Genomic DNA, 255,903 nt, shown 5'->3' on the forward strand with positions numbered 1-255,903 from the left:
TATGGAGTCCGTGCCCCAAAACGGATCTTCCGGAAATACCAGTGGCTCCTGAGGAACCCGGACAGCCGGCTGCAGAACCCCGATGCCCATCAGGACATCCCAGTGACCACCAGGTGGGCGCTGGGATGGGCTGGGCTGCGCTGCTGACTTCCAGCACCTTCCCCCCGCTTTCCGCACCAGCATCCATTTTCCAGCTCCGCTCACAGCTGCGCCAGGCTTTTCGTGTTCCAGAGAAAGTCACCTACCACTGCCAGGCTGCCAGCTTCTCCCTGTCCACAGCTGGCTCCCCATTGCTTCCCCACTTCCTTCCCTGGATGTTGGGGCACACCTTCTCCCTTCCCTCCCATTTCCACGGCCACGCAACACGAGCCGTATCCCCAGAGCAGCCTTTAACCGCCGTTTCTCCTTGCTCAGGATACGGATCGTGAACTTCATCCTGCAGAACACGGTGACGCCCGACCTCGGTAAGGAAACGGGGCCGAGCCTGGAGGCACGGCGAGGCTCCTGCCCCGCGGCAGGCGCGGGCATCCCCCCTGCCTTGCTCACCACCCTGGGGAGGATGAGGAAGGAGAAGGAAGCCAGGGCACAGCTCTGGGCACAGAAGTGCATTTGCTGCTGCATCCAGAGGCTGGGAGATTTGGACCGCAGGAAGCAGCAAGAGCCCTCTACCCCCTCTGCCCAAAGCCCTGGCCCCAGCTGCCCCCCGCCACTCTCCCGTGTCCCCAGGATCAGTGTCCATCCCCTTCGAACAGCTCAGCCTCTCCCAGGCACCTTGCTTGGGCCCCTCAAGGGCTCCCCGAAGGTTTGGGGTGATTCTGCCAGGCAGGGAGCACACGGGGCAAGGGCGAAGCTCCGCTGACCCTCTCCGCTCCGCCGCCAGAGAAGCTGCCCAGCCTGATGAAGAAGAAGGTCTTCGAGGCAATGTTTCCCCTGCACGAGGTGAGGCCGAGCTCGCAGGTGCCTGGCAGGAGAAGCTGGGGGAGGTGGGGAGACCTTTGGGCACCCGGGGCCACACCACGGCCCCTCCGGACGAGGGGCAGGACAAAGCTCCCGCCAGCAGCCCGGGAGCCGGGCTGGGGACCACGGCTGCCCTGATGCTCCGCTGCCCGACCAACTTCTCCGCTCTGCAGAAGGAAGAGGTGAGGGAATTCCTGAAGCAGAAGTGGGCTCGCTGGAGAGATCTGTTTTGCCAACAGCCGATTGAGAAGATCAGGTAACACGGGGGGGGGAAGGCACAGCAGATCCCAACCAAGGTCTCACCCCAAACCCAGAGCGCGCTCTGCCCCGTGCCAGGCTCCTGGTCTCGTTTCAGTCGTTAGTCCGAACCTGGCTTCTCTCCCACGCGCCGGGCTGTTCTGCAGCCCGCACAGCCCGGCCCCAGAGCACGTCTCCTCTTTCCCCCAGGTGCTATTTCGGCGAGAAGGTGGCCCTGTACTTCGCCTGGCTGGGCTGGTACACCTACCTGCTGGCCATCGCAGCGCTGGCCGGGCTGGTGGTCTTCGTGGCTGGGATCACCGTTTTCAGTTCCAGCCAGGTGAGGTAAGGCAGCCGGGCACGCCGGACACATGCCCCAGTCGCCCGCCGTCGCCACGCGGGCGGCTCTGCGCCGCCGTTACTCCATGGGTCCCTCTGCGCCCTTCTCTCAGCAAGGAGATTTGCGAGGCCAGCGACACCGTCATGTGCCCGCTCTGCGACCAGAAGTGCCCATTCTGGCTGCTCTCCGACACCTGCACCTACGCCAAGGTAGGCAGCCCCCTGCCCAGGGGGGCTGAGGGCAGCCATGGGGAAACTCCCGCCTGGCGCTGCTCCCACGCCCCTGGAAAGAAAAGCCGCCGCAGACACCGGCTGCGGCGCGCAGGAAAGCTCCGCTGGCCTCCGTGACGGGGAGGTGTAGCCAGACCACGGTCTCCATCACCGCCGAGGAAGAGTTTGCCACCCACCAGTCCCAGCGCCCACCCCCTCCCTGCCTTTCACCCCCCTGCAGCATCTTCACCCGTCCCGGGGCACCAGGGCGGCCAGAGGAGCGCCGAGGTCTCTCCCCAGACCCCGCGGGGCCACAGCCCTTGTCCCCATCACACTTCCTTCATCTTCCCCAGGTCACCCACATGATTGACAACGTGGGGACGGTGCTGTTCGCCATGTTCATGGCGATCTGGGGTAGGTAGCCATGTCCAGGGGCACTCAGCCTGCGAGAGGGAGCAGCCCGCCCTGGCTGGGGGGAGGAAAACAGGACACCGACACGGATCCACCATGCAGGGCTTTCCAGTCCATACCTCCTCCGCTTCCAGGGCCACCAGCTCCCACTGCAGGCAGGGCAAGGGACGAACCCACCCCAGCAGTTTCCTTCTGCTCCCAAACGCCCCTTGCCCGAGTGCAGGGTACCGGTTCCACCCAGAGGTGTATTCCTCACGAATCCAGCGCAACGCGGCTGGCTGGCACCGCGTGGACGCGCCCGCCGCAGCAGAACAGCCCCGGTGCTTACTGCGCCTCACGCCACGTCCCCCACGGACGCCAGAGCTGGCCTCCCAGTGAATGCCCCCCTGCACACCTCCATCCCCATCCCCTCGCGGGGCCCCACGCTCACTGCTGCGTGGCCAGGGTCCCTCCCGCTCGCCGAGATGCGCAGGGGGCTGCGGGTCCCTCACGGGCGGTCCGGGCAGATTGGCGGCACCACTACGCATTCCGCTCGGCGGGGCGGGGGGGCGGCCTCGCCTGCAGAGCCACCCCCGGGTGCCGCAGCGCTCCCGCCTTGTCCCCACAGCCACTGTGTTCCTGGAGCTGTGGAAGAGGCAGAGAGCCACCGTGGTCACCAACTGGGACCTGTACAGGTGGGATGAGGAAGAGGTGAGGATGGCACCTTTCCTGCCTCGCGCTCCCCTCGTCAGGGCAGGCACCAGCTGGGCCAATGGCAAGGACACGTCACAGGGACCTCCTTGTCCAGCTGGAGTCTCTGCAGATGTAGACAACTAATGGAGACACTGAAACACAGAGCAAAGCCAACATGCAGCAACCCCGGGCGAGTCCCGGGAGAGACAGGGCCCTCCAGAGCTTTAGCAGATGCTAGCCACCTCTCTGCATTGCTGGTCACCTCTCCACCTGCACGAGGGCTTGAACCCAACCGGGACTGGCCACGCCATTGTGGGTTGGGTTGGGTGTTTGTCCCCGTCCTTCCCTGGTGCTGCCCATCCCATGTGTCTGTTAGCACAAGGACCTCCGGACTGTCCACTGCCTGGGCACAGCTCTGCCAGATCCTTTCTTTCCCAATTTTGATGATTTTTTTTTTTTCCAGGAGGAGCTGGCTATGGAGCTGATCAATAATTTGCAGCACGAACCCCAGCAGTACCAGCACTCCTACTTCCGCAGCACCATCATACTCATCCTGGTTCTGGCGATGGTGTGTGCCGGGGTGAACATGGGAAGGTTCGGTCTCGGGGCACGGGGGCTTTCTTCCTCCCCTCCCTGCCCTGCTACAAGACCAGCACCTCAGAGCAGTGTCCTATGACCAGAGCAAAGGCAGAAACCGGGCTGTCAGAGCAGGGTCATGCCCATTACGAGGACCTAGGGCCTCCCTATGCTCACACCTCGCTGCGCTGATGGGAGAGGGCTGGCGGTCCTCAGGTGGGATGGAGCACGTGCCCTCCACGCACGGCTCCTCACCTCCCTGTTGCCCTCCTCCACAGATCGCCGTGCTGATCGGCATCGCCCACGCGCTGGTCATTTACCGGGTGATAGCAACGGCTCTCTTCACCCAGAGCGACTTCGAGTTCCTCCGCGAGCAGGCCAACACGATGGCAGTGATGACGGGGGCCGTGCTGCACTACATCACCATCGTCGTCATGACCAAGGTGTGAGGCAAGACATGGGGTGGGCAGCAGGTCCTCTTGCTTTTCCACCCCCAGCCCTCCCCTCTCATTTTGTTCCTCTCCCCCGCAGGTCAACAGGCGCGTGGCCCTCTACCTCTGTGACCTGGGTAAGGGAAACCGGGGGCCACCTCACACCCACAGCGCCGAGCTGCCCAGCAGGACCTGAATGCAGCCAGGCTCCTGGTCCCTTCTCCCCCCACCGTCACAAAGCATCTGCTGGGCAGCTCTTGCCACGCGGGCCCCCACGGGAGGCCAGCAGCCCCCCAGCACACAAGCTCACCTGCATCCAACACGCCAGCTGGCTGTCCCACACGCCAGCTGGCTGTCCCACAGCCACACTGCGCTTCGGAGGGGCAGTCACCCTACGGGGCTGGGACCCTGCGTGAGCAGGAAGCCACCACAGCTGCTTGCAACATGGTTTTCCTCCCAGTTGAAGGGCCCTTCTACCCCAGCGCGTGGCTCTGAGGGACCTCCCTGTTTAGCTGGGCTCAGGGGAAGGGCAAGGGAAGCTCCACGAGGGGCAGAGACCCTTCCACCCTTCAAAGGGCTGCTGTGGCATCCGAGGGGGAGCAGGGCAAGGCCCCACCGCTCCGTGACCATGCCCCTGCACCTCGCTCCCTCCCCCAGAGAAACCACGGACCTTCTCCCAGCGAGAGAACAACTTCACCGTGAAAATCTTCACCTTCCAGTTCTTCACAAACTTCTCTTCGCTTATCTACATCGCCTTCTTCCTGGGACGGTGAGCGGTGGCTGGGGGGGATCCTGGGTTTGGGGCATGCACCCCCAATTCTCTCCAGGGTCTCGGGACAGCCCAGTCCCCCTGCCTTCCCCGACAGGCACTGGGACCCCATTTGGGACCCCAGGAGGGCCATGACTTTTCCCCGTGGGCATGGCGGGCAGGGGAAGCCTGTCCACCAGTGCTGGGAGGATGATGCCCTCCGTCCTGCACCCCAATGTTCATCCAAGGGGGGCAGCCGCGGGGCTCAACAGGTATCGCTGTCCTTGCTCAGGATCAACGGCCACCCAGGGAACTACGTGCGCATTGCTGGCAAGTGGAGGCTGGAGGAGGTGAGGGACTCGTGGTGCGGGGTCAGAGAGCTTCTCAACAAGTCCTGCTCTTCCTTTCCCGCTGCCCAGCAAGGCTCTGGGAATCTCAGGGTCCCCCCCACAGTACCTGCCTCGGCCAAAGGGCCCCTCAGGCCGGGCCACCCTGCTCGCGGTGCACAACTCCCCTGCTCTCGTCCCCTGGCAGTGCCACCCCAGCGGCTGCATCACCGACCTCTTCATCCAGATGGCCATCATCATGCTGCTCAAGCAGACCATCAGCAACGTGATGGAGTATCTCGTCCCGTAAGCTCTCCTCCCGCCTGCCGCTCCTGCGCGTTCCCATCTCCTACAGAGAGGAGCCCGCTCTTTGGGCCAAGATCTCCTCGTCTCCCCTGCCCCAGGTCTCCGGGGCTGTCGGTGGCAGCAGCCCGGTCCCGCTGTCCCTCACGGGCAGCCGCACAAATCGCTCCCCCCCTTGCAGCTGGCTAGCCTACAAGCTGCGCAAGAAGCGGCAGCGCCCCAAGAAGAGAAGCATGATGTTGGGAGAGGAGGAGGAGGCCGAGGACCCCTGCAAGAGGCAGTGGCTGAGCAACTACCGACTCAACGAGGTCAACGTCTTCAGCTTGTTTGATGAGTTCTTGGAGATGGGTACGTAGGGGTTGAGCGAGGAGGGGAGCTGGGCAGAGCCGCGTGCCCGAAGAGCGCCTGATGCTGGGGAGCCCGTAGGAAGGGAGAGCTCTGAGAGCCAGCCCTGCTCCAGGAGCTCTGGCACGCCGGGGAGACAACTCCCAAAACAAGGGGGAGCAGGGAACCGCTGGCCTTGGGCCCCTGCCTGGGACCCTCCTCTCCTCCCGGGAGCACCAAGGCGATGGCTGTAGGGCCAGGGCAGCCCCTCTGCCTGGCAGGCTCAACCCCTGCGGGGTCCCCAGGACGGGTCTGCCTCCCCCCATCGCCCCGGCAAGGCCCTCTGACACCAGCCACAAAGCAGGACAAACCCAGAGAGCGTCACGGTCCTGCGGGACGTCCCCTCCGCGGTGACATCCCCCCAGTACCCGGCATGTTCCCCTCCGCAGTGATCCAGTACAGCTTCACCACCATTTTCGTGGCCGCCTTTCCCCTCGCCCCGCTGCTGGCGTTCTGCAACAACCTCTTCGAGATCCGCCTGGATGCCATCAAGATGATGCGGCTGAGCCGGCGCATGGTGCCCAGGAAGGCCAATGACATCGGTGAGATGGGGCTCGAGCAGCACCCTCCTTCCAGCCTGCTGCTTGGCTGAACAGAGCCAGCGCTAAGCCCCTTGCTCGGTGCCATGCCCCTGAGCATCCCTTCGCCCGGGACGGGTACCGCTTCCCCGCCGACTGCTCCTCTCCCGCAGGGATCTGGCTGCAGGTCCTGGAGGCCATCGGCATCCTGGCTGTCATCGGGAATGGGCTGGTGATCGCCATCACCTCCGACTTCATTCCCGCGCAGGTCTACAAGTACACGTACAGCCCCTGCATGGCAGGGAACAGCACCGGCGTGGAGTGAGTGTCCCCACGTCCCCGCCTGCCGCGGGGCTGCCAGTGCAGAGGCGCGAGGCCGCTGAGCGGTACCCCACAGCAGGGCTCACTGGCCAAGTTCAGTCAAACTGGACAGAAGCCTCAGAGATGTACATTGCCCCCAGGCTTTGTGAAAATGGGTAGCTAGGGAGAAGGGGAGAGCCCCAGACAGATGCTGGCTCCCCCAAAATGGGAGGCTACAGGCTGTGCTCAGCCATACTACGAGTCACCTGAGGATCCACACCCCAGGGAAACCTCAGAAACAAAAGCTGCAGGCAGCTCTGTAGCAACCAGAACCCTTTGGGTCCCCTAGAAGGGGGCAGCACGAGCAGCGCTGGGCCAGGGCGTGCCATGAGCCCCCGGCACGGCCGGGAACGGGGAGCAGCCCCCGCGCCGGCCGACATGCCCAGACATGCTCCTTCCCCGCAGCTGCCTGACCGGCTACATCAACCACAGCCTCTCCGTCTTCCGCACCCAGGACTTCGAGCCGCACACGCAGGTGCCCAAAACGCTGCCGGACCTCGGCAGGGACGAGATCAAGGAGTGCAGGTAACAGCAGCCCGCAGCCATCGCGCAGGAGCGCTCCCCGCCCACCGAGCCCCTCAAGGGCTTGGAGCAAGGCTCCGCTCGGACCCTCGCGGTGGGAGCCGAGGCAGGGTGCAACGCCCAGAGCCCGGGGAGCCTGGGCTGGCACCAACGGGGCTGCGCCACAGGTACCGGGATTACCGGAACGCCGACGACTACAGCTACACGGTCCAGTTCTGGCACATCTTCGCCGCCCGGCTCGCCTTCCTCATCCTCTTTGAGGTGAGAGCCCAGGGAGGCAGCAGGGGCAACTGGGGGGACAGCGGTGGGGGGAAGGCGCTGGGCCCACGCCGCCGGCACGGGCCAGGTTAACCTCGTGGCCCCCGCGCTTCCCACAGCACGTGGCTCTGTGCGTCAAACTGATCGCAGCCTGGTACGTCCCCGACGTCCCTCAGTCGGTCAAGAACGAATTTCTGGACAGAAAACACAGCAGCCTCCGCAAAGAGCTGAGGTGGGTGATGCCCCCCAAGGTGCCCAGGGGCGGCTGTGCTCAGAGGGGGCACGGCCCCCGGCAGACCCCATCCCTCCAGAGCCCCAACCAGGCTGTTGCCCACCACCACAGTCATGGAGCTCCTGTCCGCGGGCCAGCCTCTGCTGCCTGGGACCCACAGCAGAAACCGGCCTTTTTAAGATGGGCTGCACCACCCATAAACGAGCATCCCCTTCCCCCGCGCCCCCGGCCTCGCCCCCCAGCCCAGGTGCCCGGCTTTCGGGCCCTCATGGCCGGTAACCAGCCCCACCTGAGGCACCTCGGCACTGGGGCTCAGCACAGGAAGGGTCTGCGGGGCTTTGGCTTGTCCTTCAGGAAAAGGAAAGCTCCGAGTTAAAACAAGGAGGAATTTTGCCCAATTTTTCCATTTAAACATTGTTTAAAAAAAAAAAAATGAAGTATTTCATCTGGAAACAGAACCAACATAGCTGAGAGCCACAGGCTGGGCCACCCTGGTGCTGCTGCCCTCCACGGCCCAAGCCCCGCTTTGGAGGAGGGCTCAGCCTGCCCCTCCTCACGGCCACCCTGTCCCAGCCGGTACCCCAAAACCTGGGCGAGAGCCGAGCCGAGCGGGGCTCGGGGAGCACCACGTTGCCACAGTCCAGCTTTCCGGCTCCGCCTTCCCACTGACGAGGGATTTCCCAAAAGAGGGATGTTCCACAAGCAGCATGTCATTCTTCCGCGTTTATTTTTGGCAAAAGGCCCTCTTCTCACTCTAAATATTTTTCCATACCCCCCCCCACTGCTTCGACCAGTTCCCGTCCACAGCAGTGCTCTCCTTTCTCCCCAGCATGATGGAGTACTCCACCGAGGTGTAGCCGCCGCTCCCCGAGAACGAGGAACACGGACTAGAGCCCCCTCCCCAGCCCGGCAGTGCCGCGGGCGCAGAGGGACCCGCGCCGCACCGCCCGCGGAGACAGGAGCCGGGCTGGACCCGAGCTGGGAAGCGCCAACGTGGCGGTGGCTTCGCGGGAGCAGGGTGCTTTCCGCCCTGCATGGCTGCGAGGAGGAAGCCGCGGCAGAGCCGGGGACGGCGCCAGCCCAGCACGCCGAGGCACGGGGGAAGAGCTGCGGCACTCCGGACAAACCACGGAGCAGCATCCACTCATGGGCGGGCGCGACACTGGTCTGCAGGGGATGACCTGGCTTCGTCGTCAGCCACGGCCTTAACGCGCCGCTCGGCATCACCGGAAAAGCCGGTTACCTCGATCCAGCTTCCCTCTCCGGCCCTTGTTTTTTGCACTTTGTCCCCTTTTTCCTCTGCCTTCGGTGACCTCCCAGCTCTTGCACCACCGAGACACGGAGTCCTTCTGCTGTCACCACTCGGTGTTTTGTCCTGGGCTCAGCCCAGCCTCTGCCGCTGCCCCCACACCCCCGGTCGTGCCCAGCCGAGCCCCTGCCAGCACAATCCTAAATAAACCTCGCACCCGTGCGGAGGCAGGCGGCCTGACCTTCAGCTGCCGTCGGGCCACTGCATTCACAGTGGTGTCAGCCCTGTGTCCCTCCTTTGCCATCCACACCACCCCAAATCATCCCCCAAACCTCGTTTCGCCTGAGCGCAGGTAACCGGAGCAGGCGGGAGCCGAGCCGGCTGCGCGGAGCCCGGAGCCGGGGCTGAGCGTGGGCGCCGGCACTCGGCCACGCACGGTGGGAAAACCACCCCCGAGCTGCACAGAACGTCCCGGGTGACGGGGCTAGCGAGGCTCATCTCTTCTTCCGAAACACGACCTGGCAGCCCGCGTCCCGGCCCCGCCAGCCTCCTGTTCCTGGCTGGGCCGCCCCCTTGCCCCCGGCTCCGCAGACCGAAGGGTTTTGTCCGGGCAGAGCGCTGGGGTTGCACCCGGGGCTGGGCTGGTGCCACAGCCAGCACCTCCACTTCCCGAATACACGGGCATTCCCGCCCCTCGGCTCCACTCTCCGCCGTGTCTGCCTTTAGCGAGCGGGTTACCAGCGTTACTCGTGCTCCGGGAACGACACCTCCGTTCCGCGCGGCCTGGGAACGACGTGCCCTCAGACACGGGGCTCCACTCCACGTGGGCTGGGGGAGCAGCCCCCCGACACCCCGTGAGACGCCCCGCACACCTTACGCCAGGCCCGCGCGGCCCGGCTGAGCCGGGCCTGCAGTACGGGGAACCGGCTTTTCACTGCGTTCCGGTCAATGAGGAAGGCAGTACCACGGGACCGGCGACGGCAGCTCGGTCCCCGGCGCTCTGGCGTCCCAGGGCAAACCACCGCGGCGTTTCAAGGCGTTAGAGCCTTTTCTCTTTACCAGAGACGGGAAAGCTTTGACAGGTTTGTAAGTCTCGCCCCCATCCCCTGCTCTGCAAAATCACAACAGCAGCCTCGCTGTGCTGGCGGTGGATTTTGGGCGTAGACTGGGTAACACGCGGGAGCTGCAAGGGTGCCACAGCGTGAACAGGTGTGCGGTTCCTTCTCCGTCATACCGGTACCACGGGGTGGCTCAAGGAGAGGAGACCCCAACCTGCCCACGGGCACAGCCGCCGGCTGCCCGGCCCCGCTGCACCTCCCTCCGTTGGTGACTCGCCTGAACGAAGCCTGAGAGTGTCGAGTTTGCCAGTGCTCAGCAAACCGTGGCCCCAAAGTGCAGGATCTGCCCAGGGCGCTGCGTTGAGCAACACCCCCAGACCCCCCAGCGCGAGCCCCCGGCTGCCGCCGCGCCCTGGGGAGCTGGTGCTGCCGGTGGGTGCAGGTTTTGTCTTGCCCTGACACCTCCGTGGGCTTTTCCAGGCACGGAGAACCGGAATGATTCCTCCCCAGCCTCGTGCAACGCGTGCGTGCCCGGCTCCCCGGGGCCGCTGGGCCAGCAGGCTCGGTGGGTTGCCTTCCCCTCTTCTTTTTCCCTCTTTTTTTTTAAATCTTTTTTTTTCCCCTCCCCTAAAGCCGGAGTTATTTATTTTTTTCCCGCACAGGTTCAGGTGGAGCCGGAGGTGGAGCAGCAGGAGGGACGGCCAAGCCCTCCTGTGAGCCTGGCGCCCGGCGATTGGGGCAGCGGGAGAGCGCGGCGAAGGGCAGGGGCTGAACCGGGAGCGGGAGAATAAATAAATAAATTATTTTTTTAGAAAAGGAGAAAAAAACAGCACTGCTCCGGCAGGTGCAGTCGGCTCAAGCGGCGCACGGGGGAGGCGGCTGGCGGGAAGCCTGCGGCCGAGGCAGCGGGGGAAGCTCGGAAGGTAAACGCAGCTCTCCTCCGCTTCGCGCCCCGCGCCGACGCGGGGTCGGCAGGGTTTCGCCCTCGCCCCGCGAGCCCCGCTGCTCTCCCCCGGCTCCCTGCCCCGCTCGCTGCCCCGGCCACGCAGCCCTGCGGGTCGCCCCTGCCTCGCCTTCCCCGGCGGGATGCTGCAGCCCAGCCACCGCCTGCCGCCGCGCAGCTGGGAACGCCGAAATACGGGGGTGTCCCCAGCTCCAGGACGTAGGAAAGGGGAGTGTGCTGCTGCCCGTTAGCCCTGCTCCTCCCTCCCCCAGCCCCGCACCCGGCTGCCCTTCGGGCGTCCCTCGCCAGTTCGTGTCCCAGAGCAAATGGTGCCGCTGGCTGCCCCTCTCCACGGGGCCGGGGCGGTTTTGGGGCCTCCCTGAGCTCTCCAGCCAGTCTGCATCCGGTTGGGGCTTCCTTACTTCCGACCGTCCGAGCGAAATGACGGACGAGCGACCCATCGGGCAGGACGAAGAGAGGCAGAGCGTCCCCGCCGGGCACAGATCGCCCCGCGCCAGCCTGGTGCAGCGTCTCCATCCCCTTCCCCACGGGAAAGCCGGGGGGGCTGGCTCCTCTCGTCCCTCGCTCTTCCCTCCCTGGGCACGGAGAAACCCCGTTAATAAATACTTCAGGTGCAAATCGCCCTCCAGCTGCTCGGGCTGAACGCGTTACGAGCGTCCCTCGCGTACCTTGACCCCCACTTCCACCCCGCGCCTGGCACTGACGCTGCTGTGCCAAAGGGAAGCCGTGTCCCTGTTCAGGGCAGAGCAGCGCCACAGAACTCCCCCTTCCCCTTCCCCTTCCCCTTCCGCACCGCGTGTTCGCCTGGGACGAGCCCGGCCCCAGCAGCCCCGCCGTTACCCACAACCGGTTTGCAACCCAGAGCCGCGAAGCTCTGGGGCAGAGGCAGCGAGAGGGGTTTGGTTTTTTCCAGTGCTGCCGGCCCAGCACTTACGCTGGACGTGTTTACGGTTCTGCTCCCGTGCAGAAACGCAGGCAACGTGACGTCCTTGTTGTTCCCACGCCGGCCGCAGCGGACACACCGCCCGCACCAGGGCCCTGCGGGTGCCTGGGGCGGAGGAGCCCGACTGCTCCCGGTGCCCTGCGCGCCGCTGCGGTTTACCCGTGGGGTGTCCTCCCTGGCCCCGCTCATCCCGCTGGACTATTGCGGTGGCACCGCGCCAGTTGCACGATGCTGTGGGAACGGTCCCCCGGCCACCGTTGCCCCCGTGCGCGGCTACGCCTCTCGCAGGGCGCCGAGCCTCCCAGCGCGCTGGGCTCGGCTCAACACTACGAAAGCTCACGAGATAAGAAGCTGTGTTGCTATAAATAGACCGCCCCGCTGTTTAATTAGCAATTTCAACGGGCACGCCGGGCTGGAAGCAGCACTGCGGCCGAGACGGGGTGCTGGTGGCACAAAGAGTTGTCCCGCTGAGCCCTCCAGACGCAGCGGCGCGGGCAGCTCGCTGGGGTTTCATAGGGACGCGGTGCACTGCCCGCGGCTGAGCTGCGGCCGCGGCTCGTTTCGCCTCGCTGGGCTCTGGTTTGAGCCGAAGCCACGTTTCCAACGTCCCGCAGCCCCCGGTTGGTCATTAATCACCTCCTGCCCGCAAACCCACGGTGGGGAACGCCAGGCCACGAGTCCGTGCTGCGCAGGGAGGGCAGGTGACGCAGCAGCCACCGAGCCGCGGTGGGGACGTGGCTTTGGCTTTACCCCGGAGCGGCACCCGCCGTCCCCTGGCCCAAATCGCTGCGGGGAGCGGTGGGGACCGCTGAGGCGCTCGCTGTGCCAGCCCAGCCCAGAGCAGCCAGCGCTCACAGAGCTGTTTCCCATCTCTTCCAGGCCCAGCCCGCCCTGCTGCGGCGGCAGGCGGACTTCGCCCTCCCGGAAGCCGCCGCGACGCAGGCAGCCCGCCGGGGATGCGGGCAGCTGCCCTGCGCATCGCCTGAGCACGCCATGGCAGGTAGGCTGCGAAACCGAAACTTTCCCCTCTTTGCAGCTCGCGGGACCCCTCGCTCACGGGCATGGCAGGGGTTCCTGCTCGCTGCTCTGCCTTCGCCCCGTAGGGCAGCGAGGGTCCGGCCCAGCCCTGAAAACCGGCTCGGCTTGTTGGAACACAGCCGCAAGCGCCGCCCGCTGCCAGACCCCCATGGCAGAGCTTGTTTTTCTGGGGAAGCTGGGATGGCTCCAACAGTTCCCCCCGCAGCCAGGAGCTGGATCAGTTTTCCCATCCCAAATCCCCTTCCTGCTGTGCCCCCAGACCTTTGCAGCGTGCCCCCCAAAGTCCTCGTCCCAGCTGCCAACGAGACACTGGAGCTGGCGCTGGGGAGCCAGGTAGCGCTGAACTGCACGGTGCGCTGGGCGGCCGCCGAGCGCTGCGAGCCCGTCCCCGCCTGGAGCAAGGACGGGCAGTGGCTGGGCAGCGAGAGCAGCCAGGACACCGCCTGGTAAGGAGCCTGCCCAGGGTACGTCCCTCCGTCCGTCGGGGTGGGTCACCGCACGGCCCAGCTCACGGCGGCCCCATCTCCCCCCAGGTTTGCCCAAAATGCCTCGGAACGGCTCCTCGCCAGCATCCTGCAGCTCAACCTCACGCACGACGCCGACTTTGGGGTGTTCGCCTGCTGGGTCAGCAACGCCACGGCCACCTTCACCCTGCGGCGAGTGGGTAGGGACATGCTGGGGACAGCGAGGGGCGCGTCCAAGGAGGACCTGCTTGCGGAGGGCAGGAGCGGCAGCCCCACGGGGATCATCGCTGCCTCTCCCACCGCAAACCCACACTAAACCCCGAGAAGCTGTGCCGGGGGCCGCCGGCCGTGCTTACCGTGCCCAACCCTGTCCTTGCAGAGGCGGCAGGGCACGCGCCCGCGGTGCTGGCAGCCCTCCTGGTCCTGGCGCTCCTGGTGCTCCTGGCCGGGCTCTACGTGCGGTGCCGCCTGAGCGTGCTCCTCTGGTACCGGGACCGCTACGGCGAGCTGGAGATCAACGGTGAGGCGCCGCAGAGGGGCACGGCAGCGGTGCCCTCCTTGGGAAAAGCCTCCCCAGCATCACACCCCCCTTTCCCCGTGGCTCTCCCCAGACGGGAAGCTGTACGACGCCTACGTCTCCCACGCCACCGCCCCGGATGACCGAAAGTTTGTGCACTTCATCGTGAAGCCGCAGCTGGAGAACCGCTATGGCTACAAGCTGTTCCTGGACGAGCAGACCATCCTGCCCAACTCAGGTAGGCGCTGGACCCGCGCCGGGTCAGGCACAGGGGTGACGCCAGCCCCCGGGGGCTTCACATCCCTTTGCCTGCAGAGCCCTCGGCCGACCTGATCATGAACGTGAGCCGGTGCCGGCGGCTCATCGTGGTCCTCTCCGTCGCGTACCTGGAACAAGACTGGTGCAACAGCAGCTTCAGGTAGGAGCAGCTCCCGGCGGAGAGGAGCCAGCGGGCCCTTCGCCCTCTGCCACATGCCTGTCTCACAGGGAAGGGCTTTGGAGGCTGCTGGAGCTTTCCAAGAAACCCATCTTCATCGTCTTCGAGAGCCAGTACCAGGAGATCGCCCACCCTGCCATCAGCCTGCTGAAGCAGTACCGCAGCGCGGTCACCTTGCTGGTGTGGCGAGCCAGCTCCATGGTGAGAGCCCAGCAGCACCCCGTCCCGCCGGCACCCCCACTTCCATCCCCGGCACCCCCTTCGTGTCAGCCTCCCTGCAGCGCTCCGGGGCTGCTCCCTGTGCCCCAGTCCTCCCAAAAAGCAGGTTGGGGCACTCGGCTTTTGGAGGCAATTTTTAAAAACCAACCAAAACAGCCCTAGACCCGGTGCTCGCTCCCCAGAGCTGCGCGGTCCTGTGCCCCGTGCCGCTCCGGGGTCTCCCTGGCCGAGGCGCCGGGGTGAAGGCTCAGCTCTCGGGGCGAAGCTTTGGGCTGTGGCTGCCATGGCCATTTTGGGGCCAGGCTGGAGCTGGAGCCCTCGGGAGCTTTTCGGCAGGTCGGGCCGGTTTCTCCAGCAGCGTGCGGGCACGCTGCCACGCCGGGAGCACTGCCCTCACCTTGGCTGAGCTCCCAGTGCCGGGAAGAGCGAGCCGAGCCCCACAAAGCCTTCCCCAGCACCGTGCGGGGCCGGCCTTGGCTTTGTGGGGGGTCCCAGCGCGGATCACCTCCTCCCTGCCCCGTGCAGACCCCGTCGTCCGACTTCTGGAAGGAGCTGCGCCTGGCCCTGCCGCGCAAGGTGTCCTTCCAGGGGACCGCGGGGGACCCGCAGACCCAGCTGCAGGAGGACAAGGACCCCATGCTGATCCTGCACAGCAGCTGCCCCGACAGCAGCACAGACCTCCACCCGGACGGGGACCTCGGTACAGGTCCTTGTCCCGCGCTGCTTCTCTCGGGGGGACAGATGTGCACTGGGGATCACCTTTGGGCTTTGCGTCCCCCTCCCATGGGGGTCAGCCCCTTCCCCACCCCCTAAACCCTCTCTCCCTGCGCCTTCCAGGCCTCCGAGGGTGCGTTTTCAGAAGCCCTCCGCCTCCCCGCCTCGGCGGCCCCCGCGCTCCCACGGCGTCGGCTGCCGGCACCATGGAGGACGCGCAGCCGAGGGATGGCCAGAGACCCGAGCTCGACGTCTCGGACCTGGGATCACGAAACTATGGTGCCCGCACGGACTTCTACTGCCTGGTGACGGAGGACGACATCTGAGCGGGGCCGCGCGTACCCAGGTCATGGCCAGAGGAGCGCGGGCTGTACGACGGGACCAAAGCCAAGGTCTCAGTGAGAGCGACAGGAGCGGGCTCCTTCCAGCGGCACGCTCCGTGGTGGAGAACCATCACCAGGGGACAGCCCTGCCCATAGTGCTGGGCCCCCTCCCTCGCCATGGGCAGCAGGGACATTTTTCCTGTGTGATGGAAAAGCGTTGGGATGGGTGAGGCTCTCTGCGATGCAACGCGCCCCTGCCCCAGTTCAGCGGCTGGGAAATGTCCGACGGGAGCGGCTGCGGCAGCCTCTCCCACACGGAAACGCCCGTAGCAATAAAAAGCTGCTGCTCCAAGTGGGTCTCGTCCATCTGCGGGGACCTGGGTGCCACCGGCGAGTCTCTCCCCACCGTGGGCAGTGGGGCAGGTGGTGCTGTGCCGCGTCCCATCCCTGTGCCAGCGTCCCCGCCACGCTGACTTGGAGCGACGCCGGGTCGGGGCGATGGCACCACAGGGTGAGCTGGCCCGCAGGCCGGTGTCCCGTGGGGTCCTCTCCTCCACGCCCATGTGCCGGCCAAGCAGGGAGGCAAGTGGGCATCGCTCAAGGCCTTTATTTCGGGGATACACAGGGCTGGGGAGTTTGTACACGGGGAGCCGGGAGACAGACGCGCCGTGACGCCCCAGCCCGCACCGTGACACCCCAGCCCGCACTGCGCCGGGTGCCGGTACGCCGGAGGGACCCACCAGCCCCGGACACAGCCCCTCCCGGCAGCGCCGCCCAGTCGCCCGCACCCTCCCACCCCTGTACCTACTCTACCTCATTTCCCAAACGGGGCGCGCAACGCCCCCCCAAGCACAGGGTGTCCCACTCAGCCCCAACCCCGCCGGCAGACCGAAGCCACCCCGCAGCCCACCCGCGCGCCTCGGCCCGGCCGCCCCACGGCAGGGAGAGCTTTGGACCCGCTGCCCCACCTGCGCCAGGCACCCAGGGCGCCCAGGGCATCACCCCACCCCGCGGGGAGACGCCGCCCAGCAAACACCAGCCGGCCGGCCCGGCACCCATCCTGCTTACACAGCACCGGCCGGGCCCAGCCGTGAGACAGCGGGCGGCAAGGAGCGGCAGCGGCGGCTCTGCCTGCGCAGGAACCCCCGGCGCACCCAGCACCGGCACCCACCCAGCACCCAGTGTGCCGCGGTTCAGGGAGCTGGGATGGGGTGTCCCCAGAAGCACCCCCTCCCCACCAGCACTGCTTCGCAGGAGCCCCCCCACGTCCTGCAGCTCCCGCCCCTCCGCTGAGCCATGAGACAAGTGAAGCTTCACAGCCGGCTCCCCGGGAGCAGGCAGGGGACCCTCGGGTGCCATAGGGCTGCCCCCCGCTAACCGGGGTCCCAGCGGGGCCCCGCAGCAAATCCAAAAGCAGTCGCGGGGTTTAATGCTGCGGCAGGAGGGAGGACAAGTGTCCCCCTCGCCCAGGGAAAGGGGACCCGGCAGAGAGGGAGGCGCAAGGGACGCGGGGGGTGCTACGCTACGGAGCGGGGGTGCGGGGGCGAGTGGCCTCCCCAGGGCACGGCTGGCAGCGAGGAGCGTCCCGGCAGGGAGAGCCAGGGCTGGGCCGTCCGGCTGCGGGGTTCGTCCTCACAGGCCAAGGAAGTCCTCCTTCCGGTACCCCTTCTGCAAGGAGACAGCCCACTGTCACGCGGCGGGGACGCCAGCCCCCTCGCCTCCCCGGCGCGAGGCAGGGCAACGCGGGAACGCCAGCTTCCCGGGAGAAGCCCCTGGCCTTGCCTCCCTCGGGACCCTCCCAGGAGCGCGCCGGCGGCGGGGGCACCGCGGCGTGCTACGCACCATCTTGAAGTCCCGGTGGAGCTTGGTGTACTGCCACATGTTGCCCAGGAGGCTGGCTGCTGCCCTGGAGGACTTCTCGTTGTCCGAGCTGGGGCAGGGACGGGACGCAATGAGCTTTGGTACTGCTGCGTACCGCACCCCAGGTCCAAGCCGGGACGGCAGGGCGGACCGGGAGCTCCTACCTGTCCCTCCTCTTCTTGATGTAGAAGAGCTTCCTGAGGCCGTCAAAGTAGACAATGTCGCGGGCGGCCATGGGGCTCTCCACCACCAGGTTGTTGAGGACCGCGACGATGTTCACGATGACGTCAGCGGGCGGCGCCTTGTCCCCAACGCTCCCCGGCAGCTTTTCGATCAAGTGGCTGACCACCTTGGTTGCTGGTGGGCAAAGGCATCACATCAGGGCTGCTGGCCAGGCCCAGGGGACACGCGGCAGCCTGGGGATGAACCCCGCAGCCCCACAGGGGCAAACGAGTGGACAGTGGGTCCAGCCAAGACCCGCGGGGCTGCAACCAGGGACGTCTCCAAGCCTTTTGCTGTCTGGAGTCTTTGCTGAGACTCCCTGGCACCTGGGAGAGGAGTTGGGGGACGAGGACAAAGCCAAGTGACACGGTGGGGCTGGCAGCAGAGCGTGGGGGGTGTTTGGTTACTGGGGACGGGGGACAGACCGGCCGCCGCGCGCTCAGCCGTGAGCAGGGATGCAGCAGGCAGGAAGGTGCTGAGACACGGCAGGAGGTGACTGGAGGCCAGGCCAAGGAGGAACGTCCGCCGCACTCCCCCCCGCAGCCCCGGCCCACCCGCACTCACACATCTCGTCCTTGTTGCGGGCGTGGCGGGACAGGTTGCGGATGAGCCCTGTCAAGGAGCGCAGCTGGTGGTGGTCGGCGGTGCGGACGCGGTCCAGCACGGGGTTCAGGATGCGCTCCTGCTCCAGCGCCAGCCGGCTCAGCACGCCCGCCCACTGCCAAGGCAAACACCCGCTTGGGACCCCTACCAGGGACCCCCGGCCTGCCGCCCCCTCCCACCCCATCCTCCTCCTCCTCCTCTCGCTCAACGGAGCCAGCTCGGGGCCATCCGTGCCCGGGTGGCAACAAGCGTGATGGCCACATCCCTCACGCGGGAAAGGCTGGGACCAGCCCATGCATCCCCTCCCTGGGCATGGCTGCGACCGGGCAGGCGGAGGGGACAGCCAGGGGACACGGGGCGCCCAGAGGACATCCCCTCCCGGGTCCTCACCCTGCGGTCCCCGGCAGTGATGTTCTGCAGGGCGCCCGAGGCCGCCTCCGTCGTGTGCTTGTTGAGCTCGCAGCGCTGCAGCAGCCGGTTGTAGATGCCCACGATCTGCGGGTTCCAGAGCCACTCCATGCCCTTGGGGTCCTTGGAGACCTCAGTGAAGGTGACGATGTCGGCGTTCAGGTAGTGCTGCGGGGAGGGGGCGGCACAGTTAGACTCGCGGAGGATGTCCTGTCAGCGCCTGGCCTCGGCTGTTGGGCGGCTCCAGGCCGGCAGTGACCCAACGGGTCAGCCCGGCTGCGTCACGGCCCGCAGCATGGCATCGCGGGGCTTTGGCGCCCTGATTCACCCCACGGCCCTGATTCACCCTGCGCTGAGCTCACCCACCAGCCCGGGCCCACGTCCACCTCCACCCCAGCGCCAACCCCGCCCTGGTGATGCGGCCACCGCGGTGCCACCGCTCCCCAGCCGCTGACCTCTCGTGCTTTCTTGCTCTGGGGGCTGAAGCAGCCCACCAGCTCCCCCGTCACCGTGCTGCTGTTGTTCCTCCTGTGGCCTTCCAGGCGCTGGAGGGAGGACGGGGGCATTTCATCGTACAGGCGGTAGGAGAGGTTGCGCAGGACGCAGACGGCGTTCTCCACGCTCTGGGAGGGGGAGACGGGACACGGGGGTGTCAGGCCCTGTGCCGCCTGCCACAGCGTCTCCAGCTGGCACGGTCCCACGGGGCTCCGTGGCCAGAGTCACCCCGACGACGCCAGCGGTGCCCCACTGCGCCCAGTGAGCCCAGATGGAGCCAGACTGGTTCTCCCACCGCCACATCAAGATGCACCTTTGCACCAGGCCGGCCTCGCCAGGAGGGAGGGAGCAGCACCGGTCTTGGGACACCCGACCCCCCCCAGCACCAGCCCGCGGGGCTCACCTTGTCCTCTGACTTGCCCACTTCCAGGGAGCTGTTCACGTAGTGGATCATGGCGTCCACCAGCCCGTGGCACTCGCGCATCTTCTGCCGAGTCTGCTGGCTGGCCGAGCTGAGATTCCTGCGCGGGGAGCGCGGCTCCGTCACGGCGAGAAGGGGATCCCCGCAGCCGGCCCCCTCCTGCCGCGGGGCACTGCCGTGGGGGGACAGCCGGTGCCCCTCCCAGGGGCTGACCAGGCTCTGCCTGGGTGCACGAGCGCTACCGGGGATGGGGACCCCAGAAACGCGCCCTGGGGACCCCCCTCCCTGCGCGTGCAGCACGGGGGGCGTCTGTCCCTCCACCCCAGCCTCTCCCCGCAGCCGGCCTGGAGCGGGTACCTGAGGAAGCCGGTGGAGTTGTAGAAGATCTCTGCCTCTGAGGGGTTCTGCTGGATGACGCCCGAGCCCCCCAGCCCGGAGAGGGGGACCAGGACCAGGTCCGTGAGCTGCTCCAGCGTGTCCCGGGCCAGGCGGTCCTTCAGGTTGTCACTGGAGGAGAGATTCCACAGGATCCCTGCGCGGAGGGGGAGCCTCAGTCCCGGGGTCGGCTGGGGGGCACGTCCACCCCGACCCACCTCCCCGGGGGGCTCGCACCAACCACCCGCAGCCAGGAGCGGCCGTGGGACAGGGCGGGTGGCAATAATGCAAAGAGGCCGCCTCCGTGAAGTGCCGCCCAAGCTTTACTCACAGGCTGGGGGGACACCCCGTGCCACCCCTGCCCACCCCGCCGGCGTCCCCGACCTGTGACGTTCTTGCGCAGCTCGTCGTCGGGCTCCCGCAGCGTGCGCATGAGCTCGTAGATGCCGTTCTCCTCCACCAGCGCCAGCTTGTTCTCGGCGTTGTCGTAGATGAGGTTGCGCATGGCACCGGTGGCGTGGCGCTGTACCTCCTGGTTGGGACTGTTGAACAGCTTCACCAGCTTGGGCATGGCCTGCAGGCTGCGGGCCTGGGGGGACAGCCGGCCGGGTGAGCCGCCCCGCCGCCCTCCCGGGGCTCCCTGCATCTCCTCCGCCCTCCCAGGGGTGCCCCGCCACGGCAGCGGGGCTGGGGACAGCCCCTTCCCCGCGGCTCCCGGTGCTCACCTGCTTCTTGGCGTTGCCGTCACTGTAGCACTTGTGCTGGAGGTAGGCAGCGCCCAGGACCTGCAGGTTGGGGTCGCTGGCTATCAGGTACTTCACCGCGGAGGGCAGGTCGATGTCATCAAACCTGGAAGCCGTGGGCAGCTGAGGAAGAGCCCAGCAGCGCATCCCACGGGCGTCCCCCACCCCTGCACCCCAACCGCGTCCCACGCCTCCGAGCAGCTGTGTCAACCCCTCTCTGTCCCACCCCGCTCCAGGGCATGGGACTCCAGACCTAGCCTGACGAGCATCTGCCCACCCTCGCGCCCCGGGATGTGCCCACAAGAGCAGCCGTGCGCAGAACACTCCCATGGTCAACCCACGCCGTGGTCCAGCGCTACGGGGCCAAGCTGTGCCCACCGTCCCACCAAGGAAACGGCAGACGTGGACGGAGGGGTTCACCCTCAGGCGGCCAGGCGACCGCGGCGGGGACAAGGACCAGCCCGGCGCCGGCCCGTCAGCACTCACCCCCCTGACTGGTGGCTGAGCAGGGTGCTGTGCCCGTTGTACATCTCCATGGCGCGCTGGTCCTGGAGGTGGTGGCTGGCCTCGGCCAGGCTGCGCACGGAGGGCGCGCGGGAGCTGTGCTCCACCATCCCCATGTAGGAGCTCCCGACGCCCGCCTGCGAGGCCGCCTGGATGCTGCCGAAGGAGCCGGTGCTGAGCCGCGACCGGTTGTTGCTCTGGAAGCGCTGGAGCGTGCGCATGGCCGGCGCCCGGATGGTGCGGCTCTGGGTCACCTCGCCGCCCTCCAGCCAGTCGGAGGGGGCCTTGGCGGCCGAGCCGGCGCTCATCTGCCTCTCGAAGGTGTAGGAGCGCGTGAAGCCGCCGTTGCCCTGGCTTTTGTAGAGGGGACGGTGACCCACGGGGTCCAGCTGCTCCGAGATGACGCTGTAGCGGTCATCCGCCGCGGCGGCGGGCTGGAGCGGCCCGTCGGCCAGCCGCAGTGAGCGCAGCGAGAGGGTGTCGAAGTTCTGCCGGGAGCGGTAGTTGCGCTCGTGGAAGGAGCTGGGCCGCGGCGAGGTGTTGGCGGCCTGCGAGGCAGCGTAGCCAGCAGCGTAGCCGCGGCCCTTCGGCAGGCCCCCGTTGCTGAGGGTCGCCACCCGCTTGTGCGGGGTGAGGTCCACCGCCGAGCGCGAGGACCAGCTGCTGCCCTTCAGCGTGCCAAAATCCTTCTTGGCCAGCGGCTGATACAGCTGGGGGGGGGCAACACACGGGGTTAGGGGGGCAAAACACGGGGCTGGGGGTGCCCGCAAGCCTTTCCTCTCCCCACCATCCCCGCTGCGGGGAGAGGAAAGGACGGAGCCGAGAGCCCCCCGGGCACAACCAAAGCTGCAGCCAGCGGCCGGGTCTCTGCCGGCGTCCCCGGCTGGTGCGGCGATGGGCGTGGGGGGCGACCCCCAGTACGTACCGAGGCTTTGGGGTCCAAGCCGTTGCCCTGGGAGCGGGAGCTGAAGGAGGAGCGCAGGGTCGTGCCGTACTGACTGCCTGCGGGACGGGGACAGAGGCGTCCAAGGGGCGCTTTGGGGACCACAGACCCCCCCGCCCCGGGACGATCCGCTTCGGGAGCCCTGGCAGCGCTGAGAGGGACGAGGGAGCAGGAGGATGCCCAGGCATCCCACCAAAGCCGGCCCTGGTTCCGCCACCCTGGGGATGGGACCCCACCGCCCCGCTGCACCCCACGCCACCCTCCCACCGTGCCACCGCCCCGGGGCCACCGGCGGGGACAGGGAAGATGTCGCCAGCCGGCGGTGACAGGAGCGTGACTCACGCCCGCGCCCGCGCAGCCCTTGGGGTGCCGTCGGGAGGGGTCTCTCCCCGCCGCCGGGGTCCCCCGGCACCGCGGATCAGGGGGCTCCGGCGAAACCCCGCAGCGGGGCCGGGCGAGGCGGCAGGGCGGAGGCCGCGAGCGCAGACGTTAAATGGAGGAGCTTGGAGCCCAGCCAGCGGCGCTGCTCAGAGGGTGGGGGGCGCTGCAAGGGATCCGTCCGGGTGAGAAAAACCTCCCCCCCAGCCCAAAGCAGGGCGCAGGGACCCCCCCCAAGTGCAATCCACCCCAGGGAGCAGGTGGGGAAACTGAGGCACGACCCCTGAGCGGGGCGAAAGGACCCGACGCTGGGGCCATCTCACCCCCATCGCCAGTGCTGGGGGGGCTCAGGGGGCTCAGCGGGGTCGGGGGGCCCCCCCCAGCCCCAAGGCAGGGCGCCAGCCGAAGCGCAGTGCCGGCCGAGGGGCTCCCGCCGCCTGTTCCGACGCGTGCGCCCGGGGCGGGGGGGACGCGGGGGGTTTCCCACCTCTGCCGTCGACGTGGTCGGGGCCGTCGGGGCGGGCGGCCACCTGCCCCCGCAGCATCATGCGGATGCGGACCTGCTCCTGGACGCGGGCGCTGCGCAGCCGCTGGGCCTCGGCCGCCTCGCGGCTCCTGCCGTCCAGCTGCCGGTCGGAGGGCAAGGCCAGCGAGCAGACGCCGGCCTCGGGCTGCAGGGCGGACAGCAGGAAGGCGTTGGGCTCCTGCATGGCGGCGGAGCGCAGGCCCAGGCCGCCCTGCGCAGGTGAGCGCGGCGGCGGCGGCTTCCCCCCCGACGAAGGGAGGCTCCTGGCCCGCCCCGCTGCCACGCCTCAGCCGCCGCTGCCGCGCCCCGCCACGGGGAAGGAAGGGGCCACGCGGGGTCCCCGCCGCCGCCGCCCAGGGGCGACCTCGCGGGGACGAGGGCGCGAGGGAGACGGGCGGCCATGGCGGGGGTCTGGGGTGGTCAAGCCCACGGGCACAGTGCTGAGAGCCAGACCTCCAAGGGTGGTCTCCCCGCTGACCCCCAGACCCCTGGGCAGCCCCACCAGTGAGCCCTGGACACCCACATGGCCCCACCAGTGACCCCCAGACCTCTAGATGGCCCCACCAGTGACCCCCAGACCCCTAGATGGCCCCACCAGTGAGCCCCGAACCCCTACATGGCCCCGCCAGTGAGCCCCACGTTGTCCCTCTGGCAAGCCCCAGACCCCCACACGGCATCCGGAGAGCCCCGGACCCTGGGCAACCTCCCCGTTGACCCTCAGAGACCCACATGGCCATGCCGGTGAGCCCCAGGCCCCCGCACTGTCCCTCCAACGAGCCCCAGGCCCCCAAGTGGCCCCTCCAACGAGCCCCAGACCCCCGCACTGCCCCTCCAACGAGCCCCAGACCCCCGCATCGCCCCTCCAACGAGCCCCAGACCCCCAAGTGGCCCCTCCAACGAGCCCCAGACCCCCGCATCGCCCCTCCAATGAGCCCCAGACCCCTGGGCAACATCCCTGGAGAGCCCCAGACCCCCACGCAGCCTCCCAGCAGAGCCGGGCTCCAGGGCCAGCTCCTCACCCAGCCCCAGAGCCCCACCAGTGAGCCCTGGGCAGCCTCCCCACAGAGCCCCAGACCCCCGAGCCACCTCCTGGGAGAACCCTGGACCCCCAGGCAGCCCCAGCGCTGACCCCAGCCCCCTGGGCTGCCCACCACGGGCAAACCCCTCCGGCTCTGGGGCTGGCCCGGGGAAGGGCTGGAGCAGGGGCTAATGGGCAGCGATCGCTGGCCGGGCCCTGCCTGCTTTGCTTTCCAAATCAGCCAGGGAATTAAAAAACAATAATAATAATAAAAAAAAAAAAAAAGAGAAGCAGCTCAGCGTCAGCAGGCCCAGGGTGGTAAAGAGCGCGGGGTGACTCAGCCCTGCCGCCACACAGGTACTAATTAGGCTTGCCCCACCCGCTGAGCCGCCCCGTCCGACCCCAGCATGGCCGGGGTGGGGGACACCATGTCCCCCCAGCCCAGTGTGCTTGGGGGAACGGCTCCCAGAATCCCCATGGTGCTGTTTCACACCGCTCTCCCTCAGCCCCTGACTCACTATCCGAGCTGCTCACTCCTGAACAGAGTTGTGCCTGTTCTCAGCCGCCCCGGCACTGAGGCTCAGCCCCTGCTCGCGAGCGCGGGGCGTGTGCCCAGCGGCCGTGGCACGGCGCAGCAGCTGGGGAGCTGGGCTGGCTCTGCCCGTTTGATGGCGAGCGTGGCAACGCGGCCTCGGCTCCGCAGCGAGCCGGCCTCAGCGCTTGGCGTCGCCGCCCCGAACCCGCCTGGCAGAAGCGTTACAGGCTCTGCCGCCCGGTGAGCTGGCCAGGGCTTACGACACCCGGCGGTGGCAACGCCGGAAGGCTTTTGTGCCTCGTTGGGAGGGGGAAAGGGCGGCTGTCCCCGAGGAACGCGCCGCCGTCAGCAGGAGCAGCGGGCGATGCCAGGGCGGGGTGGCGAGAGCTGCGGGACGGGGTTTTGGGGTGACAGTGCCCACTTTGATGGCCTCCCCAAACCCCAGTGGGCTGCCAGCCCCAGTGCCACCATCGCATCGTGCCTGGGGATCGACACGGGGGGGACCCACGTCCCCAGCCCTGGGGGAGTCCAAGGGACTTCATGGGTTTACTGGGAGCCGCCCCTTTGCTTTTGGGGTACAGCGCTAACCCAAAGGACCTCCCTCCTTTTCTCCTGCCTCGGCACCACCCACACGGGGAGCATTGGCGGGTGCACCGAGTTTGGCAGAGCTCAGCGGGGCGCTCCCAGCCCTCCAAGCCCAAATGAATCACGGGTTCCCCCCGGGAGCAGGCGGGGAGGGCGGTTCGCTCCCTGCGCAAGCCGAAGCTTGCCCGCGTCCCCACGTCAGGCACCAAGGGCTTGGGGACGGCCAGGGAGCCCCTCCAGCCCCGGGGGTGACCAACCAAAGGGGTCCTGGGGTTGACCCCGAGCCCGCTGGCGGCCCTGTCTTTCCAGCCCCCGTCCCCCGGTGCGACGCTGCCCTGCGGCCCGGAGATGGAGACCGGGGGCCACGGGAGGCTGGGGGAGGCTTGAAGCCGAAAGTGGCAACGCTGGCCTCGGAGCAGCTGGCTGAGAGGGGACAGCGGTGGACGGGAGCAGGGATGCGCCAGGATGCTTACACAGCTGCAAATCAGCACCAAAGCCCCCTGGAGCTAAATCGGGGGATTCCTGAGGGGAGCTGGCCACGCTCAGGGTGATGCAGGGTCAAACAAACTGGGTCTGGGGGTCCCTACGCCGGACACTGACCCCCCAGCCCGGGGGCACCCATCTTCCCTCTTCTGTGGGGTGACAGAGCCAGGTCCCCAGGGAGACCCCAGCTCTGGGGCGTGCAGTGTCCTCTCCCACTCTGAGCACCCCGGAGCGCCTGTCCCCAGAAGCAGGTCCCCAGGGAAGCCGCTGGCCGCCGGTGCCATCGGCGGCTGGAGCAGGGAGTGGCCGACGCGGCACCACGCAGCCCGGCCGCGGCGCACGTGTGCCGAGAGCCGCGCTGGGGAAACTGAGGCACGGGGCCAGGAGGGAAAACGCCTCTTGGCCAAAGTTGGCCAAAACCAGGCAGCTGCCGGATCTGCGGCCGCACTGTCCCTTCCCACCCGGGGCACGGGGACCAGTGGCAGGGCAGGGGCCACCAGCTTTCCCTGGGGACCCGCGCTGGGGACAGCCACACCGATGGGCACGGGACCGGCCGGCACGTACCTTGTTGGGTGGCCCCGCGGGGCCGTCGCCCTGCAGCATCCTCCCGGGCTGGCGGGTGCACCCCTGGGTGCTCCGCGGGTGCCGGGCGCCCCGACGCAGGGTGGGCGATGCCGTCTGCGGCAGGCGTGGGGCCACGGCACGGGCCCGCCCCGGGACCTTATCCAACCAGTCTCTTCGCCGTTGTTTTGCATGTGCGCTTGAAACCCGCTCGCCTCGCAGCCAAGTTTGCGCTTTTGGGGCTTGCGGCGGCTCCGCAAACAGCCCGGGCTCAGCCCGGGCGCCGGCGGGGTGCCCGGGGGTCCCGGCTGCCCCAGCCCGGGCAGGGAAGCCGCGCCTCAGCCACCTCTGCGATCCTCCAGAAACAATCACCATCGGTCCCCACCGCCACGGCCGTGGTCCAGCGCGTCCCTGCCACCACGTCCCCTCGGACCGCCCAGCACAGGGCACCCATGGGTGCAGCCAGGAGGGCTTGGGGGCTGCAAAAGGAGATGGAGGGGAGGCAGAGCTGGGGGTTTTGGGGTGCGGGGGGCTCCCCCGGGCCCCGGGGGCTCACAAGGAGTGTTTGTGTGCGTAGGACGGAGCAGCAGCCCTTTGAAGCCAGATAAGCCAAGAGGGAGCGTTTGAAACGGGCCAAACCAGTTTGGGGGCCATCGCTTGCACCGGCACCGCAGCGCAGGCCCAACGCCGCGCCCAGCGCTCGCTGGGGGCTGCCAAGAGGTGACCCCCCGGCAAAGCCCGGCAGAGGGCAGGAGGCTGCCCGGGACCCTCCACTGCCATCACGCTCGGCCCGTTCTCAGCCCGGAGGTGTTGGGGAGGCTCCCCCTCACCCTCCACTGACCCCACTCTCGGCCCCACGGCCGGGGCAGCCCTGCGGCAAGGGCGCCCGGGGCCGGTGCTCGCCTCCGCCACCCGAACAAGCCCCAGCGTCCTCGCAGCATCCCCCAGGGAATGCTGGACCAGTATCCCCAGCACCAGTGGCAGCTCTGGAGGCAGCTGAGCCCAGTGCCCGCTCCCATCCCAGTGGCTTTGTGAGCTCTCCAGGCTGGGACGCTGCTGGAAAAGCTGTCCCCAAGGAAAAGTGGCTTTAGGGATCCAGCTGCTGGCCCAGGGACCGCAGGCCACCCGCCCTGCCATGGGGCCAGCGCCTGGCACAGCACAGCGGGCAGAGCCCTCGCCCACAATGAAGCACTGGGAAAAAAACAGGAGAAAAACGCGCTGCCTGCCCAGAACCGTCCCCTCCCGGCAAAGCCCCAGGCCAGAGGCACCAAATTTGGGGTAAAGAGCCCCCGGATTGTGGCCGTTTTCTGATGGCAAGCGGGTGGCTGAGCCCAGCGCCTCCATCGTCGCCCCAGAGCTCAGCGGGTGCTGGCAGAGCTGGGCGGGTGGGGAACAGGACCCCGGGGAAAGGCTGGGGCTGCTCCGCAGGCGCACCCGCAGGTGGTGAAAGCCAATGGCGGAGGGTGCTGGAAACGGTGCTGGCAGCCCGGGGGTCTGCAGGGACAGGGTGCCCTGGCAGAGCAGAGCTCGCCGCAGCCGGGCGCGAGCCAAAGCGGGTTTGCCGGAGCCCACGGGACGCTGCGTGCGGCCGGGCACGTCCACGTACAACGGGACAAGGCGCACAGAGAGCACAGGCACGGGCAGGCACGGCCGTCCTGCAAACAGCACGCAAGGGAGTGAGCGGAGCAGCTGGGGCTCACCCCACAGCTCCCCAGCCCCCGGGGGCAGCAGGGCAAGCCCCCACGCAGCGTGGGGTGCGGGCAGGCGCTCAGGTGGAGCCCAGCTGTGGGGCGGAGGCTCAGCAGCCTCCCTGCAAGCCCGGGCGCGCGTCTGGGCACCAGAAACACGGCTGCTACCTCCTCCTCCCCTGTGCTGCACGAAACAGCAAAGGGGCCCCGTGCGACGCCGCTGCCGCCCGCTCCCGCCGGAGAGAGCGGATCCTTGCCCCGTTCCCGTCCTCCTCCTGCTCAGTCCTACCAGGACCTTTCGGCCCGTGCCAGCCAGGCTCAGCCTGACGCTGCGCGCCTCTCCATGCCCCGCTGTGGGGGAGGCTTCCCAAGCCCCGCGGGGTGTTCCAAATGGCAGCGGTGGTTTCCAGTGGGAAAAGCCTCCTGCCATCAGCACGGCCATCCGTCAGTGCCAGGGGATGTGGGAGCGGCGAGGGACAGAGGCCAGCCTGGCTCTTCCCTCCCTACAGCCGGCTGGGCAGCGCGTCCCTGCCGAGGTGCAAGGGTGACGGAGGGGCAGGAAATCCCAGCCAAGACATCGATTTTATTTTTTAAGAATAAAAAAAAAACCCCAAACAGACAAAACTTCCTGAAAACAGCTTCCTACCTCATAATTTCACAGAAATTAGCTTGGAAACATCATTTGCTCTCCCCCTGCTCCGGGCTCCGCCCTTCCCCGTCCCAAGCTGGCCCCCGGGCACGGGCAGCACCAGCCCATCGCGCGGAGGGGCTCTGCCCCCCACCCCGTACAGCCGCAGCGGGGCAGGGCCAGACCCCCAGCTGCAGAGTGAGCGCCGGCTGCGAGCTTGGGTGCCGCTCTTCCGCCTCCGGCATCACCGGCCCGGCACAGCCCCAGGGACCCACCGGCTCCGCGGCTCAGGCCGGAGGCTTTAACCCTCCCAACAGCAGGACACCCCTCGTCCCGGCGCTAATGAGTTAATAAATTCATTTCTGACTAAGAAATTAGACCCTTAAGAAAAAAATCACCACCCGCTTTCGCCCTCCCCGCTCCCTCCCTCCCCAAAATGACCATGGTTCGTGTACGGGCGCCCTCCGTGCCGGCACCAAGGCGGAGGTCGGGGACAAGCGGGCGCTGGCGGTGGCCTGCCTCGGGTGGGACCGGGGGTGGGTGGCAGCGGGCCGGGCTCGGGGCGCTAGTCCTTGGGCGGCTTCTTGCTGCGGGCGTTCCACATGCCGCGCTTGGAGTGGTAGTAATGGTAAAAGTTCCTGAGACGCAGGCGCTCCACCTCCAGCCCGCTCTGGAGGACCCTGCAGCCGGACGAGGGACAGCTCAGGGACGGGAGGGAGGGGTCCGGCCCCCCGAAAGGGAGGCTTTGCCCCTTTGGCACCACCTCGCCCCAGAAGGGAGGGAGGGGTTCCCAGGGGATGCGCCCAAATCCACACGGCCGGCCCTGCCCCGGGGGATTACGGGGCTCCCGGACCCCCAGGCTCACCTGTCCAGCAGCTCCCAGTCCTCCCCGCCCCAGCGGTCTCTGAACTCCTCCGTGTTCATTCCTCCCACGCGGTCGAAGTCCGACTTGTAGATGCCGAAGAGGCCGAAGCCGTTCACCTCCCAGTAGCCTGGAGGGGGGACAGCAACGAGGCAAGGTGTGCGGGGGATCCAAAAATCTCCAGGTCATCACTTCTGTGCTCTCCCCGCTCCCTGGGAACCACAGGAACGCCCCATCCCAACTCCTCTTCCCACCACGGGTCCGTCCCCATCACTGCCACCTCCCACGGGGGCGCACGGGGTGACAGTCTGGTTTGGGGGGCATTGCACCCGGCACACCTCGAGCGCCCTTGGGCAGGAATCCCATCCCGCCCTCCCTGCACGCCCGAGCCCGGCTGTAACCCAAGCCGAGCGCCGGAGCTCTCCCGGGGCAGGCAGGGGACGTTCCCAGCTGGAAAGGCGCCACGGCAGAGGGACCCGCTTACCGTTGGGCTCGTGCGGGGAGCTGCCACAGCTCAGCCTCATGACGATGGGCGCGTAAGCCAGCTTCCCCTCCACGCAGTGCTTCCGGATGCTGTCCAGGATGTTGGCGGGGAAGTGGATGTGCAGGTCGCAGAGGAACACGATGCTGTGCCCGTCCTGTGGGAGGGACGGACACAAGCGGGAGGATCAGGGCGAAACAGCTCCGGGAGAGAAGCTGCACCGGGGTGAGGGACGGTTCCTCACCTCAATCGTGTCCACACCGGCCTGCAGCCCGGCCGAGCGCTCAAAGTTCCCCGTGCGCCGCAAGTACTGGTACCTGGCGAGAGAGGACAAGGGGTCAGTGCTGGTGACCAAAAGGGACACAGCCAAGGGGGACCACCAGCGAGGAGCGGGGACCTTCCCAGGAAGGTCGGGTGCCCACAACTCATGCCGAGGGTCCCTCCGCAGAGGCAGGGGAGGTTTCTGCATCCCCAACCCCTCTACGTGGGAAACAAGTCTGAACCCCCAAACAGGCGGGGGAGGAGCGGGGCAGCGAGGCAGAGACTCGTGCCGGCCCGGGGAAGGGGGGCAGGTTGTGTGAGCACTGCCGGGATGGGCTGTCCCACCACGAGGAGCCCCGCAGCCCCCCCTCAGCTGGCTGGGACGCGGAGCTCACGGGGGGTGGGTTACCGGGGCAGGCGGGCATCCCGTAGGGCCTTCTCAACATCCATGTCGTCGCTGTCGAAGTCCACCAGGATGACGTTGAAGTTGGCGTCCCTCGTGGCCCCATACAGGCGGGCCATGTCTGAGATGAACTGCTGGACCCAGCGGGCTTGGTTCTTCACTGCCAGACACAGCCACAAACCTCCCTCAGGCTCACGGGGGGGTCCCAAGAGCACTCCCTCCCCAACCAAACCAACACCCCTTCTGCTGGGAAGAGAGAACCTCAGCATCTCGTGATAAGAGAGAACCTCACCCCCCTTCAGCCAGCCTGGGGGATGCAACCGGGGAGCAGAGGGGGTGCCTTCATAGAATCATAGAATGGTTAGGGTTGGAAGGGACCTTCAAAGGTCATCTAGTCCAACCCCCCTGCAAGGAGCAGGGACATCCCTGACTAGGTCAGGTTGCTCAGAGCCTCATCCAGCCTGGCCTTGAACGATTCCAGGGATGGGGCCTCCACCACCTTTCTGGGCAACCTGTTCCAGTGTTCTATAACTCGCATCGTAAAAAATTTTTTCCTAATTCCTAATCTAAATCTACCCCCCTCTATTTTAAAACCATTACCTCTCGTTCTATCGCAACAGGGCAGAGGGAGCAGCAGAGACCCCCGGGAGCGGCGTCCTGCCATCACCTACCGGGTACCACGAAGTGCACCATCACGTCTTGCTTCCAGCTGAGCTGCAGGGGCTGGCACAGGACGGGTTTTCCGTAGAGGATGCTCCAGGCGCTCGGCTGGGGCTCAGTGGCCCCCGGAGCTGGCCCCTCGGGGTTGGCCTCGGCGCTGTCGTCCCGCTTGCCCTGGTGCAGGAGGACGTAGACGTACTCGGAGAGCCGCACCGTCCGCTGGCCCCGCTCCGCCAGCTCCAGCTCCAGCAGGTAGCGGTTCCCCCGGGCCGTGTCCCGACGCTTCTCCACATTGACGATCCTCAGGAGGGTGTAGATGCTACGGGCAAAGGAGAAGAACTTGAAAGCACCGCCACCGCAAGCTCTGCTGCCCGCAGCTCCCTTGCTTGAGGGGCTGGCCCCCAAGCCCACCACGCAGCCCACCACGCAGCCCCAGGGAGCCAAGCGGGGCATCCCCCCAGTCTCCCGCCCGCGCCCCCTCCCTCCCTACCCTCCGTTCTTCTCGTTGAGCTTCTCCATGTACTGCGCCACCACGTCGACGACCTCGCTCTCGCTCAGCTGCAGGTTGCCCGACACGTTGCAGCGCAAGTCGTTCCAGTCGGAGCGCAGGAGCTCAAAATCCACCGAGCTGACGCTGAACGTCCTCTGCCAGTTGATGGAGTCCTCCAGCCAACTCTGCTGCAGCTCCCCAGCCTCATAGCTGTAGTCCGACACCTCTTCCTCCTCCTCCTCCTCCTCTTCCTCCTGGCCCTTTCCCTCCTCCTGCTGGGACATCGTTGTTTCTGACATCTTCAGAAAGGATGTCACCCGCGTCCCCTGCGAGCGGGTCGCCTCGGAGGAGTTGTAGTCAGTGGTGGCCGTTGTCCTGCCTGGGGCAGGAGTCGGCTCCTCATGGGTCTCCCTACTGAAGAGCCCTTCGGTACCCAGGGCAAGGAGGCCGGGCAGCGCCCGCCGCTCGATCTCCAGCTTGGATGGCCGTTCCCACCTCCTGGTACCCTTACGGACACTCCTCCGCCTGGCAGGGTCCCTCTCCTTGGAGATGTCGCTCAAAAGCCAGGGCGTCCGCCGGCCAGGGACGGCACGGAGCTTGCTGGAGATAATGGGATGCTTCTGAGGGGTCCTAGAGCGGAGATGGACTTTCTTCAGAAGCTTTGGGTAAAGGAAGATATCAGGGAAGGCTGGCTGCTGGGCTGGGGCTTTGTGTTTCCCTGGCTGCAGCCTGGTCACGTAGACCTTCTCCTGGGCTTTCTGGGACTTTTTGTCCTCCCTAGGTGCTGCAGGCTTGCTAGGACCCGGCGTTTTGGCTTTGCCACCAAAGACGGGAACAGAAAGGTGGGGTTGAAGGCTCAGAGTCCCGGCACGCTTTGAAGACGTCAGCAGCCCCAGTTCATCCTCCTCGGCCTCGCTGGGATCCTGGGGTAACCAACTGAGCATCCGCCCACGGACCCGCTCCGGCGCGGGGCCGGCGTCCTCCTCACCATGGAGGTCCCTGGGGACAGTCGCCGGGCTAGCGCTGGCCTGCCGGGACGTGCTCCATCTTGCCGGCTGCCCAGGTGTGCTCGCCGTGGCCCGGGCCCGACCCTGCCCGCGGTGAAAGCTGTAATCATCCAGGTTGTCTCCGTAATCCCCAGTGACTGGTGGGGTCTCCTTTCCTTTGGCTCTGGGTTCCGGCCCAAAGCTCTTCTCCTTGGCTTCGGGAGGTGGGTCCGTGGGCTCAGGGCTGTCCACTCCTTCCTCCTCCTCATCCTCTAGGAAATCTAGGGAGCAAAGCCAGAGATAAACACCCCAAGGGTCCTGGCGGCTTGGCACACCTCCCCCGGCAGCACACTGGCCTGAGACAAGCAGGAAAGGCTTGTCCCCAGTAAGAGAGTAACCCTCCAGCGGCTGCTGGGCAATGGAGACCCAGAGCTGGCGGCCACCGACCCACACTCACCAGGGCTGGCAACTCCCGGCTCCACCCGTCACCCCCTCCAAACCTGGGCCACATCTTGGCACCACTCTTACTTCACCCAGGAGCAAACCTCACCCGGCAGGGCTTTGCCAGCTGCAGACCGACAGGGAGGCAGGCTCCAAACAACCTGGCTCTAAACGACCCGGCTCCTCCGCGAGCAGCCCCGGACTGCACGGACACCCCAGGCCCCACCCCAGGCCCGGTCATACCCTGCCGCCCGCTGACCTGGCCAGCCCAGGAGATGTGGGTACGCGGCTTTGAGAAGCAGGGAAGGTGAATCCCAACCCTAGCATCCCGCTTCCCGCGTCCTGCGGCACTTTGTGGCTGAGCCAAGCGGGATGCGCGATCACGGAGCGCGTGGGACTGCTTGGAGGGAAGCTGCTCTGCGCAGCCCTGCCCTCCCCGAGCCCCGCAGCGTCCCTGGAGGCATCCTGACGGGCCACATCTCCGGGTAGATGGGCTGGTGGTGCCAGCTGTGAGGTGCCCGAAAGCTGCCAGCGGGGAGCGGTGACTCACTGTCTGGGCTGAGAAAGAGAAAGGCTCGCTGGCGTGGGTCCTCCTCCTCTTCATCCATCTTCATGTACTTATAAAAACCAAACCTGGAGACAGAGAGGAGGGACGAGGTCCCGGAGATAAGGGAGGAGCGTACGCGCGAAGGGACGTGCTCGCACGCACGCGAGCCTGCATGCACGTAGGGAGGAATGTCCCTGGCTGCAGCACAGGCACCTGGGCACAGCCCGGCTCCGAAGGGAGCTGGGATTCCCAGAATCCAGGAGCACTGCCAGGCCTCAAGCTGCTACGTGCCTGAGAGATGGGGAATGAGCCAGTCTGGAGGTGGCCCCTCCATGGGGGACTGGGCTTGGGGACACGCAGCCGAGGACGCAACATCTCAGCATCGTTTCCCCAGCTCCGCGTGCCCTTCTGACATCAGCCCCTTCCTCCTCCTCCTCCCTGCGCCACCCCCAGCGCCGGCCCCCCAGCACTTACTTCTCCAGGTAGAGGGGGGACTCCCTGTAGAAGCACTTGTTCTCCGTCTCCATGTGAGTGAGGCGCGTGAAGTCATTGGGGTACACGAACGAGAGGTAGACCTGGGGAGATGGCCACGCCGCCATCAGCCCAGCACAGAGCAGGCTCGCTCCGAGGAAGTGGGGGCCGGCAGGGCTAGGAGCTGCGGACCCGAGACCACTGGCACGGCCCCTCGACACCAAGGTGACCCCCAGCATCTCATCTTTCAGCCCAAACTCCTTCGGTTAAGATGGGGCAGCTCAGCCTGATCCTCCAGCGAGGGACATTTTCTCCTGGATTTTAACCAGGTGGAAACATCCCCGCCCTGGGGTGAGGGCAAAGCACTCCGCTTCACCACGTCTCCCATGGGAGCGCAACCCCATCCTCGCGGCGAGGAGACACTTACAAATTGCAGGCCCTGGTAGCGGGCGATGGGGAAGTCCTTCACCACGTAGGTGGGGCTGTAGGCACAGGGCACCAGCACATTCTCCACTCGGGAGGCCTCGATCGCGGGAGCTGGGGAGAAGTAGCGGCAGGTCAGCCCCAGGCTGCGCCCCGCCACCTCCACCGCCCAGCCCACCGTAGGGTCTGTAGCCCAGACCATCCAGAGATGGGCAGAAGGTAGGAGGGATGCTCTGGGTGCCTGTGGCAGCCAGGTCCTGCCTTTTTCCTCCCCCAAAACCTCATGGAGACGTGCGAGGGTCTGGTCCCCAGCCACGTACTGAGGAAGAAGGTGTCCCTGGGGTCAGACTTCAGCATGTCAGCGCCGTGCTCGTCTCGCTGTGCCTCCCAGAGGTAGCTCCCGCCGTGGCTGGCCAAGGTCTGCGGGATGTGCTCCACATGGTTCATCTTCAGGGACGATTCATCTGCAGGAGGCGAGGGCAGGGGCTGAACCCCACGGGCACAGGCATACGGAGCGCTGTCCCAGGAGCATCCTCCAAGGCGGCACTTCCTAGCCTCTCCATCCCTCCCATCAAGAGAGCTGGGAGCATCGTGGATTCCTCCTGCTCCCAGGGGAACAAGGGGAGCTGACTCCAGCCCTCTCACAGGCTCAGAGCCCGTGACTAATCAGCCTAATGATCATTGCCATCAGCTAATGAGCACAGCGAGGACAAGGGTACAACTGATCTCGGCCAGGCAGCCCGGCTCTGCTTGCAGCATCGCTCACCACGGCCAGAGCAAGGGGTGGGAGTGCTGCGGGGCCTTGACTGCCAGCGACGCAGGAATTAAACCCAGAGCGTTCTTCCCTGCAGAGGTGCAGGCAAACGCAACAGGAGCTGCTTTCGCCTCCTCTTCAGGGAGGAGGGTGACACATCGGCCTTGGCCACCAACCAGCCCCCAGACCTCCCTGAGGGAGGTCACCTCGCGCCAGTGCCCTCGGCCACGCTCAGAGCTGCCTGCCCCCAGCACCCAAGGGTGCTCCCTTTCCAGGCAGCCCTGCCTGCCGCGGAGCAGCCCTGAGGCAAACAGGGCCCCCTTTCCCGAGCCCCGCATTCTCCTGCTGCCGGTGGGGAAAGGTTTCCCCAACGCCTCTGCGCAGCTGGCCGAGGTTGTGCCGCAAGCCCTGGAAAAGCTCGGAGAAAGGGAAGGAAGGAGGACGCTCTGCGCACTGCTGGCATCCCCCACGCCACGGGGACGGGCTCCCCACGAGTGATGTGGCTTCACCCCAGGACGCTGCTGGGGTCTGACGGGGCCGGGGGGCGGAAAAGAGAAGCAGAAAGAGCCAGCGCTGACGGACAGCGGCCGGGGGGAGTTTATCTGCAGCTCATCCATCTCATGGGCACCTGCATCAATACCAGCAATACCGCTCCATCCCTCCTCTCCCCATCGATCCCCACCTGCTGCCTGTCCCCTCCGCCCTATCGACACCTTCCGAGGCGTGTTTGATGGCCAGGCCTCCAGTGTACCGAGCACGGGGGCAGGACCCATCCATCAAGCCCCTTCTGGCTGCCAGGGAAGGGGCAGGAAGCAGAAGATCTATAGATTTAATTAAACCTTGCGCCGTCCATCCCCGCTTACATGACAGCTCCTCATAACTCAGGGCCAGGCCGAGGAGCCAGCCCTCCGTGGTCCGGTCAGCAGGGACGGGAGAGCTGCGTTTCCACGGGGAGTCACCTCTGCATCCCAGCTTTAGGAGGGTCGCAGCACGCTCCAGCATCACCCCTACCCACTGCAGCCCCTTGCCTCCTTCCCTACCCCCAGCAGAAGCTCTGGTGGGTCTGAGAGGCTGAGATCTTCCCCCAGAGCCTGATTTCCCAGGACCTGGTTTCCTTCCCGGGCTCAGGAGCCGCCTCTCCCCGGCTGCACCCCACGTACAGCCCCCTGCACACGCGCGGCCCTCACCTGTGTACAGAGAGATGTAGGGGGAGTCGATCACCTCGAACTTCAGGCTGGGGAGGAAAACTCGCCACTGGGGAAAAAGAAAAGGAGAGGGAGAATGAGTGGGAGGGAGGCAGGGGTTCAGGACACCGCTGCCCAACGCCAGGCACCCTAGGACGGGTCCTGCCCCGTCCTCAGCTCCCAGAATCCCGCCTGCACTGATCCCAGCCCCGACCCTGCGGGAGAGGGACACAGAAGAGGCCTGCTCCTGCCCAGAAGAGGCCTGCTCCTGCCCGGCCCATCTCCTGCCTCTACCCCAGGTGATTTGGGATCAGCAGACTTCCCCTGTGTGGTCAGAGAGGGGAAGGCTCCCGGAGGAGGGACGCAGGTTGGTGTCACTGCCCTCTCAGGACTGCCACACAGCCGCCCGTGGTCCCTCTGGGCCAGACCCAGCCCCGCATCAGCGGCGCCACCAACAACATCACGGGAGGCAGCCCAGCCACGCGTCCTGCCTCACGGGGAAGGGCCGATGCGGGGCACGAGGCTGCGTCTCCGCACGCCCCCCTCACCCCCCGAGAACGGAGCAGGGAGGCCAGGACACCATCAAGGACCTGAGCCAAAGCCGACACACACAGAGCCCTACCCCACCTCCTCTCCTTCCCGCGCCTCGCATGGGCGCTGCGGAACGCACGTTAACAGCGCCGGCTCAAGAGGGGCTGCACTGATTTAACGGCGTGCGTTTTGAAAGCGTGCTCTGAGCCTTTGTCTAGACAAGCCCTCAAATGCCCACAGGCAGAGATGCATTAGAGTCCCACTTTTTTCTTGTTGTTGTTTTGTTCTGAACATCTGAAAGGCTTCCCCCCCTCCCTCCAGCAGAAAACGGCTCCCCCCGTATTTGTTTTGCAGGGCAGAAACGCAGATCTTATCGGGACGGACCCAGAGGGGCCCGGGAGGGCGAGGCTGAGCGATGCGGAGGAGAGAGGCGAGGAAGGGGTGTTGTCAGCCTCTCTGATGCTTTGCTGGCAGAAGTTTGACTCAGTGATTAACGACTGCTCGGGAGAAAGGGAACCTTTGCTAAGGAGCCAACATCCTCCCCTCCCACAGACAGCCCAAGCTCCTGACACACACGCCGAGGCTTTGCCGGGGCTGCGCAGCCAAGGCAGACACGTTCAGATCTGAAACTCAGGATATCTCCAAGGGGGAAAAGAAAACGCGGACCCCCTCCATCACCCCGGCCATCTCCCCCACCGCTGACCCGGGATGCAAGCCAGCAAGGGGGCTGCCCCTCGCAGACGGCTCCCTAGGAGCCGCCTGCTCTGCTCTGATCCTGCGTGGCCTGGGCTCTCCTGGCCCGTGGCAAAGGGCTCTCCTGGCCCACAGCCCGCAGGGGACCTCCCCCTCTGCCAGCCCCTCTGCAGGGGGCCAAGGAGAAGGGATGGGACCGGCCACGCGGAGCTGTGCGTCCCATCGCCGCTGGAGCCTGGAGCGGAGGGGCTGCTCCGTTAGCGCCCGTGACGGGAGCACACTGGGAAGGCAGGGGCACGAGGGTGGAGAGCAGGATTTTCAGCTCCCAAAAGGCCATCGGCACCGAAGGATCAGATCAGCACAGAGGAAAGCAGCCTGAGCCAGACGTCCTGCCCAGGAACAGCCCAGGGAGAGGGGGAGATGAGCCCCAGCTCCGTCGGAGCGACGCTGACTCTGTCCCCTCTGCGGACTGAGCTGCTGGTAGTCATGGGAGGGGGCAAATCGTGGCTTTGCTCCAGGATAAAGCATTTTAACGTGCATCGGGAAAAACCCTGGCACCAGGTCTTGACAGAACAAGCCCTGAAAGGAGCGCAGGGTGGGGACGTTTACTCACACCAACTTCCACGTGGTCCGAACCTCGGTCGTCTTGCTTGTGGAGCAGCTCGAAGTAGTAGCGTCGGGAGGACATGAGGCTGCGCAAGAGGAGAAGCCACCAGTTAAAAATGATTGCTGAGCCAACCGTTACCACTGCCAGGGCGATGGGAACTCCCCTGCCAGAGGAGCCATCTCACAAAACCGCCTCCGTCTTGTTCACATGCGGCTACACCTTGCCGGGGCAAGGAGACCGGCAGCGTGATGCGGGTGCCTGCTCCCCCACCCCACTGCGTGAGGTTGGGGAGATTCCCCATCCCCACCCCATCAGCTGCAGAGGTGGCTGCGGCCCCCAGCACTTCAAGCCATGGATCTGGGGGCGCGGTTGGTGCAGCTCCTGTCCAGCCCAGACCCCACGTGCCTTTTGGGAAGAGACCACAGCTGGGGTCTCCTCCCAGAGAGGAGGAACCCGTACCCGATTTCATCCACCCGGGGCGGACAGCGGGAGCAAGGTCACACTTACCGCAGGGGCTTGGAGACTTGCGAGCTGAACTTGGTGAACTCTCCGGGCGCCGTCCACTCGGTGCCCAGCTGGGGGAAGGAAGGAGGAGCGTGTGAGAGCACTGGGGACACCACGGGCCAAGCGGGCACGAGGCCCAGACCCCACCAGGCTGCGAGGACCTCTCCTCCAGCTCCATCGGCACTATGCTGTGCTGCAGAAAGGCTCTTCGGGCAGGACATCCCAGGAGCTCTATCCCAGGGCCTGCTTGTCCCCAGCTGGTGGCACTCCTGCCACAAGAACCTGCCACCGGCCAACACCACCAAGATCCCAAAAATGCACAGGTATGATGACAGACCCCAGGCTTTCCAGCTATAGGAGTTAATGCCAAGAAAATCCCAGAGCAAATATTACATCTCCCGTCCTGGGACATAAGCTGGTCTTTGGCAGCTACAACTGGGATGGGACCACGGGGCAGATGGTCCTTCAGAAGCCACACCAGGCCCGGCCGGGGCAGAGAGGGCACAAGGCTGAAAGAGCCTGGTACTTCCCAAGGCAGGAGAGCTGCTTTCAGGGTCTGAAACATCCTCAGCTGAGCGCTAGGGATCCCCGGAAGGCACTCGGGATGGTTATCGGCATGCTGCGAGCAGGGAGCGAGGCACCCTGCGGGAGCAGACGCTCTCGGTGGCGGCTCAGGCGTCCCCGGTGCAGGTGAAGGCAGAGGGTCGAGGCCAACAGCACGTACCTTGCCCACGAATGCAGCCAGCCGGGAGTTGGACGGACTCTCGTCAGAGCTGAGCCAGAACTCCGAGTTGTCATCTGACGCCACGGAAAACTGGAAATCCCCTGCGGAGAGCAACAGAGAAGGTCACCACAGAGCGATACGGCAGTCGCGGGGGCACGGGCTCAGCCCCGATGCCTGGCTGTGACACGGGGAAACAGGGCCGGATGGACAGAGGTGACAGGGCTGCCCCGGACCCCACGCTGCGGCTGTCCTGGATGGGACTGAGACTTTGCTTCCCTTCAAAGCAACCAGGGAAAAGAGTTTTTGCTCCAGAAAGACCCCCCTGCCCGGGAGCCAGGGGTTTGGGGACTATCTCCAAGAGCCCTCCGACCTCGTGCCAAGAAGGGAGAAGGCGGCAGCTTTTCCATGTTGCTGCAGAGGGAGAAGGGGCCAAGCTCCATCACTCACCATCCTTGAAGGGGTGGATGTAGCCAAAAATCCTCAGCCCGTAGTTCTTCCACTTGGGCGACACAGCCAGCTTCTTCACCGTGGTGCGGGTCTGGGGAGGAGGGACAGGGTCATGAAACTACGAAGAGCTCATGCCCAGGCTCGGGCCTTGCACCATCACCCAGCCCACCTCCTCCTGGTTATCCTGGGGTCCCGCGTGTCTGGCGCCAGAAGGGACGTGGAGGTCCCATCACCACCCACCTCTCCCTCCAGCCTTGTTCTGCTGGGAGTTACCTGCCCTGACCCAAACCAAAACAAGCAAAGGTCTCAAGGACCAAGCCCACAGCCAGTGGAGACCCAGCAGCACCCGGAGAGGGACGAGCAGACCCTCCCTCCCACCCACCGCCATCGGGCCAGGGACTCACGTGGGGAAAGAGCGGAAAATGGAGGTTCTTCCTCAGGTGCCTCACAGCCCCTCCGCACCAGTCTTCAAAAACGTGCAGGTTTGCCTTCCCTTTGTACTGCAGGACGAGAGAGGGAGAGGAGCGTCAGGGCAGGCTGGAACGCGGACGGCAAGCCCTAGGGATGTCACCTGCCCGGCCTCGGCTCTTCTTCAGTGACACTGGGGAGGGCTGGGCTCCCGTCCCTGTGCCAGTCCCAGGGTCACAACGCCAGCCCCCAGGAGACAACCCTCCTGCTGCTGCTGCTCCTGCGGGTCCCGAGCATGGTGGGACAAGGGATGTTGTCTGGATAGGGCACCAAAAGCCCAGCTCCATCCTTCACCCAGCCCCAGCATCCAATCCAACGGCTCACAGCCTGCCCAGGAGAGGGGCGCAGCATGGACCCAGCTGGAGCAGACACGCAGCAGCACATCCCCTTGCACACCCACACAGACGAGGGGGCTGACGCACGCCCACAGGCACCACGTTGACCCCAGGACCAGGCAGAGCCCCAGGGACGTGTGATGGAGAGCAGAAGGAGGGCAGCTGGAGATGGCTTTGGAGCCTGGCATGATGCAGGGACATGGGCTGTGGGCTCCTCAGTGAGGCGCAGGGTGTACCTCCTCCTGGGACCTCCTCCTCCTCCCCCACCACCACACCCTTTCTGCGTCCTGCCCGCCTACCTGCTCGTTCCAGGGCAAAGCCTGCTTGGTCAGGTTGAGTTTGGGGTGCACGGTGGCTCGGTCAGACCGTTGGCCTCTGGAGAACCAGCCATCCCAGTCCTGCCCGTCGCTCTGCCGAGGAAGCAGGAGGGAGCGATGAGAGATGGAGGGGACCGGGGCCAGCCCGGCTGTGCTTGCAGGAGGTGTCCCTAGATCTACACGTCTCGTTTGGGATGTCAGGTGTTGCCAAACCAAGGGAAAAGCTTTCAGGGCCAACGGCAAAGGAAAGCAGGAGGAGGCAGAAAAATACTGGCGAGGTGTCCTGGGGAGCAGAGTTTCAAAATGTTCCAGCTGAACTCGTTTCCCTTCCTCTGCCAAGGAGAAACGTCTCCCAGACAGTGAGTCTTCTGTTCATCCCAAATATTTGCCCAGTCTGACGGGCTACTGGGAATTGAGTACTTTGGGCTCCATCTCCGAAGGAGCAGGAGCAATCTTTACGTCTACTCGTGGGCGGAGGAAGCGGGATGCCTGTCCGCTCCCCCTCTTCCTTTAAAGGCAGTAGGTTAATCCGAGCGCTTACGTCTCCTAATTTAGAGGGATGAGGGGAGCACTCACCTGCCCCCGGCTTGCCAAGAAGGCAAGAGTGGCAAGGAGGAGCCAGGCTCTTCTGGAGCCACCCAGACCATCCTGCTCTTGTACCATGTCAGCAGCCGTAGGCAGGGTCGGAGCAAGCCCGTGCCATCCCCACACTGTCCCAGCTTGGCCGTCACATCCCGGGGAGCGTGGGCGGAGGAGGCCGTCCAGCAGTGAGCTGCCATTGGGACGGGGCAGGGGACACACGAGGGTCCCCCTCCCGCCATCCCACCGGCCTGCTCTGCTCCAAAGCCTCTCGGGGACGAGAGCTGAAGAGGGGACAGCCCGGTGTCCCCGTGGCTACGATGCCAAGCGCCTCCTGGGCTGTGAGCAAGGAGAGGTCCTCTCCAGCTTCTGCTTGAAGAGCCCACCTGGGGTACACTGGGTCCAGTTTGGGGCTCTCCAGACCAGGACAGACAAGTGGAGGTTAACAAGATGGAGCACAGGACACAGAAGGCGGTTTTGCCAGCAAAGCGGGGCCTTATTGTCATTGACGGCTACACAAGAGAAAATCACGCTAGACTCTTCTCAGACAAGCACAGCAACAAGGCAAGAGCGCAAGGCGCAACACCAGGAGTTTCAATGGGATATTTGGGATTTTCTAATCCATGACAAGGGTTGCTGGTGGAACCAGAGAGGCTGTGCCCTCTCCATCCTTGGACCTGCTCAGCCGGACACGGCTTGGAGCACCCTGCTCTAGCTGGCCATGCGCTGTGTAGGGGGCTTGGACCAGCGACCTCCGCAGGCCCCTTCCCACCCCACCGCGCTCCGGCTCTCCAGTTACCGTCAGCTCCTCCTCACGGCTCTCGCTGGACTCCTCAGTTTTCCTCTGCCGCGCCGACGCCTGGGCTGCCGCCGGCCGCCTGCCGGGATCGGTCACCTCCCCCAGCCTCTCGCCATCTGCGGGGAGAGAAGGAATGAGACCACAGCCACCTCCTGCGTCCTCCCCACCCCAACACCTCTCCCCTTTTAGGGACACCCCCTCACCCCGGCGCGGGGCAGGGCAGGCGCTGCCAGCACCGCTGCTGCCAGCGGGGAGGGACGCAGGGAATGACGGCGGGGGGCTCTGGCTGCGACTCCCCTCGTTACATCTGCACTAAGCAGCTTGCAGCGGCTCAGCAGCAGCAGGTTTAATTACCCCCTGCAGCCCGGCCCGCGGCCCTTTACGTAAGCGCCAGCCGGGATGAGCTCCCGTGGGATCTCACTCCACGTCCACCCGCGGGGATGCATGCCCACTGCCCTGCCCCTCCAGCCCCAGCTCTCCCGGAGCATCCCCCGGCTCCGAGCCCCCTCAGACGCACTGTCCCCAAACCCATCTTCCTGCCTCCCAAGGGCACCGTCGCTGAGACCTCACCAACAGCCCCGTCCCGGCTTCGTTACCGCGTGCCGCGTTAATTACTGCCAACCCAGGGACCCCCTCTCAGCTCACACCCTCTCAGGCTGCCAAAGGAGGGTTGATTTCAAACCGCCCTCGCCTCCCAGCATCCAAACAACCGGCTTTCCCCAGAATAACGGCGCAGACTAGGAAAATGTGTCAGTTATTTGGGGGGCACATCTCCCTTCCCTGCCCCCACAGAGGGGTGCCTCCAAGCCTTTTAGACAGGCTCCCCAAAACCTGGTGGGACGGAGGAGGGGTGTGGTTCGGCTGTCGGTCCTGGCGCCGGCGCACGGCTCCGCGTTTCAAACCAGCGCCGAGGGAAGCTCCACGCGATGCTCAGAGAGGTGGGTGTCCAAGAGCCACCGCTGTGAACGCCCGTGGGCCCCCCCAAAAACCAGCTGGCCCCGTATCACACTATCGGGGAGCCCCAGACGTCACGAGCAGCGGTGCAGCCCTGTCCCCCGGCCACGAGCACCACGGCAAGAGGGTCATCGGCACCCCCCGAAGGACACGGCAGCCGTGTCCCCATCCCTCCACAGCCTCCTCCCCCCAACAGCAAGTCCTGGGGGGCTCCCACCCCCCAAAACGACACAGCCTCAGGGGTGCCACAGTGGGAGACATCGTGGGGGCTTCAGAGCCCAGGGCCTGGCCGAGGAGGGGGTGGGGCACCCCTGGAGCCCCCCACCGCACGCCTCCCATGCCATTAGTATTCCCGCGGCGGCGCAGCGAGCGTCTCCTTGGAGATGGCAGCACAAATCCCATCCCCACCGCGGGGACAGGAAATGAAGCTCCAAAGCCCCTTCTTCTGCGCTCAGCCATTCTTCAGCCCTGGCAGCTCCGGCTCCCTCCTGGCAGCTCCCTGCCTCCCTCCTCCCTCGCTCATCTCCATCCGCGCTCCCTCCCACCCGCTGCCCCACCGAGGGGACGGCAGCATCGCAGCGGGGAGCGAGACCGGGTCCAGCACCCTCCTGTCGCCTCCTCCGCTCTCGGGGCGTCCCTGTCACTCCTGCGACACTCCAGCCAGCACAGGCGCTGGAAATAAAGCCGATCCCCGGCGCGTCGAGGCCGCAGATGCCACTGCTCCGGCACGGAGCGCTGGGGACAGCGTTATTCCCCTCCCCGTTGATCTGGGGATTAATCACGGCCACGAGTTGTTCAGTGCTCCCCAGGGACCTGCCAAGGGACGGGATGCTCTGCCGTACCCACGCAGGGCATCTTTCCCGGCCTCAGAGCAGATGATCCTGTCTCCCATGGGATTTGCCAGCCCAGCATCCGTTTGCGACGCAGGCACGCCACAAGTCCTGTCCCCAGGATGGAAGAACCCCCCGTACGAGCGTCTGCTGCCAGGCGCCGGGTCCTGGCGAGCACACCTGAGGCAGCGGCATCCCAGGCTGCATCCAGAGGGGACGGCTGGGCACGGCCACCCCCGCCGCACCCAGACGGGGTGACCACCGCTGCTCCGAGGGGGTTCAAAACCCGCGTGCTTCAGCAAAACCCTCTCTCCTTGGCGGGGAGGCAAGGGCTGGCTCCAGGGACACCCGCATCCCAGGAGGAGCGGAAGCGCCAGCAAAGCCCTGGAAAAAGGCTGCCAGGCTTGTGCGCCGATGTTGATTCCCCTGCAATTTAAACATTGGATAGGAGAGTCAAGGGCAGCCCTAGCCAAACACCCAAACGCCGATCAGCCGGGGTGGGAACAGGAAATAAGTGCCCTCCTCGAGGGAAAGGGCAGCACCTGGTACCAGTGAGCATCACTTGGCTCCCCTGCCAAAAAATTCCAGCCCCTTTGGTCCGAACCTCGCTCCTGCGAGAGAGGAGAGGGTCAGGGTACGAGAAGAGGAGGAGGGAGGAAGCAGTGCGGGGAGGGAGCGGTGTTTTGGTTTCCCCCGGTTCGGTTCCCCCCGCACATCCTCCCTGAGCCCTCCAGGACCACTCCAGCCACGCCAGCATCCCCCCAGGATGCACGGCCAGCACCGCAGCACGGATTAACCCCGCCAGCCTGCCCCGTCTCTTTCCCAAGGAGCAGAACGGGCCACGCAGAGGCGGGTAGCAGGGGGCGAGAGGTGGGGGAGGGCTGGAGGACTCGCTTGGGGACGGCGCTACCCGGGGACGCCGGGCAGGGATGCAGTAAGAGCTCTTCCCCCTGCGAGCGCGGGAGCGACGCCAATGCTTCCAGGGCAGCGCACGGAGCGGGCAGGCGACGCGCACGCCACCGCACCAAGCAGCTCTGAGTCACAGCAGCCTCCAGACAACGAGCCAGCGCCAGGAGCGCCAGGGACAAACCAGAGACACGGGCCGTCACCAGGGATAAACCCAGACACGGCCCAGCGAGCCCAGCTGCCTCCGCGCGGAGCAGGGGAAGCTCCCAGGAGCGTCTGCAAAAAGATCAGGGCTGGGATTCCCAAAATCCCCGGCTCCTGCCCTCCAGCTGGATGCTCAGCCTCGATGAGCCCTGGCTGCCCAACAGGAAGGGTCCCACAGGGAGAAGTCGGGTGGGACAGGCTGGTCCCAGCCATCAGGCAGCCGTGTACGGAACGGATGGAGCCACCGGAGCGAAACTGCTGGGATGGGATGGCTGTCAGGGGACGCCTCGGCATGCTCTGCCTGGCTCCAGCCTTGGCCGCAGCTCCGCGTCCGTCCCGGAGGCGCCCACCCAAGGATGAAAACCCCCGAGCGGCAGACGAGGACTCCTCGGGGACGAAGGGCATCGGCTCGGCAGCGGGCACGGCGCTGGAGGAGGCGGCAGCGCCACCCAGGACCACTCAGCATCCTCCCACCGGACACGGGTGCGCGGGCGGAGTCCCACCCTCCAGGCCGTGTCCCGGCGAGCGACGCTGAGCCCCTGGGGACAGAGGGACAAAGCTCCTCCAGCACCCAGCTCAGCAGCTCCCGGTCCCCCGTGACAGGGCTCCGTGTGGGGTGGAAGGAGCAGCGGCGCGAAGCGAGGTGACGTTTAAACCCAGACACAGCTGCAGCAAAGGTGGCGGCGGCGGCATTGTTATTAACCCACTGGTTTAATTACCACAGCCCGGCGCTCCCCGGGGCACGCAGCCTCCGAGCCCGCGCCACAGAGGTCGAGCACCCCTCCGCCGACCCTCCTAACGACTGTTAAGCAATTACAGCGAGCCAGCAAGGAGTCAATATTGCAAACCCCCTTCCACCGCCGCGAAAACGCCGCACTGCCCGCAGCGCTGCCCACTCCACGGCACCGGGGGAACCCAGGCCGTCGTGGGGATGCAGGCGGGACCCAGCCCCTCCCTGGGTCACTCCTGCCTGTGGAGATGTCACCTTCACCTGCCGCCGGCTGAGGAACGGGTTTCGTTTCGGTCCCTGGGTCCGTACCCCGAGGCGCAGACGCCTCGCCAGGGGAGCTGGAGGAGCGAGGGGATTTTTTTCCTGCCTCCCCCAAACCAATCCGTTTCGTGCGGTTTACCCGCTCCGCGACATCCCTCGCAGCTGGCACAACGGAAATCGATGGCGAATCGCTCGGGGCTGGCGATGCAGCTGCCAGGAGACCGCTGAAGCTGCCAGAGCCCTACCAGTACAAGCAGCCCTGACATTTCCGTGGGGCTCAGGGTCCCAAATCCCCCCTGTGCATCGACAGCTCCCAGACCTGCCCCATTCCCCAGCTCACACCTCACCGCACGTCTGTTGCCCTCCAGCCCCGTTTCATTACGGCCCAGCTCCAAACCGTGCCGGAGCAGCTCCAGCCGGATCAAGCACCCGTCCCGCCGCCCTGCCCATTTCGATGGGGACGATGCTCCCTCACAGCTCCCGGCAGGGAGGTGTCACTTCCCAGGACACAGCCTCCCCCCAAAATCCTCCTGCGCATCGCACTTGTGTGGTCGCTGCCAGCTCCCGCCCGTCTCCTCGCCCAGCCGAAATCCCTTGGCCCTGCCATTGCCAAGGCAACGGGCCACCGATTCCCGGGAACGGCCGCGCATCCCCTTCCCAAAGAGCGGCTCCAGAGAGGCCCGGCCGTGCAGGCTGCGGGGAGGGGCTCTTTCGTGCTGCTTTCGCCCTCCCCGAGCATCTCCAGCTGAACAGCAGCCACGCCTTCGGAGCGGCGCGTTTTCCTAACAGAACGCCGACACCCCTGCTCCGGCCCTCGCCGCCGTCACCTCTGGGCCAGGGGAGCCGAACGCTCAGCCCCCTCACGGCACGGCCGGGCCGGAGGAGAGACACCGCAGGGCCGGGGAACCCGCCGCGCCAGCACTCGGCCGGTTGGGCTCTTCATTCCCCACGGATCCTCCCTTCTCCCAGCCACGGAGGAGGCCACCGGCGACCCCGGCGTGCTGCACAGCATCACCAGCTCGGCAGCTGGAGGAGGCTTCAAAAGAAGCCCCGAGAGGAGGAAAGCAGCACAGGAAACACCTGGCAGCAAGTGCCCCCGTTAAGGGGAGCGGAGAACATTTTTTACAGAGTTGCTTTATCTCTTTTCTAGGTCTCTAAAAGCACTTACGCTGCCGGGTCTCACAGAGGCCTCCACAGCTGAGGAGCGGTGAAGGGACAGGAGCTTTGCTCTCTCCTGCCGTCACCCAGGTCCCGCGGGATCCGCCGGCCCATCCCGCACGGACACACACCTGCTAAACCACCCGCTCCGCCCGGGGCCGGGGCTTTCTGCGGAGACCGGAGCGACAAAGGCGCCCACAATGTCCTTTCCCTGGGGAGGGACCACTCATCTACCAGCAGAGCAAAGCATCCCTAGAAATACGGCCGCATCCCTGCTCCCGCCTCGCACGCTCAGAGCCGGGAATCCTGGGATGCGCAGGGTGGATCCCCAGGGTGGATCCCCAGAGATCTGCTCCCAGATCCTTGTTCTCCCTTCACTCTCGAGCCCTGCAATGCCCCACCTACCCTGGCTTCACGGGGCTTTTTTGGGGACCCTCCTGGACACCAAGGGGAGCAGGTAGCAGCCAGCCAGGCTGGGGAGCGGCGCTGCCGCGGGGCGGTTCAGAGCCAGCCGTGCCTCTGAACGGCCAGATTTGCGCCTCTGAATAACCCAAAACAGGCACGTGCCAAATTTTTCCCATACTTCTCCCCCATCACCTGCCAAAGAGCCCCAGACACGCACAGCCCGTCCCAGCCACAGCACAGGGCTCGCTTGTCCGTCCGTCCGCCTCCTTTTGCGCCCGGCTGGCCCTGGCCGGTCCGGCGCGGTGACAAAGAGCCGATTCAGGGCAGCGGGGCACCTGAGCGGAGCCGGGCACGGAGCCCAGGGCAAAGCGGGCCACAGCCCGGCCAGGGCTACGGGGCTTCCCGGCCGGAGAAACGGCGCCAGCGCCACCAGAACCGGCCCGCTCCCGGCTCCAAACCTCCCTTTTCGGCAGCGGGGACGGGACCAGCTTCCCCGGCTCGGGACCCTGCACCGAGGGGTGTCTGTCTGGGAAAAGCAGCCTTTTCCAGCAGGGACGGGAAAGCGGGGGCGATGCCACGAGAGAGAAAAGCAGCACCCAGCCTCCCTGCAATCCCCGCTGCATTTTGGGGAGCCCCAGGACCACGGCAGAGGGGTGCCCCGCGTCCCCCGCTCTCGCACGCTCCCCTTCCAAAGTCCAGGAGGGCGCGCGCAGCCGGACCCAGGCAGCACCGCCGCCTGCGGCTATCAGGAAGCCTGGCCCCGCTTCAGCAGTGAATGGGCTCCAGCACCCTCTCGCCCCCGCCAGCACGCATCCTGCGCTCCCCAGCCGCACGCCCTCCCGAAACCTGCTGCCCAGCCCCGCCGCGACCCGCCAGGCGCTCCATCTCCGCCCCGCGAGACGGCTGCCGGGGGAGCAGGGCCAGCCCCGCGCCCCGGCCAAGAGCCGTTCCAGATTTTTACTGTCATTTTTTTCCCTTTCTTCCTTTTTTTTTTTTTTTTTCTTTCCCTCTTTTCCTTCCTTTCCACCTGGCAGGCCAGCATTTCCACCCCATTGCCTGGGAGCGGTTTCCAGCCGGGAGAACACCGTAATGGCCTCATTACTTCAGGCGAGGAATGCGTGTGTTCAATTAGGCAGAGAAGGGTAATTATCCACTTCAGAAGATAAGGAAAGGGGGGAATTTTATCAGGGATGCGGCACCAGCACGTTCCCAGCCAATCCCCGGATGCTCCAGCTCCACACGCGATGGCCGGCTGGGCCAAGGGGACACGGGTACCCCCAAATAATCCCCCCACGCCCTCGCTGCACTCCCCAACACACGCAGACCCCACCACCGTCGCCCGGCCTGGTCCTCCCCACCTTACAGCCCCTCCAGCCACCAAAAAACCTTTGTGCCCCGCACCCTCAGCCTCCAGGAAGTACAGCTGCTTGGCGACACCCCAGTTAACAAGTCATTAACCTTTCTTTCCGTACATCCTCTGCCAGCTGACGCAAGCCGGGCAGCATCCTCGGTGGCAGGCAGACAGCGTCTGTCTCACGGTGGCCAAAAAAAAAAAAAAGTTCTCTCCAAATCTCAGACACTTTTGGTGTCCCTTTTTTTTTTTTTAATTCCATTCAATAATTCTCCAACTAAAACGTCTCCCTGGCTCTCCCGCTCCGGCTCTCTGCCAAGTTACAGCAGCAGGACCAGGGTCCATCCACGCGTGCCCGAACCCCCTCCCAGCCCCTCTCCATCGCCCTCCAAAACCAAGGCTCAGCGGGACCTCAACTCCAGCCCTGCCGCGCGCTTCCCCGGGCTTTCGGCACCGACCGGAAAATCCCAGCGCGAGGAGCAGCACCCCCCCGGACGGTGGTGGGGGGCACGATCCGGCTTCCTCCTGTGAAGCGCCCATCTCGCCGCACCCCAGTGCTCCCCATGGCACGGGGCGAACCCAAACTTCACCGCCGGACCAGCGGAAAACACCGCCGGAGCGCGGTCCTCGCCCAGCACCTCCCAGGCCCCGATCCCCCCACGCCATCCCCATCCACCGCACATCCCCATCTCTTTCCCCGCCTCCCGCGGGCCCTCTTCTCCCCCAAAGCCGAGCCCCATCCCCCCGGCCCGCAGCCGCCCCGCTGCAAGCCGGGGCAGGGCCGGCCACCTCCTCCAACAGCAAACCCCACGGCCCCTCCTCAGAGCATCCCGCGGGCAGGCCGGGATGCAGGGCACGCAGGGAGGATGGGGAGAGCAGGAACAGGCACCCACCGGGTTCGGTACCCAAAAACACACCCGGGGAAGGCAGCAGAACACCGGAATCGCTCTGTGCACCCATCCTCCCCGGATGAAGCCGCCGAGGAAAACCTCGTCCCACCCTCGCGCCGCTGCATCCCGACACCCGGAGGGACCCGATCCGCGGTTTTCACAGCCAGCCTTCCGCGGGGCCGGCGATGCCGCGCCACCTGCCCCCTGCCCGAGGCCGCTGGTCCCGAAAGAGGAAGGACCGGGCCCTCCTCACGGGGCAGCCGCCGCGGCCAGACTTCCGTAACTTGTGGCTTTTCCACTCCGCACGACCCCGCAGCGGAGAACAGCAAACAAGCGGCGCCCCAAAGGAGGGGTTGCGGGAGGCTGCGACGCACAGGCAGCCTCATTTCCTGCTTCTCTTATCAGCATTATCCCCATTTCCCTGGTTTTACCGTAAGGCCTAAAAATTTGCAGGATCACGGTGCTGCTCTGGTCGGAAACTTCGGCTTTGCCGGCTGCAAGCCTTCCCCGGCCTCCAGAACCGCTGCGACCCGCTCAGAAAGCCGTTTCTCGCCTAGATAAGCACCAGCTCTCAGTTCTCTCTATTTTTTTTAGAACAAAAACCGCTAGGCGAGTTCAGCCCGACCAGAAACGTTACAGCTCAAGTTTCACCCGGCGAATATTTCGGGCAGTTTTATGCCGCCCGCGCAGCGCAGCGAGGCTGGCAAGGGTAAAGCCTCGAGGACGAAGCCAAACCATCGGGAGAGGGCCAGGACGTGCCCCCCCGGAGCACCCCCGGCCGCGGGCGCGTCGCCGGGCACCCGCCCAGGGCCGGAGGAGGAAGGATGTTTTTTCCAACAGAGAAGCACGGGCTGAGAAAGTGTTGGGAAAGGGGGGGGGGGGGGGTTGCCCCTTCCAGGCAGCGAGGAGCGGCTATAAATGGCCTTCTTTGTCACCGCAGCCAGCGCGGCGGGCGGAAAAACGAGGACGGAGCCGCTCGAGGAGCGGGGGCACGGAAAGCCCCCAGGTTTGGGGTCCCTCCTGGGTCTCCTCCGGTCACCCCGGTCCCTGACGGTGCAAGGCCAGGGTGCCCGCGGTGGGGTCCTGCTCTCCCCAAACCTGCCTGGGCCATGCGGGATGGAAACCGCCCGTGGGCCAGGGGGGCCCCACCCCTGCGGGCACCCCGTGACAGAGGGGTGGGGGACGCTCTGGGAGCCCACCGTGGTGGGGGGCACACCTCACCTTTTGGAGACACACCCCCAAACGCCACCAAGGCCTCACACCGAGGGGTGATGGGGCTTGGGGGGCTGTCCCCAGTTGGGTGGGGGGGTGACACCGCTCCCTCCACCCCACATCTTTGGGGTAGGGACCCCAAACCCCACGGAGGCCTGGCACTGAGGGGTGATGGGGGTTGGAGGGTGCTGTCCCCGGCTGGGTGGGGGGTGTCTCCCGCTTTCCCCTCCCCTCCACCTTTGGGAGAAGACCCCAAACCCCACCGAGGCCCCGCACCGAGCGGAGATGTTGGCCGGGGGGGGGCCCCGGTGCTGCCCCCGGTTGGAGGGGGGTCTCCCGCCCCCCCTCCCCGTTACCTCTGCCGTAGACGAAGGGGAGGCGCAGGGCGCGGCCCTGGCGCACCAGGCTGATGTGGAGGTAGGTGAACCAGACGGCGAAGGTGAGCAGCGCCAGCAGCAGCAGCAGCTTCAGCTGCTTCCGGAGCTTCTTCACCGGGAGCCGCGGCATCCTGCCGCCCGCATCGCCCCTGCCGCCGCCGCCGCCGCCGCCGCCGCCGCCGGCCTAGCCCCGGCCCATCGGGCCCCCCGCCCGCCCAGCCCGCTCCGCTACGGGCCGGCTGCGCGGGCCGCGGGGCGGCGGCGCGGCTCGGCGCGGTGCCCCCCGCCCGCCCGGTGCATCGCCGCCGCCCCGGCACCCGCGGGTGGGGAATGAATGAGCGGGGCCGCGGCGGGACGGGGAGGTGGGGGGGCGGCGGCCACGCCCCCTCCCTGCCCGAGCGACGGCGGCGACGGCCAATCGCGAGGCGGCCAGCGCCCGCCCGCCGCCAATGGGTGCCCCGCGGGGGAGGAGCCCGAGGAGGTGCCGCGCGTCTCCACGCCAACGGGGTCGGCATCCCCGCGAGGCGCCGCGGGCGAGGCCATGCGGGGCGCGGGGAGGGGGGGCGACACAGCGTTCCCGTTCTCGTCCTTGTCCCTGTGCCTGCGAGGCGGCAGGGCGACGTGGAAAGGAAAGGGCTCTCCGTGCCGCGGGGCCCGGCGGGGCCGGTGGAACGGGTGACGCGGGGCCTCGGCGGGGCGGCCCCCCGACCCGTCCCCCCCGCGGCGAGGATGGCACGTTCCCGCGCGGCCGCGGGAGGGGCTGCGGGGCCCGGCCTGGCCCGGTCCGGGGCAGGGGGCGGCGGGGTCACCCCCAGTCCCCCCCTCCCTGGGTGCGGGGACCCTCGGATCCCCCTCCCTGACCGCAGGGATCCCACGGGGGCTGGGACCCTCGGGATCGCCGTCGCCGGGTGCAGGGACCCCCGGGGCCGAGGCCGCTCCTGCCGGTCGGGCCGTCTGGAAGCACGAGGACAGTAATTAATAATTAAAGAGCTGATTGTGCCGACAGCGACCAAGGCCTCGCTGCCGGGGAGTTTCGGACCGCACCGCCTTGAAGGAGCCACTGGCCAGGACGGCTCCTCGGGGCCCCGCGTGCTCCGCCAGGCTGAGACCAGCCACAGCTCACTACACCGATGCACAGGCTGGTTTTTCCCTCGGCAGCACAGTGGCGAAAACATCAATTTGGGTTTTTTTATTTGTTTTCTCCTTTCCCGCTCCCCAAGTTGAGGCAGCAGCTCCTCCTCGCTGCAGCGCGGGGCTGGGACCAAAGCAGGTGAGAAATCCATTATTAACAAAAAAAAAAAACAGACACTTTCACAGCTGGGAAAACTAGAGGGCACCAGTGCTCTAGTTTGGATTTCCCTGCGCTCAGCTCCCTTACAGATGTGGAAAGTTAATTAGCTCGTAATTAAGCCCAATTTAGACACACGGCAGGGAAAGCGGGAAGCTGGGTCCTGGTGAGGAAGCGAGCCCCCACCGCGGGAGGAGGAGGAGGAGGCTGGGATGAAGGGGGTCTCTGCACGAGGCTCTCCCAGCGGACGTGGGAGATGTGTGTCCGGGGACATCAAGCTGTCCATGCCCCCGTTTTCGCATCTCTCCAGCAAAGCGAGCGGCAGGCCGCGGGCCGGCGTGGGGCTGTTCGCGTGGCCATCAGCCAGGTTCAGCCTCCCCCCACCCGCCATGGCCCCAGCAAGGGGCACCTCCTGGCCTCCCCGCCATGGCCCCAGCAAGGGGCACCTCCTGGCCTCCCCCCGTATTCGCGAGGGACGCAGTGGGCACTGGGCCGGGGTCCCTCCGCAAGCGCGGGGTTTGCTCCCGGCCATTCGGCCCCGCAAAGGGCTGCCCTGGAGGGGCCGGGGCCGGAGGGGACGCGCTCGCAGCCAGCCCCAGCCCCAGCCCAAAGCCCTGCCCAAAGCCGCGCTCCCCGCCAGCAGCGGGATTTGGGGGATTTCACAGGCAGGGACAAGCCCGAGCCCTTCCCACAACATCCTGCCGGCCCGGGCCAGCCATGCTTGACAAGCGTTCCGGGAAGAAACCCCCTCAAAAGAATGAAGGGAGCGGCCATCTGCACCGTGCCAAGGCAACGGCAATCCCAGCCAGGGCTGCTCCTTCTCCACGGAGCTGGAACACCTGGGGGCCACGGGATTGTGTTCCGTTAGTCTTGAGTGCCTGCACGCGCCGAAAATCCAAACCGCGGGGAGTGGGGAGCGGGGAGCGAAGGGCGGCTCCCAGTGCTCTGTGGTGGGGAATTGTCTGGGGTCTCTTCACCAAGCACCCCAAAACGCTCACGGCTGATCCCAGACAGGGGACGGGGAAAGGGACAAGGGAAGAAGGGGGGGAAGGAAGGAGGGGGAAAACGAGGGGGCAAGGAAAGAAGGGGCAAAGAGAGAAGGGGAAAGGAGGGAGGAAAGAAGGGGACAAAGAAAAAGAAGGCAAGGAAGGGGACGAAGAAAGAGATAAGGAAAGAAGGGGACAAGGAAAGAATGGGGGAAAGAAAGAAGTGGGAAAACAAAGGGGCAAAGAAAGGGACAAAGAAAGAAGGGGACAAGAAGAGGTGGGGACGAGGAAAGAAAGCGGAAAGATGGAGGAGGGAAAGAAGGGAGTAAAGAAAGAAGAGGGGAAAATGGGGCAAAGAAGGGGACAAGGAAAGAAGGGGATAAGGAGAGGTGAGGATAAGGAAATAAAGGGGGAAAGAAAGAAGGGGAAAGGAACCAAAGAAGGGAACAAAGAAAAGGCAAAGAAGACGACAAAGAAAGAAGGGGGCAACAAAAGAAAGAAGGGGACAAGGAAAACAGAGGGGAAAGAAGGGGGTAAGGAGAGGTGGGGACAAGAAGGGGGCAAGGAAGAAGGGGGGCAAGAAGGGGGTAAGGAAAGGAGAAAACAAGGGGGCAAATACGGGAGAAAGGAAAAAGAAGGCAAGGAAGAGGAGAAGGAAAGAAGGGGGCAAAGACAGCAAGAAGGGAGCAAAAAGGGGGGCGAGGAGGGAGGGGGGCGAGGAAGCAGCGGGGGGGAGGCGGGGACACGGAGGCCCGGGGGCCCCCTCCGCAGGGGTGTCCCGCCGGGCCCGCCCCGTCCTGGGGCGCGGGGAAACGAAACCGCGGGCGGGCCCCGCGCCCGGCGCCGCCCCCCCGCCCGCCGCAGCCCCCGGCCCGCCGGCATGGAGCGCGCGCTGCCGCCCTACGGGCCGCTGCCCGAGGCGCTGGACATGGAGGGGCTGTCCCGCAGCTCCGCGCTGCCCCCCGAGCCGCCCCCGCCGCCGCCGCCCCGCGACCACCTGGCCTGGTCCTTCTGCACCGCGCTCTACGCCAACGTCTGCTGCCTCGGCTTCCTGGCGCTGGTCTTCTCCGTCAAGGTGGGGGGCGCGGGGGGTGCGGGGGGGGGGACACCCCGACCCCGGGGGCAGCCGGGGACCCCGCTCAGCCCCCGCCCCGCCGTGCCCCGCGGGCCCCACGGGGACCCCGCACAGCCCCCGAAGTCAGGGAGTCCTGGGAAGCCCACAGAGCCCCCGCCCCGGGGTGCCCACGGACCCCACAGAGACCCCAAAGTCAGGGAGTCCTGTGGAGCCCACAGAGCCCCCGCCCCGGCGTGCCCACGGACCCCACAGAGACCCCAAAGTCAGGGAGTCCTGTGGAGCCCACAGAGCCCCCGCCCCGGGGTGCCCACGGACCCCACAGAGACCCCAAAGTCAGGGAGTCCTGTGGACCCCACAGAGCCTCCACCTCGGGGTGCCCCGCGGACCCCACAGAGCCCCCACGGAGCCCCCAAGCCCAGGGAGACCCGTGGACCCCACAGAGCCCCCACCCCAGTGCTCGCCTGGCCCTGGCTGGAAGCCCTGGCGAAGGTGGGGGTTTGGGGCGGGTGGCACCCCAGGGTGTTTCAGCGGGGCTCAGGCCCAGGCTTGCATGGCCCCTCCAGCACCCGGCCGCAGCCTGGAGCCCCCTGGGGTGTCCCCCTCCGCCGGCTCCCCCCAGCCCTGCTGACTCTCCCCTTGCCTCCACCCCAGTCCAGGGACCGCAAAGTCCTCGGCGACTACAGCGGGGCGCTCAGCTACGGCTCCACCGCCAAGTACCTGAACATCACCGCCCTGCTGCTCAACATCTTCCTCGTCGCCCTCATCATCGCCCTGGTCGCCACGGGCACCATCGCCATGGTGAACCTCTTCAACACCCAGGCGGAGCCGCACCACCCCTTCCTAGGCCCCACTTAGCCCCCCTGCTCCGTGGGCAGGGCGTCCTGGAGCCCCCGCCACCCCTCGGAGCTGGGGGTGAGGGGGATGTCCTCCGTGTGGCCCCCTGGCGCCCGCTGGGGTCCCGTCCCGTTTTCCTCGCCACTCAGCGCTCCTGCTTAGGCCCTCATCGGCCTCGCTGGAGACGCCACGCCTCTCCTCTGGCCAGAGCTGCGCACCCCGAAAACCGGCTGTAGCAAAGAGAAAGAGCTTGCCGCTTGCCGCTTCGCTCCGATTTTGTAGCCCCAAGTGCCTCTAAGAATAACCCCAAGGAGAAGCACCTCGTTCGGAGAAAACCTAGGTCAAATAAAAGTTTCTTCCACTTTTTCTCCTGGCTCCCTTTCGTTTTGGCAGGGGGTGGTTCAGGGTCCCAGCCTGGCCGGCTGAGGAACAGCGTCCGCCCTCGGGACGCGCCTGGAGAGGGACCTTGTCCCTCGGCACAGAGACCATGCTCAGGGATGCACTGGGCCAGGCAAACTTGGCGAGCAGAGCCAAGAGCAAGCTTGATTTTGGGTGGGGGGCTGTCCAAAGGGCAAGGCTGCTTGTGGGGTGCAGTGAGATGGTGACCCCCCCTTCCCCTCCCAAGCTGTTTCAGCATCCAGCCTCTGCACCGGCCATCCCCACCGCCTCAACGCGAGGGCCGGCCGGGCAGCGGGCAGCGATCCTCGCGCCTCCGGGGCCACCAGCCTGTGGCACTGGGCCACCCGGCTTTGGCAGCGTCCAAAGTGACCCGGGCAAGAGCCTGCCGAAAATCCTGGCTGAAGCCCAACTGGCAGAGCTTCAAGTATGCGGTTGGCCTGGCTTCCTCCTTCCCTGGCTCGCTGGAAGCCTTATCGCTCCTCGCCCTCGGCAGGCTCAGGTCCTTGCGGCTGGGGCCCTGCAAGGATGGGAAAAAAAAAAAAAAAGCTTTTCTTTATTTTTTGTCTTTCCCCAAGAACATCAGGCTCCTGCCAAGATGCTGCGCTCATGAGTAAGATGTCAGAAATCCCGCCTGCGAAACACAGCGGTTATTTGTTGCAGGCTCCCTGGCACCGACCTCCCGGTGAATCATTTATTCCTCCGCTTCTTCCCGTAAGAGAAACAAGCACGTGCCTCCGGTCGCACACAGGGCTGCTCGCCGCCCACCCGGCTCGCTCGCCCGGGATGCTGGCTCGGACGTCCCAGTCCAGCTACAGGGGTCAAGAAGTTGTTTAAAAGGGCAGCGACCCCCCGGTCCAAAACATCGCCCTGACCTCCCAGGCTTGGGGCCGCTTCGCGTCGGCGCTGGCAGCAGCCGCATCCCGTTACACAAGGGGCTGGCGGCACGCCGGCGAACTGTGACGGATCCCACCCGCTCCCGCACGCTCCGGCCGCTTCCCGCTCTCTCCCCGACCCCGGCGAGAGCAGGATCCAGCCGCCTTCTGCCCAAACCCCTCATCAGCCAACGCACGCGAAAAATCCTGCGGCACCCCTTCCTAGGGATGCGCTGCAGCCCAAAGCCCACCTGGGTGGTCCCGCTCCGATGTCCCCGTCGGGAGCAGGATGGCATCGGAGAGGGAGAGGCAGCCCCTCACCCTCCGCACCGCCCCAAAACCCTCCCGCCGGGGTGTGCCGGCGTGGGGTGCCCCTGGGCACCGGGTGCTGGGAGGGAATCCCGGGCCGGGGGCTGTGAGAGGGGAGAGCAACGCCCTTGTTCGGGGGGAATTCACTCAATTCGGGGGCTGCCACGCTGGAACAGGGCAGCGGGGCTCCAGCCCGTTCCTGCTCTTCTGGCAATTGCTCCGGGCTGCTGGCAAACAGCCACCGAGCCCTCGGATGCCCGGCCGCGCGGCCAGAAGCCAGCGCCAAGCGAGTAGCAGGACCCGCAGCGGCCCTCGGCGCAACCCGGCCAGCCACTCTCGGCCCCGCCGGACAAGCCCCCCGCACACCTAACGGTCCCGCATTCGCCCCCGGGCACGCCAAAGCCGCCCGCCGCCCTGGCGTTCCGCCTTCCCGCACCCTGCCCCAAAAGCCATCACCCACCACGCCCCCAACGGCGCCCGGCCGCCGTGGATGCGGGTTGAACTTTGCCTCTGCCTTCCAGCGCCTCGTTTGTTCAGCTGGAAGGGTAAATAAACTGGAAACGCGGGCGGGGAGGTGGGAATTCCGGTGGCGGATGGCACCGAGCTCGGGTCGGTGAGATTCCCGCTTGTGCCAGGGGTTGTGGGAAACGGGATCCCCAAGCGAACGCTCGGAAATGAGGGAGAAGGAACGAACCGGCTGCGCTCCGTCCTTGCGGCTGCCAGTTGCCCCTGGCCAGCGTCCCAACGCCGCGGGTCCCTTCGCCTCCGCAGCAGCCGGAGAGGCGGGTGGTGCCCCACGGAGGGACCCCCGCACCCCAAAATGGGGAACTCCAACACCCTCCGAAATTCCCACCTGCCCCGCGCCCTCCTCCTGCCATCCCCTTGCCCATTCCTGCCAGCCTCCCCGCTTCCCCCAGCGTTTCCTCAATTTCACCGCAACCTAACGAACTTCGTTAACCTCCACAAGCAGCCCTGTGCCGCTGGGGAAGTGGCTGAGGAAAAGAAAAAATAAATAAATAAATGAATAAATCGCATACGTCAGGGGCCGAGACCTTGGGAGCACACCCAAAGCACCGGGAGGGCCCGAGCCTCGCGTGACAGCCAGCGCAGGTGACGAGCGCTCTTGCCCCGGCACAAACCCTCTGCTCTTTCTGAGCGCGGAAAACCCCACTTCTCGGCAAAAACCCGAGGGCTGGTTTCCCGTCCCCAGCCCCCGGCTCGCCCCGGGAGCTGGCCATCCAGCCGGAAGGGTGCTGTGGTGTCAAAACCCGGCTGGTTCGCAGCTCTGGGCCTTGGTGGGGTTTTTTTACTCCGATGGTTTTTACGGTTTTTATCTCCCTGCTGCTTTCTTCCTCCTTTTTCCACCCCTCAGCCTTTTTTTAGCAGCCGCCAGACCTCGTCACGCCACGAGAGCCCCTCGGGGTGCCGAAACCAAGGCAGGGAGAAAACCCCCGAAACCCAACACGCGCCCGGCGGCTGGGCGACCCCACCGCTGCCGCCGGCTGCAGCCCCCGCGGGTGGGGACCGAGCCCCCGGCACCGGACCGCAGCTGGGGAGGGGGCTCGGGGAGCTGGCAGCTGGCCCCCACCGGCAGCGTGTCCCCGCCGTCCTCCCACACACGCGTCCCCGCTGTGACCGAGCGGCATGGCGCTGCCCAGGGCAGAAATCGCTTTATCAGCACGAGAGGGCAAAAAGCAAAGGGGAACGGGCGAGGCACCCACGCCCCACGGCGTCGCCCAACCCACCGGCATCACCCTCCGCCAGCCCCCCAGACCACAGCCGGGGCTGCAGCCGCCCCCCGGGCTGGCCCTGAGCCCCCATCCCGCCCGGGGAGCCCACCCAGTCCCACGGCCCCGGAGACTCGGGACGCCCGCCCAGGTGTCCGGCGTGGCGGCAGGCGTGGCGGCCCCACCCCAGCAATCCCTTCCTCTCGCCTATAACTCACCGGGCACCCGCGCCCCGCTCCTCGCCGGTGCCGGGCGCCATGGAGAGCATCCCCCAGTCTGTCAGCATCAACATGCAGCCCCACGGCAGCGGCGTGGGTTTCCCGGCCACCGCCTTCGGCCCCACCATCACCTCCTTCGTCCAGCCGCAGCCCGTCCCCAACCCCCGGGACTTCGTGCTCTGGTCCTTCTTCAACACCATCTTCTGCAACCCCTTGTGCCTGGGCTTCATTGCGCTCATCTTCTCCATCAAGGTGAGGGGAAAGGCACCCCCATCCCAACACCCCCTGCCCAGCCCCTGCCGGGGTCCCACCTGCTGCCTGCCCCCCTGCCAGGGCTCCCTAATCTTGTCTCACCCCGTCCCATTGTGTCCCACCCCATCTTGTCCCTTCCCACCAAATCCCACCCTGTCCCATCGCGTCCCACCCACCCCATCTCACCTGTCCCATCTCGTCCTGCCCCATCCTACCCTGTCCTGTCTTGTCCCACTAAATCCCACTCTGTCCCATCTTGTCCCACCCCATCCCATCTCATCCCACCCTGCCCTAGCTTGCCCCAAACCACCCTGTCCCCATCTCACTCCCTATCCTTGCCCCCCCAGACACCCTCCCGCTGCGCCCAGCCCCACCACGCTGCCCCGCACCCGGCGTCCCCGGCACAGCCACTGTGGCAGGGCCGCCCGTCCTCCTTCGGTGCTTTGGGGAGAGGGCAGCCGGGCAGCGCGGCGGGTCGGGCTCACCTCCCGCGGGCCCCAAACCATCTCTCGCCAGGGGATGAGGTGGGCAGCCGGCTGCCGGCCCCCTCCCCAACCCGCCACGAGGCTTTGCCCCTACCGGAGATAAGGAACCGCTGCTCCCTGCACACCTTTCCTTTATTGCCCGGAAAGCTAATCATTTTTAACGGATGCCCTGATAAGCGCTGCCGTGTTGGCATCTGTCAGCACTGCGGTGGGTGCTGTGCGGGCACCCCCAGCCAGAGCCCCCTCTTCTGCCCGGCTCGCCCCCTCCCACGCTGCTGCCCCCTCCAAGCACAGCACCTTCCAAGAACCCACTAAAAAATCCCTTTTGGGCTGCGGCGAGCTCTGTTTCAGTCACATCGGGGTGGGATTCTCAGGGCTGCAGCAGAGCCCGGTGCATCCCGGTGTCAGGCTCCGGCTGCGCGACGATGAGGAGCCCGGGATGTCCCCTGCACCCATCGCCACCACCGCCTCGCACCCTTTCACCACCCACCTCCCTCTCCCGATCCGCAGGCCAGGGACAGGAAAATCGCCCGGGACCCGGCAGCTGCGGGCAGCTACGGCAAGACGGCCATGCACCTGAACATCGCGGCCTTCTGCCTGGGCATCGCGGGCACCATCGCCTGCATCGTGCTGGTGGTCACGTACTACAACAAGTGGCGAGCCGGCGCGCACCTCTGACCCCGTCCCGACGGGGCCGCACCCGCCTCTGATGCCGTCCCGTCGGGTCCGCACCCGCCTCTGACCCCGTCCCGTCGGGCCCGCACCCGCCTCTGACCCCGTCCCGTCGGGCCCGCACCCGCCTCTGACCCCGTCCCATCGAGGAGCAGCTGCACCGGGGCCTCCGTTTCCCTTCCCCCCCGCTCACCCGAACCGCAGCCGCCTGCCTCGCAGGGGAGACGCGCGGCCCCCGCAGCACCTTTGTCCCCTCTGCCGCCGGACAAGGGGGTGTCAGGCACCCTCCCGGCGCAGCCTGGCCAGGACCACCCTCCTCAGCAAATAAAGCTCCCTGCCCACCCACATTTAATTCCCGAAGCCCCCTTAAAGCTCTCTCCGCGTCTCCCCCGAGTCCCCCAGGTCTCCCCGAGTCCCCCCAAGCCGCCCCACAGGCGCGGCTGACGCGGTGGGGGGGGCACAGGGACACGGGCGGTTCTCCCACCACCGCGCAGGGGCCCGAACCCCCCGGGGGGGGCGGGGTGTTGGTTTCCGGCCGCTCCACCCGCGCTGGGGGGGGGCGGGCCGGGGCGGTGCGGGGCCGGGTTTGGTTCCCCGCGCCGCCCGCGCCGCCCCGGCCCGGCCATGAAGGCGGAGGTGGCCATCCCGCTGCAGCCCCCCGGGCGGGGCGCGCCCCCCGCCGCCGGCCCCGCCGGGCAGCCCCGCGACTTCGTGCTCTGGTCGCTGCTCAACGTCCTGCTAGGCTACGCGGTGGGCTACCTGGGCTGCCTCTGCTTCCCCGCGCTCATCTTCTCCATCAAGGTGAGGGGGGGGGCGGGCCCCGGCCCGGCCCCCGGCCAGCCCGGCCCGGGACCCCCCACACTGCCCGACCCCATCCCCGGCCCAGGACCCCCGGCCCAGCCCCCTCCGACTCCACCCCTGCGCTGAGACCTCCTGGGCCGCCCGGGACCCGCTCCCGCACCGATCTGGCCCACCCGACCCGAACCTTTCCCTCACCTCGGGCCCCTCGATGCCGCCCACCCGCCCCCAACCCACTCCAGCCCTCCCTGCCGTCCCGGGACCCCCAGATCCCACCTCTCATCCCAGTTCCCCCTGCTGCCACCCTGCCCCGAGACCCCCCGATCTGGTCCCCCTCGAGAGCCGGGCCTTTGGGCGGGGGGAGTGGGCAGTGCCCAGTGGCTTCACCCCCTGTCCCGGCCCGATGCATCCCTGAGGTCCCAGCCCAACCTTGTGGACATCCCCGGGCTGGGCCGGACCCCCAGCACGGTCCCCCCCTGCTGAGCCCCCATTTGCCCCTCCCAGGCCCGTGACTGCAAGGTGCTGGGGGACCTGGAGGGAGCCCGGCGACACAGCACCCGCGCCAAGGTGCTGAACATCGTCTGCTCCCTGCTGCTGGTCCTCGCCGTCGTGTCCATCGGCGGCGTCATCATCGTGGTCTCCACCTGACCCCTGCGCGCCCGCCGCCCCGCTTGCTGCCACCCGCTGGGGTGCTGCTCCTGCCCCCCTCCTCCTGCCACCCCTTGGGATGCTGCTCCTGCCCCCCTCCGCCTTCTCCCCAAATGTCCCCATGTCCCCAGCCTGGGCGCATGGCGCGGTGGGGATCACCATGCCCCAGCCCCTCGCTGCCTGCGCCCCTGGGTGTCCCGGCACAGCCGCCCCGTGGAAGGGGATGGGTGGGCCCGGCTGGGATGCAGGGCACCCCACTTTCGTCCTCCCTTGTGCGCCCCGGCAGGGAGCCGCTGGCCTTCCTGGCATTTAACCGGGCTGCGACGCGTGTGTAGGTCACTGCTGCCAGAAATAAAGCTCGTCCTGCCAAACCCCCCTGTCACCTCACTTGCGGCGCGGAAGGAGCAGGGGTCCCTGCGCGCCCCCGGGACTGCCTCCTGCTGCCGCTGCCAGCTCCACGGCTCTGCCTCCATCCCCGCCGCAGCGCAGAGCACCGCCAGCCCGGAGCCCAGGGAGGTGTTGTCCTAAAAGTTCAGGCACGGCAGAAGGAAAGAACAAAAAATCCATGTTTTCCCGGCCGTACGCGCCCTAGCCCACCGTGCAGCCCCATCCCCTTCCACTTCCGGGGACGCTGGAGCGCTTCCACATTTTGGTATTAATTCCCCATTTCACACGTCTGGCGGCTCAGCCACGCTGCGAAGGAGGGGTCTTCCCGGCCGAGACCACCGGGAGGGAACGGCTGAAGGTGCTGGTGCGGGGCGGCACAGCGAGGGATCCTGGCGCCCAGCGTCCGCCTCGTACCGGCCCCTCGGGGCAGGGGTCGTTTGGTTTCAAAGCCATCCCACCGCTCCATCCTGGTGGTCCCACCACGCGCTCGGCCTCTCCTGCGGTCACGCTGGAGCCGCCCGCGCTCCTCGTTGCGGGAGGAAGGCTGGGTATAAAAAGCAGCACGGGCCCGCGAAACCGATTTTGTTTGTCCTCGCTCCGGGCCAAGCCTCCCCGCCGACCGCAGCCCGAGGAGGGCTGTAATTCTGGGGTTTATATATAGAGGAGCCGGGGCCGTGCCGCGGACCAGAACCGTATAAAGGGGCCGCCCTGCCCTGCCTCCCCGGCCAGGCTGCTGGAGCCGGAGATCCACGGGGTGCCCCTCTCCGTGGCCATGGACACCTCCTACCCGCGGGAGGACCACCCGCCCAGGCCGGCACACAAGCAGGAGCCGTCGCCCGCCGTCCGGGTCTCCCCGCCGCCCCGCGACCACCTCATCTGGTCCATCTTCAACACCATCTACATGAACTTCTGCTGCCTTGGCTTCGTGGCACTCGCCTTCTCCGTCAAGGTACAGGCGCTGAGCCGGCCGGGTCCCGAGTGGGAGTGGGAGAGCGAACATTTGGGGTCACCTGGGAGCCCCCCCCATGCCGATGCCACGGGATGGACTCCCCGAGGAGACATGGAGCACCTGAAATGGAGGCACAGAGCATCCTGCTCCTGGGCGGGCTGGGAGGGGGGACAAGAGCCCAGCACCAGCTGCAGGTGGTGCCAGCTCCTGGTAAAGCCCCCCCGCTTCTCCTGCCGCCTGTTAAGGGGCCGTGGGACCCCCAGGTGACCACAGCCTCCCCACCCCAGCGCTGGCACCACCTGAGGACCAGCTGCTGCTCCCTAGAAGATGCTGGGGTCTGCAGTGCCCGAGCTCCCCCAGCTCCCCAGCTGGACCTGGCTGGGGTGGAGAGATGGGGGCACGCAAGGGCTGGAGCCAGCGAGGCTCCGACGGGAGCGGGAAGGAAAATCCCAGCAGCAAAGACAGCGGGGCTGGGCGGGGAGCGGGAGCACACAGGCAACCTGGGATGGACGGATGGACGGACGGATGGCCACCCTCCCAGCTGGCGGGGAGCGGGCCGGCGGCGCATCGCTGCCGAGGGCTGAATTGCGGGCTGCGAGGGTGCCGAGGCCACGTCACCAGGCTGGGAGGAGGGACGGGGAGGGGGCCGCCCGGGCGCTGCTGCTGCCCCGTCTCTCGGCTGTTGCAGGCGCGGGACCGGAAAGTGGCCGGGGACGTGGAAGCCGCTCGGCGCTTCAGCTCCAAGGCCAGGTGCTACAACGCCCTGGCCACGGCGGCCAGTGTGGTGCTGCCGCTGCTGCTGGCCGCCCTGGTCGTCACCGGCGTCATCCACCTCTCCAAGCTCGCCCAGGAGTCCGTCGGCTTCTTCAGCTACCAGTTTGGCGGCAGCGACGAGGACAACTGACCGCAGGGCTCGCAGGAGCTCCTTCGCAGCGCCGGTGGCCACCCTAGACAGGCCAGCGTAACCCGGCCACCGCGCAGGGCCAAGGCCGCAAGCTTTCGTGCCCGCCGGGCGGCTGTGGCCGGGGGGAGGCAGCCCCACAGGCTTCTCCCGCGCCGCTGCGTCTCCCCCCACCCCCCCGGCTCGGCACCCCCAGTCCCGTGGTGTCTGACCCCGGCTCCCAGCCACGCTTCTGCAGGCAGCTCCTTCGTTTTTGTTTATTCTGCTTTTTTTTTTTTAATTTTAACTGTGTGGAACACAGCCTCCCCCCTGGCTCGGTGATCACTATTTAAATCATTAAACATCTCACACCTCGCGAGTCTCCTCTGTGTGCAGTGAATACTTGGGGTTTTTGCTCTGATCGTGCTCTGTGCAGCCAGGAGAAGGAATAATCTCCACCATCCTGAGAGCCACCCAGCCTAAACCAGCCGCAAACCAGCGGGGCCCCACCTGGGCCCGAGAAGGGGAGAGAAGCAGAGAAGCCCCTTGTCCCCATGGGGCCCGCTCGAGCGGATGAGATGCCGTCCCCTCCAAGGGGAGCTGAGACCTGCAAACTCATTGCAGTAAAGCAGACGTCCCCCAGCAAGGACAGAGGGGACGAGCACGGGATGGAACCCCACTGCTCTGTGCTGTCCCTCCCCAGGCCAGCGCTGGCTCGTTGTGGCAACTGGACCAGAAGGATGCCTTTTTTGGGGACAGGGACCCCCTTTAGCGCCAGGCTTTATCCCCAGCTCCCCAGACGCAGCCCCCAGGGCCGTTATCAGAGGCGAGGAGGCGGAGGGGTCCATTGGCCCTGCCCCGCTGCCCAGAACTCCCGCTAATTAGGGGCTGGGTGACCTGTGACGAGGCCCGAGGGACCGCCGGTGTAATTACAAGGTGGTGGAGTCGCCTCGCCTCCTGCCCTAAGCGTTCCCAGATGCCGGCTGCGGCGGGGAGCGGCCGCAGGGCTTTTTATAAATTCGGCTGAGATGCCTGGGGTTTGCGGGGAGAGGGGCAGGGGACGCCCGTGCCACCCGCTCGCCTTGGCCCACGGCTGCTCCAGCGAGGGCGTGGGGCTGGGAAGCGCAGCGCGGCCAGCCCCGGGATGGGGGATGCTGCGAGGGACACAGCCGCGTGTCGGGGGGCACCGCTCCCCGCAGCCCCCAAACACCGAGTTACGAGGGCTTTAACCCCCAAACTGCTGGGAAAGAGCGATGGCAACGCAGAGAAGGGGTTAGAAGCAGGACGTTACGCCAAATAACTCCAACCAAAGGGAGCTGCGCGCTTTTGGACACGGGAGGCGGTGAGGCCCAGGGCAGGGCGCAGGTTCACCTGCCGGGGGCATCCTGGTAAACGCGGCCGTTTAAAGCATCAATAACTCACGGGCGTTTAGAAAACGCGTTTAAAATAGCCACTCGCGGGCTTGACGTCGTCTCCCCTGCTCAGCGAGAGATGCTGAAGGCACGCGGGCGGGAGCAAGGGGCTCGGTGCCCCCCAGTGCAGGCATAGACGCTCAGCATCTCTCGGGGAGCTGCCGGCAGCCCCGCCACGGTGAGGGCTCCGAGCCCAGCACCGCTCCCCGGGGCTCAGGGTTTGCGGCACGGCCTGGGACACCCCCACCCCACGTTTACCTTCCCCCCCGCCCACACCCGCGCTCCGCAGCGCGTTCCTGCCACCTCGATGGGTTCAGCGTCCCTCACGCAGAGCCCAAACCAGCCAGGGTTCAAGGCGCCCGGGGGGGTGACAACCTCTGGATCCAGCCGGCCGCCGTGGGGAAGGAGACACTCTGCCCTACAACACAAACCTGCGTGAGGAACGGCCTCGGCTGCTCCCCGAATGGGCTGTATTTCGGGCCCCAGATGCTGGCGGTGGCAGCGCACCTTCGCGCAGGGGAAGCCGCAGCCCCGACTCCTCCAGCACCGCTTCCAGGGGCGACGCCGGAGCGTCCCGGCGCGACTCGGTCACCGCGATCCTCATCTCCTCCGTGGTGATGGCGAAGCTCAGTTTGTTGCCGAAGTAGGAGACGCCGGTGACTCTCAATGCCTTGACGTCATCGGGAAGGGCAGGGCTGAAGCGGAGGCCGCTCTTCGTGATCCTGGAAAGGCAGGAGTGCGTCAGCAGCGGGAACAAAGGGTGGGCGCCACGGAAAGCCGCTTAAACCCAGCACTGCTGTAAGTGCGTCTTCTCCGAAAGGTAAGAGCCAAGCAAACAGCCTGAACGCTTTCTCCAAGCCCCCGCCCAAAGCCAAACAGAGCCCCTTTGTGCGCAGTAGCTTTGGATGAAGAAAGACGACAGCCGCTGTTATCTCCTGCTCAAATCCTGGCGCGTGAGAGCCTTGGACACCATCTCCAGCCGCTGAGCAGGCTCGATGGTCCGGGAAGGACCCAAGAGATGGAGAGCCTCCGTGGCCGGCCAACGCTCCAGCCGGGACACGGGCACGGCAGAAGCACGGCCTCGAGGGCTGCGTCAGTGTCATCTCGACATCTACAGACATTTGGCCGGAGCCCCAGAGGCCGTGGCTCGAGCCGGTGCCGAGAGGGGCGCAGCCGGACACGGGCAGGGCATCTGAAGACCTCTGGGCCCCGCGACAGCCGGGATTACGGCTTTCAGCGGGAACGCGGCAGTCACACCCAGCTCCACAAGAGACTGGTGGGTTTCTCAGCGGCTGCTGGCCACACAGGCAGAGCGAAAACACGTAGTTAGTGCCGGGACAGCGCGCTGAAAATCAAAAGGCTCGTCAGTCCGATCCGTCCTCAATTAAACTAAGAACAAGCTCAGGGGGCCGCTGCTTCAGGGTTGAAACCACCAGCCTGCCTCAGGTACGAGACACGGCTTTGAAGCCACACGAGCGTTTTCCCCGCGACGTTTTAACGTGGCGGCAATGCCCGCCGAGCGCTCTCCTCCACACAGGCTGGCAGAGCCGCGTGCCGAGGGCAGGACGCGTCGGGGGACTGCGGGGGGCTTCGTTTCCACACCACCTCTGAAGGGGGGAGGGTGATGCTGTGGCCAAGCCGGAGGACAGGCGACCACAATCCCGAGATCGCACGGCACCGTCCCTCGTCCCCGAGGGTGCCAGTGGCGCGAAGAGCTCGGTGCGGGTCTAGCTGTCACGAGGGGGGAAGCCGGTGGCTCCCAACGCTGACGCAGCTGGAGGGGAACGGACCAAAGCTCATCGTTTCTGGCAGCTCCACCCTGTTCTCCCCCAGCGACGAGTTGTGCCCCGTTCCCTCCGGAGCTGTTCCCGCTCCCGTCTGTTTGTCACCTGCTGGGGGCTTCGGAGGATGCTCTGGATGCTGCGAGCTCCTTTCTTTTTCACGAGTAAAAACACACTGCCCAGCTCAACAGCAAGGGTTCGAGCATCCTGTAGCTGCTTAGAAACCAAATGAGACACAGCGCAGCTCTCACCTGAACCCTGTGTAGCCAAAGAGGACAGCTTGCAGGAATCCACCCATCCCTGTCAAGAAGTTCACAGCTCCTGACCCGTCCGAGTTCTCCACCCAGATCTGCTCCGGCAAGAGAAAAACACGACTCAGCGGCTGCGTCGGCACTCCTCACACGGATACGCGGGTTTGAACGCGTTTGTCATTGTCACTGTCGCGTAGCTGGGGGCCGCAGTGACCATGCCTGCTGCCCGGCCTGGCACCAGGCAGTGGGTGGGCTCCGGTGGGTCTCTAAGTGCCACCCTCCCCTTTCCTGTCCCCGGCAGGCAGGAGGAAGCCTGGGCTGACCGTGATACTGGCCCGTGGCTTTGCGTTGCCTGGTAGGAAGCAGATGCCTCCCTGCCGCTCACAACTGCCCAGCTCCGTGTAACCACCCCCAGTGACCCAGTGACCACCAGCGCGGTCAGCACAGGCCCCAGTCCAAGCGACGTCTCCCCGTGCGATGGGACCCACTTGGGAACGGGCGAGATGGAAGCAAGCAGCGCTTGTCCCGGGGAAGCGGCCACGCCGCGCAGCTGACCTTGAAGGGCTCCGTGATGTTGCTGAAACACTTGTTCAGTTGGCTCTGGGCTCTGCGCACCTCCTTCAGCTCCAGCCAGCCCACCGCAAACATGCTCTGCGGAGAGGAAATCGGCCTTTCGCCAGCTGCCGCCTCCCCCGGGGTCACACTACGGCAAAAGCCCCGGTGACACCGCGCCGGCGTCCCTCTGAGCGGAGCGGCCACCCTCAGCACACATCTGCTCTGCGCTAGCTGCCCACGTTCCCCCCAAGCACGTCCCCCGAATCCTGCCCATCGCCGGGCTCGGGTGGAAACCCCGGCCTCGCGGATGAATCCCACCCTGGGCCATGCGCCATGCTTACCCAGGTCATGGCCGGCCCATCCTGCTCCGTGACGGGCTCGTACATCTCCAGGTCGTTTCTCCGGACCTCGGGGCTCATGGGGTGCATCAGGGGAAACCCCAGCAAGACAACGTCAGCTTGCTTCACGGGCTCGCCTGGGGAGAGGAGTCACAGACCACGCGTGCCAGCCGGGAATAAGCGGCAGAGAGGGCGTCGGGGAGCAAACCCGCGCGGAATCGTCGGTGTGGGACAGCAAACACCACACGGACGGGGCGGGGAGGGCAATGCGCGGCTGCCGTGCTGGAGGCAGAGCAGCTGCTTCTCATTCACCGCAGCGGGACAGCGCGGCAGCCCTAACGTGACGGCACCCAGGCTGGTGGCGACCAACACTGGAGATCTTTCCTTTGCCCAAGCGTTTGGCCGCCGTTCCCAGCTTCGATCCAGCCAGAGCCCCAGCAGAGAGCGAGCAGGGGCCAGCCGGGCAAAGTTCCGCCGCCGCCCTTACGCTGACCTGGGCTGTAACCGTCGTACTCGGGGTGGTATTGCTTCTCCGCATCAAAGGGCACTTTGACTTTGTTGGCACAGTCCACCCACTCCTCTGGCACGGGGATCGACAAGTCCCGAGCAAGATCAGCCGCAAAATTTAAGCTGCAGAGAAGGGAGAACAATGCTTTGTGTCAAGCACGGGTGCCCGTGACCCCTCAGGGAGGGGAAGGGAAGAAAGGGAACAGAAAGAACTGACTGAGCCGTAAGTGCAGAGAAAGAGCCTCTCCGAAACAACACGGGTCAGAGCGTGAGCCTGGGGCGACAGCGTTCGTCGCTGGAGCGGGGAGCCCGCTCCTCCAGCTTCGGGTGTCTCCAGCCGGCTGATTGTGCAGACATCTCACAAATGGCAGCGGGAGAAACCCTCCCGTGAGGTGAAATCCCTCTCGGCCTGACGTGGACGCCTGAACCGGGGCAGAGGACCCTCCACGGACCACGGCAAAGGCTGGCAACGGCGGCCAGCGCAGACAGAGGGGTGAGAGGAGAGGAGAGGAGCGGAGCATCCCGGCCCTGCCGCCTCCCACCCCAGCCAGGCTCCCAGGCCGAGAGGAAGAGAGACAGGCCGACGCTTCACGAAGGCGTGCGCGTTACCTGCGCCGGGCCACGGCGTTGGTGTAAGCGGAGTTGTTGACGCGGCAGTGATGCTCATCCGGGGGCATGACACCTGCAGAAAGAGGAAGGGGACGCTTCGCACCGCAGCGCTCCCGAGGGTCCGCGTGGCTCTGCACCCCGCCCCGGGGAAGCGGCTTGAGGAGGGCAAACCCCGTCCCTGCAAACAGGCCCAGGGCCGCAGCCATACCTCTGATGTGGTAGCACTGCTCCTCCTCGCTCCACTCCATCCTGCTGCACCAGTACTCGGCCACGGCACCCACCAGCCGCCAGCCCCCATCCTCCCTGAACAGCTTCTGGTCCTGGAGGGAGCCAAAGCCAGGGAGAAGCGTGAGGGAGACCCAGCCAGACCCCAGCTCAGCGGGACAGGAGCTCTGAGGAGAGGGATGTAGCAGGAGAAGAGGTTGGAAAACTGGCCTGGAGCGAGCCGAGAGGATGCTGAGCGGCCCGTGAGGAGCAAGAACAGGGGATGAAGCAGAGAGCCGGGGTGCCACCGGCCGTTCTGGCAGGAGCGGACAACGGCAGAGCTCCTCTGGGGAGGGACGGTGCCGGTCACGGCTGGCACGCGCTCCCGTACCTGCGTGGTGCGGTAGTACTGCTCAAAGGCCACCGAGACATCCCCGGTGACGTGGATTTCTTGGGCTCCGTAGATCTCCTCAGGGCAGACTTCCCGGCCGGTGGCCGCACTCTCCCACGGGAACTTAGCGCCCTGCCGGGAGCAGGCGCCCGTGAGGGGGCCGAGCACACCCCGAGGGGCTCTGCCCCAGCCCCCGGCAGGCAACGCCTGCCCACAGCCACAGATAAAACCGGAGGCAGAGAGGAGCAGCCCCCACCTTGTAGCCTTGCTCCCGCGCGTTGCGTAAGGCTCCTTCCAGCGTACGGATCCGGTACTCCAGGATGGCCCGGGCAGCCTCGGGATAGAAGAGCAGGATGTTCGGGAACATCCAGGTGTCCTGGAAACACCCAAGCAGGACAGGGCGGTGGGACTGGCTGTGGGGCACCCAAACGCTCCCGCCAGTTTCCCCCTCGCCCCAAATGCTCTGACTGCGCTCTTGCCACCATCGAAAGGCGCTGTCCCGTGGGCTCGTTGAAAGGGACAAATCCACGAGTGACGCCCCTGCCCGTGCCCGCTGCTCTCTGGGGTCTCACCGGGATGATCCCAGCGGGACGTCCCGTTGCACGAGGGAGGGAAGGCAGGGAGGCTCTGAGGGGGTCGCAGCCGCACGCCTCCCCAGGAGGAAAGCACGCAGCACCGAGAGGCCCTCGCCCACCAAAAGACCAGACAACGTTTGGCACGGGACCCTCAGCGCCACCCCGCAGCGTCTCCTGCTTGCGCCGTGCACCCGCGGAGCTGCACGGCTGCGAGGGCAGATCCACGGCTCCGGCGGGGGCAAAGCCACCGGCCCAGCCGGCACCTCGAGTACACACCAAACCCGTGCGTGGCGGCTGGACATGCCCGACACAGAACATGCTTCTGTTCCTCAGCGGTTCTGGAACAAGAGGGCTCGCCGACGCCGCCGGGAAGAGAAGGGCAGGTCCCGACCTGCGCGTCTCAAACGGCTCTCAGCCGCCGGCCATGCCCTAAGCCGGTCACCGAAGCTCCCCTGGGCGAGCAACCCCACCTCTCCCAGCCCCGGACCTCGGCCTGGGGAAGGGGGCTGCCCTGCGGTGGGGTCTGTCCCAGCCCCTCGATGGCTGCGCAGCAGCCCCGGGCGCCTTCGATTTCAGGACAACCCAGAGGAGCCGCTCCTGGGCAGCCGTCCCCGACGGAGCAGGAGGATGCTCTCCAACAAGGCTGGTGCCAAGCCACCCCGACGTGGGGGTGAGGAGGCGGCCCCCCAGCAGTCCCCGCCGAGTCTCCTCCGTCCCAGCGGCTGCCCAGAGCCCCCACTCACCAGCCGGTACGGCCCCCACCCACCTGGTCCCAGAAGACGTGCCCCCAGTAGTCCTCGCCGCGAGTGCCGTTGGACAAGCCGCCGGGGCCGATGCCGTGGAAGACGCCCAGGCTGCCGCGGGGCGGGGTGGCGCTCAGCAGGTAGTAGAGGCAGCCACGCAGGGCCTGCCTCAGGGGCAGCGGCCCGTCCAGCTCCACGCTGCACCCGCGCCACAGTGCGGCCCACGCGCGGGCGTGGGAGGAGTGCAGGGCGCCGGCGGCGACGAGGGCCAGCCCTTCGCTGTAGCTCCTCTTCACCTCCTCTTCGCTCTCGGCCACGGCCGTCAGGAACTCCCAGCACCGCTCCTGCTCCTCCCCGCGCAGCGTCAGGGCTTGCGGCACCGGAGTCCAGAGCATGTGAACGGTGGGGCGGGGTCCCCCCTCCACCTCGGGAACCAGCGTCTGCCCGAAGACGTAGCTGTGGGAGATGGCAGGGATTTGGGAAAGGGCTCCGTGCACGTCCACCCACGCAGAGCGGACCTCCCCCCGGGCTCCCGTTCCCAGCTGGGATGGGAGGGATGGAAGGGATGGAAGCTCCCCTGTCCCCACGCTGCAGCTCAGCTGCCGTCCCGCCCCCGGAGCGCAGGAGACTGATGCTCCTTACGGCCGGTTCCCGGTCCCAGGAGGTCACCTCCTCCAGACGCGCTGCCTTCCCCAACTCGTTGACTTGTACAACGGTGACCCAACTCACTGCGCTCCCTGGAAGTCCGGTCCCCGGTTCAGGTCCAAGTCCTGGCTCTCCGGCACAAATGGGGTCTGGAGCCGGACGGTGACAGGCCGGGCGGTGCGAGCCGACCGCCGGATGGTGATGCTGAAGGCCATCAGGTGGACGAGGGAGCGATGAGCGTAGAGCCGGTGGGTGGCTGTGTAGTCGGCTGACTGAAGCTCGTGGCTGAAGGTCCCTGCAGGCACGAGAGCTGTCAGCCTTTAGAACCACCTGTCCTGGTGTTCCGCCCCAGCCTCCTGTTTCTGCCCTGTCCTGCTGGGAACCTGTGGAATTCCTGGCAAAGGAACCGCCGTTCCCAGGGCCGGATCAAACACAGCTTTTGACCGGACAGCACTGTTAACCCGCCAAATCCGGCCAGGCTGCCGAGGAGCGGTTTGTGCTGCACGACATTTTATCAGGGTTCACGATTAAACCGTGTTTGCCAAGCCTGGCTCCAGCAGGGATCGGGATACAGCCTGAACATCGCTCTGTCCTCACGAGAAAGGGGAATTTTCCCCTTGCTCCGACACAACTTCAGAAGAACAATGCCTCACAGGCAAACAGAGAACGGGGAGAGGAAAGACGCAAGCTTGCGGAAGAGGCAAGGAGACTGTTGACTCCCAGAAGAGGGCTGCCAGCAGCCAGGAAAGAGCGACGGGTGCCCAAGACGGAGACCCGACAGGAGTTGGCCGGACAGGGCGAGCCCTGCCCGCGCTCCACCGTTTACCCGTCCGGGTGTCCAAGGCGAAGGTCTCAGCCAGGCTGCCGGCACCGGGCGCTGTCATCCGAACGTTGACGGGGCTGGGGACATCGGCGCGGTGCGTGTCGCCCGCCGCCCCGTTGTACACGCCGTTGACGTGGAGGACGTCCCGGTAGACGCGCGTGCCCAGGTAAGCGTTGGTCACCGTGGCCAGCAGCCGCGGGTCCAAGGGCAGGGACGCGGAGGCGAACACGGCGGGGTCCTCTCTGCCGTCGGCCATTTCGCCAGCGCGAGCTGCAGAACAGAACAGAGCTGGGGACAAGGGTCGGCCGGACAACGGCGGGGCAGGCTGAGCGTGGCCGTGCCGGGCGCCCACCCGAAGCGGGGGCTGCCTGCGGCCTCTCTCCCCGTACCCATCCCGTAACGCCCCGGGCATTGCCCGCCTCCAGCTCCTGGCATTCCGAGGGCCTCCGTGGCTTTCGGCCGCCCCTCCGACCCCTCAGTCGCTCTCCTCCGCCCGGGCTCCTTTCCCCCGTCGCAGCTCCCCCCTTCCCTCCCCGCTCCAGCCGAGCCCCCCGGCTCCCCCAAACCTCACCCACTCCTCGGCTTTGTCGCTTCCCCAATTTCCCTCCCTCTTCGGCTCCCTGCTCCGTGACAGGACCTTGCCCGCTTCTCCCGACACAACACAGCCCCCTTCCTCTACTTCCCTCCTCTTCCTCCCAGCGCTGTTCCGTGACGCTGTTCGACGCTCTCCCGCAGCCCCCCCGTCTCCCAGCTCCCTGCACCCTGTGCCCCCCCTGCTCTCCCAGCTCTAGCTCAGCTCCGGTTACTGCGGTGGGAGCCTTTTATTGCATTGATATATATTTATATATATATTAAAAGGTGCATTTATACATAAATACGTATATAAACACACACACGCATCAAAAGGAGCGTACAAGAGGGAGCGGCAGCTGCACCGGGCAGCGCTGAGCACCAGAATAACCCCAAAACGGTGAGCGAGGCACGGGGCGGCAGGGAGAGCTCCCCAAAATCCCTCCCCGCCTGCAGCCGCTCGCTTTTCTCACGATTCAACCCCGGACACCGCCTGGCGTGAGGAAAGTCCTCCTCCTGCCTTCAGGGAAGAAGAAAAAGCCCCACCAAAACTGAAGGGGCGCGGAAAGCGAGAGGTTTGCTCTTGCCTTTGGGCTGGGGCCGCGCAGGCGGAGGCTCCCGCACGGGGAAGGACGGAAGTTACCCGACGGAGCCAGAAACAAGGAAGGAAGGAAATCACTTTTTTTTTTTTCTCCTCCTTAAAAAATATCAGTAATAAAAAACCAAATCTTGAGGTGCAGGTGTTTGCCCGGCTGAGCTCATCGCCCACGGTGGGAGCGCAAGGGATCCGGGGCCGCCCTGCGCCTGGGAAGGGGGAACCGAGAGAGGAAGCGGGCTCCGATGAGCTATGACCCGCGAAACGCGGCGGGGGCCCGGCGGAGAGCTGCGGCCGCCGTCCCGCCCGAGCGCGGGGAGGAAGCACGCACGCTGCCGCAGCAAGAACCACACGCGATAACCGCCCTTCGTCCCAGCCGGGCTCCCACCCTCTTCCTCGCCGGCTTTGGGAGGGAACGGATCCAGATCCCAGCTTCGGCAGGCTTCTCCCCCACTTCCCTCCCCTGAGCCCTCTGCCCGTCTGGCGCCAGCGAGCGCCTGGCTCCGGCTCCCCGCTCTGGTTCTCCGCAGAGATCCACGACCGAGCCCTCGAGACAGCCAGCGGTCACCGTGCCGCACGCGCGTCCTCTGGCCGCGGCAGAGGCTCGAGCTTTCCGTTTCCCCGCCGACCTTTCTGGAGCTGGCAAAGCTCCTGCTGCCTCGTGCCACGGGCGACCCAAAAAGCAGATCCCACAAAATCCACCCCACGTCGCGCCCCTCGGCAAAGGGCGATGGCGGCCCTTTCCATAGACGCTTTCACTCCCCGTTGAACGCGGCAAGCATAGGGCAGTGCAGAAGTATTGTGCTACAGACCCAAGCTGGGAGCGGGGGGAAAAAAAAAAGAGCCAATCACTGTAGATCCAAGTGGGTATTCCCTCCGGATCCCAGACGTGCCTCCGGCTCGCTTCTCAGCGCTTGCTAGGAGACAGAGGCTCCCAGATCCACGTGCTACTCGATCCTACATCTCACAGCCTCTCCCGCTCCATCCCGCACGGAGCCATCCTCCAGCTCAGCCCGAGCGCGGGGCAGCCCCAGCCCGTCCCAGTCAGCCCCCGCGGGAATCCCCTCCGCCGCCGCCCGCACACCAGCCAAGAGCGTTTCGCCCCGCAGCCGAGCCGACGGCCCAGCGCTTGGCCTCCTCGGCTGCGTCAGAGGAATGCCGAAAAGCTCATTTTTCAGAAAAGCCCTTTCTCTCAGCAAGCCCAAACCTCCTCAAACCCCACTGCAGCTGTTCCAAAGGAGCCATGAGCAGAACGGGGGGCTTCGAGGGCTTTGTTTCCATACTCCTCAGCACACTAGGATCCTCTCCTGGGTAAGTCCGGGCACAGACAAGTTTCTCTAGGAATTTCGAGGGAAATCCGTTAGCCGTGTCTGCCCTTTACCAGCAGCTGTTTCTCCAGCCAGAAGTTGCTTTTGCAGACTCCAGCCCATCCCGATCAAACGCCGGGAACAGACCCACCAGCAGCTCAGAGGATGGGCCGGCCTTGGCCCCAGCCGCCGCCGCCGCCTGGGGAGGAGCCGGAGCCCGCGCTGAGGAAGATGGAGAGGCCACGGGCACGGGTGGGACCAGCAAGGTCCTGCTCACCCCAACCAAAGACCAGGCATTTGCAACAGCTTAAAAAAATAAATCCATTGTGGTTTGAGTGCTATAAGTTCTCAAAATCCTGAGAGAAGAGGAGGTCTGCTCTCCCACAGAGCATCCCCGAGAGGTCCCACACTGCTGGCTGGGGACACGGGTTGTGACCTCAGAGGCATGGGGAGGTGGGTGCTGCTGAGGGAAAATCAGGAAGAAAACAAAAAATTAAGCAGTGAGCTGTTAGGGAAAATCTCGCCTTTTAAGGGTTTTCCGCTGCCGGCCCCGGGAGCGCGGCAGGCCCCGTGCCGAGGGGCGGCAGCAGCGGTGACGAGCTGGGCAGCTGCAGCCCGGCCGCAGCGAAGGGCAACGCGCTCGCCCAGCCGCTGCCATGCGGGGCGTCCAGCGGGGCTCCCGGCTGCTGGCCGCCGTGCTGCGCGCCCCGCGCGTCCCCCGGGCGCGGATCAGCTCCAAACCGCCCGAGCACCAGCTCTCTGCTGCCGTGAGTAGCTTGTGGGGGCTGGAAAGAAAAAAGGGGGTGGGGAGGGCACTTGTTCCCAGGCGACGGCCGGGTAGAGGGGCACTGACCATAGCCAAATTATTTCTGTTGGGAGCGAAGGCAAAAGGGGAGGGGGAGGAAAGGTGCCCCGGAGCAGTGTGAGCTGAGGGTATAGCCCCACGAGGAGGGGGTGCATGCCCTGCTCCCCGCCTTTGGGCTCTCGCTTCCGTTTTGTTTTATCCTTTCAGCCCCTTTTTTAGCCTTCGGGGTTTAGGGCACCTGCCGAGGGTCCCCTGCAGCAGCCTGGGGTGCCCAGGGGGGCTGAGCCATGGGGCAGGCTGGGGACCCCCAGAAGGAGGTGACAGTCCCTCAAGGCACCCTGCCAGCCCCGGGACAGGCCTGCCCCGCTCCCCTTCCACAGGACACTCACCCCAAAGCAGGTTCCCCGCAGGCAGGGGTCTGCTGCCACCGCAGAGCCAGGGCGTGCAGGTCCCCCCATCTTCCCTCCCCCAGGGGATGGTGGCCACCAAACCCGCTGCAGCTGCTGAGACCTTCAGGGCTGGGGGACAGGAGCTGGGAAAACGGAGCTTCCACCAGAAATCCCAGCTGGGTTTCGCCTCCTCCCCTCGCGTGTGGAGCTGACCCACCGCTGCCTTTCCAAGGTCTGCGACAAAGGGCCTCATGAGCCCGGAGACTCTTTTCCTAGCCAAATAAAAAGAAAGAAGTAAAGGTGGCCCCGCAAAGGGTTAAGCGCTGCCCCGGTGCACCCAAAATAGGCTACCGCTGGCGGTAATTCACACCGCAAAGTCATCTGAAAGTCAGGCACAGCTCATTTTGGAAACCCTGCAGCCCAAGCCCCGCTGCTGAGTGAAGGTCACAAGTTGCTCCGATTTCCCCGTATCACTGGGCGAGGGAAACCAACCCAGAGAGCAGCTTGCTGGGCCCACAGCCGGCGGAAACCGCTGTGCGTCCCCAGACCTGCCTCCCACGGCGTGTCCGTCTGACCGCCACGGGGCTGGGAAGAGCAAGGAGCGCGGACAAGCGCGCTTGATCCGTTGCAACTGCCCCAGGAAGCCCACGTGCAACATGGCCATCGTGCAGTCATTCCACCAATTCCCGTTTCTTCTCCCGCCGCAGGACCAAGTCATCGCGCTTTCTGCGATGTTTGTGTGCTTCCTGGCGCCGACAGCCTGGATCCTGGCACACCTGGAGCACTACAAGAGCAGATCCGATTAGGAAGCGGCAAGAACCACCTGCAGCCCGTGGAAAGCAGAAGTATGAGTGAAGACAAGGCCACAGAACAGATCTTCACCAGGAGGGAACCCTCGGAGTTTGTTCATTAAAATCCTCGTTAGCATCCAGCGTAACGGCTCGTTGGTTGTGTTTCGACCCCGTGGTTGTTCATAGGGGAGCGGACCCGTAACCCTGCGGGATCCCTTTGTAAGCCCGCAGCATTTCCCACCCAGCTTTTCGCTGGTACCCTTGCGGCGAAGCCCAGGGCAGACACCAAGGAACCAGCACGGCTCCGGCAAGGAGGCAAAAATCAAGTTAAATTCCCTGCGAGAAAGTACCGAAAGGCTGGAAGTGCCACTCTAAAGGGTCTGCAGCCTGGGTGCTGCATATCTGACTTCTCTTCCTGCACGAGGAACTGCTCCACCCCCAGACACCAAATTTCCCAAATTATTTGTGTTAGGGAAGCGGAGACCCGGCACTTGCTCCCACACAGGAAGGTCTGAGTAGCAAATACTTACAGATAGCTTGGAAAACCCTCTCACACAACTGCCATAGTTCTCTTTGGCTGCAGGCCTTCGCACTCACCCCAGCGAGCTGCTAAAAAAAAAAAAAAAAAAAAAATCACACACAGGCGAGCGCTCCCCGCAGTACACGAGGGATGTCAGAGTACTCTCAGGAGGGGACTTCAGCGCCACTTCAACAGCAACACTTCAGGGTTCTCTGCTCCTCATCCAAAGCGACGGCAGCCCGACAACGCGTTAGCTTTGCCGCACAGCTGGCACTGCGTTCGCTCCCAGCATGCAGGGACATGACACCAGTAAGGCGATCATCCTTTTCGAAGCCCTTTTCCCCGTCCTTAGCTCTGAAATAAAGCGTGCGTTGTCCTGATGAGAACGCTCGTCTGCTCCGCGTTCTCTTCTGAAGTCGGGAAAAGCAGCTGGCAGACAAGAGAGACCATGAACGGGGGAAAGTCTGTGCTGGTTTCAGCTGGGATGGAGCCGATTTTTCTTCCCAGTAGCTGCTGTGGTTTGGATGTAGCGCGGGATCTGGTACGTGAAGAAGTCGATAACGCACTGAGGTTCTTGGTCGTTGCTGAGACATCAAAGGCTTTCTCCAGCGGCCCCAGGTCTCGCCAGCACGCGGGTGCAGGGAGCTGGGAGGGCACAGCGGGGCGGCTGACCCAGACTGCCCACGGGAAGGGTTCCGTACCGCAGACGGCAGGCTCCGTGTGTAAGGGGGGGGTTTGGCCAGGGGCAGCTCCCTTCCTCCTGAAGTGGCTGTTCCGAGATCGCCGCTCAGGCCTATTCCAACGTCACTCTTGGATCCGGTGATCCGTAACCGCTGCTCGGGGTGGGCTGTGTCAGTCTTCACGCAGTCACTGTGCATCGTTCACTTTCTACACTCTATTATTATTAACATATATACACACTCTCTGCTTCTGCTGTCCTAGTAAGCCGTCCTCACTCACCTCCACCCAGGAGTTCTCCTTTCTTTCCGATTCCCTCTCGCACCCCGCTCAGGAGGGGGAAGGTGAGCAAGCAGCTGCGTGGTTCCTAGTTGCTGGCTGCGGTTAAAGCACAACAAAGCCAAATTGCACAACACGGGAGGAGAACACAACGCGGTCCAACGCCCTCCCCAACGAGGGCAGCACAGAACAGTAACCCTGGGGGGCCGGCAGCGAAGAGCCAGGCCCCCAGCACTGACCTCCAGACCAAGAACTTTAGGCCAGAGCCCACCAGAGGCCGAAGAGCGGAGGGTGGCCAGGTACAGGGTCCGACAGTCTGCTTTCTTTGTTATTTTAAAAGCTGAAGCCTCCCTTGCCCGAGGCATCCTTGTCCATGCAGAGCAGTCTGGGTCAGCCCTGCGTGGCTGTGACCACCGCTGCGTTCCATTTAAAGTTGCTGTTACAAACCGCAGTGCAGTGGTTTGCTACTACTGCCTTACAACCAGGAGAACTGCGCCTCCAAACGGACACCGGGAGGCAGCCCCCAGCTCCCATCCGCGTGTTTCAAACTCCGGCTGTGCGCAATTACCTTCCAGCCCCACACAGGCACCGCGGCAGCAGCAGGGCAAAACAGTTATGCTACAGAAAGCATTCGAAGTGGCCGCTGTTAGGAGGGAAAAGCGGAACAAGTTTGTTTCGGGCCACATTTAGGACTTTTCAGCCGGTAGTGCCTACTCAACCTGAGAAAAGCGCCAGGAGCACGGCTTCCCGCAGCAAAGAGGAACTGGGCAGCGAAGCGCATACCGAGGCACACAGGGTAAACACGGGACATACTGATCCCCCGGCGATTAGCAGCGTTCAGGTCCGCGTCGTTCTGCTTTTGCAAAGGAAGCTTACGCGAAGCGCTTGGTTAAACAGCTCAGGGGCTCCACCGCAAGTCAGGAGGTGACAAACACAGAACTACAGAAAAGGGAAGGCAGAGAAGTTTATTCCAGCAGTGCTGCTGCACCTCACTTTAGCACAAGTGTTTGTAAAAGACAACCACCCCCAAAAGCACGTAAACCACATCCAATCCTGGGAAAACCCTTTGCTGGAGCAAACACTCCCTCTACTGCAGAGGAGGAGGAGGGTTGGGGAGAGAGAGGCCAAACGGAGAGGTGATCTCAGTAACGCCACCTTTGGGCTGCTGCGGGGCAGGGGGAGGCTACGGGAAGGTCGTGGCATCCCAAGGCCAGTACCGCTAAGGAACACCACGTACTGGTCAGGCGCCTCCCCAGCGCGATGTACGCAGGAGCTTCTGCTGCCCCTTCACCTGACAAACAGCCTCCACTCCTGCAGCACGCAACCAGCATCACTCCCTCCCGCAGCAGCTCGGCAACGAGGCCGACAGACCAAGCACTGCGGAGCCTTCCTCCTCCTTCCGCGAGAGCGGGACGGCAGCTCGCGCTCAGTGCCGCTCACGTTAGCACGTAGGGAAATCTTGACCCCGAGCACCAAAGGGTTACCCAGCAGAAGGCCACTTACTCCTCCGAACATCAGAAAGCTGTTCCCCCTCTGCCCACCCCCTCCCTTCAACAGAATTCAGTAGAGTCAGTGGTCTGGGCGCTGCGCAGCAGCAGCAGCAATCACTCTCCCAGGGGTAGCGCGAGGTCCTCTATGTTAGGATGTCATGAGCTTGGTGCTCCACCAGCATCTCCATGCTCCTCACATCTGTGCACCAGAACTCCAGGCGATCTTTCATCCCTTTGATCTGCAAGGCAAGCCCACAGCAACTTTAACGCCTCAGCGACAGAAGTCGCCCTTAAGGGCCAACACTTGGGATCCCAAAGAACGTCTCAAAACCCCATACATCTAAAAGCGATGCTACTTAACGTCTATTACCACCAGAACAGCAACGCTTGACATTAAATTGAAATGCAGAAGGGAAGCTGTTTGCACCTAGTTTTCTACATACTGGCAGTTTGTTCAAAGGTAGATTTAGAGGCACCCTATACTGTCTCCTAAAACATTACCAGGATGAACTGGAGAACTCTGTCTCTATCGCTCTGAACTTCTCCCATGCATTTAGGCTTGAAGCAGCCACACAGGTGTCGGCATCCTCTGGGAAACAGCCACAGCATTTGTGCTTTATGGTGCTTGTGTGGCTTTGGGAAGAGGTTCTGTTCCCTCTCCTGACAGGTTTCTACTTACCGCAAAACACGGGTATAAAATGCACCGAGGGAAGAGCTAAAGGCAGGAATGTCAACAGGAATGAAGAAAAGATGATAGGCTTCCTCGTTCCCTGAGCATCTCCCTACTTAGTGCTTCTTGCATTCGCAGTGACACACCATAGACCTTACTTTGATTTCCAGCTCACTTCACACGAGAAAACATGTTAACGCTGGCTCAGTGTTCCAGCTGATCATTACCTGCTGTAAATCCAGCACGCGTGGCTGCACCCATGTCATGTGCACCCTCTTATCGACCTCATCAATACTGCCCTTCACCAAGCCTACCGAGAGCGCCTTCATCACCAGCAGCTCCACCTAAAAGTGATTAAAAAAAATTCAAGAAGACAATTGAGAATCATTCCATTTCCCCCGAGATGAATAAAACCTTAAATGGCACTAGCTCATGGAAGCCTGCTTATGACACGCAATAAAACCAAGAGCAGCTGCAGCCTCTCACATCCGTTCTCTTCTGATTCTAATCCTGCCTTGAGAATCGACATCTGAATATACAGGAGAGACTTCTCTAGGAGCAGATTTCCTTCCTTTCCTCTGAAATCCCAGGAAGGACAAGATAACTGGAAGGAGTCAGCGTGGATTTACCACGGGCAAGATGCGGTTGTCCGATATGACTGCCTTCTCAAGTTAAACAACGTGCTCAGTGGTCGAAGAGCGCGCTGTAGGTGCCCTGGACCGTTCTTTTTGCTAAATGCTCAGCAAGACCTCTACCCGTCCTTGCTGAGAACCACATCCTTGCGGAGAAGCTGACGAGCTATGGAACAGACAGAACAAGATAAGCGGGAAGTCGGCTAAGCTACCGAGCTCAAACGGCAGCGGGTAGCGTTTCAGCACAAGTAGTGCTTCTTAGGGATTGATACCAGGTCTGACACTAACGAATTATCTGTAATTATCTTCAAGCTAGCTGGGTTACAATGTCACAGACAACACCAACCTGGCTGGAAGAGGTAGGCGTGCCGGAAATAAGAGCTACCACCACGAGGAAGCTCGATAGATTGGGCTGACACGCACCACGAAATACGCTGGAGGTGAGCACAGAGTCCTGCACGTGACACTAACGCCCCCAACAGCACAGACGGAGGCCTGGCTGGCTGCGGTACGCGCCGAGCGTCCCCAGCGGAGCACGCCGGGCCTGGGGGGACGGCAAACTGCACAAGGGCCAGGGCTCTGCCCCCATAGCAACAAAGGGGAACTGTCCCGGTCTGCAGGAGGAGGAACACAGCCAGCGCATCAAAGGACGTGATTGCTCCACTGGGCACCTGCTGGAGCACACCTGCAACATCCCCTCCAGCTCGCACCACCCCCTTTCGAAGGGGGGCCCTGCAAAACCAGAGAGAATCTAGCAATGGGCCACCAAGGTTAGGAGGCTGAGAACTTGACATCATGAAGAAGTTTTATTTGTTCAGCCTAAATAAGAGGCAGCCTGGGGATACTTCACCACAGCCTTCCCGTACCTAAGAGGCAGTAACACGGGAGACGAGCTATTTTCACAAGGACACAGGGATAGGACAAAAGACCACAGGCAGGATTTGCCTCAGCGAGCTCTCCATCTGGATAACAGAAGAAAATTCTTCACCGTGGGAAAAATTAACCACCAGTGACATTTCCCGTTGCTGGAAACACTCAGGCCGGCGCGGCAGGGCCTTGCATAACCTAAGCCAAAGGCCTGCTTTCCAGAGCACGTGGAACACACTGCCTACAGAGCTCTCGTCCAACTTCCTGAAGACTTTTAGTCAGAGTCTTAAAAGCTTATTTACCAAGAAACAGGAGCACCAAGCAGTTAATTCCTTCCTAACAAAGCCAAAAGTTCTCCAAAAGCACAAGAACAAGGGAGCAGGTTTCTACTTAGAGCTTGCCTGTGGCAGGAGGTCTATCCAGACACTTTTAGATCTTCGGCTCCCAGACACAAAGCAGTTTGTCTAAAGGGAACTCACCTCGTTCACAGTGACTTTGGCACTCTTCGCGATCTCTTCAAATGTGAGCTGTCTGTGATTGGCTGGCCGGGTGAAAGTCATCTGGATTCACATAAAGAAACCAGAAATAAATCCACACAGTTGTCATTTTTTCCAACAGTACGCACAGCTTCCCTCACCCTGCCCTGCTGAGCTCTCAATCTGCAGCACCAACTGCATTTCTCATCTTTAATCAAAATACTTGAGAGAAAAACGCATTTCCGTCCACGGGAGGGAGCAGTACCCCTCCCTCCTCCAGACACGCTTTGCCAGTCCGAGCAGCAGATTTCCTAGGCAACGCCACCATCTCCAAAGAAAGCAGATCAACCTGCTGAAACGCCTCGGCGCGTACCAGATCCCTGGGACAACGCAGCGGCTATGGGTGGTAAAACGCGCTCACCGTCAAACACCAGGAGTGGGATGCACGTACACATTACACACGCACATACTGGTACGTGGGTGCGTGTAAACGGACACGACACTCCAGGTACCTTGGTGTTCAGGTTTTTGAAAAAGATCCCAGGCCACAGCGGTTTATACATCCGTATTATTTGTTAGCAACGCAGCCAAAGCCTTCAGGTGACAGGGAAGAAACTGCTCAAACGTTTGGGGTTACCTACCAGGATTTTCAGTCCTTACAAAGCTAAGACTTCAACTCTGCTGCAGAAATCCTTGTTATACTGGAACAGACTAAGAGCTATCATTTCAGACACCAGCCTCAAGAGACAAAGCTTGCTCTTCTCTCCCCCACCCGCACCCCCCACCTGAAAGAGCGCGCCCCCCGAAGCGCCAGCCGGCGGCACTGCTCAGGGCTGCTCTCCCTAGCAGCGCTTCTGCACCATCTAGAGGCAACACTTGTACTCAATCATTTCCACCCACCAGTTTCTGTAAGCCGAGCAAACGAACGCAGGCAGCAGAGAACGGAACGCTCGACAGCTACCCCCGCCGACAGGCAGCTGGAGCAGACCCTTTCCGTTTCCCACATTCAACAACCGCAGGTCTCGGCTCACCTCCATGAGACACAACAGCTGAATCTTCTGCAGCAGAAGTGCTTCATTTGCAGCCAGGTCTGGCTGTAAGGGGATAAAACGGAACAAGTAAGTTCATTATTACTTGTCCCCGGGGAGAACAGCACACCGTGTACGTGGGGACCCTCTACCCTCACTGACGAGGGAGGGGGCCATAACCACCGACCCACTACCCAGTAACGGTCCCGTAAAACGGATCAGAAGAACTTCACAGTTAAACGCAGCGCTTCGCAAAGCAGGCAACCTTTTACCAAAGGCCCCGGCCTTCCACAAGGGGACGTACAAGCCGACACGTAAATTACTGCTACGTCAGCAATTTCTGGCACAGCCAGTGCAGCTGATATCCAACACCGCTGCTTTCCTCACACCTTCCAGAACATAAGGGACAAGCCACTGTTTTACACTGGAAGCAGTTTAATACTGGGAGTGAATGCCATTGCGGAAATTAAATCTGAGATTATCCTCCTGTGCAGGACTGCATGATGTTTTTGCTTTCCCCTTGGATCGCAAGGGATTTCTCTTCACTTCCTTCACCTAACCAGAGGGAAGCCAAAAGAAAACTAATGATACACATCAAGATGAACTACTGTGCTGTGAACAGAACTATACCAACGCGCCAGCAACGGTAATTCTTAAGATAAAGGTCTACAGAATTTAAGTGTACTCCATAAACATCACACCTAGCCGTTCAGCAATACGGGAAATCATTCTCTCACCTGCTGGCCCCACGCCGACTTCAAAGCCTGGAAGGTCTCTACGTTACCACTGTTGAAGGCATAAAGCGTGTCAATCAGCCACTGCCGGTCCGTGTTCCGCAGGGACTCCAGAACGGGGTGCATGAGCTGCAGAGGCCAGGCAGGATGGAGTTAACGGGGTAGAATCAGTTCCTGATTCTCACCAAGGGAGGCAACGCAGCACCAACTTACCAGCTCCCCGAAGTTATAAACACCTTCTCCCAGGAGCCCTGCCAGTCCCAGGGTAAAGGCTCTTTCCTGCTGCTCCGATACTGAAAACAGAAAAACAAAAAAAATTTAAAACCCACAAACCAAGAGAAATAGTTTGGATGAAGCAGCAGCCTAAGCCCCATGAACCCCTCCCTCACCCTCCTCTCTGTGCCTGTACCAAGTCACTCCCAGCCCCCCTCCTCATCCTCTTCCAAGCCTGCAGCGACCACAGCAGTAGCACAAAAGGGCCACTTTTTGAATCTATACTGAAGATTTTTGGGAACTAGAAGAAACTATCCCTTCTAGGGGGAGCACCTCCTCCCCCCCACCACCTCAGCGCAGCCGAGGAGCTGAACCCTGCTCGGCCATTCCTCGTGTGGTTCTTCCTCTTTCTAGCTAGACCCTGGCACAGCTACGGCAGATCCAAAACGACGCCGAGAACACCGGTCCTCTGCCAGGGCATTTATTTAGACTGAAGTCACGAAACAGAGAATGAGAACTGGGAGGTTCTCTGCTTGGCAAAGGAGGAGTTACCCGGCAGATCCTTAACATCGATGCAGCCCAGGAACCGCAGAGCGTCCTTATAGTAAGAGGCGTGGTTCCCAATCGTCTGGTAGTACTTGCTGGAGAGATCGTAGAAGCGGCTGTGAACCGAGGTCACCCCAGGGAGGTTGTTCAGCATCTCCTCAACCTCCTCGATGGTCTCCTAGAGGGTGGAAACCCGTTTGTCACGGGCGAAGGCAGCCTCACACACACCCGTGCTCCCACGTAAGCATTACGGCACCCGTGTGCGCTGCAGAAGTACCATCCGCTCCAGAGTAAAGCGGGTGAGAGCACTGCCAAAGCCGCTGCCCACAGTACAAAAAACAAAGCAATGGCACTCTTCCTTTGCACAGCAGTTAGGTAAAGAAACCCCAAACCCTCCAGAAACAACCCTGCAGATACACCTAAATACACACACACACAGAGTGCCTGCACTCACACCCGAGCCCACCAACTCTGCAGTAGCTCTAGGAGGCATAAAGCTGCACGGCACGAAAAACACCCTCGGCTTTAGGAGATGACTCTAAAAAAAGCCAAGAGATGAAACAAGCAACATGCTTAGCCCAGGAAGTTACACCTCAGCCATCATCAGCGCATCGCCAACAAGCGGCACACGCATTCACGCGGGCCTCTACGCTGCGCGCTGGAGTACAGCGAGACAGCTTTTCCCTCTCTCCCGAGCTGTGCACGCCAGCAGCTGCAGTGACCGGCTGCAGGCCGCCCGCAGGCAACAGCCCCTCAAAGGCTGCGCGCACGCGAATCTGACAAACTCCACAGAGCTGGCCACAAGCAGTAGACACGCGTGTCTACGGCCTAAGAGATGTGAAGCAGAACCACAGGCCTTCCCAGAAATCCCAGGAGCTGCAGATCTGTCGCCATCTCGTTCAGAACGGAAGCACAGACACAGGCACGTCTGTGCCGTAGGAACTGCTGAAGCTCATCACCACGCCGGCACAGGCGAGCACGGGATCTGCTCCGGTCCTCGCCTCACCTTGGTGACCTGCAGGTCTCCGATGTTCAGCTTGAGCGCCCCGATGGCTGTTTTACACAGAATGACAGCTTCATCGCTGCTTTTTACCTGCGGTCACACAGAGACAGCGTTCAGAGAGCGGCACCCTTGCAGCCAGGTGGGCTCGCAGAACCTGGACTGTGTTGGATGCATTTCATTTGTTAGCAGGGCCCTGCACTAAAATACAGAGCCGTTCACCGAGAAAAGGAGCAGGCATTCTGCAGCACAGGCTCCAACACACACACACCTGCCTCTTCCGCTACACCACATACGATTATACGCAAAACGATTCCTGCAGGTGGGCTACCAGAAAGAGCGATTTCAAAAATACCTTTTCTCGAGTCTTTTCCAGAAAGGTAAGGGCCACATTGGGATCTGAAGGAGAGGAAAGAGAAAACGCAGCAATAGCAGGAATTTCCGTGGAACTAAATCTCAACCTAGAAACATATCCTTTGACTGGAGTCATGAAGACCAGAACACATTTTTTCTGTAGCGTGCCACTCACCCTTCCCAAGACGCTGCTACGGCAGGCCGGGCCTTCTGCCCACCAGCCAGCCCCCCAGAGAGCCAGCAGGCTCGCTGCCCCGTGCGGCAGCGCTTATTCCAGCTTTCCAGAAACAGCTAGGGCTTTCCCTGTCCAGTACAGCAGAAAGCCAGCAGCCTAACACCGCAGCTGCCACTGTTAACCGGGCCAATTTCCCAGGCGTCAGGCGCCAGGAGCACGGGAAGGAACGGGGAGGACGCTTACCTGTCATCTGCCTGACCACATGAAGGATGATCTCCACCAGCGACAAGGGGTTCACCCTAGGACAGAAAGCTCGTGGTCAGAACGCGCTCAGGCAACAGCGGGCTACCCAAAAGCTCCCAGGCAAGCAGCCTCACCTGTGTTCAAACTCGCTGATGAAGTTCTCGTACAGCTGCGGGCACAAAGACACCAACAGTCAGGGCAAACACGCTGTGCTTCAGCCACGCCACTCGCCCTCACCGCACTCCAACTCACTCCTCCAGCAAAGCAGCGCGCAGCCAGTACAGAAACGCCTACGCTCTGCGGAACCCAGGATCCCAGAACTGCTCACTTCAGATCACTCTCTCTGCAGTCTCCTCCCAGCGGCAAGGAGCGACTCAAGAAACCCCCGGGCTGGCAGGCACCGAACGCAAGGCCCCCCGCTACAGGCTGGCCTGGCGGGCGCTTCGGTTGTCACGGCAGGAGAAGCACAGGCCCAACGCCCTCGCAGTTCTCTGCACGCGTTCGGAAAGGGGACCGCCTCCAGGAACCCCCGGCCCTTTATTCTGGGAATAACTGCCTCTGGGTAACTGAGTTTTAGCCCGAAACATAAAGGAGAGCGGAAGCGCACGATTACTTGCGGCGCGCAGGGAGTACGGGGCTCTGGACCGAGGAGGGAAGGGGCTCCCAGGCAGCGGGCGCAATAACCCACCCAACACCCTGACGCGCCCGTGGGCGCTGGACGATCCATCCGTGCTTGCAGCCGTAAGCCCTTTGTTACAAAAGGGAAAGAAAAAGGCTCCCTCTGCACTCCTCCCCCCAGAAATCCTAAGGGAATGAAATGATGAGTTGGAAGCTTCTGAAATGGACACATGTAATTTTAGCCAAATTTTCACACACCAACCAACTCCCGCACGCTGACATCTAGCGCGTAAAGCCCAGGAGCTGAAGTCTCTCAGTTTAATAACTCTCTGGAGACTGCTCATTGTTCACCGGTACAAACCACCACCGCTCGCCGCTGCTACGCGGGGATAAAACGCGTGGGAACAGCGAAGCGCTTCACCTTGATGAGTCCATCGCCTTGGGCAAAGCAGGGGTCCTGCACGAAGTCCAGCACCTGCAGCGTCAGCTGGTGCCAGAGCCTGGGGGAGCAGGAACTCGGTGAGCTCACCGGCCCCAGCCCCCGCCCGCCCCCGCGGCTGCCGCGCTACCGGCGGGGACGCGGCAGAAACGAGAACCGGCGGCAGCGCCCCCCCCGCCCCAGAGCGCCAAATAAAGCAGCTCCCCGGAAACAACGCGGAAACCCGCCCCGCAGCCGCGGCGGTGAAACGGCTGCACGGACACAGGGAGGCCCGGGGGCAGCAGCCCGATCCCCGGGAGAGGCCCGCGGCGCCCCGCTCTCTGCGGGCCAGCCCAGGCCCAGGCCCGGCCCCGCAGCAAGGCCGCGGGCGAGGGGAGAGGGGCCGGGCCCCGGGGCGGGTGTCACCGCGGCGGCCCCCCCGCGCTCACTTCTTGTTGTAGAGCTCCTCCAGGCGGTGCCAGACGGCGGGCTGCCCGGGCCCCGAGCTCTGGCTCTGCTGCAGGAAGCCCGGCACGTCCTTCATGGCGGCGGCGGCGGGCGGGGAGCGGGCACCGAGACGGGCGGCGGCCACCCCGGCGCTCGCGCCCGCCGGAAATGCACACTCACTTCCGGCGCCGCGCGGGGCACGCCGGGTACCGTAGGGCCCCGCGGTGATGCTCCCCCCCGCTCCCCCCCCGCCACCGGGCCCGCGGTAGCCATGGCAACGCCTCGCCCCGCGGCCGCCCCCCGCCCTCACCACACGAGCGCCCCCCGAAACCCCCGCAACGGCCCGCAACGGCGGGGCCGGGGGAGCGGCGCCGGGGCCGGGCGCGGCGGCGGGCGCGCCTACTCGGGGCATTGCGGTAGCGGCGCGGCGGGGGCCCGGCCATGGAGCGGGGGGCGCGGCGCGGCGGCGGGCTGCTGGCGGCGGGTGAGGCCCGGCGGGACGGGGCCCGGGCGGCGGGAGCGGGGCCCACGCCACCCCCCCCCCCGCGCTGCCGCCCCCGCTGACCGGCTCCGTCCTCTCTTGCAGCGTGGCGGCTGTGGGAGCGCGGCCCCAGGCGCGGCGGCGGCGGCGGCCCGGGGGCCCTGGCCCGGCTCTGCCTTCGCCCTGGGCGCAGCGAGGCTGGCCCCGCAGCACGGAGGTAGGGCTGGCCGGCCTCGGCACCGGGAGGCCGAGGGGAAGCGGCCCACGCCGCGACGATGAGAGCGCGGGGCGGGGGGCACCACCCGTCCCGTCCGAACGGGCAGGCGGGCGCCGTCCCTGTCAGGCAGAGCTGGCCCGGGCCCTCGGGGAGCAGAGGGGTTACCGGGAGACGCCGGTGCGTGCCGGACTGTGAATTCCGCCGCGTCCCTGTGAAGACAGCGCTGGCCCAGCCGACGCCCGCGGGCCCGCGGTTGGTGCTTGCCGGTCGGCAGGATCCAGCCCCTCTCTCGGCTGTCGCGGCCCCACGCCTTCTGCGGCCTGCCCGCCACTCCTGCGGCAGCAGGCACCGACCGCGGAGCGGCTGTCCCTCCGGACGACAAGGGCTGTGCCCAGCCCCGGCTGTAGGGCGCTGACCTGCGCCCCTTAGGCGTTTTACGCTGCAGCGCTCAAGGCAGAGCCCCGGGGAGGGCAGAGAAGTGAAGGTGTCTGTGCTGACCTGGGCAGGGTTGTCCCAGAACTTCTTAGAAACTTCTTGAAACTCAGGCCGTAGAAAAGAGGCTTCTGTAGCCCAGAGCAGTGTGAATCGACTGGGAGACGTGCGAGTCCCAGCGCTGCTGTTCCCGCAGCTCTGTCTCCAACCCCTGCCCAAAACCCCTCCTCTCCTAGGGGTACCGGTGATTTGGTATTTTTAGGTCAGCCTAAGAACGCACAAGGGAAGGTACCTGCTCCTGGGCTGTGCATTACACTAACAGTTAAGCTTTCTCCCTGTTTAGTACTGGCACGCAGTCCTGCTGACCAAAGAGGTTTCTGCAGAATTGTTGGGTGTTTTTTCCGCCGAGCAGTTCTGGGCTGAAGCTGCTGTCGGTGTGCCACCCAGTGCTTCCTCTCTGCTCCACGCAGGCCCCCAGGGACCAGGCCCTTCTCTTGGTCCGCTGCTGCCAGAGCCGTTTTAGGAACGGGCGGATGGGGAGGTGGCGGCGGGAGGCAGAAGCTCACCCTGCAGGATGTGGCAGAGCTAATTCGGAAGAAGGAGTGTCGCCGAGTGGTGGTGATGGCCGGCGCTGGGATCAGCACCCCCAGCGGCATCCCGGATTTTAGGTAATGCCTCCATCCTTTCATTTGTCCTTTTTCAGTACTGAGAGGGCCAAGCTCCTCAGCGCAGATAACGCTGGTGTCCTCCGCCCCTCCCGCCCCTCCGTTTTGTTTATGTGCCAGGCTGGACTCGGCACAGGAGTTCCCGTGCCTGCTGATCCTCCGTCTCCAGCCAAAGGCAGGCTGCCATCACCGGTCAGACTTGGGGCCGCTCCTTGGCCCGGGGTTTCAGGACGGTTAAGTCGTGCCTGTTGCTTGATTCTGCGGCTGCACTCACTGCACGCCCTGGCCACCAGACAAAAGCCATCGTGGCCGTGGCGTGGCCTCGAGACGCCCCAGCTAGAAGAGAGCGTGGTCCTCGCGGCGTTCCTGAGTGGCTGCGCCGGTCCTCTGACTGTGGGCACTCCTCCGCCGCGGAGAAGGCGAGGGGGAGTACAGCAGGCAGGCGAGGCAGGTTCTCCTGCGCAGAGGCCGTTTCAGTTGGGCTCTTGGCACACAACAGACAGCACAAAGCAGCCAGAGGGAACCCAGGGACCTGGCTGTCGGCGCGCTCACATCGTGGGCTGGCTGTGTGGCGGTGGCTCCTCCTGCGTTCTGACCGCAGCCCTGCTCTCTCTCTCAGGTCCCCGGGGAGCGGGCTCTACAGTAACCTCGAGCAGTACGACATCCCCTACCCAGAAGCCATCTTTGAGCTGATGTATTTCTTTGCCAACCCTAAGCCCTTTTTCACTCTGGCCAAGGAGCTCTACCCTGGCAACTACAGGCCCAACTACGCCCACTACTTCCTGAGACTCCTGTACAACAAAGGGCTCCTCCTGCGCCTCTATACCCAGAACATCGACGGGCTGGAGAGAGGTGAGTTCTCTTCCCCATCTCTCGGCAGCAGAGCACTGGGGAGAGATGAGGGCGAGAAGCAGAACAGGAGGCAGGACTGGGGAAGTGCCCAGTGAAGGTGGAGTTTCTGGCTCAGTCGCCTCGGGCTGAGCTGGTCCTCTGCCACGCGCTGTGTTCCAGTTGCTGGGATCCCTGCCGACAGACTCGTGGAAGCCCACGGCACCTTTGCCACTGCCACTTGTACGGTCTGTCGAAGGAAGTTCGCAGGAGAGGACTTCAGGGTGAGTGGTCGCAGCTGGGCATCCACACATGCATTAACGCAGGGAGCAGCCCGGTCGCAGGCCTGTGGTTTTGCCCTCGGGGCCAAGAGGTTTCACTGGAGGGGACCAGAGTTGGGGCTGGATGTTGCTGCGAGGACACGCGTTGAGGTTGTGACCCTGCTTGTGCAGGTACGCGCTGCCCTGTAACGAGCGGTGTTGGTGCTCTTGCTGCAGGGGGACGTCATGGCAGACAGGGTCCCTCACTGTCCCGTCTGCACTGGAGTTGTCAAGCCTGACATTGTGTTCTTTGGCGAGGAGCTCCCGCAGCGCTTCTTTCTGCACGTGACAGACTTCCCCATGGCAGACCTGCTTTTCGTCATCGGAACGTCCCTGGAGGTCTGGGACCAAGGGAAACCCCTGCTCACGAGGAGAAAAGGGCAGAGGGAAAAGAGGGCGCGAGGGGACTGTGGAGGAGAGAGGTTTAGAGGAGAAGGCAGGAAACCGAGTTATCGAGGTAACATTTGAGGCGGCAGGTAAGAAATAGGGTGCATGCACTCTGAGAGACCCTCTGAAGGAAAACCCCGTGCGCTCCCGGAGAGCAAGGGATGAGTTTTGCCCCCCGAGTAAAGGCCGCCAGGTAACTGGTGACACCAGAACCTGTTCAAAGCTGGGGTGGCTTAGCCCAGTGGGAAAACTCAAACGCAGCGGTTACAAGCCTACGCGCAGTGAATCCGCGCCCGCAGCAGCCCTCAGGGGGTGCCCGTCTCTCTCTCTGCTCCTCCGGGGTGCCTTCCTTTAGGTGGAGCCCTTTGCCAGCCTGGCAGGAGCTGTTCGCAGCTCCGTTCCCCGCGTCCTGATCAACCGCGACCTCGTAGGACCCTTCGCCTGGCAGCAACGCCACAATGACGTCGCCCAGCTGGGGGACGTGGTCAGTGGGGTCAAGAAGCTGGTGGAGCTGCTGGACTGGGATGAAGAGATGCAAACACTAATCCAGAAGGAAACAGAAAAGGTGGGAAGGGGCTCGGAGCCCTGTCTCCTTCCCCCGGCCTCTCGTTCCTCGGCTGGCGCTATTCTGGGGGGAGCAGGTTTGTGCTCGCTGGGGTTAGGCTGGCACCACAGGCATTGCCACGCTTCCGGTCTGCACTCCGAGAAACGGGCAACAGGAAGCGCAAAAAGGTTCAAATAAACCAAGAAACCTCGGGGCTGTTTCACAGTGGAGGTGGCACAGAGCGCAGTGCTGCGCTGCTGGCTGTTTTGGTGGTGCAGAGCGGGAGGGTGCCCATCTGCCACCTCGCCGGAGCCGGTGGATTTCTAACAGGTACGCTGTACACGACTGCTTTGATCGAAGGGAAAATCTGGCTTCAGGATTCCAATTGTAACATTCCGGCTGTCCTTACTTCCATCAGACTAGGGGGCAGGAATGAATGGAAATTATCGGTCGTTTGGTCAGGTTTTTAATTTTTCACTACAAGCCGGTTTGCGTTTGCGCGCTGTCAGCCAGCCCTTGGTTTACGCTTGTGCTGCTCTAAATCCCTGATGGATAAAGCACCCTGATGGTGCAAATGTGGTAAAACACAAACCAAACCCGTTGCTTTGCTGCCAGGGAGCGTTGCTGGCTGAGCTAACGGGCTGCAAGGCCGAAACAGCCTAGCAAACACGGTGTGGTCTTTCTGTTTTTAGCTGGATGCAAAAGGCAAATAGGACAGCTGGTCCCTGCTGCTGGAGAGCGACGTTCACCGTGAAAAGGAGACGGGTCGTGTCCAGCACGGGCAAAAAGACCACTGCGGGAGCCGTGGGAGAGGCCAGCCAGCCGCAAACTGGTTCTGCACGTGAAGGCTTTCCTGCCTGAGGCTTCAGAACAGCGGGCGTAGCCACCGAGCACTGCTCCCTCCTTGTGTCTCCTCATTTTGGTACCCACCAGGAGAGGCTTCCCTCGCCCACAGCTCCGGCGGCCGCCCCATCAGCACACTGACCGTGTCCAGCCGTGAGAGCTTCACCAGGAAGGGGCTGGGAGCTCGCGGGCTCGTGCCAGCGTGTCAGATGAGCTGTGGGTGCGCAGCTTGCCGTTCGGGTCTCCCTCCTCCTGAGCCGCCCCGCAGAGGGCCTGGTTTTCAAGGAGCAGGAGCCGGAAATGCCAGGAAGGTCAGGCCTTAAGGCCGGACAGGCTGGAGTGAGTTTTCCAGCTGAGCATCCACAAACTCCTGTCACAGCTCCTCCTCAGATACTCTTCTCTCAGTCACCATCTTTCAGCTGCTGCAGACTTGCAGTGTTTATTCAGATGAAATCTCTGCTAATCAGGGGCTGAATGCTGTCGTGGGGGGGCTGCCCCCCATTCCTGTTCAGGGATGCCAGCTGAAGCTGCTGGAAGAGCTTTGAATCAGTCTGGTGTTAATTATTTAATAATAAAGAGTTCTAATTCTTTTGCCGATGTCTCCTGAGGGTTTTTCTGTGATCTTCACACCTTCCCTAGTGTTTGAGCACATTCTGTCTCCACCACCACCACTCTTTTCACCTGCTTTTAAAATTCTTTTTTGTTTCCTCCTTCTTTTTAACCTTACGCACGCGCCTCTCCCCCTGCAAATGCTGTCCCAGGGAAAGGCAGCATCCGCCAGAGCACTGCAGCGATGTCCTGCCCTTCCCAAACTGTGCACATAACGGGTGTAGCAAAGCCTCTTCCCCGCAGCAGGGCAGGAACTTCATCCCCCCAGCGCCCAAATTTGGCTGTGGGGGTTGAAGTCACACCCCGGGCTGACCCATCCGTTTGTCACGGCAACTGTTCTAGGGGCAATCCCAATCAGTAGCAGCTCCAAACAAGCACAACTAAACGCATTTTGGTACAATTGATGCTAAACCGCAGAAACCCCAAGCGAAGGGAGAAAAAGCGTGTGAGCACACAGCTAGGTCTGACTAGCACAACGCTGGAACACGTTACTGACTTCTGAAAGCCTGACAGCTCCTCCCAGGGCAAGGCCAGGGCCTCAGGCGCTTACGGCTGGCTGGCTGCGTAATTAGCAGTGTTTGGACCCAGTACCCATCCGCTATAGTCAGCGACGAGCTTCAGGGACCCACAGAGGCCTGGCACATCTGCTGCCAGCGCTCCAGGAGCGGAGCTCCCAGGTGCTTCCCCGAGGGAAGGCTGGCGCCAGCGCCGCTGGGAGGAGCGGGCTCATTTATCCAGATGCAGGGGGTGCTCCTCACAGCCGGCCCGGCCCGGCCGTGTCTGGATGCGCAGCCTCAGGGAAAGCAGAGGGTTGTTCTCTCACTTTGCAGAGCACCAGAAGCCTCGCGGCACGTTGCTTCACACTGAAAATGGCGGCAGCGCGTTGTTTAAACCAGCCCCTGTTTATAAACCCCTATGCCAGCAGCGCCCTGTGCCAAGTTCAGCCCCTGCAGCGGCGCCTTGCAAAGCAGGGCCCGTCAGGTGCAGCTCAGGGGTTTAAGCACGATACATTTGAATACAGCAACAGCGGAAGTGCTGCATTAAAAATACACCCCCCACTTTTGCATGGCAAGCTCTGGAGAGCTTTCACAGCGGGAAAGAGATCAGAGGTCTGCATTTTCACACAGAAGGTCTGTGCCAGGGTGTGGGGTTGTTTGTTTCTTGGGTTTTTTTTTTTTTTGTAAATATAAGAGAGAGAAAGATGCAGTTGGCCTGTCTCGAGCTGGGACACAGTGACGCTACTCTCACAGCAGAAGCCTACCTGTGAATCTGAGCGCGTCAGTTGGGCAGAAATACTGTACACCCCTGGGAGAGTGCGGACCTTTAATCACGACCACTAAAAAATTTGTGAATCACTGAAGAACTAAGCTAAATGAAGCACAGCTTCAGCTCTTCACCTCCAGAGACAGTCTTCAGGAAACAAGCACCGACTCCTAAAAATACACAGCAGGAACACTTGCCAGCTCTGCTTAGACCCAGGGCTCCCAGGCGCCTGCCGCAGCGCCCCGCCGCCCCAGCAGAGCCCCTGCCCTGCCGCACTCCTGCCCTGCGGGGGCCAGACCTCGGCAGACCCACGCAGCCGAGCAGCCGTTGGGCGGGCTGGCGTCCTGCAAAGGCCGAGCAGCAGATCCCTACTGCAGGGACAGGAAACAGGGTGCCGTGCACCATCCTCGGCCAGCACGGAGCACTTGTCCAGGAGAGGAGGAACAGCCGTAACCAGCCGCGTGCTGCAGGCCCGAGGGGTTGCGCAGAGATGGCTCTGCAGTCCCCCAGCCCCAGTGCTTGCTTTAACCTCGGGATGCTCCTCTCGGGCCTACTGGGTGGTCGTGGTGCGGGGAAAGACTCTGGCTTAACCCCAGCTTAATGCCACAGTTTTGGCTCCCAAATAAAGCTGAAGTTCAGAGTGACTGGAGTAGAGCTATGCGCTAGCCAGAAAACGCCAGGTATTTGTTTACTCACTCAGAGCTACCCCGTTCGAGGAACCACTGCCACACGCCCGTTTCTCAGGTGTTCTTTATTCTAGCATCACCTCTGCATTCCTACTTGTGACAGGAAGCTTTGGAACATGAGACAAACTGGAAGATTTTCCTTAAAACCATTTTCTTTAAAAAGAAAAACAAGCACATAACAGGAAAACAGAACAAAAAAGAGAAACAAGACAAATCCAAGCCACAGCAGAGGACAGGACCAACAGCAACCCGCAGGTAAGAACAGCGGTGTGCCTGTGGGAACGCCAAGGCAGACGAGGAGGCAGCAGACAAAGCACGGGTTTTGGCCTTTCAGAAAGCGCGAGACGGGGAAAGGCTAGTGCCAAAAACTAAACTCAGTGGTAACAAGAACATCGCACAGTGCCAGAGACCAAACATCGGAGCGCTCCCGGCAGCCACCTGCGCGTTTCTCTCCTGGGGCCGACAGGAGGGCTGGAAGCGCCACACAAGGCTTTACCCGCTCCCCGCGGCGCACGCCACTGCTCCCTCTCCGCTCACTCGTACGCCCACACGCTCCTGTTCTTGCACAGCCACCGCCACGCTCAGCGCACGCGCACCGCTACCGGCGGGTGAAGTGGATGCACTGCGCAGAGACAGCCCGCAGACGCCGCTCCCCAAGACCTGCCGTGAATAACCGCTCCCAGCCCTCACCTGCAGTCCCAGCTTCCCACCGCGATCCTGGGGAGCGGCTCCCAACTCTTCGGGCCCACCACACGCAGCCACGCACAGCGACGCCCGCGCTGACGAGCGGCCGCACAAGCGTCGGCACGTACACAAGATGCTCTACAGATTACTGAACCCCGGTGGCGTGACAAAGATCCCTCTCCCCACCCCTTCCTTCCAAACATCACGTATTTAAAAAAAGAAACATCCTACTGGAAAGTCCTGGAACCAATTTGGAGTATGAAATCCTCAAGGCTGCTGACAGGAGAGACGAAGGTGGAGCCAGGCCAAGAAGACCCTCTGGAAGGAGAGGTGGTTATGGAGCTGGGAAGGAGGCAGGAGGTGTTCCTCGTTGTGGACTGTGAGGGGTCCAGGCTGGATCCAGATTGCACGGGGAGAGTCCCGGCCCAGAAGCAGCCTCGGTGCAGCACCAGTTCCGGAGGGAGAGCAGATGGAGGCTCGCCAGCTCTCCGAGGCTGGGGCGAGAGGTCTGGATCAGTCCAGCCCCAGGTCCGAGTCGGACGATGACCTCTCGTCAGCCATATCGCGGACGGCGTTCTCCATGGGGGCCAGGTTGCCGCTGGGTGTGATGCCCATGGGCTGGATGACCTGCTCTCTGCAACCAGGGAGGAGAGGGAAGGTCAGGAATTTGCAGCAGACAACACAGAACAGAGGAGTCCTACAGCAGGAACACAGGGCTTATGGAAACTGCCCCGGGGCAGCCCAGAACAACCCCAGGCCACCACCAAGAATCCCAAGAAACAGAAGTGGGGGACAGTTCTGGCCATAAACCCTCCAGTATGCTGCGGTGACGGCTGGAAGCGCAAGCCCCAAAACATCCGTCATCTGTCCCCAAAACACTGCTTCCTGCTGCGCAGCCTTGCCAGAACAGCAGCTGCTGTTCCTGCTGAGCGCCTGCCCAGCCCCGGGAGGCAGCAGGTGCCTGGAAACACAGTGCAGGCACGTGGAGGAATTCTGCGGTCTGCTATCGTGCCAGAGACGTGTGGGGCCTGCAGCGCCTTCCCCCGCACATAACGGGGCCCAGCTTAAGGGAATACTTCCCCGTGGATCTCCCCCGCTCTCGTACCTTTCTTAGTGGTGGCCTTGGGAACACATTCAAAGAAAGGTCTGCAATAAACGTGAATTCCAGACACAGGGGTGCTAGTGCAGACACGAACACACACAACTCTCCGGTACCTGGACAGTTTGTCAAACATGTTGACTAACTTCATGGCTTCATATTCCTTCTGCTCCTCAGTCATCCCCTCCATGGGGTTGGGTAGTTTCTCCTCAACGCGTCCCGTCACAGGGTTAATGCTGCAAGAAGAATAGGGAAGCAAAGCAGAGGAGTCAGAAAAAAGCTGTTTAAAAACCTTCTTTGCCCCTGCTGAGCACAGGAACACAATGGTAAGGCTGGCTGTCACTGCTGCTCGTTCGTTACCCCAAGTGCTTTGCAGTGCAGCGCAGTGCTCCCGACCTGTCTGTCCTTCGCAGTTGTCCCCCCACAAATCCCTCCCATTTTCTCTGGTGTGAGCAACATCCCCATCCTGCCAATTCTACAGTGCAGTTTTACACCAGATGCACAAGGACAGACAATACTTCTTCCTTCTCCTTAATCAGGAGGCAAAAAAAAAACTGAAAAAAAAAAACCCAAACCCCAGCCTGCAAACTGCATTGAGCAGGATGCTAGAAAGCATGGGACCCACAGCTGAGCACAGTCCTGGAGCTCTCCCTGCACACCCCTCACCTTCGACTTACCAGCACCCACTAGCAGGCAACAAAAAAACCACAAAAAACCCAAACCAGCTCAGTGCAGCAGCACAGGGCTCTGGCGATGGAGAGCAGTAACTGGCATGTCCAGCTGTGCTGCCCGTATCCCAGTGCACGGTAAAAGCCTGCCACTGTACGAGATGTGCGGACACCAAAAAAGGGTGTAAGACACAGATCAGAGATAAGGTCATGGGCACAGCACGAACGGGTCGGGTGTGGAATGCGCTCCGGCTGAAGGAACCCGCTTTGCTCTAGAGCCTGTGCCCAGCCGCAGGGACCCAACAGATGCACCAGTGACCATCCACACCGTGAACAGCTCAGCCACGGAGGCGCTTCACCCAAGGAACAGGGAGAGACGGTGGAACAGACGAAGCTAAGGGTGAAACTGCAACGTAACGTGGAAGGAAATGCACATGTGAAAGAGCAGGAAAGGGGGGAGGCAGATGAAGAAAGGGACAGAGTAGGAGTGGGAAGAAAGTGTAGGAAGAGGGGTGCTATGGAGGGGAGAAGACTACTTTACTTGGGCTTTGCCTCTTTGTACTCCTCAGTGTCTGTGTCTTCATCTTCTGAGTACTCTCCCTCTTCCCGACCACCAGCCATGAGGCCTCGTGCTGCCAGAAGCCCAGCCGCGTTCCCGTAGCCCGTGTACTTCACAAACCGCGACACTGCCGGGAGAAGGGGAGAGACCACCCTGTGCTTCCCCTCCTGCTCCTGCGTGCCCCAAGGGCAGGATCAGTGCAAAGCCAGGGAGATCCAGAAACGCCAACGCTTGTTGAACTCTGGCAGGGAGCAAAGCTCCCACACCATGCACCGGAAAGGCAGAGACAACACCCACAGGGTGGGGTCTGAACGCAGGCCAGGCTGATGGCAGGGTGCTGGCGTGTCCTCCAGCAGAGCTGTTCACTCACTGGCAGGAGAGACAGCAGCTCCTTCCCACAGCGCACTTGGGCACTCTCTGCTTTTCCCTACTCAGCGCATCTGGCCCAAGGGAAGACAGAATTTCCCGTTGGCTGCAGAGGGGCACCCACCCCACGCTCTCTCGCTTGCCCAGAGGCCAGGCTCCAGGACTCCCTGTCACCAAAGCTCGCAACGAGCCCGCACAACTCACCGCTTTCCTTGCAGAGCACGAAGAGGAACTCTGCCGCACAGTGCTTCACGTCGGTGTCGATGTGGGTCATCAAACGCACCAGCTTGTTCCGCAGCGAGTTCCCCACCTCCGGCCGATTCCTCACGTCCCGGAGCGGCGGCAGCACCTACAAGGCCACAGTGAGGGGCGATCAGTGGAGACACAACAGCAACGGCAGGGGAAAATGCACGGGCATTTTACAAATCAGCTAAAACTAATAAATCCGCAGAGCATGGGAGATGTGGAAAAAACACTGTGGGTACCAAAGCCATATATCAGCACCCAGTAGGGAGACAGGAGCCTGTCTGGAGGATGGCCATATTTTAGCAGTTCGCTGTTCTCCTCTCCTCCGTGCAGCATCATGCAGCTTCTGGCCGAACTACAGCTTACCTTCGCCTTCAGGAACTTCCTCGTCTGGCGGTGGACTCGTGCACTCTCTGTCAGCAGGTTCAGCACAGGGGTCAAAGTCTCCTTCAGCTTGTGTCCCTGCAGAAGCACCCACAAAATGAAAAACGCGTTAGTTATGCTGTGCTCAGCTTGCCTGGCCTGTGCTGGAGAACATGGGTACGGATCATCAGGGAAACAGACCGACACCGAAGCTTTCCAGCCTCTGCTGCAGGCATTTCAGTGCTTCATCACCCAGAGCAGCACGGCTTTCCAGGCCCTGCTCTGTGGCACAGCACCGAAATATTTGTGCAGGGCATCCAGAGTAGAGAAGCGCTGCAGTAAAACTGGGAGGCCCTCTGGAATAACTCCAGAGACTGAAAACCACAGCCAGCTTGAAAAGAATGCAAGTTCAGGCTTCCAGAAGCCACCCACCAGATCACCACTGAGCGAAAGGGACATTTCAATCGCCCAGCTCCTCATCTGCTGTTCAACCAACCTCACCACCTGCAGTCCACAGAGCAACGACGCAGTCACCTTCCCAGTCGATAGATGTTGTTTTAGTCCCACTAACCAAAACAATTTTGCCTCTCCTAAAAGCTGACCCTTCTATAAAGGGATATCTCCAAACTAACCACACCTTGCTGGTGCTCCGTGGTGTGGGCACCGGGCTTTTCGAGGCTGAAGGCAAGGTGCCCTGCAGCGAACGTGTGAAAATAGCAGTGCCGAACCCACACAGCTGCCTCCCAACTTACCCTGTCAAGGCGCCGCTCGAGGAAATCCAGCAGGATGTTGACTGCATCCATGTTGACTCCCATGTACTCAAGCGAGCCTGGCCGGACCTTCGGGGTCAGGAGGACGTCCAGACATTTCAGGGGCAGGTTGCCCAAAAGGTTAACTGTATGACTAAATACATGAAAGAGAAGAGAAGTGAACACACAGTCATGGATCGTTGTCCACAGAAGCTCTTCAGCCATCCAGAAACGAAGCTTCAGTACTAACTTCCAGGCCTGTGAGGACCCCGAGATCCAAGTTGTCTTTGGGCTGCATCCCAAGCTCCTCACACCACTAAAAGGGAATAAGTTAAACTGCTTTTTGGGTAGTTGAACTGTTCGCTGGGAGTCCAAAGAGACTTCGGTGATGACTGAGAAGCCATGGGTCTCGACACAGAGGCCAAGTAGGACCAGTCTGGGTGGTCAAAGGTCTTTCCCCAGGCTGTCCTCTGCATCACTCCTCACCTTGATGGTCAATCCAATGCTTGCTTAGCAACTAAAGTTTTCCTGGGACAGGATGGTGTCACCTGCTCAAAGCTGACACCCCCAGAGCAGTAATGTTCAGCAGCGTGACACAGGCAACTCCTCAGCACGGCTCAAGAGACAGACAGTTAATTAGGGCCAGCCCACGGACTCTTTAATTAAAGCACCAAACATCTGCCCTGGCAAGTTGCCCGCTGAAGCGGGTGGCACTGCTGAGAAGGCCTGATGCAGAACATGGGCCCTAGGGGCCAGGCAGGCTTGCGGAAAACACCTCCTCCTGCAGACCGGAGGCCGTGGCACTAGCGCACACAATCTGACTGCGGGAAGAGCAGGGCTATTTCTGAGCTCCAGCGGCACGAGGAACCTGCGGGCCAGACTAGCAATTACCAGAAAAGCAGAGGATGTTAAAGCAAGGTCAGGCAGGATCTGCCTTGGGGAGATCTTCTAGTGAATATCATGACCTAGTTATCAAACACAGACCTGTGGAACTCCTCTGTCCGGTCCTCTCCGTCAGCAGAGATCATGAGGCAGTGGCGCAGCAGGGCACCCAGGTGTCGGTACAAAGCAGCATCTTCCTGGCCACAAAACAGAAAATGAAAACCTTGATCAGGGAAAATCATCCACATCCCAGAATCTGCTGCCCCTCAGCCCACAGCCCCAGCCCTCCCTCCAGCAGCCTGATAACCAACAGCGGGTGTTTCAGCGGAAGCAGCCTCCCGGTTCCCCTTCTGAGGACAAACCACAGCCTTCCTGCTGCCCAGTGCCTTCCCCTCACTCTGCGACACTGAGTCAAGGGCTCGAAGAGGCCCCGAACCAGGCCCATGGATCAGCCAGAGACGTTCTCCATCGTACCTTCCCTTGACCTTGCTGAGAAGGTGAAAGAGTAACAGGCCACATTCAGAAGCGAGTTATCTGGGGGCTCTGCTCTCCCCCTCGCCCAACAAATCGTGTCATTAAGAAGGAAAATACCTGACTTTAAATGTTAATGCTCTGTAAGTCTTAAGGGTTAATAACGCAGTGGACAGAGGCAGTGCTCTAGGGAGGAAGGTCCGGACGCAGGAGTCTTGCTACCTCACATGTATCTGGAAGCCGTGTGGGGGCCAGTACGTAACACGAGGAAACGCAAGCGGAGGAGAAAATCAGTAGTCAAATCACAGCCCAGAGCCATGCAAATGCAGTGGGGTGGGACACCCGAGGAGCTTACCTCATCCACCTCCCTCTTGCTGGAGTCAAAGGTGATATTGAAGAGCACTTTCAGGATCTCCATGGCCCGCTCTGTCTCCTGCCGAGGCAAAGGTGGGAGAAGCCCCTCCTCTGTGGCAACTTCGTAGGGGTCCATCCACTTTACCCCAAGGGTGAGCTCCAGAGTGTCCGTCATCAGGCTAATGCCCCTGAGCTCTTGGGCTAGCTGCTGCCGGATGTCCACTCTCAGCGCCGTCAGCAGGAACAGGAGACGCAGGTCAAAGAACTTGACCTCATGAGGAAGGCTCCTCTCGTTGTACAGTTTGATGCGCTTGGCCAGGCCCACCACCAGCCGGGCTTCAGCTGTCAGCTCCTGTGCCCTAGGGCTGCTGAAGACAATGTTGCAGAGACATTTGAGGGATTCCAGGATGACATCCAAGTCTGGGACCTCCCGGATGAGCTCCTCTGAGTAATCAATGCCAGCATGCCTGGAGAGCGTCTTCAGGCCTTCCTTGGTGGTGAAAGGGTCAAGGCAGTACTTGTCCCGGGACAGGATGCGGATGCTTTCCAAACACGTGACCCGGCAGGACGGCTGCAGTTCTCTTTCCAGGAACTTGATCAGCAGCTGGGCCATTTTCTGTGCAGTTGGAAAAAAGCAGCGTCTCACGTGCCGAAACTTCACCGTGCTCCCCCACCACCCTGTAATGCTCTGCCCTGGAAAACGTGAGCATCAGCTAAAGGTGGGCCTGCTAACGGTTCTGGCAGCGCTCAGGAAGCGTTTGGCTCCAGCACCTGACCCAGTCTGAGCAAGGACACCCAGCAAAAAACAAAGAATGGCTGGGGGAGGTATGAGACGTGAAAGGAGAGCATGAACAGGCAACTGCCACCACTGCGCGTTTTCACTTCCCCCACTGTCGGCACAGTTCAGGCTAACACAGTTTACTTCACAGCTGCACTAAGCAAAGAGAGAGCAGGGCAAAAACCTCCCTCACGGCTTCACTGAGGAGCCACTACCAACTCAACAGCAGCTCTCTGTTCCTGCCCAGGGCCTTAAAATTAGGGAGGTGTCTGCTCTGGGTGCTCCAGAAACAGATTGAAAAGGTTGAGAGAGGCGTCAAAAAAACATCACGGGAGGGGAAAAGGACCTCAGCGAGGTGAGAAGAGCACGTGATGCCCTAGGAAAGGAGGTGAAAAGACCTCCCGAGACTCAGCCAAGTAGTACCTCCCTAAACCTCAGCGCTGTCTGGAGACCTACTAGCCCAGATCCTCAGCAGATACAGCCTGGCAGAGCTCCACTAACACCAGTTCACGAGAGCTGAAAATCTAACCCCTGTGGGTAACAGCCCTATACGCGACAGCAAGTGACGGATGAGTATGAGAGCAAAGGCAGTGCTTCACGCAGCCACGCACAGCCTGGGGTGAACCACGTGCAGCAACGCTTCCCGTTGCACTAGAAATCCACTGCGATCCCACAGTCACACCTGTGTGCACTACGATCCCGCTGGATCTCTCTAGCGTCACGCCGTACCAGAGCACGGTCTCTGCATGCGTATTACCAGAGCAAAGGAATCCAAGATTGCAAAGCTTGCTATCAGCGTAACCGGCTTAACACAGCCTTCTCGGTTATACTTCATAACAGGAAAAGGACTGAGGGAAGGAATGAAGGAGAAAGTGAATTTTAGACCTTCACGTGAGGCTAGCAGAGCCTCACAAGCTTTAGCTCAGGAGGTATGTCCCACAATCACACCCCTGGAAGCGAGAAAGTGCAGTCGTTCCTCTCTTCCCTCCGTACAAGGAGACAGAGACGCAGGAGTTGGACAGAGCCGTAAGTAACCAAAGCCTCTGACTGACTCGGGTCAGAGAGATCTCAGAGCGTGGGGCCAGGGCTGAACCTTCAGAAGAACTGAGCACCAGGAACTAGATGGTGCTGCTTAACTTGTGCTTCATGACACACACCCCAAAAGTGGAGCACCCAAGGCTGCGCCTCAACTCACAGCCTGTGCGACTGTCTGGGCTCAAAAACGAGCCAGTGCAGGCAAACAGCTCGGACCTGGCGAGATCCGGTCCTCGGTGCCAGGCTGTACCTGGAAAAACTTCACGCCAACATTAGCTGGCAACGGCACAGACAAAAGAGGTCCTGTTCTCCACCCTGGCTGCCTAGTCCACACTTGCTGTGCTAACACAGGCATTGGTGCAATCAGCCAACGAGCGGGACCACAGAACTGATTCAGCTGGAAAATAACGCAGGAAAAGCGTTATTCTTCAGGCAGATCAGCCCACTAACCACGTGCAGTCATGCAAAGGTCTGCCCTGGCATGAAAGAACTGCAGGAACAGAAACGAACAGGCAGGAGTGTCTCTTTCCACCGAGTGCCAGATTACGCCAGCTTAAAGTATCTGTTAATGCACAGCCTCGGTCAAATCCCGCAGCTGGCTGACCCTCTGAGGCCTGCACGTTGCCCTGATCTTTGCCTAGCAGACTTATGTCACAGACACAAAGGATCACACTTCTCATACGCCCGTGAGACTGCATGCATCACGGAACACAGAGGGCTTGCTAATGCTGGAAGGATGTTGACCTTTATCCTAAAACATCAATTGCTGATGGAAAAACTGGAGCCGGATGCTCTGAGCACACTGTTCCCTAACCAAATTAATGAAAACACACTTGTTTCTTTTCCTGTAGGAGCTGCCACCACCAAGCCCTGCTGGACATGAGCACAGAGCAGCAGCAGATTCACACATCTGACTAGAAGAAGAAAGCAGAGAGCGTGCCTACCTTCCTCTCTTCCCGCTCCTCATCGTCAAAGGTGAAACACTGAGATTTCTGCGGGAGGCAAAACAAAACCAGTCAAATAAGTAACAAGCTAAAAATCCAGAACAGTGTTTCCCCCAGCCAGGGGAGGGCCTTTCAGCTGGAAAGCAGCAGGTCTAAACCACGCCACACAAGTACGCAAGGAGCACTACAGCGCTTACAGAAGGCCACGGCACTTGTGGGGTTTGTAACAAGCAGGCAAACTCCTGAGGAACAGATCGAAGGAAAACTTTCCTTCCACTGGGATTTTTGTTTTAGTCCTGCCTTTTCTTCCCAACACTATTCCCACCTAGGGAATTCCAATTATGTGCCTCACAACTAGGGGGAATGAATCCGCTTCGAAAAGCGCAGAGACGGGACCGTGCCACCAGGTCTGAAGTGCATCCCTTGAGTGAGACCCCTGCTATTCTGGAGGCCCCTGTTTCTCTTCCATCCTTGAAAAACACGTGTGATGAATATTATCCGTTGCCTTATTTTGCTGGCTCTGCGGTGGAGGCTGAATGCCACAGGCCAAAGCTGCATCCACCTGACAGATGGACTTATTTTTTTAAATACTGCAGCAGGAAAGCGGGTATTCATCCCAATCCAAATATCCCGTAACAGCCAGTAATTCCTCTGCTCCGCGACACCACCAAGCTGTGCCTGCACATTTCTCCCCTTGATACTTATTGTTCCTTTTCCTGACCAAAGAAAGTACCTTCTCCTTGTTATTTGCAAATAGATCCTCGTGTTCTTCCACAGTGTGGAAGCGTCTGGAAGTCCAACAGTTAGTCAGGGCATGTTCTTTAAACACAAGAGACCTGGCCTCTACACCTCCATCACGTCCCTTTCCCCAATAACCAGCCCTGCTCTTTGTTCTTGGGAAACACCTCTGTGTTCCAGACTATTCCGGCTGCTCTTCAAAGGGCAGTCTCCTTTCTGGCTACATCTGCTCCCAATGAACGGGACAGCAGAGGAGATCACAGCTGCCCAGGTGAAAAGCAGCACTTTCCAGCGAATGATGCAATCTGCATTTACCCCAAGAGAGCATTTGGTCCAAGCTTTGAGAAGGAAAGCGTTTAAAATTGATAAAACACTAACTATATACGCATAGACACAGCCAGATCTGCAGACACATATGCAGATATAACTGTAATTGTCCCATCGCTTTCTTAGCACTCGCTGTCGCCTCTTGCTGAGTTACACTGCTTACCCTGACGGAGCTGCTCAGTAACAATAATTAGTTTTACCACATCAATCACTCTTATACTCCGAACTTCTCCTCTTGAGTGAGCACAGCTCATGGACATCCCATCCATAGGTGTGAACAGCGGAGCTCGTCTCCACGGTATTTACCACCCCACGAGCTGACCAGCTAACTCTGCCTGATTTGCTGCCCCGTGGAGCCCAGGACCGACTGCACGGAGCCTCTGGAGACCGCGGTGTTCCTCAACTTGCTCACTCTGCAAACGTAGTCTCCCCTGCTGCCGTTCGCCACCTTCTTCACAGGCTGCCAACCCCTGTCTGCTTAAAAGCAGAAGACACAGTTTGCAGATTAACCGTGTCACAGTCACTGAGATCCCAGAGATGGCTTTGGTCTTCCTAGCCTAGAACGAGCGGTGACGGACAAAGTAACGCCACCACGCCGCCTGAGAAACCCCCAGCGCGGCGGCAGGACAGCTGCGTCCCTCTAGCGCTGTGCCGGGGCTGCCCTCTTCCTGAGCTGATCCGTGCACAGCCCGTTGCACCACGTTACGAGGAACCGGCGGCTCAGTTCCGCAACCGATGCGCTCTGCAGACTGCCGTGCCACTTGTTCTCGCTCCATCACATCCTCTTTGCAGGCTCCTCTGACCTCACTTGTGTGTATTTTTGCCGTGCCTGTAGTTTTGCTTTAGCTGTAGTTTACTCCTGGCAATCAAAAGCCGACTGCGTGTGCAATAGTGAGTTAAAATACATCCACAGAAAAAGGATACCTCACCATCCATTTTTACAGTAAAAAAATTACACAAGTTGCTTAGTTTATCTGCAGTTTTGTAATCCTCTTTGCTCCATTTCTTCTAGACAGACTAGCAAAACCACCGACATTCTGACAAGTTCCCTACGCTTGATACACCAACAAAGGATCCAGCTGCAGGAACCGGACAGAAAACACTGTGGTTTGGTGCCTCAGGCTGGCTGTATATCGAACCGTTTGCGCTCCTGACTTCCCCAGCACTGCGCCTGCTGTAGGCAACGCTCATCCTGCGGACTGTCTTTAACAGGGACCCCCTCCTTAGCTAGCATCTCCCCCGGTTCAAAACCAACTGCTGGAAATAGTGGCACACTCTCCCTCTCGCACACTTGTGCAAAACGTGCACGGGTTTTCCCCGCTGGCTCCCCACCTACTCCGGAGTGGTGCAGAATGAGTCACGGATCTGCAGGGCCAGCCCCACCCTGGTGGGAACCCTCTGAGGGAGGTTTCCCTGACAACCAGAGCCTATTTCAAAAGGGATTTCCCCCCCCAGATAATATTTGTCACTTTAAGGTTAGAAGCACTTTCACCTCTGCATCCCAACCGTTCTTATTTTTATATGCTGTATCTGTTATTTACTTCTCGCTGTCAGCTTTCAGACCAGGCACCCGTATCAGATTCCAGCAGCCCATCCCTGCCCACCTCTAATAATCTTTTACTTGCAAATCACCGCAGCTGCTTCCCCTGCAGCTCCTCCCCAGGCCTCAGTTTTACTACTTCCAAACCTTGCCTTAACACAAGGGCTCCTCCTACTCGGCCTTCACACTGATGTTTATTTCCCTGCGAGGTTTTACTTGGGATCTGGGTCAATAATAATTGAAAAAAAGGAACCAAGATAGAGAGGGGCTGCTTAGCTGCTTCCTAGCAAACCATCAAGGAATAAACCACCTGCAAGTCAAAGATGAAGCAGCCTGGAACGTTTTTACGGCAGTAAGGCGCAGACAGACGCGCTCCGAGGGGACAGACTGGGGACAGCCGGCTGGCACAGAATCCCCACCACATGGCCAACCTGCTTCCAGGCTTGTAAACAGCAGCGGCTGGCGCGGACAGAGCTTTGATGCTCACTCACCTCCTGGTTGTAGATCTGAAGCACCTTGAGAACGGTGTCCTGCTCCCCGCTCTCCACCGTGGCTACCACGCTCCTGAGCTCCATTATGGCAACAGCTCAGCTACAGCAGGAGGTGAAACCGGGAGGAAGGGGAGCAAGGGGGCTTCCAGGGCTCCGGGATAATGGTGATGCAAAGGGACCTCGACACACACAGAGCTGAGGAGAGAGAAAGGGGTGAGGAAATGAAGGAGGGGAAAAAACAAAACACAAAAACCCCAAGTGAGATTGCTCACACTGTTGCATCCATAAAAGTAGAGCAGATGGATAACCCCAGTAAAACCAGCAGCCAGCTTCCTCTCTCCCTCTAATCCTCTTCCTCCTCTCTTTGCTTTTCAACGTTTAATATATGCCCTCCCCGTAAAGCACTCAGGGAAAACCTTCCCCCCACCCGGCCTGGGGATTAACACAGAGCAGATAACAGCAGCTCCCTGAAATAGCTCTCTGCCTCCTCCTCCCCGGGCTGGCCTGATTTCTGTCCCCGCACAGGAGGGGGTAAAAAAAATATCCAAAAACATTCCTACGGAGTAAAAAGGGACGGAGAGGAAAGCTGGACAGACAGGAAAGCATCCTCCAGCCTGCGTAAGGTGGAGCTACCTTTTGAGGCGGTGAAAAGAAAGAGCTCACTGGGATTTTGTCGCAGTCGCTGCTCCGTGCTGTCAGCGCCTGGGACCGGCTGCGCATCAGCTTACGGCAGACAGTGCACAGGCAGTAAAAACGCACGTACGGGGGATGGCTGGCCTCCACGGCTCAGGCCTTCAGAAGATAATGCGCCTCATGATAATAATGTAAATGAGCAGATGCGCACAAAGACGCGGATGATGAGATTATTTTAGGCACAGGCACAAGTTTAACAGCTTGTAGAGCCACGCAGGTCCCGAGTGCCGGGAAGTCACTCGTAACGGCGGAAAATCGAGCCCATCCGAGCACTACAGAGCCACAGAAGGGCCTGGGTGGGAAGGGACCTTCATCCAGTGCAACCCCCTGGAAGGAGCAGGGACCTCTCCAGCCAGACCAGCTACCAACCGGACACGGGAGCTCCTGCCTCAGCTCAGGCCCCGTGTAGCTCCCCGGCAGCGAGCCCAAGCGCTGGCCACGGCTAATTACACGAAGCCGTGCCGGCCCCGGGCCCCCGAGCCGAGCCCCGGCGCTCCGGGCGATCCCACGGGAGCAGGCTGTCCGCCCCGGCAGCCCAAGGCGGGTCTGGGGACCAAGGGGACCCTGCCTCTGGGAAGCCGGCAGCCCGGGCGGACCGGCACGGCACCCCCGCGCTGCGGGGCCGGGCACCGGGCCCGCCCCACTGTGGGGGGAAAAGAGCAGATCGCAGAATTTGTCACACCCCCCCTCCGTTACCTCCCTCCCGTACCGCTCCGGCACCTTTCAAAAGCCCTTCGAGCCCCTTTCCGGCCCAAAAAAAAGCCGGACAAAGCGCTGGCAGTATCTGCCGCACGTTATCCCTCGGAGCCGGCCGAAGCGGGCCGGGGCCGCGGGGCTGGGCCCGACCCCGGGCCTCCGGCCGCCGCTTCTACAGCCCCGGCAGCGGGGCGGGAGCTTCGGCCCCGCGGGGAGAGGCCGGCCCGGGGAGGGGGAGGCAGCCAGGCCCGGCCGCAGCGGGGAGAGGGGCAGGCAGCGAGCTGGGGCGGGGAGGGAAGCGCCGTTACCTTCCTCTCCGCCGCCCCGGCTCCTGCCGCATTTCCTCGCACCGCGGCCGTGCTCCGCGGGACCGCCGCCTGCGCCCGGGGACGGGGACAGGCCCGGCCCGACAGCGCCGACGGGTCCCGGAGCCACCCGGCAGAGCGGCAGCGGCCCGCCCTTCCCCGGCTGCCGGGGGGGGGGAGCCGGGGAGGAGGCTGGCGGCCATTTTGTGGAGGCGGGGGCCGGCGCGGCTCCGCCCGGCGAGGCGGGGCCGGCGGGCGCCATGGCGGAGTGGGGCCGAGGTGCGGGGTAGGGGGGCGGCGGGGCCGGGCGTGGGGTCCCCCCGGTGCCGTTGCCATTTGGGGGGCGGGTGGGCGAACGGCCCCACCGTCCCCTGAGGGGCGTGAGGGGAAGGGGCGCTCCCGCCGCCATTTGAGAGCCCCCCCGGCCCGGGGAGGGGGCGGCCCGTCCGCCCGGCGCCTGCGGGGAGGCGAAGCCGGGAGAGCCCCGAAACGGCAGAGGGGGGCGAAGCGCCCCGGATCTGCTCGGTTCCCCCCGGATCCCGTGTCGGGGCAGCGCTGGAGGCGTCGCTGGGCCACCAAGGCCCTGTGCTGCTTCGAGCAGCTGCGGGGCGGTGGCGGCCTGCGGCGCGTCGGGGTTCCTCACCCGGTCTGTTCGGGGAAAGTTCGGTGTGTTTTTGTCAAAAGGAGTTGGGTGGGGGCGTTTCGTGGGGCAAACCCACGAGGCCATAAGTGTGAGGAGGCCTTCGTGGCCGGCTCACCCACCGCACTGGGTGAGCGGACATACCACTGAAAACTCCTTCTCCTCTTTCTTTGTTTTCCCCAGGTCAGAGTCCAGGTGCCATGGAGGATATGCTGGATGTGGAGAACAAGCGTATGGCAGACAGCCTGGCCGGCAAGGTCACCAGGCTGAAGTCGGTGAGTTGCCGAGTTCGCGTCTGGTGCTGCGGTGAAGGAAGGACGGGCCATCCCTGATCCAGGATGTTCCTGCCGCGTCCTGCCAAGATGCAAGCCTGTAGTCGATACAGAGGGCTTCCTACGTGTCAGTGACTCAGTGTTGGTGATATAAGGGTTAACTGTCGCTTGTGAAATGCCAGGGACGCGGTATGAGTTTCCACTTGCCTTTTGGGGTTTAGCAACACCATCTAATGGGAGTGATGTGGGTTTTGCGGCACTCGGGGAAGGAGTTTTAGGCACAGAGAGAAACATAAATGCCGCACAGAGGGGTATTGCTAAGTGCACCTTCTCAGGAAAAAAGTCACAAAGTTTTGAAAAATACAGGTATCTCTCTGTAAGTGGTGTTCTTAAAGCTAGTTTGCTCCTACTGACATCAAATACTTTGATTTAGAGCTTAATAGATGTGAGTCGCCTCATAGAAGGGAAGACTGAATTCCTGCTGTTGTGTCCCAGCGTTTAAATGCTCCTGTTCTATATATGACAGTTTCAGACAGACAGGCTTTGTTTTCAGCGCTAGATGCGTTAGAGGTTCTCGCTACACTGAAAGCTCATTAATACCCATTTCCTCTCTCATCCTGTGTAGCTGGCTCTGGATATTGACAAAGATGCTGACGAACAAAACCGTTACCTGGATGGCATGGTAAGGAACCAAGGAAATGTGGAAACCGTGACTTTGTTGTGCTGGCTCTCAGCAGTTACCTTAAGTGTGAAACTTTAAGACCAGTTCAAAGTTAGCAGAGGAAATTAGATCCTCATAGTGGGTTTGGCAAACCAGGAATGCAACTAAACCTGTTTCCAGAGGACTTCCTGATCTATAAACATCAGATGCCTAGCAGCTGCTAGTATCACTTAGTCCGAGTGGGCGACACACTCGGAAATACAGTGGAGATGACCTCCTTACCGGGGCTGAAGAGCTGCCTGCTGCGGCTGATGCCGGGAGCTGGGCCTGCTCCTCAGCTGCTCCTGTGAGTTTTGGCGTTGCTGTGTAAATCTGTCAGGGTCACTTTAGCACCTGAAACACCGTCCCCCTTGTCGGGACTTTGTAGGTGACTGCCGTCTTTGGGAGGAGCAGGGCTGAGGCTCTGGGTCCAGGCAGGTTGTTTGGTGCCCCGTTCTGTCATTCTTCACACAGCACCCGTAAAACCAAAATCAGAATAAAGGGTGTAACGGCAAAAGACCTTAAAGGAGAGCCCTGAATCAGCATGGAATTGTGCTTCTGTTACAGAGGTTTTGAAGCATTTCAGGAGCAGCACAGCAGAACCTCTGAGTAGTTTGTGGATGAGGAAAACAGACCAGGAGTCAAAAAGCAAATGCCTGAACTGCGTTAATTTGAGAGCTGTTTGCGACCCTCTGGCGGAGTTGCACATGCATGCATCCTGTGCTGAGGAAAAACAGAACTAACGGCAAGAGATGGCTCCTTTTTCTGTGCTTTGAGCCTGCCCCGCTGCGCACTAATGGCACGAGCTCCAGGCGGGACATCCCCTTTGAGCGCAGCGCTCACTTCTAGCGTCGCTGTTAGCAAGCCCTTCCAGAGCAAGCTGCGTGGGTACAGCTGAGCAGGCCGGCAGCTGGCAGCTACTGTGCAAATGTGTTTTAGCCGGGAAGCGGGAGATCGGTCGGGGATATCTTCATCTGTTTATCATACCTTCATCTTAATTTTCTTTCTGCTTCAGGATTCAGATTTTCTGAGCGTGACTGGCCTGCTAACCGGCAGCGTGAAGCGTTTCTCCACCATGACGCGGTCTGGGAGGGACAATCGCAAGCTGCTCTGTTTTGTTTCAGTGGGACTGATTGTTGTTTTCTTCATCCTCTACTATCTCGTGTCCAAAGCAGGGACCTGAGCTCCTTGTTCTGCACGTTTTACAGCACAAAGCCCACAAGGATTGACAGACGCGTTGACACCTTTCTCGGTCTGCCCCGTGCTGGAGTCTTTGAGATGCTCCAGACAGACCTTCCGCATCGCTTTCCTCCACCAGCTTCTCTTCGTCGTCCTGGCTGGTCTCAGACCCCTCTTTATCAAAGGAGTATGTTTGATTCGAAACGGATTTTTGTGTATAACATGATTTTGACGTTGTTAAATGCTTATGCCTTTTTCTCTTGCCTTGTCCCTGTCCTGCAGCCCGTTTTAAGGGCCACTTTTGTGTTGCCGCCCCCGCTGATACTGGGCGCTAGGCTTATGAGGAGCCGGGGCTGACAGACAGAGACTTGCCAATACGCAGAAGCTGAGTAAACCAGCCGAGCTCTGTACGCTGTGGAGTTTTGGGTGCCGATTTATGAGATTTGAAAGTATAAACGCGCGACTTGCGGCGTGGCAGCTCAGCTGACACCTGGTCTCAGCGTCCCCTTGACTTGCAGACCCGTTGATATCCTTGGTGTTCCCGGGTCGAAATGAAACCTGCGCTGCTTTGAAGTGAAAGTAGCAGTAGATCTGGGCCCCGCTACTCTCCAGTGGCTGCAGTGAAGAGTTGCAGAGGAGCAAGGATTTAAATGCTTCCTTGGTCTTCTCTGTCATCCTTTGGGTAAAGCCGGGGATGGACCCTGCAAGAGAGAAGGGCCAAAGTGCACAACCCGCCTGGATTTACCCAGGTAGGGTATCTCGAGTACCTTACACAGTGCAGCCGCGCTCCCTCAGAGCGGTAAATCAGTGTGGAGAGAACCTGGCAGCCAAAGGCCCAGGTAATTTCGGTCCCGAGGTGCCCTGGTGTTGGAGCCCTTTGGGAAGGCAGAGGCTGCAGTCCAGTGCAGCTCCGGAACGGGCTGTTGGGGTGGTGGTGGGGGGTCGAGGGTTGGTTGGTTTGTTTATTTATGCCTGCAGAGGGTAACCCGAGAAGCTCTTGCTTGGCATTCCCTGGAGCTCTGCAGTGCTGGTGTGAGGGCTGTGCCAGCTCTGTTCACAAAGCAGCCGCTCCCGGTGAACGCGCAGCGCGCGCCCGGTTTCCTCTCCCGAGGGGGCGCACGCGCCTCTGGGGTGCGGCTGCTGGGAGCTCCGTCTTCCCGTCACCCCCTTGCCTTCCGGCGGGCTGCTCGCTCGCGTCACGACCCCGGCTCCATTCTTCCACGGCTGAGTTATTTAAATCCGCCCATGACTGAAGTAAGAGACCTGTAATGTTAGGAACACTGCACCTGTTGGGAGAAAGAAAAAAGAATTTAAAATAAAATGCTCTTTCTCTCTTCAGACCAAGCTCCGCTGCCTGTCGTACAAACCTCTCCCTTCCCAAAGCCGCTGACCCAAGCTGCTGTGCTTCCGCTGGTCCGCTCCCTGTACCAGCCGCTCACGTGTCCTGGTTTTCCGTTTTGAAAGTCTCTGCTGGTTTGGCTCTCTTCTCTGCCTCGAACACCACCGCTGCGGGGGTGAAGCATTGCTGCGCTGGTGCTGCAGTCTCTCTCCCCCACATCAGGGGCTGGGCGTTTCCTTTGCCTTCCCTTTGTGCCGTTAGGAATTCCTTTGTCCTTGGACTGGGTCCGGATCTGTGAATGGGCCGCGTTGTCCTTTGTTCCAGCTGGCCAAACTCTAACAAAATACTACCCAAATGGATTAGGTGGCTTTTTTTTCCACATTTGAGGAAAAACGTGCAGGAAAGGCAAGCAGAAAGGAGGCAGCAATGACTTTCCCTGGTTCTTCTTCCTGCTCCTCTGGTAAGATGCGGCAGCTCCAAGCTCTTTCCGTTTGGAGCAATGACGGGTGAAGTGATGGACTTTGGTTTGCTTTTCTGACGCAGACGACTTCTGATGGAGGGCCCCTGGAACAGCCTGGTCTTCAGAACGGCGGTGCTCTGGCTTTGCCTTTACCGCTGTCAGTACAGCTCTGGTTTCGGAGCGTTTTGCTCAAGTGGATTTTCCCTTGCGCTTACGTGTTAGCAAGGCTACATACCAAGGTGAAATCAGTCGGTCACTGCACTTGAACCGAAGAGAACCTGCTGCCTCAGTTCACTGCTGTCCCTCCGCCGCACGTCTCTGCCGGACAGAAACCCGGCGGGGCGAGCGGCGCTGCCCGGCCGGGAAGGAGCAGGCCGCTCGCAGCTCGGCCGGGCGGGCTCACAGGGTCTGTCGAGCGCTCCCCGAACCAGCGGCTCGCCGGGAGCCGAGCTGCGGCGGGGAGCTGCCGTCGCCCCGCGGCTGCGCTGGCCCGGGTACCGAGCACCCCGCCCGTCAGCCCGGGCCTCCCCGCAGAGGAGGCCTGCTCCTGTTTCAGCGCTTTGTCTCCGCCCCGCCGGGCTCCTCCGGAGCGCACCGGGGAGGCGTTCCGTAGAACCTGCCCCGGCGGTCCCAGCCGGCAGCGGCGGCTGAGGCTCACGCACCGCAGGCGAGTTGTGCGCCCCCGTTCCCGCCCAGCCCCGCTCGGCCCGGCGCTGCCGCCCCCGCCCCCGCCCGCTTCTCCGTCCCCGCCGGCACCGGCAGGGCGCCCGGTGACCGCGGCGGCGGGGAGGAGCCGGCGGAAGTGACGCCGGGGAAGGGCCGGACGTGACGGGGGGGGAGCGGCGGTGCCGGCGCGATGGCGGAGGTGGAGGCGGCGGGGAGCGGCGGCAGCGGCAGCCCCGAGCCCGGCGGCGGCGGCGGGTGGCGGCGTCCCCACGGGCCGCTGCAGCGCTACTACGGCCCGCCCGCGGCGGAGGCGGCGGAGCCCGACCCGGCCCCCGACCCCGCCGACATCAACGGCCCGCACTTCGACCCGGAAGTTTTTCTCACGAAGGTGACCTTTGACCCCAGAGTGCTCCCCCCCCCCCCGGAGCCCCCCAGGCCGTGGCGGGGCCCGGCCCGCAGCCACCCCGGGGGTCGGCCCCGGTGAAATGCGGGGCCCTGAGGGCAGGAGCGCTGCGTTTGTCCGGGGGGCGGCACCGGGCCCTCGGGGGGCTGCGGGGCTCGGGGGGCCCGGGAGGGCGCAAGGAGGCTCCTGGGAGTCGTTTCCAGGCCCCGGGGGGGCGGCTAGGGCTCCCCGGGTGCGAGTTTGGCTCTGACGGGGAGGCCCCGGGGGGCAGGCGGGGGTCCAGGGGGCAGTTAGAGCCCCGGGGGGGGGGGCAGCTGAGGACCCGGGTGGGGGGGGGGCAGTGGGATGCTGCAGGGCGTAAATGGGGGGGCGGCGGCGGGCGGGGGGCCGTTGTGCAGCCGTTGCCCCCCTCCAGGTGCGCAGCGAGTGCCCCCTGGGGCAGCTGTTGGCCCGCGAGGCGGCGCTGGACCGCGAGATCCGCGCCCTGGACAGTGACATGCAGACGCTGCTCTACGAGAACTACAACAAGTTCATCTCCGCCACCGGTGAGCGCCCAGCGCGGGGGACCCCGGCGTCCGGCAGCGGCCGGGGGGCCGGGGCAGCCGGGGCAGCCAGCCGTCCGCTTCCTGCCCCCCAGACACCATCCGAAAGATGAAGGTCGACTTCCGGCGCATGGAGGCAGAGATGGACGATTTGGCCGCCAACATGGCGGCCATCAGCAGCTCCAGCGCCCGCGTCAGCGCCGCGCTGCAGGACCGGCACCGCCGCGGCGCCCAGCTGGCTGGTACGGGGAGGGTGCGTGCCGCGGGCGCGCCTGGGGCTCGGGGCAGGCCCTGGGGGGCGGATCTGGGGGTTCTGGGGCAGAACCGGGGGGTCGGAGGGCAGAAAATGGCGGGGAGGGCTGAGGGGCAGAGCCGGGGGGCGGGGAGCCCCCACGGGGCACAGATCTGGCGGATGAGGGCGGCTAGCAGGGTGTTGGGAGGCACCGGGGGCAGCCCCAGGGCGTTGGCAGCAGATAGCGGGGTGGGGTGGGGGCTGAGGGGCAGATCTGGGGGTGGGCGGACCCCGGGGGGACAGATTCAGCTCCTGGCCCCGCCCACATTGTCTAACCCCGCCCCTTTCTTGCCCCCCCGCCTGGCCGTGCCCCCGACACCCCCGGCGCCCAGGGGTGCAGGCGCTGCTGCGGAAGCTGCAGTCCCTGGTGGAGGTGCCGGGGCGGCTGCGGCGGTGGGCGGCGCCGGGGGGGGAGCCTGCGCGCGCCCTGCGCTGCCACGCCCGCGCCCGGGCCGTGCTCCGCCACTACCGCCACCTGCCCTCCTTCCGCGCCATCGAGGACGAGAGCCACGCCATCATGGCTGACCTGGCCCAGCGCCTGCGCGCTCGCCTCCGGTGCGTTCACTCCGGAGCCTGCCGACAGCAGCTCCGGGAAATGGGGTTTTGGGGGATGTTCACTCTGGAGCCTACTGATGACAGTGCTGGGAAACAGCCTTGGGCTGGTATTTCACTCGGAGACTAACGCCAGCCGTGCCAGTTATGGCCTTCTTGGGGGAGCGGTGGTGGTTGTCCTGCGTTAACTCTGAAACCTACTGATAACAGCTGCAGGAGACAGCTTTGCAAGGGGTCGGAGGTATTAAACCTGGAGCCTCATGATAACTGCTCCTAAGAAGCATCCGGGGAGGGGGGCGTTCACCCCGGCGCATCCTGAGAGCAGCCCGGGACCCCTCCCTTGGGCAGGACAGTCCCGATGAGCTTCAGTGATTTTTCCATTGCTGTAGCGCTGCCAGCCTGGGACATGCTGACGCTATCGCGTGTCATTTCCCCCTTTTGATTCTGGAGTAATTGCTGTTTACTCTGAAGCCTACCGATGACTTTTATCGCTCGTTCCCTGTTTTCCTGCTGTGCCGCTGTAAACCCCGGAACCTCCCACCGTCCCCACGTAACCTGCTCGTCTCCGCGCCCGCAGGGATGAGACGCTGGACCCCAAGGAGCTCACCGAGTGCGTGGAGATGCTGCTGCAGCTGGAAGAGCCGCCTGAGGAGCTGTGCCAGGAGTTCCTGAGCCACGCCGGCGCCCGCCTCGAGGCCGAGCTGGCGGCGCTGGAGGCCGAGCTGCCCCCGGCCGACCCCTCCGGCACCGCCGCCACGCCGCCCCCCGCCTCCGACATCCTCGACTTCGTCGACCGCGGCAGCTCGGCCTTCGTGGGCACCCTGTGCCTCCTCGCGGCTTCGTACCGCAGCCTCTTCGAGGGGCGCCCGGGGGCTGGCGGCGGCCGCCTGGAAGCCTTCGCCGCCGCGCTCACCGCCCGCTACTTCGAGCTGCTGGAGCGGCGCCTGGCGCTGGAGCGGGGCCTGGGCGACACCTCGCTGCTGGTGCGGGCGCTCGACCGCTTCCACCGCCGCCTGCGCGCCCTCCTGGAGCTGCTGCCCGCCGCCGGGGCCGAGGCGGGCGCCGCGCTGGTGGCCCGGGCGGCGCGCGAGCGGGTGGATCGCTACCTGCGGGCGCTGCAGACCTTCTTCCTGGGGTGCCTGGGCGACGTGCGCCAGGCGCTGGCCGCCCCCCGGCCCCCCGGCAAGGAGGGGCCCGGCCTGCCCGACCTCCTGGCCACGCTGGCCTCCTCCGTCCTCGGCCAGCTGAAGGCCGTGCTGGCCTACGTGCAGCTCTTCACCGCCAAGGACGTCGCCTTCGCCAGCCTGCCCTACTTCAAGGTGGGCCGCGGGGCGGCGCGGGGGTGACGGGGGCGGTCTGGGGTCGGCACCGGGAGGCCGGGGGGTTGCACAAGGCAGTTGGGGGTCAGCGGGGCGGCTTGGAGCTTGCGTGGGGCAGTTGGTGGGTTTTCCGCGCCCCGGAGTGGTATTTTTGGGGTGTGACCCGCTGTTCTTCTGGCAGGGGGAGTTCTGCGTGGAGGCGGTGCGCGAGGGGCTGGTGGTGGCCTTCGTGCGCTGGCTCTGCCGCACCGCCCGGGGCTTCGCCGACGGCCCGGCTGAGCGGGGCGCCCCCGCGGCACCCCCAGCCCTGCTGCTGCTCCTCGCCCGCCTCTGCCTTGACTACGAGGCCACCACCGTCAGCTACATCCTCACGCTCACCGACGAGCAGTTCCCCCCCCAGGTGAGCCCCCCAACTGCCCTGGGTGGCCCCAGAATGGACCTCGGGGGACCCTGAATGTCCCCAGATGTCACACGATGGCCCTGCACCCCCAGTCAGGACGCAGCGGTGGGCACCCTGGCGTGCGTGGAGGCCTGGGGGTCTTCTGTGTCCCCCGACGCGTCGCTGAGTGGACCTAAAACGGTCTGATCGTCCCCAGAATGGCCCCGCGTTCCCCTGTGGCCCTGTGTCCACCCAGGATGTCACGGTGGGGACAGTGGTGCGTGGGGCAGTATGGGGATCTTCCTCCTGTCTGTGTGTGCCCCTAAATGCCCCTGGGGGACCCCAGAACGTCCTCACGTCCCTCCCGGTGCCCTGCTGCGGCGCCATGTCCAGCCAGGATCTGACCCTGGGGGTGGCAGTGCACACGGAGGCAGAAGGGGCCTCACTTGTGTCAGGGTCTCTCAGATGTCCCCAAGGGCACCTCAGCATGACCCCACGTCCCCCCCACAGCCCCCCAAGGGTACGGGGACGGCAGTGATGCTGCTGCAGGTGGGGTGGCCTGGAGAGCATCCTGTGTGTCCCCGATGTCCCTGTGCCCCCAAGACATCGGATGCTGGAGGCACAGGGGGCGTCCCCACGCGTTCCCGTGTCCCTCGTGTCCCCAGGCCGCGGGGCCGTGGTGACGGTGGGGACAGCGCTGTGCGCGGAGGTGCGGGGGGTTCCTATGTGTCTCCCTGTCCCTTGGACCACCAGGACTCGGGCCCAGCAGTGACACCAGGACCGGCGCTGTGCGCGGAGGCGCGGGGGGCGGCGCAGCGGCTGCTCGACCACTACGTGCAGGTCCAGGGTGCCGCGGTGGCACAGATGCTGAGGAAGAGCGTGGAGACGCGAGACTGGCTGGGCACCGTCGAGCCGCGCAACGTTCGTGCCGTCATGAAGCGCGTGGTCGAGGACATCACCGCCATCGACATCCAGGTTGGGCACACCAGGAGCCCAGAGGGCCTGAGGGGGGCCTGACATTCCCGGGGGGCCCAGAGGGTCCCCGAAGGGTCCGGAGCGATCCTTGAGGTCACTGCAAGGTCCTTGAGGCTCTTTGGGGGTCCCAGAGGGGTGCCAGAGGGTATTTTGGGTGGATTCTGGCATACCAGCGCTGAGGGCGCGGTGCCGCAGGTGGGGCAGCTCTTCGAGGAGGGAGTGCGGCGGGCGCAGAGCAGCGACTCCAGCCGGCGCGCCTTCTCCGTCTACAGCAGCTCGCGCGCAGCGGGGCGCTACGCCCCCAGCTACACCCCCAGGTCAGCCCCGCACCCGGTGCCACCCCCCGGGCCACCCTGCGTCCACCTGCGCTAACCGCTGCATCTCCCCCGTGACCCTCTTCAAGTCCCCGAGCTGTCCCAGCATCCCTCCCACCATCTCCACATCCCGTGGCTGTCCCAGTATCCCCTGACCATCCCCGTCTGTCCCCAGGCTGTCCCAGTATCCCCTGACGATCCCATGCGCCTTGTGTCCCGTCGTCGTCTTGTCTCTCGCTGTCCTTGCCCATCCCCATGTTCCCTGACTGTCCCCACATCCACCGCCCGTCGTCATGGTCCTGTCCTTGTGTCCCCAAACCGTCCCACTGTCCCCTGACTGTCCCTGCAGCCTCCGGCCATCTCTGTGTCCCCATCCCCGTGTCCTGGCCGTCCCTGCGTCCCTGCCCCCGCACCCCTGGCTCTCTCAAGCACCTGGCTGTCCCCGTGTCCCTGACTGTCCTGCTGTCACTGTCCCCAGCGCCCCCATGGACACCCACCTGCTCAGCAACATCCAGAAGCTCTTCTCCGAACGCATTGACATCTTCAGCCCTGTCGAGTTCAACAAGGTGAGGCCGCGGGGCCGTCCCCGTGTCCCCAAGGGCCCCCCAGGGTCTCTCACCTGCCCACCTTCCCGGCTGCCACCTGTCCCTGGTGTCCCTGAGAGCCAGCTGTTGGGGCCCGTGGGGCTGCTGACCGCAACAGGGGTGTTCCCGCTGAGGCTCCCTGTCCTAGGTGTCAGGACGCGGGGGGTCCCGGGTGAGGGTGTCCCCATGTCCCTGTGCTCCCAGCGGCCAGGCCAAGAGTGTCCCTGTGCCCCTGTGCCACGTCTCCTCCATGTCCCATGCGGCCAGGCTTGGGAGCGGCAGCCAGCACAAGGGTGTCCCTCGTGTCGCCCCCGCTGAGGGGATTTGGGCCACGTGTCCCCGGTGTCCCCACATGCCACGTGTCAGGACTCCGGGGATCCCGGGGTTTGAGCGTGTCCTAGGAGCTGCTGGCCTGGAGAGGGGAGCCCCCGGTGTCCCCACACCCTGGTGCAGATGTGACTGGGAGCGTCCCCGCGCCCCAGGTGTCGGTGCTGACAGGGATCATCAAGATCAGCCTGAAGACGCTGCTGGAGTGCGTGCGGCTGCGGACGCTGGGGCGCTTCGGGCTGCAGCAGGTGCAGGTGGACGGGCACTACCTGCAGCTCTACCTCTGGCGCTTCGCCGCCGACGAGCGGGTGGTGCAGGGGCTGCTGGACGAGGTGGCCGCCAGCGCCGCCCACCGCTGCCTCGACCCCGTCCCCATGGAGCACAGCGTCGTCGAGCTCATCTGCGAGCGTGGGTAGGAGACGGGGACGCGCGGGGGCGGGTGGAGGTACGGGACGTGGCATCGCGTAGCAGGGAGACGCAGGGGCTCGGGACGTCTGTGTCACCATGGGGCGCAGCCGAGCAGGGACAGCTCGGGGAGGGCAGCCGTCTCTGGGGTCCTGTTACGTCCTGGGGATAGACCTGTACCCCGTGAGCCCCCGCACACGCATGGTGACACTCCACGTGTCCTCGCGCACGCGGCAGTGCACAAGGACGGCCCATGTCCCCACGCAGGGCCACCCCGTCCCCACACCCACAGCAGATCACCCCGTGTCATCAGCCCCACAGGCCAGCCCTGCTAACACCCCACATTGTCCCCCACCCCAGCGCCGCCCTCGCTGTGTGCTGACGCCCCGTGTTGTCCCCGCGGCCCCAGTGTCACCCCCTCACGCCTGGGAACACCCTGGGCACAACCCCTTTGTCGCAGCCGGGGACAATAAATAAAACACTGAGCGGTGCCTCGTGTCCCCTGCCTGTGCTTGGGGTGGGGACGGGACGCGGCAGGGACAGGGGCCTGGCTCCTGGGGGAGGCAGGGGGAGGGTGTGGGGATGGGGGGGCACCTGTACCCCACGGGGCGCCGAGGGGGTGGCCCCACGCGCAGCCTCGCACAAGCACCCCTCAGCTTCCCCTCGCAAACCCCTCGCACGCGCACCCTGCGTGCACGCGGTGCCTTGCCCGCGCACCCCAGGAGCGTCCAGGCGCTCCCATGAGCGGCCTGGGGCCCTCGGGCAGCCGCCTCGCCCGCGCGCAGCGCCCTGCACGGGCAGGGGGCTGCCTGCCTGCGCTCCCCAGCTGGCTGCGGGACCTCGGCGGGGCCAGCGCTGCTCCGCGGCTCCCGCTCGGCGAGGCCGGGGGGTGCGGGAGGGAAGGGCCGTGCTGGAGAAGCAGCCCCTGAGCGCGGTGTTACAGCCCGCAGCCCCTGCGCCCCTCTGTCGTTCAGGATCCTGTCCGTGACGCCCATGTGAAAAACGTCACGGCCCGCTCGGGACTCGCGATGGTTCTTTAGTGCGATCTCGCAGCGCAGAATTACGGCGAACACGCCAGAGGGGCTGGCTTCAATCAAACAGCACAGACTTGATTGTTTTGCCCGTAAAGCGGCGCGCGATAGCTGAAAGGGAGGGAAAAGGAAAAGTAAAGATAGGGGAAAAAAAGGGGAATAGCTACCACCGCGGGTCCAAGGCGTCCCTACGGTCCCAGGTCCAGGCAGCGTCCCGCCGGTCCTCACGCTCGGTGTCGATGTCGATCGTGGTGGGGAGAGCTCTCCGGGGGCTCGCTGTTAGGGGCCGACCTTTTCTGCCAAGTACCAAGCCCTGCTCCTCCTTTGCTCTGGGGAGCTCCGCCTGTTCCGGCCCTTAGGACAGAAGTGCGGATTTTGAGCAAAGTTCAGTTAAAGGCACGTTCTCAGCGCCGGTTTTGAGACAGCAGCTGTGATCCATCCTCCTCGACAGCAGCTGCTCGGTGATCTCTGCCAGCCCTGGCGCCAGGGCCGAGCCGTGGCACCCCCGCGCCGCTCTGCGCCATCTCAAGGGTGTTGTACGTTTTGTGGTCAGGCCAGAGCCGGCCTTGTCCATAACAATTCTGCTCCTGGGAAAAACAACTGCGTCTCGGGCAGGCTGCTGGCAGCAACGCGTGTCCAGCTGCGAGCTGACCGCAGGCCGCACCAAATCCGCGGTCCAGCTGGAGGGCCTCCATGGCGAGGCTGAGCCAATGCTGATTTTCTGACCCACCCTTACGGGCGGCCCCTGGATGCGAGCGACGGAGGAACGTACGACAAAGACTCAATATGAGTAATAAGCGTAGTTCCATTTATTAGTCCCAGATGCGCATATTTATATTGCTAAGATAAAATATGCCTACTAGTCATTGCGTGATTGGCTTAAGCTCTAATGGTTACATTTGCATATCCCTCCTACTTGCACTTAGCTAATCTGGATGTCCGTTAACCTGGAAAGTCCTGTACTTTTCATGTTTTCACTTCTCAAAGTTGTTTGCAATCTTCTTCAAGGTTGCTTCGTTTACTTTCTCACAGGAAGCTTCATTACTTTCTCACAGGCGGCCTCATTATTTTCTCACAGGTGGCTTCAGTACTTTCTTACAGGCGGCTTCAGCGATGTCCTTGAGGCCTGCTGCTCACAAACATAGCAATTCCGTTCGGTCTGGATTGTTCACTAAGTGCCCCTGGTACTCCAGGTATCCAACACCTGGAAACGGTGCTCGCCGGCTCCGCGCCGAGATGAAGGGTGCGCGCAGGGGCCGGGGACAGCAGGCACCCAGAGCGTTGTACCGGGAATGCTCCCCGAGCTGTCCCGTGCAGGGACGAGCGGCGGGGTGGGACAGGAACGGGCTGACAGCAGTCAGAGCGCCCTGATGGTCACAAGCCGTAAAAGCCAGGGAGCGAGACCCTTGGTGGGCGCTAACCAAAGCCCCGGGTAACGCCTGGGGGCGTTAACTCAGAGCGCGACACCCTCGGGCGGGACCCTGGGGACCCTCGCGCTGCAGCTGTCAAAACTTGCACACCGCTGACAGAATCAGACGGCTCCAACTTCCCACCCCCATCCAAACCCTCCCAGGGAGACCGGAAAAGCCGCTTCATCTGTCTCCGGGCCATCGAAGGGGAAGAGCAGGGTTTGCTGTGAACATCAGCTGCTTTATTTCGACACCAAAGTCGGCTCCGACGTTTGTGCGCGCTGCGACGAGCGCGGGCAGGACAGCGCAGGCCTTTGAAACGGAGGCTGCCGTTGGCCCAGCTGGCAAAGGCGGGGGCACGCCGCAGCCTGCCCTGGGACCCGTGCACGCTGCTGCTCAGGTCTTTTTTCCCCTTGGGACCCGCAGGAGCTCCCGCAGCCGAGGAAAGGTGTCCACCAGCTTCTGGAGTGGAAACGGGCAGCAGCTAAACCTGCTTGGTTGCGTTTGTATTGGCCTCGGGCTCTGCCAGGGGGTCCAGGCGGTGAGAAAGTGACTCCGTGCCCGCGATGTCGGAGTATCTGTCCCTGCCGGGCGCAGCCCCATCGGCACGAGGATCCAGCCATAGAAGTGCTGGGGGGAGGTGTAGATTCCCTGACGGCCTGCGCGGGCACACGGCAAGAATCGACACCTGCCTTTGGCACCCAGCGGGTAACGGCCGCTCCCAAGAGATACGGCCACACCTGGCTAAGGCAGAGCCCCCGACAGCAGGTTCTGCTTACAGCCCCCAGCCCAGCTCGCCCTCCCCAGGAAAAGCAAACACAGCTGAAGGGGCAGCTGGAAAACAGACCCAGAGCAGACATGCCGGGTGTCCACGTGCACGCCCACGTTATTATACGACCCCGGCGCTACAGGAGTGCGCGGCTCCTTGGCGAAAGGCAAAAATCGCATCCGTTCTGCCCTCGCTGCTGCCGTGCAGAGCTCACCAAGGTCTGGCCCTGCGAGCTGGACGTCCCCGGCTCCCCATCAGCCATATGATGCGACAGGACACAGGACAGGCACCAGCGGCCTCTGTGATGTCACAGTGCGTCCCCACGACGAGCCGGGGCCACCTGGCAGCTGAGACCACAACCTCTCCTGCCCCATCGCTGCCTGCCCTCAGTCTCGCCGCACCCTGCGACCGAGAGCTGCAGCAGCCGACAGGCTCGTCTGTGCCCGCTCGGACGGTCAAGGCTGAGAAAGCGGAAGCGTTGCTGCTCCTCCCGAGGAGGCTTCCCAGCGCGGCTCTGTCAGGAAGGCCCTGAGCGACTTTCTGCTGTTGCCGCAGGCTTTGCGGGTGCCTCCAGCATGGACGGAGCCTGGGTGGGCACCTGGAGACCTCACCGCCCGCGCGGCCCCGTCGCGGCCCAGTTCACGGGCCCGGGCCCCAAGTACTCCATCCCTGGGACAACAGGTAAAAGCACCGTCGCGAGGAGGGGCGGCACGTCCGCCGCCTCCAGGGGACGAGCGGCCACAGCTCCGTTCCCCTCTGCGCCAGGCCCCCGTGCTCTCGGCCGCAGCAAGGACACGGGCTGGCCAGAGGAAGGCTCAGGCCGCTGATGGGAGCGCCCGGGAAAGGGCCGCGGGCTCTGCGGAGCACGGAGGGGGCCTTAGCGGCACCGTAACCCGGAGCGCACAGGAGGAAGGCTGTTCTCCTCGTCCCTTTCTTCTCTACGGGTATTGAGGTTTCTTTCCATCGGGCCTCCGGGAAAGCAAACCATGAGAGATGTGATCTTCACGGTTGCTTTAAGTTGGCTCGCAACTGTTTTGGGGCGTAGTTCTTTGCGCCAGTAGCATTCTGGCCATACTGCGGTTAGCCGCACAGCGCCGGGAGCCGTTGCGCCTTTGGAGCGGCCCGCTGGCGTCATTCTTGAGGGAAGAAGTCGCAGGGGAGGGGAATTTGTTGAGGCCGGCGACTCCAGCTGCCCCACGCAGAAACTGGCTTTCAAAGCACAGTTGCGGGCAGGTGGCCTTTCACGGGCTTTTCTTGCCAGGTTACCGGGATCACAATCCCACCAAAACCAAGGCCCCCGCGTACACATTTCGAGGGGCCGGCTCCCTGGTCACAGAGAGCTGCTCGCCCGGCCCCAGGTACTACGTCCAGTCCTCCATCACCAGGAACGGGAAGTACGTGGCTCCAGCACAGCCCATCTGCGGGCGCCACAAGATAAGGACAGAGGTCACCCCTGGACCCAGTGAGTACTGTTTCTCCAGCACTTCTTCCGGCCAAGCCAAGCGCGCCTCGCTGTCGCCCTGCGCTAGCGGGCTACCAAGGCATCAGCTCACGCCCGGAAGGAGCCTCGGAGGGTTCCGGAGAGAAAAGAAACAAGGCTGAGCGCCGCCTCCTGCCCTTTCCTCTTCGGCCTGGGGCAAAGAGCCCAACTTCACTGCTCTTCTCCGCTTCTCCTCCGCCCAGGCGACTACTCTGTCGACGAGGCCGACAAACACCGCTACAGACGCGCGCCGGCGCACTCCATGGTCTTCCGGCACGAGACTAAGGACGAGCGCTCTCCAGGTAAGGAACTGGGAGCCACGCGCCCCTGCAGCCTGCGTGTGCTCCAGGGAGCATCTGCTGGACAGCTTTTTCAACGGCCCCAGGGACGGGGCTCCGCAGCAGGCCGCAAGGCTCTCTTGACACGCTTCCTGATGTCCCAGAGCGCCAGCTCTCCCATCCCACACGAGAACCGGCAGCTGGGGCTCGGAGCCACTGACGCTGCGCCGCGGGCGGTGCAAGGTGGAGGCGACCCAGGGAGGGGCAGGACGTCCTTCCTGCTCCTCTCCGCGCCGGGCGCCGCTCCTCTCCCCGCAGGACTCGCTCTCTGCCTGTTCCCCCTCCAGGTCCTGGCACCTACACCCTGCCCAGGCTGCTGGGGCCCCGCACAGCCTACACCCACGCCAGCCCGTGCTACTCCATCCGGGGGAAGAGCAAGCCCTGTGCTGGAGGCCTCCCCGAGGTGAGCTACGCTCCTCCACTCTCTGGCCGCAGCAGCTGAAGCTCAGCCGCTCCCTCGGGGCAGGAGGGCTCCAGCGCCTGCTGCAGCCTCTCGTAACGCACCTTTGCCTGCACCGGCGGCAGAACCCCAGAAGCCGCGGATCCCTGGCTCTCCGCTGCCAGCAGCGGGAGAGGGGAGGCTCTGCCGGCACCCGCAGCCCCTCGCTTTCCAACACGGACCGCTTTGGCGGGGCAAAGCTCGTCGGCACTAACGGGAATCGCCCTCCTCCTCTGGGAACTCTGCCTCTCGGCAGGGGATCAGGAGGCGCCCTGGTTCCCCTCGCTTCCCTGGCCGGCCAGCCCAAGGAGCGCGGCCCGCGTGGGCGCCCGGCGAGAATCGCCGCCCGCCTTTGGTACCCAGCAACCTCCCGCCTCTCTTACAGACGCCAGGTCCTGCTGCGTTCCCCAAGGTGGAACTGGACGTCTACAAAACCAGGGCTCCCAAGTACACCATGCCGCTCAAAACCAAACTTGCCGGCGACCAAACGGTGAAGCCGGGGCCGGCAGACTACCACCTGGGAAAGGTAAGGCAGCCTGCCCGCCTCTCCTCCTCCGCTTTGCCACGAGCAGCCCTTCCGCATCCGCCCGTGCCGACGGGGCTCCTGGGAACTCGACGCCTCGCTGCAGCCACCGCCCGCGGGACAGCAGCCCGGCTGCCTTGGCCCAGAGCCGAGCAGAGGCAGGCCAGACAACGCGGCTCTGCCTGCCCGGTAGCCCAGCCATTCCACGCCGCTATGCGTGCACACATCACAAGCTCTTCGGGAGCAGGCGCCGCCGCCGAAGGGACGAGCAGACCTGGCTTGCGCACTGGGCATCGGCGGGGAGGGCAGGGGCGTCCGGCCAGGCCTGGCTGGAGCTAGAAGGCCTCTGGACTTGAGCAAGTTCCACCGCCAGCTCGGCTGCCGCTCTCCAGCTGGGCTCGCCCCGCCGGATGGCGCGGCCGTGGGGCTCCATTTGCCTCAGAGGCACGATCCGTTCTTTGAGCGGCCTCCTGAAAACCTTCCACGGGTGTATTTTGGCCGCCCCTGAGGTCCTTTCCTCTTGCCTTTACGTTCCTCCCCAAGAAGGGGAGAAACGCCACCGGGGAGCAGCAGCAGACCATCACAATGTCCTGATGACGCAGGAGGTTTCCAGCAAGCGCGCCGTGGGCACGGGGGCAGTCGGCTGCAAGCGCCCCGGCGCGCCGACAGCAACGCAGGACAAATGGCCGAGGCACACAGAGCGACTCGTTACGCCGGGCGGCCTTCCCTGATGATGAGCCTTCTGGAGAAGGTGGCGGCACCACGGTCACCTTTTTTTCTTCTCACTTTTCCCCTCTAGGTGACGCTGACCAAGCCCCGGGCACCTGCTCCCACTTTTGGTCTCCGGCATTCCCCCTACGTGGCCCCTCTGATATGAGTCCGATAAGAACATGCGCCCAGAGATCGTCTCCGTGCACCTTCTGCGGGGAGAGGGGCTGTGTGAGCGCCAACCGTCGGCTCGCTCGCTTCACGTCCGTGCCTCGGCTAAAACACCGCAAGCCGAGGACAAGGGGAGAGCTCCGGCACCGACAGCGGGAGCCAGGCAGAGCTCCGACGGCGCCGTTTCCCCCGACCGGAGCGAAGCGCTGCTCCGCGAAAGCAGTCCGGCCCTGCCCCGCGCTCTCCCACCCCCCGGCCCGGCGTCCCGCAGGCACGGGCTCGGCCCCAAGGCCCCAGTCCATCTCGGCACCCGCCTTGCCGGTGCGCACGGGCGGCTGCTCTCCAGGGAAGGAACGCCGCGCGGGGAAGCTCGGAGCCGTGCCTCTCCTACCAGGATGTCCAGCTGGCCCCACCACAGTCAGGGCCACCAGGCTTTTCTTCACGGGTTTCCTGGGTCACAATCCAGCCAAAACCAAAGCCCCAGTACGCTTTTCGAGGGGCCAGACCTCTGGTCACACAGAGCTGCTCTCGGCGTCCTTGGGACGATGTCCAGCCCTCCATCAGCACCTCAGGACTGGATGGGCACAGGGAGACCTTGCTGCCACCTGGCCATGACTGGGCCACCAGGCTTTTCTTCATGGGTTTCCTGGATCACAATCCAACCACGACCAAAGCCCCAGTACACGTTTTGAGGGGCCAGACCTCTGGTTGCGGAGAGCTGCTTGCTGGGCCCCAGGTATCTCATCCATCACCAGAACGGGAAGTACGTGGCTCCAGCACAGCCCGCCTGCGGACGCCACAGGATAAGGATGGAGGTGACCAAGTGAGTACCGTTTCTCCAGCACCTTTGGGCAAGACAGGCGCACCTTGCTGTCCTGTGCTGGTGAAGTGACCCGGCCTGCCTCCCGGGCCTGAGCCAGAGCTGACCCGTGCTGATGCGCATCGCAGCAGCATTGTGGTGGTGGCGGCACTCACTTAGTGGGTACGCGCAGTGTGAGGAAATACCTCATACGAATGACGCGGATCACGCCCCAGGCACCTGCTCCCGCTTTCGGACTCCGACGTTCCTGCTGCACCGCTTGTCTCCTATGGGTATCTGACCAGCTGCACCTGCAAACTGCGCTTACTCTGTCCCACTGCTTCGTGTGTAAAACCCTACGAATGTGTCTGCTGCTGAGACCTGCCAGCCTCTTGTCCTCAACAATTAACTAATTTTAATAGCTCTCCCGGTTCTGCAAGGATTTCTCACTTTTGCTGCAGGTTTGTTAGCTGTCAAGTGTCCCAGCTGAGTTAACTGTATAGTTCTGTTTCCTTGAGTGTTAATTAAAAAAAAGTTCTGTATATGATGTTGTCGTGGTTTTGTTAGTGAGGGAGGGCCTAAGGTGGTAGCTTCTGTAGGAAACTGCTAGAAGTCGCTCCCCTTTGTTCAGTGGACTCGGCCGGGCCTAGGGCGGACCTGCTGCTGGCCAAGGCCGAGCCGATTGGTAGCAGAATGTCTCGTGATAACGCCTCTGCGATAACGTATTTAAGAATGGGAAAACAGAAAAAAAAGAGAGAAGAGAAGATGTGAAGAAGCTGAGCGGGGGCAGAGGCGCAGAGGGGGAGGCGCAGGCCTCATGGGCCTTGCAGGCCTCACCCTCTGGCCTCTCGCCAGGCAGCCGATTGGGCCCGACTCGGTCTGGCCCAGCTGCAAGAAGTGGAGAGGAGATGAGAAGTGAATGAGATGTAAAAAAAAGATCCTGAGAGACATCTACCAGCCTGTTGTGAGGAACGGCTGCAGACGCCAAGGTCAGTTCAGAAGGAGGGGGAGGAGTAATGCGACTCCTGGCCAAGATTCCCCTGCAGCCTGTGGTGACGACCATGGTGGAGCAGGTTGTCCCCCTGCAGCCCATGGAGGTCCACGGAGGAGCAGAGATCCACTTGGAGCCCGTGAAGGACCCCGTACCAGGGGAGGTGGGTGCCTGAAGGCAGCTGTGGCCCGTGGAGGGCCCGCTGGGACAGCTGTTCTGGAGAGACTGCACCCGTGGAAGAGATGACCCACGCCGGAGCAGTTCCACGAAGGACTGTGGCCCGTGGGAGGGACCCCACGATGGAGCAGGGGAGGAATGTGAGGAGTTCTTCCCCCGACCATGAAGCAGCGGCGTAGAACAACATATGATGAACTGACTGCAACCCCCATTCCCTCTTCCCCCCTGTGCCGCTCGGGGGGGGAAGGTAGTAGAGATAATGTTAAGCTTGGGAAGAGGGAGGGGTGGATGGAGGTTATCTTGTTCTCTGTCTCATTATCCTGCTGTTTGTAGTAATAAATGAATAGTTTTCCCCAAGTCGAGTCTGTTTTGCCCGTGACGGTAACTTTAAGGATTTCTCCCTGTCCTTATCTCAAACCTTGAGCCGTTTTTCCTTATATTTTCTCTCCCTGTTCTCTCAGAAGGTGGGGGGAGTGAGAGAGAGACTGCGTAGTCTGGTCCGATCGGGGCTGAACTACGACAGATGTGTCTGTATGTGAACCCTGCCCTCACTTTCCTCTCTTCTCATGTCACAGCTTGTTCCTGCAAAGGGTGAATCTTATTTTTTTTTCACTCTATTTTTTCCCACGTGTTATTTCAGACACCTGGAGCACAGCGGGAAGCAGTGCTTCCCCAAGGACAGGCACCGATTTCTCTCACTGTTAAATGGGAAGCGTCAAAAGAGGCTTCCAAACACCCGGCCGCACATAATCCCCAGCACTGCTGAAGAAACCCCCCAGGAGCTCATGGTCGTGTTTTGCACGCCTTGTTTTCCAGTGTCATGGCTTCATGCTATCGTCATTAACAACGGTGTGTTTCTGGCAATTTCTTGTCAGGTCCCATGGGGTTACTATTGTTTTTACCTCCTCGCCTAGCTCACAAGGAGCTTGTGGGAGTGTGAGCTCTGCCATTCCCGTCTTCCTAACCTGCAGTCGCGTTACGAGTATGATCTGCAGTCTGGCATTTCTCTCCAGGGCTCTTAAGCCTTTTATGCACTTTGTGAGTGTTAAACTGTGCCATAAACACCCCTCATAGAGGGGTTAAAAAAAAAAAGCGCCCCAAACTGAGCACGGAGGGAGTGCAGTGGGTTGAAAAGAAACAAGCTCTCAGCCCCTCTGGGTGCTGGGGCTCCTGCTCTTTCCCCGGACACCCGGTGTCCGAGTGTGAGCCAGCCTGAGCGCGCCGGCGTCGGTCCGTGTGTTAAACGGTGCTACAGCCAAACTGGCTGCTTTTTCAGCTAAAACCCCAGGTGAAACGCTTTCGTACCGCCCCACAAACAGCTCGGCGTGCGCTCGGCTGCCCCAGCCCTCGTCTGCCTTTGTTCCTCCTTCGCCTCGGCAGCTTTAACAGACCCTGCCCCATCCGCGCCTCCGTTTTCCTCTTGTTATGTGATAGAAATGATTAATCAACATAATTTTAGAATAATATGATTTTGGAAAATTTAATGTCAACATGAGGTGATTGTGGCTTACTCTATTACTGTAGCCATGTAGGCTAAATTTTATCTGAGCTCTGTTAATCCGTAGAGGGACCAGGCGGGTTTAGACCTGTTAGTCAGAAGTTAGCCTGGCGCATCCGGGGCGGTTCGCAAGGGTGGCAGAGCAAAGGCAGGCCTGCAGAACGAGGTGTGAACGCGCGCCCTGAGCCAGTCCTTTGCAGGCAGAAAGTCCAGGACGATGCGGCCTGTTCCCGAGACCACAGAGGGAGATTTGAGGGGGGCTCAGCCAGCAGAGTCGAGGAGGGGATGCTCCAGCGGCCCCCGGGACCACGGGAGGACCCTTGACTCGAAAGACAGCGTGCGCGAGTGGGTGGGGAATGTGGTATCAATGGTTTATCGGAAAACTGGTGATTTTGTGTCTGTGCTCTGGGAATTATCGGTGGTTATGCATGGAATCACTGAATGTCTTCTGCCCAGATTTCCAGACCCGCACGCGCGCCAGGCGGAGCGACCCCCGCGCATCAGCGCCGCAACAAAGAACGGCGGCTTCTCACTGGCACGTCGGCGCTCAGGGGTCGGTCCCCGGCTGCGGAGGCAGTTTCTGGCCCTTGTAATTCCGCTCCCGCTCGCTGCCGGTTCCGTTCACGCAGCCGCGTGCACCGCAGCCGTTGTACAGGGAAGCCGAGGGCGCTCCCGGCCCTTCCCGAAGGCAGAGCTCCCCTCGCAGCTCCCCTGAGAGCCGCGGGCTCCCCGCGGGGCTGTCCCGCCGCTCCTCCGCGGGCCGGGGGCCGCGCAGCTCGTGGGTGGAGGGAGCGGCGGCACCCGCGCCGGCGGGGGGATCGGTGCGGCTAATCGCCGCGGTTTGGGGAGCGAGGAAATAAACCTGCTCGGGCCCTCCTGCGCGGGGCCGCGCCCGGGCGCGGCCTCCGCCCCGCCTTTTCCCGCCCCAGCCGGGGCTGCCGCCGCCGCGGCTCCCCCGGCGAACAGCTCCCCGCTCCGGCGCCGTCCGGCCGGGGCTGCGGGGCACGCCGTCCGGCCGGGGCGGGGGTTGTGGGTCTCGCCCCGGCAGCTGCCCTGCCGCCTCCCGCCCCCCGGCACAGCCGCCCTTCCCTCGGCTTCCGCGGCACGGGGCGCTGCCGGCGCCAGCTTGGGGCGGGCGCTGCCCAGCGCGGGAGCGGCAGGAGAGGCACGGCTCCGAGCTTCCCCGCGCGGCGTTCCTTCCCTGGAGAGCAGCCGCCCGTGCGCACCGGCAAGGCGGGTGCCGAGATGGACTGGGGCCTTGGGGCCGAGCCCGTGCCTGCGGGACGCCGGGCCGGGGGGTGGGAGAGCGCGGGGCAGGGCCGGACTGCTTTCGCGGAGCAGCGCTTCGCTCCGGTCGGGGGAAACGGCGCCGTCGGAGCTCTGCCTGGCTCCCGCTGTCGGTGCCGGAGCTCTCCCCTTGTCCTCGGCTTGCGGTGTTTTAGCCGAGGCACGGACGTGAAGCGAGCGAGCCGACGGTTGGCGCTCACACAGCCCCTCTCCCCGCAGAAGGTGCACGGAGACGATCTCTGGGCGCATGTTCTTATCGGACTCATATCAGAGGGGCCACGTAGGGGGAATGCCGGAGACCAAAAGTGGGAGCAGGTGCCCGGGGCTTGGTCAGCGTCACCTAGAGGGGAAAAGTGAGAAGAAAAAAAGGTGACCGTGGTGCCGCCACCTTCTCCAGAAGGCTCATCATCAGGGAAGGCCGCCCGGCGTAACGAGTCGCTCTGTGTGCCTCGGCCATTTGTCCTGCGTTGCTGTCGGCGCGCCGGGGCGCTTGCAGCCGACTGCCCCCGTGCCCACGGCGCGCTTGCTGGAAACCTCCTGCGTCATCAGGACATTGTGATGGTCTGCTGCTGCTCCCCGGTGGCGTTTCTCCCCTTCTTGGGGAGGAACGTAAAGGCAAGAGGAAAGGACCTCAGGGGCGGCCAAAATACACCCGTGGAAGGTTTTCAGGAGGCCGCTCAAAGAACGGATCGTGCCTCTGAGGCAAATGGAGCCCCACGGCCGCGCCATCCGGCGGGGCGAGCCCAGCTGGAGAGCGGCAGCCGAGCTGGCGGTGGAACTTGCTCAAGTCCAGAGGCCTTCTAGCTCCAGCCAGGCCTGGCCGGACGCCCCTGCCCTCCCCGCCGATGCCCAGTGCGCAAGCCAGGTCTGCTCGTCCCTTCGGCGGCGGCGCCTGCTCCCGAAGAGCTTGTGATGTGTGCACGCATAGCGGCGTGGAATGGCTGGGCTACCGGGCAGGCAGAGCCGCGTTGTCTGGCCTGCCTCTGCTCGGCTCTGGGCCAAGGCAGCCGGGCTGCTGTCCCGCGGGCGGTGGCTGCAGCGAGGCGTCGAGTTCCCAGGAGCCCCGTCGGCACGGGCGGATGCGGAAGGGCTGCTCGTGGCAAAGCGGAGGAGGAGAGGCGGGCAGGCTGCCTTACCTTTCCCAGGTGGTAGTCTGCCGGCCCCGGCTTCACCGTTTGGTCGCCGGCAAGTTTGGTTTTGAGCGGCATGGTGTACTTGGGAGCCCTGGTTTTGTAGACGTCCAGTTCCACCTTGGGGAACGCAGCAGGACCTGGCGTCTGTAAGAGAGGCGGGAGGTTGCTGGGTACCAAAGGCGGGCGGCGATTCTCGCCGGGCGCCCACGCGGGCCGCGCTCCTTGGGCTGGCCGGCCAGGGAAGCGAGGGGAACCAGGGCGCCTCCTGATCCCCTGCCGAGAGGCAGAGTTCCCAGAGGAGGAGGGCGATTCCCGTTAGTGCCGACGAGCTTTGCCCCGCCAAAGCGGTCCGTGTTGGAAAGCGAGGGGCTGCGGGTGCCGGCAGAGCCTCCCCTCTCCCGCTGCTGGCAGCGGAGAGCCAGGGATCCGCGGCTTCTGGGGTTCTGCCGCCGGTGCAGGCAAAGGTGCATTACGAGAGGCTGCAGCAGGCGCTGGAGCCCTCCTGCCCCGAGGGAGCGGCTGAGCTTCAGCTGCTGCGGCCAGAGAGTGGAGGAGCGTAGCTCACCTCGGGGAGGCCTCCAGCACAGGGCTTGCTCTTCCCCCGGATGGAGTAGCACGGGCTGGCGTGGGTGTAGGCTGTGCGGGGCCCCAGCAGCCTGGGCAGGGTGTAGGTGCCAGGACCTGGAGGGGGAACGGGCAGAGAGCGAGTCCTGCGGGGAGAGGAGCGGCGCCCGGCGCAGAGAGGAGCAGGAAGGACGTCCTGCCCCTCCCTGGGTCGCCTCCACCTTGCACCGCCCGCGGCGCAGCGTCAGTGGCTCCGAGCCCCAGCTGCCGGTTCTCGTGTGGGATGGGAGAGCTGGCGCTCCGGGACATCAGGAAGCGTGTCAAGAGAGCCTTGCGGCCTGCTGCGGAGCCCCGTCCCTGGGGCCGTTGAAAAAGCTGTCCAGCAGATGCTCCCTGGAGCACACGCAGGCTGCAGGGTCGCGTGGCTCCCAGTTCCTTACCTGGAGAGCGCTCGTCCTTAGTCTCGTGCCGGAAGACCATGGAGTGCGCCGGCGCGCGTCTGTAGCGGTGTTTGTCGGCCTCGTCGGCAGAGTAGTCGCCTGGGCGGAGGAGAAGCAGAGAAGAGCAGTGAAGCTGGGCTCTTTGCCCCAGGCCGAAGAGGAAAGGGCAGGAGGCGGCGCTCAGCCTTGTTTCTTTTCTCTCCAGAACCCTCCGAGGCTCCTTCCGGGCGTGAGCTGATGGCTTGGTAGCCCGCTAGCGCAGGGCAACAGCGAGGCGCGCTTGGCTTGGCCGGAAGAAGTGCTGGAGAAACGGTACTCACTGGGTCAAGGGGTGACCTCTGTCCTTATCTTGTGGCGCCCGCAGATGGGCTGTGCTGGAGCCACGTACTTCCCGTTCCTGGTGATGGAGGACTGGACGTAGTACCTGGGGCCGGGCGAGCAGCTCTCTGTGACCAGGGAGCCGGCCCCTCGAAATGTGTACGCGGGGGCCTTGGTTTTGGTGGGATTGTGATCCCGGTAACCTGGCAAGAAAAGCCCGTGAAAGGCCACCTGCCCGCAACTGTGCTTTGAAAGCCAGTTTCTGCGTGGGGCAGCTGGAGTCGCCGGCCTCAACAAATTCCCCTCCCCTGCGACTTCTTCCCTCAAGAATGACGCCAGCGGGCCGCTCCAAAGGCGCAACGGCTCCCGGCGCTGTGCGGCTAACCGCAGTATGGCCAGAATGCTACTGGCGCAAAGAACTACGCCCCAAAACAGTTGCGAGCCAACTTAAAGCAACCGTGAAGATCACATCTCTCATGGTTTGCTTTCCCGGAGGCCCGATGGAAAGAAACCTCAATACCCGTAGAGAAGAAAGGGACGAGGAGAACAGCCTTCCTCCTGTGCGCTCCGGGTTACGGTGCCGCTAAGGCCCCCTCCGTGCTCCGCAGAGCCCGCGGCTCTTTCCCGGGCGCTCCCATCAGCAGCCTGAGCCTTCCTCTGGCCAGCCCGTGTCCTTGCTGCGGCCGAGAGCACGGGGGCCTGGCGCAGAGGGGAACGGAGCTGTGGCCGCTCGTCCCCTGGAGGCGGCGGACGTGCCGCCCCTCCTCGCGACGGTGCTTTTACCTGTTGTCCCAGGGATGGAGTACTTGGGGCCCGGGCCCGTGAACTGGGCCGCGACGGGGCCGCGCGGGCGGTGAGGTCTCCAGGTGCCCACCCAGGCTCCGTCCATGCTGGAGGCACCCGCAAAGCCTGCGGCAACAGCAGAAAGTCGCTCAGGGCCTTCCTGACAGAGCCGCGCTGGGAAGCCTCCTCGGGAGGAGCAGCAACGCTTCCGCTTTCTCAGCCTTGACCGTCCGAGCGGGCACAGACGAGCCTGTCGGCTGCTGCAGCTCTCGGTCGCAGGGTGCGGCGAGACTGAGGGCAGGCAGCGATGGGGCAGGAGAGGTTGTGGTCTCAGCTGCCAGGTGGCCCCGGCTCGTCGTGGGGACGCACTGTGACATCACAGAGGCCGCTGGTGCCTGTCCTGTGTGCTGTCGCATCATATGGCTGATGGGGAGCCGGGGACGTCCAGCTCGCAGGGCCAGACCTTGGTGAGCTCTGCACGGCAGCAGCGAGGGCAGAACGGATGCGATTTTTGCCTTTCGCCAAGGAGCCGCGCACTCCTGTAGCGCCGGGGTCGTATAATAACGTGGGCGTGCACGTGGACACCCGGCATGTCTGCTCTGGGTCTGTTTTCCAGCTGCCCCTTCAGCTGTGTTTGCTTTTCCTGGGGAGGGCGAGCTGGGCTGGGGGCTGTAAGCAGAACCTGCTGTCGGGGGCTCTGCCTTAGCCAGGTGTGGCCGTATCTCTTGGGAGCGGCCGTTACCCGCTGGGTGCCAAAGGCAGGTGTCGATTCTTGCCGTGTGCCCGCGCAGGCCGTCAGGGAATCTACACCTCCCCCCAGCACTTCTATGGCTGGATCCTCGTGCCGATGGGGCTGCGCCCGGCAGGGACAGATACTCCGACATCGCGGGCACGGAGTCACTTTCTCACCGCCTGGACCCCCTGGCAGAGCCCGAGGCCAATACAAACGCAACCAAGCAGGTTTAGCTGCTGCCCGTTTCCACTCCAGAAGCTGGTGGACACCTTTCCTCGGCTGCGGGAGCTCCTGCGGGTCCCAAGGGGAAAAAAGACCTGAGCAGCAGCGTGCACGGGTCCCAGGGCAGGCTGCGGCGTGCCCCCGCCTTTGCCAGCTGGGCCAACGGCAGCCTCCGTTTCAAAGGCCTGCGCTGTCCTGCCCGCGCTCGTCGCAGCGCGCACAAACGTCGGAGCCGACTTTGGTGTCGAAATAAAGCAGCTGATGTTCACAGCAAACCCTGCTCTTCCCCTTCGATGGCCCGGAGACAGATGAAGCGGCTTTTCCGGTCTCCCTGGGAGGGTTTGGATGGGGGTGGGAAGTTGGAGCCGTCTGATTCTGTCAGCGGTGTGCAAGTTTTGACAGCTGCAGCGCGAGGGTCCCCAGGGTCCCGCCCGAGGGTGTCGCGCTCTGAGTTAACGCCCCCAGGCGTTACCCGGGGCTTTGGTTAGCGCCCACCAAGGGTCTCGCTCCCTGGCTTTTACGGCTTGTGACCATCAGGGCGCTCTGACTGCTGTCAGCCCGTTCCTGTCCCACCCCGCCGCTCGTCCCTGCACGGGACAGCTCGGGGAGCATTCCCGGTACAACGCGCTGGGTGCCTGCTGTCCCCGGCCCCTGCGCGCACCCTTCATCTCGGCGCGGAGCCGGCGAGCACCGTTTCCAGGTGTTGGATACCTGGAGTACCAGGGGCACTTAGTGAACAATCCAGACCGAACGGAATTGTTATGTTTGTGAGCAGCAGGCCTCAAGGACATCGCTGAAGCCGCCTGTAAGAAAGTACTGAAGCCACCTGTGAGAAAATAATGAGGCCGCCTGTGAGAAAGTAATGAAGCTTCCTGTGAGAAAGTAAACGAAGCAACCTTGAAGAAGATTGCAAACAACTTTGAGAAGTGAAAACATGAAAAGTACAGGACTTTCCAGGTTAACGGACATCCAGATTAGCTAAGTGCAAGTAGGAGGGATATGCAAATGTAACCATTAGAGCTTAAGCCAATCACGCAATGACTAGTAGGCATATTTTATCTTAGCAATATAAATATGCGCATCTGGGACTAATAAATGGAACTACGCTTATTACTCATATTGAGTCTTTGTCGTACGTTCCTCCGTCGCTCGCATCCAGGGGCCGCCCGTAAGGGTGGGTCAGAAAATCAGCATTGGCTCAGCCTCGCCATGGAGGCCCTCCAGCTGGACCGCGGATTTGGTGCGGCCTGCGGTCAGCTCGCAGCTGGACACGCGTTGCTGCCAGCAGCCTGCCCGAGACGCAGTTGTTTTTCCCAGGAGCAGAATTGTTATGGACAAGGCCGGCTCTGGCCTGACCACAAAACGTACAACACCCTTGAGACGGCGCAGAGCGGCGCGGGGGTGCCACGGCTCGGCCCTGGCGCCAGGGCTGGCAGAGATCACCGAGCAGCTGCTGTCGAGGAGGATGGATCACAGCTGCTGTCTCAAAACCGGCGCTGAGAACGTGCCTTTAACTGAACTTTGCTCAAAATCCGCACTTCTGTCCTAAGGGCCGGAACAGGCGGAGCTCCCCAGAGCAAAGGAGGAGCAGGGCTTGGTACTTGGCAGAAAAGGTCGGCCCCTAACAGCGAGCCCCCGGAGAGCTCTCCCCACCACGATCGACATCGACACCGAGCGTGAGGACCGGCGGGACGCTGCCTGGACCTGGGACCGTAGGGACGCCTTGGACCCGCGGTGGTAGCTATTCCCCTTTTTTTCCCCTATCTTTACTTTTCCTTTTCCCTCCCTTTCAGCTATCGCGCGCCGCTTTACGGGCAAAACAATCAAGTCTGTGCTGTTTGATTGAAGCCAGCCCCTCTGGCGTGTTCGCCGTAATTCTGCGCTGCGAGATCGCACTAAAGAACCATCGCGAGTCCCGAGCGGGCCGTGACGTTTTTCACATGGGCGTCACGGACAGGATCCTGAACGACAGAGGGGCGCAGGGGCTGCGGGCTGTAACACCGCGCTCAGGGGCTGCTTCTCCAGCACGGCCCTTCCCTCCCGCACCCCCCGGCCTCGCCGAGCGGGAGCCGCGGAGCAGCGCTGGCCCCGCCGAGGTCCCGCAGCCAGCTGGGGAGCGCAGGCAGGCAGCCCCCTGCCCGTGCAGGGCGCTGCGCGCGGGCGAGGCGGCTGCCCGAGGGCCCCAGGCCGCTCATGGGAGCGCCTGGACGCTCCTGGGGTGCGCGGGCAAGGCACCGCGTGCACGCAGGGTGCGCGTGCGAGGGGTTTGCGAGGGGAAGCTGAGGGGTGCTTGTGCGAGGCTGCGCGTGGGGCCACCCCCTCGGCGCCCCGTGGGGTACAGGTGCCCCCCCATCCCCACACCCTCCCCCTGCCTCCCCCAGGAGCCAGGCCCCTGTCCCTGCCGCGTCCCGTCCCCACCCCAAGCACAGGCAGGGGACACGAGGCACCGCTCAGTGTTTTATTTATTGTCCCCGGCTGCGACAAAGGGGTTGTGCCCAGGGTGTTCCCAGGCGTGAGGGGGTGACACTGGGGCCGCGGGGACAACACGGGGCGTCAGCACACAGCGAGGGCGGCGCTGGGGTGGGGGACAATGTGGGGTGTTAGCAGGGCTGGCCTGTGGGGCTGATGACACGGGGTGATCTGCTGTGGGTGTGGGGACGGGGTGGCCCTGCGTGGGGACATGGGCCGTCCTTGTGCACTGCCGCGTGCGCGAGGACACGTGGAGTGTCACCATGCGTGTGCGGGGGCTCACGGGGTACAGGTCTATCCCCAGGACGTAACAGGACCCCAGAGACGGCTGCCCTCCCCGAGCTGTCCCTGCTCGGCTGCGCCCCATGGTGACACAGACGTCCCGAGCCCCTGCGTCTCCCTGCTACGCGATGCCACGTCCCGTACCTCCACCCGCCCCCGCGCGTCCCCGTCTCCTACCCGCGCTCGCAGATGAGCTCGACGACGCTGTGCTCCATGGGGACGGGGTCGAGGCAGCGGTGGGCGGCGCTGGCGGCCACCTCGTCCAGCAGCCCCTGCACCACCCGCTCGTCGGCGGCGAAGCGCCAGAGGTAGAGCTGCAGGTAGTGCCCGTCCACCTGCACCTGCTGCAGCCCGAAGCGCCCCAGCGTCCGCAGCCGCACGCACTCCAGCAGCGTCTTCAGGCTGATCTTGATGATCCCTGTCAGCACCGACACCTGGGGCGCGGGGACGCCCCCAGTCACATCTGCACCAGGGTGTGGGGACACCGGGGGCTCCCCTCTCCAGGCCAGCAGCTCCTAGGACACGCTCAAACCCCGGGATCCCCGGAGTCCTGACACGTGGCATGTGGGGACACCGGGGACACGTGGCCCAAATCCCCTCAGCGGGGGCGACACGAGGGACACCCTTGTGCTGGCTGCCGCTCCCAAGCCTGGCCGCATGGGACATGGAGGAGAGGTGGCACAGGGGCACAGGGACACTCTTGGCCTGGCCGCTGGGAGCACAGGGACATGGGGACACCCTCACCCGGGACCCCCCGCGTCCTGACACCTAGGACAGGGAGCCTCAGCGGGAACACCCCTGTTGCGGTCAGCAGCCCCACGGGCCCCAACAGCTGGCTCTCGGGGACACCAGGGACAGGTGGCAGCCGGGAAGGTGGGCAGGTGAGAGACCCTGGGGGGCCCTTGGGGACACGGGGACGGCCCCGCGGCCTCACCTTGTTGAACTCGACAGGGCTGAAGATGTCAATGCGTTCGGAGAAGAGCTTCTGGATGTTGCTGAGCAGGTGGGTGTCCATGGGGGCGCTGGGGACAGTGACAGCAGGACAGTCAGGGACACGGGGACAGCCAGGTGCTTGAGAGAGCCAGGGGTGCGGGGGCAGGGACGCAGGGACGGCCAGGACACGGGGATGGGGACACAGAGATGGCCGGAGGCTGCGGGGACAGTCAGGGGACACTGGGACGGTTTGGGGACACAAGGACAGGACCATGACGACGGGCGGTGGATGTGGGGACAGTCAGGGAACATGGGGATGGGCAAGGACAGCGAGAGACAAGACGACGACGGGACACAAGGCGCATGGGATCGTCAGGGGATACTGGGACAGCCTGGGGACAGACGGGGATGGTCAGGGGATACTGGGACAGCCACGGGATGTGGAGATGGTGGGAGGGATGCTGGGACAGCTCGGGGACACGAAGAGGGTCACGGGGGAGATGCAGCGGTTAGCGCAGGTGGACGCAGGGTGGCCCGGGGGGTGGCACCGGGTGCGGGGCTGACCTGGGGGTGTAGCTGGGGGCGTTGCGCCCCGCTGCGCGCGAGCTGCTGTAGACGGAGAAGGCGCGCCGGCTGGAGTCGCTGCTCTGCGCCCGCCGCACTCCCTCCTCGAAGAGCTGCCCCACCTGCGGCACCGCGCCCTCAGCGCTGGTATGCCAGAATCCACCCAAAATACCCTCTGGCACCCCTCTGGGACCCCCAAAGAGCCTCAAGGACCTTGCAGTGACCTCAAGGATCGCTCCGGACCCTTCGGGGACCCTCTGGGCCCCCCGGGAATGTCAGGCCCCCCTCAGGCCCCCCCATCCAGTCCCAACCTGGATGTCGATGGCGGTGATGTCCTCGACCACGCGCTTCATGACGGCACGAACGTTGCGCGGCTCGACGGTGCCCAGCCAGTCTCGCGTCTCCACGCTCTTCCTCAGCATCTGTGCCACCGCGGCACCCTGGACCTGCACGTAGTGGTCGAGCAGCCGCTGCGCCGCCCCCCGCGCCTCCGCGCACAGCGCCGGTCCTGGTGTCACTGCTGGGCCCGAGTCCTGGTGGTCCAAGGGACAGGGAGACACGGAGGAACCCCCCGCACCTCCGTGCACAGCGCTGTCCCCACCGTCACCACGGCCCCGCGGCCTGGGGACACGAGGGACACGGGAACGCGTGGGGACGCCCCCTGTGCCTCCAGCATCCGATGTCCTGGGGGCACAGGGACATCGGGGACACACAGGATGCTCTCCAGGCCACCCCACCTGCAGCAGCATCACTGCCGTCCCCGTACCCTTGGGGGGCTGTGGGGGGGACGTGGGGTCATGCTGAGGTGCCCTTGGGGACATCTGAGAGACCCTGACACAAGTGAGGCCCCTTCTGCCTCCGTGTGCACTGCCACCCCCAGGGTCAGATCCTGGCTGGACATGGCGCCGCAGCAGGGCACCGGGAGGGACGTGAGGACGTTCTGGGGTCCCCCAGGGGCATTTAGGGGCACACACAGACAGGAGGAAGATCCCCATACCGCCCCACGCACCACTGTCCCCACCGTGACATCCTGGGTGGACACAGGGCCACAGGGGAACGCGGGGCCATTCTGGGGACGATCAGACCGTTTTAGGTCCACTCAGCGATGCGTCGGGGGACACAGAAGACCCCCAGGCCTCCACGCACGCCAGGGTGCCCACCGCTGCGTCCTGACTGGGGGTGCAGGGCCATCGTGTGACATCTGGGGACATTCAGGGTCCCCCGAGGTCCATTCTGGGGCCACCCAGGGCAGTTGGGGGGCTCACCTGGGGGGGGAACTGCTCGTCGGTGAGCGTGAGGATGTAGCTGACGGTGGTGGCCTCGTAGTCAAGGCAGAGGCGGGCGAGGAGCAGCAGCAGGGCTGGGGGTGCCGCGGGGGCGCCCCGCTCAGCCGGGCCGTCGGCGAAGCCCCGGGCGGTGCGGCAGAGCCAGCGCACGAAGGCCACCACCAGCCCCTCGCGCACCGCCTCCACGCAGAACTCCCCCTGCCACAAAGACAGCGGGTCACACCCCAAAAATACCACTCCGGGGCGCGGAAAACCCACCAACTGCCCCACGCAAGCTCCAAGCCGCCCCGCTGACCCCCAACTGCCTTGTGCAACCCCCCGGCCTCCCGCTCTGCGCCGTCTCAAGGGTGTTGTACGTTTTGTGGTCAGGCCAGAGCCGGCCTTGTGCATAACAATTCTGCTCCTGGGAAAAACAACTGCGTCTCGGGCAGGCTGCTGGCAGCAACGCGTGTCCAGCTGCGAGCTGACCGCAGGCCGCACCAAATCCGCGGTCCAGCTGGAGGGCCTCCATGGCGAGGCTGAGCCAATGCTGATTTTCTGACCCACCCTTACGGGCGGCCCCTGGATGCGAGCGACGGAGGAACGTACGACAAAGACTCAATATGAGTAATAAGCGTAGTTCCATTTATTAGTCCCAGATGCGCATATTTATATTGCTAAGATAAAATATGCCTACTAGTCATTGCGTGATTGGCTTAAGCTCTAATGGTTACATTTGCATATCCCTCCTACTTGCACTTAGCTAATCTGGATGTCCGTTAACCTGGAAAGTCCTGTACTTTTCATGTTTTCACTTCTCAAAGTTGTTTGCAATCTTCTTCAAGGTTGCTTCGTTTACTTTCTCACAGGAAGCTTCATTACTTTCTCACAGGCGGCCTCATTATTTTCTCACAGGTGGCTTCAGTACTTTCTTACAGGCGGCTTCAGCGATGTCCTTGAGGCCTGCTGCTCACAAACATAACAATTCCGTTCGGTCTGGATTGTTCACTAAGTGCCCCTGGTACTCCAGGTATCCAACACCTGGAAACGGTGCTCGCCGGCTCCGCGCCGAGATGAAGGGTGCGCGCAGGGGCCGGGGACAGCAGGCACCCAGCGCGTTGTACCGGGAATGCTCCCCGAGCTGTCCCGTGCAGGGACGAGCGGCGGGGTGGGACAGGAACGGGCTGACAGCAGTCAGAGCGCCCTGATGGTCACAAGCCGTAAAAGCCAGGGAGCGAGACCCTTGGTGGGCGCTAACCAAAGCCCCGGGTAACGCCTGGGGGCGTTAACTCAGAGCGCGACACCCTCGGGCGGGACCCTGGGGACCCTCGCGCTGCAGCTGTCAAAACTTGCACACCGCTGACAGAATCAGACGGCTCCAACTTCCCACCCCCATCCAAACCCTCCCAGGGAGACCGGAAAAGCCGCTTCATCTGTCTCCGGGCCATCGAAGGGGAAGAGCAGGGTTTGCTGTGAACATCAGCTGCTTTATTTCGACACCAAAGTCGGCTCCGACGTTTGTGCGCGCTGCGACGAGCGCGGGCAGGACAGCGCAGGCCTTTGAAACGGAGGCTGCCGTTGGCCCAGCTGGCAAAGGCGGGGGCACGCCGCAGCCTGCCCTGGGACCCGTGCACGCTGCTGCTCAGGTCTTTTTTCCCCTTGGGACCCGCAGGAGCTCCCGCAGCCGAGGAAAGGTGTCCACCAGCTTCTGGAGTGGAAACGGGCAGCAGCTAAACCTGCTTGGTTGCGTTTGTATTGGCCTCGGGCTCTGCCAGGGGGTCCAGGCGGTGAGAAAGTGACTCCGTGCCCGCGATGTCGGAGTATCTGTCCCTGCCGGGCGCAGCCCCATCGGCACGAGGATCCAGCCATAGAAGTGCTGGGGGGAGGTGTAGATTCCCTGACGGCCTGCGCGGGCACACGGCAAGAATCGACACCTGCCTTTGGCACCCAGCGGGTAACGGCCGCTCCCAAGAGATACGGCCACACCTGGCTAAGGCAGAGCCCCCGACAGCAGGTTCTGCTTACAGCCCCCAGCCCAGCTCGCCCTCCCCAGGAAAAGCAAACACAGCTGAAGGGGCAGCTGGAAAACAGACCCAGAGCAGACATGCCGGGTGTCCACGTGCACGCCCACGTTATTATACGACCCCGGCGCTACAGGAGTGCGCGGCTCCTTGGCGAAAGGCAAAAATCGCATCCGTTCTGCCCTCGCTGCTGCCGTGCAGAGCTCACCAAGGTCTGGCCCTGCGAGCTGGACGTCCCCGGCTCCCCATCAGCCATACGATGCGACAGGACACAGGACAGGCGCCAGCGGCCTCTGTGATGTCACAGTGCGTCCCCACGACGAGCCGGGGCCACCTGGCAGCTGAGACCACAACCTCTCCTGCCCCATCGCTGCCTGCCCTCAGTCTCGCCGCACCCTGCGACCGAGAGCTGCAGCAGCCGACAGGCTCGTCTGTGCCCGCTCGGACGGTCAAGGCTGAGAAAGCGGAAGCGTTGCTGCTCCTCCCGAGGAGGCTTCCCAGCGCGGCTCTGTCAGGAAGGCCCTGAGCGACTTTCTGCTGTTGCCGCAGGCTTTGCGGGTGCCTCCAGCATGGACGGAGCCTGGGTGGGCACCTGGAGACCTCACCGCCCGCGCGGCCCCGTTGCAGGCCAGTTCACGGGCCCGGGCCCCAAGTACTCCATCCCCGGGACAACAGGTAAAAGCACCGTCGCGAGGAGGGGCGGCACATCCGCCGCCTCCAGGGGACGAGCGGCCACAGCTCCGTTCCCCTCTGCGCCAGGCCCCCGTGCTCTCGGCCGCAGCAAGGACACGGGCTGGCCAGAGGAAGGCTCAGGCCGCTGATGGGAGCGCCCGGGAAAGAGCCGCGGGCTCTGCGGAGCACGGAGGGGGCCTTAGCGGCACCGTAACCCGGAGCGCACAGGAGGAAGGCTGTTCTCCTCGTCCCTTTCTTCTCTACGGGTATTGAGGTTTCTTTCCATCGGGCCTCCGGGAAAGCAAACCATGAGAGAAGTGATCTTCACGGTTGCTTTAAGTTGGCTCGCAACTGTTTTGGGGCGTAGTTCTTTGCGCCAGTAGCATTCTGGCCATACTGCGGTTAGCCGCACAGCGCCGGGAGCCGTTGCGCCTTTGGAGCGGCCCGCTGGCGTCATTCTTGAGGGAAGAAGTCGCAGGGGAGGGGAATTTGTTGAGGCCGGCGACTCCAGCTGCCCCACGCAGAAACTGGCTTTCAAAGCACAGTTGCGGGCAGGTGGCCTTTCACGGGCTTTTCTTGCCAGGTTACCGGGATCACAATCCCACCAAAACCAAGGCCCCCGCGTACACATTTCGAGGGGCCGGCTCCCTGGTCACAGAGAGCTGCTCGCCCGGCCCCAGGTACTACGTCCAGTCCTCCATCACCAGGAACGGGAAGTACGTGGCTCCAGCACAGCCCATCTGCGGGCGCCACAAGATAAGGACAGAGGTCACCCCTGGACCCAGTGAGTACTGTTTCTCCAGCACTTCTTCCGGCCAAGCCCCGCTGTCGCCCTGCGCTAGCGGGCTACCAAGCCATCAGCTCACGCCCGGAAGGAGCCTCGGAGGGTTCCGGAGAGAAAAGAAACAAGGCTGAGCGCCGCCTCCTGCCCTTTCCTCTTCGGCCTGGGGCAAAGAGCCCAGCTTCACTGCTCTTCTCCGCTTCTCCTCCGCCCAGGCGACTACTCTGCCGACGAGGCCGACAAACACCGCTACAGACGCGCGCCGGCGCACTCCATGGTCTTCCGGCACGAGACTAAGGACGAGCGCTCTCCAGGTAAGGAACTGGGAGCCACGCGCCCCTGCAGCCTGCGTGTGCTCCAGGGAGCATCTGCTGGACAGCTTTTTCAACGGCCCCAGGGACGGGGCTCCGCAGCAGGCCGCAAGGCTCTCTTGACACGCTTCCTGATGTCCCAGAGCGCCAGCTCTCCCATCCCACACGAGAACCGGCAGCTGGGGCTCGGAGCCACTGACGCTGCGCCGCGGGCGGTGCAAGGTGGAGGCGACCCAGGGAGGGGCAGGACGTCCTTCCTGCTCCTCTCCGCGCCGGGCGCCGCTCCTCTCCCCGCAGGACTCGCTCTCTGCCCGTTCCCCCTCCAGGTCCTGGCACCTACACCCTGCCCAGGCTGCTGGGGCCCCGCACAGCCTACACCCACGCCAGCCCGTGCTACTCCATCCGGGGGAAGAGCAAGCCCTGTGCTGGAGGCCTCCCCGAGGTGAGCTACGCTCCTCCGCTCTCTGGCCGCAGCAGCTGAAGCTCAGCCGCTCCCTCGGGGCAGGAGGGCTCCAGCGCCTGCTGCAGCCTCTCGTAACGCACCTTTGCCTGCACCGGCGGCAGAACCCCAGAAGCCGCGGATCCCTGGCTCTCCGCTGCCAGCAGCGGGAGAGGGGAGGCTCTGTCGGCACCCGCAGCCCCTCGCTTTCCAACACGGACCGCTTTGGCGGGGCAAAGCTCGTCGGCACTAACGGGAATCGCCCTCCTCCTCTGGGAACTCTGCCTCTCGGCAGGGGATCAGGAGGCGCCCTGGTTCCCCTCGCTTCCCTGGCCGGCCAGGGCAAGGAGCGCGGCCCGCGTGGGCGCCCGGCGAGAATCGCCGCCCGCCTTTGGTACCCAGCAACCTCCCGCCTCTCTTACAGACGCCAGGTCCTGCTGCGTTCCCCAAGGTGGAACTGGACGTCTACAAAACCAGGGCTCCCAAGTACACCATGCCGCTCAAAACCAAACTTGCCGGCGACCAAACGGTGAAGCCGGGGCCGGCAGACTACCACCTGGGAAAGGTAAGGCAGCCTGCCCGCCTCTCCTCCTCCGCTTTGCCACGAGCAGCCCTTCCGCATCCGCCCGTGCCGACGGGGCTCCTGGGAACTCGACGCCTCGCTGCAGCCACCGCCCGCGGGACAGCAGCCCGGCTGCCTTGGCCCAGAGCCGAGCAGAGGCAGGCCAGACAACGCGGCTCTGCCTGCCCGGTAGCCCAGCCATTCCACGCCGCTATGCGTGCACACATCACAAGCTCTTCGGGAGCAGGCGCCGCCGCCGAAGGGACGAGCAGACCTGGCTTGCGCACTGGGCATCGGCGGGGAGGGCAGGGGCGTCCGGCCAGGCCTGGCTGGAGCTAGAAGGCCTCTGGACTTGAGCAAGTTCCACCGCCAGCTCGGCTGCCGCTCTCCAGCTGGGCTCGCCCCGCCGGATGGCGCGGCCGTGGGGCTCCATTTGCCTCAGAGGCACGATCCGTTCTTTGAGCGGCCTCCTGAAAACCTTCCACGGGTGTATTTTGGCCGCCCCTGAGGTCCTTTCCTCTTGCCTTTACGTTCCTCCCCAAGAAGGGGAGAAACGCCACCGGGGAGCGGCAGCAGACCATCACAATGTCCTGATGACGCAGGAGGTTTCCAGCAAGCGCGCCGTGGGCACGGGGGCAGTCGGCTGCAAGCGCCCCGGCGCGCCGACAGCAACGCAGGACAAATGGCCGAGGCACACAGAGCGACTCGTTACGCCGGGCGGCCTTCCCTGATGATGAGCCTTCTGGAGAAGGTGGCGGCACCACGGTCACCTTTTTTTCTTCTCACTTTTCCCCTCTAGGTGACGCTGACCAAGCCCCGGGCACCTGCTCCCACTTTTGGTCTCCGGCATTCCCCCTACGTGGCCCCTCTGATATGAGTCCGATAAGAACATGCGCCCAGAGATCGTCTCCGTGCACCTTCTGCGGGGAGAGGGGCTGTGTGAGCGCCAACCGTCGGCTCGCTCGCTTCACGTCCGTGCCTCGGCTAAAACACCGCAAGCCGAGGACAAGGGGAGAGCTCCGGCACCGACAGCGGGAGCCAGGCAGAGCTCCGACGGCGCCGTTTCCCCCGACCGGAGCGAAGCGCTGCTCCGCGAAAGCAGTCCGGCCCTGCCCCGCGCTCTCCCACCCCCCGGCCCGGCGTCCCGCAGGCACGGGCTCGGCCCCAAGGCCCCAGTCCATCTCGGCACCCGCCTTGCCGGTGCGCACGGGCGGCTGCTCTCCAGGGAAGGAACGCTGCGCGGGGAAGCTCGGAGCTGTGCCTCTCCTACCAGGATGTCCAGCTGGCCCCGCCACAGTCAGGGCCACCAGGCTTTTCTTCACGGGTTTCCTGGGTCACAATCCAGCCAAAACCAAAGCCCCAGTACGCTTTTCGAGGGGCCAGACCTCTGGTCACACAGAGCTGCTCTCGGCGTCCTTGGGACGATGTCCAGCCCTCCATCAGCACCTCAGGACTGGATGGGCACAGGGAGACCTTGCTGCCACCTGGCCATGACTGGGCCACCAGGCTTTTCTTCATGGGTTTCCTGGATCACAATCCAACCACGACCAAAGCCCCAGTACACGTTTTGAGGGGCCAGACCTCTGGTTGCGGAGAGCTGCTTGCTGGGCCCCAGGTATCTCATCCATCACCAGAACGGGAAGTACGTGGCTCCAGCACAGCCCGCCTGCGGACGCCACAGGATAAGGATGGAGGTGACCAAGTGAGTACCGTTTCTCCAGCACCTTTGGGCAAGACAGGCGCACCTTGCTGTCCTGTGCTGGTGAAGTGACCCGGCCTGCCTCCCGGGCCTGAGCCAGAGCTGACCCGTGCTGATGCGCATCGCAGCAGCATTGTGGTGGTGGCGGCACTCACTTAGTGGGTACGCGCAGTGTGAGGAAATACCTCATACGAATGACGCGGATCACGCCCCAGGCACCTGCTCCCGCTTTCGGACTCCGACGTTCCTGCTGCACCGCTTGTCTCCTATGGGTATCTGACCAGCTGCACCTGCAAACTGCGCTTACTCTGTCCCACTGCTTCGTGTGTAAAACCCTACGAATGTGTCTGCTGCTGAGACCTGCCAGCCTCTTGTCCTCAACAATTAACTAATTTTAATAGCTCTCCCGGTTCTGCAAGGATTTCTCACTTTTGCTGCAGGTTTGTTAGCTGTCAAGTGTCCCAGCTGAGTTAACTGTATAGTTCTGTTTCCTTGAGTGTTAATTAAAAAAAAGTTCTGTATATGATGTTGTCGTGGTTTTGTTAGTAAGGGGGGGCCTAAGGTGGTAGCTTCTGTAGGAAACTGCTAGAAGTCGCTCCCCTTTGTTCAGTGGACTCGGCCGGGCCTAGGGCGGACCTGCTGCTGGCCAAGGCCGAGCCGATTGGTAGCAGAATGTCTCGTGATAACGCCTCTGCGATAACGTATTTAAGAATGGGAAAACAGAAAAAAAAGAGAGAAGAGAAGATGTGAAGAAGCTGAGCGGGGGCAGAGGCGCTGAGGGGGAGGCGCAGGCCTCATGGGCCTTGCAGGCCTCACCCTCTGGCCTCCCGCCAGGCAGCCGACTGGGCCCGACTCGGTCTGGCCCAGCTGCAAGAAGTGGAGAGGAGATGAGAAGTGAATGAGATGTAAAAAAAAGATCCTGAGAGACATCTACCAGCCTGTTGTGAGGAACGGCTGCAGACGCCAAGGTCAGTTCAGAAGGAGGGGGAGGAGTAATGCGGCTCCTGGCCAAGATTCCCCTGCAGCCTGTGGTGACGACCATGGTGGAGCAGGTTGTCCCCCTGCAGCCCATAGAGGTCCACGGAGGGGCAGAGATCCACTTGGAGCCCGTGAAGGACCCCGTACCAGGGGAGGTGGGTGCCTGAAGGCAGCTGTGGCCCGTGGAGGGCCCGCTGGGACAGCTGTTCTGGAGAGACTGCACCCGTGGAAGAGATGACCCACGCCGGAGCAGTTCCACGAAGGACTGTGGCCCGTGGGAGGGACCCCACAACAGAGCAGGGGAGGAATGTGAGGAGTTCTTCCCCCAACCATGAAGCAGCGGCGTAGAACAACATATGATGAACTGACTGCAACCCCCATTCCCTCTTCCCCCCTGTGCCGCTCGGGGGGGGAAGGTAGTAGAGATAATGTTAAGCTTGGGAAGAGGGAGGGGTGGATGGAGGTTATCTTGTTCTCTGTCTCATTATCCTGCTGTTTGTAGTAATAAATGAATAGTTTTCCCCAAGTCGAGTCTGTTTTGCCCGTGACGGTAACTTTAAGGATTTCTCCCTGTCCTTATCTCAAACCTTGAGCCGTTTTTCCTTATATTTTCTCTCCCTGTTCTCTCAGAAGGTGGGGGGAGTGAGAGAGAGACTGCGTAGTCTGGTCCGATCGGGGCTGAACTACGACAGATGTGTCTGTATGTGAACCCTGCCCTCACTTTCCTCTCTTCTCATGTCACAGCTTGTTCCTGCAAAGGGTGAATCTTATTTTTTTTCACTCTATTTTTTCCCACGTGTTATTTCAGACACCTGGAGCACAGCGGGAAGCAGTGCTTCCCCAAGGACAGGCACCGATTTCTCTCACTGTTAAATGGGAAGCGTCAAAAGAGGCTTCCAAACACCCGGCCGCACATAATCCCCAGCACTGCTGAAGAAACCCCCCAGGAGCTCATGGTCGTGTTTTGCACGCCTTGTTTTCCAGTGTCATGGCTTCATGCTATCGTCATTAACAACGGTGTGTTTCTGGCAATTTCTTGTCAGGTCCCATGGGGTTACTATTGTTTTTACCTCCTCGCCTAGCTCACAAGGAGCTTGTGGGAGTGTGAGCTCTGCCATTCCCGTCTTCCTAACCTGCAGTCGCGTTACGAGTATGATCTGCAGTCTGGCATTTCTCTCCAGGGCTCTTAAGCCTTTTATGCACTTTGTGAGTGTTAAACTGTGCCATAAACACCCCTCATAGAGGGGTTAAAAAAAAAAAGCGCCCCAAACTGAGCACGGAGGGAGTGCAGTGGGTTGAAAAGAAACAAGCTCTCAGCCCCTCTGGGTGCTGGGGCTCCTGCTCTTTCCCCGGACACCCGGTGTCCGAGTGTGAGCCAGCCTGAGCGCGCCGGCGTCGGTCCGTGTGTTAAACGGTGCTACAGCCAAACTGGCTGCTTTTTCAGCTAAAACCCCAGGTGAAACGCTTTCGTACTGACGTGCGGAAAGCAGACTCCACAATCTGTAAGATTGTAAAGTAGGTATGTTTATTCGGCGCCGGGCAGCACGGGGGGTAGTCCCGCCAAAATCGTGCACGCCTGGCATGGCAATTCACTTTGAATTTTATACAACCAAGTGTTACATATGCATGAAGTTAAAAAAACACGCCTATACATATGCATGAGCTATCCCCGCTCCGTATTAAAATTAGTTCCAAGAGGTCATTTAGGTATTACAATTAGTTCCAAGAAGTCATTTGTCCAGTTTTAGCTGGCTCCTGAAGGAGGCCCCTTGGTTCTTATCAGGACTGTCCTTGTGTGGGAGGTGCAGGACTTCTCGCAGGAGACCCCTTGGTTCTTATCAGGACTGTCCTTGTGCGGGAGGTGCAGGACTTCTCACTTCAGATAAAGAGTTCAAAGCACAAAGCAAGACCCCTCGGTTGGGGAATACAAGACTTCCCCCCCTCGGGTAGTTTTTACAATAGCTAGTTAGCAAAGCATCAAACGCTATTTGTATTAGCATGCACAGCAATAATCAATAAATGCCATATCTATTAAAGTTTCCTTAGCCCCTCTTCTCATTCCCCCCTTTTCTAGAGAATTAGTAAATTCTTTTACTATACCTAATTCTGGCACAATGTTTATTTATTTTGCACTTTCTCAAAGTATTGGTAAGACTCAAGCCTCTGTCGTAATTGGTTTTTCTTCCAATTACTATAGGAATTTCCCGTGCTCTGGAAACACCAGAAGCCACACCGAACTGTTATAAAAAGGATTATGAAGAAAGGTATAATTATAATTGTTGCCAAAAATAGTTGTTTCAGCCATGTTAAATTTGGTAGCCAAGAGGTTAACTTTTCCCATAAGTCAAACCCCCAGGAAATGTTGTCCCTGGTTATTTCATGAAAACTTTTAGTTTGTTCCCAGATTTTAGATAAGTCTTTTTCTATCCTTTTCTCCTGGTTTACATATGTACAACAATGTTCACCTATAGCAGTACATAATCCCCCTTGCTGGGCAAACAACATATCCAAACCCAGCCTATTCTGGAGGACCATTTTTTTCAGGGAAGAAGTCTCCTCTTGGAGGGCTTGAATTGCATCCCCTGTCGCAGTACCGAGACTTTCCATAGTAATCTCCAGGTTGTATATCATGTACAGGTTCATCTAGACCTTTTCCCCGGGTCCCAATTACATGCTTTCTAATTTTATTGAGCTGTTTGCTCAATGCCACCATGTAGGAAGTCATAATTTCATCCCCAATTTGCATAGATATCCCTTTTTGTATTCCATAGGGTCGTCCATACAAAATTTCAAAGGGGCTCAGTCCTTCCCTCCCCCTTGGTCTTGTTAAAAGGGCTAAAGGGAGAGACTGAGGCCATGTCAGGTTTGCTTCTTGTCCCAATTTCACAATTTGCTGTTTGATTAAGTGGTTCATTTTCTCCACTTGGCCACTCGACTGAGGGCGATACGGGGTATGAAGTTGCCAATCTATACCTAAATGGTGGCTGATTTGTTGCACTATTTTTGAGACAAAATGTGGTCCTCTGTCTGAGGATATGGTTGCCGGAACCCCAAAACGTGGTATTATCTCTTGTACCAACACTTTAGTTACCTCCCGAGCCTTGGCTGTCCTAGTTGGGAACGCTTCTGGCCAACCTGAAAAGGTATCAGTTAATACCAGCAAATAGCGATACCCCCCTTTTCTTGGAAGTTCTGTAAAATCAACCTGCCATTGTTGTCCAGGCCCATTGCCCTTCCCGATCTGGCCCATTTCTGGTTTGGGAGTATTTTTGGATTAGTCTGGAGGCAAAGGTCACACTGTTGAGTCACCTGTCTCACTGTGGTATATAAGTTTCTAGCCACGATTTCCCTTATCAAATGTTTATACAGAGCCTCTGTTCCCCAATGCCTTTTTCTATGTTCCTCCCGTATCAAGTGCCACAGTAAACAAGAGGGAATAATTAGTCTTCCCTGTGGGGTATAAGCCCACCCCTCTTCATTATGTGACCCTTCTAAGTCTGTAATAAGTTTCTGATCTTCTTTGGTATATTTTGGCTTACCTTGTAGGGAGATTTGCCTATCAGGAATTAGAGCCCCTTCTATTTTTACCTTCGTTTTGGCCACTTGTTTTGCCTCTCTGTCCGCCAGTTCATTCCCTTTCTCCAAATCGGAGCTCACTCTCTGCTGTGCCTTAATATGCATAATTGCCACTTTCTCAGGGAGTTGGACAGCTTCTAGTAGCTTCAGAATTTCTTCTGCATGTTTGATATTTTTCCCTTGAGAGTTCAATAGTCCTCTTTCTTTCCAAATTGCTCCATGTGCGTGCACAACTCCGAAGGCATATTTTGAGTCCGTGTATATGTTCACAGTTTTGCCCTGGGCCAACTCCAGGGCTCGGGTTAGGGCAATTATTTCTGCCTTCTGTGCGGAGGTGTTCATGGGCAAAGGCCCTGACTCTATTACCTCTTGACTGGTGGTGATGGCATATCCCGCATGTCGATTGCCATTCGAGGCATAGCTGCTCCCGTCTGTGAACCAGTTTTCCCCATTTTTTATGGGGCTATCCTTCAGGTCTGGGCGGCTTGCGTATGTTGCTTCGATGGTTTCCAAACAGTCATGATGCACCGGTTCTCCTGTGTTCCCACTGAGAAAAGAAGCTGGGTTGACAATGTTAGTGACCACAATTTCCACATCATCCTGTTCCACTATCACAGCTTGATATCGCAGGAATCTTTGTGGAGAGAGCCAGTGCCCGCCCTTTGCTTCCAATACTGCTGACACTGCATGGGACACAAAAACAGTCATTTTCTGACCCAGAGTAAACTTTCGGGCTTCTTGTATGTTCAGTATCACAGCTGCAACCGCCCATAGGCATCCAGGCCAGCCCTTTGCAGTCGCGTCTAACTGCTTAGAGAGGTAGGCAACTGCCCGTCGATGCGGACCCAGATCCTGTACCAGTATTCCTAGGGCAATGCCCTGCTTTTCATGAGAGAAAAGAAGAAATGGCTTACTCACATCTGGGAGTCCTAAGGCTGGGGCTGACATCAGAGCCTTTTTCAGTCGCTCAAAAGCTTGTTCAGCCTCCTTATTCCATTCAAGGTGTTTCTGCTCAGTCGCTGTCAGCGCATACAGTGGTTTAACAAGCAGTCCATAATTGTAAATCCATAATCGACACCACCCTGTCATTCCCAGAAAGGTCCGCAACTCCTTTACTGTCTGGGGTTTCTGAGTTTGGCATATCACCTCTTTGTGGGCCTGCCCCAAAGTTCTCTGCCCCACACTAATTTCATAGCCCAAATAATTCACTTTACGCTGCATTACCTGGGCCTTCTTCTTGGACACCCGGTATCCTTGGAGTCCTAAGAAGTTTAACAGACTCACCGTCCATGCCATACAGTCTTCCTCTGTCCTGGCGGCGATCAGGATATCATCCACATACTGCAACAATTTTCCTTTCTCAGACGGGGTTTCCCAGGATTCCAGGTCTTTCGCAAGCTGATTGCCAAAAATGGTAGGACTATTCTTAAATCCTTGCGGCAACACCGTCCAAGTGAGCTGGGTCTTCCGACCACTCTTAGGATTTTCCCATTCGAATGCAAACAATTTTTGACTGGCTTCGTGGAGAGGGAGGCAAAAGAAAGCATCCTTCAAATCTAAGACAGTAAACCAAATTAGATCAGGTGTTAACACAGTCAGCAGGGTATATGGATTCGCCACTACTGGGTAGAGGTCTTCAGTTACCTTATTCACCGCCCGTAAGTCTTGGACCACCCTATATGACCCATCGGGTTTCCGAACAGGTAATATAGGGGTATTGAATTCAGAATTTTGACCGGTGGAGCATTTTTCGCTCTTCCCGGTACGTCGGTAGCCCATACCCCCAGGTACACTTGATCTAGGATTTCCTCGTTAATTTTTCCTTCTGAGGGAAGACTGGTTAAGGTTAGACTCAATATTTGAACGTATTGTTGATCTTTTACCTCCAGAGTAATTTCTCCTTTTTCAAATGTGATTTTTGCTCCCAATTGTTCCAACAAATCTCTTCCCAAAAGTGCTTTTGGGGAGTTGGGCATATATAAAAACTTGTGAATGCCCCATTGTTTTCCCAATTTGTATTTTAGAGGCTTACAAAAATATGCCTTTTCACTTTGGCCGGTCGCCCCTTTTATCATAACATAATCATTCCCCAGGGGCATCAAGGCTTGATTCAAAACAGAGTATGTTGCCCCTGTATCTATTAAGAATTCTACTTTTTCTTGTTTTTCCCCTAGCTTAATTATAACCAGTGGATCCGCTAGGGTAGATCCCCCAGGTTCCCGTCAGTCTTTCCCTACGTGGGCTATTGTTCTTCCTGTGTGAGCCCTTTGGCCCCCTTTCTTATTCTTTGGGCATTCCCTCTTCCAGTGACCAAAATTCTTACAGAAAGCACACTGATTTTTACCCACAAGAGGCAGGTTCCATTTAATCCCTTTTTCCCTTTCTAAACACTCTCCATGCTTCATCCAGCAGCACTTCTAAATTCCTGCTTTCTGTGGGGCGTAACTTCTGAAGTTTGCGTCTTATATCTCCTGTGGATTGACCCAAGAATAGGGAGATTAATTGTTGTATTCCTACCTCTGACCCAGGATCCAGCGGTGTGCTACGGCGCATCACGTCCCTCAATCGATCCAGGAATTCAGATGGGGACTCGGAAGGGCTCTGTCTGATTGCATACAAAGCTGACCAATTTATAGTTTTGGGGATTGCCTTCTCCATTCCCTTTAAAATCCATTCCTGGTACTCCTGCAGTTTTTCCATATGTGCAGATCTATTAACATCCCACTTTGGATCTTGGAGGGGGAAATGTTCCTTAACGTTCCCTCCTGTAACTTTATAATGGTATCCTTCCAATCAGGATTATGTTGCTTTATAATAAATTGGAAATGCTTAGTTACACTTACCGGGTCACTCCTATAATCTTTTGCAATCTTTTTCCACTCCCCTAGGTCAGCAGTAGAAAAGGGTACTTTAATTAACATCGTCCCACCATCCGGTCCCACCGCCTCCCGGAGAGGTGCTTGAAAAACTGTTGGAGCGGATTTCTTCCTAGTACGGGAAGATACGGGACTGTCCGGGGGAGTCAAAGCTCTGTCCGAGTCCGCATCCTGTTCCTGTGGTCGAGGGGGAGGCTTAAACAAATCAGTTAAATCTTGTTCTGGCGCCTGATGAATCTTACTTGCCTTAGTACATCTTTGTCTGATACTACATGCCGAACAACACCGCCTCAGTTTACCTCTGAGCTCCTTGTTGTTTTCTCGCTCAAGCGCGAGTACCATAGGGTCCTGTGGGGGCACCATTCCACAGCCCCTTTGCCATTCCGGGTGGTTTCGGAGGGTGAAAAACATATCTGCATACGAAACCTTATCCCATTTTCTTTCTCTTCTTAAAAACAACATTAGTTGTAAAAGGGTGTTATAATCTATTGACCCATCAGACGGCCACTTAGCCTCACCTTCTAGCTTGTACAACGGCCACCATTGATTGCAATATTTGATAAGGGTCTTTTTACTTTCCGTACTTCCAGTCCCAGCAATATCTTCCCAGTGAGCAAGTATGAAACCCAGAGGACTTTTGTTTATTATTCCTCTACTCTGACCCCCTCCCATATTTATTGATTTATTATTTATCCTTCTTTTGTACACAAACACAGCCCTTTCTTTCTTATCCCAGTCTAAATTTTACACTTAGGATGCTCGGAATTTCAGCCAACCTTTACCCACAACTTTTCACCACAACCCTTACACTCTAGAACAAAATATAGGTTTACGAGAGTTACCGTGGTGTAAAGGACACTATTCAGGACCGTCAGGGTCCCACCACAAGGGAACAAAGGAATCTACAATGACAGAACACAATAAACTACTACCGCGGTTACAAACACACACTTTGGATCCAATTCAATCTTTGCACACAAACAATACAATTTACATAGACTCACAGTGTTCACACTCTCGTGAACGTCCACACACTCATAGTGGTCACACAATCATACAAGAAACTTGGGAAAGAGGAAAGTCCCCTTGCTTTCTAGCCCACCTCAGAAGAATCTGGGTGGCTAGGGGCGGCTGGACAGACCTCACGCCACACACAGTCACAGCTTTGCTAGGATTCCCGAGACTCACTCACGCTTTCACAACACAGGCATTTACACCATAGAAGGTCCTGCACGCAACATAGAATTTTTACCATGCAACATAGATCACACACACACAAGAATCCTTCACGCAGACACTATGGTTCAGCAAGTCCAAATCAGTAGCCAACACAAAATGCCTTATTACAAGAACCAAAAATCGATACCAGCAAAACACAGACTAATTTGATCTACTCCCAGGATCACTAGTGGTCACTCTATCGGTCAGTGAGTCCCCAACTGGAGCCCCAAACCAACCTGGGTACCCACCCAAAGGGGACTATGCTGCACGCCAGACGTCTCTGCGCGATTTACCAGCTGCCCCGGCCACGCGTACGACTTACAGGCCCCTACCATTAAACATACCGTTTGGTCCGCGGCTTCAGGAGGTCGTTGTCTGCTCCCGTGGTGAGCGGCTGGCAGCGGAGGCTCCTCCGAGGAAAGTGCTCGGGGCGCGCCTAGGAGAGTCCGCTCCGCAGTCGATCCCGCAGCCAAGCAGAGAGCCTCCTGCCTGGCTCGCCAAACTGACGTGCGGAAAGCAGACTCCACAATCTGTAAGATTGTAAAGTAGGTATGTTTATTCGGCGCCGGGCAGCACGGGGGGTAGTCCCGCCAAAATCGTGCGCGCCTGGCATGGCAATTCACTTTGAATTTTATACAACCAAGTGTTACATATGCATGAAGTTAAAAAAACACGCCTATACATATGCATGAGCTATCCCCGCTCCGTATTAAAATTAGTTCCAAGAGGTCATTTAGGTATTACAATTAGTTCCAAGAAGTCATTTGTCCAGTTTTAGCTGGCTCCTGAAGGAGGCCCCTTGGTTCTTATCAGGACTGTCCTTGTGTGGGAGGTGCAGGACTTCTCGCAGGAGACCCCTTGGTTCTTATCAGGACTGTCCTTGTGCGGGAGGTGCAGGACTTCTCACTTCAGATAAAGAGTTCAAAGCACAAAGCAAGACCCCTCGGTTGGGGAATACAAGACTTCCCCCCCTCGGGTAGTTTTTACAATAGCTAGTTAGCAAAGCATCAAACGCTATTTGTATTAGCATGCACAGCAATAATCAATAAATGCCATATCTATTAAAGTTTCCTTAGCCCCTCTTCTCAGTACCGCCCCACAAACAGCTTGGCATGCGCTCGGCTGCCCCAGGCCTCGTCTGCCTTTGTTCCTCCTTCGCCTCGGCAGCTTTAACAGACCCTGCCCCATCCGCGCCTCCGTTTTCCTCTTGTTATGTGATAGAAATGATTAATCAACATAATTTTAGAATAATATGATTTTGGAAAATTTAATGTCAACATGAGGTGATTGTGGCTTACTCTATTACTGTAGCCATGTAGGCTAAATTTTATCTGAGCTCTGTTAATCCGTAGAGGGACCAGGCGGGTTTAGACCTGTTAGTCAGAAGTTAGCCTGGCGCATCCGGGGCGGTTCGCAAGGGTGGCAGAGCAAAGGCAGGCCTGCAGAACGAGGTGTGAACGCGCGCCCTGAGCCAGTCCTTTGCAGGCAGAAAGTCCAGGACGATGCGGCCTGTTCCCGAGACCACAGAGGGAGATTTGAGGGGGGCTCAGCCAGCAGAGTCGAGGAGGGGATGCTCCAGCGGCCCCCGGGACCACGGGAGGACCCTTGACTCGAAAGACAGCGTGCGCGAGTGGGTGGGGAATGTGGTATCAATGGTTTATCGGAAAACTGGTGATTTTGTGTCTGTGCTCTGGGAATTATCGGTGGTTATGCATGGAATCACTGAATGTCTTCTGCCCAGATTTCCAGACCCGCACGCGCGCCAGGCGGAGCGACCCCCGCGCATCAGCGCCGCAACAAAGAACGGCGGCTTCTCACTGGCACGTCGGCGCTCAGGGGTCGGTCCCCGGCTGCGGAGGCAGTTTCTGGCCCTTGTAATTCCGCTCCCGCTCGCTGCCGGTTCCGTTCACGCAGCCGCGTGCACCGCAGCCGTTGTACAGGGAAGCCGAGGGCGCTCCCGGCCCTTCCCGAAGGCAGAGCTCCCCTCGCAGCTCCCCTGAGAGCCGCGGGCTCCCCGCGGGGCTGTCCCGCCGCTCCTCCGCGGGCCGGGGGCCGCGCAGCTCGTGGGTGGAGGGAGCGGCGGCACCCGCGCCGGCGGGGGGATCGGTGCGGCTAATCGCCGCGGTTTGGGGAGCGAGGAAATAAACCTGCTCGGGCCCTCCTGCGCGGGGCCGCGCCCGGGCGCGGCCTCCGCCCCGCCTTTTCCCGCCCCAGCCGGGGCTGCCGCCGCCGCGGCTCCCCCGGGGAACAGCTCCCCGCTCCGGCGCCGTCCGGCCGGGGCTGCGGGGCACGCCGTCCGGCCGGGGCGGGGGTTGTGGGTCTCGCCCCGGCAGCTGCCCTGCCGCCTCCCGCCCCCCGGCACAGCCGCCCTGCCCTCGGCTTCCGCGGCACGGGGCGCTGCCGGCGCCAGCTTGGGGCGGGCGCTGCCCAGCGCGGGAGCGGCAGGAGAGGCACGGCTGCGAGCTTCCCCGCGCGGCGTTCCTTCCCTGGAGAGCAGCCGCCCGTGCGCACCGGCAAGGCGGGTGCCGAGATGGACTGGGGCCTTGGGGCCGAGCCCGTGCCTGCGGGACGCCGGGCCGGGGGGTGGGAGAGCGCGGGGCAGGGCCGGACTGCTTTCGCGGAGCAGCGCTTCGCTCCGGTCGGGGGAAACGGCGCCGTCGGAGCTCTGCCTGGCTCCCGCTGTCGGTGCCGGAGCTCTCCCCTTGTCCTCGGCTTGCGGTGTTTTAGCCGAGGCACGGACGTGAAGCGAGCGAGCCGACGGTTGGCGCTCACACAGCCCCTCTCCCCGCAGAAGGTGCACGGAGACGATCTCTGGGCGCATGTTCTTATCGGACTCATATCAGAGGGGCCACGTAGGGGGAATGCCGGAGACCAAAAGTGGGAGCAGGTGCCCGGGGCTTGGTCAGCGTCACCTAGAGGGGAAAAGTGAGAAGAAAAAAAGGTGACCGTGGTGCCGCCACCTTCTCCAGAAGGCTCATCATCAGGGAAGGCCGCCCGGCGTAACGAGTCGCTCTGTGTGCCTCGGCCATTTGTCCTGCGTTGCTGTCGGCGCGCCGGGGCGCTTGCAGCCGACTGCCCCCGTGCCCACGGCGCGCTTGCTGGAAACCTCCTGCGTCATCAGGACATTGTGATGGTCTGCTGCCGCTCCCCGGTGGCGTTTCTCCCCTTCTTGGGGAGGAACGTAAAGGCAAGAGGAAAGGACCTCAGGGGCGGCCAAAATACACCCGTGGAAGGTTTTCAGGAGGCCGCCCAAAGAACGGATCGTGCCTCTGAGGCAAATGGAGCCCCACGGCCGCGCCATCCGGCGGGGCGAGCCCAGCTGGAGAGCGGCAGCCGAGCTGGCGGTGGAACTTGCTCAAGTCCAGAGGCCTTCTAGCTCCAGCCAGGCCTGGCCGGACGCCCCTGCCCTCCCCGCCGATGCCCAGTGCGCAAGCCAGGTCTGCTCGTCCCTTCGGCGGCGGCGCCTGCTCCCGAAGAGCTTGTGATGTGTGCACGCATAGCGGCGTGGAATGGCTGGGCTACCGGGCAGGCAGAGCCGCGTTGTCTGGCCTGCCTCTGCTCGGCTCTGGGCCAAGGCAGCCGGGCTGCTGTCCCGCGGGCGGTGGCTGCAGCGAGGCGTCGAGTTCCCAGGAGCCCCGTCGGCACGGGCGGATGCGGAAGGGCTGCTCGTGGCAAAGCGGAGGAGGAGAGGCGGGCAGGCTGCCTTACCTTTCCCAGGTGGTAGTCTGCCGGCCCCGGCTTCACCGTTTGGTCGCCGGCAAGTTTGGTTTTGAGCGGCATGGTGTACTTGGGAGCCCTGGTTTTGTAGACGTCCAGTTCCACCTTGGGGAACGCAGCAGGACCTGGCGTCTGTAAGAGAGGCGGGAGGTTGCTGGGTACCAAAGGCGGGCGGCGATTCTCGCCGGGCGCCCACGCGGGCCGCGCTCCTTGGGCTGGCCAGCCAGGGAAGCGAGGGGAACCAGGGCGCCTCCTGATCCCCTGCCGAGAGGCAGAGTTCCCAGAGGAGGAGGGCGATTCCCGTTAGCGCCGACGAGCTTTGCCCCACCAAAGCGGTCCGTGTTGGAAAGCGAGGGGCTGCGGGTGCCGGCAGAGCCTCCCCTCTCCCGCTGCTGGCAGCGGAGAGCCAGGGATCCGCGGCTTCTGGGGTTCTGCCGCCGGTGCAGGCAAAGGTGCATTACGAGAGGCTGCAGCAGGCGCTGGAGCCCTCCTGCCCCGAGGGAGCGGCTGAGCTTCAGCTGCTGCGGCCAGAGAGTGGAGGAGCGTAGCTCACCTCGGGGAGGCCTCCAGCACAGGGCTTGCTCTTCCCCCGGATGGAGTAGCACGGGCTGGCGTGGGTGTAGGCTGTGCGGGGCCCCAGCAGCCTGGGCAGGGTGTAGGTGCCAGGACCTGGAGGGGGAACGGGCAGAGAGCGAGTCCTGCGGGGAGAGGAGCGGCGCCCGGCGCGGAGAGGAGCAGGAAGGACGTCCTGCCCCTCCCTGGGTCGCCTCCACCTTGCACCGCCCGCGGCGCAGCGTCAGTGGCTCCGAGCCCCAGCTGCCGGTTCCCGTGTGGGATGGGAGAGCTGGCGCTCTGGGACATCAGGAAGCGTGTCAAGAGAGCCTTGCGGCCTGCTGCGGAGCCCCGTCCCTGGGGCCGTTGAAAAAGCTGTCCAGCAGATGCTCCCTGGAGCACACGCAGGCTGCAGGGGCGCGTGGCTCCCAGTTCCTTACCTGGAGAGCGCTCGTCCTTAGTCTCGTGCCGGAAGACCATGGAGTGCGCCGGCGCGCGTCTGTAGCGGTGTTTGTCGGCCTCGTCGGCAGAGTATTCGCCTGGGCGGAGGAGAAGCGGAGAAGAGCAGTGAAGTTGGGCTCTTTGCCCCAGGCCGAAGAGGAAAGGGCAGGAGGCGGCGCTCAGCCTTGTTTCTTTTCTCTCCGGAACCCTCCGAGGCTCCTTCCGGGCGTGAGCTGATGGCTTGGTAGCCCGCTAGCGCAGGGCGACAGCGAGGCGCGCTTGGCTTGGCCGGAAGAAGTGCTGGAGAAACAGTACTCACTGGGTCCAGGGGTGACCTCTGTCCTTATCTTGTGGCGCCCGCAGATGGGCTGTGCTGGAGCCACGTACTTCCCGTTCCTGGTGATGGAGGACTGGACGTAGTACCTGGGGCCGGGCGAGCAGCTCTCTGTGACCAGGGAGCCGGCCCCTCGAAATGTGTACGCGGGGGCCTTGGTTTTGGTGGGATTGTGATCCCGGTAACCTGGCAAGAAAAGCCCGTGAAAGGCCACCTGCCCGCAACTGCGCTTTGAAAGCCAGTTTCTGCGTGGGGCAGCTGGAGTCGCCGGCCTCAACAAATTCCCCTCCCCTGCGACTTCTTCCTCCAAGAATGACGCCAGCGGGCCGCTCCAAAGGCGCAACGGCTCCCGGCGCTGTGCGGCTAACCGCAGTATGGCCAGAATGCTACTGGCGCAAAGAACTACGCCCCAAAACAGTTGCGAGCCAACTTAAAGCAACCGTGAAGATCACATCTCTCATGGTTTGCTTTCCCGGAGGCCCGATGGAAAGAAACCTCAATACCCGTAGAGAAGAAAGGGACGAGGAGAACAGCCTTCCTCCTGTGCGCTCCGGGTTACGGTGCCGCTAAGGCCCCCTCCGTGCTCCGCAGAGCCCGCGGCTCTTTCCCGGGCGCTCCCATCAGCAGCCTGAGCCTTCCTCTGGCCAGCCCGTGTCCTTGCTGCGGCCGAGAGCACGGGGGCCTGGCGCAGAGGGGAACGGAGCGGACGTGCCGCCCCTCCTCGCGACGGTGCTTTTACCTGTTGTCCCAGGGATGGAGTACTTGGGGCCCGGGCCCGTGAACTGGGCCGCGACGGGGCCGCGCGGGCGGTGAGGTCTCCAGGTGCCCACCCAGGCTCCGTCCATGCTGGAGGCACCCGCAAAGCCTGCGGCAACAGCAGAAAGTCGCTCAGGGCCTTCCTGACAGAGCCGCGCTGGGAAGCCTCCTCGGGAGGAGCAGCAACGCTTCCGCTTTCTCAGCCTTGACCGTCCGAGCGGGCACAGACGAGCCTGTCGGCTGCTGCAGCTCTCGGTCGCAGGGTGCGGCGAGACTGAGGGCAGGCAGCGATGGGGCAGGAGAGGTTGTGGTCTCAGCTGCCAGGTGGCCCCGGCTCGTCGTGGGGACGCACTGTGACATCACAGAGGCCGCTGGTGCCTGTCCTGTGTCCTGTCGCATCATATGGCTGATGGGGAGCCGGGGACGTCCAGCTCGCAGGGCCAGACCTTGGTGAGCTCTGCACGGCAGCAGCGAGGGCAGAACGGATGCGATTTTTGCCTTTCGCCAAGGAGCCGCGTGCTCCTGTAGCGCCGGGGTCGTATAATAACGTGGGCGTGCACGTGGACACCCGGCATGTCTGCTCTGGGTCTGTTTTCCAGCTGCCCCTTCAGCTGTGTTTGCGTTTCCTGGGGAGGGCGAGCTGGGCTGGGGGCTGTAAGCAGAACCTGCTGTCGGGGGCTCTGCCTTAGCCAGGTGTGGCCGTATCTCTTGGGAGCGGCCGTTACCCGCTGGGTGCCAAAGGCAGGTGTCGATTCTTGCCGTGTGCCCGCGCAGGCCGTCAGGGAATCTACACCTCCCCCCAGCACTTCTATGGCTGGATCCTCGTGCCGATGGGGCTGCGCCCGGCAGGGACAGATACTCCGACATCGCGGGCACGGAGTCACTTTCTCACCGCCTGGACCCCCTGGCAGAGCCCGAGGCCAATACAAACGCAACCAAGCAGGTTTAGCTGCTGCCCGTTTCCACTCCAGAAGCTGGTGGACACCTTTCCTCGGCTGCGGGAGCTCCTGCGGGTCCCAAGGGGAAAAAAGACCTGAGCAGCAGCGTGCACGGGTCCCAGGGCAGGCTGCGGCGTGCCCCCGCCTTTGCCAGCTGGGCCAACGGCAGCCTCCGTTTCAAAGGCCTGCGCTGTCCTGCCCGCGCTCGTCGCAGCGCGCACAAACGTCGGAGCCGACTTTGGTGTCGAAATAAAGCAGCTGATGTTCACAGCAAACCCTGCTCTTCCCCTTCGATGGCCCGGAGACAGATGAAGCGGCTTTTCCGGTCTCCCTGGGAGGGTTTGGATGGGGGTGGGAAGTTGGAGCCGTCTGATTCTGTCAGCGGTGTGCAAGTTTTGACAGCTGCAGCGCGAGGGTCCCCAGGGTCCCGCCCGAGGGTGTCGCGCTCTGAGTTAACGCCCCCAGGCGTTACCCGGGGCTTTGGTTAGCGCCCACCAAGGGTCTCGCTCCCTGGCTTTTACGGCTTGTGACCATCAGGGCGCTCTGACTGCTGTCAGCCCGTTCCTGTCCCACCCCGCCGCTCGTCCCTGCACGGGACAGCTCGGGGAGCATTCCCGGTACAACGCTCTGGGTGCCTGCTGTCCCCGGCCCCTGCGCGCACCCTTCATCTCGGCGCGGAGCCGGCGAGCACCGTTTCCAGGTGTTGGATACCTGGAGTACCAGGGGCACTTAGTGAACAATCCAGACCGAACGGAATTGTTATGTTTGTGAGCAGCAGGCCTCAAGGACATCGCTGAAGCCGCCTGTAAGAAAGCACTGAAGCCACCTGTGAGAAAATAATGAGGCCGCCTGTGAGAAAGTAATGAAGCTTCCTGTGAGAAAGTAAACGAAGCAACCTTGAAGAAGATTGCAAACAACTTTGAGAAGTGAAAACATGAAAAGTACAGGACTTTCCAGGTTAACGGACATCCAGATTAGCTAAGTGCAAGTAGGAGGGATATGCAAATGTAACCATTAGAGCTTAAGCCAATCACGCAATGACTAGTAGGCATATTTTATCTTAGCAATATAAATATGCGCATCTGGGACTAATAAATGGAACTACGCTTATTACTCATATTGAGTCTTTGTCGTACGTTCCTCCGTCGCTCGCATCCAGGGGCCGCCCGTAAGGGTGGGTCAGAAAATCAGCATTGGCTCAGCCTCGCCATGGAGGCCCTCCAGCTGGACCGCGGATTTGGTGCGGCCTGCGGTCAGCTCGCAGCTGGACACGCGTTGCTGCCAGCAGCCTGCCCGAGACGCAGTTGTTTTTCCCAGGAGCAGAATTGTTATGCACAAGGCCGGCTCTGGCCTGACCACAAAACGTACAACACCCTTGAGACGGCGCAGAGCGGCGCGGGGGTGCCACGGCTCGGCCCTGGCGCCAGGGCTGGCAGAGATCACCGAGCAGCTGCTGTTGAGGAGGATGGATCACAGCTGCTGTCTCAAAACCGGCGCTGAGAACGTGCCTTTAACTGAACTTTGCTCAAAATCCGCACTTCTGTCCTAAGGGCCGGAACAGGCGGAGCTCCCCAGAGCAAAGGAGGAGCAGGGCTTGGTACTTGGCAGAAAAGGTCGGCCCCTAACAGCGAGCCCCCGGAGAGCTCTCCCCACCACGATCGACATCGACACCGAGCGTGAGGACCGGCGGGACGCTGCCTGGACCTGGGACCGTAGGGACGCCTTGGACCCGCGGTGGTAGCTATTCCCCTTTTTTTCCCCTATCTTTACTTTTCCTTTTCCCTCCCTTTCACCTATCGCGCGCCGCTTTACGGGCAAAACAATCAAGTCTGTGCTGTTTGATTGAAGCCAGCCCCTCTGGCGTGTTCGCCGTAATTCTGCGCTGCGAGATCGCACTAAAGAACCATCGCGAGTCCCGAGCGGGCCGTGACGTTTTTCACATGGGCGTCACGGACAGGATCCTGAACGACAGAGGGGCGCAGGGGCTGCGGGCTGTAACACCGCGCTCAGGGGCTGCTTCTCCAGCACGGCCCTTCCCTCCCGCACCCCCCGGCCTCGCCGAGCGGGAGCCGCGGAGCAGCGCTGGCCCCGCCGAGGTCCCGCAGCCAGCTGGGGAGCGCAGGCAGGCAGCCCCCTGCCCGTGCAGGGCGCTGCGCGCGGGCGAGGCGGCTGCCCGAGGGCCCCAGGCCGCTCATGGGAGCGCCTGGACGCTCCTGGGGTGCGCGGGCAAGGCACCGCGTGCACGCAGGGTGCGCGTGCGAGGGGTTTGCGAGGGGAAGCTGAGGGGTGCTTGTGCGAGGCTGCGCGTGGGGCCACCCCCTCGGCGCCCCGTGGGGTACAGGTGCCCCCCCATCCCCACACCCTCCCCCTGCCTCCCCCAGGAGCCAGGCCCCTGTCCCTGCCGCGTCCCGTCCCCACCCCAAGCACAGGCAGGGGACACGAGGCACCGCTCAGTGTTTTATTTATTGTCCCCGGCTGCGACAAAGGGGTTGTGCCCAGGGTGTTCCCAGGCGTGAGGGGGTGACACTGGGGCCGCGGGGACAACACGGGGCGTCAGCACACAGCGAGGGCGGCGCTGGGGTGGGGGACAATGTGGGGTGTTAGCAGGGCTGGCCTGTGGGGCTGATGACACGGGGTGATCTGCTGTGGGTGTGGGGACGGGGTGGCCCTGCGTGGGGACATGGGCCGTCCTTGTGCACTGCCGCGTGCATGAGGACACGTGGAGTGTCACCATGCGTGTGCGGGGGCTCACGGGGTACAGGTCTATCCCCAGACACGTAACAGGACCCCAGAGACGGCTGCCCTCCCCGAGCTGTCCCTGCTCGGCTGCGCCCCATGGTGACACAGACGTCCCGAGCCCCTGCGTCTCCCTGCTACGCGATGCCACGTCCCGTACCTCCACCCGCCCCCGCGCGTCCCCGTCTCCTACCCACGCTCGCAGATGAGCTCGACGACGCTGTGCTCCATGGGGACGGGGTCGAGGCAGCGGTGGGCGGCGCTGGCGGCCACCTCGTCCAGCAGCCCCTGCACCACCCGCTCGTCGGCGGCGAAGCGCCAGAGGTAGAGCTGCAGGTAGTGCCCGTCCACCTGCACCTGCTGCAGCCCGAAGCGCCCCAGCGTCCGCAGCCGCACGCACTCCAGCAGCGTCTTCAGGCTGATCTTGATGATCCCTGTCAGCACCGACACCTGGGGCGCGGGGACGCTCCCAGTCACATCTGCACCAGGGTGTGGGGACACTGGGGGCTCCCCTCTCCAGGCCAGCAGCTCCTAGGACACGCTCAAACCCCGGGATCCCCGGAGTCCTGACACGTGGCATGTGGGGACACCGGGGACACGTGGCCCAAATCCCCTCAGCGGGGGCGACACGAGGGACACCCTTGTGCTGGCTGCCGCTCCCAAGCCTGGCCGCATGGGACATGGAGGAGACGTGGCACAGGGGCACAGGGACACTCTTGGCCTGGCCGCTGGGAGCACAGGGACATGGGGACACCCTCACCCGGGACCCCCCGCGTCCTGACACCTAGGACAGGGAGCCTCAGCGGGAACACCCCTGTTGCGGTCAGCAGCCCCACGGGCCCCAACAGCTGGCTCTCGGGGACACCAGGGACAGGTGGCAGCCGGGAAGGTGGGCAGGTGAGAGACCCTGGGGGGCCCTTGGGGACACGGGGACGGCCCCGCGGCCTCACCTTGTTGAACTCGACAGGGCTGAAGATGTCAATGCGTTCGGAGAAGAGCTTCTGGATGTTGCTGAGCAGGTGGGTGTCCATGGGGGCGCTGGGGACAGTGACAGCAGGACAGTCAGGGACACGGGGACAGCCAGGTGCTTGAGAGAGCCAGGGGTGCGGGGGCAGGGACGCAGGGACGGCCAGGACACGGGGATGGGGACACAGAGATGGCCGGAGGCTGCGGGGACAGTCAGGGGACACTGGGACGGTTTGGGGACACAAGGACAGGACCATGACGACGGGCGGTGGATGTGGGGACAGTCAGGGAACGTGGGGATGGGCAAGGACAGCGAGAGACAAGACGACGACGGGACACAAGGCGCATGGGATCGTCAGGGGATACTGGGACAGCCTGGGGACAGACGGGGATGGTCAGGGGATACTGGGACAGCCACGGGATGTGGAGATGGTGGGAGGGATGCTGGGACAGCTCGGGAACATGAAGAGGGTCACGGGGGAGATGCAGCGGTTAGCGCAGGTGGACGCAGGGTGGCCCGGGGGGTGGCACCGGGTGCAGGGCTGGCCTGGGGGTGTAGCTGGGGGCGTAGCGCCCCGCTGCGTGCGAGCTGCTGTAGATGGAGAAGGCGCGCCGGCTGGAGTCGCTGCTCTGCGCCCGCCGCACTCCCTCCTCGAAGAGCTGCCCCACCTGCGGCACCGCGCCCTCAGCGCTGGTATGCCAGAATCCACCCAAAATACCCTCTGGCACCCCTCTGGGACCCCCAAAGAGCCTCAAGGACCTTGCAGTGACCTCAAGGATCGCTCCGGACCCTTCGGGGACCCTCTGGGCCCCCCGGGAATGTCAGGCCCCCCTCAGGCCCCCCCATCCAGTCCCAACCTGGATGTCGATGGCGGTGATGTCCTCGACCACGCGCTTCATGACGGCACGAACGTTGCGTGGCTCGACGGTGCCCAGCCAGTCTCGCGTCTCCACGCTCTTCCTCAGCATCTGTGCCACCGCGGCACCCTGGACCTGCACGTAGTGGTCGAGCAGCCGCTGCGCCGCCCCCCGCGCCTCCGCGCACAGCGCCGGTCCTGGTGTCACTGCTGGGCCCGAGTCCTGGTGGTCCAAGGGACAGGGAGACACGGAGGAACCCCCCGCACCTCCGCGCACAGCGCTGTCCCCACCGTCACCACGGCCCCGCGGCCTGGGGACACGAGGGACACGGGAACGCGTGGGGACGCCCCCTGTGCCTCCAGCATCCGATGTCCTGGGGGCACAGGGACATCGGGGACACACAGGATGCTCTCCAGGCCACCCCACCTGCAGCAGCATCACTGCCGTCCCTGTACCCTTGGGGGGCTGTGGGGGGGACGTGGGGTCATGCTGAGGTGCCCTTGGGGACATCTGGGAGACCCTGACACAAGTGAGGCCCCTTCTGCCTCCGTGTGCACTGCCATCCCCAGGGTCAGATCCTGGCTGGACATGGCGCCGCAGCAGGGCACCGGGAGGGACGTGAGGACGTTCTGGGGTCCCCCAGGGGCATTTAGGGGCACACACAGACAGGAGGAAGATCCCCATACCGCCCCACGCACCACTGTCCCCACCGTGACATCCTGGGTGGACACAGGGCCACAGGGGAACGCGGGGCCATTCTGGGGACGATCAGACCGTTTTAGGTCCACTCAGCGATGCGTCGGGGGACACAGAAGACCCCCAGGCCTCCACGCACGCCAGGGTGCCCACCGCTGCGTCCTGACTGGGGGTGCAGGGCCATCGTGTGACATCTGGGGACATTCAGGGTCCCCCGAGGTCCATTCTGGGGCCACCCAGGGCAGTTGGGGGGCTCACCTGGGGGGGGAACTGCTCGTCGGTGAGCGTGAGGATGTAGCTGACGGTGGTGGCCTCGTAGTCAAGGCAGAGGCGGGCGAGGAGCAGAGCAGGGCTGGGGGTGCTGCGGGGGCGCCCCGCTCAGCCGGGCCGTCGGCGAAGCCCCGGGCGGTGCGGCAGAGCCAGCGCACGAAGGCCACCACCAGCCCCTCGCGCACCGCCTCCACGCAGAACTCCCCCTGCCACAAAGACAGCGGGTCACACCCCAAAAATACCACTCCGGGGCGCGGAAAACCCACCAACTGCCCCACGCAAGCTCCAAGCCGCCCCGCTGACCCCCAACTGCCTTGTGCAACCCCCCGGCCTCCCGCTCTGCGCCGTCTCAAGGGTGTTGTACGTTTTGTGGTCAGGCCAGAGCCGGCCTTGTGCATAACAATTCTGCTCCTGGGAAAAACAACTGCGTCTCGGGCAGGCTGCTGGCAGCAACGCGTGTCCAGCTGCGAGCTGACCGCAGGCCGCACCAAATCCGCGGTCCAGCTGGAGGGCCTCCATGGCGAGGCTGAGCCAATGCTGATTTTCTGACCCACCCTTACGGGCGGCCCCTGGATGCGAGCGACGGAGGAACGTACGACAAAGACTCAATATGAGTAATAAGCGTAGTTCCATTTATTAGTCCCAGATGCGCATATTTATATTGCTAAGATAAAATATGCCTACTAGTCATTGCGTGATTGGCTTAAGCTCTAATGGTTACATTTGCATATCCCTCCTACTTGCACTTAGCTAATCTGGATGTCCGTTAACCTGGAAAGTCCTGTACTTTTCATGTTTTCACTTCTCAAAGTTGTTTGCAATCTTCTTCAAGGTTGCTTCGTTTACTTTCTCACAGGAAGCTTCATTACTTTCTCACAGGCGGCCTCATTATTTTCTCACAGGTGGCTTCAGTACTTTCTTACAGGCGGCTTCAGCGATGTCCTTGAGGCCTGCTGCTCACAAACATAACAATTCCGTTCGGTCTGGATTGTTCACTAAGTGCCCCTGGTACTCCAGGTATCCAACACCTGGAAACGGTGCTCGCCGGCTCCGCGCCGAGATGAAGGGTGCGCGCAGGGGCCGGGGACAGCAGGCACCCAGAGCGTTGTACCGGGAATGCTCCCCGAGCTGTCCCGTGCAGGGACGAGCGGCGGGGTGGGACAGGAACGGGCTGACAGCAGTCAGAGCGCCCTGATGGTCACAAGCCGTAAAAGCCAGGGAGCGAGACCCTTGGTGGGCGCTAACCAAAGCCCCGGGTAACGCCTGGGGGCGTTAACTCAGAGCGCGACACCCTCGGGCGGGACCCTGGGGACCCTCGCGCTGCAGCTGTCAAAACTTGCACACCGCTGACAGAATCAGACGGCTCCAACTTCCCACCCCCATCCAAACCCTCCCAGGGAGACCGGAAAAGCCGCTTCATCTGTCTCCGGGCCATCGAAGGGGAAGAGCAGGGTTTGCTGTGAACATCAGCTGCTTTATTTCGACACCAAAGTCGGCTCCGACGTTTGTGCGCGCTGCGACGAGCGCGGGCAGGACAGCGCAGGCCTTTGAAACGGAGGCTGCCGTTGGCCCAGCTGGCAAAGGCGGGGGCACGCCGCAGCCTGCCCTGGGACCCGTGCACGCTGCTGCTCAGGTCTTTTTTCCCCTTGGGACCCGCAGGAGCTCCCGCAGCCGAGGAAAGGTGTCCACCAGCTTCTGGAGTGGAAACGGGCAGCAGCTAAACCTGCTTGGTTGCATTTGTATTGGCCTCGGGCTCTGCCAGGGGGTCCAGGCGGTGAGAAAGTGACTCCGTGCCCGCGATGTCGGAGTATCTGTCCCTGCCGGGCGCAGCCCCATCGGCACGAGGATCCAGCCATAGAAGTGCTGGGGGGAGGTGTAGATTCCCTGACGGCCTGCGCGGGCACACGGCAAGAATCGACACCTGCCTTTGGCACCCAGCGGGTAACGGCCGCTCCCAAGAGATACGGCCAAACCTGGCTAAGGCAGAGCCCCCGACAGCAGGTTCTGCTTACAGCCCCCAGCCCAGCTCGCCCTCCCCAGGAAAAGCAAACACAGCTGAAGGGGCAGCTGGAAAACAGACCCAGAGCAGACATGCCGGGTGTCCACATGCACGCCCACGTTATTATACGACCCCGGCGCTACAGGAGTGCGCGGCTCCTTGGCGAAAGGCAAAAATCGCATCCGTTCTGCCCTCGCTGCTGCCGTGCAGAGCTCACCAAGGTCTGGCCCTGCGAGCTGGACGTCCCCGGCTCCCCATCAGCCATATGATGCGACAGGACACAGGACAGGCACCAGCGGCCTCTGTGATGTCACAGTGCGTCCCCACGACGAGCCGGGGCCACCTGGCAGCTGAGACCACAACCTCTCCTGCCCCATCGCTGCCTGCCCTCAGTCTCGCCGCACCCTGCGACCGAGAGCTGCAGCAGCCGACAGGCTCGTCTGTGCCCGCTCGGACGGTCAAGGCTGAGAAAGCGGAAGCGTTGCTGCTCCTCCCGAGGAGGCTTCCCAGCGCGGCTCTGTCAGGAAGGCCCTGAGTGACTTTCTGCTGTTGCCGCAGGCTTTGCGGGTGCCTCCAGCATGGACGGAGCCTGGGTGGGCACCTGGAGACCTCACCGCCCGCGCGGCCCCGTCGCGGCCCAGTTCACGGGCCCGGGCCCCAAGTACTCCATCCCTGGGACAACAGGTAAAAGCACCGTCGCGAGGAGGGGCGGCACGTCCGCCGCCTCCAGGGGACGAGCGGCCACAGCTCCGTTCCCCTCTGCGCCAGGCCCCCGTGCTCTCGGCCGCAGCAAGGACACGGGCTGGCCAGAGGAAGGCTCAGGCTGCTGATGGGAGCGCCCGGGAAAGGGCCGTGGGCTCTGCGGAGCACGGAGGGGGCCTTAGCGGCACCGTAACCCGGAGCGCACAGGAGGAAGGCTGTTCTCCTCGTCCCTTTCTTCTCTACGGGTATTGAGGTTTCTTTCCATCGGGCCTCCGGGAAAGCAAACCATGAGAGAAGTGATCTTCACGGTTGCTTTAAGTTGGCTCGCAACTGTTTTGGGGCGTAGTTCTTTGCGCCAGTAGCATTCTGGCCATACTGCGGTTAGCCGCACAGCGCCGGGAGCCGTTGCGCCTTTGGAGCGGCCCGCTGGCGTCATTCTTGAGGGAAGAAGTCGCAGGGGAGGGGAATTTGTTGAGGCCGGCGACTCCAGCTGCCCCACGCAGAAACTGGCTTTCAAAGCGCAGTTGCGGGCAGGTGGCCTTTCACGGGCTTTTCTTGCCAGGTTACCGGGATCACAATCCCACCAAAACCAAGGCCCCCGCGTACACATTTCGAGGGGCCGGCTCCCTGGTCACAGAGAGCTGCTCGCCCGGCCCCAGGTACTACGTCCAGTCCTCCATCACCAGGAACGGGAAGTACGTGGCTCCAGCACAGCCCATCTGCGGGCGCCACAAGATAAGGACAGAGGTCACCCCTGGACCCAGTGAGTACTGTTTCTCCAGCACTTCTTCCGGCCAAGCCAAGCGCGCCTCGCTGTCGCCCTGCGCTAGCGGGCTACCAAGCCATCAGCTCACGCCCGGAAGGAGCCTCGGAGGGTTCCGGAGAGAAAAGAAACAAGGCTGAGCGCCGCCTCCTGCCCTTTCCTCTTCGGCCTGGGGCAAAGAGCCCAACTTCACTGCTCTTCTCCGCTTCTCCTCCGCCCAGGCGACTACTCTGTCGACGAGGCCGACAAACACCGCTACAGACGCGCGCCGGCGCACTCCATGGTCTTCCGGCACGAGACTAAGGACGAGCGCTCTCCAGGTAAGGAACTGGGAGCCACGCGCCCCTGCAGCCTGCGTGTGCTCCAGGGAGCATCTGCTGGACAGCTTTTTCAACGGCCCCAGGGACGGGGCTCCGCAGCAGGCCGCAAGGCTCTCTTGACACGCTTCCTGATGTCCCGGAGCGCCAGCTCTCCCATCCCACACGAGAACCGGCAGCTGGGGCTCGGAGCCACTGACGCCGCGCCGCGGGCGGTGCAAGGTGGAGGCGACCCAGGGAGGGGCAGGACGTCCTTCCTGCTCCTCTCCGCGCCGGGCGCCGCTCCTCTCCCCGCAGGACTCGCTCTCTGCCCGTTCCCCCTCCAGGTCCTGGCACCTACACCCTGCCCAGGCTGCTGGGGCCCCGCACAGCCTACACCCACGCCAGCCCGTGCTACTCCATCCGGGGGAAGAGTAAGCCCTGTGCTGGAGGCCTCCCCGAGGTGAGCTACGCTCCTCCACTCTCTGGCCGCAGCAGCTGAAGCTCAGCCGCTCCCTCGGGGCAGGAGGGCTCCAGCGCCTGCTGCAGCCTCTCGTAACGCACCTTTGCCTGCACCGGCGGCAGAACCCCAGAAGCCGCGGATCCCTGGCTCTCCGCTGCCAGCAGCGGGAGAGGGGAGGCTCTGCCGGCACCCGCAGCCCCTCGCTTTCCAACACGGACCGCTTTGGCGGGGCAAAGCTCGTCGGCACTAACGGGAATCGCCCTCCTCCTCTGGGAACTCTGCCTCTCGGCAGGGGATCAGGAGGCGCCCTGGTTCCCCTCGCTTCCCTGGCCGGCCAGCCCAAGGAGCGCGGCCCACGTGGGCGCCCGGCGAGAATCGCCGCCCGCCTTTGGTACCCAGCAACCTCCCGCCTCTCTTACAGACGCCAGGTCCTGCTGCGTTCCCCAAGGTGGAACTGGACGTCTACAAAACCAGGGCTCCCAAGTACACCATGCCGCTCAAAACCAAACTTGCCGGCGACCAAACGGTGAAGCCGGGGCCGGCAGACTACCACCTGGGAAAGGTAAGGCAGCCTGCCCGCCTCTCCTCCTCCGCTTTGCCACGAGCAGCCCTTCCGCATCCGCCCGTGCCGACGGGGCTCCTGGGAACTCGACGCCTCGCTGCAGCCACCGCCCGCGGGACAGCAGCCCGGCTGCCTTGGCCCAGAGCCGAGCAGAGGCAGGCCAGACAACGCGGCTCTGCCTGCCCGGTAGCCCAGCCATTCCACGCCGCTATGCGTGCACACATCACAAGCTCTTCGGGAGCAGGCGCCGCCGCCGAAGGGACGAGCAGACCTGGCTTGCGCACTGGGCATCGGCGGGGAGGGCAGGGGCGTCCGGCCAGGCCTGGCTGGAGCTAGAAGGCCTCTGGACTTGAGCAAGTTCCACCGCCAGCTCGGCTGCCGCTCTCCAGCTGGGCTCGCCCCGCCGGATGGCGCGGCCGTGGGGCTCCATTTGCCTCAGAGGCACGATCCGTTCTTTGAGCGGCCTCCTGAAAACCTTCCACGGGTGTATTTTGGCCGCCCCTGAGGTCCTTTCCTCTTGCCTTTACGTTCCTCCCCAAGAAGGGGAGAAACGCCACCGGGGAGCGGCAGCAGACCATCACAATGTCCTGATGACGCAGGAGGTTTCCAGCAAGCGCGCCGTGGGCACGGGGGCAGTCGGCTGCAAGCGCCCCGGCGCGCCGACAGCAACGCAGGACAAATGGCCGAGGCACACAGAGCGACTCGTTACGCCGGGCGGCCTTCCCTGATGATGAGCCTTCTGGAGAAGGTGGCGGCACCACGGTCACCTTTTTTTCTTCTCACTTTTCCCCTCTAGGTGACGCTGACCAAGCCCCGGGCACCTGCTCCCACTTTTGGTCTCCGGCATTCCCCCTACGTGGCCCCTCTGATATGAGTCCGATAAGAACATGCGCCCAGAGATCGTCTCCGTGCACCTTCTGCGGGGAGAGGGGCTGTGTGAGCGCCAACCGTCGGCTCGCTCGCTTCACGTCCGTGCCTCGGCTAAAACACCGCAAGCCGAGGACAAGGGGAGAGCTCCGGCACCGACAGCGGGAGCCAGGCAGAGCTCCGACGGCGCCGTTTCCCCCGACCGGAGCGAAGCGCTGCTCCGCGAAAGCAGTCCGGCCCTGCCCCGCGCTCTCCCACCCCCCGGCCTGGCGTCCCGCAGGCACGGGCTCGGCCCCAAGGCCCCAGTCCATCTCGGCACCCGCCTTGCCGGTGCGCACGGGCGGCTGCTCTCCAGGGAAGGAACGCTGCGCGGGGAAGCTCGGAGCTGTGCCTCTCCTACCAGGATGTCCAGCTGGCCCCGCCACAGTCAGGGCCACCAGGCTTTTCTTCACGGGTTTCCTGGGTCACAATCCAGCCAAAACCAAAGCCCCAGTACGCTTTTCGAGGGGCCAGACCTCTGGTCACACAGAGCTGCTCTCGGCGTCCTTGGGACGATGTCCAGCCCTCCATCAGCACCTCAGGACTGGATGGGCACAGGGAGACCTTGCTGCCACCTGGCCATGACTGGGCCACCAGGCTTTTCTTCATGGGTTTCCTGGATCACAATCCAACCACGACCAAAGCCCCAGTACACGTTTTGAGGGGCCAGACCTCTGGTTGCGGAGAGCTGCTTGCTGGGCCCCAGGTATCTCATCCATCACCAGAACGGGAAGTACGTGGCTCCAGCACAGCCCGCCTGCGGACGCCACAGGATAAGGATGGAGGTGACCAAGTGAGTACCGTTTCTCCAGCACCTTTGGGCAAGACAGGCGCACCTTGCTGTCCTGTGCTGGTGAAGTGACCCGGCCTGCCTCCCGGGCCTGAGCCAGAGCTGACCCGTGCTGATGCGCATCGCAGCAGCATTGTGGTGGTGGCGGCACTCACTTAGTGGGTACGCGCAGTGTGAGGAAATACCTCATACGAATGACGCGGATCACGCCCCAGGCACCTGCTCCCGCTTTCGGACTCCGACGTTCCTGCTGCACCGCTTGTCTCCTATGGGTATCTGACCAGCTGCACCTGCAAACTGCGCTTACTCTGTCCCACTGCTTCGTGTGTAAAACCCTACGAATGTGTCTGCTGCTGAGACCTGCCAGCCTCTTGTCCTCAACAATTAACTAATTTTAATAGCTCTCCCGGTTCTGCAAGGATTTCTCACTTTTGCTGCAGGTTTGTTAGCTGTCAAGTGTCCCAGCTGAGTTAACTGTATAGTTCTGTTTCCTTGAGTGTTAATTAAAAAAAAGTTCTGTATATGATGTTGTCGTGGTTTTGTTAGTGGGGGGGGGCCTAAGGTGGTAGCTTCTGTAGGAAACTGCTAGAAGTCGCTCCCCTTTGTTCAGTGGACTCGGCCGGGCCTAGGGCGGACCTGCTGCTGGCCAAGGCCGAGCCGATTGGTAGCAGAATGTCTCGTGATAACGCCTCTGCGATAACGTATTTAAGAATGGGAAAACAGAAAAAAAAGAGAGAAGAGAAGATGTGAAGAAGCTGAGCGGGGGCAGAGGCGCAGAGGGGGAGGCGCAGGCCTCATGGGCCTTGCAGGCCTCACCCTCTGGCCTCTCGCCAGGCAGCCGACTGGGCCCGACTCGGTCTGGCCCAGCTGCAAGAAGTGGAGAGGAGATGAGAAGTGAATGAGATGTAAAAAAAAGATCCTGAGAGACATCTACCAGCCTGTTGTGAGGAACGGCTGCAGACGCCAAGGTCAGTTCAGAAGGAGGGGGAGGAGTAATTCGGCTCCTGGCCAAGATTCCCCTGCAGCCTGTGGTGACGACCATGGTGGAGCAGGTTGTCCCCCTGCAGCCCATAGAGGTCCACGGAGGAGCAGAGATCCACTTGGAGCCCGTGAAGGACCCCGTACCAGGGGAGGTGGGTGCCTGAAGGCAGCTGTGGCCCGTGGAGGGCCCGCTGGGACAGCTGTTCTGGAGAGACTGCACCCGTGGAAGAGATGACCCACGCCGGAGCAGTTCCACGAAGGACTGTGGCCCGTGGGAGGGACCCCACAACAGAGCAGGGGAGGAATGCGAGGAGTTCTTCCCCCGACCATGAAGCAGCGGCATAGAACAACATATGATGAACTGACTGCAACCCCCATTCCCTCTTCCCCCCTGTGCCGCTCGGGGGGGGAAGGTAGTAGAGATAATGTTAAGCTTGGGAAGAGGGAGGGGTGGAGGGAGGTTATCTTGTTCTCTGTCTCATTATCCTGCTGTTTGTAGTAATAAATGAATAGTTTTCCCCAAGTCGAGTCTGTTTTGCCCGTGACGGTAACTTTAAGGATTTCTCCCTGTCCTTATCTCAAACCTTGAGCCGTTTTTCCTTATATTTTCTCTCCCTGTTCTCTCAGAAGGTGGGGGGAGTGAGAGAGAGACTGCGTAGTCTGGTCCGATCGGGGCTGAACTACGACAGATGTGTCTGTATGTGAACCCTGCCCTCACTTTCCTCTCTTCTCATGTCACAGCTTGTTCCTGCAAAGGGTGAATCTTATTTTTTTTCACTCTATTTTTTCCCACGTGTTATTTCAGACACCTGGAGCACAGCGGGAAGCAGTGCTTCCCCAAGGACAGGCACCGATTTCTCTCACTGTTAAATGGGAAGCGTCAAAAGAGGCTTCCAAACACCCGGCCGCACATAATCCCCAGCACTGCTGAAGAAACCCCCCAGGAGCTCATGGTCGTGTTTTGCACGCCTTGTTTTCCAGTGTCATGGCTTCATGCTATCGTCATTAACAACGGTGTGTTTCTGGCAATTTCTTGTCAGGTCCCATGGGGTTACTATTGTTTTTACCTCCTCGCCTAGCTCACAAGGAGCTTGTGGGAGTGTGAGCTCTGCCATTCCCGTCTTCCTAACCTGCAGTCGCGTTACGAGTATGATCTGCAGTCTGGCATTTCTCTCCAGGGCTCTTAAGCCTTTTATGCACTTTGTGAGTGTTAAACTGTGCCATAAACACCCCTCATAGAGGGGTTAAAAAAAAAAAGCGCCCCAAACTGAGCACGGAGGGAGTGCAGTGGGTTGAAAAGAAACAAGCTCTCAGCCCCTCTGGGTGCTGGGGCTCCTGCTCTTTCCCCGGACACCCGGTGTCCGAGTGTGAGCCAGCCTGAGCGCGCCGGCGTCGGTCCGTGTGTTAAACGGTGCTACAGCCAAACTGGCTGCTTTTTCAGCTAAAACCCCAGGTGAAACGCTTTCGTACTGACGTGCGGAAAGCAGACTCCACAATCTGTAAGATTGTAAAGTAGGTATGTTTATTCGGCGCCGGGCAGCACGGGGGGTAGTCCCGCCAAAATCGTGCGTGCCTGGCATGGCAATTCACTTTGAATTTTATACAACCAAGTGTTACATATGCATGAAGTTAAAAAAACACGCCTATACATATGCATGAGCTATCCCCGCTCCGTATTAAAATTAGTTCCAAGAGGTCATTTAGGTATTACAATTAGTTCCAAGAAGTCATTTGTCCAGTTTTAGCTGGCTCCTGAAGGAGACCCCTTGGTTCTTATCAGGACTGTCCTTGTGCGGGAGGTGCAGGACTTCTCACTTCAGATAAAGAGTTCAAAGCACAAAGCAAGACCCCTCGGTTGGGGAATACAAGACTTCCCCCCCTCGGGTAGTTTTTACAATAGCTAGTTAGCAAAGCATCAAACGCTATTTGTATTAGCATGCACAGCAATAATCAATAAATGCCATATCTATTAAAGTTTCCTTAGCCCCTCTTCTCATTCCCCCCTTTTCTAGAGAATTAGTAAATTCTTTTACTATACCTAATTCTGGCACAATGTTTATTTATTTTGCACTTTCTCAAAGTATTGGTAAGACTCAAGCCTCTGTCGTAATTGGTTTTTCTTCCAATTACTATAGGAATTTCCCGTGCTCTGGAAACACCAGAAGCCACACCGAACTGTTATAAAAAGGATTATGAAGAAAGGTATAATTATAATTGTTGCCAAAAATAGTTGTTTCAGCCATGTTAAATTTGGTAGCCAAGAGGTTAACTTTTCCCATAAGTCAAACCCCCAGGAAATGTTGTCCCTGGTTATTTCATGAAAACTTTTAGTTTGTTCCCAGATTTTAGATAAGTCTTTTTCTATCCTTTTCTCCTGGTTTACATATGTACAACAATGTTCACCTATAGCAGTACATAATCCCCCTTGCTGGGCAAACAACATATCCAAACCCAGCCTATTCTGGAGGACCATTTTTTTCAGGGAAGAAGTCTCCTCTTGGAGGGCTTGAATTGCATCCCCTGTCGCAGTACCGAGACTTTCCATAGTAATCTCCAGGTTGTATATCATGTACAGGTTCATCTAGACCTCTTCCCCGGGTCCCAATTACATGCTTTCTAATTTTATTGAGCTGTTTGCTCAATGCCACCATGTAGGAAGTCATAATTTCATCCCCAATTTGCATAGATATCCCTTTTTGTATTCCATAGGGTCGTCCATACAAAATTTCAAAGGGGCTCAGTCCTTCCCTCCCCCTTGGTCTTGTTAAAAGGGCTAAAGGGAGAGACTGAGGCCATGTCAGGTTTGCTTCTTGTCCCAATTTCACAATTTGCTGTTTGATTAAGTGGTTCATTTTCTCCACTTGGCCACTCGACTGAGGGCGATACGGGGTATGAAGTTGCCAATCTATACCTAAATGGTGGCTGATTTGTTGCACTATTTTTGAGACAAAATGTGGTCCTCTGTCTGAGGATATGGTTGCCGGAACCCCAAAACGTGGTATTATCTCTTGTACCAACACTTTAGTTACCTCCCGAGCCTTGGCTGTCCTAGTTGGGAACGCTTCTGGCCAACCTGAAAAGGTATCAGTTAATACCAGCAAATAGCGATACCCCCCTTTTCTTGGAAGTTCTGTAAAATCAACCTGCCATTGTTGTCCAGGCCCATTGCCCTTCCCGATCTGGCCCATTTCTGGTTTGGGAGTATTTTTGGATTAGTCTGGAGGCAAAGGTCACACTGTTGAGTCACCTGTCTCACTGTGGTATATAAGTTTCTAGCCACGATTTCCCTTATCAAATGTTTATACAGAGCCTCTGTTCCCCAATGCCTTTTTCTATGTTCCTCCCGTATCAAGTGCCACAGTAAACAAGAGGGAATAATTAGTCTTCCCTGTGGGGTATAAGCCCACCCCTCTTCATTATGTGACCCTTCTAAGTCTGTAATAAGTTTCTGATCTTCTTTGGTATATTTTGGCTTACCTTGTAGGGAGATTTGCCTATCAGGAATTAGAGCCCCTTCTATTTTTACCTTCGTTTTGGCCACTTGTTTTGCCTCTCTGTCCGCCAGTTCATTCCCTTTTTCCAAATCGGAGCTCACTCTCTGCTGTGCCTTAATATGCATAATTGCCACTTTCTCAGGGAGCTGGACAGCTTCTAGTAGCTTCAGAATTTCTTCTGCATGTTTGATATTTTTCCCTTGAGAGTTCAATAAGCCTCTTTCTTTCCAAATTGCTCCATGTGCGTGCACAACTCCGAAGGCATATTTTGAGTCCGTGTATATGTTCACAGTTTTGCCCTGGGCCAACTCCAGGGCTCGGGTTAGGGCAATTATTTCTGCCTTCTGTGCGGAGGTGTTCATGGGCAAAGGCCCTGATTCTATTACCTCTTGACTGGTGGTGATGGCATATCCCGCATGTCGATTGCCATTCGAGGCATAGCTGCTCCCGTCTGTGAACCAGTTTTCCCCATTTTTTATGGGGCTATCCTTCAGGTCTGGGCGGCTTGCGTATGTTGCTTCGATGGTTTCCAAACAGTCATGATGCACCGGTTCTCCTGTGTTCCCACTGAGAAAAGAAGCTGGGTTGACAATGTTAGTGACCACAATTTCCACATCATCCTGTTCCACTATCACAGCTTGATATCGCAGGAATCTTTGTGGAGAGAGCCAGTGCCCGCCCTTTGCTTCCAATACTGCTGACACTGCATGGGACACAAAAACAGTCATTTTCTGACCCAGAGTAAACTTTCGGGCTTCTTGTATGTTCAGTATCACAGCTGCAACCGCCCATAGGCATCCAGGCCAGCCCTTTGCAGTCGCGTCTAACTGCTTAGAGAGGTAGGCAACTGCCCGTCGATGCGGACCCAGATCCTGTACCAGTATTCCTAGGGCAATGCCCTGCTTTTCATGAGAGAAAAGAAGAAATGGCTTACTCACATCTGGGAGTCCTAAGGCTGGGGCTGACATCAGAGCCTTTTTCAGTCGCTCAAAAGCTTGTTCAGCCTCCTTATTCCATTCAAGGTGTTTCTGCTCAGTCGCTGTCAGCGCATACAGTGGTTTAACAAGCAGTCCATAATTGTAAATCCATAATCGACACCACCCTGTCATTCCCAGAAAGGTCCGCAACTCCTTTACTGTCTGGGGTTTCTGAGTTTGGCATATCACCTCTTTGTGGGCCTGCCCCAAAGTTCTCTGCCCCACACTAATTTCATAGCCCAAATAATTCACTTTACGCTGCATTACCTGGGCCTTCTTCTTGGACACCCGGTATCCTTGGAGTCCTAAGAAGTTTAACAGACTCACCGTCCATGCCATACAGTCTTCCTCTGTCCTGGCGGCGATCAGGATATCATCCACATACTGCAACAATTTTCCTTTCTCAGACGGGGTTTCCCAGGATTCCAGGTCTTTCGCAAGCTGATTGCCAAAAATGGTAGGACTATTCTTAAATCCTTGCGGCAACACCGTCCAAGTGAGCTGGGTCTTCCGACCACTCTTAGGATTTTCCCATTCGAATGCAAACAATTTTTGACTGGCTTCGTGGAGAGGGAGGCAAAAGAAAGCATCCTTCAAATCTAAGACAGTAAACCAAATTAGATCAGGTGTTAACACAGTCAGCAGGGTATATGGATTCGCCACTACTGGGTAGAGGTCTTCAGTTACCTTATTCACCGCCCGTAAGTCTTGGACCACCCTATATGACCCATCGGGTTTCCGAACAGGTAATATAGGGGTATTGAATTCAGAATTTTGACCGGTGGAGCATTTTTCGCTCTTCCCGGTACGTCGGTAGCCCATACCCCCAGGTACACTTGATCTAGGATTTCCTCGTTAATTTTTCCTTCTGAGGGAAGACTGGTTAAGGTTAGACTCAATATTTGAACGTATTGTTGATCTTTTACCTCCAGAGTAATTTCTCCTTTTTCAAATGTGATTTTTGCTCCCAATTGTTCCAACAAATCTCTTCCCAAAAGTGCTTTTGGGGAGTTGGGCATATATAAAAACTTGTGAATGCCCCATTGTTTTCCCAATTTGTATTTTAGAGGCTTACAAAAATATGCCTTTTCACTTTGGCCGGTCGCCCCTTTTATCATAACATAATCATTCCCCAGGGGCATCAAGGCTTGATTCAAAACAGAGTATGTTGCCCCTGTATCTATTAAGAATTCTACTTTTTCTTGTTTTTCCCCTAGCTTAATTATAACCAGTGGATCCGCTAGGGTAGATCCCCCAGGTTCCCGTCAGTCTTTCCCTACGTGGGCTATTGTTCTTCCTGTGTGAGCCCTTTGGCCCCCTTTCTTATTCTTTGGGCATTCCCTCTTCCAGTGACCAAAATTCTTACAGAAAGCACACTGATTTTTACCCACAAGAGGCAGGTTCCATTTAATCCCTTTTTCCCTTTCTAAACACTCTCCATGCTTCATCCAGCAGCACTTCTAAATTCCTGCTTTCTGTGGGGCGTAACTTCTGAAGTTTGCGTCTTATATCTCCTGTGGATTGACCCAAGAATAGGGAGATTAATTGTTGTATTCCTACCTCTGACCCAGGATCCAGCGGTGTGCTACGGCGCATCACGTCCCTCAATCGATCCAGGAATTCAGATGGGGACTCGGAAGGGCTCTGTCTGATTGCATACAAAGCTGACCAATTTATAGTTTTGGGGATTGCCTTCTCCATTCCCTTTAAAATCCATTCCTGGTACTCCTGCAGTTTTTCCATATGTGCAGATCTATTAACATCCCACTTTGGATCTTGGAGGGGGAAATGTTCCTTAACGTTCCCTCCTGTAACTTTATAATGGTATCCTTCCAATCAGGATTATGTTGCTTTATAATAAATTGGAAATGCTTAGTTACACTTACCGGGTCACTCCTATAATCTTTTGCAATCTTTTTCCACTCCCCTAGGTCAGCAGTAGAAAAGGGTACTTTAATTAACATCGTCCCACCATCCGGTCCCACCGCCTCCCGGAGAGGTGCTTGAAAAACTGTTGGAGCGGATTTCTTCCTAGTACGGGAAGATACGGGACTGTCCGGGGGAGTCAAAGCTCTGTCCGAGTCCGCATCCTGTTCCTGTGGTCGAGGGGGAGGCTTAAACAAATCAGTTAAATCTTGTTCTGGCGCCTGATGAATCTTACTTGCCTTAGTACATCTTTGTCTGATACTACATGCCGAACAACACCGCCTCAGTTTACCTCTGAGCTCCTTGTTTTCTCGCTCAAGCGCGAGTACCATAGGGTCCTGTGGGGGCACCATTCCACAGCCCCTTTGCCATTCCGGGTGGTTTCGGAGGGTGAAAAACATATCTGCATACGAAACCTTATCCCATTTTCTTTCTCTTCTTAAAAACAACATTAGTTGTAAAAGGGTGTTATAATCTATTGACCCATCAGACGGCCACTTAGCCTCACCTTCTAGCTTGTACAACGGCCACCATTGATTGCAATATTTGATAAGGGTCTTTTTACTTTCCGTACTTCCAGTCCCAGCAATATCTTCCCAGTGAGCAAGTATGAAACCCAGAGGACTTTTGTTTATTATTCCTCTACTCTGACCCCCTCCCATATTTATTGATTTATTATTTATCCTTCTTTTGTACACAAACACAGCCCTTTCTTTCTTATCCCAGTCTAAATTTTACACTTAGGATGCTCGGAATTTCAGCCAACCTTTACCCACAACTTTTCACCACAACCCTTACACTCTAGAACAAAATATAGGTTTACGAGAGTTACCGTGGTGTAAAGGACACTATTCAGGACCGTCAGGGTCCCACCACAAGGGAACAAAGGAATCTACAATGACAGAACACAATAAACTACTACCGCGGTTACAAACACACACTTTGGATCCAATTCAATCTTTGCACACAAACAATACAATTTACATAGACTCACAGTGTTCACACTCTCGTGAACGTCCACACACTCATAGTGGTCACACAATCATACAAGAAACTTGGGAAAGAGGAAAGTCCCCTTGCTTTCTAGCCCACCTCAGAAGAATCTGGGTGGCTAGGGGCGGCTGGACAGACCTCACGCCACACACAGTCACAGCTTTGCTAGGATTCCCGAGACTCACTCACGCTTTCACAACACAGGCATTTACACCATAGAAGGTCCTGCACGCAACATAGAATTTTTACCATGCAACATAGATCACACACACACAAGAATCCTTCACGCAGACACTATGGTTCAGCAAGTCCAAATCAGTAGCCAACACAAAATGCCTTATTACAAGAACCAAAAATCGATACCAGCAAAACACAGACTAATTTGATCTACTCCCAGGATCACTAGTGGTCACTCTATCGGTCAGTGAGTCCCCAACTGGAGCCCCAAACCAACCTGGGTACCCACCCAAAGGGGACTATGCTGCACGCCAGACGTCTCTGCGCGATTTACCAGCTGCCCCGGCCACGCGTACGACTTACAGGCCCCTACCATTAAACATACCGTTTGGTCCGCGGCTTTAGGAGGTTGTTGTCTGCTCCCGTGGTGAGCGGCTGGCAGCGGAGGCTCCTCCGAGGAAAGTGCTCGGGGCGCGCCTAGGAGAGTCCGCTCCGCAGTCGATCCCGCAGCCAAGCAGAGAGCCTCCTGCCTGGCTCGCCAAACTGACGTGCGGAAAGCAGACTCCACAATCTGTAAGATTGTAAAGTAGGTATGTTTATTCGGCGCCGGGCAGCACGGGGGGTAGTCCCGCCAAAATCGTGCGCGCCTGGCATGGCAATTCACTTTGAATTTTATACAACCAAGTGTTACATATGCATGAAGTTAAAAAAACACGCCTATACATATGCATGAGCTATCCCCGCTCCGTATTAAAATTAGTTCCAAGAGGTCATTTAGGTATTACAATTAGTTCCAAGAAGTCATTTGTCCAGTTTTAGCTGGCTCCTGAAGGAGGCCCCTTGGTTCTTATCAGGACTGTCCTTGTGTGGGAGGTGCAGGACTTCTCGCAGGAGACCCCTTGGTTCTTATCAGGACTGTCCTTGTGCGGGAGGTGCAGGACTTCTCACTTCAGATAAAGAGTTCAAAGCACAAAGCAAGACCCCTCGGTTGGGGAATACAAGACTTCCCCCCCTCGGGTAGTTTTTACAATAGCTAGTTAGCAAAGCATCAAACGCTATTTGTATTAGCATGCACAGCAATAATCAATAAATGCCATATCTATTAAAGTTTCCTTAGCCCCTCTTCTCAGTACCGCCCCACAAACAGCTCGGCATGCGCTCGGCTGCCCCAGGCCTCGTCTGCCTTTGTTCCTCCTTCGCCTCGGCAGCTTTAACAGACCCTGCCCCATCCGCGCCTCCGTTTTCCTCTTGTTATGTGATAGAAATGATTAATCAACATAATTTTAGAATAATATGATTTTGGAAAATTTAATGTCAACATGAGGTGATTGTGGCTTACTCTATTACTGTAGCCATGTAGGCTAAATTTTATCTGAGCTCTGTTAATCCGTAGAGGGACCAGGCGGGTTTAGACCTGTTAGTCAGAAGTTAGCCTGGCGCATCCGGGGCGGTTCGCAAGGGTGGCAGAGCAAAGGCAGGCCTGCAGAACGAGGTGTGAACGCACGCCCTGAGCCAGTCCTTTGCAGGCAGAAAGTCCAGGACGATGCGGCCTGTTCCCGAGACCACAGAGGGAGATTTGAGGGGGGCTCAGCCAGCAGAGTCGAGGAGGGGATGCTCCAGCGGCCCCCGGGACCACGGGAGGACCCTTGACTCGAAAGACAGCGTGCGCGAGTGGGTGGGGAATGTGGTATCAATGGTTTATCGGAAAACTGGTGATTTTGTGTCTGTGCTCTGGGAATTATCGGTGGTTATGCATGGAATCACTGAATGTCTTCTGCCCAGATTTCCAGACCCGCACGCGCGCCAGGCGGAGCGACCCCCGCGCATCAGCGCCGCAACAAAGAACGGCGGCTTCTCACTGGCACGTCGGCGCTCAGGGGTCGGTCCCCGGCTGCGGAGGCAGTTTCTGGCCCTTGTAATTCCGCTCCCGCTCGCTGCCGGTTCCGTTCACGCAGCCGCGTGCACCGCAGCCGTTGTACAGGGAAGCCGAGGGCGCTCCCGGCCCTTCCCGAAGGCAGAGCTCCCCTCGCAGCTCCCCTGAGAGCCGCGGGCTCCCCGCGGGGCTGTCCCGCCGCTCCTCCGCGGGCCGGGGGCCGCGCAGCTCGTGGGTGGAGGGAGCGGCGGCACCCGCGCCGGCGGGGGGATCGGTGCGGCTAATCGCCGCGGTTTGGGGAGCGAGGAAATAAACCTGCTCGGGCCCTCCTGCGCGGGGCCGCGCCCGGGCGCGGCCTCCGCCCCGCCTTTTCCCGCCCCAGCCGGGGCTGCCGCCGCCGCGGCTCCCCCGGCGAACAGCTCCCCGCTCCGGCGCCGTCCGGCCGGGGCTGCGGGGCACGCCGTCCGGCCGGGGCGGGGGTTGTGGGTCTCGCCCCGGCAGCTGCCCTGCCGCCTCCCGCCCCCCGGCACAGCCGCCCTGCCCTCGGCTTCCGCGGCACGGGGCGCTGCCGGCGCCAGCTTGGGGCGGGCGCTGCCCAGCGCGGGAGCGGCAGGAGAGGCACGGCTGCGAGCTTCCCCGCGCGGCGTTCCTTCCCTGGAGAGCAGCCGCCCGTGCGCACCGGCAAGGCGGGTGCCGAGATGGACTGGGGCCTTGGGGCCGAGCCCGTGCCTGCGGGACGCCGGGCCGGGGGGTGGGAGAGCGCGGGGCAGGGCCGGACTGCTTTCGCGGAGCAGCGCTTCGCTCCGGTCGGGGGAAACGGCGCCGTCGGAGCTCTGCCTGGCTCCCGCTGTCGGTGCCGGAGCTCTCCCCTTGTCCTCGGCTTGCGGTGTTTTAGCCGAGGCACGGACGTGAAGCGAGCGAGCCGACGGTTGGCGCTCACGCAGCCCCTCTCCCCGCAGAAGGTGCACGGAGACGATCTCTGGGCGCATGTTCTTATCGGACTCATATCAGAGGGGCCACGTAGGGGGAATGCCGGAGACCAAAAGTGGGAGCAGGTGCCCGGGGCTTGGTCAGCGTCACCTAGAGGGGAAAAGTGAGAAGAAAAAAAGGTGACCGTGGTGCCGCCACCTTCTCCAGAAGGCTCATCATCAGGGAAGGCCGCCCGGCGTAACGAGTCGCTCTGTGTGCCTCGGCCATTTGTCCTGCGTTGCTGTCGGCGCGCCGGGGCGCTTGCAGCCGACTGCCCCCGTGCCCACGGCGCGCTTGCTGGAAACCTCCTGCGTCATCAGGACGTTGTGATGGTCTGCTGCCGCTCCCCGGTGGCGTTTCTCCCCTTCTTGGGGAGGAACGTAAAGGCAAGAGGAAAGGACCTCAGGGGCGGCCAAAATACACCCGTGGAAGGTTTTCAGGAGGCCGCTCAAAGAACGGATCGTGCCTCTGAGGCAAATGGAGCCCCACGGCCGCGCCATCCGGCGGGGCGAGCCCAGCTGGAGAGCGGCAGCCGAGCTGGCGGTGGAACTTGCTCAAGTCCAGAGGCCTTCTAGCTCCAGCCAGGCCTGGCCGGACGCCCCTGCCCTCCCCGCCGATGCCCAGTGCGCAAGCCAGGTCTGCTCGTCCCTTCGGCGGCGGCGCCTGCTCCCGAAGAGCTTGTGATGTGTGCACGCATAGCGGCGTGGAATGGCTGGGCTACCGGGCAGGCAGAGCCGCGTTGTCTGGCCTGCCTCTGCTCGGCTCTGGGCCAAGGCAGCCGGGCTGCTGTCCCGCAGGCGGTGGCTGCAGCGAGGCGTCGAGTTCCCAGGAGCCCCGTCGGCACGGGCGGATGCGGAAGGGCTGCTCGTGGCAAAGCGGAGGAGGAGAGGCGGGCAGGCTGCCTTACCTTTCCCAGGTGGTAGTCTGCTGGCCCCGGCTTCACCGTTTGGTCGCCGGCAAGTTTGGTTTTGAGCGGCATGGTGTACTTGGGAGCCCTGGTTTTGTAGACGTCCAGTTCCACCTTGGGGAACGCAGCAGGACCTGGCGTCTGTAAGAGAGGCGGGAGGTTGCTGGGTACCAAAGGCGGGCGGCGATTCTCGCCGGGCGCCCACGCGGGCCGCGCTCCTTGGGCTGGCCGGCCAGGGAAGCGAGGGGAACCAGGGCGCCTCCTGATCCCCTGCCGAGAGGCAGAGTTCCCAGAGGAGGAGGGCGATTCCCGTTAGCGCCGACGAGCTTTGCCCCACCAAAGCGGTCCGTGTTGGAAAGCGAGGGGCTGCGGGTGCCGGCAGAGCCTCCCCTCTCCCGCTGCTGGCAGCGGAGAGCCAGGGATCCGCGGCTTCTGGGGTTCTGCCGCCGGTGCAGGCAAAGGTGCATTACGAGAGGCTGCAGCAGGCGCTGGAGCCCTCCTGCCCCGAGGGAGCGGCTGAGCTTCAGCTGCTGCGGCCAGAGAGTGGAGGAGCGTAGCTCACCTCGGGGAGGCCTCCAGCACAGGGCTTGCTCTTCCCCCGGATGGAGTAGCACGGGCTGGCGTGGGTGTAGGCTGTGCGGGGCCCCAGCAGCCTGGGCAGGGTGTAGGTGCCAGGACCTGGAGGGGGAACGGGCAGAGAGCGAGTCCTGCGGGGAGAGGAGCGGCGCCCGGCGCGGAGAGGAGCAGGAAGGACGTCCTGCCCCTCCCTGGGTCGCCTCCACCTTGCACCGCCCGCGGCGCAGCGTCAGTGGCTCCGAGCCCCAGCTGCCGGTTCTCGTGTGGGATGGGAGAGCTGGCGCTCTGGGACATCAGGAAGCGTGTCAAGAGAGCCTTGCGGCCTGCTGCGGAGCCCCGTCCCTGGGGCCGTTGAAAAAGCTGTCCAGCAGATGCTCCCTGGAGCACACGCAGGCTGCAGGGGCGCGTGGCTCCCAGTTCCTTACCTGGAGAGCGCTCGTCCTTAGTCTCGTGCCGGAAGACCATGGAGTGCGCCGGCGCGCGTCTGTAGCGGTGTTTGTCGGCCTCGTCGGCAGAGTAGTCGCCTGGGCGGAGGAGAAGCGGAGAAGAGCAGTGAAGTTGGGCTCTTTGCCCCAGGCCGAAGAGGAAAGGGCAGGAGGCGGCGCTCAGCCTTGTTTCTTTTCTCTCCAGAACCCTCCGAGGCTCCTTCCGGGCGTGAGCTGATGGCTTGGTAGCCCGCTAGCGCAAGGCGACAGCGAGGCGCGCTTGGCTTGGCCGGAAGAAGTGCTGGAGAAACAGTACTCACTGGGTCCAGGGGTGACCTCTGTCCTTATCTTGTGGCGCCCGCAGATGGGCTGTGCTGGAGCCACGTACTTCCCGTTCCTGGTGATGGAGGACTGGACGTAGTACCTGGGGCCGGGCGAGCAGCTCTCTGTGACCAGGGAGCCGGCCCCTCGAAATGTGTACGCGGGGGCCTTGGTTTTGGTGGGATTGTGATCCCGGTAACCTGGCAAGAAAAGCCCGTGAAAGGCCACCTGCCCGCAACTGCGCTTTGAAAGCCAGTTTCTGCGTGGGGCAGCTGGAGTCGCCGGCCTCAACAAATTCCCCTCCCCTGCGACTTCTTCCTCCAAGAATGACGCCAGCGGGCCGCTCCAAAGGCGCAACGGCTCCCGGCGCTGTGCGGCTAACCGCAGTATGGCCAGAATGCTACTGGCGCAAAGAACTACGCCCCAAAACAGTTGCGAGCCAACTTAAAGCAACCGTGAAGATCACATCTCTCATGGTTTGCTTTCCCGGAGGCCCGATGGAAAGAAACCTCAATACCCGTAGAGAAGAAAGGGACGAGGAGAACAGCCTTCCTCCTGTGCGCTCCGGGTTACGGTGCCGCTAAGGCCCCCTCCGTGCTCCGCAGAGCCCGCGGCTCTTTCCCGGGCGCTCCCATCAGCAGCCTGAGCCTTCCTCTGGCCAGCCCGTGTCCTTGCTGCGGCCGAGAGCACGGGGGCCTGGCGCAGAGGGGAACGGAGCGGACGTGCCGCCCCTCCTCGCGACGGTGCTTTTACCTGTTGTCCCAGGGATGGAGTACTTGGGGCCCGGGCCCGTGAACTGGGCCGCGACGGGGCCGCGCGGGCGGTGAGGTCTCCAGGTGCCCACCCAGGCTCCGTCCATGCTGGAGGCACCCGCAAAGCCTGCGGCAACAGCAGAAAGTCGCTCAGGGCCTTCCTGACAGAGCCGCGCTGGGAAGCCTCCTCGGGAGGAGCAGCAACGCTTCCGCTTTCTCAGCCTTGACCGTCCGAGCGGGCACAGACGAGCCTGTCGGCTGCTGCAGCTCTCGGTCGCAGGGTGCGGCGAGACTGAGGGCAGGCAGCGATGGGGCAGGAGAGGTTGTGGTCTCAGCTGCCAGGTGGCCCCGGCTCGTCGTGGGGACGCACTGTGACATCACAGAGGCCGCTGGTGCCTGTCCTGTGTCCTGTCGCATCATATGGCTGATGGGGAGCCGGGGACGTCCAGCTCGCAGGGCCAGACCTTGGTGAGCTCTGCACGGCAGCAGCGAGGGCAGAACGGATGCGATTTTTGCCTTTCGCCAAGGAGCCGCGCACTCCTGTAGCGCCGGGGTCGTATAATAACGTGGGCGTGCACGTGGACACCCGGCATGTCTGCTCTGGGTCTGTTTTCCAGCTGCCCCTTCAGCTGTGTTTGCTTTTCCTGGGGAGGGCGAGCTGGGCTGGGGGCTGTAAGCAGAACCTGCTGTCGGGGGCTCTGCCTTAGCCAGGTGTGGCCGTATCTCTTGGGAGCGGCCGTTACCCGCTGGGTGCCAAAGGCAGGTGTCGATTCTTGCCGTGTGCCCGCGCAGGCCGTCAGGGAATCTACACCTCCCCCCAGCACTTCTATGGCTGGATCCTCGTGCCGATGGGGCTGCGCCCGGCAGGGACAGATACTCCGACATCGCGGGCACGGAGTCACTTTCTCACCGCCTGGACCCCCTGGCAGAGCCCGAGGCCAATACAAACGCAACCAAGCAGGTTTAGCTGCTGCCCGTTTCCACTCCAGAAGCTGGTGGACACCTTTCCTCGGCTGCGGGAGCTCCTGCGGGTCCCAAGGGGAAAAAAGACCTGAGCAGCAGCGTGCACGGGTCCCAGGGCAGGCTGCGGCGTGCCCCCGCCTTTGCCAGCTGGGCCAACGGCAGCCTCCGTTTCAAAGGCCTGCGCTGTCCTGCCCGCGCTCGTCGCAGCGCGCACAAACGTCGGAGCCGACTTTGGTGTCGAAATAAAGCAGCTGATGTTCACAGCAAACCCTGCTCTTCCCCTTCGATGGCCCGGAGACAGATGAAGCGGCTTTTCCGGTCTCCCTGGGAGGGTTTGGATGGGGGTGGGAAGTTGGAGCCGTCTGATTCTGTCAGCGGTGTGCAAGTTTTGACAGCTGCAGCGCGAGGGTCCCCAGGGTCCCGCCCGAGGGTGTCGCGCTCTGAGTTAACGCCCCCAGGCGTTACCCGGGGCTTTGGTTAGCGCCCACCAAGGGTCTCGCTCCCTGGCTTTTACGGCTTGTGACCATCAGGGCGCTCTGACTGCTGTCAGCCCGTTCCTGTCCCACCCCGCCGCTCGTCCCTGCACGGGACAGCTCGGGGAGCATTCCCGGTACAACGCTCTGGGTGCCTGCTGTCCCCGGCCCCTGCGCGCACCCTTCATCTCGGCGCGGAGCCGGCGAGCACCGTTTCCAGGTGTTGGATACCTGGAGTACCAGGGGCACTTAGTGAACAATCCAGACCGAACGGAATTGTTATGTTTGTGAGCAGCAGGCCTCAAGGACATCGCTGAAGCCGCCTGTAAGAAAGCACTGAAGCCACCTGTGAGAAAATAATGAGGCCGCCTGTGAGAAAGTAATGAAGCTTCCTGTGAGAAAGTAAACGAAGCAACCTTGAAGAAGATTGCAAACAACTTTGAGAAGTGAAAACATGAAAAGTACAGGACTTTCCAGGTTAACGGACATCCAGATTAGCTAAGTGCAAGTAGGAGGGATATGCAAATGTAACCATTAGAGCTTAAGCCAATCACGCAATGACTAGTAGGCATATTTTATCTTAGCAATATAAATATGCGCATCTGGGACTAATAAATGGAACTACGCTTATTACTCATATTGAGTCTTTGTCGTACGTTCCTCCGTCGCTCGCATCCAGGGGCCGCCCGTAAGGGTGGGTCAGAAAATCAGCATTGGCTCAGCCTCGCCATGGAGGCCCTCCAGCTGGACCGCGGATTTGGTGCGGCCTGCGGTCAGCTCGCAGCTGGACACGCGTTGCTGCCAGCAGCCTGCCCGAGACGCAGTTGTTTTTCCCAGGAGCAGAATTGTTATGCACAAGGCCGGCTCTGGCCTGACCACAAAACGTACAACACCCTTGAGACGGCGCAGAGCGGCGCGGGGGTGCCACGGCTCGGCCCTGGCGCCAGGGCTGGCAGAGATCACCGAGCAGCTGCTGTTGAGGAGGATGGATCACAGCTGCTGTCTCAAAACCGGCGCTGAGAACGTGCCTTTAACTGAACTTTGCTCAAAATCCGCACTTCTGTCCTAAGGGCCGGAACAGGCGGAGCTCCCCAGAGCAAAGGAGGAGCAGGGCTTGGTACTTGGCAGAAAAGGTCGGCCCCTAACAGCGAGCCCCCGGAGAGCTCTCCCCACCACGATCGACATCGACACCGAGCGTGAGGACCGGCGGGACGCTGCCTGGACCTGGGACCGTAGGGACGCCTTGGACCCGCGGTGGTAGCTATTCCCCTTTTTTTCCCCTATCTTTACTTTTCCTTTTCCCTCCCTTTCACCTATCGCGCGCCGCTTTACGGGCAAAACAATCAAGTCTGTGCTGTTTGATTGAAGCCAGCCCCTCTGGCGTGTTCGCCGTAATTCTGCGCTGCGAGATCGCACTAAAGAACCATCGCGAGTCCCGAGCGGGCCGTGACGTTTTTCACATGGGCGTCACGGACAGGATCCTGAACGACAGAGGGGCGCAGGGGCTGCGGGCTGTAACACCGCGCTCAGGGGCTGCTTCTCCAGCACGGCCCTTCCCTCCCGCACCCCCCGGCCTCGCCGAGCGGGAGCCGCGGAGCAGCGCTGGCCCCGCCGAGGTCCCGCAGCCAGCTGGGGAGCGCAGGCAGGCAGCCCCCTGCCCGTGCAGGGCGCTGCGCGCGGGCGAGGCGGCTGCCCGAGGGCCCCAGGCCGCTCATGGGAGCGCCTGGACGCTCCTGGGGTGCGCGGGCAAGGCACCGCGTGCACGCAGGGTGCGCGTGCGAGGGGTTTGCGAGGGGAAGCTGAGGGGTGCTTGTGCGAGGCTGCGCGTGGGGCCACCCCCTCGGCGCCCCGTGGGGTACAGGTGTCCCCCCATCCCCACACCCTCCCCCTGCCTCCCCCAGGAGCCAGGCCCCTGTCCCTGCCGCGTCCCGTCCCCACCCCAAGCACAGGCAGGGGACACGAGGCACCGCTCAGTGTTTTATTTATTGTCCCCGGCTGCGACAAAGGGGTTGTGCCCAGGGTGTTCCCAGGCGTGAGGGGGTGACACTGGGGCCGCGGGGACAACACGGGGCGTCAGCACACAGCGAGGGCGGCGCTGGGGTGGGGGACAATGTGGGGTGTTAGCAGGGCTGGCCTGTGGGGCTGATGACACGGGGTGATCTGCTGTGGGTGTGGGGACGGGGTGGCCCTGCGTGGGGACATGGGCCGTCCTTGTGCACTGCCGCGTGCATGAGGACACGTGGAGTGTCACCATGCGTGTGCGGGGGCTCACGGGGTACAGGTCTATCCCCAGACACGTAACAGGACCCCAGAGACGGCTGCCCTCCCCGAGCTGTCCCTGCTCGGCTGCGCCCCATGGTGACACAGACGTCCCGAGCCCCTGCGTCTCCCTGCTACGCGATGCCACGTCCCGTACCTCCACCCGCCCCCGCGCGTCCCCGTCTCCTACCCACGCTCGCAGATGAGCTCGACGACGCTGTGCTCCATGGGGACGGGGTCGAGGCAGCGGTGGGCGGCGCTGGCGGCCACCTCGTCCAGCAGCCCCTGCACCACCCGCTCGTCGGCGGCGAAGCGCCAGAGGTAGAGCTGCAGGTAGTGCCCGTCCACCTGCACCTGCTGCAGCCCGAAGCGCCCCAGCGTCCGCAGCCGCACGCACTCCAGCAGCGTCTTCAGGCTGATCTTGATGATCCCTGTCAGCACCGACACCTGGGGCGCGGGGACGCTCCCAGTCACATCTGCACCAGGGTGTGGGGACACTGGGGGCTCCCCTCTCCAGGCCAGCAGCTCCTAGGACACGCTCAAACCCCGGGATCCCCGGAGTCCTGACACGTGGCATGTGGGGACACCGGGGACACGTGGCCCAAATCCCCTCAGCGGGGGCGACACGAGGGACACCCTTGTGCTGGCTGCCGCTCCCAAGCCTGGCCGCATGGGACATGGAGGAGACGTGGCACAGGGGCACAGGGACACTCTTGGCCTGGCCGCTGGGAGCACAGGGACATGGGGACACCCTCACCCGGGACCCCCCGCGTCCTGACACCTAGGACAGGGAGCCTCAGCGGGAACACCCCTGTTGCGGTCAGCAGCCCCACGGGCCCCAACAGCTGGCTCTCGGGGACACCAGGGACAGGTGGCAGCCGGGAAGGTGGGCAGGTGAGAGACCCTGGGGGGCCCTTGGGGACACGGGGACGGCCCCGCGGCCTCACCTTGTTGAACTCGACAGGGCTGAAGATGTCAATGCGTTCGGAGAAGAGCTTCTGGATGTTGCTGAGCAGGTGGGTGTCCATGGGGGCGCTGGGGACAGTGACAGCAGGACAGTCAGGGACACGGGGACAGCCAGGTGCTTGAGAGAGCCAGGGGTGCGGGGGCAGGGACGCAGGGACGGCCAGGACACGGGGATGGGGACACAGAGATGGCCGGAGGCTGCGGGGACAGTCAGGGGACACTGGGACGGTTTGGGGACACAAGGACAGGACCATGACGACGGGCGGTGGATGTGGGGACAGTCAGGGAACGTGGGGATGGGCAAGGACAGCGAGAGACAAGACGACGACGGGACACAAGGCGCATGGGATCGTCAGGGGATACTGGGACAGCCTGGGGACAGACGGGGATGGTCAGGGGATACTGGGACAGCCACGGGATGTGGAGATGGTGGGAGGGATGCTGGGACAGCTCGGGAACATGAAGAGGGTCACGGGGGAGATGCAGCGGTTAGCGCAGGTGGACGCAGGGTGGCCCGGGGGGTGGCACCGGGTGCAGGGCTGGCCTGGGGGTGTAGCTGGGGGCGTAGCGCCCCGCTGCGTGCGAGCTGCTGTAGATGGAGAAGGCGCGCCGGCTGGAGTCGCTGCTCTGCGCCCGCCGCACTCCCTCCTCGAAGAGCTGCCCCACCTGCGGCACCGCGCCCTCAGCGCTGGTATGCCAGAATCCACCCAAAATACCCTCTGGCACCCCTCTGGGACCCCCAAAGAGCCTCAAGGACCTTGCAGTGACCTCAAGGATCGCTCCGGACCCTTCGGGGACCCTCTGGGCCCCCCGGGAATGTCAGGCCCCCCTCAGGCCCCCCCATCCAGTCCCAACCTGGATGTCGATGGCGGTGATGTCCTCGACCACGCGCTTCATGACGGCACGAACGTTGCGTGGCTCGACGGTGCCCAGCCAGTCTCGCGTCTCCACGCTCTTCCTCAGCATCTGTGCCACCGCGGCACCCTGGACCTGCACGTAGTGGTCGAGCAGCCGCTGCGCCGCCCCCCGCGCCTCTGCGCACAGCGCCGGTCCTGGTGTCACTGCTGGGCCCGAGTCCTGGTGGTCCAAGGGACAGGGAGACACGGAGGAACCCCCCGCACCTCCGCGCACAGCGCTGTCCCCACCGTCACCACGGCCCCGCGGCCTGGGGACACGAGGGACACGGGAACGCGTGGGGACGCCCCCTGTGCCTCCAGCATCCGATGTCCTGGGGGCACAGGGACATCGGGGACACACAGGATGCTCTCCAGGCCACCCCACCTGCAGCAGCATCACTGCCGTCCCCGTACCCTTGGGGGGCTGTGGGGGGGACGTGGGGTCATGCTGAGGTGCCCTTGGGGACATCTGGGAGACCCTGACACAAGTGAGGCCCCTTCTGCCTCCGTGTGCACTGCCATCCCCAGGGTCAGATCCTGGCTGGACATGGCGCCGCAGCAGGGCACCGGGAGGGACGTGAGGACGTTCTGGGGTCCCCCAGGGGCATTTAGGGGCACACACAGACAGGAGGAAGATCCCCATACCGCCCCACGCACCACTGTCCCCACCGTGACATCCTGGGTGGACACAGGGCCACAGGGGAACGCGGGGCCATTCTGGGGACGATCAGACCGTTTTAGGTCCACTCAGCGATGCGTCGGGGGACACAGAAGACCCCCAGGCCTCCACGCACGCCAGGGTGCCCACCGCTGCGTCCTGACTGGGGGTGCAGGGCCATCGTGTGACATCTGGGGACATTCAGGGTCCCCCGAGGTCCATTCTGGGGCCACCCAGGGCAGTTGGGGGGCTCACCTGGGGGGGGAACTGCTCGTCGGTGAGCGTGAGGATGTAGCTGACGGTGGTGGCCTCGTAGTCAAGGCAGAGGCGGGCGAGGAGCAGCAGCAGGGCTGGGGGTGCCGCGGGGGCGCCCCGCTCAGCCGGGCCGTCGGCGAAGCCCCGGGCAGTGCGGCAGAGCCAGCGCACGAAGGCCACCACCAGCCCCTCGCGCACCGCCTCCACGCAGAACTCCCCCTGCCACAAAGACAGCGGGTCACACCCCAAAAATACCACTCCGGGGCGCGGAAAACCCACCAACTGCCCCACGCAAGCTCCAAGCCGCCCCGCTGACCCCCAACTGCCTTGTGCAACCCCCCGGCCTCCCGCTCTGCGCCGTCTCAAGGGTGTTGTACGTTTTGTGGTCAGGCCAGAGCCGGCCTTGTGCATAACAATTCTGCTCCTGGGAAAAACAACTGCGTCTCGGGCAGGCTGCTGGCAGCAACGCGTGTCCAGCTGCGAGCTGACCGCAGGCCGCACCAAATCCGCGGTCCAGCTGGAGGGCCTCCATGGCGAGGCTGAGCCAATGCTGATTTTCTGACCCACCCTTACGGGCGGCCCCTGGATGCGAGCGACGGAGGAACGTACGACAAAGACTCAATATGAGTAATAAGCGTAGTTCCATTTATTAGTCCCAGATGCGCATATTTATATTGCTAAGATAAAATATGCCTACTAGTCATTGCGTGATTGGCTTAAGCTCTAATGGTTACATTTGCATATCCCTCCTACTTGCACTTAGCTAATCTGGATGTCCGTTAACCTGGAAAGTCCTGTACTTTTCATGTTTTCACTTCTCAAAGTTGTTTGCAATCTTCTTCAAGGTTGCTTCGTTTACTTTCTCACAGGAAGCTTCATTACTTTCTCACAGGCGGCCTCATTATTTTCTCACAGGTGGCTTCAGTACTTTCTTACAGGCGGCTTCAGCGATGTCCTTGAGGCCTGCTGCTCACAAACATAACAATTCCGTTCGGTCTGGATTGTTCACTAAGTGCCCCTGGTACTCCAGGTATCCAACACCTGGAAACGGTGCTCGCCGGCTCCGCGCCGAGATGAAGGGTGCGCGCAGGGGCCGGGGACAGCAGGCACCCAGAGCGTTGTACCGGGAATGCTCCCCGAGCTGTCCCGTGCAGGGACGAGCGGCGGGGTGGGACAGGAACGGGCTGACAGCAGTCAGAGCGCCCTGATGGTCACAAGCCGTAAAAGCCAGGGAGCGAGACCCTTGGTGGGCGCTAACCAAAGCCCCGGGTAACGCCTGGGGGCGTTAACTCAGAGCGCGACACCCTCGGGCGGGACCCTGGGGACCCTCGCGCTGCAGCTGTCAAAACTTGCACACCGCTGACAGAATCAGACGGCTCCAACTTCCCACCCCCATCCAAACCCTCCCAGGGAGACCGGAAAAGCCGCTTCATCTGTCTCCGGGCCATCGAAGGGGAAGAGCAGGGTTTGCTGTGAACATCAGCTGCTTTATTTCGACACCAAAGTCGGCTCCGACGTTTGTGCGCGCTGCGACGAGCGCGGGCAGGACAGCGCAGGCCTTTGAAACGGAGGCTGCCGTTGGCCCAGCTGGCAAAGGCGGGGGCACGCCGCAGCCTGCCCTGGGACCCGTGCACGCTGCTGCTCAGGTCTTTTTTCCCCTTGGGACCCGCAGGAGCTCCCGCAGCCGAGGAAAGGTGTCCACCAGCTTCTGGAGTGGAAACGGGCAGCAGCTAAACCTGCTTGGTTGCGTTTGTATTGGCCTCGGGCTCTGCCAGGGGGTCCAGGCGGTGAGAAAGTGACTCCGTGCCCGCGATGTCGGAGTATCTGTCCCTGCCGGGCGCAGCCCCATCGGCACGAGGATCCAGCCATAGAAGTGCTGGGGGGAGGTGTAGATTCCCTGACGGCCTGCGCGGGCACACGGCAAGAATCGACACCTGCCTTTGGCACCCAGCGGGTAACGGCCGCTCCCAAGAGATACGGCCACACCTGGCTAAGGCAGAGCCCCCGACAGCAGGTTCTGCTTACAGCCCCCAGCCCAGCTCGCCCTCCCCAGGAAAAGCAAACACAGCTGAAGGGGCAGCTGGAAAACAGACCCAGAGCAGACATGCCGGGTGTCCACGTGCACGCCCACGTTATTATACGACCCCGGCGCTACAGGAGTGCGCGGCTCCTTGGCGAAAGGCAAAAATCGCATCCGTTCTGCCCTCGCTGCTGCCGTGCAGAGCTCACCAAGGTCTGGCCCTGCGAGCTGGACGTCCCCGGCTCCCCATCAGCCATATGATGCGACAGGACACAGGACAGGCACCAGCGGCCTCTGTGATGTCACAGTGCGTCCCCACGACGAGCCGGGGCCACCTGGCAGCTGAGACCACAACCTCTCCTGCCCCATCGCTGCCTGCCCTCAGTCTCGCCGCACCCTGCGACCGAGAGCTGCAGCAGCCGACAGGCTCGTCTGTGCCCGCTCGGACGGTCAAGGCTGAGAAAGCGGAAGCGTTGCTGCTCCTCCCGAGGAGGCTTCCCAGCGCGGCTCTGTCAGGAAGGCCCTGAGCGACTTTCTGCTGTTGCCGCAGGCTTTGCGGGTGCCTCCAGCATGGACGGAGCCTGGGTGGGCACCTGGAGACCTCACCGCCCGCGCGGCCCCGTCGCGGCCCAGTTCACGGGCCCGGGCCCCAAGTACTCCATCCCTGGGACAACAGGTAAAAGCACCGTCGCGAGGAGGGGCGGCACGTCCGCCGCCTCCAGGGGACGAGCGGCCACAGCTCCGTTCCCCTCTGCGCCAGGCCCCCGTGCTCTCGGCCGCAGCAAGGACACGGGCTGGCCAGAGGAAGGCTCAGGCTGCTGATGGGAGCGCCCGGGAAAGGGCCGCGGGCTCTGCGGAGCACGGAGGGGGCCTTAGCGGCACCGTAACCCGGAGCGCACAGGAGGAAGGCTGTTCTCCTCGTCCCTTTCTTCTCTACGGGTATTGAGGTTTCTTTCCATCGGGCCTCCGGGAAAGCAAACCATGAGAGAAGTGATCTTCACGGTTGCTTTAAGTTGGCTCGCAACTGTTTTGGGGCGTAGTTCTTTGCGCCAGTAGCATTCTGGCCATACTGCGGTTAGCCGCACAGCGCCGGGAGCCGTTGCGCCTTTGGAGCGGCCCGCTGGCGTCATTCTTGAGGGAAGAAGTCGCAGGGGAGGGGAATTTGTTGAGGCCGGCGACTCCAGCTGCCCCACGCAGAAACTGGCTTTCAAAGCGCAGTTGCGGGCAGGTGGCCTTTCACGGGCTTTTCTTGCCAGGTTACCGGGATCACAATCCCACCAAAACCAAGGCCCCCGCGTACACATTTCGAGGGGCCGGCTCCCTGGTCACAGAGAGCTGCTCGCCCGGCCCCAGGTACTACGTCCAGTCCTCCATCACCAGGAACGGGAAGTACGTGGCTCCAGCACAGCCCATCTGCGGGCGCCACAAGATAAGGACAGAGGTCACCCCTGGACCCAGTGAGTACTGTTTCTCCAGCACTTCTTCCGGCCAAGCCAAGCGCGCCTCGCTGTCGCCCTGCGCTAGCGGGCTACCAAGCCATCAGCTCACGCCCGGAAGGAGCCTCGGAGGGTTCCGGAGAGAAAAGAAACAAGGCTGAGCGCCGCCTCCTGCCCTTTCCTCTTCGGCCTGGGGCAAAGAGCCCAACTTCACTGCTCTTCTCCGCTTCTCCTCCGCCCAGGCGACTACTCTGTCGACGAGGCCGACAAACACCGCTACAGACGCGCGCCGGCGCACTCCATGGTCTTCCGGCACGAGACTAAGGACGAGCGCTCTCCAGGTAAGGAACTGGGAGCCACGCGCCCCTGCAGCCTGCGTGTGCTCCAGGGAGCATCTGCTGGACAGCTTTTTCAACGGCCCCAGGGACGGGGCTCCGCAGCAGGCCGCAAGGCTCTCTTGACACGCTTCCTGATGTCCCGGAGCGCCAGCTCTCCCATCCCACACGAGAACCGGCAGCTGGGGCTCGGAGCCACTGACGCCGCGCCGCGGGCGGTGCAAGGTGGAGGCGACCCAGGGAGGGGCAGGACGTCCTTCCTGCTCCTCTCCGCGCCGGGCGCCGCTCCTCTCCCCGCAGGACTCGCTCTCTGCCCGTTCCCCCTCCAGGTCCTGGCACCTACACCCTGCCCAGGCTGCTGGGGCCCCACACAGCCTACACCCACGCCAGCCCGTGCTACTCCATCCGGGGGAAGAGCAAGCCCTGTGCTGGAGGCCTCCCCGAGGTGAGCTACGCTCCTCCACTCTCTGGCCGCAGCAGCTGAAGCTCAGCCGCTCCCTCGGGGCAGGAGGGCTCCAGCGCCTGCTGCAGCCTCTCGTAACGCACCTTTGCCTGCACCGGCGGCAGAACCCCAGAAGCCGCGGATCCCTGGCTCTCCGCTGCCAGCAGCGGGAGAGGGGAGGCTCTGCCGGCACCCGCAGCCCCTCGCTTTCCAACACGGACCGCTTTGGCGGGGCAAAGCTCGTCGGCACTAACGGGAATCGCCCTCCTCCTCTGGGAACTCTGCCTCTCGGCAGGGGATCAGGAGGCGCCCTGGTTCCCCTCGCTTCCCTGGCCGGCCAGCCCAAGGAGCGCGGCCCGCGTGGGCGCCCGGCGAGAATCGCCGCCCGCCTTTGGTACCCAGCAACCTCCCGCCTCTCTTACAGACGCCAGGTCCTGCTGCGTTCCCCAAGGTGGAACTGGACGTCTACAAAACCAGGGCTCCCAAGTACACCATGCCGCTCAAAACCAAACTTGCCGGCGACCAAACGGTGAAGCCGGGGCCGGCAGACTACCACCTGGGAAAGGTAAGGCAGCCTGCCCGCCTCTCCTCCTCCGCTTTGCCACGAGCAGCCCTTCCGCATCCGCCCGTGCCGACGGGGCTCCTGGGAACTCGACGCCTCGCTGCAGCCACCGCCCGCGGGACAGCAGCCCGGCTGCCTTGGCCCAGAGCCGAGCAGAGGCAGGCCAGACAACGCGGCTCTGCCTGCCCGGTAGCCCAGCCATTCCACGCCGCTATGCGTGCACACATCACAAGCTCTTCGGGAGCAGGCGCCGCCGCCGAAGGGACGAGCAGACCTGGCTTGCGCACTGGGCATCGGCGGGGAGGGCAGGGGTGTCCGGCCAGGCCTGGCTGGAGCTAGAAGGCCTCTGGACTTGAGCAAGTTCCACCGCCAGCTCGGCTGCCGCTCTCCAGCTGGGCTCGCCCCGCCGGATGGCGCGGCCGTGGGGCTCCATTTGCCTCAGAGGCACGATCCGTTCTTTGGGCGGCCTCCTGAAAACCTTCCACGGGTGTATTTTGGCCGCCCCTGAGGTCCTTTCCTCTTGCCTTTACGTTCCTCCCCAAGAAGGGGAGAAACGCCACCGGGGAGCGGCAGCAGACCATCACAATGTCCTGATGACGCAGGAGGTTTCCAGCAAGCGCGCCGTGGGCACGGGGGCAGTCGGCTGCAAGCGCCCCGGCGCGCCGACAGCAACGCAGGACAAATGGCCGAGGCACACAGAGCGACTCGTTACGCCGGGCGGCCTTCCCTGATGATGAGCCTTCTGGAGAAGGTGGCGGCACCACGGTCACCTTTTTTTCTTCTCACTTTTCCCCTCTAGGTGACGCTGACCAAGCCCCGGGCACCTGCTCCCACTTTTGGTCTCCGGCATTCCCCCTACGTGGCCCCTCTGATATGAGTCCGATAAGAACATGCGCCCAGAGATCGTCTCCGTGCACCTTCTGCGGGGAGAGGGGCTGTGTGAGCGCCAACCGTCGGCTCGCTCGCTTCACGTCCGTGCCTCGGCTAAAACACCGCAAGCCGAGGACAAGGGGAGAGCTCCGGCACCGACAGCGGGAGCCAGGCAGAGCTCCGACGGCGCCGTTTCCCCCGACCGGAGCGAAGCGCTGCTCCGCGAAAGCAGTCCGGCCCTGCCCCGCGCTCTCCCACCCCCCGGCCTGGCGTCCCGCAGGCACGGGCTCGGCCCCAAGGCCCCAGTCCATCTCGGCACCCGCCTTGCCGGTGCGCACGGGCGGCTGCTCTCCAGGGAAGGAACGCTGCGCGGGGAAGCTCGGAGCTGTGCCTCTCCTACCAGGATGTCCAGCTGGCCCCGCCACAGTCAGGGCCACCAGGCTTTTCTTCACGGGTTTCCTGGGTCACAATCCAGCCAAAACCAAAGCCCCAGTACGCTTTTCGAGGGGCCAGACCTCTGGTCACACAGAGCTGCTCTCGGCGTCCTTGGGACGATGTCCAGCCCTCCATCAGCACCTCAGGACTGGATGGGCACAGGGAGACCTTGCTGCCACCTGGCCATGACTGGGCCACCAGGCTTTTCTTCATGGGTTTCCTGGATCACAATCCAACCACGACCAAAGCCCCAGTACACGTTTTGAGGGGCCAGACCTCTGGTTGCGGAGAGCTGCTTGCTGGGCCCCAGGTATCTCATCCATCACCAGAACGGGAAGTACGTGGCTCCAGCACAGCCCGCCTGCGGACGCCACAGGATAAGGATGGAGGTGACCAAGTGAGTACCGTTTCTCCAGCACCTTTGGGCAAGACAGGCGCACCTTGCTGTCCTGTGCTGGTGAAGTGACCCGGCCTGCCTCCCGGGCCTGAGCCAGAGCTGACCCGTGCTGATGCGCATCGCAGCAGCATTGTGGTGGTGGCGGCACTCACTTAGTGGGTACGCGCAGTGTGAGGAAATACCTCATACGAATGACGCGGATCACGCCCCAGGCACCTGCTCCCGCTTTCGGACTCCGACGTTCCTGCTGCACCGCTTGTCTCCTATGGGTATCTGACCAGCTGCACCTGCAAACTGCGCTTACTCTGTCCCACTGCTTCGTGTGTAAAACCCTACAAATGTGTCTGCTGCTGAGACCTGCCAGCCTCTTGTCCTCAACAATTAACTAATTTTAATAGCTCTCCCGGTTCTGCAAGGATTTCTCACTTTTGCTGCAGGTTTGTTAGCTGTCAAGTGTCCCAGCTGAGTTAACTGTATAGTTCTGTTTCCTTGAGTGTTAATTAAAAAAAAGTTCTGTATATGATGTTGTCGTGGTTTTGTTTAGTGGGGGGGGGCCTAAGGTGGTAGCTTCTGTAGGAAACTGCTAGAAGTCGCTCCCCTTTGTTCAGTGGACTCGGCCGGGCCTAGGGCGGACCTGCTGCTGGCCAAGGCCGAGCCGATTGGTAGCAGAATGTCTCGTGATAACGCCTCTGCGATAACGTATTTAAATAGGGGAAAACAGAAAAAAAAGAGAGAAGAGAAGATGTGAAGAAGCTGAGCGGGGGCAGAGGCGCAGAGGGGGAGGCGCAGGCCTCATGGGCCTTGCAGGCCTCACCCTCTGGCCTCTCGCCAGGCAGCCGATTGGGCCCGACTCGGTCTGGCCCAGCTGCAAGAAGTGGAGAGGAGATGAGAAGTGAATGAGATGTAAAAAAAAGATCCTGAGAGACATCTACCAGCCTGTTGTGAGGAACGGCTGCAGACGCCAAGGTCAGTTCAGAAGGAGGGGGAGGAGTAATTCAGCTCCTGGCCAAGATTCCCCTGCAGCCTGTGGTGACGACCATGGTGGAGCAGGTTGTCCCCCTGCAGCCCATGGAGGTCCACGGAGGAGCAGAGATCCACTTGGAGCCCGTGAAGGACCCCGTACCAGGGGAGGTGGGTGCCTGAAGGCAGCTGTGGCCCGTGGAGGGCCCGCTGGGACAGCTGTTCTGGAGAGACTGCACCCGTGGAAGAGATGACCCACGCCAGAGCAGTTCCACGAAGGACTGTGGCCCGTGGGAGGGACCCCACGCTGGAGCAGGGGAGGAATGTGAGGAGTTCTTCCCCCGACCATGAAGCAGCGGCGTAGAACAACATATGATGAACTGACTGCAACCCCCATTCCCTCTTCCCCCCTGTGCCGCTCGGGGGGGGGAAGGTAGTAGAGATAATGTTAAGCTTGGGAAGAGGGAGGGGTGGAGGGAGGTTATCTTGTTCTCTGTCTCATTATCCTGCTGTTTGTAGTAATAAATGAATAGTTTTCCCCAAGTCGAGTCTGTTTTGCCCGTGACGGTAACTTTAAGGATTTCTCCCTGTCCTTATCTCAAACCTTGAGCCGTTTTTCCTTATATTTTCTCTCCCTGTTCTCTCAGAAGGTGGGGGGAGTGAGAGAGAGACTGCGTAGTCTGGTCCGATCGGGGCTGAACTACGACAGATGTGTCTGTATGTGAACCCTGCCCTCACTTTCCTCTCTTCTCATGTCACAGCTTGTTCCTGCAAAGGGTGAATCTTATTTTTTTTCACTCTATTTTTTCCCACGTGTTATTTCAGACACCTGGAGCACAGCGGGAAGCAGTGCTTCCCCAAGGACAGGCACCGATTTCTCTCACTGTTAAATGGGAAGCGTCAAAAGAGGCTTCCAAACACCCGGCCGCACATAATCCCCAGCACTGCTGAAGAAACCCCCCAGGAGCTCATGGTCGTGTTTTGCACGCCTTGTTTTCCAGTGTCATGGCTTCATGCTATCGTCATTAACAACGGTGTGTTTCTGGCAATTTCTTGTCAGGTCCCATGGGGTTACTATTGTTTTTACCTCCTCGCCTAGCTCACAAGGAGCTTGTGGGAGTGTGAGCTCTGCCATTCCCGTCTTCCTAACCTGCAGTCGCGTTACGAGTATGATCTGCAGTCTGGCATTTCTCTCCAGGGCTCTTAAGCCTTTTATGCACTTTGTGAGTGTTAAACTGTGCCATAAACACCCCTCATAGAGGGGTTAAAAAAAAAAAGCGCCCCAAACTGAGCACGGAGGGAGTGCAGTGGGTTGAAAAGAAACAAGCTCTCAGCCCCTCTGGGTGCTGGGGCTCCTGCTCTTTCCCCGGACACCCGGTGTCCGAGTGTGAGCCAGCCTGAGCGCGCCGGCGTCGGTCCGTGTGTTAAACGGTGCTACAGCCAAACTGGCTGCTTTTTCAGCTAAAACCCCAGGTGAAACGCTTTCGTACCGCCCCACAAACAGCTCGGCGTGCGCTCGGCTGCCCCAGCCCTCGTCTGCCTTTGTTCCTCCTTCGCCTCGGCAGCTTTAACAGACCCTGCCCCATCCGCGCCTCCGTTTTCCTCTTGTTATGTGATAGAAATGATTAATCAACATAATTTTAGAATAATATGATTTTGGAAAATTTAATGTCAACATGAGGTGATTGTGGCTTACTCTATTACTGTAGCCATGTAGGCTAAATTTTATCTGAGCTCTGTTAATCCGTAGAGGGACCAGGCGGGTTTAGACCTGTTAGTCAGAAGTTAGCCTGGCGCATCCGGGGCGGTTCGCAAGGGTGGCAGAGCAAAGGCAGGCCTGCAGAACGAGGTGTGAACGCGCGCCCTGAGCCAGTCCTTTGCAGGCAGAAAGTCCAGGACGATGCGGCCTGTTCCCGAGACCACAGAGGGAGATTTGAGGGGGGCTCAGCCAGCAGAGTCGAGGAGGGGATGCTCCAGCGGCCCCCGGGACCACGGGAGGACCCTTGACTCGAAAGACAGCGTGCGCGAGTGGGTGGGGAATGTGGTATCAATGGTTTATCGGAAAACTGGTGATTTTGTGTCTGTGCTCTGGGAATTATCGGTGGTTATGCATGGAATCACTGAATGTCTTCTGCCCAGATTTCCAGACCCGCACGCGCGCCAGGCGGAGCGACCCCCGCGCATCAGCGCCGCAACAAAGAACGGCGGCTTCTCACTGGCACGTCGGCGCTCAGGGGTCGGTCCCCGGCTGCGGAGGCAGTTTCTGGCCCTTGTAATTCCGCTCCCGCTCGCTGCCGGTTCCGTTCACGCAGCCGCGTGCACCGCAGCCGTTGTACAGGGAAGCCGAGGGCGCTCCCGGCCCTTCCCGAAGGCAGAGCTCCCCTCGCAGCTCCCCTGAGAGCCGCGGGCTCCCCGCGGGGCTGTCCCGCCGCTCCTCCGCGGGCCGGGGGCCGCGCAGCTCGTGGGTGGAGGGAGCGGCGGCACCCGCGCCGGCGGGGGGATCGGTGCGGCTAATCGCCGCGGTTTGGGGAGCGAGGAAATAAACCTGCTCGGGCCCTCCTGCGCGGGGCCGCGCCCGGGCGCGGCCTCCGCCCCGCCTTTTCCCGCCCCAGCCGGGGCTGCCGCCGCCGCGGCTCCCCCGGGGAACAGCTCCCCGCTCCGGCGCCGTCCGGCCGGGGCTGCGGGGCACGCCGTCCGGCCGGGGCGGGGGTTGTGGGTCTCGCCCCGGCAGCTGCCCTGCCGCCTCCCGCCCCCCGGCACAGCCGCCCTGCCCTCGGCTTCCGCGGCACGGGGCGCTGCCGGCGCCAGCTTGGGGCGGGCGCTGCCCAGCGCGGGAGCGGCAGGAGAGGCACGGCTGCGAGCTTCCCCGCGCGGCGTTCCTTCCCTGGAGAGCAGCCGCCCGTGCGCACCGGCAAGGCGGGTGCCGAGATGGACTGGGGCCTTGGGGCCGAGCCCGTGCCTGCGGGACGCCGGGCCGGGGGGTGGGAGAGCGCGGGGCAGGGCCGGACTGCTTTCGCGGAGCAGCGCTTCGCTCCGGTCGGGGGAAACGGCGCCGTCGGAGCTCTGCCTGGCTCCCGCTGTCGGTGCCGGAGCTCTCCCCTTGTCCTCGGCTTGCGGTGTTTTAGCCGAGGCACGGACGTGAAGCGAGCGAGCCGACGGTTGGCGCTCACACAGCCCCTCTCCCCGCAGAAGGTGCACGGAGACGATCTCTGGGCGCATGTTCTTATCGGACTCATATCAGAGGGGCCACGTAGGGGGAATGCCGGAGACCAAAAGTGGGAGCAGGTGCCCGGGGCTTGGTCAGCGTCACCTAGAGGGGAAAAGTGAGAAGAAAAAAAGGTGACCGTGGTGCCGCCACCTTCTCCAGAAGGCTCATCATCAGGGAAGGCCGCCCGGCGTAACGAGTCGCTCTGTGTGCCTCGGCCATTTGTCCTGCGTTGCTGTCGGCGCGCCGGGGCGCTTGCAGCCGACTGCCCCCGTGCCCACGGCGCGCTTGCTGGAAACCTCCTGCGTCATCAGGACATTGTGATGGTCTGCTGCCGCTCCCCGGTGGCGTTTCTCCCCTTCTTGGGGAGGAACGTAAAGGCAAGAGGAAAGGACCTCAGGGGCGGCCAAAATACACCCGTGGAAGGTTTTCAGGAGGCCGCCCAAAGAACGGATCGTGCCTCTGAGGCAAATGGAGCCCCACGGCCGCGCCATCCGGCGGGGCGAGCCCAGCTGGAGAGCGGCAGCCGAGCTGGCGGTGGAACTTGCTCAAGTCCAGAGGCCTTCTAGCTCCAGCCAGGCCTGGCCGGACGCCCCTGCCCTCCCCGCCGATGCCCAGTGCGCAAGCCAGGTCTGCTCGTCCCTTCGGCGGCGGCGCCTGCTCCCGAAGAGCTTGTGATGTGTGCACGCATAGCGGCGTGGAATGGCTGGGCTACCGGGCAGGCAGAGCCGCGTTGTCTGGCCTGCCTCTGCTCGGCTCTGGGCCAAGGCAGCCGGGCTGCTGTCCCGCGGGCGGTGGCTGCAGCGAGGCGTCGAGTTCCCAGGAGCCCCGTCGGCACGGGCGGATGCGGAAGGGCTGCTCGTGGCAAAGCGGAGGAGGAGAGGCGGGCAGGCTGCCTTACCTTTCCCAGGTGGTAGTCTGCCGGCCCCGGCTTCACCGTTTGGTCGCCGGCAAGTTTGGTTTTGAGCGGCATGGTGTACTTGGGAGCCCTGGTTTTGTAGACGTCCAGTTCCACCTTGGGGAACGCAGCAGGACCTGGCGTCTGTAAGAGAGGCGGGAGGTTGCTGGGTACCAAAGGCGGGCGGCGATTCTCGCCGGGCGCCCACGCGGGCCGCGCTCCTTGGGCTGGCCAGCCAGGGAAGCGAGGGGAACCAGGGCGCCTCCTGATCCCCTGCCGAGAGGCAGAGTTCCCAGAGGAGGAGGGCGATTCCCGTTAGTGCCGACGAGCTTTGCCCCACCAAAGCGGTCCGTGTTGGAAAGCGAGGGGCTGCGGGTGCCGGCAGAGCCTCCCCTCTCCCGCTGCTGGCAGCGGAGAGCCAGGGATCCGCGGCTTCTGGGGTTCTGCCGCCGGTGCAGGCAAAGGTGCATTACGAGAGGCTGCAGCAGGCGCTGGAGCCCTCCTGCCCCGAGGGAGCGGCTGAGCTTCAGCTGCTGCGGCCAGAGAGTGGAGGAGCGTAGCTCACCTCGGGGAGGCCTCCAGCACAGGGCTTGCTCTTCCCCCGGATGGAGTAGCACGGGCTGGCGTGGGTGTAGGCTGTGCGGGGCCCCAGCAGCCTGGGCAGGGTGTAGGTGCCAGGACCTGGAGGGGGAACGGGCAGAGAGCGAGTCCTGCGGGGAGAGGAGCGGCGCCCGGCGCGGAGAGGAGCAGGAAGGACGTCCTGCCCCTCCCTGGGTCGCCTCCACCTTGCACCGCCCGCGGCGCAGCGTCAGTGGCTCCGAGCCCCAGCTGCCGGTTCTCGTGTGGGATGGGAGAGCTGGCGCTCTGGGACATCAGGAAGCGTGTCAAGAGAGCCTTGCGGCCTGCTGCGGAGCCCCGTCCCTGGGGCCGTTGAAAAAGCTGTCCAGCAGATGCTCCCTGGAGCACACGCAGGCTGCAGGGGCGCGTGGCTCCCAGTTCCTTACCTGGAGAGCGCTCGTCCTTAGTCTCGTGCCGGAAGACCATGGAGTGCGCCGGCGCGCGTCTGTAGCGGTGTTTGTCGGCCTCGTCGGCAGAGTATTCGCCTGGGCGGAGGAGAAGCGGAGAAGAGCAGTGAAGTTGGGCTCTTTGCCCCAGGCCGAAGAGGAAAGGGCAGGAGGCGGCGCTCAGCCTTGTTTCTTTTCTCTCCGGAACCCTCCGAGGCTCCTTCCGGGCGTGAGCTGATGGCTTGGTAGCCCGCTAGCGCAGGGCAACAGCGAGGCGCGCTTGGCTTGGCCGGAAGAAGTGCTGGAGAAACAGTACTCACTGGGTCCAGGGGTGACCTCTGTCCTTATCTTGTGGCGCCCGCAGATGGGCTGTGCTGGAGCCACGTACTTCCCGTTCCTGGTGATGGAGGACTGGACGTAGTACCTGGGGCCGGGCGAGCAGCTCTCTGTGACCAGGGAGCCGGCCCCTCGAAATGTGTACGCGGGGGCCTTGGTTTTGGTGGGATTGTGATCCCGGTAACCTGGCAAGAAAAGCCCGTGAAAGGCCACCTGCCCGCAACTGCGCTTTGAAAGCCAGTTTCTGCGTGGGGCAGCTGGAGTCGCCGGCCTCAACAAATTCCCCTCCCCTGCGACTTCTTCCTCCAAGAATGACGCCAGCGGGCCGCTCCAAAGGCGCAACGGCTCCCGGCGCTGTGCGGCTAACCGCAGTATGGCCAGAATGCTACTGGCGCAAAGAACTACGCCCCAAAACAGTTGCGAGCCAACTTAAAGCAACCGTGAAGATCACATCTCTCATGGTTTGCTTTCCCGGAGGCCCGATGGAAAGAAACCTCAATACCCGTAGAGAAGAAAGGGACGAGGAGAACAGCCTTCCTCCTGTGCGCTCCGGGTTACGGTGCCGCTAAGGCCCCCTCCGTGCTCCGCAGAGCCCGCGGCCCTTTCCCGGGCGCTCCCATCAGCAGCCTGAGCCTTCCTCTGGCCAGCCCGTGTCCTTGCTGCGGCCGAGAGCACGGGGGCCTGGCGCAGAGGGGAACGGAGCGGACGTGCCGCCCCTCCTCGCGACGGTGCTTTTACCTGTTGTCCCAGGGATGGAGTACTTGGGGCCCGGGCCCGTGAACTGGGCCGCGACGGGGCCGCGCGGGCGGTGAGGTCTCCAGGTGCCCACCCAGGCTCCGTCCATGCTGGAGGCACCCGCAAAGCCTGCGGCAACAGCAGAAAGTCGCTCAGGGCCTTCCTGACAGAGCCGCGCTGGGAAGCCTCCTCGGGAGGAGCAGCAACGCTTCCGCTTTCTCAGCCTTGACCGTCCGAGCGGGCACAGACGAGCCTGTCGGCTGCTGCAGCTCTCGGTCGCAGGGTGCGGCGAGACTGAGGGCAGGCAGCGATGGGGCAGGAGAGGTTGTGGTCTCAGCTGCCAGGTGGCCCCGGCTCGTCGTGGGGACGCACTGTGACATCACAGAGGCCGCTGGTGCCTGTCCTGTGTCCTGTCGCATCATATGGCTGATGGGGAGCCGGGGACGTCCAGCTCGCAGGGCCAGACCTTGGTGAGCTCTGCACGGCAGCAGCGAGGGCAGAACGGATGCGATTTTTGCCTTTCGCCAAGGAGCCGCGTGCTCCTGTAGCGCCGGGGTCGTATAATAACGTGGGCGTGCACGTGGACACCCGGCATGTCTGCTCTGGGTCTGTTTTCCAGCTGCCCCTTCAGCTGTGTTTGCGTTTCCTGGGGAGGGCGAGCTGGGCTGGGGGCTGTAAGCAGAACCTGCTGTCGGGGGCTCTGCCTTAGCCAGGTGTGGCCGTATCTCTTGGGAGCGGCCGTTACCCGCTGGGTGCCAAAGGCAGGTGTCGATTCTTGCCGTGTGCCCGCGCAGGCCGTCAGGGAATCTACACCTCCCCCCAGCACTTCTATGGCTGGATCCTCGTGCCGATGGGGCTGCGCCCGGCAGGGACAGATACTCCGACATCGCGGGCACGGAGTCACTTTCTCACCGCCTGGACCCCCTGGCAGAGCCCGAGGCCAATACAAACGCAACCAAGCAGGTTTAGCTGCTGCCCGTTTCCACTCCAGAAGCTGGTGGACACCTTTCCTCGGCTGCGGGAGCTCCTGCGGGTCCCAAGGGGAAAAAAGACCTGAGCAGCAGCGTGCACGGGTCCCAGGGCAGGCTGCGGCGTGCCCCCGCCTTTGCCAGCTGGGCCAACGGCAGCCTCCGTTTCAAAGGCCTGCGCTGTCCTGCCCGCGCTCGTCGCAGCGCGCACAAACGTCGGAGCCGACTTTGGTGTCGAAATAAAGCAGCTGATGTTCACAGCAAACCCTGCTCTTCCCCTTCGATGGCCCGGAGACAGATGAAGCGGCTTTTCCGGTCTCCCTGGGAGGGTTTGGATGGGGGTGGGAAGTTGGAGCCGTCTGATTCTGTCAGCGGTGTGCAAGTTTTGACAGCTGCAGCGCGAGGGTCCCCAGGGTCCCGCCCGAGGGTGTCGCGCTCTGAGTTAACGCCCCCAGGCGTTACCCGGGGCTTTGGTTAGCGCCCACCAAGGGTCTCGCTCCCTGGCTTTTACGGCTTGTGACCATCAGGGCGCTCTGACTGCTGTCAGCCCGTTCCTGTCCCACCCCGCCGCTCGTCCCTGCACGGGACAGCTCGGGGAGCATTCCCGGTACAACGCTCTGGGTGCCTGCTGTCCCCGGCCCCTGCGCGCACCCTTCATCTCGGCGCGGAGCCGGCGAGCACCGTTTCCAGGTGTTGGATACCTGGAGTACCAGGGGCACGTAGTGAACAATCCAGACCGAACGGAATTGTTATGTTTGTGAGCAGCAGGCCTCAAGGACATCGCTGAAGCCGCCTGTAAGAAAGTACTGAAGCCACCTGTGAGAAAATAATGAGGCCGCCTGTGAGAAAGTAATGAAGCTTCCTGTGAGAAAGTAAACGAAGCAACCTAGAAGAAGATTGCAAACAACTTTGAGAAGTGAAAACATGAAAAGTACAGGACTTTCCAGGTTAACGGACATCCAGATTAGCTAAGTGCAAGTAGGAGGGATATGCAAATGTAACCATTAGAGCTTAAGCCAATCACGCAATGACTAGTAGGCATATTTTATCTTAGCAATATAAATATGCGCATCTGGGACTAATAAATGGAACTACGCTTATTACTCATATTGAGTCTTTGTCGTACGTTCCTCCGTCGCTCGCATCCAGGGGCCGCCCGTAAGGGTGGGTCAGAAAATCAGCATTGGCTCAGCCTCGCCATGGAGGCCCTCCAGCTGGACCGCGGATTTGGTGCGGCCTGCGGTCAGCTCGCAGCTGGACACGCGTTGCTGCCAGCAGCCTGCCCGAGACGCAGTTGTTTTTCCCAGGAGCAGAATTGTTATGCACAAGGCCGGCTCTGCCCTGACCACAAAACGTACAACACCCTTGAGACGGCGCAGAGCGGCGCGGGGGTGCCACGGCTCGGCCCTGGCGCCAGGGCTGGCAGAGATCACCGAGCAGCTGCTGTCGAGGAGGATGGATCACAGCTGCTGTCTCAAAACCGGCGCTGAGAACGTGCCTTTAACTGAACTTTGCTCAAAATCCGCACTTCTGTCCTAAGGGCCGGAACAGGCGGAGCTCCCCAGAGCAAAGGAGGAGCAGGGCTTGGTACTTGGCAGAAAAGGTCGGCCCCTAACAGCGAGCCCCCGGAGAGCTCTCCCCACCACGATCGACATCGACACCGAGCGTGAGGACCGGCGGGACGCTGCCTGGACCTGGGACCGTAGGGACGCCTTGGACCCGCGGTGGTAGCTATTCCCCTTTTTTTCCCCTATCTTTACTTTTCCTTTTCCCTCCCTTTCACCTATCGCGCGCCGCTTTACGGGCAAAACAATCAAGTCTGTGCTGTTTGATTGAAGCCAGCCCCTCTGGCGTGTTCGCCGTAATTCTGCGCTGCGAGATCGCACTAAAGAACCATCGCGAGTCCCGAGCGGGCCGTGACGTTTTTCACATGGGCGTCACGGACAGGATCCTGAACGACAGAGGGGCGCAGGGGCTGCGGGCTGTAACACCGCGCTCAGGGGCTGCTTCTCCAGCACGGCCCTTCCCTCCCGCACCCCCCGGCCTCGCCGAGCGGGAGCCGCGGAGCAGCGCTGGCCCCGCCGAGGTCCCGCAGCCAGCTGGGGAGCGCAGGCAGGCAGCCCCCTGCCCGTGCAGGGCGCTGCGCGCGGGCGAGGCGGCTGCCCGAGGGCCCCAGGCCGCTCCTGGGGTGCGCGGGCAAGGCACCGCATGCACGCAGGGTGCGCGTGCGAGGGGTTTGCGAGGGGAAGCTGAGGGGTGCTTGTGCGAGGCTGCGCGTGGGGCCACCCCCTCGGCGCCCCGTGGGGTACAGGTGCCCCCCCATCCCCACACCCTCCCCCTGCCTCCCCCAGGAGCCAGGCCCCTGTCCCTGCCGCGTCCCGTCCCCACCCCAAGTACAGGCAGGGGACACGAGGCACCGCTCAGTGTTTTATTTATTGTCCCCGGCTGCGACAAAGGGGTTGTGCCCAGGGTGTTCCCAGGCGTGAGGGGGTGACACTGGGGCCGCGGGGACAACACGGGGCGTCAGCACACAGCGAGGGCGGCGCTGGGGTGGGGGACAATGTGGGGTGTTAGCAGGGCTGGCCTGTGGGGCTGATGACACGGGGTGATCTGCTGTGGGTGTGGGGACGGGGTGGCCCTGCGTGGGGACATGGGCCGTCCTTGTGCACTGCCGCGTGCGCGAGGACACGTGGAGTGTCACCATGCGTGTGCGGGGGCTCACGGGGTACAGGTCTATCCCCAGACACGTAACAGGACCCCAGAGACGGCTGCCCTCCCCGAGCTGTCCCTGCTCGGCTGCGCCCCATGGTGACACAGACGTCCCGAGCCCCTGCGTCTCCCTGCTACGCGATGCCACGTCCCGTACCTCCACCCGCCCCCGCGCGTCCCCGTCTCCTACCCACGCTCGCAGATGAGCTCGACGACGCTGTGCTCCATGGGGACGGGGTCGAGGCAGCGGTGGGCGGCGCTGGCGGCCACCTCGTCCAGCAGCCCCTGCACCACCCGCTCGTCGGCGGCGAAGCGCCAGAGGTAGAGCTGCAGGTAGTGCCCGTCCACCTGCACCTGCTGCAGCCCGAAGCGCCCCAGCGTCCGCAGCCGCACGCACTCCAGCAGCGTCTTCAGGCTGATCTTGATGATCCCTGTCAGCACCGACACCTGGGGCGCGGGGACGCTCCCAGTCACATCTGCACCAGGGTGTGGGGACACTGGGGGCTCCCCTCTCCAGGCCAGCAGCTCCTAGGACACGCTCAAACCCCGGGATCCCCGGAGTCCTGACACGTGGCATGTGGGGACACCGGGGACACGTGGCCCAAATCCCCTCAGCGGGGGCGACACGAGGGACACCCTTGTGCTGGCTGCCGCTCCCAAGCCTGGCCGCATGGGACATGGAGGAGACGTGGCACAGGGGCACAGGGACACTCTTGGCCTGGCCGCTGGGAGCACAGGGACATGGGGACACCCTCACCCGGGACCCCCCGCGTCCTGACACCTAGGACAGGGAGCCTCAGCGGGAACACCCCTGTTGCGGTCAGCAGCCCCACGGGCCCCAACAGCTGGCTCTCGGGGACACCAGGGACAGGTGGCAGCCGGGAAGGTGGGCAGGTGAGAGACCCTGGGGGGCCCTTGGGGACACGGGGACGGCCCCGCGGCCTCACCTTGTTGAACTCGACAGGGCTGAAGATGTCAATGCGTTTGGAGAAGAGCTTCTGGATGTTGCTGAGCAGGTGGGTGTCCATGGGGGCGCTGGGGACAGTGACAGCAGGACAGTCAGGGACACGGGGATAGCCAGGTGCTTGAGAGAGCCAGGGGTGCGGGGGCAGGGACGCAGGGACGGCCAGGACACGGGGATGGGGACACAGAGATGGCCGGAGGCTGCGGGGACAGTCAGGGGACACTGGGACGGTTTGGGGACACAAGGACAGGACCATGACGACGGGCGGTGGATGTGGGGACAGTCAGGGAACGTGGGGATGGGCAAGGACAGCGAGAGACAAGACGACGACGGGACACAAGGCGCATGGGATCGTCAGGGGATACTGGGACAGCCTGGGGACAGACGGGGATGGTCAGGGGATACTGGGACAGCCACGGGATGTGGAGATGGTGGGAGGGATGCTGGGACAGCTCGGGGACACGAAGAGGGTCACGGGGGAGATGCAGCGGTTAGCGCAGGGGGACGCAGGGTGGCCTGGGGGGTGGCACCGGGTGCAGGGCTGACCTGGGGGTGTAGCTGGGGGCGTAGCGCCCCGCTGCGTGCGAGCTGCTGTAGACGGAGAAGGCGCGCCGGCTGGAGTCGCTGCTCTGCGCCCGCCGCACTCCCTCCTCGAAGAGCTGCCCCACCTGCGGCACCGCGCCCTCAGCGCTGGTATGCCAGAATCCACCCAAAATACCCTCTGGCACCCCTCTGGGACCCCCAAAGAGCCTCAAGGACCTTGCAGTGACCTCAAGGATCGCTCCGGACCCTTCGGGGACCCTCTGGGCCCCCCGGGAATGTCAGGCCCCCCTCAGGCCCCCCCATCCAGTCCCAACCTGGATGTCGATGGCGGTGATGTCCTCGACCACGCGCTTCATGACGGCACGAACGTTGCGTGGCTCGACGGTGCCCAGCCAGTCTCGCGTCTCCACGCTCTTCCTCAGCATCTGTGCCACCGCGGCACCCTGGACCTGCACGTAGTGGTCGAGCAGCCGCTGCGCCGCCCCCCGCGCCTCCGCGCACAGCGCCGGTCCTGGTGTCACTGCTGGGCCCGAGTCCTGGTGGTCCAAGGGACAGGGAGACACGGAGGAACCCCCCGCACCTCCGCGCACAGCGCTGTCCCCACCGTCACCACGGCCCCGCGGCCTGGGGACACGAGGGACACGGGAACGCGTGGGGACGCCCCCTGTGCCTCCAGCATCCGATGTCCTGGGGGCACAGGGACATCGGGGACACACAGGATGCTCTCCAGGCCACCCCACCTGCAGCAGCATCACTGCCGTCCCTGTACCCTTGGGGGGCTGTGGGGGGGACGTGGGGTCATGCTGAGGTGCCCTTGGGGACATCTGGGAGACCCTGACACAAGTGAGGCCCCTTCTGCCTCCGTGTGCACTGCCATCCCCAGGGTCAGATCCTGGCTGGACATGGCGCCGCAGCAGGGCACCGGGAGGGACGTGAGGACGTTCTGGGGTCCCCCAGGGGCATTTAGGGGCACACACAGACAGGAGGAAGATCCCCATACCGCCCCACGCACCACTGTCCCCACCGTGACATCCTGGGTGGACACAGGGCCACAGGGGAACGCGGGGCCATTCTGGGGACGATCAGACCGTTTTAGGTCCACTCAGCGATGCGTCGGGGGACACAGAAGACCCCCAGGCCTCCACGCACGCCAGGGTGCCCACCGCTGCGTCCTGACTGGGGGTGCAGGGCCATCGTGTGACATCTGGGGACATTCAGGGTCCCCCGAGGTCCATTCTGGGGCCACCCAGGGCAGTTGGGGGGCTCACCTGGGGGGGGAACTGCTCGTCGGTGAGCGTGAGGATGTAGCTGACGGTGGTGGCCTCGTAGTCAAGGCAGAGGCGGGCGAGGAGCAGAGCAGGGCTGGGGGTGCTGCGGGGGCGCCCCGCTCAGCCGGGCCGTCGGCGAAGCCCCGGGCGGTGCGGCAGAGCCAGCGCACGAAGGCCACCACCAGCCCCTCGCGCACCGCCTCCACGCAGAACTCCCCCTGCCACAAAGACAGCGGGTCACACCCCAAAAATACCACTCCGGGGCGCGGAAAACCCACCAACTGCCCCACGCAAGCTCCAAGCCGCCCCGCTGACCCCCAACTGCCTTGTGCAACCCCCCGGCCTCCCGCTCTGCGCCGTCTCAAGGGTGTTGTACGTTTTGTGGTCAGGCCAGAGCCGGCCTTGTGCATAACAATTCTGCTCCTGGGAAAAACAACTGCGTCTCGGGCAGGCTGCTGGCAGCAACGCGTGTCCAGCTGCGAGCTGACCGCAGGCCGCACCAAATCCGCGGTCCAGCTGGAGGGCCTCCATGGCGAGGCTGAGCCAATGCTGATTTTCTGACCCACCCTTACGGGCGGCCCCTGGATGCGAGCGACGGAGGAACGTACGACAAAGACTCAATATGAGTAATAAGCGTAGTTCCATTTATTAGTCCCAGATGCGCATATTTATATTGCTAAGATAAAATATGCCTACTAGTCATTGCGTGATTGGCTTAAGCTCTAATGGTTACATTTGCATATCCCTCCTACTTGCACTTAGCTAATCTGGATGTCCGTTAACCTGGAAAGTCCTGTACTTTTCATGTTTTCACTTCTCAAAGTTGTTTGCAATCTTCTTCAAGGTTGCTTCGTTTACTTTCTCACAGGAAGCTTCATTACTTTCTCACAGGCGGCCTCATTATTTTCTCACAGGTGGCTTCAGTACTTTCTTACAGGCGGCTTCAGCGATGTCCTTGAGGCCTGCTGCTCACAAACATAACAATTCCGTTCGGTCTGGATTGTTCACTAAGTGCCCCTGGTACTCCAGGTATCCAACACCTGGAAACGGTGCTCGCCGGCTCCGCGCCGAGATGAAGGGTGCGCGCAGGGGCCGGGGACAGCAGGCACCCAGAGCGTTGTACCGGGAATGCTCCCCGAGCTGTCCCGTGCAGGGACGAGCGGCGGGGTGGGACAGGAACGGGCTGACAGCAGTCAGAGCGCCCTGATGGTCACAAGCCGTAAAAGCCAGGGAGCGAGACCCTTGGTGGGCGCTAACCAAAGCCCCGGGTAACGCCTGGGGGCGTTAACTCAGAGCGCGACACCCTCGGGCGGGACCCTGGGGACCCTCGCGCTGCAGCTGTCAAAACTTGCACACCGCTGACAGAATCAGACGGCTCCAACTTCCCACCCCCATCCAAACCCTCCCAGGGAGACCGGAAAAGCCGCTTCATCTGTCTCCGGGCCATCGAAGGGGAAGAGCAGGGTTTGCTGTGAACATCAGCTGCTTTATTTCGACACCAAAGTCGGCTCCGACGTTTGTGCGCGCTGCGACGAGCGCGGGCAGGACAGCGCAGGCCTTTGAAACGGAGGCTGCCGTTGGCCCAGCTGGCAAAGGCGGGGGCACGCCGCAGCCTGCCCTGGGACCCGTGCACGCTGCTGCTCAGGTCTTTTTTCCCCTTGGGACCCGCAGGAGCTCCCGCAGCCGAGGAAAGGTGTCCACCAGCTTCTGGAGTGGAAACGGGCAGCAGCTAAACCTGCTTGGTTGCATTTGTATTGGCCTCGGGCTCTGCCAGGGGGTCCAGGCGGTGAGAAAGTGACTCCGTGCCCGCGATGTCGGAGTATCTGTCCCTGCCGGGCGCAGCCCCATCGGCACGAGGATCCAGCCATAGAAGTGCTGGGGGGAGGTGTAGATTCCCTGACGGCCTGCGCGGGCACACGGCAAGAATCGACACCTGCCTTTGGCACCCAGCGGGTAACGGCCGCTCCCAAGAGATACGGCCAAACCTGGCTAAGGCAGAGCCCCCGACAGCAGGTTCTGCTTACAGCCCCCAGCCCAGCTCGCCCTCCCCAGGAAAAGCAAACACAGCTGAAGGGGCAGCTGGAAAACAGACCCAGAGCAGACATGCCGGGTGTCCACGTGCACGCCCACGTTATTATACGACCCCGGCGCTACAGGAGTGCGCGGCTCCTTGGCGAAAGGCAAAAATCGCATCCGTTCTGCCCTCGCTGCTGCCGTGCAGAGCTCACCAAGGTCTGGCCCTGCGAGCTGGACGTCCCCGGCTCCCCATCAGCCATATGATGCGACAGGACACAGGACAGGCACCAGCGGCCTCTGTGATGTCACAGTGCGTCCCCACGACGAGCCGGGGCCACCTGGCAGCTGAGACCACAACCTCTCCTGCCCCATCGCTGCCTGCCCTCAGTCTCGCCGCACCCTGCGACCGAGAGCTGCAGCAGCCGACAGGCTCGTCTGTGCCCGCTCGGACGGTCAAGGCTGAGAAAGCGGAAGCGTTGCTGCTCCTCCCGAGGAGGCTTCCCAGCGCGGCTCTGTCAGGAAGGCCCTGAGCGACTTTCTGCTGTTGCCGCAGGCTTTGCGGGTGCCTCCAGCATGGACGGAGCCTGGGTGGGCACCTGGAGACCTCACCGCCCGCGCGGCCCCGTCGCGGCCCAGTTCACGGGCCCGGGCCCCAAGTACTCCATCCCTGGGACAACAGGTAAAAGCACCGTCGCGAGGAGGGGCGGCACGTCCGCTCCGTTCCCCTCTGCGCCAGGCCCCCGTGCTCTCGGCCGCAGCAAGGACACGGGCTGGCCAGAGGAAGGCTCAGGCTGCTGATGGGAGCGCCCGGGAAAGGGCCGTGGGCTCTGCGGAGCACGGAGGGGGCCTTAGCGGCACCGTAACCCGGAGCGCACAGGAGGAAGGCTGTTCTCCTCGTCCCTTTCTTCTCTACGGGTATTGAGGTTTCTTTCCATCGGGCCTCCGGGAAAGCAAACCATGAGAGAAGTGATCTTCACGGTTGCTTTAAGTTGGCTCGCAACTGTTTTGGGGCGTAGTTCTTTGCGCCAGTAGCATTCTGGCCATACTGCGGTTAGCCGCACAGCGCCGGGAGCCGTTGCGCCTTTGGAGCGGCCCGCTGGCGTCATTCTTGAGGGAAGAAGTCGCAGGGGAGGGGAATTTGTTGAGGCCGGCGACTCCAGCTGCCCCACGCAGAAACTGGCTTTCAAAGCGCAGTTGCGGGCAGGTGGCCTTTCACGGGCTTTTCTTGCCAGGTTACCGGGATCACAATCCCACCAAAACCAAGGCCCCCGCGTACACATTTCGAGGGGCCGGCTCCCTGGTCACAGAGAGCTGCTCGCCCGGCCCCAGGTACTACGTCCAGTCCTCCATCACCAGGAACGGGAAGTACGTGGCTCCAGCACAGCCCATCTGCGGGCGCCACAAGATAAGGACAGAGGTCACCCCTGGACCCAGTGAGTACTGTTTCTCCAGCACTTCTTCCGGCCAAGCCAAGCGCGCCTCGCTGTCGCCCTGCGCTAGCGGGCTACCAAGCCATCAGCTCACGCCCGGAAGGAGGGTTCCGGAGAGAAAAGAAACAAGGCTGAGCGCCGCCTCCTGCCCTTTCCTCTTCGGCCTGGGGCAAAGAGCCCAACTTCACTGCTCTTCTCCGCTTCTCCTCCGCCCAGGCGACTACTCTGTCGACGAGGCCGACAAACACCGCTACAGACGCGCGCCGGCGCACTCCATGGTCTTCCGGCACGAGACTAAGGACGAGCGCTCTCCAGGTAAGGAACTGGGAGCCACGCGCCCCTGCAGCCTGCGTGTGCTCCAGGGAGCATCTGCTGGACAGCTTTTTCAACGGCCCCAGGGACGGGGCTCCGCAGCAGGCCGCAAGGCTCTCTTGACACGCTTCCTGATGTCCCGGAGCGCCAGCTCTCCCATCCCACACGAGAACCGGCAGCTGGGGCTCGGAGCCACTGACGCCGCGCCGCGGGCGGTGCAAGGTGGAGGCGACCCAGGGAGGGGCAGGACGTCCTTCCTGCTCCTCTCCGCGCCGGGCGCCGCTCCTCTCCCCGCAGGACTCGCTCTCTGCCCGTTCCCCCTCCAGGTCCTGGCACCTACACCCTGCCCAGGCTGCTGGGGCCCCGCACAGCCTACACCCACGCCAGCCCGTGCTACTCCATCCGGGGGAAGAGTAAGCCCTGTGCTGGAGGCCTCCCCGAGGTGAGCTACGCTCCTCCACTCTCTGGCCGCAGCAGCTGAAGCTCAGCCGCTCCCTCGGGGCAGGAGGGCTCCAGCGCCTGCTGCAGCCTCTCGTAACGCACCTTTGCCTGCACCGGCGGCAGAACCCCAGAAGCCGCGGATCCCTGGCTCTCCGCTGCCAGCAGCGGGAGAGGGGAGGCTCTGCCGGCACCCGCAGCCCCTCGCTTTCCAACACGGACCGCTTTGGCGGGGCAAAGCTCGTCGGCACTAACGGGAATCGCCCTCCTCCTCTGGGAACTCTGCCTCTCGGCAGGGGATCAGGAGGCGCCCTGGTTCCCCTCGCTTCCCTGGCCGGCCAGCCCAAGGAGCGCGGCCCACGTGGGCGCCCGGCGAGAATCGCCGCCCGCCTTTGGTACCCAGCAACCTCCCGCCTCTCTTACAGACGCCAGGTCCTGCTGCGTTCCCCAAGGTGGAACTGGACGTCTACAAAACCAGGGCTCCCAAGTACACCATGCCGCTCAAAACCAAACTTGCCGGCGACCAAACGGTGAAGCCGGGGCCGGCAGACTACCACCTGGGAAAGGTAAGGCAGCCTGCCCGCCTCTCCTCCTCCGCTTTGCCACGAGCAGCCCTTCCGCATCCGCCCGTGCCGACGGGGCTCCTGGGAACTCGACGCCTCGCTGCAGCCACCGCCCGCGGGACAGCAGCCCGGCTGCCTTGGCCCAGAGCCGAGCAGAGGCAGGCCAGACAACGCGGCTCTGCCTGCCCGGTAGCCCAGCCATTCCACGCCGCTATGCGTGCACACATCACAAGCTCTTCGGGAGCAGGCGCCGCCGCCGAAGGGACGAGCAGACCTGGCTTGCGCACTGGGCATCGGCGGGGAGGGCAGGGGCGTCCGGCCAGGCCTGGCTGGAGCTAGAAGGCCTCTGGACTTGAGCAAGTTCCACCGCCAGCTCGGCTGCCGCTCTCCAGCTGGGCTCGCCCCGCCGGATGGCGCGGCCGTGGGGCTCCATTTGCCTCAGAGGCACGATCCGTTCTTTGAGCGGCCTCCTGAAAACCTTCCACGGGTGTATTTTGGCCGCCCCTGAGGTCCTTTCCTCTTGCCTTTACGTTCCTCCCCAAGAAGGGGAGAAACGCCACCGGGGAGCGGCAGCAGACCATCACAATGTCCTGATGACGCAGGAGGTTTCCAGCAAGCGCGCCGTGGGCACGGGGGCAGTCGGCTGCAAGCGCCCCGGCGCGCCGACAGCAACGCAGGACAAATGGCCGAGGCACACAGAGCGACTCGTTACGCCGGGCGGCCTTCCCTGATGATGAGCCTTCTGGAGAAGGTGGCGGCACCACGGTCACCTTTTTTTCTTCTCACTTTTCCCCTCTAGGTGACGCTGACCAAGCCCCGGGCACCTGCTCCCACTTTTGGTCTCCGGCATTCCCCCTACGTGGCCCCTCTGATATGAGTCCGATAAGAACATGCGCCCAGAGATCGTCTCCGTGCACCTTCTGCGGGGAGAGGGGCTGCGTGAGCGCCAACCGTCGGCTCGCTCGCTTCACGTCCGTGCCTCGGCTAAAACACCGCAAGCCGAGGACAAGGGGAGAGCTCCGGCACCGACAGCGGGAGCCAGGCAGAGCTCCGACGGCGCCGTTTCCCCCGACCGGAGCGAAGCGCTGCTCCGCGAAAGCAGTCCGGCCCTGCCCCGCGCTCTCCCACCCCCCGGCCTGGCGTCCCGCAGGCACGGGCTCGGCCCCAAGGCCCCAGTCCATCTCGGCACCCGCCTTGCCGGTGCGCACGGGCGGCTGCTCTCCAGGGAAGGAACGCTGCGCGGGGAAGCTCGGAGCTGTGCCTCTCCTACCAGGATGTCCAGCTGGCCCCGCCACAGTCAGGGCCACCAGGCTTTTCTTCACGGGTTTCCTGGGTCACAATCCAGCCAAAACCAAAGCCCCAGTACGCTTTTCGAGGGGCCAGACCTCTGGTCACACAGAGCTGCTCTCGGCGTCCTTGGGACGATGTCCAGCCCTCCATCAGCACCTCAGGACTGGATGGGCACAGGGAGACCTTGCTGCCACCTGGCCATGACTGGGCCACCAGGCTTTTCTTCATGGGTTTCCTGGATCACAATCCAACCACGACCAAAGCCCCAGTACACGTTTTGAGGGGCCAGACCTCTGGTTGCGGAGAGCTGCTTGCTGGGCCCCAGGTATCTCATCCATCACCAGAACGGGAAGTACGTGGCTCCAGCACAGCCCGCCTGCGGACGCCACAGGATAAGGATGGAGGTGACCAAGTGAGTACCGTTTCTCCAGCACCTTTGGGCAAGACAGGCGCACCTTGCTGTCCTGTGCTGGTGAAGTGACCCGGCCTGCCTCCCGGGCCTGAGCCAGAGCTGACCCGTGCTGATGCGCATCGCAGCAGCATTGTGGTGGTGGCGGCACTCACTTAGTGGGTACGCGCAGTGTGAGGAAATACCTCATACGAATGACGCGGATCACGCCCCAGGCACCTGCTCCCGCTTTCGGACTCCGACGTTCCTGCTGCACCGCTTGTCTCCTATGGGTATCTGACCAGCTGCACCTGCAAACTGCGCTTACTCTGTCCCACTGCTTCGTGTGTAAAACCCTACGAATGTGTCTGCTGCTGAGACCTGCCAGCCTCTTGTCCTCAACAATTAACTAATTTTAATAGCTCTCCCGGTTCTGCAAGGATTTCTCACTTTTGCTGCAGGTTTGTTAGCTGTCAAGTGTCCCAGCTGAGTTAACTGTATAGTTCTGTTTCCTTGAGTGTTAATTAAAAAAAAGTTCTGTATATGATGTTGTCGTGGTTTTGTTAGTGGGGGGGGGCCTAAGGTGGTAGCTTCTGTAGGAAACTGCTAGAAGTCGCTCCCCTTTGTTCAGTGGACTCGGCCGGGCCTAGGGCGGACCTGCTGCTGGCCAAGGCCGAGCCGATTGGTAGCAGAATGTCTCGTGATAACGCCTCTGCGATAACGTATTTAAGAATGGGAAAACAGAAAAAAAAGAGAGAAGAGAAGATGTGAAGAAGCTGAGCGGGGGCAGAGGCGCAGAGGGGGAGGCGCAGGCCTCATGGGCCTTGCAGGCCTCACCCTCTGGCCTCTCGCCAGGCAGCCGACTGGGCCCGACTCGGTCTGGCCCAGCTGCAAGAAGTGGAGAGGAGATGAGAAGTGAATGAGATGTAAAAAAAAGATCCTGAGAGACATCTACCAGCCTGTTGTGAGGAACGGCTGCAGACGCCAAGGTCAGTTCAGAAGGAGGGGGAGGAGTAATTCGGCTCCTGGCCAAGATTCCCCTGCAGCCTGTGGTGACGACCATGGTGGAGCAGGTTGTCCCCCTGCAGCCCATAGAGGTCCACGGAGGAGCAGAGATCCACTTGGAGCCCGTGAAGGACCCCGTACCAGGGGAGGTGGGTGCCTGAAGGCAGCTGTGGCCCGTGGAGGGCCCGCTGGGACAGCTGTTCTGGAGAGACTGCACCCGTGGAAGAGATGACCCACGCCGGAGCAGTTCCACGAAGGACTGTGGCCCGTGGGAGGGACCCCACAACAGAGCAGGGGAGGAATGCGAGGAGTTCTTCCCCCGACCATGAAGCAGCGGCATAGAACAACATATGATGAACTGACTGCAACCCCCATTCCCTCTTCCCCCCTGTGCCGCTCGGGGGGGGAAGGTAGTAGAGATAATGTTAAGCTTGGGAAGAGGGAGGGGTGGAGGGAGGTTATCTTGTTCTCTGTCTCATTATCCTGCTGTTTGTAGTAATAAATGAATAGTTTTCCCCAAGTCGAGTCTGTTTTGCCCGTGACGGTAACTTTAAGGATTTCTCCCTGTCCTTATCTCAAACCTTGAGCCGTTTTTCCTTATATTTTCTCTCCCTGTTCTCTCAGAAGGTGGGGGGAGTGAGAGAGAGACTGCGTAGTCTGGTCCGATCGGGGCTGAACTACGACAGATGTGTCTGTATGTGAACCCTGCCCTCACTTTCCTCTCTTCTCATGTCACAGCTTGTTCCTGCAAAGGGTGAATCTTATTTTTTTTCACTCTATTTTTTCCCACGTGTTATTTCAGACACCTGGAGCACAGCGGGAAGCAGTGCTTCCCCAAGGACAGGCACCGATTTCTCTCACTGTTAAATGGGAAGCGTCAAAAGAGGCTTCCAAACACCCGGCCGCACATAATCCCCAGCACTGCTGAAGAAACCCCCCAGGAGCTCATGGTCGTGTTTTGCACGCCTTGTTTTCCAGTGTCATGGCTTCATGCTATCGTCATTAACAACGGTGTGTTTCTGGCAATTTCTTGTCAGGTCCCATGGGGTTACTATTGTTTTTACCTCCTCGCCTAGCTCACAAGGAGCTTGTGGGAGTGTGAGCTCTGCCATTCCCGTCTTCCTAACCTGCAGTCGCGTTACGAGTATGATCTGCAGTCTGGCATTTCTCTCCAGGGCTCTTAAGCCTTTTATGCACTTTGTGAGTGTTAAACTGTGCCATAAACACCCCTCATAGAGGGGTTAAAAAAAAAAAGCGCCCCAAACTGAGCACGGAGGGAGTGCAGTGGGTTGAAAAGAAACAAGCTCTCAGCCCCTCTGGGTGCTGGGGCTCCTGCTCTTTCCCCGGACACCCGGTGTCCGAGTGTGAGCCAGCCTGAGCGCGCCGGCGTCGGTCCGTGTGTTAAACGGTGCTACAGCCAAACTGGCTGCTTTTTCAGCTAAAACCCCAGGTGAAACGCTTTCGTACTGACGTGCGGAAAGCAGACTCCACAATCTGTAAGATTGTAAAGTAGGTATGTTTATTCGGCGCCGGGCAGCACGGGGGGTAGTCCCGCCAAAATCGTGCGTGCCTGGCATGGCAATTCACTTTGAATTTTATACAACCAAGTGTTACATATGCATGAAGTTAAAAAAACACGCCTATACATATGCATGAGCTATCCCCGCTCCGTATTAAAATTAGTTCCAAGAGGTCATTTAGGTATTACAATTAGTTCCAAGAAGTCATTTGTCCAGTTTTAGCTGGCTCCTGAAGGAGACCCCTTGGTTCTTATCAGGACTGTCCTTGTGCGGGAGGTGCAGGACTTCTCACTTCAGATAAAGAGTTCAAAGCACAAAGCAAGACCCCTCGGTTGGGGAATACAAGACTTCCCCCCCTCGGGTAGTTTTTACAATAGCTAGTTAGCAAAGCATCAAACGCTATTTGTATTAGCATGCACAGCAATAATCAATAAATGCCATATCTATTAAAGTTTCCTTAGCCCCTCTTCTCATTCCCCCCTTTTCTAGAGAATTAGTAAATTCTTTTACTATACCTAATTCTGGCACAATGTTTATTTATTTTGCACTTTCTCAAAGTATTGGTAAGACTCAAGCCTCTGTCGTAATTGGTTTTTCTTCCAATTACTATAGGAATTTCCCGTGCTCTGGAAACACCAGAAGCCACACCGAACTGTTATAAAAAGGATTATGAAGAAAGGTATAATTATAATTGTTGCCAAAAATAGTTGTTTCAGCCATGTTAAATTTGGTAGCCAAGAGGTTAACTTTTCCCATAAGTCAAACCCCCAGGAAATGTTGTCCCTGGTTATTTCATGAAAACTTTTAGTTTGTTCCCAGATTTTAGATAAGTCTTTTTCTATCCTTTTCTCCTGGTTTACATATGTACAACAATGTTCACCTATAGCAGTACATAATCCCCCTTGCTGGGCAAACAACATATCCAAACCCAGCCTATTCTGGAGGACCATTTTTTTCAGGGAAGAAGTCTCCTCTTGGAGGGCTTGAATTGCATCCCCTGTCGCAGTACCGAGACTTTCCATAGTAATCTCCAGGTTGTATATCATGTACAGGTTCATCTAGACCTTTTCCCCGGGTCCCAATTACATGCTTTCTAATTTTATTGAGCTGTTTGCTCAATGCCACCATGTAGGAAGTCATAATTTCATCCCCAATTTGCATAGATATCCCTTTTTGTATTCCATAGGGTCGTCCATACAAAATTTCAAAGGGGCTCAGTCCTTCCCTCCCCCTTGGTCTTGTTAAAAGGGCTAAAGGGAGAGACTGAGGCCATGTCAGGTTTGCTTCTTGTCCCAATTTCACAATTTGCTGCTTGATTAAGTGATTCATTTTCTCCACTTGGCCACTCGACTGAGGGCGATACGGGGTATGAAGTTGCCAATCTATACCTAAATGGTGGCTGATTTGTTGCACTATTTTTGAGACAAAATGTGGTCCTCTGTCTGAGGATATGGTTGCCGGAACCCCAAAACGTGGTATTATCTCTTGTACCAACACTTTAGTTACCTCCCGAGCCTTGGCTGTCCTAGTTGGGAACGCTTCTGGCCAACCTGAAAAGGTATCAGTTAATACCAGCAAATAGCGATACCCCCCTTTTCTTGGAAGTTCTGTAAAATCAACCTGCCATTGTTGTCCAGGCCCATTGCCCTTCCCGATCTGGCCCATTTCTGGTTTGGGAGTATTTTTGGATTAGTCTGGAGGCAAAGGTCACACTGTTGAGTCACCTGTCTCACTGTGGTATATAAGTTTCTAGCCACGATTTCCCTTATCAAATGTTTATACAGAGCCTCTGTTCCCCAATGCCTTTTTCTATGTTCCTCCCGTATCAAGTGCCACAGTAAACAAGAGGGAATAATTAGTCTTCCCTGTGGGGTATAAGCCCACCCCTCTTCATTATGTGACCCTTCTAAGTCTGTAATAAGTTTCTGATCTTCTTTGGTATATTTTGGCTTACCTTGTAGGGAGATTTGCCTATCAGGAATTAGAGCCCCTTCTATTTTTACCTTCGTTTTGGCCACTTGTTTTGCCTCTCTGTCCGCCAGTTCATTCCCTTTTTCCAAATCGGAGCTCACTCTCTGCTGTGCCTTAATATGCATAATTGCCACTTTCTCAGGGAGTTGGACAGCTTCTAGTAGCTTCAGAATTTCTTCTGCATGTTTGATATTTTTCCCTTGAGAGTTCAATAAGCCTCTTTCTTTCCAAATTGCTCCATGTGCGTGCACAACTCCGAAGGCATATTTTGAGTCCGTGTATATGTTCACAGTTTTGCCCTGGGCCAACTCCAGGGCTCGGGTTAGGGCAATTATTTCTGCCTTCTGTGCGGAGGTGTTCATGGGCAAAGGCCCTGATTCTATTACCTCTTGACTGGTGGTGATGGCATATCCCGCATGTCGATTGCCATTCGAGGCATAGCTGCTCCCGTCTGTGAACCAGTTTTCCCCATTTTTTATGGGGCTATCCTTCAGGTCTGGGCGGCTTGCGTATGTTGCTTCGATGGTTTCCAAACAGTCATGATGCACCGGTTCTCCTGTGTTCCCACTGAGAAAAGAAGCTGGGTTGACAATGTTAGTGACCACAATTTCCACATCATCCTGTTCCACTATCACAGCTTGATATCGCAGGAATCTTTGTGGAGAGAGCCAGTGCCCGCCCTTTGCTTCCAATACTGCTGACACTGCATGGGACACAAAAACAGTCATTTTCTGACCCAGAGTAAACTTTCGGGCTTCTTGTATGTTCAGTATCACAGCTGCAACCGCCCATAGGCATCCAGGCCAGCCCTTTGCAGTCGCGTCTAACTGCTTAGAGAGGTAGGCAACTGCCCGTCGATGCGGACCCAGATCCTGTACCAGTATTCCTAGGGCAATGCCCTGCTTTTCATGAGAGAAAAGAAGAAATGGCTTACTCACATCTGGGAGTCCTAAGGCTGGGGCTGACATCAGAGCCTTTTTCAGTCGCTCAAAAGCTTGTTCAGCCTCCTTATTCCATTCAAGGTGTTTCTGCTCAGTCGCTGTCAGCGCATACAGTGGTTTAACAAGCAGTCCATAATTGTAAATCCATAATCGACACCACCCTGTCATTCCCAGAAAGGTCCGCAACTCCTTTACTGTCTGGGGTTTCTGAGTTTGGCATATCACCTCTTTGTGGGCCTGCCCCAAAGTTCTCTGCCCCACACTAATTTCATAGCCCAAATAATTCACTTTACGCTGCATTACCTGGGCCTTCTTCTTGGACACCCGGTATCCTTGGAGTCCTAAGAAGTTTAACAGACTCACCGTCCATGCCATACAGTCTTCCTCTGTCCTGGCGGCGATCAGGATATCATCCACATACTGCAACAATTTTCCTTTCTCAGACGGGGTTTCCCAGGATTCCAGGTCTTTCGCAAGCTGATTGCCAAAAATGGTAGGACTATTCTTAAATCCTTGCGGCAACACCGTCCAAGTGAGCTGGGTCTTCCGACCACTCTTAGGATTTTCCCATTCGAATGCAAACAATTTTTGACTGGCTTCGTGGAGAGGGAGGCAAAAGAAAGCATCCTTCAAATCTAAGACAGTAAACCAAATTAGATCAGGTGTTAACACAGTCAGCAGGGTATATGGATTCGCCACTACTGGGTAGAGGTCTTCAGTTACCTTATTCACCGCCCGTAAGTCTTGGACCACCCTATATGACCCATCGGGTTTCCGAACAGGTAATATAGGGGTATTGAATTCAGAATTTTGACCGGTGGAGCATTTTTCGCTCTTCCCGGTACGTCGGTAGCCCATACCCCCAGGTACACTTGATCTAGGATTTCCTCGTTAATTTTTCCTTCTGAGGGAAGACTGGTTAAGGTTAGACTCAATATTTGAACGTATTGTTGATCTTTTACCTCCAGAGTAATTTCTCCTTTTTCAAATGTGATTTTTGCTCCCAATTGTTCCAACAAATCTCTTCCCAAAAGTGCTTTTGGGGAGTTGGGCATATATAAAAACTTGTGAATGCCCCATTGTTTTCCCAATTTGTATTTTAGAGGCTTACAAAAATATGCCTTTTCACTTTGGCCGGTCGCCCCTTTTATCATAACATAATCATTCCCCAGGGGCATCAAGGCTTGATTCAAAACAGAGTATGTTGCCCCTGTATCTATTAAGAATTCTACTTTTTCTTGTTTTTCCCCTAGCTTAATTATAACCAGTGGATCCGCTAGGGTAGATCCCCCAGGTTCCCGTCAGTCTTTCCCTACGTGGGCTATTGTTCTTCCTGTGTGAGCCCTTTGGCCCCCTTTCTTATTCTTTGGGCATTCCCTCTTCCAGTGACCAAAATTCTTACAGAAAGCACACTGATTTTTACCCACAAGAGGCAGGTTCCATTTAATCCCTTTTTCCCTTTCTAAACACTCTCCATGCTTCATCCAGCAGCACTTCTAAATTCCTGCTTTCTGTGGGGCGTAACTTCTGAAGTTTGCGTCTTATATCTCCTGTGGATTGACCCAAGAATAGGGAGATTAATTGTTGTATTCCTACCTCTGACCCAGGATCCAGCGGTGTGCTACGGCGCATCACGTCCCTCAATCGATCCAGGAATTCAGATGGGGACTCGGAAGGGCTCTGTCTGATTGCATACAAAGCTGACCAATTTATAGTTTTGGGGATTGCCTTCTCCATTCCCTTTAAAATCCATTCCTGGTACTCCTGCAGTTTTTCCATATGTGCAGATCTATTAACATCCCACTTTGGATCTTGGAGGGGGAAATGTTCCTTAACGTTCCCTCCTGTAACTTTATAATGGTATCCTTCCAATCAGGATTATGTTGCTTTATAATAAATTGGAAATGCTTAGTTACACTTACCGGGTCACTCCTATAATCTTTTGCAATCTTTTTCCACTCCCCTAGGTCAGCAGTAGAAAAGGGTACTTTAATTAACATCGTCCCACCATCCGGTCCCACCGCCTCCCGGAGAGGTGCTTGAAAAACTGTTGGAGCGGATTTCTTCCTAGTACGGGAAGATACGGGACTGTCCGGGGGAGTCAAAGCTCTGTCCGAGTCCGCATCCTGTTCCTGTGGTCGAGGGGGAGGCTTAAACAAATCAGTTAAATCTTGTTCTGGCGCCTGATGAATCTTACTTGCCTTAGTACATCTTTGTCTGATACTACATGCCGAACAACACCGCCTCAGTTTACCTCTGAGCTCCTTGTTTTCTCGCTCAAGCGCGAGTACCATAGGGTCCTGTGGGGGCACCATTCCACAGCCCCTTTGCCATTCCGGGTGGTTTCGGAGGGTGAAAAACATATCTGCATACGAAACCTTATCCCATTTTCTTTCTCTTCTTAAAAACAACATTAGTTGTAAAAGGGTGTTATAATCTATTGACCCATCAGACGGCCACTTAGCCTCACCTTCTAGCTTGTACAACGGCCACCATTGATTGCAATATTTGATAAGGGTCTTTTTACTTTCCGTACTTCCAGTCCCAGCAATATCTTCCCAGTGAGCAAGTATGAAACCCAGAGGACTTTTGTTTATTATTCCTCTACTCTGACCCCCTCCCATATTTATTGATTTATTATTTATCCTTCTTTTGTACACAAACACAGCCCTTTCTTTCTTATCCCAGTCTAAATTTTACACTTAGGATGCTCGGAATTTCAGCCAACCTTTACCCACAACTTTTCACCACAACCCTTACACTCTAGAACAAAATATAGGTTTACGAGAGTTACCGTGGTGTAAAGGACACTATTCAGGACCGTCAGGGTCCCACCACAAGGGAACAAAGGAATCTACAATGACAGAACACAATAAACTACTACCGCGGTTACAAACACACACTTTGGATCCAATTCAATCTTTGCACACAAACAATACAATTTACATAGACTCACAGTGTTCACACTCTCGTGAACGTCCACACACTCATAGTGGTCACACAATCATACAAGAAACTTGGGAAAGAGGAAAGTCCCCTTGCTTTCTAGCCCACCTCAGAAGAATCTGGGTGGCTAGGGGCGGCTGGACAGACCTCACGCCACACACAGTCACAGCTTTGCTAGGATTCCCGAGACTCACTCACGCTTTCACAACACAGGCATTTACACCATAGAAGGTCCTGCACGCAACATAGAATTTTTACCATGCAACATAGATCACACACACACAAGAATCCTTCACGCAGACACTATGGTTCAGCAAGTCCAAATCAGTAGCCAACACAAAATGCCTTATTACAAGAACCAAAAATCGATACCAGCAAAACACAGACTAATTTGATCTACTCCCAGGATCACTAGTGGTCACTCTATCGGTCAGTGAGTCCCCAACTGGAGCCCCAAACCAACCTGGGTACCCACCCAAAGGGGACTATGCTGCACGCCAGACGTCTCTGCGCGATTTACCAGCTGCCCCGGCCACGCGTACGACTTACAGGCCCCTACCATTAAACATACCGTTTGGTCCGCGGCTTTAGGAGGTTGTTGTCTGCTCCCGTGGTGAGCGGCTGGCAGCGGAGGCTCCTCCGAGGAAAGTGCTCGGGGCGCGCCTAGGAGAGTCCGCTCCGCAGTCGATCCCGCAGCCAAGCAGAGAGCCTCCTGCCTGGCTCGCCAAACTGACGTGCGGAAAGCAGACTCCACAATCTGTAAGATTGTAAAGTAGGTATGTTTATTCGGCGCCGGGCAGCACGGGGGGTAGTCCCGCCAAAATCGTGCGCGCCTGGCATGGCAATTCACTTTGAATTTTATACAACCAAGTGTTACATATGCATGAAGTTAAAAAAACACGCCTATACATATGCATGAGCTATCCCCGCTCCGTATTAAAATTAGTTCCAAGAGGTCATTTAGGTATTACAATTAGTTCCAAGAAGTCATTTGTCCAGTTTTAGCTGGCTCCTGAAGGAGGCCCCTTGGTTCTTATCAGGACTGTCCTTGTGTGGGAGGTGCAGGACTTCTCGCAGGAGACCCCTTGGTTCTTATCAGGACTGTCCTTGTGCGGGAGGTGCAGGACTTCTCACTTCAGATAAAGAGTTCAAAGCACAAAGCAAGACCCCTCGGTTGGGGAATACAAGACTTCCCCCCCTCGGGTAGTTTTTACAATAGCTAGTTAGCAAAGCATCAAACGCTATTTGTATTAGCATGCACAGCAATAATCAATAAATGCCATATCTATTAAAGTTTCCTTAGCCCCTCTTCTCAGTACCGCCCCACAAACAGCTCGGCATGCGCTCGGCTGCCCCAGGCCTCGTCTGCCTTTGTTCCTCCTTCGCCTCGGCAGCTTTAACAGACCCTGCCCCATCCGCGCCTCCGTTTTCCTCTTGTTATGTGATAGAAATGATTAATCAACATAATTTTAGAATAATATGATTTTGGAAAATTTAATGTCAACATGAGGTGATTGTGGCTTACTCTATTACTGTAGCCATGTAGGCTAAATTTTATCTGAGCTCTGTTAATCCGTAGAGGGACCAGGCGGGTTTAGACCTGTTAGTCAGAAGTTAGCCTGGCGCATCCGGGGCGGTTCGCAAGGGTGGCAGAGCAAAGGCAGGCCTGCAGAACGAGGTGTGAACGCACGCCCTGAGCCAGTCCTTTGCAGGCAGAAAGTCCAGGACGATGCGGCCTGTTCCCGAGACCACAGAGGGAGATTTGAGGGGGGCTCAGCCAGCAGAGTCGAGGAGGGGATGCTCCAGCGGCCCCCGGGACCACGGGAGGACCCTTGACTCGAAAGACAGCGTGCGCGAGTGGGTGGGGAATGTGGTATCAATGGTTTATCGGAAAACTGGTGATTTTGTGTCTGTGCTCTGGGAATTATCGGTGGTTATGCATGGAATCACTGAATGTCTTCTGCCCAGATTTCCAGACCCGCACGCGCGCCAGGCGGAGCGACCCCCGCGCATCAGCGCCGCAACAAAGAACGGCGGCTTCTCACTGGCACGTCGGCGCTCAGGGGTCGGTCCCCGGCTGCGGAGGCAGTTTCTGGCCCTTGTAATTCCGCTCCCGCTCGCTGCCGGTTCCGTTCACGCAGCCGCGTGCACCGCAGCCGTTGTACAGGGAAGCCGAGGGCGCTCCCGGCCCTTCCCGAAGGCAGAGCTCCCCTCGCAGCTCCCCTGAGAGCCGCGGGCTCCCCGCGGGGCTGTCCCGCCGCTCCTCCGCGGGCCGGGGGCCGCGCAGCTCGTGGGTGGAGGGAGCGGCGGCACCCGCGCCGGCGGGGGGATCGGTGCGGCTAATCGCCGCGGTTTGGGGAGCGAGGAAATAAACCTGCTCGGGCCCTCCTGCGCGGGGCCGCGCCCGGGCGCGGCCTCCGCCCCGCCTTTTCCCGCCCCAGCCGGGGCTGCCGCCGCCGCGGCTCCCCCGGCGAACAGCTCCCCGCTCCGGCGCCGTCCGGCCGGGGCTGCGGGGCACGCCGTCCGGCCGGGGCGGGGGTTGTGGGTCTCGCCCCGGCAGCTGCCCTGCCGCCTCCCGCCCCCCGGCACAGCCGCCCTGCCCTCGGCTTCCGCGGCACGGGGCGCTGCCGGCGCCAGCTTGGGGCGGGCGCTGCCCAGCGCGGGAGCGGCAGGAGAGGCACGGCTGCGAGCTTCCCCGCGCGGCGTTCCTTCCCTGGAGAGCAGCCGCCCGTGCGCACCGGCAAGGCGGGTGCCGAGATGGACTGGGGCCTTGGGGCCGAGCCCGTGCCTGCGGGACGCCGGGCCGGGGGGTGGGAGAGCGCGGGGCAGGGCCGGACTGCTTTCGCGGAGCAGCGCTTCGCTCCGGTCGGGGGAAACGGCGCCGTCGGAGCTCTGCCTGGCTCCCGCTGTCGGTGCCGGAGCTCTCCCCTTGTCCTCGGCTTGCGGTGTTTTAGCCGAGGCACGGACGTGAAGCGAGCGAGCCGACGGTTGGCGCTCACGCAGCCCCTCTCCCCGCAGAAGGTGCACGGAGACGATCTCTGGGCGCATGTTCTTATCGGACTCATATCAGAGGGGCCACGTAGGGGGAATGCCGGAGACCAAAAGTGGGAGCAGGTGCCCGGGGCTTGGTCAGCGTCACCTAGAGGGGAAAAGTGAGAAGAAAAAAAGGTGACCGTGGTGCCGCCACCTTCTCCAGAAGGCTCATCATCAGGGAAGGCCGCCCGGCGTAACGAGTCGCTCTGTGTGCCTCGGCCATTTGTCCTGCGTTGCTGTCGGCGCGCCGGGGCGCTTGCAGCCGACTGCCCCCGTGCCCACGGCGCGCTTGCTGGAAACCTCCTGCGTCATCAGGACATTGTGATGGTCTGCTGCCGCTCCCCGGTGGCGTTTCTCCCCTTCTTGGGGAGGAACGTAAAGGCAAGAGGAAAGGACCTCAGGGGCGGCCAAAATACACCCGTGGAAGGTTTTCAGGAGGCCGCTCAAAGAACGGATCGTGCCTCTGAGGCAAATGGAGCCCCACGGCCGCGCCATCCGGCGGGGCGAGCCCAGCTGGAGAGCGGCAGCCGAGCTGGCGGTGGAACTTGCTCAAGTCCAGAGGCCTTCTAGCTCCAGCCAGGCCTGGCCGGACGCCCCTGCCCTCCCCGCCGATGCCCAGTGCGCAAGCCAGGTCTGCTCGTCCCTTCGGCGGCGGCGCCTGCTCCCGAAGAGCTTGTGATGTGTGCACGCATAGCGGCGTGGAATGGCTGGGCTACCGGGCAGGCAGAGCCGCGTTGTCTGGCCTGCCTCTGCTCGGCTCTGGGCCAAGGCAGCCGGGCTGCTGTCCCGCAGGCGGTGGCTGCAGCGAGGCGTCGAGTTCCCAGGAGCCCCGTCGGCACGGGCGGATGCGGAAGGGCTGCTCGTGGCAAAGCGGAGGAGGAGAGGCGGGCAGGCTGCCTTACCTTTCCCAGGTGGTAGTCTGCTGGCCCCGGCTTCACCGTTTGGTCGCCGGCAAGTTTGGTTTTGAGCGGCATGGTGTACTTGGGAGCCCTGGTTTTGTAGACGTCCAGTTCCACCTTGGGGAACGCAGCAGGACCTGGCGTCTGTAAGAGAGGCGGGAGGTTGCTGGGTACCAAAGGCGGGCGGCGATTCTCGCCGGGCGCCCACGCGGGCCGCGCTCCTTGGGCTGGCCGGCCAGGGAAGCGAGGGGAACCAGGGCGCCTCCTGATCCCCTGCCGAGAGGCAGAGTTCCCAGAGGAGGAGGGCGATTCCCGTTAGCGCCGACGAGCTTTGCCCCACCAAAGCGGTCCGTGTTGGAAAGCGAGGGGCTGCGGGTGCCGGCAGAGCCTCCCCTCTCCCGCTGCTGGCAGCGGAGAGCCAGGGATCCGCGGCTTCTGGGGTTCTGCCGCCGGTGCAGGCAAAGGTGCGTTACGAGAGGCTGCAGCAGGCGCTGGAGCCCTCCTGCCCCGAGGGAGCGGCTGAGCTTCAGCTGCTGCGGCCAGAGAGCGGAGGAGCGTAGCTCACCTCGGGGAGGCCTCCAGCACAGGGCTTGCTCTTCCCCCGGATGGAGTAGCACGGGCTGGCGTGGGTGTAGGCTGTGCGGGGCCCCAGCAGCCTGGGCAGGGTGTAGGTGCCAGGACCTGGAGGGGGAACGGGCAGAGAGCGAGTCCTGCGGGGAGAGGAGCGGCGCCCGGCGCGGAGAGGAGCAGGAAGGACGTCCTGCCCCTCCCTGGGTCGCCTCCACCTTGCACCGCCCGCGGCGCAGCGTCAGTGGCTCCGAGCCCCAGCTGCCGGTTCTCGTGTGGGATGGGAGAGCTGGCGCTCTGGGACATCAGGAAGCGTGTCAAGAGAGCCTTGCGGCCTGCTGCGGAGCCCCGTCCCTGGGGCCGTTGAAAAAGCTGTCCAGCAGATGCTCCCTGGAGCACACGCAGGCTGCAGGGGCGCGTGGCTCCCAGTTCCTTACCTGGAGAGCGCTCGTCCTTAGTCTCGTGCCGGAAGACCATGGAGTGCGCCGGCGCGCGTCTGTAGCGGTGTTTGTCGGCCTCGTCGGCAGAGTAGTCGCCTGGGCGGAGGAGAAGCGGAGAAGAGCAGTGAAGTTGGGCTCTTTGCCCCAGGCCGAAGAGGAAAGGGCAGGAGGCGGCGCTCAGCCTTGTTTCTTTTCTCTCCAGAACCCTCCGAGGCTCCTTCCGGGCGTGAGCTGATGGCTTGGTAGCCCGCTAGCGCAAGGCGACAGCGAGGCGCGCTTGGCTTGGCCGGAAGAAGTGCTGGAGAAACAGTACTCACTGGGTCCAGGGGTGACCTCTGTCCTTATCTTGTGGCGCCCGCAGATGGGCTGTGCTGGAGCCACGTACTTCCCGTTCCTGGTGATGGAGGACTGGACGTAGTACCTGGGGCCGGGCGAGCAGCTCTCTGTGACCAGGGAGCCGGCCCCTCGAAATGTGTACGCGGGGGCCTTGGTTTTGGTGGGATTGTGATCCCGGTAACCTGGCAAGAAAAGCCCGTGAAAGGCCACCTGCCCGCAACTGCGCTTTGAAAGCCAGTTTCTGCGTGGGGCAGCTGGAGTCGCCGGCCTCAACAAATTCCCCTCCCCTGCGACTTCTTCCTCCAAGAATGACGCCAGCGGGCCGCTCCAAAGGCGCAACGGCTCCCGGCGCTGTGCGGCTAACCGCAGTATGGCCAGAATGCTACTGGCGCAAAGAACTACGCCCCAAAACAGTTGCGAGCCAACTTAAAGCAACCGTGAAGATCACATCTCTCATGGTTTGCTTTCCCGGAGGCCCGATGGAAAGAAACCTCAATACCCGTAGAGAAGAAAGGGACGAGGAGAACAGCCTTCCTCCTGTGCGCTCCGGGTTACGGTGCCGCTAAGGCCCCCTCCGTGCTCCGCAGAGCCCGCGGCTCTTTCCCGGGCGCTCCCATCAGCAGCCTGAGCCTTCCTCTGGCCAGCCCGTGTCCTTGCTGCGGCCGAGAGCACGGGGGCCTGGCGCAGAGGGGAACGGAGCGGACGTGCCGCCCCTCCTCGCGACGGTGCTTTTACCTGTTGTCCCAGGGATGGAGTACTTGGGGCCCGGGCCCGTGAACTGGGCCGCGACGGGGCCGCGCGGGCGGTGAGGTCTCCAGGTGCCCACCCAGGCTCCGTCCATGCTGGAGGCACCCGCAAAGCCTGCGGCAACAGCAGAAAGTCGCTCAGGGCCTTCCTGACAGAGCCGCGCTGGGAAGCCTCCTCGGGAGGAGCAGCAACGCTTCCGCTTTCTCAGCCTTGACCGTCCGAGCGGGCACAGACGAGCCTGTCGGCTGCTGCAGCTCTCGGTCGCAGGGTGCGGCGAGACTGAGGGCAGGCAGCGATGGGGCAGGAGAGGTTGTGGTCTCAGCTGCCAGGTGGCCCCGGCTCGTCGTGGGGACGCACTGTGACATCACAGAGGCCGCTGGTGCCTGTCCTGTGTCCTGTCGCATCATATGGCTGATGGGGAGCCGGGGACGTCCAGCTCGCAGGGCCAGACCTTGGTGAGCTCTGCACGGCAGCAGCGAGGGCAGAACGGATGCGATTTTTGCCTTTCGCCAAGGAGCCGCGCACTCCTGTAGCGCCGGGGTCGTATAATAACGTGGGCGTGCACGTGGACACCCGGCATGTCTGCTCTGGGTCTGTTTTCCAGCTGCCCCTTCAGCTGTGTTTGCTTTTCCTGGGGAGGGCGAGCTGGGCTGGGGGCTGTAAGCAGAACCTGCTGTCGGGGGCTCTGCCTTAGCCAGGTGTGGCCGTATCTCTTGGGAGCGGCCGTTACCCGCTGGGTGCCAAAGGCAGGTGTCGATTCTTGCCGTGTGCCCGCGCAGGCCGTCAGGGAATCTACACCTCCCCCCAGCACTTCTATGGCTGGATCCTCGTGCCGATGGGGCTGCGCCCGGCAGGGACAGATACTCCGACATCGCGGGCACGGAGTCACTTTCTCACCGCCTGGACCCCCTGGCAGAGCCCGAGGCCAATACAAACGCAACCAAGCAGGTTTAGCTGCTGCCCGTTTCCACTCCAGAAGCTGGTGGACACCTTTCCTCGGCTGCGGGAGCTCCTGCGGGTCCCAAGGGGAAAAAAGACCTGAGCAGCAGCGTGCACGGGTCCCAGGGCAGGCTGCGGCGTGCCCCCGCCTTTGCCAGCTGGGCCAACGGCAGCCTCCGTTTCAAAGGCCTGCGCTGTCCTGCCCGCGCTCGTCGCAGCGCGCACAAACGTCGGAGCCGACTTTGGTGTCGAAATAAAGCAGCTGATGTTCACAGCAAACCCTGCTCTTCCCCTTCGATGGCCCGGAGACAGATGAAGCGGCTTTTCCGGTCTCCCTGGGAGGGTTTGGATGGGGGTGGGAAGTTGGAGCCGTCTGATTCTGTCAGCGGTGTGCAAGTTTTGACAGCTGCAGCGCGAGGGTCCCCAGGGTCCCGCCCGAGGGTGTCGCGCTCTGAGTTAACGCCCCCAGGCGTTACCCGGGGCTTTGGTTAGCGCCCACCAAGGGTCTCGCTCCCTGGCTTTTACGGCTTGTGACCATCAGGGCGCTCTGACTGCTGTCAGCCCGTTCCTGTCCCACCCCGCCGCTCGTCCCTGCACGGGACAGCTCGGGGAGCATTCCCGGTACAACGCTCTGGGTGCCTGCTGTCCCCGGCCCCTGCGCGCACCCTTCATCTCGGCGCGGAGCCGGCGAGCACCGTTTCCAGGTGTTGGATACCTGGAGTACCAGGGGCACTTAGTGAACAATCCAGACCGAACGGAATTGTTATGTTTGTGAGCAGCAGGCCTCAAGGACATCGCTGAAGCCGCCTGTAAGAAAGTACTGAAGCCACCTGTGAGAAAATAATGAGGCCGCCTGTGAGAAAGTAATGAAGCTTCCTGTGAGAAAGTAAACGAAGCAACCTTGAAGAAGATTGCAAACAACTTTGAGAAGTGAAAACATGAAAAGTACAGGACTTTCCAGGTTAACGGACATCCAGATTAGCTAAGTGCAAGTAGGAGGGATATGCAAATGTAACCATTAGAGCTTAAGCCAATCACGCAATGACTAGTAGGCATATTTTATCTTAGCAATATAAATATGCGCATCTGGGACTAATAAATGGAACTACGCTTATTACTCATATTGAGTCTTTGTCGTACGTTCCTCCGTCGCTCGCATCCAGGGGCCGCCCGTAAGGGTGGGTCAGAAAATCAGCATTGGCTCAGCCTCGCCATGGAGGCCCTCCAGCTGGACCGCGGATTTGGTGCGGCCTGCGGTCAGCTCGCAGCTGGACACGCGTTGCTGCCAGCAGCCTGCCCGAGACGCAGTTGTTTTTCCCAGGAGCAGAATTGTTATGCACAAGGCCGGCTCTGGCCTGACCACAAAACGTACAACACCCTTGAGACGGCGCAGAGCGGGAGGCCGGGGGGTTGCACAAGGCAGTTGGGGGTCAGCGGGGCGGCTTGGAGCTTGCGTGGGGCAGTTGGTGGGTTTTCCGCGCCCCGGAGTGGTATTTTTGGGGTGTGACCCGCTGTCTTTGTGGCAGGGGGAGTTCTGCGTGGAGGCGGTGCGCGAGGGGCTGGTGGTGGCCTTCGTGCGCTGGCTCTGCCGCACTGCCCGGGGCTTCGCCGACGGCCCGGCTGAGCGGGGCGCCCCCGCGGCACCCCCAGCCCTGCTGCTGCTCCTCGCCCGCCTCTGCCTTGACTACGAGGCCACCACCGTCAGCTACATCCTCACGCTCACCGACGAGCAGTTCCCCCCCCAGGTGAGCCCCCCAACTGCCCTGGGTGGCCCCAGAATGGACCTCGGGGGACCCTGAATGTCCCCAGATGTCACACGATGGCCCTGCACCCCCAGTCAGGACGCAGCGGTGGGCACCCTGGCGTGCGTGGAGGCCTGGGGGTCTTCTGTGTCCCCCGACGCATCGCTGAGTGGACCTAAAACGGTCTGATCGTCCCCAGAATGGCCCCGCGTTCCCCTGTGGCCCTGTGTCCACCCAGGATGTCACGGTGGGGACAGTGGTGCGTGGGGCGGTATGGGGATCTTCCTCCTGTCTGTGTGTGCCCCTAAATGCCCCTGGGGGACCCCAGAACGTCCTCACGTCCCTCCCGGTGCCCTGCTGCGGCGCCATGTCCAGCCAGGATCTGACCCTGGGGATGGCAGTGCACACGGAGGCAGAAGGGGCCTCACTTGTGTCAGGGTCTCCCAGATGTCCCCAAGGGCACCTCAGCATGACCCCACGTCCCCCCCACAGCCCCCCAAGGGTACGGGGACGGCAGTGATGCTGCTGCAGGTGGGGTGGCCTGGAGAGCATCCTGTGTGTCCCCGATGTCCCTGTGCCCCCAGGACATCGGATGCTGGAGGCACAGGGGGCGTCCCCACGCGTTCCCGTGTCCCTCGTGTCCCCAGGCCGCGGGGCCGTGGTGACGGTGGGGACAGCGCTGTGCGCGGAGGTGCGGGGGGTTCCTCCGTGTCTCCCTGTCCCTTGGACCACCAGGACTCGGGCCCAGCAGTGACACCAGGACCGGCGCTGTGCGCAGAGGCGCGGGGGGCGGCGCAGCGGCTGCTCGACCACTACGTGCAGGTCCAGGGTGCCGCGGTGGCACAGATGCTGAGGAAGAGCGTGGAGACGCGAGACTGGCTGGGCACCGTCGAGCCACGCAACGTTCGTGCCGTCATGAAGCGCGTGGTCGAGGACATCACCGCCATCGACATCCAGGTTGGGACTGGATGGGGGGGCCTGAGGGGGGCCTGACATTCCCGGGGGGCCCAGAGGGTCCCCGAAGGGTCCGGAGCGATCCTTGAGGTCACTGCAAGGTCCTTGAGGCTCTTTGGGGGTCCCAGAGGGGTGCCAGAGGGTATTTTGGGTGGATTCTGGCATACCAGCGCTGAGGGCGCGGTGCCGCAGGTGGGGCAGCTCTTCGAGGAGGGAGTGCGGCGGGCGCAGAGCAGCGACTCCAGCCGGCGCGCCTTCTCCATCTACAGCAGCTCGCACGCAGCGGGGCGCTACGCCCCCAGCTACACCCCCAGGCCAGCCCTGCACCCGGTGCCACCCCCCGGGCCACCCTGCGTCCACCTGCGCTAACCGCTGCATCTCCCCCGTGACCCTCTTCATGTTCCCGAGCTGTCCCAGCATCCCTCCCACCATCTCCACATCCCGTGGCTGTCCCAGTATCCCCTGACCATCCCCGTCTGTCCCCAGGCTGTCCCAGTATCCCCTGACGATCCCATGCGCCTTGTGTCCCGTCGTCGTCTTGTCTCTCGCTGTCCTTGCCCATCCCCACGTTCCCTGACTGTCCCCACATCCACCGCCCGTCGTCATGGTCCTGTCCTTGTGTCCCCAAACCGTCCCAGTGTCCCCTGACTGTCCCCGCAGCCTCCGGCCATCTCTGTGTCCCCATCCCCGTGTCCTGGCCGTCCCTGCGTCCCTGCCCCCGCACCCCTGGCTCTCTCAAGCACCTGGCTGTCCCCGTGTCCCTGACTGTCCTGCTGTCACTGTCCCCAGCGCCCCCATGGACACCCACCTGCTCAGCAACATCCAGAAGCTCTTCTCCGAACGCATTGACATCTTCAGCCCTGTCGAGTTCAACAAGGTGAGGCCGCGGGGCCGTCCCCGTGTCCCCAAGGGCCCCCCAGGGTCTCTCACCTGCCCACCTTCCCGGCTGCCACCTGTCCCTGGTGTCCCCGAGAGCCAGCTGTTGGGGCCCGTGGGGCTGCTGACCGCAACAGGGGTGTTCCCGCTGAGGCTCCCTGTCCTAGGTGTCAGGACGCGGGGGGTCCCGGGTGAGGGTGTCCCCATGTCCCTGTGCTCCCAGCGGCCAGGCCAAGAGTGTCCCTGTGCCCCTGTGCCACGTCTCCTCCATGTCCCATGCGGCCAGGCTTGGGAGCGGCAGCCAGCACAAGGGTGTCCCTCGTGTCGCCCCCGCTGAGGGGATTTGGGCCACGTGTCCCCGGTGTCCCCACATGCCACGTGTCAGGACTCCGGGGATCCCGGGGTTTGAGCGTGTCCTAGGAGCTGCTGGCCTGGAGAGGGGAGCCCCCAGTGTCCCCACACCCTGGTGCAGATGTGACTGGGAGCGTCCCCGCGCCCCAGGTGTCGGTGCTGACAGGGATCATCAAGATCAGCCTGAAGACGCTGCTGGAGTGCGTGCGGCTGCGGACGCTGGGGCGCTTCGGGCTGCAGCAGGTGCAGGTGGACGGGCACTACCTGCAGCTCTACCTCTGGCGCTTCGCCGCCGACGAGCGGGTGGTGCAGGGGCTGCTGGACGAGGTGGCCGCCAGCGCCGCCCACCGCTGCCTCGACCCCGTCCCCATGGAGCACAGCGTCGTCGAGCTCATCTGCGAGCGTGGGTAGGAGACGGGGACGCGCGGGGGCGGGTGGAGGTACGGGACGTGGCATCGCGTAGCAGGGAGACGCAGGGGCTCGGGACGTCTGTGTCACCATGGGGCGCAGCCGAGCAGGGACAGCTCGGGGAGGGCAGCCGTCTCTGGGGTCCTGTTACGTGTCTGGGGATAGACCTGTACCCCGTGAGCCCCCGCACACGCATGGTGACACTCCACGTGTCCTCATGCACGCGGCAGTGCACAAGGACGGCCCATGTCCCCACGCAGGGCCACCCCGTCCCCACACCCACAGCAGATCACCCCGTGTCATCAGCCCCACAGGCCAGCCCTGCTAACACCCCACATTGTCCCCCACCCCAGCGCCGCCCTCGCTGTGTGCTGACGCCCCGTGTTGTCCCCGCGGCCCCAGTGTCACCCCCTCACGCCTGGGAACACCCTGGGCACAACCCCTTTGTCGCAGCCGGGGACAATAAATAAAACACTGAGCGGTGCCTCGTGTCCCCTGCCTGTGCTTGGGGTGGGGACGGGACGCGGCAGGGACAGGGGCCTGGCTCCTGGGGGAGGCAGGGGGAGGGTGTGGGGATGGGGGGACACCTGTACCCCACGGGGCGCCGAGGGGGTGGCCCCACGCGCAGCCTCGCACAAGCACCCCTCAGCTTCCCCTCGCAAACCCCTCGCACGCGCACCCTGCGTGCACGCGGTGCCTTGCCCGCGCACCCCAGGAGCGTCCAGGCGCTCCCATGAGCGGCCTGGGGCCCTCGGGCAGCCGCCTCGCCCGCGCGCAGCGCCCTGCACGGGCAGGGGGCTGCCTGCCTGCGCTCCCCAGCTGGCTGCGGGACCTCGGCGGGGCCAGCGCTGCTCCGCGGCTCCCGCTCGGCGAGGCCGGGGGGTGCGGGAGGGAAGGGCCGTGCTGGAGAAGCAGCCCCTGAGCGCGGTGTTACAGCCCGCAGCCCCTGCGCCCCTCTGTCGTTCAGGATCCTGTCCGTGACGCCCATGTGAAAAACGTCACGGCCCGCTCGGGACTCGCGATGGTTCTTTAGTGCGATCTCGCAGCGCAGAATTACGGCGAACACGCCAGAGGGGCTGGCTTCAATCAAACAGCACAGACTTGATTGTTTTGCCCGTAAAGCGGCGCGCGATAGGTGAAAGGGAGGGAAAAGGAAAAGTAAAGATAGGGGAAAAAAAGGGGAATAGCTACCACCGCGGGTCCAAGGCGTCCCTACGGTCCCAGGTCCAGGCAGCGTCCCGCCGGTCCTCACGCTCGGTGTCGATGTCGATCGTGGTGGGGAGAGCTCTCCGGGGGCTCGCTGTTAGGGGCCGACCTTTTCTGCCAAGTACCAAGCCCTGCTCCTCCTTTGCTCTGGGGAGCTCCGCCTGTTCCGGCCCTTAGGACAGAAGTGCGGATTTTGAGCAAAGTTCAGTTAAAGGCACGTTCTCAGCGCCGGTTTTGAGACAGCAGCTGTGATCCATCCTCCTCAACAGCAGCTGCTCGGTGATCTCTGCCAGCCCTGGCGCCAGGGCCGAGCCGTGGCACCCCCGCGCCGCTCTGCGCCGTCTCAAGGGTGTTGTACGTTTTGTGGTCAGGCCAGAGCCGGCCTTGTGCATAACAATTCTGCTCCTGGGAAAAACAACTGCGTCTCGGGCAGGCTGCTGGCAGCAACGCGTGTCCAGCTGCGAGCTGACCGCAGGCCGCACCAAATCCGCGGTCCAGCTGGAGGGCCTCCATGGCGAGGCTGAGCCAATGCTGATTTTCTGACCCACCCTTACGGGCGGCCCCTGGATGCGAGCGACGGAGGAACGTACGACAAAGACTCAATATGAGTAATAAGCGTAGTTCCATTTATTAGTCCCAGATGCGCATATTTATATTGCTAAGATAAAATATGCCTACTAGTCATTGCGTGATTGGCTTAAGCTCTAATGGTTACATTTGCATATCCCTCCTACTTGCACTTAGCTAATCTGGATGTCCGTTAACCTGGAAAGTCCTGTACTTTTCATGTTTTCACTTCTCAAAGTTGTTTGCAATCTTCTTCAAGGTTGCTTCGTTTACTTTCTCACAGGAAGCTTCATTACTTTCTCACAGGCGGCCTCATTATTTTCTCACAGGTGGCTTCAGTGCTTTCTTACAGGCGGCTTCAGCGATGTCCTTGAGGCCTGCTGCTCACAAACATAACAATTCCGTTCGGTCTGGATTGTTCACTAAGTGCCCCTGGTACTCCAGGTATCCAACACCTGGAAACGGTGCTCGCCGGCTCCGCGCCGAGATGAAGGGTGCGCGCAGGGGCCGGGGACAGCAGGCACCCAGAGCGTTGTACCGGGAATGCTCCCCGAGCTGTCCCGTGCAGGGACGAGCGGCGGGGTGGGACAGGAACGGGCTGACAGCAGTCAGAGCGCCCTGATGGTCACAAGCCGTAAAAGCCAGGGAGCGAGACCCTTGGTGGGCGCTAACCAAAGCCCCGGGTAACGCCTGGGGGCGTTAACTCAGAGCGCGACACCCTCGGGCGGGACCCTGGGGACCCTCGCGCTGCAGCTGTCAAAACTTGCACACCGCTGACAGAATCAGACGGCTCCAACTTCCCACCCCCATCCAAACCCTCCCAGGGAGACCGGAAAAGCCGCTTCATCTGTCTCCGGGCCATCGAAGGGGAAGAGCAGGGTTTGCTGTGAACATCAGCTGCTTTATTTCGACACCAAAGTCGGCTCCGACGTTTGTGCGCGCTGCGACGAGCGCGGGCAGGACAGCGCAGGCCTTTGAAACGGAGGCTGCCGTTGGCCCAGCTGGCAAAGGCGGGGGCACGCCGCAGCCTGCCCTGGGACCCGTGCACGCTGCTGCTCAGGTCTTTTTTCCCCTTGGGACCCGCAGGAGCTCCCGCAGCCGAGGAAAGGTGTCCACCAGCTTCTGGAGTGGAAACGGGCAGCAGCTAAACCTGCTTGGTTGCGTTTGTATTGGCCTCGGGCTCTGCCAGGGGGTCCAGGCGGTGAGAAAGTGACTCCGTGCCCGCGATGTCGGAGTATCTGTCCCTGCCGGGCGCAGCCCCATCGGCACGAGGATCCAGCCATAGAAGTGCTGGGGGGAGGTGTAGATTCCCTGACGGCCTGCGCGGGCACACGGCAAGAATCGACACCTGCCTTTGGCACCCAGCGGGTAACGGCCGCTCCCAAGAGATACGGCCACACCTGGCTAAGGCAGAGCCCCCGACAGCAGGTTCTGCTTACAGCCCCCAGCCCAGCTCGCCCTCCCCAGGAAAAGCAAACACAGCTGAAGGGGCAGCTGGAAAACAGACCCAGAGCAGACATGCCGGGTGTCCACGTGCACGCCCACGTTATTATACGACCCCGGCGCTACAGGAGTGCGCGGCTCCTTGGCGAAAGGCAAAAATCGCATCCGTTCTGCCCTCGCTGCTGCCGTGCAGAGCTCACCAAGGTCTGGCCCTGCGAGCTGGACGTCCCCGGCTCCCCATCAGCCATATGATGCGACAGGACACAGGACAGGCACCAGCGGCCTCTGTGATGTCACAGTGCGTCCCCACGACGAGCCGGGGCCACCTGGCAGCTGAGACCACAACCTCTCCTGCCCCATCGCTGCCTGCCCTCAGTCTCGCCGCACCCTGCGACCGAGAGCTGCAGCAGCCGACAGGCTCGTCTGTGCCCGCTCGGACGGTCAAGGCTGAGAAAGCGGAAGCGTTGCTGCTCCTCCCGAGGAGGCTTCCCAGCGCGGCTCTGTCAGGAAGGCCCTGAGCGACTTTCTGCTGTTGCCGCAGGCTTTGCGGGTGCCTCCAGCATGGACGGAGCCTGGGTGGGCACCTGGAGACCTCACCGCCCGCGCGGCCCCGTCGCGGCCCAGTTCACGGGCCCGGGCCCCAAGTACTCCATCCCTGGGACAACAGGTAAAAGCACCGTCGCGAGGAGGGGCGGCACGTCCGCCGCCTCCAGGGGACGAGCGGCCACAGCTCCATTCCCCTCTGCGCCAGGCCCCCGTGCTCTCGGCCGCAGCAAGGACACGGGCTGGCCAGAGGAAGGCTCAGGCTGCTGATGGGAGCGCCCGGGAAAGGGCCGCGGGCTCTGCGGAGCACGGAGGGGGCCTTAGCGGCACCGTAACCCGGAGCGCACAGGAGGAAGGCTGTTCTCCTCGTCCCTTTCTTCTCTACGGGTATTGAGGTTTCTTTCCATCGGGCCTCCGGGAAAGCAAACCATGAGAGAAGTGATCTTCACGGTTGCTTTAAGTTGGCTCGCAACTGTTTTGGGGCGTAGTTCTTTGCGCCAGTAGCATTCTGGCCATACTGCGGTTAGCCGCACAGCGCCGGGAGCCGTTGCGCCTTTGGAGCGGCCCGCTGGCGTCATTCTTGAGGGAAGAAGTCGCAGGGGAGGGGAATTTGTTGAGGCCGGCGACTCCAGCTGCCCCACGCAGAAACTGGCTTTCAAAGCGCAGTTGCGGGCAGGTGGCCTTTCACGGGCTTTTCTTGCCAGGTTACCGGGATCACAATCCCACCAAAACCAAGGCCCCCGCGTACACATTTCGAGGGGCCGGCTCCCTGGTCACAGAGAGCTGCTCGCCCGGCCCCAGGTACTACGTCCAGTCCTCCATCACCAGGAACGGGAAGTACGTGGCTCCAGCACAGCCCATCTGCGGGCGCCACAAGATAAGGACAGAGGTCACCCCTGGACCCAGTGAGTACTGTTTCTCCAGCACTTCTTCCGGCCAAGCCAAGCGCGCCTCGCTGTCGCCCTGCGCTAGCGGGCTACCAAGCCATCAGCTCACGCCCGGAAGGAGCCTCGGAGGGTTCCGGAGAGAAAAGAAACAAGGCTGAGCGCCGCCTCCTGCCCTTTCCTCTTCGGCCTGGGGCAAAGAGCCCAACTTCACTGCTCTTCTCCGCTTCTCCTCCGCCCAGGCGACTACTCTGTCGACGAGGCCGACAAACACCGCTACAGACGCGCGCCGGCGCACTCCATGGTCTTCCGGCACGAGACTAAGGACGAGCGCTCTCCAGGTAAGGAACTGGGAGCCACGCGCCCCTGCAGCCTGCGTGTGCTCCAGGGAGCATCTGCTGGACAGCTTTTTCAACGGCCCCAGGGACGGGGCTCCGCAGCAGGCCGCAAGGCTCTCTTGACACGCTTCCTGATGTCCCGGAGCGCCAGCTCTCCCATCCCACACGAGAACCGGCAGCTGGGGCTCGGAGCCACTGACGCCGCGCCGCGGGCGGTGCAAGGTGGAGGCGACCCAGGGAGGGGCAGGACGTCCTTCCTGCTCCTCTCCGCGCCGGGCGCCGCTCCTCTCCCCGCAGGACTCGCTCTCTGCCCGTTCCCCCTCCAGGTCCTGGCACCTACACCCTGCCCAGGCTGCTGGGGCCCCACACAGCCTACACCCACGCCAGCCCGTGCTACTCCATCCGGGGGAAGAGCAAGCCCTGTGCTGGAGGCCTCCCCGAGGTGAGCTACGCTCCTCCACTCTCTGGCCGCAGCAGCTGAAGCTCAGCCGCTCCCTCGGGGCAGGAGGGCTCCAGCGCCTGCTGCAGCCTCTCGTAACGCACCTTTGCCTGCACCGGCGGCAGAACCCCAGAAGCCGCGGATCCCTGGCTCTCCGCTGCCAGCAGCGGGAGAGGGGAGGCTCTGCCGGCACCCGCAGCCCCTCGCTTTCCAACACGGACCGCTTTGGCGGGGCAAAGCTCGTCGGCACTAACGGGAATCGCCCTCCTCCTCTGGGAACTCTGCCTCTCGGCAGGGGATCAGGAGGCGCCCTGGTTCCCCTCGCTTCCCTGGCCGGCCAGCCCAAGGAGCGCGGCCCGCGTGGGCGCCCGGCGAGAATCGCCGCCCGCCTTTGGTACCCAGCAACCTCCCGCCTCTCTTACAGACGCCAGGTCCTGCTGCGTTCCCCAAGGTGGAACTGGACGTCTACAAAACCAGGGCTCCCAAGTACACCATGCCGCTCAAAACCAAACTTGCCGGCGACCAAACGGTGAAGCCGGGGCCGGCAGACTACCACCTGGGAAAGGTAAGGCAGCCTGCCCGCCTCTCCTCCTCCGCTTTGCCACGAGCAGCCCTTCCGCATCCGCCCGTGCCGACGGGGCTCCTGGGAACTCGACGCCTCGCTGCAGCCACCGCCCGCGGGACAGCAGCCCGGCTGCCTTGGCCCAGAGCCGAGCAGAGGCAGGCCAGACAACGCGGCTCTGCCTGCCCGGTAGCCCAGCCATTCCACGCCGCTATGCGTGCACACATCACAAGCTCTTCGGGAGCAGGCGCCGCCGCCGAAGGGACGAGCAGACCTGGCTTGCGCACTGGGCATCGGCGGGGAGGGCAGGGGTGTCCGGCCAGGCCTGGCTGGAGCTAGAAGGCCTCTGGACTTGAGCAAGTTCCACCGCCAGCTCGGCTGCCGCTCTCCAGCTGGGCTCGCCCCGCCGGATGGCGCGGCCGTGGGGCTCCATTTGCCTCAGAGGCACGATCCGTTCTTTGGGCGGCCTCCTGAAAACCTTCCACGGGTGTATTTTGGCCGCCCCTGAGGTCCTTTCCTCTTGCCTTTACGTTCCTCCCCAAGAAGGGGAGAAACGCCACCGGGGAGCGGCAGCAGACCATCACAATGTCCTGATGACGCAGGAGGTTTCCAGCAAGCGCGCCGTGGGCACGGGGGCAGTCGGCTGCAAGCGCCCCGGCGCGCCGACAGCAACGCAGGACAAATGGCCGAGGCACACAGAGCGACTCGTTACGCTGGGCGGCCTTCCCTGATGATGAGCCTTCTGGAGAAGGTGGCGGCACCACGGTCACCTTTTTTTCTTCTCACTTTTCCCCTCTAGGTGACGCTGACCAAGCCCCGGGCACCTGCTCCCACTTTTGGTCTCCGGCATTCCCCCTACGTGGCCCCTCTGATATGAGTCCGATAAGAACATGCGCCCAGAGATCGTCTCCGTGCACCTTCTGCGGGGAGAGGGGCTGTGTGAGCGCCAACCGTCGGCTCGCTCGCTTCACGTCCGTGCCTCGGCTAAAACACCGCAAGCCGAGGACAAGGGGAGAGCTCCGGCACCGACAGCGGGAGCCAGGCAGAGCTCCGACGGCGCCGTTTCCCCCGACCGGAGCGAAGCGCTGCTCCGCGAAAGCAGTCCGGCCCTGCCCCGCGCTCTCCCACCCCCCGGCCTGGCGTCCCGCAGGCACGGGCTCGGCCCCAAGGCCCCAGTCCATCTCGGCACCCGCCTTGCCGGTGCGCACGGGCGGCTGCTCTCCAGGGAAGGAACGCTGCGCGGGGAAGCTCGGAGCTGTGCCTCTCCTACCAGGATGTCCAGCTGGCCCCGCCACAGTCAGGGCCACCAGGCTTTTCTTCACGGGTTTCCTGGGTCACAATCCAGCCAAAACCAAAGCCCCAGTACGCTTTTCGAGGGGCCAGACCTCTGGTCACACAGAGCTGCTCTCGGCGTCCTTGGGACGATGTCCAGCCCTCCATCAGCACCTCAGGACTGGATGGGCACAGGGAGACCTTGCTGCCACCTGGCCATGACTGGGCCACCAGGCTTTTCTTCATGGGTTTCCTGGATCACAATCCAACCACGACCAAAGCCCCAGTACACGTTTTGAGGGGCCAGACCTCTGGTTGCGGAGAGCTGCTTGCTGGGCCCCAGGTATCTCATCCATCACCAGAACGGGAAGTACGTGGCTCCAGCACAGCCCGCCTGCGGACGCCACAGGATAAGGATGGAGGTGACCAAGTGAGTACCGTTTCTCCAGCACCTTTGGGCAAGACAGGCGCACCTTGCTGTCCTGTGCTGGTGAAGTGACCCGGCCTGCCTCCCGGGCCTGAGCCAGAGCTGACCCGTGCTGATGCGCATCGCAGCAGCATTGTGGTGGTGGCGGCACTCACTTAGTGGGTACGCGCAGTGTGAGGAAATACCTCATACGAATGACGCGGATCACGCCCCAGGCACCTGCTCCCGCTTTCGGACTCCGACGTTCCTGCTGCACCGCTTGTCTCCTATGGGTATCTGACCAGCTGCACCTGCAAACTGCGCTTACTCTGTCCCACTGCTTCGTGTGTAAAACCCTACAAATGTGTCTGCTGCTGAGACCTGCCAGCCTCTTGTCCTCAACAATTAACTAATTTTAATAGCTCTCCCGGTTCTGCAAGGATTTCTCACTTTTGCTGCAGGTTTGTTAGCTGTCAAGTGTCCCAGCTGAGTTAACTGTATAGTTCTGTTTCCTTGAGTGTTAATTAAAAAAAAGTTCTGTATATGATGTTGTCGTGGTTTTGTTTAGTGGGGGGGGGCCTAAGGTGGTAGCTTCTGTAGGAAACTGCTAGAAGTCGCTCCCCTTTGTTCAGTGGACTCGGCCGGGCCTAGGGCGGACCTGCTGCTGGCCAAGGCCGAGCCGATTGGTAGCAGAATGTCTCGTGATAACGCCTCTGCGATAACGTATTTAAGAATGGGAAAACAGAAAAAAAAGAGAGAAGAGAAGATGTGAAGAAGCTGAGCGGGGGCAGAGGCGCAGAGGGGGAGGCGCAGGCCTCATGGGCCTTGCAGGCCTCACCCTCTGGCCTCTCGCCAGGCAGCCGATTGGGCCCGACTCGGTCTGGCCCAGCTGCAAGAAGTGGAGAGGAGATGAGAAGTGAATGAGATGTAAAAAAAAGATCCTGAGAGACATCTACCAGCCTGTTGTGAGGAACGGCTGCAGACGCCAAGGTCAGTTCAGAAGGAGGGGGAGGAGTAATTCAGCTCCTGGCCAAGATTCCCCTGCAGCCTGTGGTGACGACCATGGTGGAGCAGGTTGTCCCCCTGCAGCCCATGGAGGTCCACGGAGGAGCAGAGATCCACTTGGAGCCCGTGAAGGACCCCGTACCAGGGGAGGTGGATGCCTGAAGGCAGCTGTGGCCCGTGGAGGGCCCGCTGGGACAGCTGTTCTGGAGAGACTGCACCCGTGGAAGAGATGACCCACGCCAGAGCAGTTCCACGAAGGACTGTGGCCCGTGGGAGGGACCCCACGCTGGAGCAGGGGAGGAATGTGAGGAGTTCTTCCCCCGACCATGAAGCAGCGGCGTAGAACAACATATGATGAACTGACTGCAACCCCCATTCCCTCTTCCCCCCTGTGCCGCTCGGGGGGGGGAAGGTAGTAGAGATAATGTTAAGCTTGGGAAGAGGGAGGGGTGGAGGGAGGTTATCTTGTTCTCTGTCTCATTATCCTGCTGTTTGTAGTAATAAATGAATAGTTTTCCCCAAGTCGAGTCTGTTTTGCCCGTGACGGTAACTTTAAGGATTTCTCCCTGTCCTTATCTCAAACCTTGAGCCGTTTTTCCTTATATTTTCTCTCCCTGTTCTCTCAGAAGGTGGGGGGAGTGAGAGAGAGACTGCGTAGTCTGGTCCGATCGGGGCTGAACTACGACAGATGTGTCTGTATGTGAACCCTGCCCTCACTTTCCTCTCTTCTCATGTCACAGCTTGTTCCTGCAAAGGGTGAATCTTATTTTTTTTCACTCTATTTTTTCCCACGTGTTATTTCAGACACCTGGAGCACAGCGGGAAGCAGTGCTTCCCCAAGGACAGGCACCGATTTCTCTCACTGTTAAATGGGAAGCGTCAAAAGAGGCTTCCAAACACCCGGCCGCACATAATCCCCAGCACTGCTGAAGAAACCCCCCAGGAGCTCATGGTCGTGTTTTGCACGCCTTGTTTTCCAGTGTCATGGCTTCATGCTATCGTCATTAACAACGGTGTGTTTCTGGCAATTTCTTGTCAGGTCCCATGGGGTTACTATTGTTTTTACCTCCTCGCCTAGCTCACAAGGAGCTTGTGGGAGTGTGAGCTCTGCCATTCCCGTCTTCCTAACCTGCAGTCGCGTTACGAGTATGATCTGCAGTCTGGCATTTCTCTCCAGGGCTCTTAAGCCTTTTATGCACTTTGTGAGTGTTAAACTGTGCCATAAACACCCCTCATAGAGGGGTTAAAAAAAAAAAGCGCCCCAAACTGAGCACGGAGGGAGTGCAGTGGGTTGAAAAGAAACAAGCTCTCAGCCCCTCTGGGTGCTGGGGCTCCTGCTCTTTCCCCGGACACCCGGTGTCCGAGTGTGAGCCAGCCTGAGCGCGCCGGCGTCGGTCCGTGTGTTAAACGGTGCTACAGCCAAACTGGCTGCTTTTTCAGCTAAAACCCCAGGTGAAACGCTTTCGTACCGCCCCACAAACAGCTCGGCGTGCGCTCGGCTGCCCCAGCCCTCGTCTGCCTTTGTTCCTCCTTCGCCTCGGCAGCTTTAACAGACCCTGCCCCATCCGCGCCTCCGTTTTCCTCTTGTTATGTGATAGAAATGATTAATCAACATAATTTTAGAATAATATGATTTTGGAAAATTTAATGTCAACATGAGGTGATTGTGGCTTACTCTATTACTGTAGCCATGTAGGCTAAATTTTATCTGAGCTCTGTTAATCCGTAGAGGGACCAGGCGGGTTTAGACCTGTTAGTCAGAAGTTAGCCTGGCGCATCCGGGGCGGTTCGCAAGGGTGGCAGAGCAAAGGCAGGCCTGCAGAACGAGGTGTGAACGCGCGCCCTGAGCCAGTCCTTTGCAGGCAGAAAGTCCAGGACGATGCGGCCTGTTCCCGAGACCACAGAGGGAGATTTGAGGGGGGCTCAGCCAGCAGAGTCGAGGAGGGGATGCTCCAGCGGCCCCCGGGACCACGGGAGGACCCTTGACTCGAAAGACAGCGTGCGCGAGTGGGTGGGGAATGTGGTATCAATGGTTTATCGGAAAACTGGTGATTTTGTGTCTGTGCTCTGGGAATTATCGGTGGTTATGCATGGAATCACTGAATGTCTTCTGCCCAGATTTCCAGACCCGCACGCGCGCCAGGCGGAGCGACCCCCGCGCATCAGCGCCGCAACAAAGAACGGCGGCTTCTCACTGGCACGTCGGCGCTCAGGGGTCGGTCCCCGGCTGCGGAGGCAGTTTCTGGCCCTTGTAATTCCGCTCCCGCTCGCTGCCGGTTCCGTTCACGCAGCCGCGTGCACCGCAGCCGTTGTACAGGGAAGCCGAGGGCGCTCCCGGCCCTTCCCGAAGGCAGAGCTCCCCTCGCAGCTCCCCTGAGAGCCGCGGGCTCCCCGCGGGGCTGTCCCGCCGCTCCTCCGCGGGCCGGGGGCCGCGCAGCTCGTGGGTGGAGGGAGCGGCGGCACCCGCGCCGGCGGGGGGATCGGTGCGGCTAATCGCCGCGGTTTGGGGAGCGAGGAAATAAACCTGCTCGGGCCCTCCTGCGCGGGGCCGCGCCCGGGCGCGGCCTCCGCCCCGCCTTTTCCCGCCCCAGCCGGGGCTGCCGCCGCCGCGGCTCCCCCGGGGAACAGCTCCCCGCTCCGGCGCCGTCCGGCCGGGGCTGCGGGGCACGCCGTCCGGCCGGGGCGGGGGTTGTGGGTCTCGCCCCGGCAGCTGCCCTGCCGCCTCCCGCCCCCCGGCACAGCCGCCCTTCCCTCGGCTTCCGCGGCACGGGGCGCTGCCGGCGCCATCTTGGGGCGGGCGCTGCCCAGCGCGGGAGCGGCAGGAGAGGCACGGCTCCGAGCTTCCCCGCGCGGCGTTCCTTCCCTGGAGAGCAGCCGCCCGTGCGCACCGGCAAGGCGGGTGCCGAGATGGACTGGGGCCTTGGGGCCGAGCCCGTGCCTGCGGGACGCCGGGCCGGGGGGTGGGAGAGCGCGGGGCAGGGCCGGACTGCTTTCGCGGAGCAGCGCTTCGCTCCGGTCGGGGGAAACGGCGCCGTCGGAGCTCTGCCTGGCTCCCGCTGTCGGTGCCGGAGCTCTCCCCTTGTCCTCGGCTTGCGGTGTTTTAGCCGAGGCACGGACGTGAAGCGAGCGAGCCGACGGTTGGCGCTCACGCAGCCCCTCTCCCCGCAGAAGGTGCACGGAGACGATCTCTGGGCGCATGTTCTTATCGGACTCATATCAGAGGGGCCACGTAGGGGGAATGCCGGAGACCAAAAGTGGGAGCAGGTGCCCGGGGCTTGGTCAGCGTCACCTA

General features: G+C 62.0%; 31 protein-coding genes and 1 long non-coding RNA gene across 40 annotated transcripts; 17 read left to right on the forward strand and 15 right to left on the reverse strand.

Annotated features, from left to right (window-relative positions):
* The first annotated feature begins 414 nt into the window (after positions 1-414).
* Positions 415-9,070, forward strand: ANO9 (anoctamin 9). The gene is made up of 20 exons (XM_086748904.1): positions 415-464; positions 881-939; positions 1,131-1,213; positions 1,405-1,539; positions 1,647-1,743; positions 2,097-2,157; positions 2,762-2,844; positions 3,290-3,394; positions 3,681-3,845; positions 3,934-3,970; positions 4,491-4,602; positions 4,874-4,931; positions 5,116-5,213; positions 5,392-5,558; positions 5,984-6,136; positions 6,286-6,433; positions 6,878-6,997; positions 7,162-7,255; positions 7,372-7,484; positions 8,314-9,070. Exons 2-20 carry the CDS (start codon positions 898-900, stop codon positions 8,339-8,341), a joined length of 1,899 nt encoding a protein of 632 aa, XP_086605030.1. The 5' UTR covers positions 415-464; positions 881-897; the 3' UTR covers positions 8,342-9,070.
* Positions 9,071-10,284: 1,214 nt separating this feature from the next.
* SIGIRR (single Ig and TIR domain containing) lies at positions 10,285-15,759 on the forward strand. Of its 3 annotated transcripts, none has more exons than XM_086749044.1 (10): positions 10,285-10,714; positions 12,578-12,698; positions 12,996-13,182; positions 13,270-13,400; positions 13,580-13,720; positions 13,812-13,955; positions 14,033-14,135; positions 14,204-14,354; positions 14,898-15,072; positions 15,210-15,759. In XM_086749044.1, exons 2-10 carry the CDS (start codon positions 12,692-12,694, stop codon positions 15,410-15,412), a joined length of 1,242 nt encoding a protein of 413 aa, XP_086605170.1. In that variant the 5' UTR covers positions 10,285-10,714; positions 12,578-12,691; the 3' UTR covers positions 15,413-15,759. The 3 variants fall into 3 exon arrangements, with proteins under 3 accessions (XP_086605170.1, XP_086605168.1, XP_086605169.1); XM_086749042.1 differs by having other exon boundaries at positions 10,299-10,714; positions 14,898-15,078; XM_086749043.1 differs by lacking the exon at positions 10,285-10,714 and adding an exon at positions 12,194-12,318 and having other exon boundaries at positions 14,898-15,078.
* A 624-nt stretch (positions 15,760-16,383) lies between these two features.
* Positions 16,384-23,072, reverse strand: PKP3 (plakophilin 3). The gene is made up of 13 exons (XM_086748926.1): positions 22,849-23,072; positions 21,966-22,042; positions 21,023-21,750; positions 20,519-20,642; positions 20,178-20,382; positions 19,776-19,950; positions 19,401-19,518; positions 18,958-19,125; positions 18,485-18,670; positions 18,056-18,209; positions 17,434-17,626; positions 17,252-17,339; positions 16,384-17,077 (listed from the first exon to the last, which is right to left on the reverse strand). The coding sequence occupies exons 1-13, from the start codon at positions 23,069-23,071 to the stop codon at positions 17,042-17,044; spliced, it is 2,475 nt and encodes an 824-aa protein (XP_086605052.1). The 5' UTR covers position 23,072; the 3' UTR covers positions 16,384-17,041.
* A 5,248-nt stretch (positions 23,073-28,320) lies between these two features.
* On the reverse strand, positions 28,321-51,786 carry B4GALNT4 (beta-1,4-N-acetyl-galactosaminyltransferase 4). Its single transcript, XM_086749579.1, has 20 exons — positions 51,610-51,786; positions 42,353-42,468; positions 40,957-41,067; positions 40,259-40,354; positions 39,855-39,945; positions 39,408-39,508; positions 38,687-38,754; positions 38,186-38,264; positions 36,352-36,418; positions 34,731-34,874; positions 34,415-34,524; positions 33,991-34,091; positions 33,520-33,602; positions 31,543-32,809; positions 31,064-31,371; positions 30,399-30,552; positions 29,973-30,045; positions 29,732-29,885; positions 29,251-29,377; positions 28,321-29,065 (listed from the first exon to the last, which is right to left on the reverse strand). Exons 1-20 carry the CDS (start codon positions 51,758-51,760, stop codon positions 28,951-28,953), a joined length of 3,516 nt encoding a protein of 1,171 aa, XP_086605705.1. The 5' UTR covers positions 51,761-51,786; the 3' UTR covers positions 28,321-28,950.
* A 2,961-nt stretch (positions 51,787-54,747) lies between these two features.
* LOC147600699 (dispanin subfamily A member 2b-like) lies at positions 54,748-56,179 on the forward strand. The gene is made up of 2 exons (XM_086748775.1): positions 54,748-54,979; positions 55,631-56,179. Exons 1-2 carry the CDS (start codon positions 54,785-54,787, stop codon positions 55,832-55,834), a joined length of 399 nt encoding a protein of 132 aa, XP_086604901.1. The 5' UTR covers positions 54,748-54,784; the 3' UTR covers positions 55,835-56,179.
* A 2,712-nt stretch (positions 56,180-58,891) lies between these two features.
* On the forward strand, positions 58,892-61,094 carry LOC147600700 (dispanin subfamily A member 2b-like). Its single transcript, XM_086749266.1, has 2 exons — positions 58,892-59,590; positions 60,586-61,094. The coding sequence occupies exons 1-2, from the start codon at positions 59,378-59,380 to the stop codon at positions 60,751-60,753; spliced, it is 381 nt and encodes a 126-aa protein (XP_086605392.1). The 5' UTR covers positions 58,892-59,377; the 3' UTR covers positions 60,754-61,094.
* Positions 61,095-61,330: 236 nt separating this feature from the next.
* On the forward strand, positions 61,331-62,564 carry LOC147600701 (interferon-induced transmembrane protein 5-like). The gene is made up of 2 exons (XM_086749267.1): positions 61,331-61,548; positions 62,050-62,564. The coding sequence occupies exons 1-2, from the start codon at positions 61,372-61,374 to the stop codon at positions 62,191-62,193; spliced, it is 321 nt and encodes a 106-aa protein (XP_086605393.1). The 5' UTR covers positions 61,331-61,371; the 3' UTR covers positions 62,194-62,564.
* A 110-nt stretch (positions 62,565-62,674) lies between these two features.
* Positions 62,675-64,783, forward strand: LOC147600702 (interferon-induced transmembrane protein 5-like). The gene is made up of 2 exons (XM_086749265.1): positions 62,675-63,529; positions 64,218-64,783. The coding sequence occupies exons 1-2, from the start codon at positions 63,353-63,355 to the stop codon at positions 64,431-64,433; spliced, it is 393 nt and encodes a 130-aa protein (XP_086605391.1). The 5' UTR covers positions 62,675-63,352; the 3' UTR covers positions 64,434-64,783.
* Positions 64,784-66,108: 1,325 nt separating this feature from the next.
* On the reverse strand, positions 66,109-80,065 carry PGGHG (protein-glucosylgalactosylhydroxylysine glucosidase). 4 transcript variants are annotated; one of them, XM_086749262.1, is made up of 14 exons: positions 79,961-80,065; positions 73,247-73,513; positions 72,505-72,715; positions 71,799-72,231; positions 70,714-70,833; positions 70,458-70,589; positions 70,071-70,182; positions 69,863-69,935; positions 69,240-69,376; positions 68,750-68,883; positions 68,409-68,504; positions 67,854-67,951; positions 66,329-66,543; positions 66,109-66,239 (listed from the first exon to the last, which is right to left on the reverse strand). In XM_086749262.1, the coding sequence occupies exons 1-14, from the start codon at positions 79,986-79,988 to the stop codon at positions 66,172-66,174; spliced, it is 2,124 nt and encodes a 707-aa protein (XP_086605388.1). In that variant the 5' UTR covers positions 79,989-80,065; the 3' UTR covers positions 66,109-66,171. The 4 variants fall into 4 exon arrangements, with proteins under 4 accessions (XP_086605388.1, XP_086605385.1, XP_086605387.1 ...); XM_086749259.1 differs by having other exon boundaries at positions 70,071-70,254; XM_086749261.1 differs by lacking the exon at positions 79,961-80,065 and adding an exon at positions 74,158-74,232 and having other exon boundaries at positions 70,071-70,254.
* LOC147600704 (uncharacterized) lies at positions 75,315-77,842 on the forward strand. The gene is made up of 2 exons (XR_015258710.1): positions 75,315-76,482; positions 77,617-77,842. It is a non-coding gene; the product is annotated as an uncharacterized LOC147600704 (long non-coding RNA).
* A 52-nt stretch (positions 80,066-80,117) lies between the features above and the next one.
* On the reverse strand, positions 80,118-89,230 carry PSMD13 (proteasome 26S subunit, non-ATPase 13). The gene is made up of 13 exons (XM_086749263.1): positions 89,091-89,230; positions 88,645-88,723; positions 87,740-87,774; positions 87,606-87,661; positions 87,189-87,232; positions 86,840-86,926; positions 85,840-86,011; positions 85,288-85,367; positions 85,078-85,203; positions 84,344-84,406; positions 83,316-83,396; positions 81,565-81,681; positions 80,118-80,906 (listed from the first exon to the last, which is right to left on the reverse strand). The coding sequence occupies exons 1-13, from the start codon at positions 89,183-89,185 to the stop codon at positions 80,811-80,813; spliced, it is 1,131 nt and encodes a 376-aa protein (XP_086605389.1). The 5' UTR covers positions 89,186-89,230; the 3' UTR covers positions 80,118-80,810.
* Positions 89,231-90,600: 1,370 nt separating this feature from the next.
* SIRT3 (sirtuin 3) lies at positions 90,601-94,402 on the forward strand. Its single transcript, XM_010118284.2, has 6 exons — positions 90,601-90,886; positions 91,503-91,735; positions 91,895-91,995; positions 92,209-92,370; positions 92,774-92,983; positions 93,655-94,402. The coding sequence occupies exons 1-6, from the start codon at positions 90,840-90,842 to the stop codon at positions 93,673-93,675; spliced, it is 774 nt and encodes a 257-aa protein (XP_010116586.1). The 5' UTR covers positions 90,601-90,839; the 3' UTR covers positions 93,676-94,402.
* A 2,007-nt stretch (positions 94,403-96,409) lies between these two features.
* Positions 96,410-110,484, reverse strand: RIC8A (RIC8 guanine nucleotide exchange factor A). 2 transcript variants are annotated; one of them, XM_086748322.1, is made up of 11 exons: positions 110,355-110,484; positions 108,658-108,852; positions 105,562-105,609; positions 102,806-103,420; positions 102,082-102,176; positions 101,101-101,251; positions 100,352-100,447; positions 99,944-100,088; positions 99,356-99,500; positions 98,263-98,382; positions 96,410-97,681 (listed from the first exon to the last, which is right to left on the reverse strand). In XM_086748322.1, the coding sequence occupies exons 2-11, from the start codon at positions 108,739-108,741 to the stop codon at positions 97,561-97,563; spliced, it is 1,620 nt and encodes a 539-aa protein (XP_086604448.1). In that variant the 5' UTR covers positions 108,742-108,852; positions 110,355-110,484; the 3' UTR covers positions 96,410-97,560. The 2 variants fall into 2 exon arrangements, with proteins under 2 accessions (XP_086604448.1, XP_086604449.1); XM_086748323.1 differs by lacking the exon at positions 110,355-110,484 and adding an exon at positions 109,291-109,645.
* Positions 110,485-110,501: 17 nt separating this feature from the next.
* On the forward strand, positions 110,502-113,384 carry BET1L (Bet1 golgi vesicular membrane trafficking protein like). Its single transcript, XM_086748324.1, has 4 exons — positions 110,502-110,630; positions 111,175-111,266; positions 111,889-111,945; positions 112,979-113,384. Exons 1-4 carry the CDS (start codon positions 110,612-110,614, stop codon positions 113,144-113,146), a joined length of 336 nt encoding a protein of 111 aa, XP_086604450.1. The 5' UTR covers positions 110,502-110,611; the 3' UTR covers positions 113,147-113,384.
* A 2,405-nt stretch (positions 113,385-115,789) lies between these two features.
* VPS51 (VPS51 subunit of GARP complex) lies at positions 115,790-121,828 on the forward strand. The gene is made up of 10 exons (XM_086749952.1): positions 115,790-115,995; positions 116,426-116,555; positions 116,648-116,794; positions 117,177-117,399; positions 117,974-118,715; positions 118,897-119,115; positions 119,848-120,069; positions 120,265-120,386; positions 120,862-120,949; positions 121,450-121,828. The coding sequence occupies exons 1-10, from the start codon at positions 115,798-115,800 to the stop codon at positions 121,708-121,710; spliced, it is 2,352 nt and encodes a 783-aa protein (XP_086606078.1). The 5' UTR covers positions 115,790-115,797; the 3' UTR covers positions 121,711-121,828.
* Positions 121,829-125,256: 3,428 nt separating this feature from the next.
* LOC147600706 (ciliary microtubule associated protein 1A-like) lies at positions 125,257-128,888 on the forward strand. The gene is made up of 6 exons (XM_086749647.1): positions 125,257-125,589; positions 126,170-126,370; positions 126,592-126,690; positions 127,014-127,129; positions 127,380-127,691; positions 128,488-128,888. The coding sequence occupies exons 1-6, from the start codon at positions 125,484-125,486 to the stop codon at positions 128,563-128,565; spliced, it is 912 nt and encodes a 303-aa protein (XP_086605773.1). The 5' UTR covers positions 125,257-125,483; the 3' UTR covers positions 128,566-128,888.
* An 11,408-nt stretch (positions 128,889-140,296) lies between these two features.
* LOC147600707 (vacuolar protein sorting-associated protein 51 homolog) lies at positions 140,297-143,436 on the reverse strand. The gene is made up of 6 exons (XM_086749648.1): positions 143,428-143,436; positions 143,026-143,244; positions 142,072-142,293; positions 141,761-141,882; positions 141,198-141,285; positions 140,297-140,697 (listed from the first exon to the last, which is right to left on the reverse strand). Exons 1-6 carry the CDS (start codon positions 143,434-143,436, stop codon positions 140,437-140,439), a joined length of 921 nt encoding a protein of 306 aa, XP_086605774.1. The 3' UTR covers positions 140,297-140,436.
* A 1,946-nt stretch (positions 143,437-145,382) lies between these two features.
* Positions 145,383-149,284, forward strand: LOC147600708 (ciliary microtubule associated protein 1A-like). Of its 3 annotated transcripts, XM_086748846.1 has the most exons (6): positions 145,383-145,721; positions 146,302-146,502; positions 146,715-146,813; positions 147,137-147,252; positions 147,674-147,814; positions 148,611-149,284. In XM_086748846.1, the coding sequence occupies exons 1-6, from the start codon at positions 145,616-145,618 to the stop codon at positions 148,686-148,688; spliced, it is 741 nt and encodes a 246-aa protein (XP_086604972.1). In that variant the 5' UTR covers positions 145,383-145,615; the 3' UTR covers positions 148,689-149,284. The 3 variants fall into 3 exon arrangements, with proteins under 3 accessions (XP_086604972.1, XP_086604969.1, XP_086604971.1); XM_086748843.1 differs by having other exon boundaries at positions 147,674-149,284; XM_086748845.1 differs by having other exon boundaries at positions 146,715-147,252; positions 148,611-148,700.
* Positions 149,285-160,715: 11,431 nt separating this feature from the next.
* Positions 160,716-164,360, reverse strand: LOC147600709 (ciliary microtubule associated protein 1A-like). Its single transcript, XM_086749649.1, has 7 exons — positions 164,195-164,360; positions 163,945-164,070; positions 163,191-163,391; positions 162,871-162,969; positions 162,432-162,676; positions 161,870-162,010; positions 160,716-161,073 (listed from the first exon to the last, which is right to left on the reverse strand). Exons 1-7 carry the CDS (start codon positions 164,358-164,360, stop codon positions 160,996-160,998), a joined length of 1,056 nt encoding a protein of 351 aa, XP_086605775.1. The 3' UTR covers positions 160,716-160,995.
* A 2,976-nt stretch (positions 164,361-167,336) lies between these two features.
* On the reverse strand, positions 167,337-169,024 carry LOC147600710 (vacuolar protein sorting-associated protein 51 homolog). Its single transcript, XM_086749238.1, has 2 exons — positions 168,586-169,024; positions 167,337-168,085 (listed from the first exon to the last, which is right to left on the reverse strand). Exons 1-2 carry the CDS (start codon positions 168,856-168,858, stop codon positions 167,825-167,827), a joined length of 534 nt encoding a protein of 177 aa, XP_086605364.1. The 5' UTR covers positions 168,859-169,024; the 3' UTR covers positions 167,337-167,824.
* A 69-nt stretch (positions 169,025-169,093) lies between these two features.
* Positions 169,094-170,823, reverse strand: LOC147600711 (vacuolar protein sorting-associated protein 51 homolog). Its single transcript, XM_086749650.1, has 5 exons — positions 170,815-170,823; positions 170,576-170,631; positions 170,414-170,516; positions 169,460-169,681; positions 169,094-169,270 (listed from the first exon to the last, which is right to left on the reverse strand). The coding sequence occupies exons 1-5, from the start codon at positions 170,821-170,823 to the stop codon at positions 169,094-169,096; spliced, it is 567 nt and encodes a 188-aa protein (XP_086605776.1).
* A 2,160-nt stretch (positions 170,824-172,983) lies between these two features.
* LOC147600712 (ciliary microtubule associated protein 1A-like) lies at positions 172,984-176,307 on the forward strand. The gene is made up of 5 exons (XM_086749651.1): positions 172,984-173,198; positions 173,689-173,889; positions 174,111-174,209; positions 174,533-174,648; positions 174,941-176,307. Exons 1-5 carry the CDS (start codon positions 173,003-173,005, stop codon positions 175,544-175,546), a joined length of 1,218 nt encoding a protein of 405 aa, XP_086605777.1. The 5' UTR covers positions 172,984-173,002; the 3' UTR covers positions 175,547-176,307.
* An 11,020-nt stretch (positions 176,308-187,327) lies between these two features.
* On the reverse strand, positions 187,328-191,694 carry LOC147600713 (uncharacterized). The gene is made up of 8 exons (XM_086749652.1): positions 191,529-191,694; positions 191,279-191,404; positions 190,525-190,968; positions 189,766-190,303; positions 189,240-189,344; positions 189,018-189,157; positions 188,539-188,663; positions 187,328-187,981 (listed from the first exon to the last, which is right to left on the reverse strand). The coding sequence occupies exons 1-8, from the start codon at positions 191,692-191,694 to the stop codon at positions 187,328-187,330; spliced, it is 2,298 nt and encodes a 765-aa protein (XP_086605778.1).
* Positions 191,695-194,670: 2,976 nt separating this feature from the next.
* On the reverse strand, positions 194,671-196,358 carry LOC147600714 (vacuolar protein sorting-associated protein 51 homolog). Its single transcript, XM_086749243.1, has 2 exons — positions 195,920-196,358; positions 194,671-195,419 (listed from the first exon to the last, which is right to left on the reverse strand). The coding sequence occupies exons 1-2, from the start codon at positions 196,190-196,192 to the stop codon at positions 195,159-195,161; spliced, it is 534 nt and encodes a 177-aa protein (XP_086605369.1). The 5' UTR covers positions 196,193-196,358; the 3' UTR covers positions 194,671-195,158.
* Positions 196,359-196,427: 69 nt separating this feature from the next.
* On the reverse strand, positions 196,428-198,158 carry LOC147600715 (vacuolar protein sorting-associated protein 51 homolog). The gene is made up of 4 exons (XM_086749653.1): positions 198,150-198,158; positions 197,748-197,966; positions 196,794-197,015; positions 196,428-196,604 (listed from the first exon to the last, which is right to left on the reverse strand). The coding sequence occupies exons 1-4, from the start codon at positions 198,156-198,158 to the stop codon at positions 196,428-196,430; spliced, it is 627 nt and encodes a 208-aa protein (XP_086605779.1).
* A 1,693-nt stretch (positions 198,159-199,851) lies between these two features.
* LOC147600716 (ciliary microtubule associated protein 1A-like) lies at positions 199,852-202,022 on the forward strand. Its single transcript, XM_086749654.1, has 5 exons — positions 199,852-199,906; positions 200,318-200,443; positions 201,024-201,224; positions 201,446-201,544; positions 201,868-202,022. The coding sequence occupies exons 1-5, from the start codon at positions 199,852-199,854 to the stop codon at positions 202,020-202,022; spliced, it is 636 nt and encodes a 211-aa protein (XP_086605780.1).
* Positions 202,023-208,156: 6,134 nt separating this feature from the next.
* Positions 208,157-211,801, reverse strand: LOC147600717 (ciliary microtubule associated protein 1A-like). Its single transcript, XM_086749656.1, has 7 exons — positions 211,636-211,801; positions 211,386-211,511; positions 210,632-210,832; positions 210,312-210,410; positions 209,873-210,117; positions 209,311-209,451; positions 208,157-208,514 (listed from the first exon to the last, which is right to left on the reverse strand). Exons 1-7 carry the CDS (start codon positions 211,799-211,801, stop codon positions 208,437-208,439), a joined length of 1,056 nt encoding a protein of 351 aa, XP_086605782.1. The 3' UTR covers positions 208,157-208,436.
* A 2,956-nt stretch (positions 211,802-214,757) lies between these two features.
* LOC147600718 (vacuolar protein sorting-associated protein 51 homolog) lies at positions 214,758-218,244 on the reverse strand. Its single transcript, XM_086749657.1, has 7 exons — positions 218,236-218,244; positions 217,997-218,052; positions 217,835-217,937; positions 216,881-217,102; positions 216,570-216,691; positions 216,007-216,094; positions 214,758-215,506 (listed from the first exon to the last, which is right to left on the reverse strand). The coding sequence occupies exons 1-7, from the start codon at positions 218,242-218,244 to the stop codon at positions 215,246-215,248; spliced, it is 861 nt and encodes a 286-aa protein (XP_086605783.1). The 3' UTR covers positions 214,758-215,245.
* A 1,693-nt stretch (positions 218,245-219,937) lies between these two features.
* LOC147600719 (ciliary microtubule associated protein 1A-like) lies at positions 219,938-222,073 on the forward strand. Its single transcript, XM_086749658.1, has 4 exons — positions 219,938-219,992; positions 220,404-220,529; positions 221,083-221,595; positions 221,919-222,073. Exons 1-4 carry the CDS (start codon positions 219,938-219,940, stop codon positions 222,071-222,073), a joined length of 849 nt encoding a protein of 282 aa, XP_086605784.1.
* A 12,640-nt stretch (positions 222,074-234,713) lies between these two features.
* LOC147600720 (uncharacterized) lies at positions 234,714-239,256 on the reverse strand. Its single transcript, XM_086749659.1, has 8 exons — positions 239,202-239,256; positions 238,665-238,790; positions 237,911-238,354; positions 237,152-237,689; positions 236,626-236,730; positions 236,404-236,543; positions 235,925-236,049; positions 234,714-235,367 (listed from the first exon to the last, which is right to left on the reverse strand). The coding sequence occupies exons 1-8, from the start codon at positions 239,254-239,256 to the stop codon at positions 234,714-234,716; spliced, it is 2,187 nt and encodes a 728-aa protein (XP_086605785.1).
* Positions 239,257-240,949: 1,693 nt separating this feature from the next.
* Positions 240,950-242,680, forward strand: LOC147600721 (vacuolar protein sorting-associated protein 51 homolog). Its single transcript, XM_086749660.1, has 4 exons — positions 240,950-240,958; positions 241,142-241,360; positions 242,093-242,314; positions 242,504-242,680. Exons 1-4 carry the CDS (start codon positions 240,950-240,952, stop codon positions 242,678-242,680), a joined length of 627 nt encoding a protein of 208 aa, XP_086605786.1.
* Positions 242,681-242,749: 69 nt separating this feature from the next.
* Positions 242,750-244,437, forward strand: LOC147600722 (vacuolar protein sorting-associated protein 51 homolog). The gene is made up of 2 exons (XM_086749268.1): positions 242,750-243,188; positions 243,689-244,437. The coding sequence occupies exons 1-2, from the start codon at positions 242,916-242,918 to the stop codon at positions 243,947-243,949; spliced, it is 534 nt and encodes a 177-aa protein (XP_086605394.1). The 5' UTR covers positions 242,750-242,915; the 3' UTR covers positions 243,950-244,437.
* Positions 244,438-255,903: the final 11,466 nt, after the last annotated feature.

This window comes from Chlamydotis macqueenii, chromosome 5 (genome assembly GCF_036417535.1).
Source record: "Chlamydotis macqueenii isolate bChlMac1 chromosome 5, bChlMac1.mat, whole genome shotgun sequence".
Lineage (NCBI taxonomy): Eukaryota > Metazoa > Chordata > Aves > Otidiformes > Otididae > Chlamydotis > Chlamydotis macqueenii.

What these genes read in the sequence shown, in the direction of transcription:
- ANO9 (XM_086748904.1), top strand. Translation starts at nt 898, where the DNA reads ATGAAGAAGAAGGTCTTCGAGGCAATGTTTCCCCTGCACGAG. An exon ending in GTGATGGAGTATCTCGTCCC is followed by an intron (nt 5,214 to 5,391) that starts GTAAGCTCTCCT and finishes CCCCCCTTGCAG; the next exon opens with CTGGCTAGCCTACAAGCTGC. An exon ending in CAGGAAGGCCAATGACATCG is followed by an intron (nt 6,137 to 6,285) that starts GTGAGATGGGGC and finishes CCTCTCCCGCAG; the next exon opens with GGATCTGGCTGCAGGTCCTG.
- SIGIRR (XM_086749042.1), top strand. An exon ending in GACCATCCTGCCCAACTCAG is followed by an intron (nt 13,956 to 14,032) that starts GTAGGCGCTGGA and finishes CTTTGCCTGCAG; the next exon opens with AGCCCTCGGCCGACCTGATC. An exon ending in TGTGGCGAGCCAGCTCCATG is followed by an intron (nt 14,355 to 14,897) that starts GTGAGAGCCCAG and finishes TGCCCCGTGCAG; the next exon opens with ACCCCGTCGTCCGACTTCTG.
- PKP3 (XM_086748926.1), bottom strand. Translation starts at nt 23,071, where the DNA reads ATGCAGGAGCCCAACGCCTTCCTGCTGTCCGCCCTGCAGCCCGAGGCC. An exon ending in TGGGCAAGTCAGAGGACAAG is followed by an intron (nt 19,126 to 19,400) that starts GTGAGCCCCGCG and finishes TCCCCCTCCCAG; the next exon opens with AGCGTGGAGAACGCCGTCTG. An exon ending in ATCAAGAAGAGGAGGGACAG is followed by an intron (nt 17,340 to 17,433) that starts GTAGGAGCTCCC and finishes TCCCTGCCCCAG; the next exon opens with CTCGGACAACGAGAAGTCCT.
- B4GALNT4 (XM_086749579.1), bottom strand. Translation starts at nt 51,760, where the DNA reads ATGCCGCGGCTCCCGGTGAAGAAGCTCCGGAAGCAGCTGAAGCTGCTG. An exon ending in GCCGTGAGGAGGAGCTGACG is followed by an intron (nt 41,068 to 42,352) that starts GTAACTGGAGAG and finishes CTTCCTCGGCAG; the next exon opens with AGCGACGGGCAGGACTGGGA. An exon ending in TCCCCCCTCTACCTGGAGAA is followed by an intron (nt 33,603 to 33,990) that starts GTAAGTGCTGGG and finishes CTCTGTCTCCAG; the next exon opens with GTTTGGTTTTTATAAGTACA.
- LOC147600699 (XM_086748775.1), top strand. Translation starts at nt 54,785, where the DNA reads ATGGAGCGCGCGCTGCCGCCCTACGGGCCGCTGCCCGAGGCGCTGGAC. An exon ending in CGCTGGTCTTCTCCGTCAAG is followed by an intron (nt 54,980 to 55,630) that starts GTGGGGGGCGCG and finishes CCTCCACCCCAG; the next exon opens with TCCAGGGACCGCAAAGTCCT.
- LOC147600700 (XM_086749266.1), top strand. Translation starts at nt 59,378, where the DNA reads ATGGAGAGCATCCCCCAGTCTGTCAGCATCAACATGCAGCCCCACGGC. An exon ending in CGCTCATCTTCTCCATCAAG is followed by an intron (nt 59,591 to 60,585) that starts GTGAGGGGAAAG and finishes CCCGATCCGCAG; the next exon opens with GCCAGGGACAGGAAAATCGC.
- LOC147600701 (XM_086749267.1), top strand. Translation starts at nt 61,372, where the DNA reads ATGAAGGCGGAGGTGGCCATCCCGCTGCAGCCCCCCGGGCGGGGCGCG. An exon ending in CGCTCATCTTCTCCATCAAG is followed by an intron (nt 61,549 to 62,049) that starts GTGAGGGGGGGG and finishes TGCCCCTCCCAG; the next exon opens with GCCCGTGACTGCAAGGTGCT.
- LOC147600702 (XM_086749265.1), top strand. Translation starts at nt 63,353, where the DNA reads ATGGACACCTCCTACCCGCGGGAGGACCACCCGCCCAGGCCGGCACAC. An exon ending in CACTCGCCTTCTCCGTCAAG is followed by an intron (nt 63,530 to 64,217) that starts GTACAGGCGCTG and finishes CGGCTGTTGCAG; the next exon opens with GCGCGGGACCGGAAAGTGGC.
- PGGHG (XM_086749259.1), bottom strand. Translation starts at nt 79,988, where the DNA reads ATGTCCCGTGTTTACCCTGTGTGCCTCG. An exon ending in TGTTTACCCTGTGTGCCTCG is followed by an intron (nt 73,514 to 79,960) that starts GTATGCGCTTCG and finishes TCTGTTCTGCAG; the next exon opens with CTCGCGCTGGCGAAATGGCC. An exon ending in GCAGTGCTACCACATCAGAG is followed by an intron (nt 69,936 to 70,070) that starts GTATGGCTGCGG and finishes CTCTTTCTGCAG; the next exon opens with GTGTCATGCCCCCGGATGAG.
- PSMD13 (XM_086749263.1), bottom strand. Translation starts at nt 89,185, where the DNA reads ATGAAGGACGTGCCGGGCTTCCTGCAGCAGAGCCAGAGCTCGGGGCCC. An exon ending in GAGGAGCTCTACAACAAGAA is followed by an intron (nt 88,724 to 89,090) that starts GTGAGCGCGGGG and finishes CTGCTCCCCCAG; the next exon opens with GCTCTGGCACCAGCTGACGC. An exon ending in CCAAAGTCACTGTGAACGAG is followed by an intron (nt 81,682 to 83,315) that starts GTGAGTTCCCTT and finishes AATCACTTTTAG; the next exon opens with GTGGAGCTGCTGGTGATGAA.
- SIRT3 (XM_010118284.2), top strand. Translation starts at nt 90,840, where the DNA reads ATGGCCGGCGCTGGGATCAGCACCCCCAGCGGCATCCCGGATTTTAG. An exon ending in TCGCAGGAGAGGACTTCAGG is followed by an intron (nt 91,996 to 92,208) that starts GTGAGTGGTCGC and finishes CTCTTGCTGCAG; the next exon opens with GGGGACGTCATGGCAGACAG. An exon ending in TCCAGAAGGAAACAGAAAAG is followed by an intron (nt 92,984 to 93,654) that starts GTGGGAAGGGGC and finishes TTCTGTTTTTAG; the next exon opens with CTGGATGCAAAAGGCAAATA.
- RIC8A (XM_086748322.1), bottom strand. Translation starts at nt 108,741, where the DNA reads ATGGAGCTCAGGAGCGTGGTAGCCACGGTGGAGAGCGGGGAGCAGGAC. An exon ending in CGGACAGAGGAGTTCCACAG is followed by an intron (nt 101,252 to 102,081) that starts GTCTGTGTTTGA and finishes TCATGTATTTAG; the next exon opens with TCATACAGTTAACCTTTTGG. An exon ending in GGAAGTTCCTGAAGGCGAAG is followed by an intron (nt 100,089 to 100,351) that starts GTAAGCTGTAGT and finishes GTGGCCTTGTAG; the next exon opens with GTGCTGCCGCCGCTCCGGGA.
- BET1L (XM_086748324.1), top strand. An exon ending in AGGTCACCAGGCTGAAGTCG is followed by an intron (nt 111,267 to 111,888) that starts GTGAGTTGCCGA and finishes CATCCTGTGTAG; the next exon opens with CTGGCTCTGGATATTGACAA. An exon ending in ACCGTTACCTGGATGGCATG is followed by an intron (nt 111,946 to 112,978) that starts GTAAGGAACCAA and finishes TTTCTGCTTCAG; the next exon opens with GATTCAGATTTTCTGAGCGT.
- VPS51 (XM_086749952.1), top strand. Translation starts at nt 115,798, where the DNA reads ATGGCGGAGGTGGAGGCGGCGGGGAGCGGCGGCAGCGGCAGCCCCGAG. An exon ending in CAAGTTCATCTCCGCCACCG is followed by an intron (nt 116,556 to 116,647) that starts GTGAGCGCCCAG and finishes CCTGCCCCCCAG; the next exon opens with ACACCATCCGAAAGATGAAG. An exon ending in GCCCTGTCGAGTTCAACAAG is followed by an intron (nt 120,950 to 121,449) that starts GTGAGGCCGCGG and finishes CCCGCGCCCCAG; the next exon opens with GTGTCGGTGCTGACAGGGAT.
- LOC147600706 (XM_086749647.1), top strand. Translation starts at nt 125,484, where the DNA reads ATGGACGGAGCCTGGGTGGGCACCTGGAGACCTCACCGCCCGCGCGGC. An exon ending in TAAGGACGAGCGCTCTCCAG is followed by an intron (nt 126,691 to 127,013) that starts GTAAGGAACTGG and finishes TTCCCCCTCCAG; the next exon opens with GTCCTGGCACCTACACCCTG. An exon ending in GTGCTGGAGGCCTCCCCGAG is followed by an intron (nt 127,130 to 127,379) that starts GTGAGCTACGCT and finishes CGTCGGCACTAA; the next exon opens with CGGGAATCGCCCTCCTCCTC.
- LOC147600707 (XM_086749648.1), bottom strand. An exon ending in TCACCGCCATCGACATCCAG is followed by an intron (nt 141,883 to 142,071) that starts GTTGGGACTGGA and finishes GCGGTGCCGCAG; the next exon opens with GTGGGGCAGCTCTTCGAGGA. An exon ending in GCCCTGTCGAGTTCAACAAG is followed by an intron (nt 140,698 to 141,197) that starts GTGAGGCCGCGG and finishes CCCGCGCCCCAG; the next exon opens with GTGTCGGTGCTGACAGGGAT.
- LOC147600708 (XM_086748843.1), top strand. Translation starts at nt 145,616, where the DNA reads ATGGACGGAGCCTGGGTGGGCACCTGGAGACCTCACCGCCCGCGCGGC. An exon ending in TAAGGACGAGCGCTCTCCAG is followed by an intron (nt 146,814 to 147,136) that starts GTAAGGAACTGG and finishes TTCCCCCTCCAG; the next exon opens with GTCCTGGCACCTACACCCTG. An exon ending in GTGCTGGAGGCCTCCCCGAG is followed by an intron (nt 147,253 to 147,673) that starts GTGAGCTACGCT and finishes CCTCTCTTACAG; the next exon opens with ACGCCAGGTCCTGCTGCGTT.
- LOC147600709 (XM_086749649.1), bottom strand. Translation starts at nt 164,360, where the DNA reads ATGCGACAGGACACAGGACAGGCACCAGCGGCCTCTGTGATGTCACAG. An exon ending in AGAGCTGCAGCAGCCGACAG is followed by an intron (nt 164,071 to 164,194) that starts GCTCGTCTGTGC and finishes CTGTTGCCGCAG; the next exon opens with GCTTTGCGGGTGCCTCCAGC. An exon ending in TAAGGACGAGCGCTCTCCAG is followed by an intron (nt 162,677 to 162,870) that starts GTAAGGAACTGG and finishes CTCGGAGCCACT; the next exon opens with GACGCTGCGCCGCGGGCGGT.
- LOC147600710 (XM_086749238.1), bottom strand. Translation starts at nt 168,858, where the DNA reads ATGGTCCTGTCCTTGTGTCCCCAAACCGTCCCAGTGTCCCCTGACTGT. An exon ending in GCCCTGTCGAGTTCAACAAG is followed by an intron (nt 168,086 to 168,585) that starts GTGAGGCCGCGG and finishes CCCGCGCCCCAG; the next exon opens with GTGTCGGTGCTGACAGGGAT.
- LOC147600711 (XM_086749650.1), bottom strand. An exon ending in GTGGTGGCCTTCGTGCGCTG is followed by an intron (nt 170,517 to 170,575) that starts GCTCTGCCGCAC and finishes GCGCCCCCGCAG; the next exon opens with CACCCCCAGCCCTGCTCTGC. An exon ending in TCACCGCCATCGACATCCAG is followed by an intron (nt 169,271 to 169,459) that starts GTTGGGACTGGA and finishes GCGGTGCCGCAG; the next exon opens with GTGGGGCAGCTCTTCGAGGA.
- LOC147600712 (XM_086749651.1), top strand. Translation starts at nt 173,003, where the DNA reads ATGGACGGAGCCTGGGTGGGCACCTGGAGACCTCACCGCCCGCGCGGC. An exon ending in TAAGGACGAGCGCTCTCCAG is followed by an intron (nt 174,210 to 174,532) that starts GTAAGGAACTGG and finishes TTCCCCCTCCAG; the next exon opens with GTCCTGGCACCTACACCCTG. An exon ending in GTGCTGGAGGCCTCCCCGAG is followed by an intron (nt 174,649 to 174,940) that starts GTGAGCTACGCT and finishes GCCTCTCGGCAG; the next exon opens with GGGATCAGGAGGCGCCCTGG.
- LOC147600713 (XM_086749652.1), bottom strand. Translation starts at nt 191,694, where the DNA reads ATGCGACAGGACACAGGACAGGCACCAGCGGCCTCTGTGATGTCACAG. An exon ending in AGAGGTCACCCCTGGACCCA is followed by an intron (nt 190,304 to 190,524) that starts GTGAGTACTGTT and finishes TCCTCCGCCCAG; the next exon opens with GCGACTACTCTGCCGACGAG. An exon ending in AACTTGCCGGCGACCAAACG is followed by an intron (nt 189,158 to 189,239) that starts GTGAAGCCGGGG and finishes TGCCACGAGCAG; the next exon opens with CCCTTCCGCATCCGCCCGTG.
- LOC147600714 (XM_086749243.1), bottom strand. Translation starts at nt 196,192, where the DNA reads ATGGTCCTGTCCTTGTGTCCCCAAACCGTCCCAGTGTCCCCTGACTGT. An exon ending in GCCCTGTCGAGTTCAACAAG is followed by an intron (nt 195,420 to 195,919) that starts GTGAGGCCGCGG and finishes CCCGCGCCCCAG; the next exon opens with GTGTCGGTGCTGACAGGGAT.
- LOC147600715 (XM_086749653.1), bottom strand. An exon ending in ACGAGCAGTTCCCCCCCCAG is followed by an intron (nt 197,016 to 197,747) that starts GTGAGCCCCCCA and finishes TTGGACCACCAG; the next exon opens with GACTCGGGCCCAGCAGTGAC. An exon ending in TCACCGCCATCGACATCCAG is followed by an intron (nt 196,605 to 196,793) that starts GTTGGGACTGGA and finishes GCGGTGCCGCAG; the next exon opens with GTGGGGCAGCTCTTCGAGGA.
- LOC147600716 (XM_086749654.1), top strand. Translation starts at nt 199,852, where the DNA reads ATGCCGGGTGTCCACGTGCACGCCCACGTTATTATACGACCCCGGCGC. An exon ending in ACGACCCCGGCGCTACAGGA is followed by an intron (nt 199,907 to 200,317) that starts GTGCGCGGCTCC and finishes CTGTTGCCGCAG; the next exon opens with GCTTTGCGGGTGCCTCCAGC. An exon ending in TAAGGACGAGCGCTCTCCAG is followed by an intron (nt 201,545 to 201,867) that starts GTAAGGAACTGG and finishes TTCCCCCTCCAG; the next exon opens with GTCCTGGCACCTACACCCTG.
- LOC147600717 (XM_086749656.1), bottom strand. Translation starts at nt 211,801, where the DNA reads ATGCGACAGGACACAGGACAGGCACCAGCGGCCTCTGTGATGTCACAG. An exon ending in GTGCTGGAGGCCTCCCCGAG is followed by an intron (nt 209,452 to 209,872) that starts GTGAGCTACGCT and finishes CCTCTCTTACAG; the next exon opens with ACGCCAGGTCCTGCTGCGTT. An exon ending in CAGACTACCACCTGGGAAAG is followed by an intron (nt 208,515 to 209,310) that starts GTAAGGCAGCCT and finishes TTTCCCCTCTAG; the next exon opens with GTGACGCTGACCAAGCCCCG.
- LOC147600718 (XM_086749657.1), bottom strand. An exon ending in GTGGTGGCCTTCGTGCGCTG is followed by an intron (nt 217,938 to 217,996) that starts GCTCTGCCGCAC and finishes GCGCCCCCGCAG; the next exon opens with CACCCCCAGCCCTGCTCTGC. An exon ending in TCACCGCCATCGACATCCAG is followed by an intron (nt 216,692 to 216,880) that starts GTTGGGACTGGA and finishes GCGGTGCCGCAG; the next exon opens with GTGGGGCAGCTCTTCGAGGA.
- LOC147600719 (XM_086749658.1), top strand. Translation starts at nt 219,938, where the DNA reads ATGCCGGGTGTCCACGTGCACGCCCACGTTATTATACGACCCCGGCGC. An exon ending in CTCCATCCCTGGGACAACAG is followed by an intron (nt 220,530 to 221,082) that starts GTAAAAGCACCG and finishes TTTTCTTGCCAG; the next exon opens with GTTACCGGGATCACAATCCC. An exon ending in TAAGGACGAGCGCTCTCCAG is followed by an intron (nt 221,596 to 221,918) that starts GTAAGGAACTGG and finishes TTCCCCCTCCAG; the next exon opens with GTCCTGGCACCTACACCCTG.
- LOC147600720 (XM_086749659.1), bottom strand. Translation starts at nt 239,256, where the DNA reads ATGCCGGGTGTCCACGTGCACGCCCACGTTATTATACGACCCCGGCGC. An exon ending in AGAGGTCACCCCTGGACCCA is followed by an intron (nt 237,690 to 237,910) that starts GTGAGTACTGTT and finishes TCCTCCGCCCAG; the next exon opens with GCGACTACTCTGCCGACGAG. An exon ending in AGCGCCCCGGCGCGCCGACA is followed by an intron (nt 235,368 to 235,924) that starts GCAACGCAGGAC and finishes GCTGCTCTCCAG; the next exon opens with GGAAGGAACGCCGCGCGGGG.
- LOC147600721 (XM_086749660.1), top strand. An exon ending in ACGAGCAGTTCCCCCCCCAG is followed by an intron (nt 241,361 to 242,092) that starts GTGAGCCCCCCA and finishes TTGGACCACCAG; the next exon opens with GACTCGGGCCCAGCAGTGAC. An exon ending in TCACCGCCATCGACATCCAG is followed by an intron (nt 242,315 to 242,503) that starts GTTGGGACTGGA and finishes GCGGTGCCGCAG; the next exon opens with GTGGGGCAGCTCTTCGAGGA.
- LOC147600722 (XM_086749268.1), top strand. Translation starts at nt 242,916, where the DNA reads ATGGTCCTGTCCTTGTGTCCCCAAACCGTCCCAGTGTCCCCTGACTGT. An exon ending in GCCCTGTCGAGTTCAACAAG is followed by an intron (nt 243,189 to 243,688) that starts GTGAGGCCGCGG and finishes CCCGCGCCCCAG; the next exon opens with GTGTCGGTGCTGACAGGGAT.